The 285,508-nt window shown below is 33.4% G+C and overlaps 30 protein-coding genes and 3 pseudogenes across 49 annotated transcripts; 18 read left to right on the top strand and 15 right to left on the bottom strand.

Moving 5' to 3' along the window:
• Positions 1-25,011: 25,011 nt before the first annotated feature.
• LOC110625360 (LRR receptor-like serine/threonine-protein kinase EFR) lies at positions 25,012-28,197 on the top strand. Its single transcript, XM_021770982.1, has 5 exons — positions 25,012-26,629; positions 26,846-26,914; positions 27,008-27,186; positions 27,445-27,706; positions 27,812-28,197. The coding sequence occupies exons 1-5, from the start codon at positions 25,012-25,014 to the stop codon at positions 28,195-28,197; spliced, it is 2,514 nt and encodes an 837-aa protein (XP_021626674.1).
• A 3,299-nt stretch (positions 28,198-31,496) lies between these two features.
• On the top strand, positions 31,497-34,406 carry LOC122724943 (probable LRR receptor-like serine/threonine-protein kinase At3g47570). Its single transcript, XM_043961322.1, has one exon. The coding sequence runs from the start codon at positions 31,497-31,499 to the stop codon at positions 34,242-34,244; it is 2,748 nt and encodes a 915-aa protein (XP_043817257.1). The 3' UTR covers positions 34,245-34,406.
• Positions 34,407-44,801: 10,395 nt separating this feature from the next.
• On the top strand, positions 44,802-48,448 carry LOC110624597 (probable LRR receptor-like serine/threonine-protein kinase At3g47570). Its single transcript, XM_021769803.2, has 2 exons — positions 44,802-47,602; positions 47,879-48,448. Exons 1-2 carry the CDS (start codon positions 44,926-44,928, stop codon positions 48,274-48,276), a joined length of 3,075 nt encoding a protein of 1,024 aa, XP_021625495.2. The 5' UTR covers positions 44,802-44,925; the 3' UTR covers positions 48,277-48,448.
• Positions 48,449-56,976: 8,528 nt separating this feature from the next.
• Positions 56,977-60,478, top strand: LOC110624924 (annotated as a pseudogene).
• A 45-nt stretch (positions 60,479-60,523) lies between these two features.
• Positions 60,524-68,699, bottom strand: LOC110624925 (non-lysosomal glucosylceramidase). 4 transcript variants are annotated; one of them, XM_021770386.2, is made up of 20 exons: positions 68,484-68,699; positions 67,712-67,794; positions 66,935-67,039; positions 66,422-66,478; positions 66,252-66,322; positions 65,683-65,782; positions 64,741-64,811; positions 64,473-64,573; positions 64,269-64,372; positions 64,134-64,187; positions 63,891-63,946; positions 63,705-63,743; positions 63,443-63,587; positions 63,095-63,276; positions 62,951-63,018; positions 62,712-62,784; positions 62,576-62,637; positions 61,535-62,459; positions 61,079-61,369; positions 60,524-60,958 (listed from the first exon to the last, which is right to left on the bottom strand). In XM_021770386.2, the coding sequence occupies exons 2-20, from the start codon at positions 67,787-67,789 to the stop codon at positions 60,679-60,681; spliced, it is 2,862 nt and encodes a 953-aa protein (XP_021626078.1). In that variant the 5' UTR covers positions 67,790-67,794; positions 68,484-68,699; the 3' UTR covers positions 60,524-60,678. The 4 variants fall into 4 exon arrangements, with proteins under 4 accessions (XP_021626078.1, XP_021626079.1, XP_021626080.1 ...); XM_021770387.2 differs by having other exon boundaries at positions 67,705-67,794; XM_021770388.1 differs by lacking the exons at positions 66,252-66,322; positions 66,422-66,478; positions 66,935-67,039; positions 67,712-67,794; positions 68,484-68,699 and having other exon boundaries at positions 65,754-65,771.
• A 3,533-nt stretch (positions 68,700-72,232) lies between these two features.
• LOC110625302 (cytochrome c) lies at positions 72,233-74,697 on the bottom strand. The gene is made up of 3 exons (XM_021770915.2): positions 74,487-74,697; positions 74,210-74,343; positions 72,233-72,553 (listed from the first exon to the last, which is right to left on the bottom strand). Exons 1-3 carry the CDS (start codon positions 74,596-74,598, stop codon positions 72,461-72,463), a joined length of 339 nt encoding a protein of 112 aa, XP_021626607.1. The 5' UTR covers positions 74,599-74,697; the 3' UTR covers positions 72,233-72,460.
• Positions 74,698-78,733: 4,036 nt separating this feature from the next.
• Positions 78,734-82,349, bottom strand: LOC110624908. Its single transcript, XM_021770343.2, has 2 exons — positions 82,175-82,349; positions 78,734-80,477 (listed from the first exon to the last, which is right to left on the bottom strand). The coding sequence occupies exon 2, from the start codon at positions 80,172-80,174 to the stop codon at positions 78,975-78,977; it is 1,200 nt and encodes a 399-aa protein (XP_021626035.1). The 5' UTR covers positions 80,175-80,477; positions 82,175-82,349; the 3' UTR covers positions 78,734-78,974.
• Positions 82,350-89,228: 6,879 nt separating this feature from the next.
• Positions 89,229-96,328, top strand: LOC110624823 (probable serine/threonine-protein kinase At1g09600). 2 transcript variants are annotated; one of them, XM_021770169.2, is made up of 8 exons: positions 89,229-90,828; positions 92,226-92,510; positions 92,862-93,179; positions 93,874-94,101; positions 94,275-94,375; positions 94,711-94,816; positions 94,939-95,418; positions 95,701-96,328. In XM_021770169.2, exons 1-8 carry the CDS (start codon positions 90,427-90,429, stop codon positions 95,905-95,907), a joined length of 2,127 nt encoding a protein of 708 aa, XP_021625861.1. In that variant the 5' UTR covers positions 89,229-90,426; the 3' UTR covers positions 95,908-96,328. The 2 variants fall into 2 exon arrangements, with proteins under 2 accessions (XP_021625861.1, XP_043816720.1); XM_043960785.1 differs by having other exon boundaries at positions 92,226-92,330.
• A 958-nt stretch (positions 96,329-97,286) lies between these two features.
• Positions 97,287-99,057, top strand: LOC110624824 (glucuronoxylan 4-O-methyltransferase 1). Its single transcript, XM_021770171.2, has one exon. It carries the CDS (start codon positions 97,877-97,879, stop codon positions 98,750-98,752), a length of 876 nt encoding a protein of 291 aa, XP_021625863.1. The 5' UTR covers positions 97,287-97,876; the 3' UTR covers positions 98,753-99,057.
• Positions 99,058-99,700: 643 nt separating this feature from the next.
• Positions 99,701-107,328, bottom strand: LOC110624822 (leucine--tRNA ligase, cytoplasmic). Its single transcript, XM_021770168.2, has 2 exons — positions 107,171-107,328; positions 99,701-103,231 (listed from the first exon to the last, which is right to left on the bottom strand). Exons 1-2 carry the CDS (start codon positions 107,233-107,235, stop codon positions 99,952-99,954), a joined length of 3,345 nt encoding a protein of 1,114 aa, XP_021625860.1. The 5' UTR covers positions 107,236-107,328; the 3' UTR covers positions 99,701-99,951.
• Positions 107,329-108,846: 1,518 nt separating this feature from the next.
• LOC110623885 (ras-related protein RABD1) lies at positions 108,847-111,619 on the top strand. 2 transcript variants are annotated; one of them, XM_021768901.2, is made up of 8 exons: positions 108,848-109,002; positions 109,107-109,179; positions 109,389-109,436; positions 109,554-109,601; positions 109,831-109,902; positions 110,356-110,511; positions 111,011-111,114; positions 111,387-111,619. In XM_021768901.2, exons 1-8 carry the CDS (start codon positions 108,989-108,991, stop codon positions 111,475-111,477), a joined length of 606 nt encoding a protein of 201 aa, XP_021624593.1. In that variant the 5' UTR covers positions 108,848-108,988; the 3' UTR covers positions 111,478-111,619. The 2 variants fall into 2 exon arrangements, with proteins under 2 accessions (XP_021624594.1, XP_021624593.1); XM_021768902.2 differs by lacking the exon at positions 109,389-109,436 and having other exon boundaries at positions 108,847-109,002.
• Positions 111,620-112,834: 1,215 nt separating this feature from the next.
• On the bottom strand, positions 112,835-116,258 carry LOC110623884 (ras-related protein RABA2a). The gene is made up of 2 exons (XM_021768900.2): positions 116,028-116,258; positions 112,835-113,461 (listed from the first exon to the last, which is right to left on the bottom strand). The coding sequence occupies exons 1-2, from the start codon at positions 116,190-116,192 to the stop codon at positions 112,979-112,981; spliced, it is 648 nt and encodes a 215-aa protein (XP_021624592.1). The 5' UTR covers positions 116,193-116,258; the 3' UTR covers positions 112,835-112,978.
• A 2,250-nt stretch (positions 116,259-118,508) lies between these two features.
• LOC110623883 (elongation factor 1-gamma) lies at positions 118,509-121,424 on the top strand. Its single transcript, XM_021768899.2, has 8 exons — positions 118,509-118,663; positions 118,755-118,799; positions 118,995-119,144; positions 119,238-119,298; positions 119,395-119,447; positions 119,551-119,652; positions 120,145-120,661; positions 120,814-121,424. Exons 2-8 carry the CDS (start codon positions 118,791-118,793, stop codon positions 121,191-121,193), a joined length of 1,272 nt encoding a protein of 423 aa, XP_021624591.1. The 5' UTR covers positions 118,509-118,663; positions 118,755-118,790; the 3' UTR covers positions 121,194-121,424.
• Positions 121,425-122,414: 990 nt separating this feature from the next.
• Positions 122,415-123,816, bottom strand: LOC110625222. 2 transcript variants are annotated; one of them, XM_021770821.2, is made up of 2 exons: positions 123,421-123,816; positions 122,415-122,767 (listed from the first exon to the last, which is right to left on the bottom strand). In XM_021770821.2, exons 1-2 carry the CDS (start codon positions 123,534-123,536, stop codon positions 122,488-122,490), a joined length of 396 nt encoding a protein of 131 aa, XP_021626513.1. In that variant the 5' UTR covers positions 123,537-123,816; the 3' UTR covers positions 122,415-122,487. The 2 variants fall into 2 exon arrangements, with proteins under 2 accessions (XP_021626513.1, XP_021626512.1); XM_021770820.2 differs by having other exon boundaries at positions 122,416-122,898; positions 123,421-123,809.
• Positions 123,817-125,896: 2,080 nt separating this feature from the next.
• Positions 125,897-129,128, top strand: LOC110624129. Of its 2 annotated transcripts, none has more exons than XR_002489391.2 (3): positions 125,897-126,167; positions 126,896-127,193; positions 128,377-129,128. XR_002489391.2 is itself a non-coding variant. In XM_021769234.2 (3 exons), exons 1-2 carry the CDS (start codon positions 126,083-126,085, stop codon positions 127,138-127,140), a joined length of 330 nt encoding a protein of 109 aa, XP_021624926.1. In that variant the 5' UTR covers positions 125,903-126,082; the 3' UTR covers positions 127,141-127,178; positions 128,377-129,063. The 2 variants fall into 2 exon arrangements, 1 of the variants encoding a protein (XP_021624926.1); XM_021769234.2 differs by having other exon boundaries at positions 125,903-126,167; positions 126,896-127,178; positions 128,377-129,063.
• A 3,865-nt stretch (positions 129,129-132,993) lies between these two features.
• On the bottom strand, positions 132,994-138,909 carry LOC110624937 (KH domain-containing protein At1g09660/At1g09670). Its single transcript, XM_021770413.2, has 8 exons — positions 138,741-138,909; positions 138,481-138,607; positions 137,430-137,515; positions 136,804-136,943; positions 135,511-135,645; positions 135,323-135,439; positions 133,660-133,803; positions 132,994-133,553 (listed from the first exon to the last, which is right to left on the bottom strand). The coding sequence occupies exons 2-8, from the start codon at positions 138,582-138,584 to the stop codon at positions 133,395-133,397; spliced, it is 885 nt and encodes a 294-aa protein (XP_021626105.1). The 5' UTR covers positions 138,585-138,607; positions 138,741-138,909; the 3' UTR covers positions 132,994-133,394.
• A 5,757-nt stretch (positions 138,910-144,666) lies between these two features.
• Positions 144,667-154,211, top strand: LOC110624935 (regulator of nonsense transcripts UPF3). 5 transcript variants are annotated; one of them, XM_021770410.2, is made up of 13 exons: positions 144,667-145,491; positions 146,775-146,881; positions 147,061-147,156; positions 147,288-147,386; positions 147,528-147,607; positions 148,664-148,771; positions 150,610-150,757; positions 151,261-151,334; positions 151,786-152,209; positions 152,482-152,580; positions 152,696-152,811; positions 152,903-152,954; positions 153,448-154,211. In XM_021770410.2, exons 1-12 carry the CDS (start codon positions 145,352-145,354, stop codon positions 152,939-152,941), a joined length of 1,530 nt encoding a protein of 509 aa, XP_021626102.1. In that variant the 5' UTR covers positions 144,667-145,351; the 3' UTR covers positions 152,942-152,954; positions 153,448-154,211. The 5 variants fall into 5 exon arrangements, with proteins under 5 accessions (XP_021626102.1, XP_021626101.1, XP_021626100.1 ...); XM_021770409.2 differs by having other exon boundaries at positions 144,671-145,491; positions 151,786-152,227; positions 153,462-154,211; XM_021770408.2 differs by having other exon boundaries at positions 144,672-145,491; positions 151,786-152,227.
• A 6,298-nt stretch (positions 154,212-160,509) lies between these two features.
• Positions 160,510-168,201, top strand: LOC110624493 (shaggy-related protein kinase kappa). The gene is made up of 13 exons (XM_021769671.2): positions 160,510-160,792; positions 161,493-161,734; positions 162,002-162,094; positions 162,205-162,264; positions 162,353-162,625; positions 163,263-163,337; positions 164,483-164,539; positions 164,620-164,760; positions 164,890-164,940; positions 165,556-165,651; positions 167,238-167,321; positions 167,406-167,508; positions 167,751-168,201. The coding sequence occupies exons 2-13, from the start codon at positions 161,588-161,590 to the stop codon at positions 167,837-167,839; spliced, it is 1,269 nt and encodes a 422-aa protein (XP_021625363.1). The 5' UTR covers positions 160,510-160,792; positions 161,493-161,587; the 3' UTR covers positions 167,840-168,201.
• Positions 168,202-168,606: 405 nt separating this feature from the next.
• LOC110624312 (probable basic-leucine zipper transcription factor R) lies at positions 168,607-169,131 on the top strand. The gene has a single exon (XM_021769415.1). It carries the CDS (start codon positions 168,607-168,609, stop codon positions 169,129-169,131), a length of 525 nt encoding a protein of 174 aa, XP_021625107.1.
• A 1,566-nt stretch (positions 169,132-170,697) lies between these two features.
• Positions 170,698-171,442, bottom strand: LOC110624494 (translation initiation factor IF-1, chloroplastic). Its single transcript, XM_021769673.2, has one exon. The coding sequence runs from the start codon at positions 171,261-171,263 to the stop codon at positions 170,829-170,831; it is 435 nt and encodes a 144-aa protein (XP_021625365.1). The 5' UTR covers positions 171,264-171,442; the 3' UTR covers positions 170,698-170,828.
• A 569-nt stretch (positions 171,443-172,011) lies between these two features.
• LOC110624313 lies at positions 172,012-175,362 on the bottom strand (annotated as a pseudogene).
• Positions 175,363-186,722: 11,360 nt separating this feature from the next.
• On the top strand, positions 186,723-187,698 carry LOC110624530. The gene has a single exon (XM_021769726.2). The coding sequence runs from the start codon at positions 187,004-187,006 to the stop codon at positions 187,523-187,525; it is 522 nt and encodes a 173-aa protein (XP_021625418.1). The 5' UTR covers positions 186,723-187,003; the 3' UTR covers positions 187,526-187,698.
• Positions 187,699-194,555: 6,857 nt separating this feature from the next.
• Positions 194,556-197,381, top strand: LOC110624511. Its single transcript, XM_021769708.2, has 3 exons — positions 194,556-194,716; positions 195,007-195,257; positions 196,320-197,381. The coding sequence occupies exons 2-3, from the start codon at positions 195,044-195,046 to the stop codon at positions 197,126-197,128; spliced, it is 1,023 nt and encodes a 340-aa protein (XP_021625400.1). The 5' UTR covers positions 194,556-194,716; positions 195,007-195,043; the 3' UTR covers positions 197,129-197,381.
• Positions 197,382-199,720: 2,339 nt separating this feature from the next.
• LOC110624825 (phosphatidylserine decarboxylase proenzyme 2) lies at positions 199,721-216,629 on the top strand. The gene is made up of 21 exons (XM_021770172.2): positions 199,721-200,134; positions 200,269-200,348; positions 200,815-200,839; positions 201,815-201,874; positions 202,324-202,392; positions 203,261-203,353; positions 203,433-203,483; positions 204,132-204,215; positions 204,578-204,669; positions 205,408-205,563; positions 205,671-205,755; positions 211,488-211,599; positions 211,937-212,037; positions 213,042-213,089; positions 213,917-214,063; positions 214,500-214,595; positions 214,989-215,063; positions 215,169-215,261; positions 215,732-215,818; positions 215,912-215,962; positions 216,118-216,629. Exons 1-21 carry the CDS (start codon positions 199,919-199,921, stop codon positions 216,226-216,228), a joined length of 1,932 nt encoding a protein of 643 aa, XP_021625864.1. The 5' UTR covers positions 199,721-199,918; the 3' UTR covers positions 216,229-216,629.
• A 2,412-nt stretch (positions 216,630-219,041) lies between these two features.
• Positions 219,042-223,072, bottom strand: LOC110624431 (heat shock 70 kDa protein 6, chloroplastic). The gene is made up of 8 exons (XM_021769560.2): positions 222,294-223,072; positions 221,643-221,895; positions 221,350-221,429; positions 221,099-221,241; positions 220,922-221,020; positions 220,598-220,787; positions 220,054-220,452; positions 219,042-219,758 (listed from the first exon to the last, which is right to left on the bottom strand). The coding sequence occupies exons 1-8, from the start codon at positions 222,840-222,842 to the stop codon at positions 219,357-219,359; spliced, it is 2,115 nt and encodes a 704-aa protein (XP_021625252.1). The 5' UTR covers positions 222,843-223,072; the 3' UTR covers positions 219,042-219,356.
• A 4,285-nt stretch (positions 223,073-227,357) lies between these two features.
• Positions 227,358-234,475, top strand: LOC110624940 (MACPF domain-containing protein At4g24290). Of its 5 annotated transcripts, none has more exons than XM_021770419.2 (9): positions 227,358-227,599; positions 227,713-227,787; positions 228,624-228,961; positions 229,884-230,122; positions 230,909-231,110; positions 231,983-232,051; positions 232,173-232,359; positions 232,727-232,893; positions 233,423-234,475. In XM_021770419.2, the coding sequence occupies exons 3-9, from the start codon at positions 228,701-228,703 to the stop codon at positions 234,107-234,109; spliced, it is 1,812 nt and encodes a 603-aa protein (XP_021626111.1). In that variant the 5' UTR covers positions 227,358-227,599; positions 227,713-227,787; positions 228,624-228,700; the 3' UTR covers positions 234,110-234,475. The 5 variants fall into 5 exon arrangements, with proteins under 5 accessions (XP_021626111.1, XP_021626112.1, XP_021626109.1 ...); XM_021770420.2 differs by having other exon boundaries at positions 227,713-227,746; XM_021770417.2 differs by having other exon boundaries at positions 227,358-227,787.
• A 2,148-nt stretch (positions 234,476-236,623) lies between these two features.
• Positions 236,624-240,890, bottom strand: LOC110624091 (pentatricopeptide repeat-containing protein At3g16610). The gene is made up of 2 exons (XM_021769168.2): positions 238,163-240,890; positions 236,624-236,932 (listed from the first exon to the last, which is right to left on the bottom strand). Exon 1 carries the CDS (start codon positions 240,666-240,668, stop codon positions 238,257-238,259), a length of 2,412 nt encoding a protein of 803 aa, XP_021624860.1. The 5' UTR covers positions 240,669-240,890; the 3' UTR covers positions 236,624-236,932; positions 238,163-238,256.
• A 480-nt stretch (positions 240,891-241,370) lies between these two features.
• On the bottom strand, positions 241,371-244,272 carry LOC110624585. Of its 5 annotated transcripts, none has more exons than XM_043960777.1 (4): positions 244,057-244,269; positions 242,718-242,799; positions 241,707-242,099; positions 241,371-241,617 (listed from the first exon to the last, which is right to left on the bottom strand). In XM_043960777.1, exons 3-4 carry the CDS (start codon positions 241,998-242,000, stop codon positions 241,468-241,470), a joined length of 444 nt encoding a protein of 147 aa, XP_043816712.1. In that variant the 5' UTR covers positions 242,001-242,099; positions 242,718-242,799; positions 244,057-244,269; the 3' UTR covers positions 241,371-241,467. The 5 variants fall into 5 exon arrangements, with proteins under 5 accessions (XP_043816712.1, XP_043816713.1, XP_043816714.1 ...); XM_043960778.1 differs by lacking the exon at positions 244,057-244,269 and adding an exon at positions 243,715-244,024; XM_043960779.1 differs by lacking the exon at positions 242,718-242,799 and having other exon boundaries at positions 244,057-244,272.
• Positions 244,273-260,726: 16,454 nt separating this feature from the next.
• On the top strand, positions 260,727-262,913 carry LOC110624416 (putative pentatricopeptide repeat-containing protein At1g02420). Its single transcript, XM_021769539.2, has one exon. It carries the CDS (start codon positions 260,876-260,878, stop codon positions 262,421-262,423), a length of 1,548 nt encoding a protein of 515 aa, XP_021625231.1. The 5' UTR covers positions 260,727-260,875; the 3' UTR covers positions 262,424-262,913.
• Positions 262,914-263,804: 891 nt separating this feature from the next.
• Positions 263,805-265,854, top strand: LOC110624314 (annotated as a pseudogene).
• Positions 265,855-266,189: 335 nt separating this feature from the next.
• On the bottom strand, positions 266,190-269,161 carry LOC110624419 (60S ribosomal protein L3-2). The gene is made up of 4 exons (XM_021769542.2): positions 269,014-269,161; positions 267,358-267,773; positions 266,751-267,160; positions 266,190-266,614 (listed from the first exon to the last, which is right to left on the bottom strand). The coding sequence occupies exons 1-4, from the start codon at positions 269,096-269,098 to the stop codon at positions 266,356-266,358; spliced, it is 1,170 nt and encodes a 389-aa protein (XP_021625234.1). The 5' UTR covers positions 269,099-269,161; the 3' UTR covers positions 266,190-266,355.
• A 2,926-nt stretch (positions 269,162-272,087) lies between these two features.
• LOC110624418 (60S ribosomal protein L3-2) lies at positions 272,088-276,245 on the bottom strand. The gene is made up of 5 exons (XM_021769541.2): positions 276,102-276,245; positions 274,912-275,026; positions 273,263-273,678; positions 272,649-273,058; positions 272,088-272,512 (listed from the first exon to the last, which is right to left on the bottom strand). The coding sequence occupies exons 2-5, from the start codon at positions 274,994-274,996 to the stop codon at positions 272,254-272,256; spliced, it is 1,170 nt and encodes a 389-aa protein (XP_021625233.1). The 5' UTR covers positions 274,997-275,026; positions 276,102-276,245; the 3' UTR covers positions 272,088-272,253.
• Positions 276,246-279,165: 2,920 nt separating this feature from the next.
• On the bottom strand, positions 279,166-282,943 carry LOC110624417 (60S ribosomal protein L3-2). Its single transcript, XM_021769540.2, has 5 exons — positions 282,798-282,943; positions 281,595-281,699; positions 280,372-280,787; positions 279,758-280,167; positions 279,166-279,620 (listed from the first exon to the last, which is right to left on the bottom strand). The coding sequence occupies exons 2-5, from the start codon at positions 281,677-281,679 to the stop codon at positions 279,362-279,364; spliced, it is 1,170 nt and encodes a 389-aa protein (XP_021625232.1). The 5' UTR covers positions 281,680-281,699; positions 282,798-282,943; the 3' UTR covers positions 279,166-279,361.
• Between the last annotated feature and the right edge of the window lie 2,565 nt (positions 282,944-285,508).

Below are 285,508 nucleotides of genomic sequence, written 5' to 3' on the forward strand. Positions count from 1 at the left end.
TAAGGACTATTTATCCTCCCACCTCGCCGGAGGGATAATTTGTAATTATCATCTTAATGAAATATCAGTTTCCTTTTTTCCCCTACTATTCTTGCTCTTCATGTGTCTTCTTTATGTATCTTTGAATTTATCTTAAGTTGCGAACTCAGCTCTTCAGCTGATAGTTAGAGAGAGCAAATCTCATACCTTTTTATTGGCGACTTTGCATGTTTGCTTTTTAGCCCTGCCTTCTTGGCTGTGACTTTGTATACTTGTTCCAGATAAACTGATTTAGGCTTTGATTACAGCCTTAGTATCTTCCTAAGGATTTCTTCATTTATGAGTTCTTCTATGGGGGGAGCTCGGCCTTTCTTCTTGGCCTTTATGTCTTGATCTTTTGAGGATATGAATCTATCCGAGCTGGGAGCTCGGTTTTGGGCTTTTAAGAATATCGATGCGAGTTTAGGAGCTCGACCTTTTCTTTTGTACCTTGAGTTTTTGAGATAAGTTTATCCGAGCTGGGAGCTCGTCCTTAGCACTTCTTTAGCTTTTAGGTCGGAACCTTGAATTTTCTCAGCAGCTCCGGGCCTCTCTGTTTTTGTGAGGTCAGAAATATATTGTTGTAAATTTTTCCTGTATGGGAAATTTTTATTTTTGGGAGGCTCTTAAGTCCTTCGCCAACTATTTTTGTTTTCAGGAGATCTTGCGAAATCCTGGTTGTGCTGGGGTGACCTCGGGGTCCCACCGACTGTTCTTTATTTTGTTTTCCTGGGAGTTCTAAAGGATCCCAATCCTCTTCTTTACTGAGGTATCTGTGTGCTAATGAGGTCTTCTCTCGCCAGGAGATCTTGGGGATCCTGGTCTTCTGCCTCACCGAGGTTTCTATGTCTCAGTAGGGTTTTCTAGTGCCAGGAGATCTTGGGGATCCTGGTCTTGTATCCGGGAGATCTTGGGGATCCCGGTCTTCTACCTCCAGGAGGTCTCTATGTCTCAAGGAGTTCTACTTTCGCCAGGAGATCTTGGGGATCCTGGTCTTTTGTCCGGGAGATCTTGGGGATCCCGGTCTTCTACCTCCATGAGATCTCTATGTCTCAAGGAGGTCTACTTTCGCCAGGAGATCTTGGGGATCCTGGTCTTGTATCCGGGAGATCTTGGGGATCCCGGTCTTCTACCTCCAGGAGGTCTCTATGTCTCAAGGAGGTCTACTTTCGCCAGGAGATCTTGGGGATCCTGGTCTTGTATCCGGGAGATCTTGGGGATCCCGGTCTTCTAGTTTTGTTCTTTCTTTTTCAAAGAGAAGTAACATTCTTAATGGGGACAACATCATTGCGTAAAGAATGGCGTTATTTTATTTATTTGTGCCTTTCAGAGTACAATATTTTTCTTTACATATATTTCAAGGGAAGTACCTTTTTAAGTGCTGGATGTTCCAGGCGTGGGGCTCGGGGTTTCCTTGCATATCTTCAATTCGGTATACCCCGGGCTTAACCACTTTTGTCACCTTGAAGGGACCTTCCCAGGTCGGTGCTAGCTTGCCTGCGGCTGCTCTTTTTCCTGTAGCTTCCAAGTTTCTTAAAGTCAGGTCTCCCACCTTTAAGCTTCTTTCTCTGACCTTTTGATTATAATATCTTGCCGCTCGTTGTTGATAAGCAGCAGTTCGGACTTGTGCTTCTTCCCTAACTTCCTCAAGAGCATCCAGGTTGCTTCTTAACTTGTCCCCATTGGTGTCCTCACTGAGAAATTGAACTCGATGAGTGGGGATCTGTAATTCAACTGGAACTACGGCCTCTGTGCCGTAAGCGAGTGCGAACGGTGTTTCCTTAGTGGGTGCTCTAGGAGTAGTTCGGAGTGCCCATAGGATACTATTGAGTTCTTCTGCCCAGTTTTCCTTTGCACCGTCCAGCCGCTTTTTTAATCCTTGGAGGATTGCTCTGTTAGTGACTTCCGTTTGACCATTGGTCTGAGGATGGGCCACGGAGGAGAACTTATGCCATATGCCCATGTTCGTCGTGAAGGTTTTGAAGTTGCTGCAGTCAAATTGTCTACCGTTGTCTGAGATAAGCACTCTAGGTATGCCAAATCTGCAGATGACATGCCCCCATACAAAATCTATCATTTTTCTGGCTGTGATTGTTGCTATTGCTTCTGCCTCTGGCCATTTCGAGAAGTATTCCACAGTCACTACTACAAATTTCCTTTGCCCCGTAGTCTTGGGGAAAGGTCCCAGGATGTCAATTCCCCATTGTGAGAAAGGCCATGGACTGGATATGCTTGCTTGAGGAGTGGCAGGGGTCCTGATGGCATTAGCAAATCTCTGACATACGTCGCACCTTCGGACAAACTCTTCTGCTTCTTTCTTAACAGTAGGCCAGTAGTATCCTTGCCTGAATATTTTGTTAGCTAATGTCCCTGCTCCCTCGTGAGCCCCACATAGGCCTCTATGTATTTCCTCCATTATCTTTGCAGCTTCTTCCGGACTCACACATCGGAGCCATGGGCTGGACTTCCCCTTTCTGTACAAAGTTCCCCTTATTACTTGGTAGTTGGCAGCTCGAGCTGCTATCTTTCTGGCTTCGTCTTTGTCTTCAGGGAGTTCGCCCTTCTCCAAATATTTTAGATAGGGGCTCATCCACGTTGGGTTCTGATCCACTTGCAGTACCGTGTTTGTCTTCTTGAAAGCAGGTGTGCGGATATGCTGTATGTATACTTCGTCAGGGAGCTGCTCTAATTCTTCTTTGGTCAATCGACTAAGCAGGTCTGCCTCCTCATTTTCATCCCGAGGTATTCTTTGAAATCTGACAATAACTCCCCGTTCTGCGAGCTCGGCTTCTATAGCTTTTACTTTATCAAGATAGTTCTGCATGATGGGGTCTCTGGCTTGATATATCCCCGTTACCTGGTTGATCACCAGTTGAGAGTCACTATTTACTTCGAGGTCGGTTACCCCTACTTCCGAGGCTACCAACATCCCATTCACCAAGGCCTCGTACTCGGCCATATTGTTAGAAGCCTTGAATTCTAACCGTAAAGCATAACACACTTTGAAGCCCTCCGGCCCCTTAAGCATTATCCCTGCGCCGCTGCCCTCAGATCCTGATGCTCCGTCTACATATAGCTTCCAGCTAAATTCTTGGGAAAGCTCTCGCTCTCCTTCCTTTCTAGGCATCTCCGAGGATGATTCTTCCTTCTCCTCGTTGAATGAGCATTCTGCTATGAAGTCAGCCAGCGCTTGAGATTTTATTGCTGTCCGAGGTCGGTATTCCAGACAGTAGGGCTGATTTCCACGGACCATGCTAACATCCGTCCTGAAGTTTCCGGCCTACGTAGAATCTTCTTTAAGGGTTGGTTCGTCATCACAACTCCTTGGTGGCCTTCCAGATAAACTTTGAATTTCCGGACTGCTAACAACAAGGCATAAGCCAATTTTTCAATGTTCGAGTACCTGACCTCAGTGTCTCTAAGTACCTTGCTGATGTAGAAAACAGGTTTCTGCTCTCCTCCTTCTACCCTTACTAGTACCGCGCTGATTGCCTGTTCTGAGGCTGCCAAATATATCAGAAGCTCTTCCCCTTTTATGGGACTGCTGAGCACGTGAGGTGAGCTAAGATATTTCTTAAGTTCCGCGAAAGCTTTTTGGCAGTCTTCCGTCCATTCGAAGTTTGGTACCTTTCTCAACTTTTTGAAGAATGGTAAACACTTTTCTGCTGACTTCGACATAAATCGGTTAAGCGCCACCACTCTCCCGGTTAATCTCTGGACGTCCCTTACGCAGGTCGGCTCTGGCATATTCAATATGGCTTCTACTTTCTCCGAATTGGGCTCAATGCCTCTTCCACTCACCATGTATCCCAAGAACTTTCCTCCCCTGATGAAAAAAGCACATTTTGCTGGGTTTAACTTCATTCTGTATTGATCTAACACCCCAAATATCTCCCTCAGATCTGCTATGTGTTGTTGAAAAGTTGAACTTTTAACCACCATGTCATCCACATACACTTCTACATTCCTGCCAATCTGGTTCTTAAAGATTTTATTCATTAATCGTTGGTAAGTTGCCCCGGCGTTTCTTAATCCGAAAGGCATAGCTTTGTAGCAGTAAGTCCCGTCTTCAGTTATAAATGAGGTTTTCTCCTCATCCGACTTCTCCATTGGGATTTGGTGATAACCAGACATAGCATCCAAAGAAGACATATAATCAAATCCAGCCGTTGAATCGACCATTTTATTAATATCGGGGAGGGGGTAACAATCTTTGGGGCAGGCTTTATTTAGGTCGGTAAAATCTATGCACATCCTGTATTTGCCATTGGCTTTTTTGACTAACACAGGATTTGCCAACCATTGTGGGTACATTACTTCCCTAATAAAGCCTGCTTCTTCTAACTTCTGCACTTCCTCCCGGGTGGCTTGCTGTTTTTCTCTTCCTACTACTCTCTTCTTTTGCTTCACTGGTCTGGCCTCGGGGAGGACATTCAATCGGTGTGTCATCACTTTGGGGTCAATTCCTGGCATGTCTGAGGGCTTCCATGCGAAGGTCGACGCGTGACCTCGGATCAGAGTCATGACTTCACCTTTTTGTTCTTTGGTAAGGTTGGCATTAAGACTGAAAACCTTGCTTGCATCTGCTTCTGATAAGGGGAAGGTCTCCAATTCTCCGACTGGCTCTGTCCGGGCTTCTTTTGTTTCATCTCTGACCTCCAGAACTTCCGAGTCGAGTGCTTCTCCAATTGAGCTCGGTTCTGTTACTGTGGCCAAGTATACCGCCCTTGCTTCTTCCTGGCTGCCCCGAACCATTCCCACTCCTCCTTCCGTTGGGAACTTGAGTGCCAGGTACCTGATGCTAGTAACAGCTTCGAAACTGAACAACGCCGGCCTCCCCAAGATCGCATTGTAGCTCAGTGGGAGTTTAACCACCAAAAACACCTCATGATGGGTGCGAGCTCTGGGTGCTTCTCCCAAGGTAAGAGCCAGCTTCACCTTCCCTTCTACAATACCGGTGCTCCTCCGATCCCTTTGATGGGTGACTGGTCCCGAACCAGCTGTTCCTCCGGGATTCCCATCTGCTGGAAAACCCGGTATGGCAATAAATTGACCTTACTCCCATCATCCACCAGAACCTTCTTCACCCGAAAATTATGAATGACTGCTTCAATAACAAGCGCGTCATCATGGGGCATCTGAATGCCCTGTGCATCTTCTGAAGAGAAAACGATGGCCATGGGTGAGTGTTCAACGATCTGCATGACCTCGCCATTGCTGATCTCTCCTTCCCGGTTTCTCTTCTTTCCTCGACGGCTCATCCGTCCTCCAGTTCCTCCAACAATCATATTAATAGTCCCACTAGACCCATCATTCACTGGTCCAGCTCCGGTTCTCCTGGGCATCTGGGCTGCCGGACTGGGCGAAGGCCTCTGCCCCTCCGATTTCTTCACAAAATTTTTGAGATGCCCCCTTTTTATCAATCTTTCAATCTCCGCGATTAGCTGAAAACAGTTATTTGTATCGTGGCCATGTGTCCGGTGGTACTGACAATACTTGTCAGGATTCCTCTGATCTGCTTCCGACCTCATGGGTTTAGGCCACTGGAGGAACTCCTTATCCTGGACTGCCATGAGCACTTCGGCTCTGGAAGCGTTGAGGGGAGTAGGCTTCTCAGGAACCCAAGGGGGGAGCACTCGTGGTTCATGAGCCCTGGGAGGAGGGGGGGGCCTTTGATCCCTTCTTTCCCAGGCCTGCTTGTACGGCTCAGGCCTCTTCCCACGCTTCTTCTCGTGTTTCTCCAGCCTTCCTTCCTCCGGGGCTTTCTCTTTTTCTGCCACCCCTTTGGCAAATCTACTCGTTACTAAGGCGTCATCCTGCCTTATGTACTTTTCCGCCCTCTTCATCAACTCGGCCAGTGAGGTCGGAGGTTTCCTGCTCAAAGAACCAAAGAACTCGGCAGAGGTTGTTCCCTTTTGCATGGCCTCTACCGCCCTTCCTTCGTCGAGCTCGGGAATCTGCAGGGCCTCCGTATTGAAACGGGCGACATACTCTCTGAGAGATTCACCAGCTTTTTGCCTAACTGTTTCCAGATAGCTTGTCTTCCTATCTGCTGGCACCCCGGCTACGAACCGGCTGATGAAGCGGAGGGCAAGGTCTCCAAAACTTTTAATGCTTCCGGCCTCCAGGCTGTTGAACCATGCCCTCGCTGGTCCCGAGAGCGTTGTTGGGAACACCTTGCACATCAGAGCATCTGACAGAGTTTGCAACTCCATGAAGGTCTTATAGTTCATGACATGTTCTCTCGGGTTTCCAGCCCCATTATAGGCCGCCATCGGCGGCATCATAAACTTTTTGGGAACAGTCTCCTGCTGCATTAACTTTGAGAAGGGAGAAGAAGTAGGCAAGGAGGTTTGACTCTGATCTTTCTTACCTAGCTCAGTTAGGAGCTGCTCCTTCAACCTTTTCAGCTTTTGGTTCATTTTCTCGTCTTCTGGGCCGGTTCTTTTGCCCAAACTACATTCTTCCTCTTCTATTTCAGTTCCCGTTTCCCTGGTTGTTTCAGCAGAATAGTCGTCCACTTCTTCATTTTCTATCAACTCTCTTGCCCTTCTCCCATGAATTCGGGCCTCCGGTTCTTCCTCTTCTCCGGTATCGTGGTTGTTAGTTCGGAGGCGGGCAGAGGTAGGTTGAGGTTCATCGGTTCTGGGTTCCTCCACTACTGGGAGTGCGTTTGCTGGGGTGCTAAGTCCCCTTTGTTGCATTATCTGGCCCAACCAGTGAGCAGTGGTTTGTAGCTGGAGAGCCATGGTTTGAATGTCTTGGTTAGACAGGGTCATGGTGTGAGTATTCCCTGCCAGGTTTGGCGAGGGATTAAGAGAAATAGGTGTTTGGTTATTCACCATTGCAGGACTAGAAAAGGAGAACTGCTGCCCATCTTGGGCAGAGCTCTGGTCATTTGGAATATTAAGGTTATTGTCTTGGTGGTTTGCCATCGTGGATCTCAGTGGGTTTTGAAAGTGAAAACTCCGGTGATGAAAAGATCTCCTTCGTTTCCCACAGACGGCGCCAATTGATGATCTGAGATCCAATAGGATAGGGTTTTTCAAGGGTTTTGTGTTACAGAATAAGGCTTAAAACTTTCTGAGGAGGGGACTCCTCTTTTATACATTGTCTTGCTTGCTGGTGAGGTGTAAAGGTCTCTCCAGGATTGGGCCACGCGTCTCTGCCATACAGATTCGGGTGTACTAGGGTATCAGCTGCCTGTTACATGCGTAACGGCCTCTGATTCTCCTCATGCGTACGTTCGAGCGGATCTGCCAGGCTGTCTGGTGAGTACTGTTTTGGACCCCGGGCTGGGCCGAGAGTTGGGCTGGACGCTGGGCCTGAGAGGGGTCTGCTGGTCAGGGATTAGGCTGGACTGAGTGAGGAAGCTTGGTCGAGCCCGGCCCGGAAGCTGGAATGAGCCAGACTTGTTGGGGGGTATCAAGTACGTGGGCCTCTGTGTCATGGGCCTTTGGCTGTGGTCAAGCCCCTGTTCTGGGGTGAAGAAATCCAGCGGTCATCAACACGTAAACTATATTTTTGACTGGAATGCTGTCTATATTACGATTCACATGAGACTAGTTCTTTCGAATTTATATGTATTTCTTCCAAATATATTCTTTTAGGACATTAAGCTTTAAGGTTTTTTTTGTTGAAAACTTAGTGATTTTACTAATGCACTTAATATTTATTGGTTACGAATAATATATTAAAACATTACGTAATGTGCTGTGGTCCAAAGAATTTTCATTTGTGTTTAGATGAAGCAACCATGAACTGTAATTGCTTGTTAACTTTAAGAAACACTTCATTTCCATATCATTTTATCTACTTGATGTAACGAGAGAGAAAAAAAAAATCGTCGCCCGCAGTTTGGACAAAGGAAAAGTTTAAGGTTGTTCTTTTTAAGCATTTACGATGAAGAAATTTCTACGAGATTCGTTAGATTAAACCACTGCCAACTATATATCCTTCATTTTTTATTAATTATTTAAAAATATATATTCTCATATCTCTGTTCAATTAATAAGAAATTAAAGTAGATTTGCATCCTTATTAAAGCTACTTAAGTAATACTCAATTTAAATAATAAATAATGAATTATTAACACAAAAAAATTTCCATTTTTAATATATCACAAATAGTGAAAGAAAAGAGAAATTTATAGTGTCAAGAAATAAAAATGTTGAAAATTAAAGAAAGAGTAGTCATAGTTAAGACTTTACAACTAGTGAGGAATTTAAAGAAAGGATTTTTAGCGCATTTCCCAAATATGTTGCTAATAATATTATTTAGTGACAACACAAGTGTGAACATCAATGGTTTATCACGAATTTACTGCTGACACTTTAGCAATGAAATTTTTAGCGGAAAACTAAACTCGTCACTAAATGTGGTTTTTAATATGTTATTAATACTAACTTATTTAATTAACTATAATTTTATTTCATCAACTTTGTGAATGGTTGCCATCTATTATTACTGATAATCAAAGTGCATTTGTGCTAGGGCGTCATCCAAAATAATTGCATTTTAGCTTTTCAAGCTATGCATGCTTTTCACAGGAGATCTAGCTAGGGGCTTGAATTTTCAACAGTCTTAAAAATTGACATAGGTAAGGCTTATGATAAAATAAAATGGAGCTTTGTGCAGGCCGTTTTGATTAAAATGGGGTTCCACATGAATTGGATTGCTCATATTATGCAATGTATCTCGACAGTACGGTATTAGATATTACAGAATGGTATAGAGTATGACCCTATTATTCCTACGAGGAGTCTTTGACAGGGTGATCCTCTCTCCCCTTACCTATTCATTTTATGTGCATATGGCCTCTCTTATCTTATTCAGTAGGCGGTTAGTGATGGTGTGCTTCATGGGAGCAAGGTCTCGTTTAGGGGTCCTGTATTGACTCATTTATTCTTTGTTGATGACAACTTGATATTTTTCAGGCCCTCTGTTGAGCAGACTTCCTCTCTTAAGGGGATCTTGACTTCTTATGAAAAAGTATCGGGTCAGATGATAAGTTTTCCGAAGTCTTCCATTACTTTTAGTAAGAACACTCCTCTTCAAATTCGCTCCCAAGTCTACTCTTTATTGGGTGTTGTGGAAAAAGACTCTCTTGGCACTTATTTAGGCTTGCCTTCCCATATTGGTAGGAACCACAAAGAAGTATTTGATTTTATTAAAGACTGGGTTTGGAAGAGGCTGAACTCCTGGAAGAGGAAACCATTGAGTCGGGCATGTAAGGAAGTCATGATTAAAATAGTATTGTAGGCACTTTCCAATTATATTATGAGTCTTTTTTTGCTGCCAAAGACTTTATGTTATGAAATTGAACGGATAATGAATGCTTTCTGGTGGGGCAAAGTAGAAAACTACCGTGAGGGTATAAGATGGATGGTTTGGGATAGGTTAGCGAAGCATAAAGGGGCTGGGAGCTTGGGGCTTGGGGTTCAAAAGGATTCATGATTTTAATTTGGCACTTCTAGGTAAGCAGTGTTGGCGTTTGCTTACTCGACCTTCATCTATTGTGGCTCGCGTCATGAAAGCACGATATTTTTCTAGTTCGTCGCTTTGGACAGCATCACTTTGTCATAATCCTAGCTATGTATGGCGTTCTATTTAGGAGTCTTGGTCGCTGGTACAACAAGACATTGTTTGGCGAGTGGGTTCGGGTAGTGATATTTTTGTATGACACTCTCCATGGTTATTTGATCCTCACGATTCTTTTATTTCTACATCTCCTCCTGAGCCTTGTGCTATTAATTGTGTTTCTGATTTAATTGTTGAGAACCGTTGGAATTTGCCTCTTATTACCTCTGTGTTTAATGAACGAGATGTTCAACAGATTCTATCAATTCTACTTGGGCGATTGTGGGTGTCTGTAACAGCCCGAAAACCGAACTGCTACCGGCACTAGGGTCCAGATCTGCTTAAGGCCGCCGGGACCCGTAGTAAGCCTGCTGTGAACTCTGTGTACCTGTGAAAATCCATACATGATCACACATTTTCTGTAAAAAATTTTAAAACTTTCTCTTTTCCAAGGCTTAACCTGTGCATGCTATATCTCTGTACTCTAAATGTAATACCCGGCTAGACTCCGGTATCGGAATTCCTACCGTTCGGTGGAATCTCGGATGTCGGAAGCCTCTAGTAGGGTAGAATCATGTTTTCATAAAATGTTTTAAGGTATTTCATGGTTTTAAGTATGAAATTAAATGAGTTTTACATGAAAAGTTTTTGGAGGAAAACCCAGGTTCGGCCGCCGAAAGTCAAGTTCGGCCGCCGAACATGGCATGCATGCGGAGGCATATTCGGCCCCCGAACGTGGCCTGGCCAGCCACCTATAAAAGGGTCCCTTAGGTCCGCACGGGCGAGCTTTTTCTCCCCCGTTGACGGCCAAGGTGAGTCTCCGCCACCCCTCCCTCAATCTTGAGTGTTTTCCTTAAATCTTCCATGATTTTCACGGGTTTTAACTTCTGTTTTGAAGATCTGTGAGTAAAGAGCAAGTTTTGGGTACTTGGAGGTTCAAAGAGCTCAATCTCTCCATCTCCAAGCTAGGGTCGCCTTTCCTCTCGTTTCTTCAAGAGGTAAGCTCGGATCCACCCTTGTTATGTGTTTTAAACAAGCATTAAGTTGTTTTATGGGTAGAGATGCATGTTTAGGCTTGTTGATGAGTTTGTGGGTTTTGATGTTTTGATGCAATGTATGTTGATTTTTGTGTGTTTGAAGTGTTGTAGTTGAGGTATATGCTAGTTTGAGACCCCTAGGTGTAATGTATGATATGTATGCATGTTTTAGAACTAGTTTATGCATGATTTGAGGTTTTGGGAGGCAAGAGGTTCATTTGAACCAAGTTTCTGCCCATTTGGGAGAAACCAGGTTCGGCAGCCGAAGGAACTTTCGACCGCCGAACCCCCTTGTGGAGGCAGCATTCGGCTGCCGAAGCTTGCCCCCGAAAAGAGACTTTCGTCTCTGTCTGGGAGTTTCGGCCGCCGAAGGTGCCGCCGAACCTGCCTGACTTTCGGCTCTGGAGGGACTTTCGGCCGCCGAACTTGCCGCCGAAAGTGCCCTGTCCAGCCATTTCTTACATGTTTTTATGTAGTGGTTTTATGATGTTTTAGGGGGTTTTTGGGGAGTATATTAGAGTTATGTTTATGTATGTTTGGTCCCTCATTGGAGTCCGCCTGTGTAGGTTCGGACCCGAGGAACCGAGGACCCCAGCAGTGAGCCAGCTGCTACAGAGTTTGTCAGAGCTAGCCAGAGGTGAGTGGAATAAACCTTAAGTTTTAAAATAAATGAAATATGAATTTTGAGCATGATCCATGCATCATGAATGCCATGAGATATAGTAGGTTGTTTGCATTAGTATTCACGAATATGTTGCATTGCATTTATGATGTTGATGTGGATTGGTTATTGGATGATCCTTTAGTCCTCATATGGCATGATGATGTTACGGCATGATATGGTATGGAAGTCCAGGTTGTACCCATTCTACGTCCCTGGCACGATGTAAGAGAAAGTCCAGGTTGTACCCATTCTACGTCCCTGGCACAGTTGGACTGTATGATATGTTATGTTAAGGGAAAGACCGGTTGTACCCATTCTACGTCCCGGCACAGTTGGACTATGTAGAGGACTAATGGTGACAATACCATCCGAGATGTGATTTGTTGTGATGTGTTGCATTTCATGAAAGCATGAAATTTTATTATATGATTTCACTATTCTGCTCACTGGGCTTTGTAGCTCACCCCTCTCCCCTAACCCCAGATGTGCAGGTACAGGGTAGACCAGGAGGTTAGCCAGCGTTTTGAAGTATGTCTATGTAATAGTTAGATTATGGACATGACAATTGTACTATGTTGTAATGTAAGAGATTACAGTATGTTATGTAATGAGGTGTTATGAGGTTATAGATGTGCTTGACCCTATGAGTATTGTCATCCCTTTTTATTACATGATCAAATGTTTTATAATGTTTATGTAAGCCAACTCATCTCATGTTATAGTGCTCTTTGGGGCATTATTGAGATCCCACAGAGGGGTCATGACTATGGTTATGTAATGTATGTTCAGGTTGAATTGGATGTATGAAAGAAAGGTTTTAAATTTTATGCATATTGTTGATCATGTATGGGATTATACAGGTTCACAGGTTATATGTCAGGCTTGCTACGGGTCCCGGCGGCCTTAAGCCGATCTGGATCCTAGCGCCGGTAGCGGTCCGATTTTCGGGTCGTTACACTAAACCCTTACTAGAGCTCTCATCTTTGCTCTAGGCGGGTTAAACTCATTCTATGTTAAGCCTGGTCTTCAAATACATCACATAAAATATTTGCATAAAAGATCATGTATACAAAAAGATTACAACTCTTATAATGGTCAGCACAATTCTATACAATTTACATCATAACTATCCCTTTACAAATACATGTCCACTCTAAACTATTGCATATGTCTTTGCTTCTCTATACCCTGTTGACTTCTCTCTCTGGACTCTGAGGACTAAATCTGCAAAACTGGGATGAGGGGAGAGGGGTGAGCTATACTAGCCCAGTGAGTAGAACTATAAAACATGCTCTCATGGAATGCATCATAGCACAATCATCTCACGTTACTAGATACTATCCGTTTTGGGTTCACGCAAGTGTCCTTCCCCAGAGAGTTCACGCAAGCGTCCTTCCTCTCACGGATTGCTCTTGATCTCATCAACATAGAATAATGTAATGCAGCATATTCGTGAACTAGTGCATTCAACCTACTACATATGATCATGATGCATGAACGTGCTTTAGGAATTAAATAAAAGTTTAAATCCATTTCTACTCACCTCAGAAAGATTATGAATAAACACTGAACAGCTATCTCTGCTGATCTCCTGGGTTCCTTTGGTCCGAACCTATACAGGTGGACTCAAAATGAGGGACCAAACTTACTCAAAGTAACTCTGAAAACTCCCCAAGAACCCCCCTAAGACATCCTCAAAAGATCACATAAAACATGCAGAAGAAGGCTGGACAGGGCACCTTCGGCGGCTGGTTCGGCGGCCGAAAGCCCTCTCCAGAGATGAAAGTCGCCTACCTTCGGCGGTCGAACTTCATGTTTCGGTGGCCGAAAGTCCTTTCGGGGGCAAGGTTCGGAGGCTACAAGCACTCCAGAGCCGAAAGTCTATAACCTTCGGCGGCACTTTCGGCGGCCGAAAGTCCACTCCAGAGCCGAAAGTTCAAACTTTCAGGAGCAAGCTTTGGCAGCCGAAACTGCCTCCACAAGGGGTTCGGCGGCCGAACCTGGTTTTGCCCGTTGGGCAGAACCCTGCTCTGTTTCATGCAAACTTCCCCCCAAACTTTTCTCAACATGCATACAACTACTCCCAACTAGCACATGCCATAAAACATGCATAAGAAGGTCTAAAACTAACTTATAACCCCAACAAACATAACATATAACACTTAAACATGCTTATACACCAAAATCATCAAAAACCTCAACTAGACCTAATCATGCATACTACCCATAAAACTTCCATAAAACCTTCAAAAATCAAGAAGGGAAGTTCAGGATCTCTACTTACCTCTTCCAAACAAGAGAGTAAGCAATCCCAACGTGGAGATATGAAGAACCAAACTTCCAAAGCTCCAAACTTCCAAAGCTCCAAACTTTCAAACTTTGCTCTTTTTGCTCAAAACCTTCAAGACAACCATAAACTCTTCAAAACTTTGAAAGATTCGATGGAAACATGAAGATTACACAAGGAAGATCATGGTCTCACCTCTGAGAGTGGAAAGGAAAGAAAATCTTATCCTTCCACCGACCTTTGGCCTTTTATAGTTGGCTGGCCAGACCAACTACGGCGGCCTAACATCCTCCCGAAACCATGCAACGTTCGGCGGCCGAAAGTGACCTTCGGCGGCCGAACCTTGCTGAATTCCCTTGGTTCTTTTCCTTTCAAAAACTCATTTCCTTTAACACTTAAAACATTAAAAACACTTGAAAACATTTTAGAAAACATATGTATTACCCTTCTAGATGGTCCCGACACCCGAGATTCCACCGGACTACAGGAATTCCGATGCCGGACTCTAGCCGGGTATTACATTCTCCCCCCTTAAGAACATTCGTCCCCGAATGTTCCTCAAACATATAAACACATAGAAAAGGGGAAAACTAACCTTAAAACAGATATGGGTATTGCTGGAGCATAGACTCCCGTGTCTCCCAGGTGCACTCTTCTAAGTTATGATGGTTCCAAAGAACTTTCACCATCGGTATCTCCTTGTTTCTCAGCTTTCTGATCTGGGTGTCTAAAATCCGCACTGGCTGTTCCACATAGGTGAGATCTTCTAGGATCTCCACATCAGGCTCACTAAGAACCTTACTCGGATCTGACACGAATTTCCTTAACATAGAAACATAGAACACCGGGTGAATTCTCTCCATAGATGCAGGTAAATCCAGCTTATATGATACCGTCCCGATCCTCTGTAGAATCTCAAAGGGGCCTATGTACCGTGGAGCTAGCTTACTCTTCTTTCCGAAGCGAACCACTCCTTTCATCGGAGACACCTTTAGCAATACCATATCACCCTCCTGGAACTCTATCTGCTTCCTACGGATGTCTGCATAGCTCTTCTGTCTGCTAACAGCTGTTCTGATCCTTTCTCTAATAACAGACACTAACCTGCTGGTAACTTCCACTAACTCTGGCCCTGCAAGAGCCTTCTCTCCTACTTCTTCTCAGCAAACAGGCGTCCGGCACTTCCTCCCATACAGAGCTTTATAAGGAGCCATCCCTATGCTAGCGTGATGGCTGTTATTGTAGGCAAACTCTACCAAAGGTAAATGCTGCCTCCAAGAACCGCCAAAGTCTAACACACACATTCTGAGCATATCTTCAATGGTCTGGATGGTCCTCTCTGACTGACCGTCTGTCTGTGGATGGAAAGCAGTGCTGAAATCCAATCTTGTGCCCATGGCAGCTTGCAGACTCCGCCAAAACTTGGAGGTAAACTGTGGTCCTCTATCTGATACTATCGATACTGGAACTCCATGCAGCTTCACTATCTCTTCTACATACACCTGCACTAACTTGTCCACAGAGTAGTTGCTCCTGACTGGAATGAAGTGAGCAGATTTAGTCAGTCTATCCACAATCACCCAGATGGAGTCTAGCCTGTTGGACGTCGTTGGTAACCCCACTACAAAATCCATAGCTATGTTCTCCCATTTCCATTCTGGAATCGGCAGTGGGTTAAGCATTCCAGCCGGCTTCTGGTGCTCTAGCTTCACCCTTTGACATATTTCGCAGGCTGACACAAACTGTGCCACTTCTCTCTTCATAGCTGGCCACCAATACACTCTCTTCAGATCTTGATACATCTTAGTGGCTCCAGGGTGAACGCTATACCTCGCATTATGAGCTTCCCTCATAATGTCTTCTTTCAGACTGTTGTCATCTGGTACACATAATCTCTTCTCGTGCCGAAGAATCCCCTCATTGTCACATCGGAACTCTGTACTGTTGCCAGACTGAACAGTCCTGGCAATCTTCACTAACTCAGGGTCCTCGTGCTGTTTCAGAGCCACTTGCTCTAGAAACACGGGTGTAACTCTCATCTGTGCTATCAAAGCACCTGTACCAGATAACTCCAACTGTAGTCCTTCATCCATGAGCCTGTAAAAGTCCTTCACCACCGGCCTTCTCGTTGCTGCTACGTGGAATAAACTGCCTAGTGACTTCCGGCTTAAGGCATCAGCTACAACATTAGCCTTTCCCGGATGATACTGGATCTTACAATCATAATCACTGAGCAATTCCACCCACCGTCTCTGCCTCAAGTTTAGCTCCTTCTGGCTCAAGATGTGTTGCAGGCTCTTATGATCTGTGAAGATCTCACACTTTACCCCATAGAGGTAATGCCTCCACATCTTAAGTGCAAAAATAACCGCCGCCATCTCCAGATCATGTGTCGGGTAGTTCAGCTCGTGCTTCTTCAGCTGTCTAGAAGCATAAGCTATCACTCTATCTTTCTGCATCAACACACAACCCAATCCCACTCGGGATGCATCACAGAACACTGTGAAATCTTCATCACTAGTCGGTAGAGCTAACACTGGTGCTGAAGTCAACCGTCTCTTTAACTCCTCAAAACTCTCTTCACATTCCTCTGACCATACAAACTTCTGGTTCTTCCTAGTTAATATGGTCATAGGAGCAGAAATCTTCGAGAAGTCCTGAACGAACCTCCGATAGTAGCCTGCCAAACCCAGAAAACTCTTAATCTCTATCACTGTAGTGGGTGTAGGCCAGTTGGCTACTGCCTCTACCTTTTTGGGGTCCACTGCTATACCTTCATCCGATACTACATGCCTCAAAAAGGAAATGCTCCTTAGCCAAAACTCACATTTGGAGAACTTGGCATATAATCCATGCTCTCTCAAGGTCTGCAAGACTATCCTCAGATGCTGAGCATGCTCCTCTGTATTCCTGGAGTACACTAAGATATCATCTATAAAGACAATCACAAAGTGATCCAGGTATTCTCTGAAAACTCTGTTCATGAGATCCATGAATGCTGCAGGGGCGTTAGTCAACCCGAACGGCATCACTAGGAACTCATAATGCCCATATCTGGTCCTGAAAGCTGTCTTGAGTATATCTTCTTCCCTGATTCTCAGTTGATGGTATCTGGATCTCAGATCTATCTTAGAGAAACAACCTGATCCCGCCAGCTAGTCGAATAGATCATCAATCCTGGGTAGAGGATACTTGTTCTTGGTAGTGACTTTGTTCAACTGCCTGTAGTCGATACAAAGTCTAAGAGATCCATCCTTCTTCTTGACGAACAACACTGGAGCACCCCAAGGTGAGGTACTCAGGCGGATGAAACCCTTATCTACCAACTCCTGTAACTGCTCCTTCAACTCTCTCAGTTTTGCTGGTGCCATCCTGTAGGGAGGAATAGAGATCGGTCTGGTACCAGGCATCAACTCAATCTCGAACTCTATTTCCCTATCAGGTGGTAGTCCTAGAAGCTCTTTAGGAAACACATCTGGGAACTCTCTAACAACTGGTACTGAGGACGGTCCCCTAGCCTAACTGTCTAGCTCCCTCACATGAGCTATGAACCCCTGACAACCCCTTCTCAACAACCTACGAGCCTGAAGGGCTGATATCAAACCCCTAGGTGTCCCTCTCCTATCTCCTTTGAAGACACACTCTGACCCATCCTGGTCTCTGAAACTGACTACCTTGTCTCTGCAGTTCAAGGTAGCATCATATGTAGATAACCAATCCATCCCTAGAATGACATCAAAATCCGTCAACTCTAGAACCACAAGGTCAGCTGGAAGGTATCTACTCTCTATACATACTGGACTGAACCGACAGACTGACTCTGCCAATGATGGGTCACACCTAGGTCCACTAACCCAAAGAGGACACTCTAGCTCGGAAACTATCAAACCCAATCTCTCTGCGGCTCTAGAAGCAATAAAAGAGTGAGAAGCACCGGGGTCCATCAAAGCATACACCTCAGAACACCCAATGATGAGATTACCTGACACTACTATGTTCGACGTGTCTGCCTCCTGTTGTGTCATGGTAAAAATCCGTGCTGGGGCTGACGGACCTGTACCTCGGGAACCTGCTGAAGAAGAGGCTGACCCTCTCCCTCTACCTCTACCACTGCTCTGGGGTATAACTGGAGCGGCTGGCTGTGCTACACTTCCATAGGTCATCTGCTGAGATGATGCCATAGAGGTCATGTTAGGACACTGCTTTGCCATATGCCATTCCTGCCCACATCTGTAGCAGGCTGTAGATCCCTTCAGACAAACTCCTCCGTGCTGCCTTCCACAGTTTGGACATACTGGTCTATCAGCGCCAAAACCTGAGCCTCTACCCATTCCTAAACTGGATTTCATTCTGCCCCAGAATCTGCTCTTTTTTCCTTTACCCTTCTCTCCTCTCCTATCCCCGGAAGTAGCTGCACCAGGAACTTTAGAACCTGAGGACTGTGCCACCTGCCGCTTAGCTGTCTCTTGGAAACTGGCACTAGCCTCCATCATTCTTGCTGCATCTACAATTGAGTGAAAACTCTCTTTATCAGCTGCCAGGATCAAAGAAGAATACCTAGGGTGTAATCTCATGGCATATCTCCTCGCTTTCTTCTTGTCAGTGTCGTATGCTTGCCCCACATATTGGAACAAGTCCAAAAACTTGTCAGTATACTCATCTACACTCATTCCCTCCGTCTGTCTCAACTGTTCAAATTTCACCATCTTCATTTCTCTGGAACTGTCAGGAAAAGCCCACCCAGCAAATTCATTGGCGAACTCTTCTCATGTCATACTGTCTATCCTGGGGTCCACATAGTTCTTGAACCACTCTCTAGCTTTCTTGCACTTTAATGTGAACCCTGCCATCTCAATGGCCCTGTTATCATCTGCACCCAACTCACTAGCTATCATTCTGACTGCACTGAGATACTCAAAGGGATCATCTCCTGTGTTGAATTTAAGAGCATCCAACTTCAAGTACTCCATCATCTTCACTTTACTTCCCCCTGAAGAACTAGGTTGCTGTGCTTCAACAACAGGGGCTACTGGTTCTGGTGGTGGTGGTGGAGTTACTGTTACTCTGGGTTCAGGGTGTGCTGGACCGGAATGAGAGGGTGGAGGTGGATACATAGGATATGGTGGATAAAAGGAAGGATAAGGCATATAAGGCATGTAGGGTGGGTATGGGGCAAAGTTGGAGTAATCCGACATACCTCCCATCGGATACCCCGGGCCCTGTGAAAAGGGTGGATAGCCAAACCCCGAGGCCTGTGCGCCTCCCTGGGACTCCCCCATACCTTCTTCAGACCTTCCTATCCCCATACTTTCATCTCTACTCTGATCAGCATCCACAGCCTCTCTTACTTCCTCTGTTCTTCTTCCTCTGTTCACTCCTCTTCTGCTCTCGTCAGAAGACCTTCTAGGGTCTTGTGACGTTCCCTCCCTGCTTGACCTGTGAGTCCTTGCCCTTGGCAGTGCAGGAGGACGAGCAGCTATACCCTCACTTTCAGATGGGACTCCAGTCAATCTCGCAGATCGACGAGTTCCTCGCATCTTAACTCTCTGAAAAACAACATACAAAACACATAAGCATACATCACATATAATAATGCACATGCATAAATCATGGCATTTCACATCATCATATAGACAAGACTGACATCCTATCCTAGTGGACATGTTTTCCTAGTGTGCCTGACCAACTAAAACCTCTATGAGCCCAACTCTCTTTATATAGGTCCGACCATACGAACCTAGTGCTCTGATACCACTCTGTAACAGCCCGGAAATCGAACTGCTACAGGCACTAGGGTCCAGATCGGCTTAAGGCCGCCGGGACCCGTAGTAAGCCTGTTGTGAACTCTGTGTACCTGTGAAAATCCATACATGATCACACATTTTCTGTAAAAAATTTTAAAACTTTCTTTTTTCCAAGGCTTAACCTGTGCATGCTATATCTCTGTACTGTAAACCCCTACTAGAGCTCTCATCTTTGCTCTAGGCGGGTTAAACTCATTCTATGTTAAGCCTGGTTTTCAAATACATCACATAAAACATTTGCATAAAAGATCATGTATACAAAAAGATTACAACTCTTATAATGGTCAGCACAATTCTATACAATTTACATCATAACTATCCCTTTACAAATACATGTCCACTCTAAACTATTACATATGTCTTTGCTTCTCTATACCCTGTTGACTTCTCTCTCTGGACTTTGAGGACTAAACCTGCAAAACTGGGATGAGGGGAGAGGGGTGAGCTATACTAGCCCAGTGAGTAGAACTATAAAACATGCTCTCATGGAATGCATCATAGCACAATCATCTCACGTTACTGGATACTATCCGTTTTGGGTTCACGCAAGCGTCCTTCCCCAGAGAGTTCACGCAAGCGTCCTTCCTCTCACGGATTGCTCTTGATCTCATCAACATAGAATAATGCAATGCAGCATATTCGTGAACTAGTGCATTCAACCTACTACATATGATCATGATGCATGAACGTGCTTTAGGAATTAAATAAAAGTTTAAATCCATTTCTACTCACCTCAGAAAGACTCTGAACAAACACTGAACAGCTATCTCTGCTGATCTCCTGGGTTCCTCTGGTCCGAACCTACACAGGTGGACTCAAAATGAGGGACCAAACTTACTCAAAGTAACTCTGAAAACTCCCCAAGAACCCCCCTAAGACATCCTCAAAAGATCACATAAAACATGCACAAGAAGGCTGGACAGGGCACCTTCGGCGGCTGGTTCTGCGGCCGAAAGCCCTCTCCAGAGACGAAAGTCGCCTACCTTCGGCGGCCGAAAGTCCTTTCGGGGGCAAGTTTCGGAGGCTACAAGCACTCCAGAGCCGAAAGTCCATAACCTTCGGCGGCACTTTCGGCGGCCGAAAGTCCACTCCAGAGCCGAAAGTTCAAACTTTCGGGAGCAAGCTTTGGCAGCCGAAACTGCCTCCACAAGGGGTTTGGCGGCCGAACCTTCCTTCGGCGGCCGAACCTGGTTTTGCCTGTTGGGCAGAACCCTGCTCTGTTTCATGCAAACTTCCCCCCAAACTTTTCTCAACATGCATACAACTACTCCCAACTAGCACATGCCATAAAACATGCATAAGAAGGTCTAAAACTAACTTATAACCCCAACAAACATAACATATAACACTTAAACATGCTTATACACCAAAATCATCAAAAACCTCAACTAGACCTAATCATGCATACTACCCATAAAACTTCCATAAAACCTTCAAAAATCAAGAAAGGAAGTTCAGGATCTCTACTTACCTCTTCCAAACAAGAGAGTAAGCAATCCCAACGTGGAGATATGAAGAACCAAACTTCCAAAGCTCCAAACTTACAAACTTTGCTCTTTTTGCTCAAAACCTTCAAGACAACCATAAACTCTTCAAAACTTTGAAAGATTCGATGGAAACATGAAGATCACACAAGGAAGATCATGGTCTCACCTCTGAGAGTGGGAAGGAAAGAAAATCTTATCCTTCCACCGACCTTTGGCCTTTTATAGTTGGCTGGCCAGACCAACTACGGCGGCCAAACATCCTCCCGAAACCATGCAACGTTCGGCGGCTGAAAGTGACCTTCGGCGGCCGAACCTTGCTGAATTCCCTTGGTTCTTTTCCTTTCAAAAACTCATTTCCTTTAACACTTAAAACATTAAAAACACTTGAAAACATTTTAGAAAACATATGTATTACCCTTCTTGATGGTCTCGACACCCGAGATTCCACCGGACTACAGGAATTCCGATGCCGGACTCTAGCCGGGTATTACAGTGTCGAACTGCATTAGTTGGAAGCTTGAATGAAATAGAGAATTTTATGTGAAAAGTGCTTATAAGCTGCAGTGTTCTTATGCTTCTTCTGCATCTATCTCGGGCCTTTGGAGCAAGTTTTGCAAGGTGCCCCTTAAAGTTCTTAATTTTTTTTGGATGGCACTTTCGAATGTGGTGCCTTGTTATGATGTGCTTCAACGACGTCATATGCAACTCTATAATGTATGTTCGGTTTGTCAGCGTGGAAGTGAGACTACAATGCATAGTTTGATTTAATGTTCTTTTGCTCGAGAAGTTTGGATGTAAACTGATATAGGATGGCAGTATTCAAGTGTTAATTCATTGATAGATTGGTTCTTAGCTATATTTGCTCCAGCCTCTGTTGATAAATGCAAATTAATACTCATGGTTTGCTGGGTATTGTGAACTAATATGAACTCTATTGTGTGGGAACATAAAGGACAGTCTCCCTCTCAAGTTTTCCATATGGTCTCACTGTTCCTACAAAATTATACTGTTGTTGCTGCTTCTTCCTTAGCTACTGTTACTGCACCAAGTTCAGACCACCTGCGTTCATGGCAACGGCCACCGGAAGGATGGATGAAGGTCAATGTAGATGTATCTACCGGTCCGAATATGGATTTTGTGGGTTTAAGTGCTGTTGTACGTGACTCATATGGGGAGTTTGTGGCAGCTAAAACTTGGCGTTATCCAGATTTTTTCTCAACAAAAAACGCAGAAACTATAGGTATTGTTGAAGTTTTAAGTTGGATAAAGAGTGAAGATTGGTAGCGGATTCTGATTAAATCGGATGCCCTTTCAGTTGTTCAAACAATTAATTCATCAGGTTTTATCGTTAGTAACCTTTGGTTTGATTGTTAGTGATTATAAATCTCTTTTAAGTGAGATCGTTGATACTAAATATTGTTTTAGCTATAGTTTTGCAAATGTGGTTGCCCATTTATTAGCAATGGGTGCCCATTCTGAGTTAGGTATGGGAGTTTGATATATTAATCCACATCTTTTTACTGTGACTTCTTTAATACAATAATAAAACCACAAATGTTCCTTTTAAAAAAAAAACCATAATTTTATTTCAAGTTTAATAAACAAGTTTTAAATAATTGTACAATTTTATATTCAATGAAGTGTACCATTCAATTTTGAATTTTAGTAATAAATTCATGTTTCTGAATTATTTGATATAAGACTAATAAAATGATAAATAAAGTGGAAGAAAATACTTCTTCTGTGGCATTTTTAAAAATATAATTAATAAAATTCTTGAATTTTAAATATAAGAAATGTTCTTAAAAATAATTTTATAAATTATTGTTTTGAAAATAATTATTTTAATATGCAGTGATATTATTTTTTAAAAAATATAGATATATTTAAATTTATAATGAAAAATCTATTACTGCACTTATATAATTAAGGAAGCGAATAATTAATTGTAATTATAAATTAATAGTAAGGATTTGAAAATTATATTATATATTATTTAATAAATTTTATTTTTTAAAAATTTTCATATAAATATAGAAATTTTAATAGTAGTGAGAATTTAGTGTGTAATATATATATGGACACAACTTTTCCAAATCGCACTTAAAAATTTGTGAAATAATGATTTGTGAGAATTTAATTAATGGAGTGCTTTAGACATGCGAAACACAAGCGGCTTCTAGTTTCCGTGTAAACTGCTTGCAGTGCAGCGCAGGGCTGAAGCAAAATTTCCAAAAGTTTTATATTATAATATTATATAATTAACTTTAACGTGTTCTCATTGGCCCTTCAAATAAGATAAATAATAAAATACTATCAATATTATCATTATTTAAATTTTTATTATTTTTTTCACTTTAAATTTAAGAAAACATTTTTTAAATACCGTTTAAATTTCAATACAATATACTTTCATAGATTTAGTCTAATGATAAATATATCTGAATAAATCTGAAAAATTTCAGATTATACTTATAATTTTATTTTAAAAAAAATTCAATACAATATGTTTATATAAAGAAGAAAATTATAGATTAATGCACTTAATTTAATTTGTTTTTCATTGAAAATTAAAAATTAAAAAAATAAAATTTAAGATTTTTTAAATTTATTTAGATATATTTTTTACGAGACTAAATATATATATTTAATTTATTTTTATTTTTAACGCTTAAATGTATTTTTTTTTTCAGTTAAAAAATATTTTATTTATTAATTTACTAATATGCCCCTATTTAATATATATTGAGAAGGTAAAATTAATTAATTACAAGTCATTTAATGAAATGATTTATTTAATTTTTAATAGAGCTCTATGAATCTTAGAAAAATTAAAATAAATTTATTTCTTTTAATCATGTTAATTATATTTTTTATGGGAATTACTGTTTAATTTATTTATTTTAATGAAATTAATTATTTAGATTCTATTTTAAAAGTGTAATTGGTTGTTATATTTTTCATTGTTTTTACTCTTTCATCCCTATGGTAATTTGATTAACTATTTCTTTTTTCAATATAGAAGAACCAAATCGAAGCACAAAAGTAGGATAAAGTAATGTAATTTTCAAAATGAAAAAAACTGAATATATAATTTCATTAAAATAAAAAGGTTAAATAGTAAATTTACCCTTTTCCTTTTTAAAATAATTCTCGATTTGCCGCTAATTTCGCAGCTTAGCCACTAACCATAGACTCCAACGTGTTGCTTACTTAATTTAAAATACGGGCAGCATTATTAAATCCTTGACAAAAGTCAAGGCCTTAATCCCACTTTGTGCAATTATGTTGCATATATATTTTAATAAGGAATTCTTTAGCCTTGAGAGAAAATAAATTTTCTTATACAATATCTTTTCTTTGTTTTTTATAAAATAATTTTTTAAGAGATAACTTCTTTTTATTTTTTATTGTAATTTAAAAACTAAAAAATATTAATAAATTTATATATATTAATATTAATAAGATTTTTTTTTTTAAATTTAACTACCTACTTGATGTAAAAGAATCTCACATAGTAAATTATCAATTCAACTAATAATATATAAATTTTAATTTAATATTACTATATCTAAAAATTATTTGGATCAGAGGTAAAATATTTTAATTCACATCGTTTGAATTACAAAAATTATAAAGAACTAATTGAAATAGAAAAGAGTTATTTGTGTAAGACAAACGAATGAGATATTAGCGAACTACAAAATTACAATATCAAAGTGTAACGAGTGGAGCTGCTCGAAATATTGAGAAATTATAAAATCACGATATCAAAGTGTGAGACAAAAATCACATAGAATTGAATTCTGATTTCACAACACAAACACAAGAATGTTGCAAATTTAGTGGGATTCGATATGAGTAGATTTTTTCATTTTTAAAGCTAAAAAATAATTTTTTAAAAGATTATTATCTTTTGATAAAAAATATATTTTTTATTAATTAAATTTTACTGAATAAGCTAAACATTAAAATATAGAAAAATATATTTTTTTTTTCATATTTCAATAGCTCTATTAAATATTATTTCACACTATGTATCATCACATCGTATTCCTATAAGTACCCTTCCAACTTGATTAATTCAACTCATCCATTCCTAAACTACAGCCTCATAAAGTCTCAAACTACCTACATGGGACTCTATTGCCGGAATTTCTCAGCATCTTTCTCATCCTTGTGCCTCCTTTCTATTATTCATTTCTTCTGCTTCAACTTGCCAGTAGCCTCTGCCATCCACAGGAACAATGACACAGATCGACTCTCATTGCTGGAATTCAAGGCCACAATAAGCAATGACCCTCTTGGGGTGATGAGCTTATGGAATAGCTCTCTTCACTTCTGCAGGTGGTATGGCGTCACGTGTGGGCGCAGACACCAAAGAGTCACAATGTTAGACCTAAACTCTCTTAAACTCTCAGGTTCCATATCACAACATGTTGGTAATTTGAGTTTCTTAAGGAAGTTGTCTCTTCAAAACAACAGCTTCACCCATGAGATCCCTCCTCAGATTGGCTATTTACGTAGACTGCAAGTTTTGTCTCTTTATAACAATTCATTTGATGGTCAAATTCCTTCCTCCATATCTAACTGTTCAAACCTTGTTTTCTTTTATTTGGATAACAACAATTTTGCAGGGAAAATTCCTGCAGAGCTTGGCTCCTTAGTGAAGCTGAAAGCCATTTATTTACAGAGCAATAATTTCATAGGGACTTTCCCGTCATCTTTCGGGAACCTATCGTCCCTTGAGGAACTTCCTGCTTATAAAAATCATTTGCATGGAAATCTTCCTGAAACTTTTGGCCAATTGAAGAGTCTAAGGGATTTAGCAATTTTTGGAAATGGTTTCTCGGGTACCATCCCTTCCTCCATCTTCAATCTTTCATCGATCATATATTTAGACCTGGGAGTAAATAACTTCCATGGGAAACTTCCCTTGGACATTGGAAACTCTCTTCCAAATCTCCAATTTTTTTCTATTGCCGAAAACCAATTCAGTGGTACCATTCCAGCTTCCATGTCTAACGCTTCAAATCTTGAACTATTTGATCTGCCCCTAAATAATCTCGCTGGAGGAGTGCCTTCTCTTGCCAAGTTGCATAGGCTTTCAGAATTTGTGATTAGTGGCAACAACTTAGGAAGTGGAAAAGCTGATGACTTGAGATTTCTTTCAACTTTAACTAACGCCACAGCTTTAAAATTCCTATTCATAGACGCCAATAACTTTGGAGGAGAACTTCCAGAATACATCGCCAACTTTTCAAAGGAGCTCCAATTCTTTGGCGCAGAGCTCAATCAAATATCTGGAAACATCCCAGTTGGAATACAGGCTCTTGTTAACTTGGAAATGTTCCTTGTAGATAGGAACAAACTTTCAGGTAATATTCCATCAGGCATTGGACAGCTCCAAAATTTAAAATTACTTTACCTTGGAAATAATAAGTTATCAGGATATATTCCATCATCTCTGGGAAACCTGACAAATTTACTTGAAGTTGTTTTATCTAACAATTACCTCCAAGGCACCATTCCTTCCGGTCTAGGCAAGTGCAAGAAATTGCTCAGACTGGATTTTTCTATAAATAATCTCAGTGGTCCCATTCCATCGCAAGTTATTGGATTGTCCTCCTTGTCAAAAGTTCTTGATTTGTCTTTGAATAATTTATCTGGTTCTCTTCCAAAAGCAATAGAAAATTTGAAAAATCTAGAAATCCTTGCCCTTCATGGGAACATGTTATCAGGAGAGCTTCCCAGTGGCCTTGGCAGTTGTTCAAGTCTTGAATTGTTATTGATGAGTGCCAATTTGTTCCAAGGATTCATTCCTTCCTCTTTCGGAACACTAAGAGGCATTAGAGAGTTAAACCTTTCTCATAATAACTTGTCAGGCAAGATTCCAGAGTTTCTAAAGAGCTTCAACTCAATAAATCTTCTAGATTTATCTTATAATGATTTTGAAGGCATGGTACCAGTGGTAGGAGTTTTCAAGAATTCTAGTGCTACCTTTGTGGGAGGAAATAAAAATCTATGTGGTGGCATACCTGATTTTGGGCTACCTGCGTGCAAATTTGAACAATCAAAGAGGAGATTAACTACAAAATTAAAGATCATAATCTTTGCTGTTTGTGTGGTTATAGGTGTTGCCCTTTTGTTTATCTGTTTGCTTCTTTGGCGTAATTCAAAAAAGAGAAAAGGAGAAGCTGCGTCACTATTTGATGGGAAGTCACTATTGAAGTTGTCTTATCAAAGTTTGCTAAAAGCCACTAATGGATTCTCTCCAGATAATTTGATTGGTGTTGGTAGTTTTGGATCTGTATATAAAGGGATCCTTGATCAAGAAGGAATGGTAATTGCAGTTAAAGTGCTTAACATGATGAGGCGAGGAGCTTCAAGGAGTTTTATTGCAGAATGTGAAGCCTTACGGAACATCAGACATCGAAATCTTGTCAAAGTTGTCACAGCTTGTTCAGGAGTTGATTATCAAGGCAATGATTTTAAAGCACTGGTTTATGAATTCATGGTGAATGGGAGCTTAGATGGCTGGTTGCATCCAACTCTTGGACCAGATGAGGTGCCAAAATCTGTAAATATTATCCAAAGATTGAATATTGCTATTGATGTTGCTTCTGCACTTGAGTATCTTCACTATCACTGTGGAACGCCAATTGTTCACTGTGATCTAAAACCAAGTAATATCCTTCTTGATGAAGAAATGGTCGGACATGTAAGTGATTTTGGGTTAGTGAAGTTTCTTACTAGTAGGATGCTTTACTACTCAACAAATCATTCCAGTTCACTTGGCATTAGAGGAACTATTGGTTATTGTCCTCCAGGTAATATCATACAAAATTTTCAGCTCTTCATCTTATTTTTGCTTTTTTTCTACTTTATTAAGACAACAATTAATGAAAATTTCTTGCACTCATGAAAATTTCTAGAGTACGGTGTGGGAAGTGAAGTATCAATGCATGGTGATGTATTTAGTTTTGGCATACTCTTATTGGAGATGTTCACGGGAAAGAGGCCGACTGATGACATGTTCAAAGATAATTTAAGTCTTCATAATTATGTCAAAAGAGGTTTTCCAGAACAAGTGAAACAAGTAGTAGATCCCAAGCTTTTTCATATGCAACTCGATGCAGATGCAACATCAAATCACAATTTCAGGAATAGGAGAAATAACATGTTGATTGAATGCTTGACTTCAATATTAGAAATTGGAATTTATTGTTCTATGGAATCACCACAAGAGCGAATGAATATTAGTGATGTTATTACTCAGCTCTCTTCTGTTAGAAGCAAACTTGTTGGAACTCGATTCTAAGGGATAGAGAAACTATAAAGGCACTTCAATGACAGGTAACTAATGCTACTCTTAGAATTTTCTTACACGTGTAATGTATGTGCACCCAGCTAATAAAATATGATTAAATATGGGACCCATTATGATTTTTTGACTTATTTATCATTTATTTATTAATCTAATGTATATGCACTCGAATGGGTATAAGAATTTTCCTCTTATTTTTTTGTAATTTTAGTTATTTCCTTGAGAAATGCGTGTACCATTGTTTAAGAAATTTTTTTGTGATTGTTTTCAGATGTTTAAAATTGATGAATTCAATACATAATGCTTGTGATTAGCATGAAGAATCACCTATTAGAATTCATTTATATAATTATTTATTATATCTTATATGTGTAATGATGTTCTAAGATCTAGAAAATAAGATTTACAGTATATGTATAAGTTTGGTTAGGAAAAATGACGTATAGCACATCATGCATGCTGATAGAGCTGCGAAATGATTGAGTCGGCTATTCTCCCTCACGTCATATCACTAGATTAGGCTATTTTCTGTTGAACTTGCGCTTATGGCTGATCAGACTTGTCTCACGTCGCCGAGTTAGAACTTGCGATATTGAGTCGGTCTGCTTGATAATGACTTGATGGGTTTTGCATTTATATTTTTCTTTAGAATATAGTCTCATCCTATGTATACGAAATCCCGCGATCATCGTGTAGCTACCAATTAGAAGTATGTTTGTAATATTGTTGTATGCTCAACACTGTGTTTCCTTCCGTTTTTTAATAAAACTTCATTCTGGTTAATTTTGTTTACTAATTATCTCTTTCAGTAATGAGTTGCCTATAGGAAATTGTGCTCTTATGTGGAGACGCAAATAAATAAATTTAAATTTCCTTTTAATTTATCATTAACTAATGTAAAATATTAATTTAAAAATTCATCAATTAAATAATATGCAATTAATAATTAAAATAAGTTAAATAAATATAAAAATTACACCAAAAATAAATATGGTTAATTTTATAATATATATGTAAATATTTTCTTAAAGATATTTGCTATTTAAAATACTAAATTAAACTAGCAATTCACCAAATTCAAAAACTAATTAAAAAATTTTAATAAAATAATTTAATTATAAATGCAGTTTATTTATTATTAGTCTACCAATTAACATACCCTTGTTTACTATATATTGAATTGAAAATGTAAAATTTATTAATTTTTAATTATAATTTTGTAATATTTATTTATAAATTAATATGAGTAATATTAGAAAATATTTTAATTATATTAATTATTATATTTTTTAATTTATTTGAGAATAAATTAAATATATAAGTTGAACGGATGGTGGAAAAGAAATTGTAATTCATACAAAGCATTTAAGACAATTGACAGAAATTATTACAATCATTATATACACACTAATCAGATATAAACTACTAATTAAAATGAAATTTATTTCAAGAAAATATTTTTTATATTTTTAGCATTTAGACTATTATTAATTAATGAAAAATAATTTTTTAGATAAAGAAAAAAATAAATCATTTTAAAGAAAATACTTCCTTTTTTAAAAAAATATTTTAAAAATTTTATTAAGATATTTATATAAATTATTAATATATTTTATTTTTTAAATTAAAATTAAACAATAAAAAAATATGTTATTTTATTAAAAAATATTTTTCAAATAAATAAATATATATATATATATATATATATATATTTATATATTCTACAGCAAGAAGAAAGGGACGTCTACGTAACCCATTCAAGACGTTGAGGGGCAAGTTGAAGTCCGCAAAATGGGCCAAAAGCTACGAAGCAAAATGTTTAGGCCTATTAAATAGAAAAAAAATAAAATGTTTTTCAAACTCACATTTATATCATAATTTTTTTCTTAGATATTGAGTAAAAATTTAAAATTAATCACGATTTAAGCCAAAGAATTAAAATTAAATTTAAAAAAATTAAATTACAATATGTGGCTCTTAAAGTCTTATTTGATTATAATATAATCATTTTATTTTAATCATATCCTTATTTATCATGATTAAATTTAATCATGTCCTCTTTTATAATTATATTATTTTTTCCTTCAATAATTAAAGCATTGTAGAAATTTATTTTTAAATTAAATTTTATATTTAATTTTTTATTAACAACTATTAAAATTGAAATAATTCGACCGGAAATTACCCAAATAAATTTTGAATCTACTTTTTATTCGACCCAAAATAATTAATTCAAGTTATTTAGTAGAATTGTCGTATTCGTGCTAACTATTATAAACAATTATTCCGTCGATACAGGACATCTCCCACATTCAAGCAAACAGTTCATCGTTACACTCGATCCCGCTAAATTTACGATGTTTTCATTACAACTGAATCGAATACAATTGCAAAATCAGGACCGGACCCATAGTTCGCTAGTATCTCAAGCGGTTTCACCTCGTCTCTCACGGGTAACTCTTTTCTCGATATCTAGTAATTTTGCACAATTTGTCTAATTCAGAAGGGCTCTAATACCAATTGAAACAGTTTGACCACCCACTTTCAACTCGACCCAAAATAGTTAATTCAAGTTATTTAATAGAATTGTCGTATTCGTGTTAATTATTATATACAATTCAAAATTGCTGATTAAATAGCCGTATTCATGCTAATTATTATATACAATTCAAAATTGCTGTATTCCTAAATATAAGACGTATCTCGCATCTAAGTAAGCAGTTGACCGTTAAAAAATAATAAAATAATATATTATTTTTATCAATATTTAAAATTAAAAGTTCTTTAGTTCTTCAAACTTTTGTACATAAATTTTAATATTATTGAACATAAAACAATAATTACATTAAACGGTAAATTTTAAAACTAATAAATTTTATTTTTTAATGGCATATTTTATAGAATTACATTAGGAATCTAATAAATAGATTAATATATTAAAAAAGAGAATGGCCGACCACATGTGTTTGTCATCCCCATTGACGATCATTGTCTTCCAAACGTAGAAAAACTGCCAAGTTGAAAGGCAAATTATGGAAAGTTAATGAAATTGCATGAGAAATTGCTACAGATTGCTGTCAAACGTAATTGGAGAAAAAAAGTTGTACTTATTTTAAAAAATAAATCAATAAGACAATCACTAGTAATCAGCAATAAAATATTAATCTCTTTTGTTTTTTCATATTTATAGTTTTATTGGCATCCCGTCTCTATAAATACCCTTTCTACTTTTTTTTCAATTGAACCAATTAATCCCTAATCTACAATCTCAATAAAATTTTAAAACTGCATATATGGCCCTTTCTTGCTGGATTTGGTCAGCACGTTTCTCATCATTGTGCCTCATCTCTATTCTTCACTTCTTGTGCTTCAACTTGGCAGCAGCAGCCATTGCCATCCATGGGAATAACGAGACAGATCGAGTTGCACTGCTGGAACTCAAGGCCAAAATAATTGATGGCCCATCTGGGGTGATGAGTTCATGGAATCGCAGTCTTCACTTCTGCAGATGGTATGGCGTCACCTGTGGGCGTAGACACCAAAGAGTCACAATATTAGACCTAAACTCTTTTCAACTTTCAGGTTCCATCTCATTCCATGTTGGCAATTTGAGCTTCTTAAGAGAGTTGGACCTTTCAAACAATAGCTTCACCCATGAGATCCCTCCCCAGATTGGCCACTTACGTAGACTGCAAGTTTTGTCTCTTTATAACAATTCATTTGATGGTCAGATTCCTCCCACCATATCTAACTGTTCAAACCTTGCTTTCTTTTATTTGGATAACAACAATCTTGCAGGGGAAATTCCTGTGGAGCTTGGTTCCTTAGTGAAGCTGAAAGCCATCTATTTACAGCGTAATAATTTCATAGGGACTCTCCCACCATCTTTCGGGAATCTATCATCCCTTGACATCCTCGGTGCATATCAAAATCAATTGAATGGAAATCTCCCAGAATCTTTAGGCCAATTGAAGAGTCTAAGGATTTTATCAATCTTTGAAAATGAATTTTCGGGTACTATTGCTCCTTCCATCTTCAATCTTTCATCAATTGAGGGTTTAGACCTGTCATCTAACCACTTCCAAGGGAATCTTCCTATGGACATTGGAAACTCTCTTCCGAAACTCCAACATTTTTCTGTTGCTGTTAACCAATTCACTGGCATCATTCCAACTTCAATTTCTAATGCGTCAAATCTAGAATTGCTTGATCTACTCGTAAATAATCTCACCGGAAGAGTGCCTTCTCTTGACAAGTTACATAGGCTTTCAGAATTTATGATTTCTGTCAACAATTTAGGAAGTGGGAAAGCTGATGACTTGACATTTCTTTCCACCTTAATGAACGCCACAGCTTTACAATTGCTAGGGATAGGCAACAACAACTTTGGTGGGGAACTTCCTGAACAAATCGCCAACTTTTCAAAAGAGCTCAACATATTTGTCATACAAAATAATCAAATATCTGGAAACATCCCAGTTGGAATAGAGGTTTTGGTTAGCTTGGAAGTTCTCTATGCAGATGGGAACAAACTTTCAGGTAATATTCCATCAGGAATTGGACAGCTTCAAAATCTAAAATTACTTTCTCTTGGAAATAATAATTTATCAGGATATATTCCATCATCTCTGGGAAACCTGACAAATTTACTTGAAATTTTTTTGTATAACAATAGTCTTCAAGGTACCATCCCTTCCAGTCTAGGCAAGTGGAAAAAATTGCTCAAACTAGATTTTTCTACAAACAATCTTAGTGGTCCCATACCCCCAGAACTTTTTGGACTTTCCTCCTTGTCAAAACTTCTTTCTCTGTCTGTGAATCATTTGTCTGGCTCCATTCCAGAAGAAGTACAAACTTTGAAAAATCTAGGAATCCTTGACCTTCAAGACAACATGTTGTCAGGAGAGATTCCTAGTGGTCTTGGCAGTTGTACAGATCTAGAATTGTTATTCATGGGTTCCAACTTGTTCCATGGGTCCATTCCTTCCTCTTTTGCTTCGTTAAGAGGCATTAGGGAGTTAAATCTTTCTCATAATAATTTGTCAGGCAAGATTCCAGAGTTTCTAAAGGGCTTCAACTCATTAGAGCTTTTGGATTTATCTTATAATGATTTTGACGGCATGGTACCAGTGGAAGGAGTTTTCAAGAATTTCAGTGCTACCTTTGTGGGGGGAAACAAAAATCTATGTGGTGGCATACCTAATTTTGGGCTACCCGAATGCAAATTTGAACAATCAAAGAGGAGACCAACTACAAAACTAAAGATCATAATCTCTGCTATTTGTGTGGTTACAAGTATTACATTTTTTCTAATTGCTTTGCTTCTTTGGCATCTTTCAAAAAGGAGAAAAGGAGAAGCTACGTCACTATTTGATGGGAATTCACTATTGAAGTTGTCTTATCAAAGTTTGCTAAAAGCCACTAATGGATTCTCTTCAGATAATTTGATTGGTGTTGGTAGCTTTGGATCTGTATATAAAGGGATTCTTGATCAAGAAGGGATGATAATTGCAGTTAAGGTACTTAACCTGATGCGTCGAGGAGCTTCAAAGACTTTTATCGCCGAATGTGAAGCCTTACGAAATATCAGGCATCGAAATCTTGTCAAAGTTATCACAGCTTGTTCAGGAGTTGATTATCAAGGCAATGATTTCAAAGCATTGGTTTACAATTTCATGGTCAATGGAAGCTTAGAAGACTGGTTGCATCCAACTCTTGGATTAGAAGAAGTGCCAAGATCTTTAAATATTGTCCAAAGATTGAGTATTGCTATTGATATTGCTTGTGCACTTGAGTATCTACACAACCAATGCGGAACACCAATTGTTCATTGTGATCTAAAGCCAAGTAATATCCTTCTTGATGAAGAAATGGTCGGACATGTAAGTGATTTTGGGTTAGTGAAGTTCCTTTCAAGTGGGATGCTTGACTACTCAACAAATCATTCTAGTTCACTTGGAATCAGAGGAACTGTCGGTTATTGTCCTCCAGGTAATATTGTTCATGCTTTTCACAATTTCTTTCTTGTGCTAGTTTGCTAGAAGAATTCACTATTTTTTATTTGTTTCAAAGCAAATCAATTAACTAAATTTTTATGTCTATATTCTAGAGTATGGTGTGGGAAGTGAAGTATCAACACATGGCGACGTGTTTAGTTTTGGCATACTCTTATTGGAGATGTTCACAGGCAAAAAGCCGATTGATGACATGTTTCAAAATAATTTGAGTCTTCATAGTTTTGTCAAAAGAGGTTTGTCCGAACAAGTGAAAGAAATAGTAGATCCCAAACTTTTTCAGATGCGACTCAATGGTGACGCAACATCAAATTATAATCACAATTTCAGGAATGGGAGAAATAACATATTGATTGAATGCTTGACTTCAACATTAGAAATTGGAATGTGTTGTTCTCTGGAATCACCGCAAGAGCGCATGAATATCAGTGATGCCATTGCTCAGCTCACTTCCATTAGAAGCAAACTTGTTGGAACTCGATTACCATGGGGTAGAGAAACTGTAAGTGAACTTCAAGTGTGCTAGGTAAATAATGATACTCTTTTGTAACATCAGTTATTTGCTTATACCTAGTCTATTTAATCCTTTGCTTACCTTACATGTGTAGCTATCAATTATATAAATGTTTTTTTTGAATTAAAATTATATAAATGTTTGTAATGTTGTTTCTTTTTTAACTGGAAATTGGAGATTGGGGGAGTAAAATTTAAAATCTCCTCTCAAATTTACTCAAATGCACTTGCCATCAGACTAAGTCTGTGAATCCATGTTTGTAATATTGTTATTTGCTTAATATTGTATTTCCTTTAATTTGCTTAATGAAATCTCAGTTTAGTTAGTTTTGTTCTTTTAGTTGGATCTCATTGTTTATATCTCTGTACATATATTCCTCGTTTGGTGTAAGAAAATAATTGAGTTCTATTAATAGAATTCAATTGAAAAAATTCATTCATTTAGAATCAATTTAATTATTAAAAGAATTCATTGAACTATTTTATATTAGATAAATTAGTAATAAATTTAAATTGATTTAATCATTCTTATTATTATTAAACTAAATATAAATATTTATTCTTATAAATAATAATCATTTTTATCACATTCATTTTAAAATCATTATTTTTATATATAACATTTAAAATCTGCATTTTATATAATTTTTTACCATTAAAAATATAAAAATTATTTTTTAAAATTAATTAAATAATATAATAATTTTTTAATATTAAGTATTAATAATCAATATTAAATTAAAATAATTTTTGTAAAGACCAATAATTAATTAAAAAATGAGAAGTAAACTTAAAATAAAAAAATTAAAGGATAAAAGAAGTTTTCAAGGGCTAATTAAGTAATACTAATGTTAATAGCCTTAAGTGAAATCATTTCTTGTTAAATTCTAATAATTTTGATAAGATTTACTTTTAATTCAAAATCAATGCCCACAAGAATTAAATTCTTACACTATTAATTTTGTTCTTGCAATCAATTCTTTTATTTTTAGAAATTTTAACTTGATTAAATATTTGTTGAAGATAGATGCTCAAATTTATTATGGCCTTGTTTGGAATATCAAATTTTGAAAAACTTAAAAAAAAATGAATTTATTTTCTTAAATTTTTGTAATTGACAAAATTAATAGTATAAGAATTAATTTTCTGAGAGTTGATTTTGAATTAAAAGTAAATTTTACTAAAATTATTAAAATTTTGCTAAGAAATGATTTCGCTTAGGTTTATTTATATTAAAATTACTTAATTAGTTATTAGAAACTCTTTTTATTTATTTTTATTTTTATTTTTATTTTAAATTTATTTATTATTTTTTAATTAATATTTGTTCTTTATAAAAATTATTTTAATTTAATAGTGACTATTAATACTTAATACATTTATAATTAATATTAAAAAATTTATTATATTATTTTGTTAATTTAAAAAAATAATTTTATATTTTTAATGATAAAAAATTATGTAAAATTCAGATTTTAATTTTTTTTTTTTAGAAATTGAGATTTTAAATTTTTTAAAAATTGAGATTTTAAATTATGTAAAAACAATTAGAAGAATTGAACAAGGGCATAATGATACAATCGACTACGTTAAATAATAATAATAATTTACAGCATAAAATAATTCAGTCCCACTACTAACAATTATTTCATCGTGTACTTCACTTTCCATTAGCCTTTTTTATCCCTTTATTTCATTTGTATAACATTATTCCTTTTTTTTGTTCAGTAACGTGTAACCGCCGTTCTATAATTGTAGAATTGTCATATTCACACTGGCTATACGTACTCATGTATTGTGTCCTTTTCTCTCGTCAGACAGCTATTTAATTCTATCCGGCACCAATTAAACACAATTCTGGGCATTACGGAGTCTATTCTTCCATAGAGGCTAACGGGTATTTGGGACTAAGATTTCGCAGGCAAGTCTAGGTCCAGCCAGGCTGATGGTGAAAAGCCCTGGACCGATATAAGGCTTAGAGTCGCATATTGGGATGCCCGAGCCCGGCAGTTATCAAGTGTCTCCCTTACCCGCTCGTTAATTATTCCATAACTTATGAGGGCGTAAATTTCAAGATCCAATTATTATCACGCGACTTTATGAGGGTTCTGTCAAAACATTTTTTCTCTGCCTCTTTCCATTTCAAATTTATGCTTTTACCTGTTGCTCTGTCTTTTACACTACTTTTGCTATCTTGCCCTCTTTTTTCTCTGTAATTTTGAATCTCCGATATGAAGTACGTTTTGCTCTTCATATGGCTTCTACTAGGATTCCCGAGGTGGTTGATCTAGTCTCGTCTGTCGCTCCTTCTTCCTTTTCTAACTATTTTTCTCGCGACCTTGCTGATACCACAATCTTCAAAATTAGAGCTCTCTTGCCTAACGAGTGCATAGTTCTACCTATCTCACCACTGAAGGCCTCATAGATGCCTAGCAGGGGCGTAACTTGGTCTTTTTTTGTAAAATAGTATGAGTTTGAACTTACCTTTCCATTTACCTCTTTTTTCATCGAGGTCTTCCGGCACTTTAAGGTGACCCCTCGAATGTTATCCTTCAACTCTATCTTATTTATGTGTTGTTTTCAATCCGTCTGTTTATGTTGGGGTTTTGTTCAATTTCGTCGAGTTGTTCTGTACCTTCTTCTATTTGGTTTGATCTATCCACGAGTTTTATTATTTCGACTCCCGATTTGGATTGTCAATATTTATAGGGTATAAGGACTCTATTAAGGGTTGGGCAGAGCATTTTGTTGTCATCGAGTTGAAGGAGAGCTCGGGGATTACCCCCACTTCTAAAGCTATTTGCATACCATTCAGAAGGAATTCATACTCGGCCATGTTATTAGACGCTGGGAACCCGAAGCGCAAGGCATAACACATTTTAAACTCATTAGGTCCTCTCAGAAGGATTCCAGCCCCACTACCTGTAGAACTCGATGCCCCATCTACAAATAGATTTCATATAAATTCGTGCTAAGGTCTACACTCCATCCTACTCTCCTTTGATTCTAGAAATATTTTATTATACTCTTTCTCAACTATACTGAATGAGCATTCAGTTATGAAGTCAGCCAAGGCCTGTGTTTTAATCGCTGTCTGATGTCGGTAAATGAGGCAGTACGGACTGATCTCTATTGACCAAGCTAGCATCCGCCCTAAAGTCTCAGGCCTGTGTAGGATCTTCTTCAAGGGTTGATCAGTCATCACAACTCCCTAATTATCTTCTATGTACATCTTAAAATTTTCTCACTATTAGCAACAAAACAAATGCCGACTTCTCTATGTTCATATACCTGACCAGGGCATCCTTGAGTACCTTGCTAACATAGAAAATTGGCTTCTAGGTCCCTGCTTCTTCCCTTACCAACAAGGCACTCATTGCCTGCTCCAATGCAGCTAAGTATATCAAGAGCTCTTTCCCTGCTAATGGACTGGTAAGCACATATGGAGGGCTGAGATATTCCTTAAGGCTTTTGAAGGCTTCTTGGAAATCCTCTGACCACTCGAAATTTAGGACTTTTCTCAACTTTTCAAAGAAAGGTAAGCACTTCTCTACCAACCTGGACATGAATCTGTTGAGCGCCACAGCTCTCCTCATAAGCCTTTGTACATCTCTCACGCTGGTTAGCTCAGGCATATTTAATATGGCTTCCACCTTCTCCAGGTTCGGCTCTATGCCCTTTCCACTAACCATGTAGCCCAAGAATTTTTCCCATCTGATAAAAAAAGCACACTTCGCAGGATTTAACCTCATTCGATACTGCTGCAATACTAAGAAGACCTCTTCTAGGTCGGCTAAAGGCTGTTGAAAGGTTCAGCTTTGGATCACCATATCGTCAATATACACCTCCATACTTCTCCCTATCTGGTTTCTGAAGATTTTTTTCATCAGACACTGGTATATAGCCCCTGCATTTTTCATACCGAAGGGCATAGCCTTATAGTAATATGTCCCATCTTCTGTTATAAAGGAAGTCTTTTCTTCAACAGATTTATCCATTGGGATTTGGTGGTACCTAGACATAGCATTCAAAGATGACAGATAATCAAAGTCAGCCATAGAATCGACCATTTTATTAATATCGGGAGGGGATAATAATCTTTTGGGTAGACCTAATTCAGGTCGGTGAAATCTATACACATTCTATACTTCCCATTGGCCTTTTTAACTAACACATGATTAGCTAACCATTGTGGATACATGACCTCCCTAACAAATTTGGCCTCCTCTAATTTTTCTTCCTCCTCCCCCATGGTTTATTGCTTCTCTTTACCGAAGACTCCATTCTTCTATTTTATAGGCTTTATATAAGGGAAGATGTTAAATTTATGGGTCATCACTACGGGCTTGATTCCCGGTATATTTGAGGGATTCCAGGCAAAGCTTGAGGCATGCCCTCGGATTAATGCCATTCCAGGCAAAGCTTGAGTCATACCCTCCGGCTCATACGACCTCCAGTTCCTCCCACAATCATATTGATTGTTCCACTGAAGCCGTCATTTACAGGCGCTTCGATCTCCCTCCTATTCCTTTCACTAATTGCTCCTTGCTATGGCCTTTGCCCTTCTAGCTTCTTCATGAAATTTCTAATATGCCCTCTCTTAATCAGCCTCTCTATCTCATTTATTAGTTGATAACAGTCATCCGTGTCGTGACCATGCATCCTGTGATACTGGCAGTATTTGTCTGGATCCCTTTTATTTGCATCAACTCTCATAGGCTTGGGCCGTTGCATGAATTCCTTATTCTGGACTACTACGAGCACCTCGACTTTGGATAAATTTAGGAGTGTGACCTCGGCAGGAACTCGAGGCTGGTAAGGTCTCTGTTCCTTTCTCTCCCACCAGTGTTTGTTCAGTGCCTCTAGGCACGGTCCTGTCTTCTTTCTAATCTATCATGCCTTCTGTCCTCCCCAGCTCTTCCCCTTTCTCTGTCATCCCAGGCAAACCGACTAGTTGTTAAGGCATCATCCTACCTTATGTACTTTTTATCCCTCCTCATTAGCTTTGACAAAGTGGTAGGGGGTTTCCTGCACAGCGACCTAAAGAATTCTGGGGAGGTCATGCCTTTCTGAATGTCCTCTACTGCCCTTCCCTCATCTAACTCGAGTATCTGCAAAGCTTCTGAGTTGAATCCGGCAACATACTCTCTTAGAGATTCAGTTCTCCTTTGTCTAACGGTCTAGATAGCTTGTCTTTCTCTCCACAGGGACTTCAGCAATGAAGCTGCTGATAAATACGTTGGCCAGGTCTGCAAAATTCCTGATGCTTCCTAACTCCAAGTTGTTGAACCTAGCCTGAGTTGGTCCCGTCAGGGTGGTTGAAAAAACCTTACACATGAAAGTCTTGTAGGTCAGTACATGCTCTCTAGGATTCCCCATCCCATCATAAGCTGCCAAGGTTGATATCATGAAATTCTTCGGTATTATCTCCTGCTGGATCCGTTTCACAAACGACGAGGAGGTCGACAACAAGGGACCACTGCTGTCCTTGGGCCTCCATTAGTAGCTACTCTTTCAATCTTTTCAGCTTCTGATCTATGTTAGTGTCTTCCCTTCTAGGCCTCTTTTCTAGGCGATAACTTCTTTTCAGCTCTTCTCTTCTTCGTCTCTCTGCAAGTTCTGAGGAGTAGCTCTTTGCTCCATCATTTTCAATGAGCTCCCTTGCTATCATGTCCCTCATCCAGGCTACTGGTTCATTCCTCCGATTGGCTTCCCTATCTCCTTCCTCTGTTCTCCTGTTGCTTTGATGGGAGATTTGGTAGTTCAATATGGGTTGGGGCTCATTGTGGTTTATCCCTTCTATTATAGGTAGCCTGCTTAGTGGGGGTATTGAGCCCCTTTTGTTGTAACATATGGCTTAACTAGTGGACAGTGTTTTATAGCTGAAGGGCCATGTTTTGAAGTTCTTGGTCAAATAAGGAGGTTCCGTACATGGTTCCGATTGAGCTTGGTGAGGGGTTTAGCAACACAGGTGGCTAGTTGACTGGTGCTATTGGGCTAGAAAATGCGAACAGCGGACCTTCCTGAGTCGAGCTCAAGTCGTTTGAGGTGATTTCTATATGGTTTTTGCCATGATTGGTCATGTGGATCTCAGTGGGTGAACGAAAATGAGAATTTCGATGACGATAAGATCTCATTCGTTCTCACAAACAACGCCAATTGATGTTTTAGATCCAATAAGAGGTCTGGACTCAGGGTATAGTTTGGTAAGCTTAGTTTCTATTTTCCCACTTGTTTCTTTTTATTCTCTTTCCTTTTGTCTTTCAATGATGTGTAATCGTACCCCCTGCCATATTCACGTTGGCTGTACGTATGGATGTACTGTGTTTTTTTTTCTCTTGTCAGGCGGTCATTTAATTCCATTCAGCGTCACTTGGACACAATCCTGGGCATTACAAGGTCTGTTCTTCCACAAAGGCTAACAGTATTTATGACTAAGATCCCGCAAGCAGGTATAGATCTGGCCCGGCTGATGGTAAAAGGCCATGGACTAGTATAAGGCTTAGAGCCGCATATTGGGCTGTCTTAGGCTCGAGCGTCTGGAGCCTGGCGGTTATTAATAATATTTTTTTTTCTTCAATTCACATGCTGCCTTATTTGTTTTTGTTGGTTGTCCGATGTAAAGCCATACAGAGACTTAATTGGAGTACTTATTCTCTGAAAGGAAGAACCGATGAGTGAGATTCTGGTCGGTAGCTTGGCAATGTTGGATTACTTTTATTTATGCAAGGAAATCGCCCTTTTAAACCTTTAAAAATTATTTAAAAAGCCATCTAAGTTTTTGTTAAAAAACTATTTAAAAAACCCTTTTAAACCAATGGTTGTGGAGATGGACTCGCAAGCTGTAGAGAGTTTATGTAGCGTCCTTGGCAAGTGATGTTCAATCATGTTCATTAAAAGACTAATAAATTAAGTTGTTGATTACATGGCTAATTTAGCAGTGAATGCATCAAGGGATCTTTTACAGCACTTATAACATATAAATAAAATGATTCATTAAGATCACCATATGTGTTTACAAAATTTAAAAGAATTCTTTAAACCTTTCTATTTGGTTCGATTGGGAAGTAGAAAGTCTAACCTATTAGATACTAAGAACAAACCACCGATACCATAACCCTGCCAAGGCCCGAAATGAAAGACAGACCTTTTTAAAACTCATACTACAACGGATATTAAATGCACGTGCGATGAGCAAGTGTCGATATAATGTGCCTGACAATCAAAGCATGGGCTAATCGGCTCTACATTTATTAGTCAACTGTCCACCATTAAATAAGCTGTCTGATAAATCTGTTGAAAAACCCTCCAGTCATATTCGATAAGAGGTATCACAATAGACCAGGGATATATATACCTCTTGCAAAGCTGAAATTTGGTATATTTTCTAACTCACTCAAACCATCATTTTTGTTCCTTTATGAAACTTTAAGCTCTTCAAACTCAACACCTGATTCATTAACTCTCATTCATTTTCAATATTTACTTTTTATTAAACCAATTTCAGTTCATTGATTTCCTCACTGAATTAAACCATTGTCGAGGTGTACTTATCTGGTTACTCCTAAATTTCAGTACATCAACTATCAATTTCCTCCTCGATTTGTAGTTAATATGCTCGAGTGGGATATTGAGGCAATTGCTTAATTGTCGCATTTGATTTTTCTCTTTTAATTAATTCTTTTTGATCCCCTCTGTATAAAAAAAAAATAGTACATTTAAAGTTTTGAGTTTTTTAAAATAGTTATTTAAACTCTTAAAATAATAAGTAAAGTTCAAAATACTAATCTGCCGTTAAATCTCCGTTAAAACAACTACTTTTTTTTGAAATTATTGAAAAAACACTTAAACATTTAAAAGATAATTATTTCAAAAAAGACCTTCAGAAAGATAGTATAATAATCATTGGAATCCATTAAGTAAATAAATTTAAATTTATACAACTATTTTATTTATTTATTAACAATTTAAATAAATTACTTAAATTTTTAATCAATAAATAAAATTTAATTAGAATTTATAAATATTTAAATCTAAATTTAATATTTAAAAATTATTTACTTAAAAAAAAATCCTGATTTTCACTTCATTCTCATCAACAAAACCTCAAATTTTAGCCTCAAAATTTCTTTTAAAATTTTTTTAAAGTATTACCAAAGATGTAAAATATTATTAAAATTATATACAATATGAAAATAAAAAATAAAAGCCATAAAAATATAATGAAAATTTAAATTATAAAACATAGTTTTATATTTTCTTGATATAACTAATAAAAATTATAAAAATATAAAAAGTTATAAGATATTTTCTTTATTTTTATTTATAGCATAGTTCAAATATCATATATCTATATAGTAAAATACGTACAAATTAAATTTTAATATATATTTTTATAGAATAATAGTTTAATGGTACTTAAAAAATTTAAAAACATGACTTTTTTATAAAAAAAATAAATTATTTTCTAAATTTTTAAAATTTTATTAACAGTATTATATAGAAATTTATTACTATTTTTTATTTTTTCAATTTCAACTAAATGATAAATAGAGTCGAATTCATAATATAGACAGTCAAAAAGTGTGATTTCAACAAAAGCGGGTGTCATACACCTTTCTGATTTTTTTTTATTTACAAGAAACAATGAGATGTGGGGAAAATAATAAAAAGAATGCCTAGAATGGCAGAAAGATAAATAATATTAAAAGAAATAAAATTTTTAAATATTGATGTGTAATGGATTTCAAATAAAATTGAATTGTGCAAAATATTCATATCATTCCGCTTAATTAATTTAAAATTAAAAATTAATTATTATTGTTGTTAATTTAGGAATATCATAAAGTATCTAATTTAGAAAATAGTTAATTATATTCTATTCAATTATTAATTTTGACTGAAAATTAAATTTTATAATAATAAAACTAATTTTAATATTGTAGTGCTAAGTTTCATTGACTGACATTAAATAATTGATTTTCCATACTTCAAAAAGATCAAAACGTGGCCTTCACTTTTTAATTAATTTATTTTTATCTAAATTTATTTGAATATAATATAAAAATAAATTTCACATTTTTAAGCCATTGTGATCGGTACCAAACATTTTAAGACAGTTGACATATGCATGACCTATGCCATATGTCATATGCATGACATTTTAATTTATAATTTACTATTTTTGGATGAATTTATTCCGATATGAACTTAAAATACATTATAATTATCTGAGATTCAGAAAGTAGGATTTTACAGGTTTTATAAACTTAGCAAAAAACTTTTTTTCTTAGGAGAATGTTTCTCCTTTTATCCCTTCCCTTTTATCTATTAGTGATGTATAACAGACTGTCTATCATTGGGCCATCTGTCTCTGCCATATTGATACGGACGTACGAGAATATTATATCCCTGAACCATGCGTAACGGCCTCTAATTCCCCCGGGCGCGCATGCGGATGAATCCACAGGACAAATGGTTTGATTTTCTTCCTGATTCCGAGCTGGGCCTGAAAATAGGATTAAAGTTGAGTCCAAATAGAATCTGTTTAATGGGCCGTATGGACTGGGTCGGCCTGATTAAGGAATCTAACTAGAATCCGGTCTTAAAGCTGAACGGACCGGACCTAATTCATGTGAGAGACTTGAAGGCCTTCAAATAATGGGGTGATACCATGGACCTGACCCAGACCGAGGTGAAGAAATCCAGCGGTTATCATTAGAAATTTTATTTATTTTTTCATAAAAAATTAATTCATTTATATTTTGGAGGTGCATGCATGGTGGACCAATTTAACGCAAGTATTTCCATAGCCAACAACTGAATTTCAAAAACTGAGTGTAATCATTCTCCACGCGGAAGAACTCCCACCAATAACAATAAAGGTGGTTGGAAGTTACGACGAACCAACCGCAGACTTGGTCCCGGATATTGAATGAAAATTTGATATGCAGCTTTTCTTTTTTTCCAAATTAATAATTTATTAATTAACTTTTTAATATATTCCTATTTAATACAGTATTAGATATTGTTTAATCTCTTCTTAAAATTTAACAGTCTTCTCATATTTTTCCAAGAGAATATCATATGAGAATACAAATCTATTATCTATAAATAAGCTTTCTGCTTTTTTTTTTTAATGGAACCAAAAAATTCCTAATCTATAACCTCATCAGAAAGTCTCGAAACTGCATAAATGGGCCTTTATTGTCGGAGTTCCTTGTGCCTCCTTTCTATTATCCATTTCTTGTGCTTCAGCTTGCCTGTAGACTCTGCCATGCACAGGTACAATGAGACAGATCGACTTGCGTTGCTGGAATTCAAGGCCAAGATAAGTGATGATCCTCTTGGGGTTATGAGCTCATGGAATAGCACTCTTCATTTCTGCAGATGGACTGGTGTCACCTGCGGACGCAGACACCAAAGAGTCACAACGTTAGACCTACGCTCCCTCAAACTTTCAGGTTCCCTATCACCCCATGTTGGTAATTTGAGCTTCTTAAGGAAGTTGTTGCTTGAAAATAATAGCTTCACCAATGAGATCCCACCTCAAATTGGCCATTTACGTAGGCTGCAAATGTTGTCTCTTTATAACAATTCATTTGATGCTCAAATTCCTCGCAGCATATCTAACTGTACAAACCTTGTGTTCCTTTATTTGGATAACAACAATCTTGTAGGAGAAATCCCTGCGGAGCTTGGTTCCTTACTGAAGCTCAAAGAGATTTATTTAAAGGAAAATAATTTGATAGGAACTCTCCCACCATCTTTAGGGAATCTTTCGTCCCTTGAGTTTCTCGCTGCATATCGAAATCATCTGAACGGAAATCTCCCAGAAGCTTTAGGCCAATTGACGAGTCTATGGTTTTTATCAATTTTTGCAAATGAATTTTCGGGTACCTTCCCTCTATCCATCTCCAATCTTTCTTCGATTATGGATTTGAGCATTGCTGAAAACGACTTCCATGGGAACATTCCCTTGGACATTGGAAGCTCTCTCCCAAATCTGCGAAGAATTGATATTGCTGATAATCAATTCACTGGCACCATTCCAACTTCATTTTCTAACTCGTCAAATCTTGGAAGTCTTTCTTTAGCCCAAAATTATCTCACTGGAACAGTGCCTTCTCTTGACAAGTTGCATAGGCTTTCAGAACTTGTGATTGCTTACAACAATTTAGGAAGTGGGAAAGCTGATGACTTGGGATTTCTTTCCACTTTAACAAACGCCACAGCTTTACATATCCTAGAGATAAATGGCAACAACTTTGGAGGCGAACTTCCTCAACACGTCGCCAACTTTTCAAAGAAGCTCCAGTACTTTATCATAGAAAGCAATCACATATCTGGAAACATCCCAGTTGGAGTACAGGCTCTTGTTAACTTGGAGGTTTTCCATGCACAACAGAACAAACTCTCAGGTACTATTCCATCTGGCATTGGACAGCTTCAAAATCTAAAATTACTTTACCTTGGAAACAATAATTTATTAGGACATATTCCATTTTCTCTGGGAAACCTGACAAATTTACTTGAAATTGATTTATCTGACAATTACCTTCAAGGCACCATCCCTTCCAGTCTAAGCAAGTGCAAACAATTGCTCGGACTAGATTTTTCTACAAACAGTCTTAGTGGTCCCATACCCGTACAAATTTTTGGACTTTCCTCTTTGTCAAAAGTTCTTTCGTTGTCTCTAAATAATTTGTCTGGCTCTCTTCCAAAAGAAGTAGAAAATTTAAAAAATCTAGGAATCCTTAACCTTCAAGGGAACATGTTGTCAGGGGAGATCCCCAGTGGTCTTGGCAGTTGTATAAGTTTAGAATATTTAGTCATGGGTGCCAATCTGTTCCAAGGGTCCATTCCTTCTTCTTTTGGTTCATTAAGAGGCATTAGAGTATTAAATCTTTCTCATAATAATTTATCTGGCAAGATTCCAGAGTTTCTAGAGAGCTTCAACTCAACGGAGTATTTGGATTTATCTTATAATGATTTTGAGGGCATGGTACCAGAACAAGGAGTTTTCAAGAATTCTAGTGCTACCTCTGTAGCAGGAAATAAAAATCTATGTGGTGGCATTCCTGATTTTGGGCTACCAATGTGCAAGTTTGAACAATCAAAGAGGAGACCATCTGCAAAATTAAAGATCATAATTTCTACGGTTTCTGTGGTTATTGGTATTGCACTTTTGATTATTTCTTTACTTTTTTGGGGCCACCCAAGAAAGAGAAAAGGAGAATCTACATCACTATTTGATGGGAATTCACAACTGAAGTTGTCCTATCAAAGTCTTCTTAAAGCCACTAATGGATTCTCTTCAGATAATTTGATTGGTGTTGGTAGCTTTGGATCTGTATATAAAGGAATTCTTGATCAAGAAGGAATGGTAATAGCAGTTAAGGTGCTTAACCTGATGCGTCAAGGAGCTTCAAAGAGTTTTATTGCAGAATGTGAAGCCTTACGAAACATCAGGCATCGAAATGTAGTTAAAGTTCTCACAGCTTGTTCAGGAGTAGATTATCAAGGCAATGATTTCAAAGCATTGGTTTATGATTTCATGGCAAATGGAAGCTTAGAAGACTGGTTGAATCCAACTCTTGGATTAGATGAGGTGCCAAGATCATTAAATATTGTCCAAAGATTGAATATTGCTATTGATGTTGCTTCTGCACTTGACTATCTTCACTATCAATGCGGGACACCAATTGTTCATTGTGATCTAAAACCAAGTAATGTCCTTCTTGATGAAGAAATGATCGGACATGTAAGTGATTTTGGGTTAATGAAGTTTCTTTCTAATGGGATGCTTGACTATTCAACAAATCATTCTAGTTCTCTTGGAATTAGAGGAACTGTCGGTTATTGTCCTCCAGGTAATTTTAATACATAGTTTCCCTGTTACTTCCTTCATGATTTTTGGCTTTGCTACTTTACAACAATTGATGAAATGTGTTGTATAGACTTAGTTATGATCAATAGTCCTAATTTGATGTCTAAAATTTCCGTTTTTTTCTTACGCTGTTATATACGATTCTAATTTTCTATAATCTCCCAATATATTTTTATAATCTCTCGGAACGGTTTTCACAGCAGAAGCAGACAGCTGACCATTACAAAATTACTTAACCACATTTTTATGTGTTTTTCAGAGTATGGTTTGGGAAGTGAAGTATCAACACAAGGTGACATATTTAGTTTTGGCATACTTTTACTGGTGATGTTCACAAGAAAGAGTCCAACTGATAATATGTTTCAAGATAATCTAAGCCTTCATAGTTTTGTCAAGAGAAGCTTGCCTGAACAAGTGCAAGAAATAGTTGATCCCAATATTTTTTTTATGCAACTCGATGGTGATGCTACCTCAAATCATAATCTTCTGAATAGGGAGAACAACAAATTAATTGAATGCTTGATTTCAATATTAGAAATTGGAATTTGTTGTTCTATGGAATCACCGCAAGAGCGCATGAATATTAGTGATGTTGTTGCTCAGCTCTCCTCCATTAGAAACAAACTTGTTGAAAGCCTAGAGATAGAGAAACTATAAGTGAACTTCATGTGGTAGGTGAGTAATACTACTCTTAAAAATTTCTTACATACATATGTGTATGCACCTGATCAATAGAATATTATTAAATATAAAATATTATATGCTTATGATTTATTTGTTATTTATTTATTGATATTGTATATGCACACCGGAGTGAATGTAAGAATTTTCTCTCTTGAAAATTTCTTGTGCCATAATTTAAAAAATCTTTTTATAATTCTTTTCAGATATTCAAAATTGATAAATCCACTGTAAAATACTTTTGGTTACTATAAAAAATAACCTATTATGCCTTGTCTATGTAATCATATTTGCTTAATATTATTTTGTAATTTTGTTATTTGCTTAATATTGCGTTTTCTTCCATTCGCTTGATAAAAATTTCAGTTTGGTTAATTTTTTTTATTTAATATATATTTTAAAAGTGAATAAAAAAAATTTAGATTTTAATTTCTAGATGGTATATCTATCTATTTTTAAAAAATAAAAATAAAAAACAGTAATAATCATGCAAGAGACCACTTGCCTTGGTATGGCATTATAGTCAACCAAATTTTGGAAGGGAAGCACAAAGAGAAAAGGAAGTGTATGGTTGTAAGCAAGTCAAGGTCAGTGCCCCAATACAATTTATTTTTTTGCATTGCTATTAAAAATGAAACTAAATTATTTTCTCAGAATTTTTTTAGAAAATATTTTTTATAATTATATTATTTTTAGTGAAACAAACCAACCTTATTACTTGGTCAATTAAAAGTTTTTCAAAGGATGATAATTTAAAAAAATATAAAAACTGTTTTCAAAAATATGTAAAAAAAAATCAACCTAATTAATTTTTTTTTAATTTTATTTTTAAATTTTCTAAAATAATTTATGACTTGACTGAAATGAAACTGTATTGCGATTGATCAACCTGTAAAAAAAGAAAATGAAATGATTGACGTTTATGACAGTCACTTCAACACTAAAATAAAATTGATTAAACTCTGTTAAAAATTTTAATTAATAATATTTGACTAATAGAAATTTAGAAAATGAAAAGTTAAAAGCTGAAATTTTTTATTAAATTTTTAAAAATTCAAAATTATCTCAAACAATTAAGAAAATGACTATTTACAATAGTAAAAACCCTAATATGAAAAATTATGAAAAAATCTAAAAAGTTATCGTAGGCCTCCAACGAATGTTAACAGCAGAAGTTAAACATGTTCCAAGTCTACTATAAAATCCAAAACTAATTGCTCCACATCATTCCCTTCCACTTTGAAAGAATTTAATCTCGAGTTGTCATCAGCAAGGTAATACTGGAATAGATTTGTCATGTTAAATATTTTGAAAATTTTCATATAATCTGGGAGGTCAAGAACGTAGGCATTGTCATTAATTTTCTGAATAATTTGAAATGGACCAATCTTCTTCGGTTTAAACTTTTTTTATCTTCCACCACGTTTCTTGCGCAAATACATCATAATTTGATCACTGATATTAAAGGACTTGAAACGCCTATATTTATCAACTGCAACTTTATACTTGTCATTGGCTTCCGTAAGACATTGTTGTACTTGTTTGAAAATGTCCATATGTTGTTTTGCCAAGTTGTTTGCTACAATACTATTATAAAAACCTGTAAAAAGGGCAATAAAATCAACTGTATACACAGAAATTTTCTTGTACACAACTGCAATGGGTGACATTTTTGTACAGTTATGGATAGAACTATTGTAAGCAAATTCTGATTGGGCAAGAGCAAGATCCCAAGCGGTTTTCTTATTATAGCAGATGTAACACAGAAGATTGCCAAGAGTGCGGTTCACCATTTCAGTTTGGCCATCAGTTTGAGAATGGACTGCACTACTGTATTGAAGTTTAGTCCCAAAATGCTTCCATAAAATCACTCAAAAGTGAGCTAGAAACTTCATATCTCTGTCAGAAATAGTGGTCTTAGGAATGATATGTAAACGAACAATCTCCTAAAAAAAATAGTTTTGCAATATGAGAAGCATCATTAGTTTTCTTGTAAGAAATGAAATGCACCATTTTGGAGAACCTATCAACAACAATAAAAATAGAATCAGATCCACGTTGAGTGCGTGGAAGGTCAAGAACAAAATCCATAGACAAATTCTTCCAAAGATACTCTGGAATAGGCAATGGAGTGTATAAGCCAGTATTCTACGAATGACCCTTCTGATTTTAACAAATTGTGCACTTTTGAACTATCTGACTTGTATTCTTTTTTAATTGTGGCCAATAAAAACACTCCTCTAAACCATTAATTGTCACACCCATTCTCTAATCTGTAGAGATGGATATGACTCGAAAAACTGACAGAGTTCCCCCTAATATTATACATATAAACACATATAACCTGCTATAAGTTTTAAAATATTAAACATATAAGAGAAAACTATCCATCTCTACAGATTAGAGAATGGGTGTGACATTAATAGTCTTATCACGCCTCAAATGACCACTCAAACCTCCTCTATGCACCTTTCAAATCAATTTTTTCTGCAGAGAAGAGCAAGAAATGCATAACCTATTCTCCTTAAAAAGAAAGCTATCATGTATCAAAAACCCATTAGCAGGCTGGTTCTCCTTAAAAAGAAAGCTATCATGTATCGAAAATTCATCAGTAGGCTGGCGAGTTTAGCTCTTCGCCCATATATTAGCAAAATCATTATTTGCAGTCCTTAAAAAGAAAGTTATCATGTATCAAAAACTCATCAGCAGGCTGGCGAGCTTGAACCTTCGCCCATATATCAGCAAAATCATTATTTGCAGCATATAAATTCTTCAGAAATTTAAAACCCATGACCTTGACTAACTGTAATCAATAAAGCAGCCCTCCTACTCAAAGCGTCTATTACCTTATTACTATGGTCAGCCTTATATTTTATGATATAAAGAAAAGCTCCAAAATAAACTACCCATAGAGCATGCATCTTATTCACACGTTTTTTAGTCTTAAAGTGAATCAAAAATTGATGATCGATGTGAATAATAAACTCCCACTCTATCAGATATTGTTCCCAAGTTTTAAAGGTCTAGAACACTGCACATAATTCCTGCTCATAAGTAGACTGCTTCTTCTTAGCTTCATTCAATGTCTCACTAAAGAAGGCAATAGGCCTATTAGACTGCAATAACACACCGCCAATCCCAGCTCCACAAGCATCACATTCAACCTCAAACAGTTTATCAAAATCAGGTAGAGCAAGAATAGGGGTAGAAGTAAGCTTATCTTTAATCTCCTCAAAGTTCTTATTGGCAGTGTCAGTTCAAAAAAATTTTTGCACTCTCTCTTTCTTCAACAATCTATGATAGGGGCAACAATGCTTCTGAAATTTCTGATAAACCATCGATAGAAAGTAGCAAGTCCATGAAAGTTACGAACTTTTAAAATATTTTTGGGAATGGGCTAGATTTGTATTACTTCTATCTTCTTTTCATCAACATATATCCCTTCTGTACTAACAATAAATCCAAGAAACATAATGCACTCCATTATATAGATGCATTTTTTTAAATTAATAACCAGCTCACTTTTTTACAAGGTTGTCATGACTTGACGAAGGTACTGTAAATGTTCTTCTTCACTGCGACTAAAAATTAAGATATCATCAAAACAAATAACCATGAATTTGTGTAAGAAAGGACACAAACCTAGTTCATAAGTCGCATAAACGTGCTAGGGGCATTCATCAAACCAAACGGTATAACCAACTACTCGTGCAAGTCTTCCTTAGTTTTAAAGGTTTTGTCTTCCATTCATCTCCCTCCTTAATCCGAACTTAATGGTAGCCACTTTTAAAATCGATTTCAGAGAAGACTTTAGACCCTGATAACTTATCCAACATATCATCCAGTCGAGGAATAGAAAATCTGTACTGAACCGTAATTTTGTTGATGGCTCTGCTATCCATGCACATTCTTCAAGTTTCATCTTTCTTTGAAACCAATAAGACAGGGACTCCACAAGGGCTAATGCTCTCCCAAATGTGCCCCTTCTTTAATAACTCTTCTATCTGTTCTTGGAGGATTTTGCTCCCCTTTGAACTCATCTTGTAATGAGGCAAATTCTATAATTTTGATCCAAAAATGAGATCAATCCAACTGTAAATATCCCGCAAAGGTGGAAGCTTTGAAGGTTCTTCCACTACCCTAGGAAACTCCTTCAACAGCTCTTTGATGGGTGGTGGTAAAGATGGTGCATCCTCAACTGCACCTTTTGCTCTCTCACCAATAAAGTCTCTAAATTTCTCAAATGCGCCTAATAGTCTTTGCACCCCGTAGAAACAGTAGCAGTATTTTTCCCTTTCACTTTAGAATGTTTTGCAGAACTAGAAGATAAAATGGTAATCTCCTTTCGATTTTATGTAAACATGTATGAATTCTCCTTCCCCTTATGCAATGCATCAACATCAAACTGCCAAGGATAACCTAACAAAATTCTACAGCAATCTATATCCACAACATCACAATTAACAGATTTATTGTAAAATTTACTGATCGAAATAGGCGCGTTGTAGATTCTGTTGACTTCAATTATCGGACCTTCCTTAATCCACCCAATTTTGTATGACAAATGGTGAAGCTATGTAGGTAACTATAGCTTCTCCACCAATTGCCTAGCTATCAGATTTTCATAACTGCAACTATCGATAATTAGCCTACAAATCGCTTCTCCCACTCAACACTTCACCTGAAAAATCATTCTCCTTTGGCCTCCTCCTCCTGTTTCGTCGAACATAAAATTTTCTTTACCACATAAGTGACTTCTCCATCTATAGAACCAGCAATAGACCCATCGTCGCCATCCATTTCCTCCTCAGATTCAACCACTTGCTCAAACACATTAAGCTGTTGGAGATCATTATTAACTCCTCTGCATTCTGGACAATTATTTGAATGATGACTAGGTTACCTGCAGTGATAATATATGTCTCTAGGTGGTTTCTGATAAGGATTGGTTTTGTCTCTTTTGTCTGTTGTATTGATGATTGCTTTTTTCTTATTGTCTCTCCTCTCTTCCACAGTATTATGAGAATTACAAGAATTTACAACTCTAGAAGGTTGTCCGCTATAATTACCTCTATATTACTGAGTTCCTGCCGAATCAGAATTTTTATAATTAAAATTCCAATTAGACTAATGTCGAGGCTGCCAATTAGCACGTTCTTCCGCTTTTTCTTTCCATCTTAATGGCATCTGCCAAAGTGAAAATCACAGCTACTCCCATCATACAGTGAATTTCATGATTCAGTTCCCTCTGATAATAAGCAACCTACTAGGTTTCGTTCTCACAGTTTTCACAGCTCGCGTGCAACCTCAAAAACTCTTTTGTATATTTATCCACCCTTCGACTCCCTTGAATACAATCATAATACCGGTTATACAAAACCTGAGTGTGATCGCTAGGCAAGAATCGTTATTCAATCATTTGCTTTATCAATAGCCAGTTTTGTATAGGTTCTAGCCTCCTGTGATAGCTTTTGTTTTGAACAGAATTCCACCATACTGCTATACCACCCTTTAATTTATAAGCCACAATTGGAATCTTTTGATCCTCTTCTACGTTCATAACTTCGAAAAACTGATCAACCTTCGCCAAACAATAAGGATAGATTCTACATCCAACAAACTAGAAAAGTTTTAAAGGTCTATCTTTATCTTATAACCTTTGTGATAATCATATTGTGGATTTGCGGCCACAGGATTTACGACTACAGAATTTGGAATTAGCTGTGGGCATTCGACTGCGGCGGATTGATTGTTACCTCGTTGTAGAACTAGATGTCCAATCATCTCCCTCAATTCTGCCAAGGATGCCTCAATTGCAGCAAGTCATGCCTTTTGATTGTCAGCCATGGATGAACTTCACTTTGATACCAACTGAAATATGATTTATTAGACTCCATCAGGAGTTTTAACCAATAACGTTTTGCTAAAATGAAATTTAGAAAATGAAAAGCTATAAGCCAAAATTTCTTATTGAATTCTCAAAAATTGAAAAGTGTCTCAAACTGCCAAGAAATGGCTATTTATAATAGCAAAAACCCTAATATAAAAAATTATAAAAAAATCTAAAAAAATAAAAATGTAAAATTGACCCCTACATAATGGAATGTTCACCTTGAACTCAATAACAGACCTACGGCACTTGTCACACTTTTGAAAGTCATGTGTCTCAAAATTTTCTTTCCAAAAAGCTCTTGTAGGCCTCCAACGGATGTTTTCAGCAAAAGTTAAGCCCAGTCTAAGTTTACCATAAAATCTAAGACTAATTGCTCCGCATTAGATGCTCAAGTTAGTAAACTAAAGAAAATGGCGAGTGTAATGAACTGCTTAGATCTCAAGAATAGTTATGTAAGAACGCATACATTTATCTCTGTGTTCATTAGCCTTTATACTATAATAAGGTAGAGTCGATTATCAAATCTCTTGAAAATTTGACTGACACCAATTAGTGGATATGAGATCCTGTGATTATAGATTTAATGGGATCTGTTGGATTGTGTTCTCTCATGATAACTTCCAATGAAGTCTCGCCCTACTGAAAAAAGGGCGAGTCTCGGCAAAAAATTGAGAATTATGGTGTGCGGGTATTTTTTTCCACGGGTAGAACCGTGTATCACCTTATTATCGGATCTTGACCTTTACCACGTAATCCTATATTAAGGTGATAACTCATAACCTAACTACTTTGAATAATTATTGTGTTATATAATTTCTATTTTTTTAAATATTATGTGTTTTCAATTTGAGATAATTTTTTTATTTGTAATTTGAGATAATTTTAAGATATATATACCGTCTTTCTTTTCATGATAATTTTTTAAGGCATGTAAATTATTTTTTTTAATGAAACCACATTATAAAGGGTGCCTTAAAAAAACAAATAAAATTTATTATTTTTAACAAAATTAACTATATGTTTTTAATCAATACAAAATTAACTACATTATATTTTAAATTTCACATATATAATTTTTTAGCATTTATTATAAAAAAAATAGAAAGTCAAAACATGTACATACATCAATCACTAAAATTAGGATATGTATACACATGTGGGTGTGAATAAGTCAAGGTCAACACCCAATTTGAGAAGTTAATTATTTTGCTTTCTAAATTCTTAAAATTAAGAAAAAAGAAATATTTAAATGTAGTTTATTATAAATTCAATATATAAATATTTTTTTTTCTATTCACTTCACTTGTAAATCTCTCCCCATATTTATATATTATATATTGAATGTATGATAATCCAAATAAAAACATCATATTTATTTCAGCATTTATTTTAAAAGAAAATAGCTACCATAATTAAAATTCAATAATTGCAATTTGATTGTCTAAGTTCTAAGCAACTGTTAAATTTTTTTTAAAAAATAAAAATTGCTCATGATTCACAAAATTTAAAAAGGAGAATTATTATTAGGTGTTTAAATTTTAAAATAAAAATAAATTAATTAATTTTATAAAAATTCAGAAAGTTAATAATAGTTTATTCGACTTAAAATATTTTCTAATACATAAAAGAAGTCCATTTTTTTGGATTAAAAAATCCATTGAAGCTGGTCTATTATCTCCAAAAATTTGGGTGGTTATAGATTAAGTCAAGGCCAATACTTTTTTTTTTTTTTCTCTATAGGAAAAATCCCTTTCAAATTAATGGAATTCTGGACTATCTTCATTTGTCAAGTGGGTATGAACATGCAAATATAATTAGTAAATTCAATTTTGATTACGTCAAAGCCAGGATGAATGCAGAATTAAATGTAGGGAGGCCAAAATTATATAATTATTATAATAAAATTTAATTATAAGTTAATTTTTTAAACCATATATTTATATTCATAAATTTTAAATAATAAAAAAATTAGGAAACAAGCTCTATATTACACCATTTTTCCTGTATAATTTAGAACAAACTACAAGAATCTTAATATATGTTAACAAAATATTATGTTTTTATAAATGTTTCATTTAATTTGTCAAAATAGTTTTCTATGACAAATTCATTTGTTATTATATTTTTTTTTTTTTTGAAATAGGGGGTTGGGGGAGTCGAACCTTAGACCTTTCAAGGCTACAGGATGCACTTTCCACCAGGCTAAGCCTTGGGTCAAAATAAGTTCATCATAATAAAAATATAGCAAATAAATTTGATTTGGCATTTATAGTGACAAAGTTAATTTGTCACTAAAACTATAATATTGATTTTTTAATTTAGCTTTATCCAATCGCTCGGGCTGTATCCTTGGATGAAATGAAACATCAAGGGGGATAACCCACCCAAAACGTTTAGGACAGTTGACGTCAATGATGGAAAAGGACCTCTATATAAGGGCAACCCATTGTAAACGTTCGGGGGCAAGGCAGTTGAAGAACTTGTAGTCCTGCAAAAAGGGCCAAAAGCCCTACCAATCTGAGTCAATTAAATTTAAATTTTAAATCAAATAAATTTAAAACTCCATCCCCTTTACTTCCAAATTTAAAAATATCGGTGGCTCTAGGATATCCTTAACGGAAGTTAAGGAAATAAATTTTCCGATCTCTTTCTAAAAATTTAAGAGTATGAAATATTTTTCATATTTTAATAGTTTTATTAAATAGTTTATCGCATTAATGCATGGCATCCCATTTCTATAAATAAGCTTTCTACTATTCAATTGAACCAACCAATTCCTAATCTAAAACAGCAAACATGAGCCTTTGTTGCTGGATTTCATCAGCATCTTTCTCATCCTTGACCCTCGTCTTCATTCTTCACTTCTTATGCATCAACTTGCCAGCAGCAGCCACGGTCATCCATGGGAACAACGAGACAGATCGACTTGCACTACTGGAACTCAAGGCCAAAATAAGTGATAGCTCTTCTGGGGTCATGACTTCATGGAATAGCAGTCTTCACTTCTGCAGATGGTTTCGTGTCAGCTGTGGGCGTAGACACCAACGAGTCACAATGTTAGACCTAAACTCTCTTCAACTTTCAGGTTCCCTATCATCCCATGTTGGTAATCTGAGCTTCTTAAGAGTGTTGAACATTTCAAACAATAGCTTCACCCATGAGATCCCTCCCCAGATCGGCCATTTACGCAGACTGCAAATTCTGGTCCTTGCTAACAATTCATTCCAGGGTCAAATTCCTCTCAGCATATCCAACTGCTCAAACCTTCGTACACTTCATTTGTATAACAACCAACTTGTAGGCAAAATCCCTGTGGAGCTTGGTTCCTTGCTGAATCTCATAAGTTTCTCCTTGCATGGAAATAATTTAATAGGGACTCTCCCTCCGTCTTTTGGGAATCTATCCTCCCTTGAGATGCTTGGTGCAGCTAAAAATCATTTGAACGGAAATCTCCCAGATACTATAGGCCAATTGAAGAGTGTCTGGATATTAGAAGTTTATGAAAATGAATTTTCGGGTACCGTCGCTTCCTCCATCTTCAATCTTTCATCGATGGAGATTTTGGACCTGTCATCTAACCACTTCCAAGGGAATCTTCCTTTGGGCATCGGAAACTCTCTTCCAAAACTCAGATTTTTCAGTGTTGCTCAAAACCAATTCACTGGCACCATTCCAGCTTCAATTTCTAATGCCTCAAATCTACAATGGTTGTATCTAGCCGAAAATGATCTCAACGGAAGAGTGCCTTCTCTTGACAAGTTGCATAGGCTTTTAAACCTTGAGATTGGTGGCAACAATTTAGGAAGTGGGAAAGCTGATGACTTGAAATTTCTTTCCACTTTAATAAACGCTACAGATTTACGAGCCCTAAACATAGAGAGCAACAACTTTGGTGGGGAACTACCAGAACACATCGCCAACTTTTCAAAGGAGCTCAACATACTTGTCATTCAAAACAATAAGATATCTGGAAACATACCAATTGGAATAGAGGCTCTCGTCAACTTGGAAGTTCTCGTTACAAACACTAACAAACTCTCAGGTACAATTCCATCAGGCATTGGACAGCTTCAAAATCTAAAATTACTTTACCTTGGAAACAATAATTTGTCAGGATATATTCCATCATCTCTGGGAAATCTGACAAATTTACTTGAAATTCTTTTGCATAACAATAGTCTTCAAGGTACCATCCCTTCCGGTCTAGGCAGGTGGAAAAAATTGCTCAGACTAGATTTTTCTAGAAATAATCTTAGCGGTCCCATATCCCCAGAACTTTTTGGATTGTCCTCTTTGTCAAAACTTCTTTCTCTATCTGTGAATCATTTGTCTGGCTCCATTCCAAAAGAAGTAGAAAATTTGAAAAATCTAGGAATCCTCGACCTTCATGACAACATGTTGTCGGGGGAGATTCCTAATGGTCTTGGCAGTTGTACAAGTCTAGAATTGTTATTCATGAGTTCCAACTTGTTCCAGGGTTCCATTCCTTCCTCTTTTGCTTCGTTAAGGGGCATCAGAGAGTTAAATCTTTCTCATAATAATTTGTCAGGCAAGATTCCAGAGTTTCTAAAGGGTTTCAACTCAATAGAGCTTTTGGATTTATCTTATAATGATTTCGAGGGCATGGTGCCAGTGGAAGGAGTTTTCAAGAATTTTAGTGCTACCTTTGTGGGTGGAAACAAAAATCTATGTGGTGGCATACCTGATTTTGGTCTACCTGTGTGCAAATTTGAACAATCAAAGAGGAGACCAACTGCAAAACTAAAGATCATAATCTCTGTTGTCTGTGCAGTTATAAGTATTGCAATTTTTCTAATTGCTTTGCTTCTTTGTCATCAATTGAAAAAGAGAAAAGGAGAAGCTACATCACTTTTTGATGAGAAGTCACTTTGAAGTTGTCTTATCAAAATTTGCTAAAAGCCACTAATGGATTCTCTTCGAATAATTTGATTGGTGTTGGTAGCTTTGGCTCTGTATATAAAGGGATTCTTGATCAAGAAGGGATGATAATTGCAATTAAGGTGCTTAACATGATGCGTCGAGGAGCTTCAAAGAGTTTTATTGCTGAATGTGAAGCCTTACGAAACATCAGGCATTGAAATCTTGTCAAAGTTCTCACAGCTTGTTCAGGAATTGATTATCAAGGTAATGATTTCAAAGCATTGGTTTATGATTTCATGGTTAATGGAAGCTTAGAAGACTGGTTGCATCCAACCCTTGGATCAGATGAGGTGCCAAAATCTTTAAATATTGTCCAAAGATTGAATATTGCTATTGATGTTGCTTCTGCACTCGAGTATCTTCACTATCAATGCGGGACACCAGTTGTTCATTGTGATCTAAAACCAAGTAATGTCCTTCTTGATGGAGAAATGGTCGGACATGTAAGTGATTTTGGGTTAGTGAAATTCCTTTCTAATGGGATGCTTGACCATTCAACAAATCATTCTAGTTCACTTGGAATAAGAGGAACTATCGGTTATTGTCCTCCAGGTAATTTTAATACCTATTTTCCACAGTTACTTCCTTCATCATATTTGGCTTTCTTTAATTAATTATATTTTTTTGTGTATTTTAGAGTATGGTGTAGGAAGTGAACTATCAACACATGGTGATGTATTTAGTTTTGGCATACTCTTATTGGAGATGTTCACAGGAAAGAGGCCGACGGATGACATGTTTCAAAATAATTTGAGCCTTCATAGTTTTGTCAAAAAAGGTTTGCCAGAACAAGTGAGAGAAATAGCAGATCCCAATCTTTTTCAGATGGGACTTAATGTTGATGCAACATCAAATCATAATCACAATTTCAAGAATAGGAGAAATAACATGTTCATTGAATTCTTGGCTTCAACATTAGAAATTGGAGTTTATTGTTCTATGGAATCACCACAAGAGCGCATGAATATCATTGATGTTGTTGTTCAGCTCAATTCCATCAGAAACAAACTTGTTGGAACTCGATTGCCAAACGATAGAGAAATCGTAAGTGCACTTCAAGTTGCAGGTAATTAATGCTATTATTTTGTTGACATAAAGAAAAAAACCAACTTTGTCATATGATACCCAAAATAATTTTCAATGTTCTTCTGCAACATCAGTGATTTACTTGCATAATGGATGCAAGATAGTTCAATAATAGCTTTTCTTTTTTTAATCTCAGGTACTCAAGATTGATGACTAATGCAAGGTGCCTGTTGACTACCATTAAGCATAACCTGTTATGCCTAATCTATCTAATCCTTATCGTACTTTATATATATACATTTGTCTTACCGAGTAGCTATAGGTTGTGCGTGTAAGATATACTATTTTTTATTACACTGGGTGTATCGAATAATTTCTCATTGACATTACATCTATAGTAGAAGTATGAATGTCTTGTTCGATCAAACTTACAACAAAAGCACTTGTGCTTTTCAAATGTTTGAATGATACCCTCCTCGCTATTCACATTAATCAACTATAGTGACGATATACACCAATCAATTATAACCCAACTTCTTGCAAGTGTAGTCAAACAAAGACTGGATAAGACTTACAGATGATTCCTCTTCCAGCAACCTTAGATGACGAGCAACTTTAGCAAATCCAGCATGGTGTGGAAGCTGATAATCTTCCTTCACTTCTAATGTCATTTCCTCCGTATCAAGTTTTGGTCTTGACAGAGCCCACTGCATTGCCCAAATAGCCAAAGGGCGCATGTAACATAGAGATCTATACTGGCCGTCGGTATTCCATCCTTCTGGAGTTTGGAAAGAATAACTACAACGAGAACAGCATGTCAGTTGCTTCGTGTATCGACATGTATGAATATGATGCTAGTACTCATGGAAGTGAGATTTTAATTGTAGAAGAAAAACATCAAGGAAAAAGGTATTTTACCCGAATCCTTTTTCAGACCAGGCAGCTTCGTAGATCCCACTTGCAGTATGAAATGCCATGTCCATCAAATCTTCCTGAATCATTGTTGCAGCAACAGCATATGTGACTCCGGACCATATCTCTCTCGACTGCATTGATGACAGATCAACTCTTCCATCAGGTAGCATTCCATTTACAGCCCCTAGTTTCCCATCCTTCACCTTTAAGACGTTGTAATTATAAACTTTTTCTAGTGCACTTCTCGCCTTTTCTTTGTCAAGGATGGGGAGGAGTCCACATGCTCGTGCATACCTACGACATAATCATTAGGTAATTTTTATCAAACATATAGCATACTTCAAATACTTCAAAATGCTAAGCAAGCAATCTAGTTTTAGTAAAAACACCTCCCAGATGAAGAAAATCATTTGATATTAAAAAATAAAAGGTAAAGAAGTTACAACAAATGAAAGAGACCATTGTCCTGCCAATTGATCAGTCTGAATAGATGAACTGTTACTACTGCCACTGCTGTCGTAATTCAAGTAAGAACCATTCCATAGTTTCTGATACACAACTTTCGCTTTCTGAAACCTAGCCCAAAAATAATCCTCAGAAGCTTTATCACCAGCTTTTCTTGCCAAGGCTGATGCAGCTTGTAAGGCTGCAACCCATAGCCCACCACTATATGCACTCACACCAGACACGGACCATGTGTCATATGTCTGATCAGGAAACCCATCATTCTCAATCATCCCATCGCCATCCCTGTCAAACTGATCCATAAAAGCCATCGCAACATAAACTGAAGGCCAAACAGCTTCTGCAAAACTCTTGTCGCCGGTGGCAACAACATCCCTATAAACTTGGAGTACAAATTTTGGATTCAAGTCTTTCCATGTATCAGTATTGTGAAGGTTATAGGCATTCACTTCAAACCATGGATCATTCATTCCAATATCATGAGGAACGGCTCCAAGAACCTTTCTATGGGCCCATCGTCCATCATGTAGAAGTTTCATCTTACTGGGATCATGCATCATTACTGCTGCTGCAAAGTCTCTTTGAACACTCAGTTCAAGTTTGGGAAATAACATAATCAATGCAAAAGAAGAATAGAAATGAACATCATAGGTGTTCCACATTTGATATTCAACCCCTTCAAGATAAAGGAATTGACCGATGTTTTCTTCTCCTTCTTGAAGCAAATTAGTTCCAAAGGCAGAGTTGGATGCAATAGGAGCATGAATTTGCTCAAGCATTGACGTCATCCTTCCAAGAATATCAACAGAAGTGTCATTTTGATGGGCATCAATAATGCTCTTCAAACCTGCCCTGGAACTATCAAGGGAAAACTTTCTTCCTCCTATGCTAACTAAGCTCTGGAATGGAGGTGATCCATCTACAAAAATAAGAGAATATTCAATTAATTAACTGAATTTTATGCGATAAAAATTGAGATCTACTACAAACATATTCAATCTTCGAAGAATAAGAACAGCTATAAGCTCTACATACCTGTCCAAACTGTACCCCCTGAATTAAGATAATAGAGCTCATTAAAGAGAGTGATAGGGTACCTGCAAAGAACCTTCAAAATAACTTCATTATTTGACTCTAAATGCAATGAGAAAAATTATACATCCAATCTCACCATTCAGGAAGCCTCTTGTCTTCGAGAATTGGCCTTTGCCAGGCTTCTATTTGGGACTCCCAAAGGCCATGCCCTATGTTTCAAGGAAAAAAGAAAAATAAGAAGCATATAGCAGTGGTTGCTAAATGGAAAATCCAACTGCAATTCTTATTCAGAGTTCCATTCAATTATAGACTTTCGAAAGGGAGGGGAGAGAGGGAGAGAGGAATTCAACATAAACAAGACAGAATGAACATTACCTAGAATAGCATCATGAGCAATTCTTGCAGCAGCATCCCCATTAGTACCATAGAATTTTGTGTAACGCCTGTTGATGGGCACTTTCAGCACATGGATAATCTTTCAACCAATAAACAGTTCAAAAAAACTCTTCGTCAACCTACCTGTGGTAAGTCCTTGCACCCCTGAAGCATACTTCAGGGCAGTCCCATGCCAATGAAAATGTAACGGTGCGTACAGCATCTGGTGGAATTGTCACAGAGGCTGCAATGGCTGCTCCAATAGATGATCCTGGTTCTGAGGGCACTGACATTCCAGTTGACTTAAGGTTGTCAAAGGATCCATGCTATTAAAATAAAAGTACATATATTAAGTTCTACATAGAATGATGAAAAAAAAAACACAGTTTTGTGCACAAACTAGAGATAAGACAAAGGAGAATGTACTTCCTAGGAGTGGTGAAAGAAGAAGAATAAAGAGAGGAGGAGGAGAAGCTTCTGGAAATTAGCAACCTCTTTTATTTCATGCCACATATCTCTTGCTGTTATCCCTTGGGAGTTCCCATATATCACAAATCGTGGGCATTTTGAGACATGGACGCCATTGGTCTCCTGTGCAGTAACAGCAAAAGTGACAGGGGGAAACCCATGGGCTGTCCTGTATTGATAATAAGAAAATTTAAATCTATGATATTTAAAGACTTAAACAACACAGACATGACAAAGCAATCAAACCAAGTTCAGATTTATTTCCTGTTCCAGGAAATGAACTTACTTGTGATGTAGAAGGATTCCATGCACACCATCCTCCATCCTAGCAGGACCAGTAATATGTCAGTATATGCATTACAAGCACACATGCAATTTAAATATATGAAAAGTAAAAATTATTATTATGTTACATTCACAAACAAAATGTGAAAACTGTAAGAACAATTATGAGTTATGAAACTTTTCTCACATTGTTGTAGAATTGAAGTGCAGACCAGAAAATTCAGAGTCCCCTCCAACAGAATTCTGAATAGGCATAGACAACAATGAATTTGCATGAGATTTGATGGCTTCTCAAATAAAAATCTATGTAAAAAAAGTCATTTCATACTAAGCATGTCTGCCTTGGCTAAACAAACAAGGATTAGCTAGCAGAGATGCAACACAAAAATATTGATGAAAAGAGATGAATGCAAGGTAAAAATAGACTTACCGCCCATGTAAAAAGCAAGCTGACATCTGCAGCAGTCTTGCCAGAATTATAGAGCTGAAGAAAATAACTGACAATTAATACAGTGGTAAGCTGTCAGATATCCAACAACCAAACTTTCTAGAGATGCTTTCCTACCATAAAAGTGAAAACTGAGACCGGGAAGCTGCTCTCCTTATAATTATGAGGAATAACAGGTGAAATTTGACGACAAACAATTCTAAGTTCTGGATCAGGTTCACCTGTATTTGATGAGTTGAATTACCAGATATGAAAAAAAGAATAAATTTCCAGGATGCAGACAACAATTTGACTTGTATAGCACAAGATAATGCAGATTACCTTCATATATGGTCCATGACCTTGGATACAAAGCATGATATGTAGAACTGTCTCCCTTCAGATTCCAGTCCCAAGATCCAATTCCAGAATCTGTAGGTAATCTGAGTATGCATATGGCATTCGTTAAGTTAGTCACAAACTGGATTTCTTCACTCACTGATTTTTCCTATCAAGTTTAAAAAACCAACTCAGCTAATACTCTCATCATATTAGGAGCAACCTTTATGTATTTATTGTGCATTTAAGTGGATAATAAAAAGTCACTTACTTAAGCACCTCGGGGTTCCTTGGGCACAGAACACTAGAGTACTTTGCACCATTTGAGCGTGAAACAAAAACCTACATGAACCATTGGCATTCACAATAAGAAATTGCAAAGTTCTTCGCAAACGAAAATATAAAAGCATTTCTTATTAATTTCTTTAGTGAATGTCTTGATCATTTTTCACCAACAAATTCTTGATAATCTCACAAAAAAGGTTGAGAATAACTACACAAAACACTCCAGAGCATCTATTCCAATAACCAACCTATTTGAGCATTCCAGCACCAGAACTTTTAGTCACTGTAACTATAATGATCAATATAGGTGCATAATCTATGCTCTGAATGATTTAAGATTAACTAAAACTTAACTAATGACATATGTAGCCAATCATGAGTTCGTGCTCGTAAAGACTGAGTTTTTCAATCAAAATCTTTTTGAAGCACATTCACACCACCCATTATTGGAAAAAATAAAATTCAAGAAAAAAGAAGACAATAAGTGATCAAGCTTAATAAATGAAATTACGCAAACAGCTTGTGACTTTGTCAAAAAGAGCTAGCAAATGACAGAAAGATATAAAGGCATATGAGCATTTGCATCCAATAACATAACAGCAGTGTATTTTTCTTGAATATGGCGTGCAAATACAAAGAGGAATGTTGTCTTACAGGACAGCTATATAGAATCAAATATGCAAAGCCAACGTTTATTTGTAACTTCTTGCAGAGAACATGCACTGGACAGTGGAAAATATATTCGCTTCCCATAAGTTCCAAAACACAGAACAATTACCACCTTTCTGTTAGTATGTCATTTCTGTACTGCATGGTGTGTGTTATTTTTACAATATGGGAAAATGAATTAATTTAACAGCAGCTCCTTGAGTATAGCAACATGAAATTCATGAACAATTTTTTGGCTGGGAATGTGTACCAAACTTACAGAAAATTGATTTGCTAAAATGGGTTTTTCTTCACATATTCTAGGGAATAGTTGCCAACGCTGAAATTCACCTTTATAACTTCTTCCAATGCTTCCAGAGCTGGGAAATGTAAAAATTGCATATGCGAAATGAAAAGAGGGAGTTAGAGGGGAGCTCATAAATTACCACTGTCATTTTAGAGCTGCAGTGAACAAATAATGCATAAATTGAGGGATACATCCAAAATACCCAGCCAGCCCTATGCCAACATAATTTTCGATGCAAAATGAGCAATTTATGTTACCTTCACACTTCTAATATGAAGATGTGCAATCTATGATACAAGGCCTACCATGCAACACTTGCATCATAAATGCACAAAAAACCTTAGATTGATAAATTAGCTCAGCTTAGTTAATCCATAACTTAGCAACTTAAAATATAAGCTAAACAGTTGTCTATCCATATTGATAGGTTACATCTTCTAGGAAAATAGATGGTGAACCAATAAAGATCAACTTTTAGAGGAATGCAAATGCAACAAATATGAAATGTAAGCCTTCGATGAATCACAAGGATAAACACCTACCCAATGCCACCAAGTGGAATGCCTTGGCAAGATGTTACAAAGCGCTTAGAAAATGGATTGATAACACCTCCCTGCAATTGCCAAACAGAACATGGAGATCAAACTGATCTCTGTAATTTCTTAACATAATAATAAAGTTATAATAAGCAACTAGGATTAATGAAAAGTACCTTTCCTTTGGCAGCTTCTTCTTGGAGATAACGCCACAATCGAATACCTATAGGAGCCTACCACAGACAAAGAAACCACCTTGTGAGATAGATAACAAAGAGAGGGACACAGATTTGCCACAGTTTATGACATAAAGAGGACATAGATACCCTAGATTCATGAAGTAGAGTACATAGATGACAACATGCAGTACTACAAAAAAAAAAGTGAATCTAGCTGGTAGGATTATTCAGTTATATGGAACAATCACCTCCAATGCAATTTCTCACAAGGTAGCATATCTGAACTTTTCTCTTCTCCCAAAAAGAAAGTAAAAAATTTACTAATTTCATTTGTTCATATTCATTTGCAGCATTTAATACATCTTTCACATATCCTGTATAAAGTTTGCTTACACTCCAAGACCCCTCTTTATGAAAGTGATGTAGGCTCCTTCAAGCATTGTATAAAATAACATGGATATGAAATGAAGGATTTAAAAGAGAAAAGAAAATACATACATATGCTCATACCAGTTGAAATTTCTCTTGAAAACTTAAAGTGAATAGTGAAAGGGCAACTTCCTCACTGTTTAACTTTCGCTGCCAGGTCAGTGATGCAGGTTTCGAGGGGTCAACCTTAATCCAGATATTCAAAAGAAATTAGATGCAAGACAAGCATTTGAAGCATGATTCTGAAGGAAATATACATAGGAAGAAAAGAAATTAGCAAACGAACAAAAGGAAAGAAAAAATGCCTATTAAACTCATTCATTACAAATGAAAAAGCCAATCTTATATTCGTGATAATAAAAGCTATAGTGACATGAACTGCTCTCCAAGAAGCTTCATTATTCGTTAGCATACTACACGTTGGAAAGCTAACAAAAAATGATACACCAACCTTATAGTTAATACTACAGTTGGCTACAAGAGTCCCAAAAACCATAATCACTTGATAGCACATTAATAAAGAAGGATTAAAATGAGCAATCAAGGCAGGATGAAATGATGCCACTCCAATGGCAGCTTTAGCCTATGTTCAAGCTCGAATAAACCTGTAGTTGACATGTACCCATGTCCAACTTCAGTCCAAACAAAAGTACTGAACTAAAGTCAATGAACAAGACACATTACGTAAAAGAATTGTTGAAGAACTTTACCTAAAGTACCAAAGTTTCAATTAAATAGCCAACGACTATAGAAAAACAAACTTTTCAAAGCCTACGGTGAACAATTTAAAATATTACAACTGATAGAGGGAAATGGTCTGATCAATGCCAAGCAAAAAATTAGGTGCTTACATCATACCTTATAATCCACCAAAGAATCAGAAGGTTCTCTATCCTCTTGATTGACTCCATTCTTCAGTAACTCTCCCTCAAACATCTTTCCTGCATTAGACAGACAACAAGCAAATCAGTCCAGTTGCATTTAATCAAATTGAAGTCATATTTGCGTTTATGCACTAATCAGTTATCTCACTAGCTAAATTGCAAGAAGATCAACGAACTACGAGATCAATTTTCTCAAGACTCATTTAGCAAAGACCAGCCCCCTTCCCTTGCTTCTAATCATGAGAAAAGAGTTGCAAACAATTACCACACTAAGACCCACAAAACATTTATAGATTTTATTTATGATTCCTTTCACAAAACACATAAAAATAATTTAAAAACAAAAGTTGAATTCCAGTTTCTAAAAATCTCACAGCTTTACATCAATGCCATTGTCTAATGAACTGGGTAGATATTCTCACAGAATCCAGTCTACCAAACAAAACCCAGAGAGAGAGAGAGAAGAGGAAGAAGAAGAATTCATAGCTTCCTGGAATTTGACATTCCAAAACAAATTAACTTTCTGTTCAACACCCTCCCCCCCCCCCCCCCCCGAAAAAAAAATCACCGGAAAATTCATTTATTACCTGCTTGATACAAACACAACATTGATATTCAATCCTTAAGCATGGATACATGGACAGATTAATAATATAGATATTTATAAAATAAGTTAGAGAAACATCAAGAAATCGAAATGCTAGAAAGAGAATTAAAGAAGAGAAGAGCAGAGCAGGGACAGTGACCTGAAACAGAGGATCTTTGTACGGAAACTTGGAGCGAAAATTTTTTTGCAGGGAAATCTAGATTACCCAAGAAAGATATGAGTGATTGGAAGATCTCAATGTATGAAAGTTTTCAAATTGTCGAATCAGTTGGCAGTTTAATCTTGGATTGGCCTGAGATGTGCAAGAGTTTTGAACAGGTACCAGTTACTAACCTCACCTATTTGTCTATACTCAATTATGGCAATTTATGAGTAATCATTGTCTCATTGCTTTGTCTTTCTACCATAATTTTTTTATGCAAACATAATAAATTAGTTTAATCTTAATAGATTAATTTTTTATTTTAAGATATATAGTTTATTTTAAAATTTGTGATTTAATAAAAATTCTGTAATTTAATTTATAATAAAATAAATTATTTAGTTTCACTAAATTAATAACTTTATAATTTCTCTCTCTCACTATTTAATACATAATTTAAAAATTAATTAAAAATAACTTTTAATTATTATAAATTATATTTTAATTTTTAAAATTTGTAAAATATATAATTTACTTATAAAATTTTATTTTATAATAAAATAATCTTTTACTTATAATTTATCCTTATATCCTTACTCTAAATATTATAATTTCTTACAAATAAATATTTATATTTTTTATAAATTAACCTTATAAGTGTATTAAATTTAATATTTTATACTTAATACTGAATTAATAAAATAAAAATTAAATTAAAAATCTTACCACAATATATATCTAAATTCAAGCTCAAAATATTTTTATCATTTAATTTTTTTTCCTTCTTAATATTTTTTATTATTTAATTAAAATAAAAAGAAAATAACTAAATTTTATTTTATTATTTTTCATATATATGATATTAAAATTTAATAAGTAAATAAATTAATTTGTAAATATAAAAAATTATTAGTAATTACAATATTTATAAACCGATATATATAAATATAGAAACTAATTTAAATTATAAGTATGATATTAAAATAATTTTTTAATTTAAATTTTATATTAAATTAGTTTTAAAATATATAAATTTTGATATTAAAACAGATTTTTTTTAAATCTATTTTTAATATTTTATTAATAATAATTTATTATTAGACATTTCTAATTATATGCAATGAGTCTCAATCAAACACCACTGTATTAATAAATTAAATTATAACATTTAATTATATATATTCTTTCTTTTGTCAAAGGATCAATTCGGAAATAACACAAAGAAGGCATCCAACTTTTCTTTTGTTTTATGTTGGAAAGGATCTCCCCTGCTAAACAGGAAAAAAAAAAAATTTTTCATATTTTTTAGAAGCCAAAAATATTTTTTTATAAAAATTAAATTATTTTAAAAAATAAAATTATTTTCAATATTTTAAAATTTTTTAATATATTTTATTTTTTAAATTAAAATTAAATAATAAAATATTTTTTTAAAAATATTTTTCATAAAAAGTATTTTTTGGGAAAAAATTTTTCACCAAAAAATTTTTTTTCACCAATAAACGAAATTTTTTTATAAAATTTATTAAAATAATGCTAAATTTTTTCACTTTTCATGATTATAACCTCATTGCTTATTTTTTTAATTTTTTACTATTATTGTCTATCTCTAAAAAAAAAAAATTAATCTTTTAGTATTAGAATTTTTAGAAAAATTCATTAATAAAAATATTTTATTAATTAAAAAAAAAACAGTTTTAGAGAAAATCACTTCATCATTTTCTTAAAAGATAAAATTATTTTGTGAATATTAAAAATTTTATAAATACCTTTAAACTTTCAATGCATGAATATTATTAATATTATTTATTTTTTAATATTGCAACTAACTAACCGAAAATAACTTACTTATATATTTAAGTTATACATGAACATTTATCCATTTTTTCCTCATCCAAAATTAATTAATTTTATATTTATGTAAATAATCATGATCGATTTTTAATACCTTCATTGCAATAGTTATGTAAATTACTTACTAATTGGATTTGCTTCAAATGTCTATTGAGAAATTTATCCCTTTTTTCAATCTCTAATTAATATATTTTAAATATTCTTTTTTTTTTTTAAATAACTCTACCAAATTACAAATAGACACTTCCAAAAAGCAATTTGGAGAAAATTGTAATTTCCTATTTTAATGTTTTAATAACTGGACTTTTTAAATTTAATTTCAGACTATTTTTAATACTCTCTAATTAATACATTTTTAAAGTATTTTTTATTAAAAGTAATAATATCAAATAGACCCTTAAATTTGAATTATAATTTTGGAAATTGTATTTGATTATGCAGCATTTGCATGCTGCTCACTTAACAGCAATATATGATGAATTATAAAAATAAAAAAAAAAATCATGTTTTTATCTCTATTTAAAATCAATAATTTTGTAAGAATTAAATTGAATTAATTTTTTTAATAATTAATTTATTTAAAATAAAAAAAAATCAATAGTTTTTACTTAAAAATTTTTCATTTGAAAGTTGAAATTTTACATAATTTTATAATTTTTTTTTTTCAAATTGAATTATAAATGGTCTAGATTCGAAGCTTTTTTTGCAGTTCTTCCGGGGAGTTTCCCGAAGACTTCCAGCACTAGCTTGAGTCCTGTGCTTCTATTGGTAACTTCTTGTGGTTTGCTGGTGATCGAAATGGATATCAATGGTGCCGCTCTTCTCTATGGCCTGAGAGTTCTCCTCCTTGCAGTGATGCTTTCTAAATCACATGTGCAACTTTGTCAATAATATTGCCATATGATATACTGTCCAGCAAAAGAGACTTCCCTTATAATTACCTTCTTTACCAAAGATTTAAATCATTTTCTTCAATAGTTAATTATTAAAACTCCAGACTGCTGCAACTAAATTTATAATTTAAAAAATTTAATATATTACTTGTCTCTAAAATCTATAAATCATATTGTTATTGTGAGACATCAAAATGTAAGGTTATAGAAATAAATTAAATTAAAACGCATAATAAAAAAAAATACTTTTGTAGTTAATAACAATAGAATTTGAAAGACATATAGCTGTAAAATGCCTTTCCAACTTTTTTCTTTTCTTCCTTTTTTCACCCCTCAAGCAGAAACTTTGTCCAGACACTCAAAAGTCATGTGGACCAGCTCTCATCACCATTAACTCAATTTGAAGTTGGAAAAACCATGTTGTTCCAAGTAAACCCAGTTCTCACATTCACATTCAAAGCTCCTTCCTAAATAATCTCACTACACAACAAGAGTTCAACCTAATTACCAAAGACAATCCCACAGAACTTCACATCAACTACTAACTTCACTGAATTATTTTCATCCATGGGATTCACACTCCAGAAAACCAGTACAGAATTAATTGCATCTTTGAAATGCAGTTGATTTGCTTTCTACACTCTTGAGACCAAAATAAACACTGATGGCAAACTGAAAAATCACAAACAATGAATAAAGAACTAGTGCCAATTACTGTACATCCAAGAAAGTAAGAACCACTGAGAAGTCATCTTTCAAATCTAATTATCTAAAAGAAACAAGATTAAATCAATCGACCATAAAGCACACAGTGGAAATGGTACTTGTTTGTCAAGTCAAATGAATGCAATCTTAAAACATAACTGGTTCAAGAAGAACATCATAGAAAGATCCCCACATTATCAAAGGTGTAAACAAAGATGAAGACTTTTAACAGGACATATAACAGAAACCAAAATTCATAATAAGAGATTTTATCAGAAAAAACAAATCAGTAGATGATAGGGGCTAAAAAAAATTTATCACAGGCTCATGAAATTCCTCATGAAAAGGGTCTTACAACAGATTTTTTTCGCGCTACTCATCTGAACACTCAAATCAAAGAGCATCTTTGAGCCTTAGTCCATCTTATTTTAAAGAGTTTGTCTTCCTTTGAAAAAATAAAATGTTTGGGACAATATCTAATGTCACAAATCATTTGCTAAAAATCCATACTAATCAAAAAGATCAGGCAGTTGCATTTTTCAGATAGGCAATAAGATCTGTACGGTCCTGTGGCTTCTTTAATCCAGGGAAGACCATCTTAGTTCCAGGAATGTACTGCACAAAACAAAATTCAAAAGCATGAATTAGAAATTGATAAATGAGCAGATTCCAAAGAAGGAAAACATAGAATAGTCAAGTCAACAATTGTACATATTAACAATGTCTATTTGTGAACAAAAACAAAAAAGAGAGAGAGAGAGAAGAAAGAAGAGATCCTAGCCTTGAGGTACTTTAATTAATTATCACAAAGCACAGCAGAAGAATGCCCTATTTATTTCAACCATGCTTGATTGTTCAATGCCCAACTAGGTTTCTATCACGAAAGTCAGGAGGTTGCAACAAGTTGACCATTCAAATGGCTGGTTAGTCTAAACAAAGGATAAAAACAGAAGCTTTATTTTGATGCCTTTATTGTTTTGTTTTCACTTGCTCCCTCAGTCACCATTCTGCAACAAATACTCTTTATTTGGAGCAGGTTAAAAAGGAAAGGGAAAACAAACCACCACCGCCACATGGAACATAGCTAAACCTAACAGAACTGTCCACAAGGAACATGCCAGGCACCACCAGTCCTACCACTGCCACTATGGATCCAGGATTGAGCTTGTACATGAAAGGATATATAGCATTCTCCATTTCAAACTTGATAGCTTATAACATAAATTACGGAGGAAGATGAGAGGTCATATGGAAAAGCTCCAAACAACCCAAAACCAAGACCAAATTAGAAAAAAGAACCAAACATGAAGATATAATCTAGTATTGAAACCCTAACACCAAATTAATGGAGAAACTACCAAAAATCAATATTGTCAACCTTTACTCTCCAATTTGAGGGTACATAATTAATTCTGCCCAGATCTTAAAGACAATTATCAATTCCAAGTTAACCATCTTTTTTTTTCATTTATTCCAGACGGGTAATTAAAATTTCAAACTCATTTTTCTTTTCCTAATGACTTTGTTTTATGCCTTTTTGCTCTTAATACACACATAGATAGAATTCAAACTCAAGATTGACTCAACTCAACCATCAAATTCAACTCCATATATTTAACTCAGCTTGCAACAAATGGTTCTAAATTTGGCCTACATCATCTTCCTTTGAAAAAGGATTTTTTTTAAAAAAAATAAAATAAAGGTACACCAAATGATTCTGTGATGAGAGAGAGAGAGAAGACAGGGAAACAGGTTGTGAGGAGAGAGAGAGAAACAGAGGAAGAAAGAAAATAATGTTTATTTTCCCATCGGTTGTTATTTCTCCAATTTGAAAAGAAAAGAAAATAATCTTGTTTTTCTTCTTCTCCAAACACGAGAGGGGAAAGTGAAAGATGAAAACAAAACTTATTTCCTTCTCTTATTTTCCTTCCTCGCCCATAAATAATCCAGAGGTGTTAAGAGGAAACAAAAGTGAAAGCAAAATTCTTAAATACATCCATAAATCAATATGGAAAAGAAAAATATACTGCACTATTATAAAACATCTTTAAAAATTTCTAAAAAGGGAATCCTATGCAACCTAACTTCAAAAATTAATTTAGCTAACATGCAACACTTTCCATCATTAGCCATCAATAGAAATATAAAAAATTTATCTCCTCATCACAGAATCTAATACACCAATTTGATCTATCTTATTGCAGAGGAAAATAATTTCCAAATATTAAGTTCATAGAGCATACATATAAAAGAGAAACAATGATTAAATACCTTTTTAGGATTGAGCAAGTACTCGTACAAAGTACTCTCTTCCCATATCACAGCCATGTTCTTGTTAGCTGCAGAGTAAGAATACCCAGGAGTTGTCCCAGATTGCCTTCCGAAAAGCCCATTCAAATTGGGTCCTGCAGATCAAACCGAAACAAATCAAGACCACAATCTAATCCAAAACCAGATCCACAAGCGAAGACTACGAAAACTCCAGTTGACCCAGAACCAAAACAAAATCATATCAAAATAGAAACATAATCATAGATGTAAAACATACCTTGTTTGTGGCCGGCGCCTTTATCGACGGTGTGGCACTGGGCACACTTAGTCTTGAAGATCTTCTCTCCGGACTTTGCATCACCGGGAGGAGCTTGCTCGAATGTCGCCATTTCTTTCCTCTGAACTCTCTACGTACCAAATTCAAAAGGAGATGGAAGATTCAAGGGTTTCGATTGTTTTAATCAGTGCAGAGAACAGAGACGGGATTTAGAATTTAAGAGAGAAAGAAGAAGGTTAGAGACTTCTGGGTGGCGGCACGCGAACATGATGAAATTACAGGGTTGCCCTTGCTTTTTACCAATTGATTCCTCCGCGTCTCTGTACGCGCTTTGAGTGTGAAATATAAAAATCTAAACTGATCATTCTGTTTTAAATTGTAGAAAATTAAGCTTAGTGGCTAAAGAAAATTCTTGTACGCTGTACATGTGTACTTCTACCTTAATTAATTAAAAATTAAAATATTATTATATAGAATTTATTACATTTTAAGCCCAGTTTCCTTCAAAACAGTTTTTTAAAAAATAATTTTTATTTTTTTTAACATTTAGAGTATTTAAAATATAATATTTTTTAATTTTGGCCTTGTAATTTTTTACTGTCATTTTATTTTGGGGCCTTGGATGTAAAAATTCATTGAATTCGTAGATAAGTTAATATAAGAGCTCATACATTAGCTAGAGTTGTCTATTGCTATGCTCGCCATGTTATTTGGGATGTCATCCCTAATGTTTTGTATATTTTTTTACTATTAAATAATGAGAATTACCTTTTTCTTTTAAAAAAAAAAACTATTTTGATTTATCAACACCGTTAGAGAGAATATGATGACAAAGTTTATGATGCTATTCTCACCTATGAGAGCCACAGTCATCGAACGTAGTGATGCAGTTCCAAGATGTTGATGTCACACCGGCAACAGACCTTCCAACAGAGAAACATAGCAAATCTCATTAAAACATATCTATTCAAGTCCTTCTTATAAATACCACAAGACTTGCAAAAATGCAAACATAAAGTAAAACAAACATAAACATGACAATACCATCTACCCATCGAATGAAGAGGAGAAAAGCCAACCAGACGAGAGATAAGAAAAGCAGACACCAAACCAAGAGTTTCTCTATTTCGAAAGGCAAAAAAAATACTACAAAATCACCAGAAACAATACAATTTCAAAAGATATTAAAAATCAAACAATCATAAGGAAAAAAACTCACACTACAATAATTGCTTGTCGAATCTCAAACTTTTTAGCTCCAACTCTCTTTCTTCTCGTCTCTCTCTCAAAATTAAGTCTACTCGTCACTTTCACAATTTTACTTCTTTCTAGGGGTATTTCTATGCTTATTGCATTGTTCTTCTTTCTTATTGCCAATTCCCATAGCATATTACTCAAATCACACATGTGATAGATGTGATTTTCGTTATTATTCAAATTCAAAATTTTAAAAATATACAATTAATAAATTTAATAATTACAAAAGCTCTATGTTTTTTTTGGCAGCTTCAATATTTTAATACCAATAACAATTTTAATTAATTCCCTTAAAAAATAACTAATTTAATAAAGCAAAGTGAAAGTATACATATAAATCTTATGATTTACGGATTAGCCAAAAAAATTATGTTTGGCTTATTTAAATTTTAATATGCATAAAATAGTTAAAAAATAATAATAATAATTAAAAAGAAAAGAAGCATTATAGTTAAAAAAATTATTATTTATTCTTCTGATATAACAAAATTAAATAATTATTTTTTTTAATTTTAAAAATATATTAAAATATTTTCACAGTACTTTTTATTTAAAATATTATTTTTTTTTAAAATAAAAATTAAGATCAGAAGAAATAACATGAGATTTTTTATATTTATTCAAATATATTTATTATGGGATTAAATTTGTGAATAATTATTTAAAATATTATTATATTTATGATATTTAAGATTTTTTTATGTTTTAATAGTTAAAATAACTGAAAATATTTAAATATATTTTTAAAAAATTAAAAAATAATTAATTAGTTTTCCCTTTTTACACTTTATTTTAACATACCTAAATTACTCGTGTTAAAAATCTGATTCGAATGTTATTAAATTATAATTTTATTGTAAATAGTGAAAGCATTCATCTGGACGATCGAAAGAGCGAGTAGGCATAGCATTAGCACACTCGAGCGATGCTTTGTGGTTAGAGACATGATAGTAATTTTGTAATTTATATTTTATAATTCCAAATGAGAGATATAGTGGTGGTTTGGTTCTGGAACTTTTCATCTTTCACGGTCCAATTTGGCGACCAGCGGTGCAGTGTGAGGACGCGTGGCAAAATCTTATTCGGCGTTCTGGCAATTGAAAAAAGAGAAAGGTCACAGACACGTTGTCCCAATTTTTAATCACGAAATTGTCCCCTCATTTGTTGACTGATTGACGACGCTACTTGTTTGTTCGTTCACATTTACAACACTACGAGGCTTCTCTTGCATGCAATTTTGTAAAATTTTTTATTTCTTAATTTAAAAATTCAAATTTTCCTTTATTTCTAAAATTTTTTATTTCTTTAGTTTTTCATAGGTGTTCTTCTTTAGAACTGAATTGATGATGGAGGAAGCGGTTGAATCGGGCTTCTAAAATTTTTTTTCTTCATAGGCTTTTGTTTTTCTAGACTTTAGAAACCTTTTAGTCATTTATTTTAAGCTATAGATGTTGTTATGAATTTTATTTTTAAATGAATAAATGAACATCATGAGGGGTAGAGTTTAGCAGCAATTCATTTGCCTACCCGCTGATTTGACTTTTCTACACTAATACTTTACTGAGATTGAGGGAATTGGAGAGAAAAAAAAAATTAATTTTTTTAAATTCTCTTTTTGGATAACTAATATAAGAGAGAAAAGAGGAAGAGAAATTGTTTCTCCTCCCCTTAAAATGAATCTAAAAACATTTCTTACCAATTTGATGGAAAATAGAAAGAAACAGAGAGAATTAAAATTATTTGTGTTGAAAATCCTATCTAAACAATGGGAAAGATATTAAATTTATATTGGTTTCTCTTCTCTTTATTTCTCCTCTTTAATTTTTCCCCACGATCAAAATTTGCTAAAGCAAAAAAGAAGGTTTGAGCATTCCAATGCCTGCAAGTACAAATATGCAATTCCTAAATAAAATAAAAAAAATTATTCAAATGAATTTTTACAAAATTATATAAAATTTTAATTTATTTTAAAATAATTCTTTTAAATAAAAAAATAAATTATTTCATTTTAAATAAGAAAATTAGTAAAAAAAAAAAAAACTAAATTCTTATAAAGGAAGGTAAACATGAACTCTCCAGCTTAATTGTAGGAAAATGTTCAAAGGAAAATATTCAAAGAAAGCTTATTTACACTAATAAAGCAGTGGGAAGAGACACCCACAGTCAGGTTACCGAAAATAGACTTTTTTCCTGCATAAAGCAGCAAAGAAAGGCAAGACAGCAAGTGCCTTAGAAATAGAATTGAGGAAGAAAGAAAAACTTTATCTCTCTATCGAAAAGAGAGGCCAATGTAAATAGAGTATCTCTGGCATTTTGAGGTTGTTTCTGCTGCACGAGAGGCAAAACGAGAATGTTGATAAAAGGCCGGGCGTACTGATCGAGTTTGATCATTCTTCCCTCATATTTGCAACTATTATTTCTCAAGATAACAAAATAGTCCCTTCATGAGGCGTTGTCCATTGTGCAGCAGCAAGCGAATTTCTCTTTTAACAAATTGGAAGCAACTATTAAGGAATGGCAAACACAAAGAAATGTTTATTAATTCCCGACTAGGAATGTAAGAAAAAAATTCCCAACTAGGACTGTAATGGCCGCTCAGATTACATTATTTGTAGAGAGGTTCATCACTGAAATTGAAATCCTTAAATGAGCTTATGCTTACCATTGTATTTCCATTCAGAGAATGACATGTTAAAATCATAAATATACAGTTCTTGCACCATGGGCATTTGCATGAAATTTACCATGGTTACCGTACTCTAGTTTCTACACGACTTCAAAGATGAAGCATAGCAGTAAAACCACCATAATGAGCTATTTATCCGTTCTTATTCTGCAAGTTCTGGTGAATTTACTCAGCACATCAGGTAAATATTCGATCCGGAAAAAAAATCTAGTAAATCCAGGTGGCTGAACTGTCACAGAGCAAAATATTAAACATCTTGACCAAATTAATATGCAGGACCAAATTCATCCATATTTACTCAACCTAATCATAATGTATTTGCTTTCATTAGAACAGAGATTCATGAGAAAATTAGGAATAAAGGTTACAGGAGGGAGGGTAAAAAAAGGGCTCATAAATTCATTAACCAAAACAACCATGACCATATCTAAAATTAGAAAAACAAACCATGAATAAAATTCTTATTGAAACTAACCCTTTACAATCAGTTTTTCTTTACCACAAAATTGATATTCACCAAGAGTACTTAGTTCCTTGCCCGCATTTTAGTATCCCTGTGCTTGCCTTGGCGGACGCATAGGCCAACCAAGTGGAGGGGATCCTGGTGGGGTTGCATCTTGACTAGGAGAGAAGAGACTTAGTTCCACAAATGGCCCAGTTGAAGCTCCATCCCTCTCATAAGTTCGAAAAGAAATGGATCCACGCTTGGTAGAGGCATCAGAGTTTCTCCCAGGGCTTAAACGACTGCTTTCTTCAAGATGACTTTGGTTAGCAATGAGAGACATAGTGTCATTGTGCTCATCAATAATTCTTCTCCTAGCCTCCACGTCTTGAAGATTCCCCAGGGCCAAAGAATCTGCAATTGGGCAGTACACGAGAATGCAAATACAAACCCCAGAACAACATACAAGGGCAAGAAAAGCTGAGAAAGCAAGAGCTTCAAACAGAATATGCTCTGGTTTAGATAAAACTGAAAGCCCAAGTAGAAGAACCCTTAATGGGAGAAAACTAGAAACAGAGAATATTAATGTGTAGACTCTCTTCTGCAATCCCTTGTTGATGACCAATTTCAATATCCGCCTTCCAAGCCAAAACAGGTAAACAGTTAGTATGGTGGCAAAAAGCCCTAGGAGGATGGTATTTAGTAAAGGGTAAGTGCAGAGGGCAATAACATCAGCAGCATTTTCTATCATAACTGTGCTTGTAAAATAATGGGGCAATTTTTGCAAGGAGCCTTTATTCTTGCGCAACTGTGGTCCAATTAGAATGATGAAGAGCTGAAGGGCAAAAATGGGAAGGCAATAAAGAAGAACATATCCTGCTGTTCTTCTGTTCCATTTTCGGCTTAGAATTCCTGTTTCCATATTCTGTAAGGGTGCACGAAGGAGAAAAACAAGGGTGAGGAATAGACAGGGTTCTGCAAAACCCATATTTGAGACAATGTAGCCTTTGCAAACAGTTTCCTGCCATTTCAAGTCTAGGGCATTCAACACTCTTCCGTCACGCCTCAATAAACTTAACCGTATAATCTCACCAAAACCCCACCAGATTACAAACAAAATGAATGTGATTCGGATAATCCAAGGACCACTAAAATAAGAGAGTTGAATGAGGCCTTGATTACGAATGCGAGAGCGGAAGTAAAATGAGTAGACAATGCAAAGCAAACCAAGAAGAACCAGTAGAGCAACTAGACAAATTGTAACCACACCGAGTGCATCGGTAGCAAATCTCGTCAGGGGCATTACCCGAAGCACAAATTCCACGCATGCTCTCTGCCAGCATGGATACAAGGAATCCTCCTCTGGTGCTGTATACACTTCCTTCCCAGGATTAATTTTGAATAAGAGTAGTCTCCAAAATAATACTGGAGTGTGGCTTGTCCAGGCTGAAAACTAACCAAACAAAGTCGTCCAGGGTAATCACACCTTCCCTTCAACTCCAGTAATGATAAACCCACACACATCAAATGGCAAAAAGCCAACTCCACTATGCACACTCCAAAACGATTTGCAGTCTAGCTTGAGTAAGTTATCCAAGCCAAACACCTATGGCACAAAAGAAAAAGGACATTAAACAAAAAGCCTAAATAATAATAGGTTAGGACAAATTGAACAAAACTTTATCAGATAGGTAAAGTTTTTTTTTGCAGAGGTATTAGGAAAGGCCACTGCATAGATAAACACAAGGCTTTACTCGAGCATATACGGGCAACAATGTAAGAGATTATACAAAACACGTTTTCATCTACAAATGCACCCAATTTAACTTCACCTTGCTAGTGCACGCAAAAAGTTATATCAACGCCATTACAAAGTTTGCCTATAGATTTATAAATCTACTTTATGCCATAAGAAAAACAGTTCATATACAAATAAACAAAAGGAACTATATTATTATTGATAAGAATTTCACAAGTAGCTACCTTAAGAGAAATTTATTAGAGTATTAAAGAGACCAACATGGTAAGAAATTTTAAGATTCTCTAAGTAAAAATTATATTATATATTTAGAAGTAAAGGAAATAAATGGTAACTGTTGTGTACATATCAAATATGGAAAGTGAACCATAACGTCATTTCCATAAGCACGCACAGTGAACAGTTAGGTTGACAAAAGATAAGGTCATTTGGAAAAACACCGCGTCAGTTTTACTACACGTGTACATTCATTATTTGCAGCATATGTAATGATCATAAGATAATTATAAAAGTAAAGCAACAATTTGTTGACATGCAGAAGCCGCCATGGTAACTAAATGCTTTTCAAATATTAGTGCACACGATGATGGCCCACATTACCAAAATTACACATTAAATACCCATGAACCAAAAAAGTATAAAACAGAATCAAGATGAATTCTAACAACGTTTACCAACTAGCAGACTACCAATTAGAGAAGGGTATTCTTGCAAATGAAAAGCAAAGCAGGTAATAACAATGAACTAATAATAAATCCCTTCTATTTGTTACATCACCATTGGAACAAATGCGCACGTCTAACACTTTCATATACAAAGAACAAAAAACATACAGATATATTTGTCAGATAAATCATTGATAGTTGGATAAATATCGCAGCTGCCAGGGTCCCAAAACAAAATGGCGAGGAAAGTAATAAAATGTCCCTTACTAAACAGCAGTTCCTACTTGATCAAACCAAAAAAAAATACATGTTCACATCCTAATTAGCTAAATAATCAGGATTTCATAAATTTACATAACGAAAAGATAAACAAATAAATTTGATAAGCGCCTTTCAAGCGTTCTGCTTTGTTCCATTTTCAGTAAAACTAAGACAAATCAAATGAAATGAAAAAAAAAGGCTGCATGATGAAAATTTCAGTTTCTTTGATTCTACTCTCCCTCCCTTTCTCAGCAACCAAACACACACCTAGTCCTCAAAGTAACCAATGCACAAATCACTATGCCGCATTAATCATTATACCAAATCTAGGCACTCAAATAACACAATGGACATAGAAATATCAAACAAAAAACAAATATACATGCAACATATTATTATCAACAAAAGAAAATTAGATGAATAAATAAACTAAAAGCTGCAAATATTAAATAAAAAACGTAAAATTGCCAACTTATAAACATGCACTGAAATACAATAGCGAGAAGAAGAAGGAAACAGCTAAAAGCAAAGTCACACCGCAGAAAAAAAAGGCAAAAACCTAAAATCGAATAATTAAGGGACGGAAATGAACGAAAAGCACATCAAACAAAAGCTTACAAAGCATATAATCTTGATCCGTTGAACGTCGATGTAGAATCCAAGAATCGCGAAACGAGATCAAAAACCCTAACCTCAACAGAGAGAGAAGAAAGAGAGAATGCGAGAGAGAAAAAAACAGAGAAGAGGGAAGGGAGAGAGAACGTAGTTAGGGGAATAGGTGAGTGGGACTTTGTTGGTGACAGGCTGTCTCCAGCTGTGAAGTCCGCACCTGTAGGGTGTAGGTTCGAATTTGAGACTTTGCTTTGGGTTTGCTCCGAACCTACGTGGCTGACCCCTGGCGGCGTTTACGGCGAGTCGTCTTTTTTTTTTTTTATTTAATTTTTTCAAGTAATAATACAAAAAGGAGTAATCTTGAGTGGTGTGTAACGCTCTAATGGAACGTATAGAAGGCTGAATTTTTAAATTTTATTTAAGAATTTTCAAAATTTTTATTTTAATTTATATATATATACAAGAATTTTAAAATATTAAATATTTTTATTATAATAAAATATTTAAAAAAATTAAAAACACTTCAGAAAATATCATCTCAATGTTATTCAAATTATTTTACTATTTAAATATTTTTAAATAATTATTGTAACATTATTATGACTTATTTTTAAAAAATATTTTTTTAATAACAACAATGCTAAAAAAATCTTTATTTTTTTAAAAAAATCCAGCTCAATTATTGATAAGATGAATAGACGTGTAATTTTTTAAAATTTCTCTTTTGATTTAAAAATAAAATAATTTTGAATTAACGTTTTAATCATAAAATCACAATCTCAAATAAAAACTTTAAAAACAAAATAAATAATTAGCTCCACAAATCCTAACGAGGGTATATTAGGTGAATATTTGATCAATTTAATTTAAAATTAAATTAAATTAAATAAATTAAAATTTAAAATTTAAATATTTATAAAAATTGAATTAAATTGATTTTAGTAAGAAATTAAATTAAATCAAATTGATACGATTTTATCGATTTAAATTTTTAATAAATTTTTTATTTTTTATATTTTATTTTTAATATTTTAAAATTTAATTAAAATATTTTAATTTTAATATAATATAATCTCTTTAAATTATTGAAAATAATATATTATTATCACTAATCGATTCAATTAAATTTTTTTAATTTTTTAAATTAAAATTGAACCGAATCGAAATAACTAAAATTTTAAAATTAAAAATTCAACTGAATTAAAATAAATAAAAAAATAAAATTAAACTTTTAAATTTATTCGATTCGATCAGTACTCACCCTAATTATTTGATCATTTAATAGGAAAAATACAACTAAAAGTAAAATTAGTTTTATTTTTTAAAATATTTAAGAATGCTTTATATATATATTATCTCCCATTCATAAATTTTATTTATTTTAATTTTTTAAATATATTAAAAATATAATTTTTATTATATAATATTATTTTATTAAAAATAAAATAAAATAAAATAGAATTGTAATAATTAATTTATATATTATTATAGTAAAAAAAATTGAATAATAATTTTAAAATAATTAAAATAAATAAATAAAAATTATGAAATGGATGGAGATGGAAAATATAATATTATTTTAATAATTAGAAATACAAGTATTTAAATCTTTGCCTTGCTGTATTATTCCAATATGATTGCTGGTGTATACTTTAGTTTCATCAGTTTGAGCAATGAAACAAAGTTACAGATAAATTAAGTTTTTATTTTATTCATGAAAAATAGTATACATATAAAAAAATTAAAAAAAATATTTTTTAATTATAAAATAAAAGATGTTATTTTATTTTTTAAAATGATAAAATCTAAAAAAAACTTTTCATTGAAAAAAAAATCATTTTTTTCTTAAAAATAATTTTATTTTTCGTTTGTCTTAAAAAATATTTTTCATGATCAGTTGTTGTGGAAACTCTGAGTACTGTTAGGCCATCGTTATTCGGTTTAAATTGAAAAAATCAATCGAATCGAATTTATTTAAAATTTTGATTCAGTTTTTTATATATTTCGATTCGATTCGATTTTTAATTTCAAAAATTTCGATTATTTCGATTTAATTTGATTTTAATAAAAAAATCAAAAAAATCGAATCGAACCGATTAGTGATAATAATATATTTTTTCAATAATATAGAAAAATTAAATAATATTAAGATTAAAATATTTTAATTAAATTTTAAAATATTAAAAATAAAGTGTAAAAAATAAAAAAAAAATATTAAAAATCAAAATCGATCAAACTGGTTCGGTTCGATTCAATTTCTGATCAAAATCGGTTTGGTTCGATTTTTATAAACACTAAAATTTCAGTTTTCTGTTTATTCAGTTCGGTTCGATTTTGAACCAAACCGACCGAATGTTCACCCCTAACTATAAATGAATGTTTTTCTAAATATTTTTGATAAAATAAATAGAATTTAAATTTAATTTTAAGAATTTTTTTAAGAAAGAAATTAATCGCAATGAGAAAATTAAATATATCAGTAAATAAAATATTTTTAATCGCTAAATTAAATCAAATTTGATAAACTTTTAAGAAGCAAATCACTATAATAAATTATTATAACTAATACAGAAAGAGTGATCTCAATATAGTCAAATTATTTATATTTCTAAAATAAATTGCAAAGTAAATCCATTATGATTTTGCATGATCTGTTTAAGTTTTGATAATATAATAATTTTCAATTTTATATGATAAAATTTTAATTTTTAAATTTATTATAATTATAGTTAATCATTAAAATAATATGTCCATCTAAATATAAAAGTCTTATAATTAAAATTTTTAATATTATATTTTTTTTAAATAAAAATCAAAACTTAAAAATATAGAATATAAAATTTATCGATTTTATTTGAATGTAATTACCACCGAACTAAGTTTATAAGTTCAAAATACTTAATTATAATCTACGCTTAAAATAATTTTAATTAAACTTAAATTAACATATGATTTATATAATGTATTATTTATTTATCGTTTTAAATATTAGTTAAATATATATAAGTAATTCTTTATTTTTAATTAATCATATACTTTCAAAATACTTAATTTTTATTATTTTAAATTTTAATTTAAATTCTCAAAATTTAACTAATTTTAAGTTAAAAATTTTTAAAATTTAAATTAGAAATTACAACAATATGAATAAAGCACTCATAGATTTAATTTATTAATAAGTGCATCTGAATAAATTTGAGAGATCTCAAGTTCTACTCTCTAATTTTTAATTTCTATTTAAAAATAAAAATAAAACAATATGAATAAAATATTTTTAGATTATATAATTAATAAGAATTGAATGATTACTTACTTAAATTTAACTGATGTTTAAAAAGTATAGATAAATAATATATAGCATATGAGCACTGGGTTAAATTCAATTAAAATTATTTTAAAAATTTACTATAATTATAAAAAAAATTTTGGATATAATTTTAAAGGTTTTTATTAAAATACCATTTCAAACAAAAAAAAAGTTTTTATTAAAATAGTAATTAAATATAAAATTTTAAATTTTCATGTTCAATTAGTTAAATTATCTTAAAAATTAGCGATGATTATAATAATTTTAAAAATTTAAATTTTTTTATTTAAAATTAAATTTTCTAATATAATTTCTTTTGAAATGGACTATTATAATTATAATTAAACATAAAATTTTAATTTTTTATTTGATTTAATAATCATACTTTTATTAATTAATATATTTAATTATAATTTAATAATAAAATATTATTTATAATTTTTATTAATTATATTAATTTTTTAGTCATTATTTATTGAAGTTATATTTACTATTTTTATAAATAAAAATTATTAATGTATATATATGTATTTAATTAGTAATACAAAATATAATATATTTTATTTTGTTATTATTAATTCGATTACGATTCGTATCCGATTAATTATTTTTCAGTGAATTTAATTTTTTAAAATTAATTTAATTTGATTTAAATTATAAGAGTCTATAAAATTTCAATTTAGTTAAGTGAATGAGAACCCATGTATAAGTCGCTGCACAATCACTCATAACTTTTTTTTGTAAAATTCTTATTTACAATAAAAGAATTTAAAAAATCTCATTATATTTAAAAATAAAATTATAAATAATTTTATGAAAATTTATCTAAATTTTTTTTTATACGAGAGGTAAAGATTTTTTTATAAGGAAGAACATTGAAGCACCCACATTCACATACGATCGCAACACCTACTCTAACATACGACTTCGTTTCACTGAATATGCCAAAACTCTACCAACTAAGCTGAGGCAAATTAATGTGATATAATAATTATCTAAAATAAATTATAAATAAAATAGAGTTACGTAATAAAAATATGATAAACTGATACGTAATCTCATTAAGTTTTGTATAAAGACTTATATACCTTTGAAGAGGTCGAATTTTCATATAAAATTATGATTGATGGGCACAATTTAGCAGATTCTTATTACACTTATAATTACGATATCAATTACCCACCGAATTTTTAAAAAATATTATAAATTATTTTATTTTTTTACCGTATAAAATCTAATTATTATAGAGATAAAAATATATAATTCTTATACAATTACTCTTAAATTTTGAGTGATTCATTATATTTGTCATTTTTTTTAATTTACTGATTTGAGCATCGTAAACACTTATCTTCTCATATTATCTTTTTTACAAATTAATCAATTATAATATAGTTTTATTTTAGACACATCAATTAATATCAATAAAATTTTAAAGCATGTAGAACTGGTATTTAAATATTTAATTGTATTTTATTAATATTTTGTTTGAAATTAAAAATTTTAATAGAATTTAATTTAATTTGATTTTTTTAACAACTCTTTTATTTGGAATGTAATAATTTAATAACTTAAAAATTTTCATTTTAAAATAAATTGAAATATTTTATAATTTTAAAAAAATATATTTAAAATATTTTTTTTCCGAAAAGAAAAAGGTATAAGAGAATAAAATCTATGTGCTGCATTTTAACATGTGTATTATATGAATAACTCTTTCAATATTTTATGGTCAACTAAATCTGCAAAGAGTTGATTTACAATTTTAGTAGATCCTAGTTTAATTTAAATATATAATATTTTAATTGATAATATTTATTTATTTTTTTTAAAAAGGAAAAGAATCGTATTATAACTTAAAACAAATTAGAAACAACAAATAAATCACAAACATCCGGAACTATTTTAAAAAAATAAGTGCTATTGTGAATTTGAGACACAACAGCGAGTGGATGAGCAATTATATCTATTTGTCAACTAATCTAAATAGTAAGAACTATAACTTTTAACTTATAATTTTTTAGGTACATTTTGTAAGGTGGGTCCCTCTATTTTTTATAATAAAATTTATTATTTATATTTTAAAATTTTATTAATTTACGATGAATCAAATTTACGTAAGTATTTTATCTTCTTAAGTAAGCAATATATTGCAGTCAACCATCTAGTCAAACTTGACAACACAATTATTTTATATATGGTATAAATAACTGTTACAGTATAAATATGGAATGCCAAGATATGGTTTACATATATTTTCCCTTTCATTGAATTTAAAATCGAGTAAAATTAAATAAATTAAAAATTAAAATTTTAATATTTATAGAATTATAAATAAATTAAATCGTTTGTGAGGTATTTGAGATTCAGTTCGATAAAAATTTGATTGAATTTAATTTAATTTTTAAACGATTTAAATTTGAACTTAACTTTTAGACTCGTTTGATAAACGAGTCAAATTTAAACTTTACAATATTCGACTTATTAAGATTCGTGAATAAACTCATAAGCAGTCTCACTTAAATTCTCTATATATTTTCATGAGCTAAATATAAATTTTTTAAAATTCAGCTATATATAGTTTAATTGCACTATTAAATTTATATATATTTGAATAATTAAGATTTAAAAGCTCATTTTTATAAGTTTACGAGCTAATTTATAAATATACTTATTTAACTAAAATTATTTTAATTTTAAACTTATTAATTTTATACTAAAATTGATTATATATGTAAATAAATTGAACTATTCCAAACTAAACTCTATTCGTTTAAACTCGTTTGCTAAAATAGCAAAATTTGAACATTTTAATACTTGACTCGAGTTCGAAATGAATAAAACTCAAATTCAGATTGAGTTTTAAAAAATTTTAACGAACCAAATTTGAGTTTTTCAAAGTTCGACTCGACTAAATTCCTTTACATCTCTAGATATTTGTAAAAACTAAATCAATTTTGATTAGAAAATTAAATTGAATTAAATTGATCTAGTTTGATTTAATTATATTCGATCAGTTTAAACTTTTAATAATTTATTTATTTTTAAAATTTTAAAATTTAATTGAATATTCTAACCTTATCTAATATCTCCATATTATTAAACATAATATACTATTATTATTAATTAATTTTATTCGATTTTTTTAATTAAAATCAAATTAAATTAAAATAATTAAAATTTTAAAATTAAAAATTAAATTAAATTAAAATAAATAAAAAATTAAATTAATTTTAATTCAATTAATTTTTTCAATTTAAATTAAATACGTATCGCTCCTAATATCCCTCCGAATATCCTCGGCTTTTGAAATTTTTCTATTTTTATCAATTCACTGCCAAGCTAATTTAAAATATTTAACGAGCCAGCGTAATATACATTTGATCTCATATGAAAACGAATTTAATAATTATTAAATTAAGCAATTATATTGAATTTATATAAAATTAATTAAAATAGAAATTATGAATTTACAAACTTATATATAAACGTTTAGTGTAATGGTAATGGTTATTTTTTATATGTATTTTATGTTAATATGTAAAAAAAATTAATTTAGAAGATATTTTAAATAATTTATTATAAATTTTTCTAAAATTAAGACTGGTTTGATGAATAAATGTAGCCAAGCTTAATGATTAAGAGTTTTTTTAAGCTACAAGCGAACTGCTCTTCCCTACTAATGGGTAATGGAATTTGGAGTTGTTGAGTAAAAAAGCAAGAGCTTGGATTGGCTGAGCCCATCCACCATTACCGACCATCTTCCACTTCAAAGCCCATGTCGTCTCCTCTACTCCAATTCCTGTCACTATCAGGCAGTATCTTCTGTGGGACTTCCCAGCTGCCACTCCTCATCCACGTGGAACACTTCACTTGTCACTCAATACACTGTCTCTATTCTCTTCTCCACCTTCTCTCTTTCTCTGGTAAAAATCTCCTTCATTTCCTTCATCCACAAGTTGCTTATGTTATGCATTTGTTCCTCAATTTCTGTAACAGATACATCACTTGACATTCCTTTTGTTTCTCTGATCTTGGAAGGAAACATCCCAGTTTCTCGCCCTTTTTTGTTCCCTTTTTTCTTGTCACTGTACAGAAACCAAAGAAAAGAAAAGAAAAAAGAAGCTAGTTAAAAGGGAAAAAAGAGAACAGATCAATTTGTCTTAATATAGACACAAAACAAATCTCTTGGGTAATCGCGTTTTTAGGAACTACCCAGATCCGGATTTCTCTCTCTCTACGTTGTTTCTGTTTCTTCTCTCTGTATCTGTCTCTCCTTTGTCTCATGACTCGCATTTGTTTATTCCAATCTTGAAAAGGTATTCTCTTTTTTCCTGGTTTGTTTTGAATTGGTCTTGTTGAGTTGCTGACCAACTTCATTTCTCTTGTGGCCTTCAGCAGAATTTACCAACTGAAAATTTGCTCCTAAAACGCTAGCTTAATGCGTTATTCATTCTAGTTTGTCCCGCATTTTAGAGTTTTTGATTTGGTTTTGTTTTTATAATCTGATTTATCTGTCTTTCCATTTGATATATCTTCATCATTGGGGATCTGGGTTCTTGTTAATTTAGCCAACAGCCATTTTTTTTTTGTTGTTACCATTTGATTATGTTGTTTTTGTCAGTGTTCTTTAATTTGGGGATCTGGGTTCTGGTAAATTCTCAAAAGAGGTTTCTGGGATAGATTCATTGTTTGATTTCTACCTATCTTGTTAGCTTGTCATCATTGATTTTCTTTGTTTGGAGATTGGTACTTTTGTTTTTAAATCTAACATTATGCATTACAAAAGTCAAGAATTGGAACATTCAAGTAGAGCAATGATGGATTGGAGATAAAGTGGGAGAAGATAGCAACATTTTTATCTATGATTTTTGTAGTTTAGCACTTGAAAGAACTGAGGCAATTAATATCAGCCATCCTCTTGAGACTAAGAGGACTGTGGATTAGAATTATGGGCTGCATTTGCTCGAAAGGCAGTCGAGCAAATGACTATGTAGAAAACAATGCCCCAAGAAAAGAAACAACTAAATCTAGCAAACGTACAGTCTCTTCTTCCAAAAGAGATGAAGCTGTAGTAGAGGTGGATGGCAGTGTCAATGATGCCACTGCAAGCCTTATATCAAACCAACCGAGAAATAACAATGGGGGCTCTACTTCTGTATCATCTGACGAGGATCAGAAAAAATCTGCAGAGGCTGGTGCTCAGAAAGTAACTAGGCTATTGAGTTTGCCCAATGGGGAAAAAGGAGCACAAGTTGTTGCTGGTTGGCCTTCTTGGTTGACTTCTGTGGCTGGAGAAGCCATCAACGGATGGGTGCCTCGAAGGGCTGATTCATTTGAGAAGTTGGATAAGGTCAGTTTGCTGCATGAATCTTTGATCGCATATTCATGGTGTTTTTTATTTATGTATTTTTTATTTTAAAGTCAGTGGTAGTGCTTTGCATAAAGAGCCATAATTTGCTTGTCAATGCTGAAACTAGAACCAACCTTTACCTTTTTGGGCTTCTATTGAATCACGAAATAGGTTTGATTATCCGTTATTTTGATATAATATTATCATTCATCCTAAGAATGACGACTTTGTTTATAATTCAGTTGTCGGTCGCAATTTGCTACTATATCTGCATGGACATTTTGTTTCCTTTGGAACTGTAATTTCATTATGCATTTGTCTGCCCTTAATTACTTGAATATTCTTTTGAGTGGAAGAGTTTTTTATTTTCTTCTGTAAGTTATATCCTTTGGAAGATGGTTTCTTCACTAATGAAGAAAGCTTGTGTATATGTTGACCAACGTAGAAGGTTCTTAGGTTCTTAATTAGGAGGATTTAAATTTTGGAATCCTAATTATGATTGATTTAAGAGATTTTATTCTTATTGCGAATAATCCTAATTTAGTAAATGCTCAAATCTTGCAAAGATTAATTCAATTGGAATAGAATAAAAAATTCCTCCCAAAATTCTATATGGTATCAGAGCCTCTCCCACCGATCCCTCCAGTGTGGTCCTAGGCGTGAGGAATTATATTGAATCGCACGTTGGTTTGAAAAAGGTAATATGCCCCTTGTATGGGGCATGAGTAATTTTCCCCTTGAGTTAGCTTTTGGGTCATGACAGAATGAAGCTGCCATGAATATGGCTCATAATTCGGTAATCTAGTTTAACATGACCGAACGAAGCACATATAACCGAACGAAGCACACAAAGATTAATCGACACTTTAAGAAAAGTTAATAAATGGTGACTTGAGATTAGATTATGTGACTTTTGCTAGTTGATGGGTTTACCAAAGGTCACACCTGCACCAACTTGAGGGGGTGTTGACCAACATAGAAGGTTCTTAATTAACTAGGAGGTTCTTAATTAGGAGATTCAAATCTTGGGATCCTAGTCAGACTTGACCTAAAAGATTTTATTCTCATTGTAAATATTCATAATTTAGGTTGATTTTTTGTGTATAAATATTCAAATGTTTTAAAGATCAATTCAATTGGAATAGAATAAAAAATTCCTTCAAAAATTCTTCAGTATTTATTGAAGTTCTTGAACTAAAAATGAAAAGGCTATGCAAGAAAAGGGAAAAACTGAACCAGTTTTCAGTTGACAGCTATGCTTGTTCTGGTATCTATTTGTTTTCATTTGGTTTGAACTTAGAGATTCACTGCAAATTAAGGTGAATTGTACATGAGATGCTGATGCTTGATTTTTAGAAAACCTCCTTTTGAACTAAACTTCCTTGAAATTGATGCAGGTTGGACAAGGAACTTACAGTAGTGTGTACAAAGCCCGTGATCTTGACACAAATAAAATTGTTGCATTGAAGAAGGTCCGGTTTGCTAACATGGATCCTGATAGTGTACGTTTTATGGCAAGAGAAATCATAATATTGCGTAGGCTTGATCACCCGAATGTCATGAAACTTGAAGGAATAATTACTTCGAAGATGTCTGGTAGTTTATACCTTATATTTGAATACATGGAGCATGATCTTGCAGGGCTTTTGGCTACTCCAGGGGTTAAGTTCACTGAACCACAGGTCCTTGTTCTTTCCCAGTTGACATCCGTTGCAAGATTATTTGATTAAAGGGTAGCATCCTGGTGGATTTAACACATGTTTTTAACAATAAACTTTAAAATAAGATTTCTTTCCTTGATCTCTGGATCTGCCTTCTATGAGTCTGAGATCAACTTCAAGACACTCTGCATGAAAATGGAATAATGATTTCATAATGTGTGTTGCTTTTCTATGATGCATCTCATTCAATGATAGTTCCTCCCCTCACCCCTCGATTTCTTTGTTGTTATTGTTGATTAAAATATCTAAACATTTCCATCCGATTATTTCTGTCAAAATATTCTTAAGGGAGTTGATACTTTTATTATGCAGATTAAATGTTATATGCAACAACTACTTCGTGGACTTGAACACTGCCACAGTCGTGGAGTCTTGCACCGTGACATCAAAGGGTCAAATCTATTGCTTGATCTAAATGGCAATCTCAAGATTGGTGATTTTGGGCTGGCAACCTTTTTCTGTACCCCTCAGAAGCAGCCTCTAACAAGTCGTGTAGTAACATTGTGGTACAGGCCTCCTGAGCTCCTGCTTGGTGCCACAAGTTATGGGGTTTCTGTGGATCTTTGGAGTACTGGTTGCATTCTTGCAGAAATGTTTGCTGGGAGGCCTATTATGCCTGGAAGAACGGAGGTACTTCTATCATTTACCTAGGGTTGTAAGAAATTGTTGATATTGAATCTACTAATAAATATATATGATCTTCTTATCCAAAATGACGAATTTAACTGTCCATATTTTACAAATGTGTTTGTCTATGCATTATGGAAGTATTTCATTTAGAGCAGGGTCACTGCTGTTAAGTTTACACCAAAATGAACAAACTGAATATTTGCTGGATCTTTTTCAGCAGACCTGCAGGCCAAAAGATTATCATCCAGGGCTAATTGTTTGGACTTCTTGCACTTAATGGTTAAGACACTCATGGTTTCTGCAGGGATGTATAAACTCTTAACTTAACAACTGTTTTATTGGTGGTTTATGTGACATATAAATACATAACAGAAATAATGTGTTAGATATGTTCTAGTTGCTATTTGTTGGCCAAACAATGTTATGATTATAGCCAGTGGAACATTAGTGGTGCAAATCAGATGAAAAACTTGTTTCTGTTGACCTTTTCTTTACCCTACGTGTTTCAATAGATTTGCCTTATGGTTGTTGCGCGCAAATTTTACCTGTATAATTGATTTTGAGCCTGCCGATTTTATGAATTCGATTTGTTTTTAAGTATTACCTGTGCTGATCTTTTGGCAAAACTGAGTTGAGTGGGTGTTTTAGGTTAGATTGCATATCAAGATCTTATTGTAAAATCTATCATTTCTAGGTGGAGCAACTGCATAAAATCTTCAAACTTTGTGGCTCACCATCTGAAGAGTATTGGAAGAGATCAAAACTACCACATGCAACCATTTTTAAACCTCAACAACCTTATAAACGGTGTGTTGCTGATGCGTACAAGGACTTTCCTTCATCTGCTTTGGCCCTTTTGGATGTCCTCCTTGCAATAGAACCCGAGGACCGTGGAACAGCTGTTTCAGCACTTGACAGTGAGGTAAATCTGACCTGAATTTACTGTTTAGTGGCTAGCTAACAGTAAATGCTTATCTTGCTTCTTATATTCCACCATTTTTTTAGAGATTCTTATGCTACTGCTGCTAACCTTGCTTATTATTCCACCCCGCTTGTTTAAAGTTATTTTATTTGAATTTCATTTTCCTTCTCCAGTTCTTCACAACAAACCCCCTTCCCTGTGATCCTTCAAGTTTGCCCAAGTACCCACCAAGCAAGGATTTTGATATGAAAGCTCGGGATAATGATGCTAGAAGGTAAGCAGTTAACCATTTTATCATTTTCTTTTTTGCCTTGCCTCTCCTTTTGATAAGATCCGAAATCAGCCATGCTGTTAAAAACTAAATAACAGTTAAATCTGCTCCTTTTTCTTTTTATTATCAAAATAATATTTGTTTCGTAATTCTTTTGAGTGCAATGACTATTGTGTTATAGATTACTATTAGGATTGTCTTCAGATTTCAGGTGGTTTGATTCCAGTGTATGCTTCCCTTCTTAATTTAAAGAAGGAAAAGTAGGAAAAATATAACAAGGTACCTTGAGAACTTGTAATTGCCTCAATATATGACGCATGTTTATAATTTGGCATTAGGCGTAGAGGAGGTAAAGGACGTGCACATGAAACAACTAAAAAGAATGGAGGATCTAGAGCTGTTCCAGCACCAGATGCCAATGCAGAGTTGCCAGCATCAATACAGGTAATTGAGCCCTTGCAAGTTCATGATTTTTTTTTTTTGCCATATTCTTAATCTTTATGAAGAAATTGTTTAAAAAAAGAGTTATCTAGTTCATGAACTATCTTCTTTTGATACCAATACAGAAGCGAAAAGGGCAGTCGAATCCTAAAAGCATCAGTGAACAGTACAATCCCCAACAAGGTGGTGGTTCCGACTTACCTGTTGAGCCTCCTGAAGGAACAGCAAAACATGTTTACCCACATTCAGGGCAGTCAATCCATCATCCTATGAACAATGGATCGGGCAGTTTGAATGTTAATGAAAATGAGACGCCTGGAGCTCCCAGCCAATCATTTGTTTCTCCTAAGAATACTGGAGACTTGAGAACTCAGAGATCTTTTGTTCAACGGGGAGCAGCTCAGTTGTCCAGATTTTCTAATTCTGTTGCAGTTAGAGGCATTTCGCAATTAGACAATGGCAGTGCAACTACAGCGAATCCACACTGGCCAGAAGATCGTTTTGATCCACGATATACCCATCTGGATGATTCCTCCCACCATTTACTGAGTAGGCCAAAGTTCTCAAACAAGGATGGTCGACCATCTGGTTTGGAGTCTGCAAGGGTAAAGAACTTACTAAAATAGTACCTGTGTGCTTAAATCTTACGCGCTTGTTCTCAGCACTGTTGTTTCGTTCTGTTGAAGTTGAAAAAAAGACTGCAATGGCCTGACTTCTGATACCACTTGATTTTGAAACTACATTTGTGAATTCAGTTTCAGATCACATACATAAAATCCGCCTAATCACAAACTACGCACTTCAAAAACTAACAATTTTTGCAACTTTTGTGAACAGCTACAATTTGCTCTTCCTTTGATCACTTCTGCATTTGCTTGTCACCTCAGGTTTACTTTCAAAAGAAAGGTCGGATGCATTACTCTGGACCACTGATGGCTGCAGGAGGAAATGTTGAGGACATGCTCAAAGAGCACGAGAAACAAATTCGGGAAGCCGTCCGCAAAGCTCGTACAGACAAGACCAAGACCAATAAGGACTACAGTGAAGTTGGTCAAACAGAATCACTACTATACTATGGAAAAAGTGGCAGGTGATCGCTGGAGTTGAAAGATGCATCCTTTATTGAATCTCCAGTGCAGCACTTGCAGCAATTTCAGGTATTCCTTTTTGGAGTCTGACAAATCTCACCACTGCACAAGACTCGGCAGTAATGAGCTTCTGTGAGGATCACCCCATCAGATAGCTATCTGTCATCACAATGAGGTCCAAAATTTAAAAATGCTGTAGATAATTCAAAAATGTGATTAGTTGGAAAGCCAATTGAAACCACCACCATAGTGTTAGTGTAAGATGGTGTTTCATATGATGCCGGCAAATTATTCGACTCCAAAGAGAAAGAATCTCTCTTTGCCTTTTTGCGTTTTTCAGCTTTGAAGTTTTATTTTGTACAGTTGAAATCTGTTTGTTGTTTTCTTCTTCCAATAAATCCTCATTCAGTGTACAAGGTTATAACAATTCCAATTGCTCACTTCACTCAAACCATTGCTCTAGGCAGCTGCTCACTCCATATGCACCATTGCAGCTTCTTCTTCTTCTTCTTCTTCCATATTAATAAGGACAGGACCATCAAGAACACACACTCGCTTACAGAGAGAGAGAGCATAGTAGATGATAATTTTATTTATTAATGAATATTGCTATATTTCACGAAACAGAAATAAGTTTTTACAAATAAATTAGACAAGGAAAATTGAGGGTGATGACCGTCGGACTTCACGTTTATGGGTAGTAGGAGGCTAGGTCTGCGAAGGCTATCCCAGTCCAAAACCCAAGAAACTTTATTGTCGGGCCGGTCCGACTCTTTCGGTTCAGACATAGTCTCAGAGAGCAGACCGGGTCACTCACAAGTCCAGGTACTCCAACCATGAGCTCAGTCTAATGACGTGACATGAGGAAGGACAACAGGTCTGGTTATCTCGCAACTCTGCTTGTATGCGCACTGGGAGGAATTAAATGGTTATTTAGCATGGAAAGGACGTCTGACACTATTCGTATGTACAGACCTGTTCAACAGAGACATGTGATACTGTAGCAGAGAGGCCATTAGGCATCGCTAGCAGACAAAGGAAAAAATAATAAGAAGGGGAGGGATATATTCCTCTATTTTCTGGATCTCAGAACATCAGAGGGTGACTGACAATAAATTCAAATATTATTTGAATTTTTTTTTCAAATTTGCATCTTTATATTTTGTAATCATTTCAAAAAAAAAAAGCTCATTTATTTATTTATTATAATTATAATTTTTGAGCATCCTTAATTTCTATTTGGTAAAACTCTAGAAATTTTGTGCCAAAAACAAGAGATGCTTTCTGAGTTCCTCAAGTAATTACTTGTTCATCATGAGTTATGACTTATTATTTAGTAATTATCACACTACCCCAGATTATCCATCATTTGCTATAATATTTCAACTTAAAATAAAGGGAGGGATTAAAAAAAATACAACTATATTTTATTTTATCTTCATAAGTATTCTATTATTTTTTGAAATTTTCAGCTATGATCACATCCTTTTCATCACCTTAACCATAAACAAAAGCAAACTTAGCAAAGTGGACAAAAAGAGGATAAGCGTGTCAACTTCTCTAAATCCATATAACACCAGCCATGAAACAAGAAATAAAAGCAATTCAACTCAATGAACAAATCAAATGCAGATAGTCTACAACACTCTACCAAACTTGTAGATCTACCAACCATTATTTTGCTTCCTCCAAAAACTAAGAAGCTATCTAGTCTTCATCAATCACCCAATGTTTCTTCCCTTCATGTCTAAGCATCAACAAACAATTGCACTAACCTTCTATTCTCTACATCTCAGCTTCCCCCCTTCTCTTCTTTCAACTCAAACCCACCAAAATATAAACTAAATTTCACCTTCAAAATCCCAACTCCAATCTCCATTTCTAACATTTCAATCCCAAGAAGAGCAAAAGATCACATTTTGAGGTATCTTCTAATTTCTCCCAAACAGCAACCCAAGAGGACCCAGAAAAAAAAATGAGGCCTAAAAGCCAACCAATCCCCATCCTTAAGCTTCTCCTCTTTGGTGTCTTTCTTGCTTTCTTTCTGCTATTTTTGTTAAGATCAAACATATCTTCTTCCAAAGAAAACCCATCTCCTGTTTCAAGAACCTTTCAATCCAAAACCCCAAACCATGAGGAAGCAAATGCAACAAATTGCTCCCCAACTAGCGGAAAGATCCCACGGTCACTAGCTCAAGCTCTCATCCATTACACAACCTCAACCATTACCCCACAACAAACACTCAAAGAAATCTCAGTAACAGCAAAAATTTTAGAGAAGAAATCTCCCTGCAACTTCTTGGTTTTTGGGCTTGGTCATGACAGTCTTATGTGGAGTTCACTTAACTATGGAGGAAGAACAATCTTCCTTGAAGAAGATGAGGCATGGATTTCACAAATTAGGAGAAGGTTCCCCATGTTAGAGTCCTATCATGTGACCTATGATAGTAAAGTGAACCAAGCAAATAATCTCATGGAGGTAGGCAGGGGACCTGAGTGCACAGCAATTAGTGATCCCAAATTCTCTATGTGCCAACTTGCTTTGAAAGGCTTGCCTAGTGAAGTTTATGAGATAAAATGGGATTTAATCATGGTTGATGCACCAACAGGTTACTATGAAGAGGCACCAGGAAGAATGACTGCTATATATACTGCAGGAATGATGGCTAGGAACAAGGAAGAGGGAGAAGAAACTGAGGTGTTTGTGCATGATGTGAATAGGGAAGTTGAAGAAACATTTTCTAAGGTATTTCTTTGTGAAGGATATATGAAGAAACAAGAAGGAAGATTAAGGCACTTCACAATTCCTAGCCACAGGGGTGCCTTGGAGAGGCCCTTTTGCCCTGAGTAGATTTCCGTTTGTCTTCATATATTTTCTCTTGTTATTGCCTTCCTTTTTTTCTCTGCCATTTTTGTCCATTTTTAAAGAAATTAACTTGGTTTCATTTTGGCACAACTATGGCTTGTGAGTTATGAGTGGATGCTATGGCCAATGGGATTGAGCAACTATGATGTGATCAACCAAGATTTGGAGATTTCCAAGTTGTGTCGACCCAAAAAATGGAAAAAAAAAATCATCCTTTTTTTGACTTGACAGTCTCTTTTTGTTAGCTCTATAAAATTTTTGTTTCAATATAGCTAGAAAATTCCTTATTATGATCTGTTCTAACAAGCACACATAAATAAGACATACACATTAACTTAATTATAGTATATAGCGAAAAAACCAACACAAGATACATGAGGTTTACGTAGTTTAAGTACACCATAAAGCACGAGATTAAAATTTCAGACTGAACCATGAAAATAAATATATCCAAATTATGGGCGAGCACTTTTTGGTTTAAAATTACAAACCGAATCAAACTGTTCGGTTATTTGATTTGTCCAATTTGGTTCGATTAGTATTTTCATAGAATTTCAGTTTTGGATTCGATTTAGTTAATTAATCAAAATCAAATGAAAGAATCAAACTGAATGACTATATATCTAAATTTTAAGTCCCATAAATAAGATAACCCTTAGGTGAACTACCAATGAAGCTTGCGAAACACGCTCAGGTTGCTTATTTTTTACCACAAAAATCAATTTTTTTGTTTTATTTTTAATTTCACCAACTTATTAGTCTTATGAATCTTGAAAACCTATTAAGAAATTTTCATTTTTTATTCAAAATTTTCGGTTAATTAAACCTATGAGTATTAATAATTATATTCAGAATAGAAATTAAGCCAAAACGGTATGATTGAATTCTCTAATCTATCAAAAGCTTTTCTCTAATTATTTACCGCAGAGAAACTTAAAAACCACAAGAAGCAAATAAATTTGGCAAATCAAATATCATTTACAATATGAGAGACTTGCATACTTCATAAAGACTTGACCTTTAAATACAGAGTGCAGCAGCTACAAGCAAGCTACACCTACAGCTTTTATGTCAGAAATGTAATTCTGATAATATAAAACCTTTACATTCCCAAATAATAAGGATGTAAGAACATAATGATAATGGTGAGAGATGGCCGATAAGTTGCAAGTGAATGAATTCACTCACCTGGTTAAGAAGATGGCAGTTGGGTTACCAGGAGAAGGAGGATTATGATTCAGTAGTGACTTATAAGAACCAGCTTTAGCAACAGCATCAGGGTCAGCCACAGACAATACTTCCACATCTTGAAGACCAATTTGTCTCTTAATCAAGTCCAAGTTCTTCTGAAGGACCTCAATCTCCCCAAATGGTAGCCTCAGATCCAAGGCCTGAACCCCAATTGCAATGGCCTCATCCTTCTTGAACCTCAAGAAAGGCATACAAAGTTTTTGTGTCTCTTTAAAGTTTGTAGCATTGCCAATAGAACTATTCTTTAAAGCATCCATTATGTCTTCATCAGAGGCAAAAGCACAGGTCTTGTTGTCAAATTTGCTTTGAAGTATCCTCAAGCATTCTGCCTGCCATCCGTCGAATTGCTCGTTTACATATATCAAACCTGTTATCTTGTCTTCAGTTAGAATTGCAGCTGGAGCTCCATCCTTATTTGCCTTCTTTGAACCCAAGAGTTGTTTCTGAAGCAGCTTCCTCATCAGAACAATTGAATCCTGCAAGTATTTGTTGGCAGCCTTCAGAGTAAGATCAGGAGCATCAGCTGTTGGCCAGCCTGCCTTCACCACAAATCCATCCTTCTTCAGAAGCTCCCTCCAAACATATTCTGCATAATGTGGACAGATAGGAGTAATAAGCCTTGTCTGAACATCCATAAAACAAAACAACAAGTCGCGGTTCATGCCTCCGCTGCCACATGAGTATCTGTATTCATCCCTGGCAGCTTGCAGATCATAAAATCCAGTTTTCAGAGCTTCTCTAAACATGTAATCTCGGTAATTTTTGTCGGTCATTCTGACAGCATTATTCATCTCATTTGCAAAAACTTGATCAGCATAAGTAGATGGGGGACCTGTTCTTAGAGATGATTCTTCAGCCAGAACCTCTTCCATCCATGAAATCTCCTTAGTCAGGCGGAGGATTGCAGCATTTGAAGTTTCAAATACAAAGTTTGCATCATCAACACCATCCCCAGCATCAGCTAGAGAGAATCTTGTTGCGTCAGCAGAGAATTCCTCAATAGCCTGACGGATTGTCCTAAAATTCCCTGTAGACTTGCTCATCTTCTCAGAATTGAGCATAATGTGCCCATTACACCTGAATCCACGAGGCCAGTGGTGCTTGCTCATGATTGCTGTATGATTATAAATGCTGAATGTCAAATGATTCTGTATGAGATCCTTACCAGAAACTCGAAGATCAAACGGGTACCAATATTCGAATTGCTGCTTCATCTTATCAAGTATTGATGAAGGTATATTAGATGATTTGGGGTATGGACTATTGCAGATGATAAAATTCCAGACATCATCAGTCATTTGCTCAGGCTGAACAGGATGAGACTTGCTTGTGCCATAGATGTCATCATTATGAAGCAGGTGTGCAACAGTGTAATAAGCCATGTAGATAGTAGAATCAGACAAGGATTCAACAACGAAATCTTTGTCCCAAGGAATGCGAGTCCCAAGTCCAAAAGATCGTGAACAAGCCCACTGATTTAACCAGCTCAACGTGTGCTCAAAAACATGCCGTGTCTCATCAGAGTAGAGATTCATATTAGATAAGCATTCTTCAGCCAACTTCTTCCATTCTTCTTCCCCATATGTAATGTACCATTGATCAGTTAATGCCACAACACATTCATCACCAGATCTTGACACAACCTTCTTCTCCGGTTCGCTATAGAGAATCGCCTCACCTGTTTCAATGAGCTTGGCCTTGACCAATGGCTTAGCTTCCTGGACTTTTCTCCCTGCAAATTCTCCAACAAGCATTGTCCCATCTGTGAATCCTCTCAGGTATGTTAACCTCTTTGCTTCAGCAAGCTTCTCTTTCTCATTTTGGCTCTTGATTTTTAGATCCAGGCAAACTTTCTCAGCTGCCATGTCTCCAAATTCTGGAATATTGATGATGGGTATAAGATCAAAGGGCATTATCCATTCATCCTTCACACCATACTTTGCCCTGAAAGCTGGTTTTTGTTTCAAATCATGGAGTGCCATGTAATCATCAGGGGCATCGCTGGGGACACTGGTGACAATCCCTGTGCCTTTGTCTGTCAGAATAGTGAGCATTGGAAGAGCATATATGAACTCATTGAAAGAAAGTGGAGATTTCAAGCGAAGACCAATAAGATCATAACCACTTAGCTCAATCAAGCAGCTAGGTTTCTGTGGGAACCTTGAGAAATTTTGATATGCAAGGTTAAGGGCTGCTCTTTCAGTGAGGATGAACACATCTGTTTCATTGATTTCAAAAGCTCCATATTCTCCATCAGGCAAGACCCAAGCATTTGTTTGTCCATACATTGTCTCAGGTCTCAACGTAGCAGCTCCTAGAAACACTTTCTTCCCGTCTAATGGCCGCAGTTTGGTCGGAAAAGGTGGCAACACCTCCATCTTCACAACAGTATACTCCTGAGGCTGCACTCCTTCACCACTTGCCCTGTCATGATCTGCACATGGCTGGCCATCCAAGGGAGAGTAGATTGTGTAACGCACATCTTTTACAATCTTGCCCATTGATCTTAGCTTCCTCATCTGCCATTGCACAAAAGAATCAAAATATGGGTTTATTTCTGTGGTGACAAAGGAGCGTCTCCAATCACAACCCAAGCCAAAAGCTTTAAGGTCTTCCATGGCTAATGGAGGAAAGAATCCCAGCCATTCGTATGGATCCTGGAACTTTGATATCTCACCATCAGAAAGCCCAAAACTACGCATAATTTCCCACTGAAACATTTGCCCCCCTGATTTTGATGCAGCCTTCGATTTTTTACCCTTAAACTTATCCACTGGCAAACTTCCACGTCCATCGTCAGGTTCTGGTTGTGATTCTACTTGCTTCTCCTCTTCTTTGGCAAAATCCGGTGGATCACCGAACTGTTGAATCTCCCGACGAAGTTTATCAGCTGAGGCCTTGATTGGCATGCCAGTGCAGTGAAAAGCAAATGGCAAGAGCACATTAGCGCCCCTTAATCTATGATAAGCGGCAGCAAACTCAAGTTTGGACAGTGAGAATGCATGTCCGAGGTGCAAGAAGCCATTCATGTAAGGAAATGGAAAGTTGCCAAAGAACTTCTCGTCTGGTTCAGGTGGGTTTTTGCCAGGTTCAGCCATGAAAACATCTTTCTCTTCCCACCAGCTTCGAACCTTCTGCTCAATCTCCAAGAGACGGTCCCTTCTTGCAAAACTTTTTGCACTGTCTGTTGCCATTTCAGAAAATTGATGGGAACTGCAATGAAAAGAAACAATTTTTACAAAGTTGGGGTGTCGGTTCGGTTTAAAATGAAACCAACCAAAAATTGAATATTTATAAAAATCACATTGATTAAGATTTAATTGCTATGTTACGTTATGGAAGTGATATATTATTAGTAATTAATTAATTCAGTTTGAGTTTTTTTTTTCATTAAAATAAAATTGAATAAATTAAAATTTATTTTTTTGAAATGAAAATAAATTAAAATTTTTAAAAATTAAAATCAAATTCAACAAATTATATAAAATCATCAAATTTAATAAATTATATAAAATCAAACTAAAATTTTAAATTAATTTAATTAAATCAATTACTTAATTTCAATTGAATACGGCTCAATGCTAAAAGATATCTACAAGTCTACGAGAAATGTGAAAACCATAGCGGTAGCGATTCCTCCATCATATTTTTACAGATAAAATAATAAATTGTTTCTAATAAAGAATAATGTTGTTATATTCCTTTTCTTCTTATTATTAAATATTTGATATAACTTTTAGAATGATTACAGTAAATCAATTTTTCATAATTATAAAATATTTATTTAAAATAATTATAGCAATTATTATTTTTATCATAATTAACTCATATCTTTTTCTCTGTAAATTATATATCATAGAAATATATAATTTTTTCATTATCATTTATATTCTTTATGCTAATATGATATAATAATAAAAAAAATTATATATTTATATCGTATATATTTTACAGATATATTATATTTATATATAAAGAAGAATATAAGTTAATTACAATAAGAATAATAATTGCTAAAATTATGTTAAATAAATCTCTTATAATCATACAAAGATTAATATTATATAATCATGCTAATAATTTTTATATTTTAATTTATAAAAAAATTTATATTATATTTATATATTTAATAAAATATATTTTAATTTTTAAAATTTAATATAATTAATATATTGATCTCGATATTTTTAAAATTAAATATTTAAATTAACGAGTACTCAATCGGTCCAATAAAAAGTCATTCCATTCGGTAAAAATGTTAAGTCAAAGGAGTATTTAGATAAAAGGAATGAAATAAAATAATATTTTTAAAATATCATCTTCAAACTTAAAGGCTACAATTACCCATATTTAAACATTAGCAAATCACATATAAGCAATAAGATTCAATCTCCTTCTCACTTGAGAAAACAATAATTCTCCTCAAACTCTAACGATGACCTCCGTCAAATGAACCTTTAACCCATTTAATTTAAGATAAGTGGCATGAAATGAAGATGGGAGGATGAAAATGAAATAGAGCTAAAGCCGGTGGATTTATGCTTTGGGTTTGAAAGTTGGTTCCAGAATCAGAATCGATTATGGAGAAGCTCTGAGGAAAATTTACGGTTTGATATTAGAGATCCTTGGAAAACGATGACGGTATGAGTCGGCACTCTTTGATTTTGTTGGGGATGTCGCTCGCGCATATAATACTGCCGCACATTCTCTCCGCAAATCAGAGGGCGAAATTAGTTTTCTCATCCCTGTTCGTGAAGAGTATCATGTAAATGGGCGTCAAGAGCATCATGTAAATGCTCAAAGACCCACATTTTGCAGCTTGAGCAGTACATAATGGGGAATCATTTATTGGATTGGCTTGACTTTGGCATGATTGTTATTGTACTGCTCTTGAATGATTACCATCAAAGATTTAAGTTTTCAATTCTGTAGATGAGTAGGAGGGTTTGGTGGTTTCAATGATGTCAATTTTAGGTTCAGAGTTTCATTTGGAATTAGTGGACATGAAAAGGAATGTGGATTGGCTTCCTTAATGTGTGGACATGGTAGGGAAGAAGTTTGGATGTTCATTTTATTTAATTTCCTTACTCAATTTCTGGCCTCTTTCATTGAATGGTGATTGCAATCTTGCTTAAATTTCTCACATTCCTCTCTCTTTTTCTCCTTTTACTCAAGCTAACCTCTCCTATAATTGAGGTTCTCAAATCGGTCCTAGAGTAAACAGTAGTGGGCTGTTGTGAGATTTGATGCAGTGACTATGTGAGTCTGTGGTAAAGTCAAGTAGTTAATGTTGCAAAATGTTAACATGGTTTGTGCAGGTGAAGATAAAGAATTACGGTGGTTTCATGGTTATGTGGATGTGAGTTTAGGTTTTTAATCACTATTACTGATATTGTTGGTCATAGAATAATAAAGTGATCATTGCTAATGGTCAAAGAACATGGAAAAAAAAAAAATTAAAAGGGTAATTTTATAATTTCATATTCAATTAATAAAGCGTTCATAAAATTATAGATAGAAAAATTTAAAGTTGATAAATAGATAGAAAAATTTAAAGTTGATAAATTAAAATTTTAAAAATTTAAATGTTCGATTTTAAAAATATCGAGACTGATTCATTAATTATATTAAAATAAAAAAAAATAAATTAATTTCTTACAGAGATACATTTATATAAAATGACATTTATTATTTGTGAAGTAATCAATTTAAGTATATTAGCTTAACGAAAGATAATGATATTATATATATATATATATATATATATATATATATATATATATATATATATATATATATATATTGTAATTAATATAATAAGAAATTGCATTAAAATAACAAAAGAATGAATGAATTATTTAATTTTAATAGTATAGAATATAATAAAATTATTGTCAAATAAAATTATATTTTATTACGATTTTTAAAAATATATGTCTTTGTATTTTTCTAAAGTGTTGCCGTTTCTTATTTATTTTTTTTACTAATTTAATAAAATTTTGAAATAATTACTTTATAGAAAAAATATGTACCATTCTACATAAATTTATGAGGCAAATTTCACAAAAATTTAAAATTTAAATAAATTTTATAGAATTATTACTTATATATATTTTTTGAAATGATAGTATTTTATATTAGTCTATATATTTTCAAAAAAAGTGATTACTTTAAATATATTTTCAATAACACAGATTACCGAAACTACAAAAAAAATTGCATGAACATATACACATAAATAAAGTTTAAAAAAAGAGAATATTACAGTTCAATTAAAATCACTAAATAATCAATGGCAAAAATGTCTGAGATGTTAATTTCTCTAAATTTATACTATTTTGAAAATAATATATATATATATATATATATAAGGGTGTTAATAAGATTCCTATGACTTATTTTTTCTTTTCTTAAGAAAATGTTTCAATTAATTAATTTTTTTTAAATATTCTAAATATCAAAAAATATGAAAAATTTCTCCTTTAATATATTTTATGTGAAATAAATAAAGTCTTAACTCATTTTTAATTTTTTATCTAAATTATTCTAGAAATTTCAATTTAGATTCAATTTACCCTAAAATTAAAAATTTCACATTAACTTTTTTATTTATTGATTTATATTAAAATAAAAATAAAAATAAAAATTTCTTAGTTTTTGTGCTAAATTTATTTATTTCTTAGTCTAGCAAAAAAAAAAAAAGATGTTTTTAATTTTTGTAGATTATTGAGTCTTTGAATTTAAAATGACAAATTCTAAATTAAGTGAAATTTAGGAAAAAATTATACTCATTAATAAGTTTTTTTAATTTTAAAAACATTAAATATTTTTAAAATTTTAAAAAATTATTAATTAATTTTTTTAAATTAAAAAAATAAATAATAAAATACTTAAAGATTAAAATTAATAAATTTTAATTTATTTTTTAAAGTTAAAAAATAAATTTTTTTATTATAGAGATATTAAATAGTAAATTTTTTAAAAAATTATTAATATTAGAGTACTTTCTACAACTGCGAGGCTTTGAGTTTGAATTACAACGGGATGTGATTGCATTAAAAAAAAAATGAAAATAAACGAAGCATCAAGCCAATAATCAATTGACAACACTAATAAACACAAAAATGGTGGAATCATAGAGTAATTAACTACCTCTGGTTGACGAGCGATCGGCGAAGGGCGTTGGGAGGAAAGAGTTGCAACTTGTGCTTGGGCATATTGAGAGGCAGAGACTGAGAATGCGAGATCTTTAAAGCCGATTTTTGTACGAACAATTAGTATATTATCTGCGGCTTTCAAACGCGTAGGAACTGTGGATTGTGGAAGAATAACAAGAACAGGAGCTAGGGGTTATGGAAGCTTTGTTTTTATTGGTCCACGTGCCTTAGCTTAACGAGGGTTTTATTCGTTTGTTTCCCGGGAATATTTTGCACATTTTCGTAGGTCCTTAGATTTTCATTTTTTTTCTTTTTTTTTTCCAAAGTTGGCAGGTTGTTTGAGCAGAGTGGCCTTTTGGTTGATTTTGCTTTTCGACGATGTCGTTACGAATTTGCCACTTTCCTCCTCTTTTCTATGCGTTTTCAGGTTGTATTCGGTGGTAGGTGAGTATCCGGTCGATTCGGTTTAAAATCGAATTGAATTGAATAAACTCAAAATTGAAATTTTAGTATTTATAAAAATCGAATCGAATTGATTTTGATTAGAAATTGAATTGAATCGAATCGAATTGATTTTGATTAGAAATTGAATTGAATCGAATCGATTTGATTCGATTCAATTCTATTCGATTTGATTTGATTGATTTCGATTTTTAATAAATTTTTTATTTTTTATATTTTATTTTTAATATTTTAAAATTTAATTTAAATATTTTAATATTAATATAATTTAATTTCTCTATATTATTAAAAATAATATATTATTATTACTAAATCGGTTCAGTTTGATTTTTTAATTTTTTTCTGATTAAAATTAAATCAAATTGAAATAACAGAAATTTTTAAAATTGAAAATTAAACCGAATTAAAATAAATAAAAAATCGAACTAAATTTTTAAATTAATTCAGTTGGATCAATTTTTTTGATTGCGCACTGATATTCGGTTTGTAACTTTTCAAAATTCCTTCATAGATATTAAGACTTTTATTTGAAAATTACTTTGAAAAATAAGTTTTTTATTTGATTATAGTGTTAAAAGATAAGGAAGTGTTATTTTTTTACTTTTAAAATGATGCTTAATAATATTAATAAAAATATTAAAATATAAAAGAAATTCAATTTTCGTTTTAATTGAAAAATATTTTTATTTGTAATTTGTTTTAGTGTTTTAAATATGAAACATGTTTTCTTGGAAGTACTTCATTTTTTGAATAGTTTACACTTATAAAAAATAATATTTTATTAAATTAATACTTTTTTTACTTATTAAAGTTAAAGAAAGGTAAAATTTATGGTTTTATTTAATAAAATACAATACAAATTAAATTTATTTAAACTTTAATACAAAGTTCAGTATTAATTTGGACTTTTTTACCGCGACAACTCTAGCTATTTTATTCCTAATTAATTAATAAATAAATATTAAACCTCTATTATGAAAAATTTATTTATATTTAAAAAATATTTTTAAAAAAAATATTTTCTTGCAGAAAATAATTTATTTTTTAAATTTAAAAATAAATTTTATTAAAAACTTAAATATAAAAATTTTAAAATTAAATTATTTTTTAAAAAATTATTTTTTTAATTAAAAAACATTTTTATTGATAAATTTTTTAAATATTTAAATGTTAAAAAATTAAAAAATATTTTTACCGACCATAAAAAATAAAATAAAATCACGTTCCCTCTTCCTCTTGCTTTCGCCCTTTCGCTTTCTCTACTTGTCAAGCTTTCCCTTTCTTTCTTGAAGAGAAACCCCGAGAAAATTATCCCCAAGGATTGTCCACTTCGATCCAAACAACTCAAATCATGAGCAGCGAATAGTAACTCTCTTTTCTCTCACTAGATATTTGGTCTCCTAATCATTTCCCCTTTTCTATTCACATTTTTTAGCACTTACACGAGCTGCTCTCTCTCTCTTGTCTAGTGATTATCTCTTTAAGCTCCTGCTAATCGGAGATTCGTCCGTTGGAAAATCGTGTCTGCTTCTCAGATTTGCCGTGTGTTTGACTTTCTGTTGACTTTTCCGGTTTTCGTTTTAATTTTATTATTTTCTATGAAGTAAATGTGCATATTGTATGCTTATAGTTGTTGTTAATGTTGCTGGAGATGACAAGTTGATTAGTACAATAATAAGTTAAAAGTTTGAGATTTTAGTAGTTATATATTATTTAAATTTTATTTTTTTCCCCATTCTTTAATTGTTCAGGATGATTCTTATGTGGACAGCTACATCAGTACTATTGGTGTTGATTTTGTGAGCCTCTTCTCTTTCTTTATCTGCCTCACATATATATATATGTAATTTTTGTGTATTTGTTGTATATTGTCAGTAATAGTTTAAGAAGCATAAATTTCTTGGATATCTTTGTAGAAAATCAGAACTGTGGAGCTGGATGGCAAGACGATTAAGCTTCAGATTGTGAGCAGCTGAAAATATATTTTTGCTCTATTTTGAAATACGGTGTTTATTTGTTGTTTCTGGGTTCTATGTGTGAGATTGTGATCGGTTATTGAGTATATGTTCTTAGATTTGGGTTCACCAAAACATGGCAAGAAAAGAAATGTCCATTATTTTATTGTTCCAAATATTTTTCATACTGATTCCACTTAGAATTCGACCTGAACTCTTTGTTTATTTGTTTCTTCAGTGGGATACTGCTGGACAGGAGCGCTTCCGGACTATAACAAGCAGTTATTACCGAGGTGCACATGGAATCATAGTAAGGAATTATGCTTTCTATTGTATGAGATCAGAAAATTCTATAGATTATTTACCACCCAAAACTGTCCTCCTACTGTTCTCCACGGGTAAATGGCTTAGTGTTACATTAAATGACCATTATTCTTGATTGCTTTCTGAAAATAAAGTGAGTTTCTTACTGCTTATGCTTGTATATTTGTTATCAGCATTGGTTTGCTGTAGCATTTTCTGGATTACTAATATCTTTAGTTCTAGCTTCACGGTCTATAGTGCTTTTTTTTTCCTGCATCATTTTTACTTATTTCTTAGCGTTTTATGTTGATAATATCACGTATGAATTATAATTGGGCATATTATGGCACGATTTTCAGAATGGTACTTTTGTACTACTTTACTTTTGTTGTTTGAATTCTTAATCGTCCTATATAAAGCAATTTTAAAGGTCCTGAGATTTGTGTGATGATTGTAACAGATAGTATATGATGTCACAGAGATGGAGAGCTTCAACAATGTCAAGCAGTGGTTAAATGAGATTGACAGATATGCAAATGACAGTGTATGCAAACTTTTAGTTGGAAATAAATGTGATCTAGTTGAAAACAAGGTCGTGGACACACAAACTGCAAAGGTATAGTTGGTTACAATTGTTGCCTTAAATAAACTCTTCTGTTCACAGTTATCACTGAATAATAGGAAACTTCTTGTTTATTTAACATGTTAAACTTGCCTATTAATTCATGCTCCTGTTTTCAAGTGTACAGTAAATAGAGAAATGAGTGCTTGTGTGGTTATGTATTACAAATTACTTGGTGGGTAAATTTCTTTAAAGGTTTTTGTTTTTGTGTTTTTTTGGGCTGGTGTATCCATATCAAAAAGGTATTTGTGCTTGTGTATTTTGATGAGCAAGAGAATAAAAAGCTGCTTTGGAATTATTTAAATCAAAACTCTTTTTGTGGTTTCAACTTCCAATGAAGCAGTGGCCTTTGAGATTAATTAGTAGAATAGCCTGAACTCAGTGCTCTGTGAATTTGATTATTTGAGGATTTATTGAAAATAATTTGTTTAAACAGATTATTTGTTTCGTGGTTTAAGTTTTCCTTGCTTTCCTGTATCCAAACAAAATGCAGGCATTTGCAGATGAGCTTGGAATTCCATTCCTGGAGACTAGTGCTAAAGATTCAATTAATGTGGAGCAGGCTTTCTTAACCATGGCTGGAGAAATTAAGAAAAAGTAAAACTCCTGATTAACTTTTTCTGCTGCCCTTTTTCCACGTACTTTTAATCTGTGAATGTTAACCATTTTAGAATTATTATTGTTATTCTAGAAATGAAGTGTTTTCATAATGATATTTATACTTCCAATTCTTCTTCCTTTCTTCATCTAGCTTCTTCTTTTCTTTTCTTTTTTCTTTTTTCTTTTTTCTTTTTTCTTTTTTCTTTTTTCTTTTTTCTTTTTTCTTTTTTCTTTTGAGAGAAGTAATGCACATTGTAAATGCTATGCAGAATGGGTAGCCAGCCAACTGCAAACAAGTCAACAGGAACTGTTCAAATGAAGGGGCAGCCAATCCAGCAGAAGAATAACTGTTGTGGTTAGCCATTCATTTGTATTTTTAATTTTATGTCATAAGATTGTCAAGACTTTATACTATGAATGCTGTTATCAATATTGATCCATCAGATGCTGTAAAATATTCTGTGGTTGTCTGAAAAATGAAAATTCTTACATTTCCTTTAAAGAAAAATGTCTACCACCAAACAACTGCCACTGTAAAGTATGGAATTTACAATCTTATTGTAGCAAGCCTGAGTGTTCTAGTGTTAATTAGGCCAGCTCCTCGGCGTGCCAGATTATGATGATAGATGTTAACAGGCCATATTTATTACAGAAATCATGGAAGGGAACTGAGGATGAAAAACAATTCAAATGCTTTTAGGGTTCTATTACTATTCAATTATTTTTGGAGATCACCACAGCAACACAGATGGTATCTTTCAAATTGACTAAGTGGCATCTCAAGTTTCAAGTTTGGTGCCCATAGAGCAAGTACTGTGCATGTGCACTAGTGCCCATGTGAGCCGCAGAAGAAAAATAGAAATACGAAAGGTGAGATTTTGATGATCGAAACCCTTGCCAAAGTCGATACTCTCTGAAAGGTTGGATATAACATCGATTTCTATATTTATTGCCTCGATTGGACTATTCAAGGCAGCCAGTGTTTGCTTGAAGTAGTAGATAGGAACGAACTATTCCCAGTGGAAACTAGGATCTGACTTTGTGGATGGATAGGCTTTTATTCTTATCTGTTGCCATGCAATCTTCGATTTGGAATTCAAATATTATTGGGCAAGAATTCCAGTTTCAAAGAGCATTTTGTCAATAAAGTGGCCCTGTATCTAATAATTGGATCAATAGTTTCTGATCTGGTGTCGCATTCAAACTACCGTATACCCTAGACCTGGCCAAGGGCCAGTGATTCGATCTGATTTGCTGATCGAACTAAAGTCAATATTATTTTTTAATAGTTTGAAAATAATTTCAATTTTTAGATGGTTTCAATCCAGTTTTGAATTAGTTACTATTCCGCTTAAGTCTAAATTTTAAATGATTAACTAAGGAAAAAATAAAATAAATTTAAATTATTTAATAATTAACTTATTTATATGTAAAATTTTATACTGATTTATTTTAAAAACAAAATTAAATCGAAACTGAATTATTTTAAAATTTCAAAATTAAACCGATATGAAACTGAATCGCCGGCTTGAATTGCCCAATTCTGATCAATTTCAATTTGGTTCAAAAGAGGAGGCTCAGCCCCTAGTATAAGGTTCTGGTCCGAACTGGGCCGTAGCCAAGCCTAGTATAACTACCAGAAATATGGTCGGGGAGAATAAGGAAAAAATTATGGCCAAACTCCATATAAGCAAAATAAATATCAAGAGAAACAACAAAAGCATAAAACCTATCGGACATGTCATGCGAAATAATAAATAGTCCAACAAAAATAGCTGGCAAGTTCCAAAATAAAAGAATCATCAAGAAGCCAAGGTAATAAACCCATCAAGGGGTCTGTAAATTGATGTATACAGATCTTTTATGATGAAGAGCAGCAAGGTTTCTTAGCGTTACCCTCAGATCCTCCGACCACAATTGTCTTCCCTTCTTTGATGTTGGCAGGTGTTGGTTCTTCTGATGAAAGTGATTTCTTACTAATAATTCTGTATATTTCAGAAAGTATTGTCTGAAAAGCCTTCTCAACATTTGTTGCTTCAAGAGCAGATGTTTCAATAAATGAAAGTCCTTCTCTCTCTGCGTAGCTTTGAGCATCCTCAGTGGCCACTGCTCTGAGATGTTTCAGATCAGTCTTGTTCCCGATTAGCATGATCACAATGTTGGCATCTGCATGGTCTCTCAGCTCCTTCAGCCAGCGACTGACATTTTCGAATGTTGTCGGTTTTGTAACATCATACACTAGAAGAGCTCCGAGAGCACCTCTGTAATAGGCACTGGTTATTGCTCTGTATCGTTCCTGCCCAGCTGTGTCCCATATTTGGGCTTTGACGGTCCTTCCCTCGACCTAAGCAGAGTACACATTCATCTCTTTAGAGATACAACAAGAAGATGCTTTTACAAATAGTTCTCACTAATTTGAATATTATTATTATTATTAACTGTGGGTCTTCCATAAAATTAAGAAAACAAAAGGGAAAATGCGAATATGTTATTGGGAAGTAGAAAAACTAAAGCACCAGTAAAATATATAAAAGAAAATAGAAGGACAAACTTTTATGGTTAAAAAGGCCAGATTGATCCTTAAACTACATAACAAGGGCCAAAAGTGTAAGATTTCATTTTTAGGTCCAAATTTCCCCTAAAACTATTAAAAGGCCAATTAACTGAGAAGAGAGCAATTTCCAATTTTATAAAGTGATGGCTTTTTTGGCCTTTTAAAGATAGTTCACAGACAAATTTGGGGAAAAAAAAAGAAATTTGGCATTTTTGGCCCTCACTGTATAGTTGAAGGGTGAATTTGACATTTTTTTTCTAAACAGTTAGCTATAAACTGCTGCAGTTGAGCCAAATAAGGAAACCTGTATTTATTTGATATTTCCCCCTTTGCATTATCTCAAAGACGAAAAATTACATGGCACTAGCAGAAAATTTGAGGTAATTGATTGGAAAGGGGGACATAACTCATTCTCTTAATGACTAGCGCGGTGGAGTGTGGACCTTAAATGAACTGCTCGAGCAACATAAACAAAATTAAGAAGCCAAGACATCATTGGGAGCTGACATATTTATCTAACAAGAAGAACAACCCTCTTCCCCACAAGGATGTAAAATGTAGTGCATATTGCTTTGATAGAGTTCTAGTTGATAATCCATTTTTCAGAGGGAAGTTTTAAGAGGCATATACAGGGAGCGCAACGAGGCAGGGTCTCAGAGCTTTAAGTAAATTGCAGCTAAATCCTATTGCTGAAACTTTACAGCAGCTGGTGTTCCCGCATTAAACAGATTGATGACTTAACAGCTTACTCTCAAAAATAAAATTATCCTACCAACTTATGTAAGGAAATTAATTCTTAAGATCTATTCCACATAAAATATTTTCTACATTATTTGACGTTTGGGACATTCAGAAAATTGATTAATAAAAAATATTTTTCTAGTTAAAGAGAAAAGCAAGCCATCCATCTTTGAAAAAAATAATTTTCAAAGTCATTTTCTGGATTTAAGGATCTTAATAATACTACTAAACTTTCTATACTTAAATTTATTAATATCTTTTATTCTTTAACATTACAACCAAATATTGAAAAGTGAGTTATTTTCTTAAAAAATATTTTGCACTAAAAATATTTTCTATATACAAATTATTTTCCACAAATAACCAGGGCCTTAGTTTCATCTATCTTCCATCAATAATACATAAACTGCAAACAAAATTAACCAAGAACACTAACCACGTAAGTCTAGTAAAATCATTTAAGATGGGAAGAAGAAACAAAACATTTACATCTGAGCATTTATGCCAGTCAATTCTAAGTTGAGAGTTTGTTCATGTCATCCCCAAGACAGGTACCAGAATAATTACTGCTCCTTCACTCAAGTAACAGTTATAGCTTCTGCTGTAAGTTTCCCTATTATAAAACCATACTGATTTCTTTGATAATAGTTATCATCATCCCTCCCACTAGACATGCGTGAATATAGAAAGAAAGGCCAAGGGCTTAAAGCTGATGAATTTAACTGGTGCGAACCTCCTCTACTCATGATTCTCTTAACCAATCCATGGTGGTACTCTATTCATGATTCTCTTAACCAATCCATAGTGGTAATAGTCCTCCAACTATTAGCTGATCAAGGATCAATTTTATTTCTTCTAGTCGCCCCAAATTTCTGTCATGGTCAAAGACCTTATTAACTAACCTCATAATTCAAACCCATCATCTGTATTATTTCACCCCCAATTGGAAGTAATGTTAGCCAATTTGTAGAGATTTCCATATTAGTTTTAAATTTATACGATTATATTATTCCATAAAATGGCAGCTACATCCCTCTCTGCATTCTGAACTTATTTTTCAGTCAATTTCTGTGCATACCCATGATTTCAGTTCTAGGCAAATTCCAATGTTCCTCTTACCAGTTTCTTTCTACCATCAAATATCTTTAGATCTTAAGTCCTCAAATATCTCACAACATTATCTTGACATGCTCCTCACAACAAAGCAGGCACCAACCGAATGGGCAGCAGAGATCACAAGTATAAACTCCAACAAAAAAAACCAGAAAAAATAATAAAAAAAATAGATCTACAACAATAAGAGGATCTTTTAAAAAAGAAAAAAAAAACTTCACAGAATCTAAAATTCAAACTCAAGATCATAATCAGCATGCAAACGAATAATATATTTGAAGTAAAACAATTTACCCATCCAAAACCGAGTCAGATCGAATCGAATCAAACAATTCCAAATCACGAGCAAAAGATGAAAAATTTACTTAAGAAGAAGACTTCAACACACTCAAATTGAACTAGATCAAATAAAAAATCCTACTAAATCATACTCAATACTCATACTTCCATATCCAGAAAATTCTAGAGAGGTGTGTGCTTTGGAGAGGGAAAAGAGAAGTACTTGAAGAGTACGGGTGGCAAATTCGACACCAATGGTGGATTTGGACTCCAAACAGAACTCATTGCGAGTAAATCGGGAGAGAAGATTGGATTTCCCTACACCAGAATCGCCGATTAATACAACCTTGAAGAGGTAATCGTATTCCTCGTCAGGTCTCCTCGCCATCTTTTTCGTTAGAGAGAATATCTCTGCGCCGATAGATTCGGTCGTTTTAAGAAACAAAGACAGCAAGGAGAAGAAATGAAGAACATAAAAAAAAAAAAAAAAAACAATCTTTTTTTTTCTTTTTTCTTTTTTTCATTTTTAAATTAGAGATTTAGCAAAACTTAGCCCCTACTCCTTCAATACTAAATAATTTAATACTAATTTTTATTTTACTAATAATATATTTTCTTTTTAAAATTCATTATCGAAAAACTTAATTCAAATTAAAAAATTAAATTGACATAAAAATTAAAATTATAAGATTAAATTATTAATAATTTAGTAGTAAATTTTAATAAAGAAGTTATTTTATTAACATAATAAAATTTTAAAATTAAATTATTTCTTATGAAAATGATTGTGATTATATAATAAAGATTAAATCATAAACTTTACTAAATAGTTGAAAATATGTTCTATGAACAGGTAAAATAAAATTATATTCTACTTTTTTAATTTATTATATAATTCTTTTAATTACTATATAATATTTAAATAATAATTTTAATATTTAAATTATAATCACCAATTAATATTATTTTATATAAAAAAAACCTTCCGTATAATATTTCATCACTTATATGTTTTTAGACTTTATTTTTGTATCAGAATTTAATTTTTCACACGTAATTATTAAAATTTTTCATACGTAAAAAATTAACTTGCATTTATCTATTAATTTTATTATATATATATATATATATATATATGCTGGATTGATATAATTTTGAATTGTTTTTTTAATGAAAATTCTACATAACAAAAATAATAATAAGTTTATAAACGCTAAAATTTATAATATTTATTAATTATATAAATAGTTAATATATAAGATTTTTTTAATTAAAAATTATTATTATTATATAATTATAAAAATAATTATATTATATATAATCTTTAATAAGTAGATTCAATTTGTGCTTGGTGTCTACTAGTTAATTAATAAATTAGTATAATAATATTAAACTTATGAAAATACGTATATGTTGTTATTATATTTTAATTATAATAATCCAAATACATCCTTTGCCACGTAACGTTTTACAAATTATTTAAATTATTTATAGTGATTCTATTTATCTCTTAAACCTTTAAATTTAGAAATTACTCATCCGTGTCAGACTGTGAGTTGTTTGTTTTAGACCATCTCTTATATAAGTTAATATGTTTATTATTAATAATTTTTAGACTTCTAATATAATTTAAATAAATAAGCAGATGAGTGAATTTTTATTTTTATTTATAAGTACTAAATCTATTAGCTTAGTTGTATCTCTAAACTCTGGTGTGTGGAATAGAACTATAATCGAATCGAATCAAATCAAATTAAATTGAAATTTAATAAATTTAGATTCGATTAGTTCAAGCTCGACACGAAGTTCTCTTATAAATTCAACTCGTTATAAATTTGAATTTAATTTATAAAATAAATATTAAACTCGAAATTTATTCAAATTTAATTTATAACAAACTCGTTTATTACGTGAACGAGCCAATTCAAACTCCATTTAAAAAATTTAAATTTAAGTTCGTTTAAATTCGAATTTGAATTCGATTATATTATAAATAAATTCAATATAATTTAAATTTATTTAAATTATAAATAAATTTAAATTATAAGGTAATTAAAATATTTTTAAAATATTTTTTTACTTAATTAAAATATTTCAAATTTAAAACTAATGAAAAAGCGTGTAGAGAGATTGTTTTTTTTTATACTAAAGTTACAATTTTTCATATTTCTTCAACTTTGATGTGAAATTGGTTAGTCTGTTCACGAGTTTTTTCATGAGTCTGTTTATCAATTAGCTTGTAAGCATGTTCACGAGTTGAACTTGCGAATTTAAATGAGTTAAATAATACTAAATTTAAATTTAGTTTGTTTATTAAACGAGATTAAAAAGTGAGTTCGAACTCAGTTCGTTTAAAAAGCGAGTCGAGTCTGATCAAGTTTTTATCGAATCGAGTCTCGAATAATTTACGAACAACACGATTCGTTTATATTCCTAGTGTAAACCACTCATTTCACTACTATGATATAAATATTTATTTTTTTAAATTATTTTATAATATTTATCTATTAATTTTTATAATTAACTATTAATATAAAAATATACCTCATATTTATTTTATTACTGAATGCCACCTAAAATCTAAATCATTAGATTGCATTTGGGAAAAAAAGAATACTGTAAATATGGGGCATCAGGGAATTCGGGTCGAATCCGTATTGAATCGACTAAACGGTTTCGATCCCTAGAATATCCAAAACCAATTGGCGATTACCCACTCTAGCCCTTCGCATTCTACAAAAACCCTAGTCCACTTCATTTCTTTTCCTCGCTAGTCACTAGCTTCACCCCGCACTCTCTCTAGCCGTCTTGTGGTGTCTGCTTCTCCTGCTTGCTTGCGGAAGAACGTTCCTTGCTCAGGTGCCTTACCTTTTACTCACTACATGCACAATCTCTAGATATTAATTAGTTGAAGTAAATTTTTGACTTGAATTGATGTTTCTGGTTTCAGATCTGAAATTGGAGCTACAAGTTTTTCCGTTAACCCATGGCTCTTGTGAGTTTGATTCTTTATCTTCTGTTCTATTGAAATTCTTTTTCTTTTTTTAAGTATTTCTATTTGTTCATCCCTTTCAGATTTTTTTCTTTTTATATGTCGTTGTTCTACAGTTCTAGTATGTGATTTTGATAAATGAGTGGTTCTGTTAGATTGATTTGTTCTTTGCTTAATTGGGCTTTGTTGCTATTATAGGTACTTCACGCAGGGAAGACCAATAAAAATGCTTTCAAGGCACTGATTGCAGCAGAGTACTCTGGTGTGAAAGTTCAACTGGTTGAGAATTTTGAGATGGGTGTCTCAAATAAGACTCCTGAATTCCTGAAGATGAATCCTATCGGAAAGGTAGATCTCTGTTCTCTATTTAGATTGTTTTGCCCAAGAAAATTGCTTTTTTGTGGCACTAGATTAGTGAAAATTTCCTGGTTAATCATTTAGGTTCCTGTTTTGGAGACACCTGATGGGCCTGTATTTGAGAGCAATGCTATTGCCCGATATGGTAAGGCTATACTATCCCTTTTACGCTGCCCCTGTTCTCCGTCTATGATGATTATGTAGAAACCCTTTTGAGCTTTTTTTTCATTTGTTTCTGCAGTTACCCGCTTGAAGGCTGACAATCCTCTTTATGGTTCATCCCTGATTGATTATGTAAAGATTAGTTCCTTGTTGGCCTAGAGCTTTATTTTACCACATCTGCTCTGCCTCCCTTCTTGTATGATACTTAACATTCTTCATATGCTTGGATGTTTAGGCCCGTATTGAGCAGTGGATTGATTTTGCATCATTAGAGATCGATGCCAATCTTTTGGCTTGGCTTAGACCTAGAATGGGATTTGCCCCATATCTTCCACCCGTGAGTTCTTCTATATTCTATTCACTTTTTTGTTTTATTTATGTAATGTCATATATTTCCATAGCATTCACAGTATTTTTTTCATGGACAATTCTAGATTTTTTTCTGTTGCATCCATAACGATCTAGTAATTTAAAGAGTGAATAACATTCTGCATAGATGCATACACATTTACTGGTTGGCTTTTTAGAGAGAAAATAACTTTCCATTTCATTATGATATTTGATAAGCAATCATTATTTAGGAATGTGTGGGCAATTTTTCTTTATAAACAACAAACAATCCTTAATTGGAATCACCTACATGCATTTAATTGTTTTCATTACTGAAATAGTTTATTCAATATCATGTATCATGATAAGTGTTTAACTGTTCCATTACTGAAATAGTTTATTCTGTTCTCATCATTCTCTTGTAAGTGTTGCATCTGATCATCATAATATTTTTTCATTCATTCATTCTAAGGACATTTTTTTAACTTTCTGTATAAAGGCTGAGGAAGCAGCAATTTCTGGATTGAAGAGAGGTTTGGGTGCTTTGAACACTCATCTTGCCTCAAACACCTTCTTGGTTGGTCATTCCGTGACTTTGGCTGACATCGTTACTACATGTAATCTATATATGGGATTTGCTCGCCTCATGACTAAGAGCTTTACTTCTGAGTTTCCCCATGTTGAGAGATACTTCTGGACTATGGTTAATCAACCAAATTTCAAAAAGATATTGGGTGATGTCCAGCAGACTGAATCAGTTCTTCCTGTCCTGTCAAAGAAGCCTGCCCCTTCCAAAGAATCTGCTAAACCAAAACCAAAGGAGGAACCAAAGAAAGAAGCTAAAAAGGAGAAAGAGCCAGCAAAGCCAAAAGAAGCTGCTGTGGAAGAGGAAGAGGCTCCAAAGCCCAAACCCAAGAATCCTCTTGATTTGCTGCCGCCAAGTAAGATGATATTGGATGAGTGGAAGAGACTCTACTCAAACACCAAGACCAACTTCCGAGAGGTTGCAATTAAAGGTATTTCCTCTTTTTGACTTATTTTTTCACCTTCCCCTTGCTTTAGAGGATTGCATTCAATAGTTGTCTTTCAGATTTGTTATTCAACCAACTGAAGGTTTTGCTCATAATGTCAATGGTATTCATGGCTTGCAATCTTTAACTTATTGCAGGATTCTGGGACATGTATGATCCTGAGGGATACTCACTGTGGTTCTGTGACTACAAATACAATGATGAGAACACAGTGTCTTTTGTTACTTTGAATAAGGTCAGCGGATTTCTTCAGCGTATGGATCTGGCTCGCAAGTATGCATTTGGAAAGATGCTGGTGATTGGTGAAAACCCTCCATACAAGGTCAAGGGACTGTGGCTTTTCCGCGGCCAAGAAATTCCTCAATTTGTTATTGATGAGTGCTATGACATGGAACTGTATGAGTGGAAGAAAGTTGACCTTTCAGATGAAGCCCAAAAGGAGCGTGTCAACCAGATGATTGAAGACTATGAGCCTTTTGAAGGAGAGCCTCTTTTGGATGCTAAGTGCTTTAAGTGAAGTATATCTTTTATCATTTAACTTACGTTTTTTTTTTTGTCTGCATTCGAATTTGTTTTAAAAAATTTTTATTTTGGTAGTAATTTTGTATCTTTGTTTGGACAGATTTGAGTCTAGCTTTTTGTGATTTTACATAGTAAAACTTTGCTCTTGCGCCTCTTATGTCCTCATAAACATACTGCTCAATTGGTATTTGGTGCACTTCGATTATAAGTATAATTTTGTTGTTGATATTGCTGTGTTGTGTGTATGATTTGGTTTTCTAACAACCAACCTTGAAGGTCATTGCCCAAGTGGGGAGAGTATTCCAGCACTCGGGAAATGACTCGTAAAGGGAAAGTAAAATGCGTTAATAATTATAGATATAAGAGATAAAGTACAGAATGTGGCATTCTCCATCTGGTTAAATATTTTAATCAGATGGGGGTTTTACAGGTTTATAGATCTCTAAATTATGATCTCAAAAGCAGAGAGTTTAGGCACCATTATGAAAATTTGCGATTGTAAGAAATTCGTTATGTGGGGTTCATCAAATTGAATTTTATAAAATTGTTGAAGTGTATTAATGCACTTGCTTTAAAATATGAAGTAAATTTTTTTCTTTTTAAAAGAAAAGAGATGAAATAGCAGTCTACTGTATTAATTATTATGAGGATGCATTTTCCTATAATATAAATGGATGAGAATATATAGATGATAACATCGTGTCATGTAAAAAAATCATAATTTTTTTGGTTAAAAAATAAATCATAAAGTTAGATCTTAAATTGTCTTGAAATATTTTGAGCTGAGGGAACTAAATTTTCATTTTGCTAGTTATAAATATTTAATTTGTACATTAATTCAATCAAATAATTTACTATATTACCCTTATTTAATTTTAAAATTTTACGACTGTTTTCTATAACATCTTTTTAGTAATTTCAATTAATAAAAAGTACACTCATCAATTATTTATTATTTAAATATTTATCAATTATTTATATATACTTAATTAAAGATGCAATTATTTAAAATTTTAAAGTATTCATAAACTGATTTTACAAATTAAACATTCTCAATAAGGTATAAAAATTTGTAGTGGTAAGTGGTAAGTGTATCTGATTTTTATATGAATGTTTTTTATTGTATTTTTTAATTTCTAATTTTTATTTAAAATATATATATATATATATATATATATATATATATATATATGTATATAAAATATAAAAAACTTCATAAATCAATTAAAATTAACCCCTAAATTGGCTTAATCATAATATAGAATTAACTTATTAGTCAACCAAATAAATCACCAATAATGTTTCTGCTTCTCCGAGGACTCATACCCTCTCATATACATCTCTCTATCTAGCGTTTGGAATCGCTGAGCCATTGGAGGATCTAAATCAAGTGATGGTGAAGCTAACCAGCATTTATATCGACATCTATTCTTTGGTATATGTGATCCACGATATGGGCAACCTGGAGCATGCTCCATTTCAGATTCTTTCCTCCTAATCTCTTCTTGGTTTTGCTTCGTGGTTTGGGGATTGGATGCTTGTTGCTTCAATTGGGTTGGTCGTCTTTTTCTTGGATAATCATCATCATCGCAACAGCAACAACAGCATAAATGGTAGCACGTGTCATTATGAGGATCATGCTTTCTATTATTATTATTATTATTATCTACGTTAATGCACATGATACAGCAAATTTTGTCCTGTTCAAAAACCATTAGTTTGTTAGTACAAGGAGATTAGCTATACAATCTTCCAATTTACAACCGTAGAGAATCAAAGTCACCCTATAACACTCAAAAGTTTAGCCTAACAATAAGTAAATTTAATTCAATTTTAAAAGGCTTCAGATTTAAATTTAAATTTAATACAATTATACTAAATTAATTATATAAAAATATAATTTCAATTTATTAGATTTGAGCCAATTAAAATTTTAATTAACTAGACTAATAAAAAAATTAATTTCTCAACTTCTTTTTGAAGAACAAGAGGCTAAATATAAGAATATATTAAAATTAAATTTACATTTAACCTACTTTTATTTAAAAATTAAAATTTTATGGAGAACCATCTTTGCCTACCCCTTAACTCCATCACTGTCCTCTTTCCTTCATTTAAAAAATAAAAATAAAAAACAAAAGCTGCCATAACATACAAACAAAAAATTTTGGAGCAAATCAAAACTAATGAAAGAAAAAAAAGAATTGCAATTAAGCTCTTACCCAAGAGCATAAATCGCGACAACTTTCATCGCCATCACAATCATTGCAGCGGCAGCAGCAACAACAATCGCAATCACAATCCACATCGCCAAAATCACAGTCACAATCAAGATCATCCATGGAGATTATTTTCTCTTGAACTGAGAAAGATAGGGAAACCAAAAGGAAAGGTTTGAGACTATGAAAGTAGAGGAAATATAAAATTAAATGAGATGGGTAGAGAATAAATGGCTTTATAAGTTTGGTGTTTTATAGATGGAATATATATATCTCAAATCGAAATCCTTTGCGTTTATCTATTTTGAGTTTTGGTGGATTTTCAAGTTGGAAAGGAATTTGGCTTTCGGTTTCTTTTTCTGGTGTCGGATAATAATGTGAAATTGAAGCAGGATCTTTCCATCTTCTTCGAGTACATGGAATATAGAAAAATTAATGGCCGACTATCAAAATTATTTTGATTTGATTATAAAAATATAGTAAAATAAGAATTTGTAGAGAAAAATAAATTATGAGTATAAACAATATATAAGTACTTGCTGACTTAATTCGGTTGTAATTGAACCATAGAGTTGCAGGTTAATTTCAAATTATCTATCTCTTTAATACTGTAAATATAATATCAATATATGTAATATTACATAATAATCATTTAAAAAAAAATCATGATTTATACTTAAAAAAGACGTGTGGTAAACATCTGATTAAATAATATGTTTTTATTGAGAAAAACAAGATTCAAATAATTCAGTTCAGTCTCAAATCGATTTAATTCGTCAAAATTTATTCTCTCAACTACTACAGAATGAGACTCCATAAAAATTTACCGTTAACGATTATAATCTAATAGATTTCCTTTATGTCTATAATCAGAAGATCCCGATCAATTAACCGGCAAGATCTTATATCAATGAATTAGCTACGTCATTATTAATTTTTAAAAAATACTATAATTAATTCCACTCTTACGGTATAAAAATTAAAAATTACTCTTGAATTCAAAATATTACGATTTTCTCACCGTTCTCTTCAATTTACTTATTTGAGCATCTAAATGATTATTGTGATACTAATATTTTTCTCTTTTTTGTCTTGCGGAATTAATCAATTACGGTATAACTTTATTTAATGGATCAATACAATCCCATTTTTTTATTTTTTATATCATTAAAGAATTAGTGTTTTATAGGATCTAGTATTAAATAATTAATTATATCAATAAAGAATTAAATAATTAATTAATATTAACTAAGTATTGTTTTGTAGGATCTAGTATTAAATATATATATATATACACACGAAATTACTGTTATATAATAGAACTTTTTAAAGGAAAATAAAATAAAAAATGATTATATTTTAATTTATTTAATAATTTTTTATCTCAAATTATTTTTCATTTTAAAATTTTTAAGATAGTATTAATTATTATTATTATTTATATATTCTTGCTATTTTTATGTCATTTAAGAAGTATTTTAATAAATTATTATATTTTTTTTCTAAAAAATTAAGATTATTAATTAATTTTATTGATTTAAGAGTATAAATCTTAAACTATAAATATTGTAGATGAAAGTAATAATGCTTTTTTAAATATATTAATATCACATATTTATATTTAAATTCATAAAAATAAAAATCAAACGAAAACTTTCTTAATATTTAGGATGATAGAGTTGAATGTATGCAATTGCTAGAATTAATAAAGGGTCGGAATGAAATTAAAAAATCGATAGAATTGATTTAATTTAAAATTTTAGTTTGAATTTTTATTTATTTTAGTTCGGTTTGATTTTTAATTTCAAAAATTTTTATTATTTTAGTTCGGTTCGATTCGATTTTGATAGAAAAATAAAAAAAATGAATCGAACTGATTAGTGATAATAATATATTATTTTCAATAATATATGGAGAAAATTAAAATATTTTAATTAAATTTTAAAATATTAAAAATAAAGTATAAAAAATAAAAAATTTATTAAAAATTTAAATCTATCAAATTGAAATTGAATGGAACTGAATCAGACCAATTCATTTTGAATTGATTTCTGATCAATATCGATTCGGTTTAATTTTCATAAATACTAAAATTTTAATTTTTTATTTATTCGATTCGGTTTGATTTTAAATCGAACCGATCGAATACTCACCCCTTATGAGTTACGTTTTAAATATCAATTTCTAAATAAACTTAAAATAATATTTTAATTGAAAAAATACTTATTATTGTTTAGATTAATTTTATGAATAATGACTTTTTTTTTTTTGCATGTTTTTGCAAAGTAGTGCATGCTTTCTTAATATAAATATATATGACTCTCTCTATATAATATAATTTTATATTAAAATATTTAATAAATTTAAATATTTTAATTATATTAAAATTTAAAAATTAAAATATAATTTATTTAAAAATAGAAAGCACAATTTTTAATAAATAAATAAAATGCAATGAAATGAAATGAAATACAGTGCAGAGAGGACAAGTTGAAAATAATAGAAACATTGGGCGCAACGGCACAAAAACAACGCATATAGTAAATTTTATCTTTTGAAAAATAGGTAGCTTAAAGTTGCAGCTTTCAGGAGACAGCGATCTCTCCACCTTCGCCGAGGATAATTTATTGAAGACAAAATCTCTGGGAAACAGAGGGAAGGAGGAATGAGTCCAATCTTAAGAACCAGAGAAATGAGTTTGTGTTCCTTGATATTGTTTTTTGCTTCAATTTCTCTGCAATTCATTTCAGGTTCGTCTTTTAGATCCCTTTTTTCTTTTTTTCCAATTTGTTTAGATATGTTCATTCTGTTGTCATTCATTAATTTTATGCATTTTCTTATATTTCAAAGTAAATCTGTAATTTGGTTAATTTTGCCATACCCCCTTTAGAAATTTGATTAGATGAAATTAAAACAAAGATTTTTTTGGACGGTTTCTTAGATTGGATTGGGGAATGGAAAGGAAAAGTTGGGCTCATAAGTTTTTAGCAAATCAGAAACTATCCAATTTTCTGAATTCAAAAGTTTATATTTATGTGTTAACAGAAATGGCATAGTTGTATTTGGTATGGGTGTTGTAGTGACATCATTCAAATGGGTTTGCTTTAGGACCATGACAACACTTCGTGAGATATGCTTTGATTAAATCACTAGTTTGATCCTGAATCCTTGTGATAAATCCATTAACTTTATACAGACTGGTGAGAAGGATTTATTAGCCTAGTAATAACATTTGAAATAATATTTGATTTCTGGCTGGGACTTTGTTAAGCTGGTGACAGGTAAAGATTTTTCCCCCTAATTTGTAACTTTACTGCAGTATACTTCAAAAGGAACAATGCTTAATTTGCTGCTATCATTAAAATCTTTAAGAATGCAAGTACTCGCTTATCTCTGTATTTTGAGTGCTTCAGAATCAGATCTCTCCCTTTCCAGGTATCTCTTATAACTTATTTGGTCCCAAATTTCCTCTTTTTAGGTACTTCTGATGATCCATCTAGTTCCAAAAATGGCTCAAAAGCCAATGCTCATACTTCTTCTGGTAGCAATTCTGGGAGAAAGATTGTCATCATACTTCTTCTTATATTTATGGCAGTAGGGCTGTTTTCATTTTTCCTTTTCAAATTTTGGCAAAAGAAGAAAAGAGAAGAACAGTATGCTCGTCTTCTCAAGTTGTTTGAAGAGGATGATGAGCTTGAGGTTGAACTGGGACTGCGGGATTGATGCTTGGAATGTTAAAATCACATCCATTGTAGTTTGAGGTGCGTCTATTAATTGTATGTCTCTAGTCCCAGATGGTGACATTTTATTGTTTCTTTGTTAATTTGCTTTACACGAAGTTTGGTTAAGGGTTGATGCTTAAACTGATGAATTAAATTGGAAGGAGATGACACTTTTGGGCTTAGTGAAGACCTGCCCTAGTCTACTGCTCAATCAAAGTTGCAGTCCATGTGTACCAAATGGTCAGATGGTCTTCAAATTGTTTCACTAGTTATTATACATAGTTTTCTATCTTTTCCTCTCTTTTTTTTTTCCCATTAATTAGTGAACGCGGATAAGCATAATGAAAGAATAAGCAAATAGAAGGAAAGTGTGTATTAGTTTAGAGGTTGCTAGCTGCATGTATGAATGTTGCTAGCAACTGAGAAAAAGAAGCTGAATGCTTAATTATATTATTAGGGATTGCTAAATACATATGAATGTCCAGTGTGTCTCATCCTTGTATTTGCTCCATGTCTATCTGACTTCCTGTTAGACCTGAGCACCTGGATTTATCAATCATCATTTTTCTTCTACAACACCCAGCCTCTGACTCTTTTATCCATTGTCGTTTGATGTGGAAGCGTGATGGCTTCTGGGTTTTGTCTCCTCTCCCTTGTAGTTGCTCGCTGTTCTAATACAAATATCTGCTTGTATTTGTTAAGATTTTCTTCTTTTTTGCTTTGTCTCTTTTATTAAAGAATTGGTAAATGGTATTGTGAACAATCTTTCTCACCGAGAACAGTCTTTTCTGTACTTACAGTAAATACTGAGTGTATATTCAGCCACTAATGTCCCTGCAAGGTCAGCATAATTATTTTTGCATATTTTGTATAAGTATCTATCGTTTTGCTCCATTCCCATGGCCTAACATGGAAGAAAGGATAAGGAGACGGATGAGAATTTTGTTCTTATCAATGATCTATGTGATTTAGAAGCTTCTGCTGAACACAGCTATTCTATTTTTTGCATTCAAATCTGTAAGCATCAATGTATCACATGTAATTCAGATGCTTCTGCTAAATACAAGCTATTCTATTATATGTCGTTCAAATTTACAAGTCATTACTCCTTTCCTCGTTATCCTACATTTAGAACTTTTTTGGCATTCCATTCTAGAGAGAGTTTTCTAACATTTTTTTTATTGATGGTATTTCACTTTGGTTGCTGATAGTTTCCAATTTTGTCTTTGATGTGCAGGCTGAAATGGAAATATTTCTAGGAAAACTTCTTACCCTGAGTGCCATGATATGGTATGTCGGGATGTCCTGGTTAGAAGTTAGCTGTTTTTCAGTCACAGTGCTGTAATCAATTATCCAAATTAGAACTTGTAATGAATATGAATCCTTTAGAGTATTTACAGAAGAGGACATAAGATGTGTGAAGGGTCTCAGTTCCAGATTGTAAAAAAACTATTCATTCCAATAGACATTGAAGTTGTATAAGAGTCAAGAGTTTCAACTGACGATTCTTGAATAGCAGGCGGAAAGGACAAGTGATTCAACTCACACTCTGGGTTCTGGAGGTCAGATCAGGTTCAGTTCAAGATTTTGGTATCTGCTATATTTGACGCAATATTTTCCACTGTAGTGTGAGTTCGTCGGCACACTCTTCATCTTTTCCTTGTTTAGAGAAGGTGTTTTCTCATTTCCTCGTAGCATGGCTGCATTTATTTTGCTGAGTTACTGTGATCTACACTGTTCCCTGAATTACCCTTTTTTAATTTTTTTCCTTTTTCATGTTCAAATTGAGTTTGAAGTTTATATGAAAGTGTGGATTCTCCATTGAACTGTATTAATGCCTCTTGGGTATCAAGGCCCCATCTTTGGCACAATGTATATGGCTGTATGGTATTACTTGGAAGTTTTACTGATATCTTTGAACTTATACCAGGGGTATTGTGGAATTAGAATAGGCCTGTAAGAGCATTGAATCCCAAGTTATTATGGATAGTTTACTGTGGATTTGTAGCTATTTGATTATTAGGAACAATTTGAGCTGGCGAAGCCCTACCAGTTCGCTGTTTAAAATTAATAAAGTGATCATATAAACGTTTTAATATATTTTTAAAATTAATTAATTACAAGTTTTTTATAAATAGTAAATTTTTTTTATATAAAAATATGTGTGTGTGTATATATAAAGAGGATGAAGCTTCATCGAAGCATATTCTTAGGGAAAAAGAACATTTAGAAAAAAAAGGATGAAGATTATTCTGTGGTCACAAATCTGGTTCTGCTTTGAAATCAAAGCATATTCTATTATTCTTCAGGATAAGGGATGATATGGGAAAAATAATTATCAATAATAGAAGAGACCCTACAACAGACATGCCAGAAGGTTCGTTTGGGCCGATTTTGATTCGGCTTGATTAGAAATTTAGGATTAATTAGGGTCGGACGGACTGAAAAATTTTATTCTACTTCCAATTTTAATTGTGATCAATGCAGCTTTCGATTAAATTTAATTATTATTTGAAAAATAAAATAAAATTCTTCCGATTTAAATTGAATCTGATCAATTTTATTTCGGTTTAAAATCGATTTTAACTATTATAAAAATATGCCCAATTATAACTTATTTTAAATTTCAAATTAGACCGAAGACTAGAACATGGCCCAGTACATCTAAAATCAACAATCCGATTTGGTTTGAATTATAAATCAAGCTGAGATCGGATTGGTTAAATTCGATACTAAATCGATGAAATTATATACTAGGAATACGATTTCGGTCCCGACTTGAATCAAGATTGGAACCAACAATCTAAAATCTTGATTTTTTTTTTCTTTTAGAAAACTCATATCGATCGATTTTCTTTTATATTTTTAATATTTATAAATAAATGATATATTATACATTTAAATTATAAAAATTCATATATTCTAATATATATAAACTATTAATATTGTTATAATTTTTTAAAAATTTCAAACCTGTATTAAATCGTAATTAGAATCAAATCAAAACCGTTTTAAACGGTAAGTGATAGACTAGAATTAAGCCGCAGCTGGTCTATAGAGATGCGTTATTTCTAGGGATGTCAGGCGGGCGGGTTTTTACGGGTACCCGATCCGCCCAAATCCTATTAGAACGGATTTGGGTTTTTCTAAAACGGATTTGGGCGGATTCGGGTTTGAAAAATTATACCCGTTTCGGATTCGGGTAGGGTTCGGGATTAAGTGATCGGATACCCGTTACCCGAACCCGATTCACTATATAAACATAGCTAACCCTAATCCCTATTCATTTTTAACATTTTACTCGTGCTTCCCTCTCTTCGTCGCCGCCTCTCTCCCTCGCGTACCTTCCCATAATTCCCAGCCTCTCTCCCCTTCACTGACGACTGCCGGCGGCCTAATCGGCACCGGCGACGTCTCCTTTCTCTCCCTAGAGACGATAAATCTTCTCTCTCCCCAGTCAGCGATGTCTCCTCCTCTCTCCAGTCGGTGACATCTCCCACTTCCTTCACTGACGAGTGCCGGCAGTCCGGCGACGTCTCCTTTCTCTCCCCAGTCGACGATAAATCTTCTCTCTCCCCGGTCAGTGATTTCTCCTTCTCTCTCGAGCGGCGACATCTCCCACTTTCCAGTCGGAGACAACTCTTCCCTCTCCTCGGTCGGCATCGGCGACATCTGCTTCTCTCTCCCCAGTCGGTGACATATTCTCTCCCCCACTTCACTGACTGCTGGGTTTGCTGGGTTGTATTCTGCACAATCTTTGATTTACAATTTTTGCTGGGTTTGCTGGGATGTATTCTGCAAAATCTTTGATTTACAATTTTTGCTGGGTTTGCTGGGTTGTATTCTGCAAAATCTTTGATTTACAATTTTTGCTGGGTTTGCTGGGTTGTATTCTGCACAATCCTTGATTTACAATTTTTGCTGGGTTTGCTGGGATGTATTCTGCACAATCTTTGATTTACAATTTTTGATAGATTATTTGATAGTTTTTATCATTAAATTGAATTAAAAAAATCGGGTTCGGGTATCCTTCGGGTATTGTTAAACGGATATGGAACGGATACGGGTTTTAGAATTAAAATACTAAACGGATTTGGGACGGGTTCGGGAATTGGATATATAATCGGGTTCGGATTTGGGTACTCTCAATTTTGCGGGTACCCTACCCGTTTACATCCCTAGTTATTTCTAAGACTCGGAGCTTTCGAGCTCAAAAATTGTTCCCCTCCGAGCACCGTTCAGCAACAGGAGTTGTCTCAAGGACTCGGAGCTTTCGAGCTCAAAAATTAGGGCTTTTTATCTTTTCAAATTGAAAAAAAAAAAAAAAATCTCAAACTCTAGTTCAGAAAAATTAATTTTTCAAATCAGGATAAAAGGGGATTGTACCGCACTTTTAAAGTACGGTAATAAAAAATTTTTTTTTGAAAAATTACATTACTGCACTAATGTATTTGAATAATTGAAATGCGAAATTTTTCATTTCAAAATTTAATTTTTATTTAATTAATTATTATATTTTATTAAATTAATTATATATTAAATTTATATAAATATAATTATAAAAATTATATTAATATTAATATTAATATTAATTATTTTAAATTATTTATAATATAATATTATATTTATTTTATTAATTATATATTAAATTTATATAAATATAGTTATAAAATTATATTAATATTATTATAAATATTAATTATTTTAATTTATTTATAATATAATATTATATTTTTTATATTTATTATTCTGCATTCTAAAATTTAATTTTTATTTAATTAATTATCATATTATATTTTATTAATTTAATTATATATTAATTTTATATAAATATAATTATAAAAATTATATTAATATTAATTATTTTAAATTATTTATAAAATAATATAATATTTATTACAATTAATTTATAAATATTTAATTTTTGAAACAGTAATAGCTTTTAATTTTTTTTTTTTAATTTTAAAATAGTAAAAGGTCAAAAAAATTTTTTAGGTGTTGTTAGTTATATAATTTTTTAAAAATTCTATAATAATAGAAATAATAAAATAAAATAATAAATATGAAAAATATAATGTTATATTATAAATAAATTAAAATAATTAATATTTATAATAATATTAATATAATTTTATAATTACATTTATATAAATTTAATTTATAATTAATTAAATTATATAATTAATAAAAAATATTATATTATATTATAAATAATTTAAAATAATTAATATTAATATTAATATAATTTTTATAATTATATTTATATAAATTTAATATATAATTAAATAAATTAAATTAATAAAATATAATATAATAATTAATTAAATAAAAATTAAATTTTAAAATGCGAAATAGTTCTGCATTTCAAATTGTGGGCATATATTACCGCATTTTAGAAGTGCGGTAATGAAATTATTTCTTCTTACCGCACTCTAAGAGTGTGATAAGGCCTACCGCACTTTTAAAGTGTGCGATAGAGTAAATTTTCACCTTGATTCGGAAAAATTAGAATGCAATAAGGTCTACCGCACTTTTAAAGTGTGCAATAGAGTAAATTTTCACCTTATCCGGAAAAATAATTTTTCCGAATCAGGGTTTGAGAAATTTTTTTTTTTTTTTTTAAATTGGAAAGGTAAAAAGCCCCAAAAATCGTTAAAGAAAAAAAAAAAAAAAAAAAAAAACACAACTATAGTGGATGCTTCAGACCCGGGCATTGCCTGAAAGCAAGATTCGACTCCCCTCTGGGCCTGTAATAATAACAACAACAATAATAAAAGAAACCAGCTGCAATCTACTGGTTCAAGAGAACAATAAATGTAGAAATATTTCAGAATATAACAGCAACACAATCATGAGTTCAGCAAGTTGGAATTATAGAGAGACGTTTATCACATAACAGAATTATCAATGCCAAGAATCCTCTAATACATTTAGAAGTCAAGAGGATTTGAAAAGATTAAGAGATTACAAGACATTAGCTGATTTAACCAATGAAATAACTAATTTCATGTTTCAAAGGAATAATAATACAAGAAACAAAGAATTAAATACTATAGATAAATGCAATACCATATTGAACAAATCTAGTGAAGCAAACAAAACCTAATCCAGAGTCCGAGCAAGTAGCCTTTCCTGAATAGTCAGAGCTCCCAAGGTGGTGAGAAACAGAAATGCATAAAGAAGCTACCAAGAACTTGTATCAATCAGTTGCTGTGATGCAGCAATTAACAAATCATCCATCAACCTAATGTAAGGTTATCTTCCTGTCTTGGCACGTTTCATTCCTGTAGTGTTAAAGGGTGACATGCTAGGACTCATGCTCGGACTCATACTTGGGCTTTCCTCCCTTAGGGTACCGTTAAGCATGGCTAATTCCCTTAGTTGCTGCTTTTTATAGTGATCCGACGATTCATCCTTCAAAGAGAGAGCAGAGCAGTGTACTTATTACAAGTGAAGAAAGCGTGCAAGAAGCAGAAACTGAAAGAAAAATCAATAGAAAAGTTTATGTCTGTTTCCATACCACAGGCTTCATGAGAGTTTCGAGTATTGCTATAGCATGATCCAAGCGCGAGTTTATTATATCCTCTGGAAATTCAGCCTCCACCAACACATGCAGTGGTTCATTCAGGTGTTCATATCCAGGTTTATCTTTTAGCTTCTCCTCCTGAAGAGGAAAAACAAGGTGGGGGGCTAATAATGAGACTTGGAGAACTTATTAGCAGAGATTAAGATTTCAGATAGAGCCATCTCAACCATAGCAACATCTTTAAATAAATAGAAGATTTTTAACAAGCAAGAAGAGGCCAAATAATTCTACAATATTTATTGAAACATTCAACCAAGCCTTGTAATGTTACTCTGCTCAAATTGATACTCCAACTTTGTTCAGCATACAAACAAGTTCAATTGCTAAATTATGCAGTTCACATCTTTATTGAAGCCTATCATTTGATGTGGAAGGCATCTCTTAAACGCCACCACCATTTCTCTCTGCGTCTCTCCTCTTCTCAACTTGGGCAAAAAATATTTTCACATAATAGTAAAAGTCCAACAGTAATTATTCATCTGTATCAAACTTAACCTCCAGTAAGGAGTAAGGGAAAAAAGAAAAAAGAAAAGAGATAATAACCTCGAGAAAACCATGAAGTCAAGTCAGATCCATAAAAACTTGCAGGAATGGGAAGTAAAATTGTAACAGTTTTTTCCCTATCCCCACCAGAAAATAACAATCAAATTCATGCTCTTCCAATTTAAATTTTCATGCAACGAAAATGAGATTAAAAAACCTCTTTTGCCTAATTGTCCTTAAATGGCATTGTTCACTGAACACATAATCAAACACCCACTGAAAAGCCATTGATATCTGAACCAAGGAGCCATCATGACAACGCCACAACAAAGGAAATTCAAACCAGTGAGAATGCCGAGAACAGATGTAACTAATGAGAAGAAGAACAGAATGACCACTTAAATATCTAAATCGAGAGGAAAATAAAACCTCTGCTAACAGGAATTAATCCAACCCAACTTGGTATCTTCGCTAATCTATATATTTAGTTATTTACATATAGGAAGACGAAACAGGACAGGTATTCTCATGTATTCTGCAATGATGAGAACAGTAAAAAAAGCATGTGAAGGCTAGATAAGACAAATTTTCTCTCTCATAACTTGTTTCATGTGTAACATAATCTTTCTAACCATCCATGAGCAACAACATTGTCCAACTAAAAGTCCATCCTAGGAAATTCTGTAATGACATAACTTCAATAAAAACAATTGCTGATGTTAATATAGTGACCCAAACTGCCTACAGATGAGACTGGAAGTTTAAATATAGATATGTTAAGGAAGATGCATGTCACTTTAGAAAGTTGGGAAAGAGCTACTCGTGGCAACACCTATAATTTAATGTCTTACCTTAGGAAAATGGAGGAGGAAAAGGGAAGTGGAAAAGAATACAAGTATTATGCAATTACTAATGAAAAATGCACTTCTATACATTTGATCGGATGCAATATAACAATAAAACTGTACATGGGCAAGCAGCAGTTTTAAATGACAAACCTCATGATAACAAAAGATCTATGTTCAACTTGATTCGCTAGCCACTTTAATGAGCAATTCATAGTCTCACAGTAGACTCCATTAGCAAACTATAACTACACCATAATTAATGATACCTTTACAGAATCCTTGACAGACCCCTTGCCTCTTATATAAACCCTGCATTCAGTCATGGCTTCAACTCTTTTCAAGGAATTTCCACGCGGTCCCAGTATACGGCCGACAAAATTATACTGCCAACTTTTTGAGTTAGACATGGTTAAAGATTATCAACTGCAAATTTAACAGATACCACTTGACTTACATTTGGATATTTGTCAACAGGAACATCAAGTCTGACCACTCTCTTTATGACAGGTGTACTTTGGACTCCAGGGACACCAGGCCAGCCCATTGAAGCAGCCTGAAATGAGGCCATTCTTTGAAGATGCCCATTTTCCTAGAAAGACAAATGCAATGTCAATTGAAATTCCAAATATTTTGTTCAACATTATAAACAAACTTTCTCGGTTTTAAAGTGAGATATTGAACAGAAATACCATTATCTTTTCAGTTTCGAGTGGCAGAAAATAGGAGAGTTGTTTGTTAAGAGATTATGCACATGATAAAAAAAATGTAAGAGAGAACATGATCCTATAAATGCACAACAAATTAGCTCAAGAAGCCAATACCCTGATCCTCACCATCCCAACCCCCAAACAACCCAAATATGTGATCTTCAAACTACATCCATCCTTGAATAAAACTTCTCTTTATTTCCTTTCCAAATAAACCACAACAATATAAATGAAGTGATATTCCATGGGAGACATCCTTGGACAATCACCAATTGGGTCTTACCACCTGCAAGCTGACTAATGCAGGCAAATTGGCAATACTCAAGCCAACTTCAACCTCTCAGCTGGATATTAACAGACAGAGACGAAGAAGGCTAGTTAACCACTTACATGCTTTAAAATAGTTGTTATTTAAAATAGCGCTTCCAAGAACCAGAACCCTAGTGTTTAAAATTTTGTTTGGCTCCAACAAATATGTGTCAGTGCGTGTGTGTTAGAAAGAATAACTAGAAACAATAAAACACAGTAGTCAGCAAATTGAAAAAATTTAATAGGTAACCTAGCCAAATAAACTTCTTGTTACTTTATTCTCATATTGCAAGTATACCCAGGTTAGAAAAAGACCCACTTTTTTGGAAAGGAATTTGAACCCAAGACCTTTGCTTTCAAAAAGACTTTCCTTCTCACTACAAATCACTTGAACAAGTACAAGGTGGTTGTAATACTGATTGAAATGAACAAACCAGAAATTGAACACATTATTCTGCTAAATAAGCACAACTAACAAAGAGAATAAATCAAAATTGGTGTGAGACAGAATATATCAATTCAAATGGAAAATTTCATAAGTTCAGATTTGAAAATATCAAAGATGAGGCATATTTGAAATTAGGCCAGCACCTACTGATATATATAGCACTCAACAACAATAGATGAAAAGGAATGCCATTGTATAGTAAGACTATCAAATGAAACTAAAGATGCAATCATATAGAGCACAATAACAACCAAACCATGAATGAAACTATAACTTGTTCAACCTCTGTTTGAATCCCAGACCATGCTTCCAAATCCATCGATCTTCCATTGGGCTGTTGACCTAATGACCTGTACAGACTCTCATGTTCATATCTTTCACGATCTACAAAACCTTGACTGAAAGCCGAGGCTCGTCTGATTTCTGCATTGATATTACAGTAAAATGTAGCATAAAACAGTTAAGAATGGCTAATAGTTAATATCCAGCAAGGTATTGCAACATTTATATTCCTAACATAGTTTGACTATTATATGGAAGTAAGTGATCAGTGATAGAGAATACAATAGCTTCTTTCAATTTTCATGTTATACATTTAAGTTATTCTTATAATTCCAACCATACAAGGACAGACAAAAGAAAAGGAAGACTCCTCACCTAAGAGCATGTATTTTTGGTACAAGCATCAAAACAAACAGTAATGCCTAAATGTGAACCAAACCCCTTGTACCATTCAGAATTATGGGAATAGTGTGCACAATATGCATATAAGTATCATGCACGTGCACAAAAATCACCTACCATAATAGCATTAATCCGAGAACAGAGAGCAAACTTGTGATGCTACCAACATTGGCCCATGCTAATAAACAACATCACAGAGCAAAATATAGGTTATAATCTGATTACCTTGATTAAGAAGCCTACTACATTGTGGTAGAACTTGTATAAAGGGAACTAGCTTTTGCTTCTCTGCCAATAATTCAGCCAAGTATCTGCCATGATTATGCTAGTCAAACTCAAACCATATGTGATAACTATAACAAAGAAATTAATCTGCATAACCGCACCAAAACAAACTTTGATTGTTTTCCGTAAATTAAAATTTTGGATAGTGGAGCTGCATCTATGGCAAATGCCAAAGATATAGTAATGATTATCTTTTCCATTGACAGGCATCAAAGCTTCTGTTATACTCAAGGTAAAATTACGCATGCAACCAAGTACAGATAAAAGAATTCAGAATTACAAGACAGTTCCTGAGTCTCCAAATTACTTGTGAGCCAAAAAGATTCTTCTTTTGAAGTTCATCATCTTGAGAGAAGCACAAGTAGAGCTTACTTATCTTGAATTTTTACAACGAAATATTTATCAAACTAGAGAATTTTTCACACCCAAATTCTTCCTTTCTATCAGTAAGATGCATTATTGTAGTAATCATGAAGTGAATAGACAGGGGAAACACCTCCTGCACACTGAGTGATACTAAGGAGACAAAGCAAAACCCAAAACAACTTGCCATGCATCTCATCGACCAGATATTAGAGTAGTCCTACAATTCCTGTCGCCCAACACCTTCTACCAATATCCCAATATCAATAAACCTCCTTTCTCATAAGGATAGACCTGGAAAACTAATAACATGCATATTTCAACATTTTAATTTAATGTATTTTAAGAAAATGAGCACATGTAAAATGGAAATCAACACTGGCAATGCAGAAAACCAAGGCATGATGATGACTACATCCAAGCCTTCTAGCATATTGGAAGATGCCAACAAAAAATTGAATCCATGAAATCTCATGCCATGATGACAGTGTCACCAAATCAAAGTTATAAAACATCAAACATAAACCAATCAAACGAAAAAACCATCAAAGACAAACTATTAAATGTAATCAAACAATTAAAAAAAATAATCATGGAGTATTTAATATTTAAGGACTTCAAAACTGACCTTTCACGATCTGAAGGAAGAGAACTGGACCTATGAGGAGAAGCCTGATGGGCACCAGAGGGAGTGTACTGGAAGTAACTCCCAGGTAGGAATCTCTCTCCCATCACACACAGATGAAAAGATTACTCTAATAATTGCAAACATAAAATCAAGTACAAAGTCAAAATATCAACGAAACCCAAAAAAAATAACAAACACCCAGTAAACAAAAACACATATGCATAAACAGAGACAAAAATAAAAAAAAAAGAAAAACTTACTGGGTGTGGATGCAAGCAGAGAGGAAACGGATAAAAGGGGGTAGAGATTTAAGGACCAAAGACTGCTCCTATGTCCTCTCGAGTCTCTACCCTTTTTATTGCAGGAGCATAGGAGTGTGTCGAGAGACCAAGCCCTACTCAAAGAGGACCCTTAAGATCCTTTGCTTCGCTGTATTTATACCCACATATTGGATCTTTCCAGTTTTGTTTTTTTCCTCCTTTAAAAAATTGGAGATGAAATGAACAGAGCTGAATAGTTTTTGGCAAAATCGTTGTCAGATTGATGGTGCCATGGTAAATATCGGTTGTAGACTTCATTCTTTGATAGACACAGATGCGTGTAGGAATGAATATCCTTCTCTCACTCCCACCTTCCAATTTGTGAAACCCATCACCATGGTGATTTGCTGAGACTCGGACTTGTTCTGGCCCAGAAATCATGCTGGGCTGCACTTGTTTCTCGACCAAAATTGCGATATTGGACTTTGAGTTTCCATGGATTTATATGAATCTTGGGCTGTTAGCATTTTGAACTTTCGGTTTCAGAAAAAAAGTAGATTTCCAAAATTCGTTGATAGTGTAAAAGGCCGTCTAATTTTTGAGAGGCTAAGGCGTGTTTGGAATTTAGTTTAGAGCAAAAGAAAGTATCATTTTAAATATTGTTGAAAAAAAACAAATTGGCAAAAATTGTTTTATTATTTTGATGTGGTTCATCACTAAATTATATTAAAAAATAATTTTAAATTAATTTTTAATAATTTCTAAATAATACTTTTAAGAAAGTATTTTTTCACGATAACATATGTTCTAAATAGTAAAATTCATGGATTATAGTTTAATCTACTCTTAAAAATATATATATATTTGATTAATATTCAAAATATTGATATAAATATTTAATACAATAATTGAATAGCTTAAATGAATAGAATAAAAAATATTTAGAAAAATAAATTTATTTTTTTAAATATTTGACCACCCACTAACCTTTTAACTTAACCTTTCAAATAAATGAAAAGACTGATTTTTAAATCGATCGAAAATATAAAAATTTAAGCGTTTAGTTTTAAAATATAATTTTAAACTTTTTTATATAAAACTAAGCTTATATTAAATGCACTCAAAACCCCTCCTTTTCTTATAAATGCTTTCCTTCGTTAATTCATTTTATTTTATTTTTAAAACAAGCATTTTATATATAAAAATATGTTAGTTCAAAATATTAAAAAAAATTCAAATCTGTGTTATTTTTTTATTATCATAAAAAAATATTTTCCTTTTAATTTTTTTATATTATAATTTTTATTTAGTTAAATAAAGTTTAAAGTTAAAACTTAATAATTTTATAAATTTATAATCTGCAATTAATGTATATAAAAGTAGGGTAAACTATACTTTTAGCCCAATTTTTAGGCGTCCTTTAATTTCAATTTTAGCCAAATTGAAAAGTTTGGTTACGATTATGGCCTACTGGTGAAATTAGAATTTAAATTTATTGATCAGCATAGTTAGCAAAAAAATTATTAAAAACTTGTGAGACCCATCACTTGAAACCATGGTTCCATTCAAGTGAAAGGGCTACATTTTCTAGAATTTAAAAATGCAGTCGTTTCATTTGGTTGCCTTATTTTCCCACTCTCTCTAAGTTACTTTCCTTTGAAGGAGCTTACTCTCCGTTAGAGAGAAGCTATGTTTCTGATTTGGTGCAACTTTCTCATTGAGGAGAGAATAATGTTTGACCTAGGGATGATTCGCTATCTCGCCACAAGCGACAAACTCAATGTGGAAGTTCAAAGCCAATAAAAATCGATCCAAATACGAATTATGTGAGGTAAGAACACAATCATGACTATATATTTATTGCTAGGTTGAAAACCTTGAATTGCATGATATTTTTTAATGATTTGATTATTCAAGTAGATTATTTCTATTTGGTAATTAGGATTTGAAAAAAAATAGAAAAGGTTACCCGGCTTATATTAAGTTAAACCTTGTTATTGTTTGTGCAATGTCCATGTATTTGGTGTATGTCCAATATGCATTAGTCAATATTAAGAATATGTTATTGAATGGCAGGTCCCTTATTGGAGTTGGAGGGCAAAGCAGTGGAAATGTATCTGATTATTCTGAAGATAATAGTGATGATGAGAGTGACATGTAATACACACCGGCTAATGAAGATGTTACTTTTTCTGGAAGTGAGACAAGTGTAGTGAATGAAGAGAGTAATGATGATGATCCTGAGTATATTAAAGTAGTATTAAATAATAAATCAATTGATAGGGGTGTGCATGATAATACAAAAGGTAATGTCAATGACTATGAATAATCTACATCTAACGGTAGTCAAGAATATGAGTTAGAGTCTCAAAGGAAGAGGAGGAGGGAAAATATAGTTTACAACTCTGCGTGTGATCATAAGGAAGTTTCATTTGCTCTTGGAATAATTTTTTAGAATAAAATACAAGTGAAAAAAGTTGTCAAAATATATGCTATAATGAATGGCTACAATGTTAGGGGGACAAGAAATAACCCAAAGAAATTAGAGGCAATGTGTAGGGAAAATTGTCCTTGGAGGATATACGATAGAAGGAAGCAAAATGAGAAAACTTTTCGAGTGACTGTTTATGAAAGGGAGCATAAGTGTCAAAGAAGTTTGAGAAACAGGCAAGCAACATCTAAATGGGGTGCTAAGAGTTTTTACAGAAATTCAGAAAGTATGGAGATTATTTTGTGAATAATATGATTATTGACTTGAACGATAATTATGCTCTAACTATTACCAAGCAAGTGTATTATAGGGTAAAAAAGAAAGCCATGTAGATGCATAGAAGGACCCTTGAAAAGCACTATGGTAGATTAAGGTCTTATGTGTCAAAATTACAAAGAATTGATAAAGAAGGAAAGTTTGCTTTAGAAGTTAAAAATGTCAACCAATCACTATTTTTTTTTTTAGCTTTATATATTGGTTTTTCTAGTCTTACAAAAGGTTACTTAGCAGGAGCAAGACCAATCATCTACATGGATGGTTGTTTCTTAAAAACTATTGTAACAGAAGCATTATTAAGTGCCATTGGCAGAGATGATAATGACCAGTTGCAGCAAACATAACAACTGAAGTACCAAATCAATCCAATCAGATTTCAAGTATTGAGAGTCAACTTATTTCTACTAGAGATGCAACTATGGCAAATTCATAAACGAATGACATAACAACTGGATATATATAGAAAGTTTTTGGATATTTTGTAACTTTTTGGTATACGTTGATATAGTTAGTAATTTTTTTTGGATATTTTGGAATTACAATTGGTATAAGTAATTAGGTATAAACCATATATTTTGGAGTACTAATTTCATGGTTGATCAAGATGCACGTGGCAATATTTTTTTGTACATGATTGACCGTATAAATGAAAAAATGACTGCACGTGACTATATTTTTTTTATCAAAATTATATTGCAGTGAAGGCGAATTCATTATATTAGGATTTGATCGGATTGAGAATAAAAAAAAAATCGATCTGTTACCATCCCTAATTATCTGAGCTATTACTTGGGATGAGTTAAAAGAATTCAATAATTCTTATTAAGAGAATCACGTCGACTCTCTACACTATATTAAAATGTAAAATATTTTAAATATATATATTTTGATTATTATTGATTCAACGAGAGTAAAAATATGTTCTAGTTTGTTAATCATTAAATGAGGTATTAATTCTAATCCCATAGAAAATAGTATTTTCATACCTCATGTGTCATAATCTTACACTTCATGCGGATCTACAAAATATTAAATGTCAAAATTTTAATTATCAAGAGATATTATTTAAAAAATTATTATATTTCATTGATTGTATACAAATAAACGAATATTATATTTAAAATAAGGCAACACATTTTTCACATGAAACAATGAAGATTGCTGCGTAGATATTAAGAAATATAAATAATTAAATTTAGAATAATAATACAAACAAATTGAAGGAAAAAATATCATAAATCAACAAAATATTTTATTTTTTTAATGTTATTTTTTAATATTAATACACTATTTAATATTACATGATTTTTTAAAAAAAATTATATTATAATAATATTATAGCATTACAATTTTATGAAAAAAATTGAGTAAAATTATTATTAAATTTATAGAATATTTATCCAAAATTTTTTAGGTATATAATTAAATAATATTTAATAAAAATAAAATTATAATTAATATACCATTTAAAATTTTACATCATTAGTAAAACTTCATTGTACAATTTTAAAATCTGAAATCTGAAAATATTAAATTATAAAATTGAAAATAAAAAACTGCACAATACGTAAAAAATACAACTAGTTATCCATTTATTTTAAAAAAATTTCATTCGTTACTTAATCTAAAATAAATTTTACACAGTTTTTTTTTTAAATATTATAAGAGTATGTAAAGTAATATTTATTATTTTTAATTTAACAAAAATTGAATTTTTAAATATATTAATATTTTGTTTAATATATAAATGTTACTATAATTTTTTTTAAAAAAATGTTATATTATTTATAAAAATATGTCGTTATCGTTATATATTATATTTCATTGAAATATTATTTATTTTTTAAAAATAAAGAAAAACGTGAATTTTTTTAAAATACCACCTTTTTATTGATTTAATAAATTTTCCACAAAATAAATAATTTGCATATATATATATATATTATATATTATATATTATATTTATACATTTATAAAATAAAAATACAAATCTCATTTTAATTTTTTTTTAATTCTTAAAAAATATTATATTTGTATACTCTTTTATATTATTTTTTTTCTACTAATACCATATTTTTTATTGGATTGATTTATGAAAAATAAATCAATACATATTATATTTATAGAAGACTCTAAAATATATAGTAAAAGCTCAAATCACAATTAAAATCAAATATAATCAAACTAAATAGACTTAATTAGGGGCGAGTATTCGGTTGGTTCGGTTTAAAATCGAACTGAATTGAATAAATTGAAAATTAAAATTTTAATGTTTATAAAAATCGAACCGAATCGATTTTGATCAAAAATCGAATCGAACTGAATCGGTCTGATTCGGTTCGATTCGGTTTGATCAGTTTCAATTTTTAATATTTTTTTTTATTTTTTACACATTATTTTTAATATTTTAAAATTTAATTAAAATATTTTAAATTTAATATGATTTAATTTTTCTATATTATTGAAAAAACATATTATTATCACTAATTGATTCGGTTTGATTTTTTCGATTTTTTTCTGATCAAAACTAAATCGAACCGAAATAACTAAAATTTTTGAAATTAAAAATCGAACCGAACCGAAATATATAAAAAACCGAACCAAATTTTCAAATCGATTCGATTCGATCGATTTTTTTCAGTTTGAACCGAATACTGCTCTCTTCTAGACTCAATCATTCAGATCCCTTACGCATTAATACCGATAACTATCCACCAATCTATCACTCTATAGAGTAAATAATAAAATCAATCAAACCTAACGAAAAAATAAGAACGACCTTAATTAACATATACAGAATCAAATAAATGAAAATTTTTAATTGCAATACCAATAGCAACCAGCAGAAATCAGTCTATCAGCCATATAAGGGATTGATAGTCACTAATATAGTGGCACAATCTCGAAATGTAGACATTAAAAAGATTACAATCCTTTTTGAAAGTTCAATAGAGCATTCAATATTTCAGAATCATAAAAAATTATTTCCTCATAGAAAAAATAAAGTGGCTTCATAAATCGAGCAAATCACCATAAATTGTTGTATTATGGAAGTAATTTTCCTCCAGGAAAAACAAAAACTTCCATGAAGAATATAAAAGAAACAACCATAGCAACAAAACCAAATAATTAAAATCAGCATACCTTCTACTACCAAGAAAATCGGAAAGAAAGTTACAAACATAAAAGGAAAATAGAAAAACAACATTTCTGCCGGCAAAAGAAGGCAAATCCAGACGGAAAAGGATCATCAACAGAAAGAAAAATACCAAACTCGAAGACCGATTCGACGGAAGCACGATCACAAGCCGAAGACTCTTTTCTTTCTCCCTCTCCCCTTTGGTACCCTCTACATATAAAATTTTCATAAAATGTTTATTTATTTTTTTTAAAATAATAATTATTTTAGTTTGGACCTACCAATTTATAACATTAATTTTTATTTTTGTCCAAATCAAACCAAGAATGTGAAATTCACAGCAAAACTTTGAGGGAAAAACGCCTCCTAAAATACGTATTTTTTTTTACATAAACCGTATGTACTAAAGATTTTTCTTAATCCCCCTTCTCGTTTACTCTCTCTGCGTCTCTTTCTTTTCCTCTCTTAGAACTTTCATGCATGGCAATTAGGGCACGATTCCACAATTAGGCCTCAAAATTGTTCTCGATCGAAGCTATTACCTCATGAAGAAGATGTAACTTCTATTTGATTTCTGCTCTTTTCAAACATATTTGGAAGGAGAGTAGAGATTATTTCGAAAGACAGTTTCGATTTGGGATTTGGGATTTTTAGGGTTGTTTTGTTTGTGTGTTTTTTTTTGTTAGCTTTTAGATTTTTTAAGGTATGAAGGGTCAATCTGAGAAGACGAAGGTAGTGGTCCGCCACTTGCCACCGACGATTTCTCAGGTCATGTTAATGGAGCAAATCGACTTTGCTTTTGCTGGGCGTTATAACTGGGTTTCGTTCCGTCCTGGCAAGAACAGGTTAGCACTTTTATTTATATGTTTTACCCGATTTGAGACCTTTTTTAGGGTTTTTTTTTTGGTTCATTTTACCATATTGTAGTGACCTCCTATTTTTTTCAAGGTTTATTTTACTGTTTTTGTGCCCGTTTAAAGTGGATTTTTTGCTGTTATGTATAAAAGGTGCGGTCCTTGGCTTCAAGTGGTGTTAATTTATAGATTTAAAATCAGGTACTTGCAATGCGAATCTGTGGCATTCTGGGGCTTTTAGGGGTGTAAATGCATATGATTAGGAAATGGGGCACTGGGTTGGCTTGAAATGTCTTGCACTTCTGCATGGTCTCAATAACAGTTACTGGAAGCGTGGTGGTTGACCTATCGTGCAAAGTTGGGAAAAAATTCCTTAGTTGTTTAAATTTTGTGTGAAATGAGGAGATGGGTTGGAAGCATAATGGGAAGTAATGTGAAACTAACAAAATGAATCTGCAGTAAAAAATTGATGACAGTGTGAAGTTTTTAAGTGTTTAGGCTGTTCCTTGGTTCATTTTTCCTCTTCTATGTTTATTGCATGACATCTAAGAGATCAGAAAATAAATATTAGAATGAGATGCCTGTAGTAGAACTGTGAAATGTGGATTATTCATTGCCTACATCCGACCATTTGAAATATTTGCTAATAACTTGGTGAAAAGGGAATGCCAGTTACTAACTATTTTGCTATTTCATCTTTATGCTGACTGAGTTGTGTGTATTTGACTTCCATGTCTATTTGTATATCTAATTATTGCTTCCATATATGGAGTTCCCTTTTCTTTATTAATTTACTGTGCTGTTTAGGCCTTTGAAACCATTGAAAAATGTGATTATATAGTTTAAGGTTTAGTACTGATTTTAACTGTTTTCATTTTTTTTTTACCTCTATGCTTTTGTTACAAATTACAATACATTGTGTAAAGAGATGAGGAAGTTTATATTTAAAATTTATATAGTATTTGCAGTTTTACAGTTTTATGCTCTTGTTTTTTTTGTTTTTCCCTTTGGAACTTTTTTGTTTGAATTTTAAAAAAAGAAAGTTTACATTCTGTTTCTTCCTAGTTATGGTTTCAATTTTGTTTTCCTTAATCATGGTGAACTTGAAAATTCACTTCATTTTTTTTAATCTCGAAACAAGTTTTTATGCAGAACGATGAAAATGAAATAAAATTAATATATGGAGACAGGTTCCCGTAGGTTAGAATTTTTGTTCAAAGTAAATTTTATGGTTAAGAAAATTTTCTTATAATTGGTTTTGGAAATGATTGCAGCCAGAAGCATCAATCCTATTCTAGAGCCTATATTGATTTCAAAAGGCCAGAAGCCGTTATGGAGTTTGCAGAGTTCTTTAATGGCCATCTCTTCGTCAATGAGAAGGGTATTTCTTGAGCATTCATTCTAAAATATTAATGAGACTCAAATCATGCTTTATTTTGAGAGTAATTTTGTCTCTCATTTTTATTTTATTTTCTTTCTTGTTCTTGAATGTGAAATCCTTGCAAGATTTCTTATTGATACAAGATATGGATTTTTCAAGTACGTATCCCTTTCTTTCAGGCACTCAGTTTAGAGCTGTTGTTGAGTATGCTCCTTCACAGCGTGTTCCAAAGCAGTGGTCCAAGAAGGATGGCCGTGAAGGCACCATATTAAAAGGTTTGATTTTGTGTTACTTTGTTTTTTAAAAGAACTTTATAGAAATTGAGCATGAATATTTGTTGCTTGCGAGCTTATATGCCATCATTTTTATGCCTTTAAATTCAAGTATTTCATTGTTGAATATACAGATCCTGCATATTTGGAGTTCCTGAAATTGATATCAAAGCCTGCTGAGAATCTTCCCAGTGCTGAGGTACAATTGGAAAGAAGAGAAGCTGAAAGAGCTGGTTAGTCACAAAGTGCTTGTTCTTGGGCACATGCAGAGACAATGCATGATATTATAATACAAATAAAGTTGCAAAATTATTACTTGTTTATATTAATCATTCATCAATTCGAATTTATATTTTTCTGTGATGCAAATGCAGGTGCTGCAAAAGATGCTCCTATTATTACACCCTTAATGGACTTTGTCCGACAGAAAAGAGCTGCAAAAAGTGGAACTCGGGTATATATATGTATATATTTTTAAGTTCAATATATCCAGCTGAAAGTTCCAAATTAATATTCTTGAAAATTAAAGCAAAATGTGCTTGTAAGGGAAAAACTAATTCCACTTTTTTTTTTTTAAAAAAATTCATTTCCATTCTCTCATATCTCCTCCTAGGGTGTGTTTGCTACATAGTGAACAGGGTTAACAATGCAAAAATGACAGTTAATGGTGTAATAGAAACTAGTGCAACAATTGTGCTGTTAATCCTGGTATTGCCCATGAAAGAAGATTAACAAATTAAAATTGTATAGCTAAATGTGTTTGTTATACCTGTATTAAGTGTTTGAAGTATATATTAATAAACTATTTTTTATTATATAATTATTTTAACAATATTAAAATATTTTTAGTATTAAAAAAGTATTATTTATTATAACAATTGTTTATAATAATATGTTTATTAAAATAATAATATTTATTTATAATAGTTACAAGAGCAACACCTCCTTAAGAAAGTTCATGTTATTGTTTACCGGCCATTATCCATTATTGTACTCCCCACTAGTTTAATAAATTTGAATGTTAGTGGAGTGAATGATTAACTGGGTTAATAGTTAACCTTGACATACAAAACATAATTAATGGAGTGTAACACATTGCAGGAGTAACTTTTAACCTCCATTAACCTCAAAACAAATGCACCATTGTTTACAGCTAATAAATCCTCTTGCAAACTGTACGATGTCTTTGACAGTGTTTGGGAGTGTTTTCATTTGGATCTTATAAAGGCTTTACATTGGTGATTTAATGCACTATTGAGGAGGAGATTCATCCCTTGTCTTGTATAGAACATAGGCTAAAACTTGCTTGCACTATATGTCGTCTTCTCATGTTATATGAGCATTATTCTGAAACTAGTTAAATCTAGAAGTTGCATTCCTGTTCTAATTTCACTCTTGATCTGCTGATTTGTATTTCTTTAGTTTGAGGCTTTTTTCTTAAGATAAGCTTCTTCATTATTTTAGTTGTCTTATTTGAAATCCACTATAATGCAATAAATTATGTTGGCAGAGAATACTGACTAATGGGAAACGTAGCAGAAGGGCTGGTGCAAGTGGAAGTCCTAGCTCGTCCTCATCCAAACGAAGTTCTGACAAGAAGAGGGGTTCAACCACAATGGTATTCCTGGTTATAACTTGTAGTCAGTATATTATGTTCATGAGAGGCATACTGAGATTCATGTTTTCTAGAGGTACTTAATTAGTTAATATATGTTTTGCAAGATATGAGGCATAATTGATTTTATAGCTCAATTCATGTATCATAGGTTGCTTTTAGCCTCCATCTGCATGCTCTAGTGTTACTATAAACTAGAAGATAGTGAAGATGAACATTTATTGGTGTATGTTGCAATATTTTCTTATGAAAATTAATAGACGAGTATTAATGTACAATGTTCAAATGTATCTTCACTGCTTTACATGCTAGGGCCTGATTGATGCTAATTTAGTCCGATCTTTTGTGTGCATAAGAATGCATTTGCTGAGATCAATGCTTGAGATTGAAGGTACACAAACTCAATTGTACAATTGAATGTATTGTGGGTAGGGCTGTAATCGAACCGTGCCGAGCTTTGATAAGCTCAGGCTCGATTAGAAAATAAATTTAAAATCTTGAGTTCGAGCTCGAACTCAATTCATAAAATAAATATTAAACTCGAGCTTGGTTCGAGCTCGATTCGTAATAAGCTCGTTTATCATATTAACGAGCCAACTCAACTCCACTCAAAAGCTCGAATTTGAGCTCCATTATATTATAAACAAGCTCAATATAATTCAAATTCATTTAAATTATAAACAAATTTAAATTAAAAACAAAATTTAAATTATAAGGTCATTAAGAGACTTTTAAATTAAACTTTTTTATTTAATTAATATCTTTCAAATCCAAAACTAATGAAAAAGAATGTAGAAGGGTTGTTGTTTTATAGAGAAGTCACAATTCTCCATATCCCTTCAACTTTTGATGTGGGATTGGTGTTGGCAAATGAGTATGTTCACAAGTTTGTTCGCGAGCTTGCTCACGAACTTGTTCACGAGTCAGCTCGCGAGCTTGTTCATAAACTTGAAAACGAGCCTAGCTCGCGAGTCTAAACGAGCCGAATTCTGCTAAACTCAAGTACGGCTCGTTTATTAAACAAGCCTAAAAATTGAGCTCAAGCTCGGCTCATTTAGAAAACGAGTCGAGCACGATCGAGCTTTTATCGAGTCGAGCCTCGAATAGCTCACGAACAGTTTGGTTCGTTTACACTCCTAATTGTGGGTGCTTGGAACAAATAGAGTGCTTAAATATAGGGATCAGTTCGGAGAGGCTTAATCAAGAAGATTGAGAAATAGGAAAGGTAGCAGGTTCACATTTATGCTTTAAACATTTTATTGATTTAAGTCTAATGTCTACTTGTGGCTCGATGATAATATGACTGAGAGTTTAATATCAATATGCCTTCTTCTTTTAGCTACATGCTAAGATTGCCATGTATTTCTCCTTATTGTAGATGGTGGGCAAAATCATACACAAGGATTGAGTTACTTTGCAAGTTTGGTGATCATGTGTTCACCAAAGCTTGTGAAATGAAATTATAGGGAAATTAGAATGTGGAATAATTGAATATCAGACACAACCAGTGTATATATTTGCTATGTCGAGTCAAACTATAAGTTGCAAATGAAATATTTGTTGATTCTACATGGACTGTTTCCTGATTGGCAAAAGGTGCCTTAGAATGTGATGAGTGTCATACATTAGTTGTTGAATTTCTTATGTTGCACAGCCCACACTTAGATTCTCACGTGCTTACTGAGTGATTTCTTTTTATTTCTTTTATTTTATTTTATATCTTGTAGGGCCATGGTGATCCCAACTAGTTTGGGGTTAAGACTTAATTATTGTCGTTGTTGTAGGTAGCCATAATTATTAATATTAGGAGAGTGCTGATAATATATTCTATCTGATGGCAGTATGTTTTAAGGGACTCGGTGAAAAGCACAAGTGGAAAAGACAAATCAACTTACATTTTGATTCCTAAGCGAGATGATCAGCATCTTTCTGATAAAGCTGTGAATTTAGCTTCTGCATCAGGAACTGAAGTATTAGAAGATGAAAGCGGTATGTCTAGGAAATTGATTTAAAATGTTATATGGTGCAGCATTCTTTATTTGTTGGAACATTTCGATTGTAATCGTGCACTCATTTGATTGACTTATAGATTACATGTAGACACAAACACCGTAAAAGATGATAATAGGACAAGAAAACTGAATTTGAAATGTTAAATGATGGTGTGACATTCTTTATTTTGGGCATTGCTATTCACTGTGAAACAATATGTTGCTTATCAGGGGTTATTTATTACTGAAGCATGGCCTGTTATTACATCATTGAATTTCTGTACGAATTGAGAAAAAGTGTTAGATACTGTAGAATTTGTTGCATCTGAGTGATTATTAAGTAGTAAGGCTGTTGTTCAGCTTGGTGACTTCATGTCTATTTAAGTGAGACTTCTTATTATCTGCTTGTGACATTTTAGCCTGATTTCTTTGTGTTCTCCATCAGCTTTGTGGCTATTCTATAGGTTAAAGCATGATTTAGTTGCTGATGGTTTGTTTTAGGAGTTTCTGGGATCACTGATACTGGGAAAAGGAAAATCCTGCTGCTCAAAGGAAAAGAGAAAGAAATTTCAACAGTAAGTTTTGTGTTCCCCTCTACATTTGTAATGGCTCTTTAGTTAGACTTGCCCACATCTCTGTGCAAGCGAAGCCTCTCTTTAATGTTGTGATGGTAACTTCATGGGAATGCTGTTATAAAATGAGTGAAATTTACAGGTCAAGATAAGTGGGTGAACTGAGAAATTTTTAGTAGTCCTGCTGTTTTTAATTACTTCTTGAAGATCGTTCCACAATTAGTTTTTATCTCATTTGCTTTCATCACATCAACTGGCACCATAATACAATGTACTTCTCTTTTAAGTAGTCATTGAATTCACCATGTTCATCCTACCTATATTATTGATAAAAGTTTCTTAGTTTTCCTCCATGTCTCATTTGCGGATTAGTCTCAGGGTATATTTTCCCACAATTACATATTTAACCATTTCATGTAATGATTTATATTATTTTTATCTACTAATTTTGCAGTTGTGTGGTGGCATGTTGCAGCAGAATACAACATCATTTGATAAAAATCAGACTAGCTCTGTTCTCAAACAGAGCCAGCGACGTGAGGCCACTGGCAGGATAATCAGAAGCATACTTTTGCACAAGGACTCTCGTCAGAATCACTCTTCTGGGGTCCAGTCCGAGCAGCAAACTCAAACATCAAATTTAGAAAAGGACAAGCGTCCTCCTCGTCCTCAGCATGTACAGTTGATTTTGAAGGATGCAAATGGAGCTTCAGATGACAAGGTTGTGGGTAATGACTTGCATAGTTTTTCTGGTGAGAAGCAGGAAAAGCGCACAAGGAACAAGGACAGACCTGATCGTGGTGTATGGGCTCCTCTTCGTCGATCAGATGGATCATGTCCAAGTGACGAGTCCTCATTGTTTTCTGCATCTCACTCAGGTGTAGATTCTTCTCAAGGTACTCCATTATTTGATATTATTTAACATTGTAATTTAATATGAAAACGTTGGTTTAATGAGTTGTTGAAGCATCATACTATTTGTGATTACATGGCCAGTTGAAATTGTCTGAATAGCCAAATATTTGAAGACATTCATGCATGTACAATAGTTCTGACAACTAGTCTGAAAGAAATAACAAATTGTCTTTTTTTTTTTAACAGTTTTATGCTTGAGAAATTAGTCTTGATATTTATGTCTATGATGTTCCAGGAAATCTTGGAGATATAAAAGTTGAACCATTAAATTCAAGGGGTGGAGAAATTAAAACACTTGGAGGCGGACGTGGTGGTCACTCTTCTTTAGATAATGGTTTGTTTGGCAACTAATTCTAAATTTGACGTCCATGTCAACAAGCTGATGCAGATGCATGGATCATTCATATGACTTGCATGTCACAACTTGAATGTTTGATGATCTTACACAGGATCACATAAACATTTTGGTCGGAGGGGGCCCCATACAGTGAGGGATGTGGATGGCTCATCTGGTGAGGGGAAGCTTTCAAAGAGAGTTGGTGTTTCTGGTTATGGTTCGCATGAGGTGCTTGCACTGGAATTTTGAATCCTAAAATTTCTGTTATGTCTCTTCTGTTTTTACTAATTAGTTGACGATTTATTCACTGGATTCACAGAAGCAAGTCTGGGTTCAAAAATCAAGTTCTGGTTCTTAGTGTTTTTGGAAAGGTATGCCTCTTTATTCTTCATTCATTTCTTCTTTGTGTGGTGTTGGAGTAAACTTCATTTCTAATTCACAATATCATGGCACGGTGATGCCCCCCTTTGACCTCCTTTTCTTCTTCTTAATGGTTAAAAAATTCCAGTTTTTCCAAGATTTTGCACTCGTATAATTTTAATTTTATCTATTTTTGTCCCAATTTATAAGGTTGGTTGTAGTTTAATCCAATTGAGAAAATCGTATTAGGGTGCTTTACTGCTTATGTGGCAGCTAATTCAGATGAATTGTTCAAATAATATGTAAAAAGTTTTGATCATAAGCAGTTGGTGTGCATTTAGATTGTGTTATTATTTCGTAAATAGATAATCTATGTGTTCTGTGGCTTTGTAATCTTTTAGAAATTTTTTTTTCCAGTAGCTGGATTCAACATTTCCTTTTTCTGAAGCTGCTTGATTTTCTGCTTATTTCTGCCTTTTGGCCTTTTCTGATGATGCTGTGCAGTAATTATTGTGCAGGGGAATGCATAGTCCCATGAAAATTTTGAAGCACAGAGTTGCTGTATGCTGGTGTCTGTCTCTTTTTATTGAACAGATGGTCAGATAATCGTGGAGAAGTTTCAGCAGAGGGGAAGGTTTTCTTCAGGAAACCTGGAAAGCTAACATCAATGATGCCGGATAATCGTGTAATTAAATACTTGTGGGTTGAAGAAAATCCAAATCTTTGTCAAAGACAGCTTGGAATAGGAGGAAAGAAGGAAAAAGAAAAAAAAAAGATGTCTTCATTATAGATGATATATAGGACCACAGATTTCTCCAGGGTGTCCGAGTAGGGTGCTACTCACCAGAAGAAGCTATTGATGTCATCATTCTGGCCGACGACCAACTGCAAACCGGGTATTCTAGTACGGTGGATTGACCCCTCAATTCTGGTTAAAACTGTATACAAGTATCCAAAGCAAAAGTCTTACTTGATTTGCCATGTTTCTTAAATATTGTGATGTGGTGAGAATTTGTTAATAGCCCCAAGTATTTTGAAGGGCTATCTATAATTGGGTTGTTGTCAAAGAGAAGAAAAGTTGGATAGACCTTTATTTAGCAGAGCCTAGTGTAGTATGTGAATGTTCGGACCGATGGTTAAACGAGTGGGTGATATTAAAAGTGTGGATGAATGTGTGATTACGTGATGGGTGGGAACTAATTGGGTGTGTGATTGGCTGTGGTGTGCTGTGCTACTTGTGTTAATGGAAAGATGCGATGTGATTACAAGTCGTGTGTGTAGAGTTAAATTTCTCTTCTATCTATTTTCAACAATGTAATGCTCATCATGTGATGTGGTGGTAAGAGCAGAAGGGTTCGTATCCCAAAAATGAAAACGTAGATGATCTAATGGATGGAGCTTTGGGTGATATTTAACAAGGCCTATTTTCTTTGTAACAATATGAAATGAAAAAAAAAAAATTTAAAATAATACAAGAGAATTGAGTATTAAAATAATGCATGCAGCTAGCTCACTGCATCATTTAGAAGTTCAGACGTGTATATAAAATATATATTTAATAAATTTAAATTGAATATAAATATACTGAGTTAATTATAATTACGTTTAATAAAGATATCATTTTAATTTATTAAATTTGGATCCGTTAAATATTTATTTATTTAGGCCAATAAGAAAAAAAAAGACTTCTTTAACTTATTAAAAAAAGGCTAAATGTAATGGTTTTATTGAAAATTAACTAATATTTAAACGGCATTTAAAAAATTTTTAAATTTCAGGAGGTGATAACCGTGTTGCCCATTAACTACCTCGCACTAATCCCTGCCAGGTGCGGTATCCCACTGCAGATGATTTTGTGAAGGGGCAAAACGAATAAAACTTTATTGACGTGGCTTTGACTTGAGAGCGTGGAGAAAGTTGCAAATGCCAATTGCCAATGCCCTATACCATACGCATCATCACCAAAAACTTTCGGCTGGGGGCAAGAGGTCATGTTTTCAATTTTAGCCGCGGCATTGGCCGGCTGGCAGGCTATAGAAGCTGGTAATGATACTTTTCCAGGAAGATCATAGCTTTTGTTGTTGTGGGTATTCTACTTTTCCTGCAGCCAGTGGTGCTATTGTTGCTAACTCACTGCTTTCGGTGTCTCAACACTCCCAATTAGTTTGGAAGTACAGTGTATTTGTTGTTGTTTGTTCAAACAGATTTGGAGGGATTCATTACATCTAGGCCCTGACTTTACCTTTTAAAAGTGCTTCTGAATTCCTTACCGTTGAAACATGCATTTGACTTATTCATCAAGAGCATGCATTAGAAGATAATTGGTGAAGAGCTTTATTTTTCCTTTTCTTTCTTTATCAGATCTGATGATGTGCCTTGCTTTCTTATATACAAGATTACATAAATCATGCATAGCATACAAACTTTTCATAGTTGTATTTTCATGTTTATGGAGTTTCTTATCTTTCATTGAAATATTATTGTCATTATTGAACCTCTCATGACTTGCCATTGAAAACCCAGTAAGTTCTGTAATGGGTTTCAGGAGAGATGATGTAGCTCTAGAGATCCAAACAGATATCCCCCAAATCCCCTTTTTTCAAAAGTGTCATCATTGATCAAATGTAATTCAGTTTATAACTTAAATTTACAATTTAAACCCTAAACTGTGATTAGAGAAAGCAGAATTAAAGAATTAGAATGGAAGTGGAGTCATGCATGTGCATGATTGAATGCACTCACATAAGAAAAAAGTGGTAAAAAGCTCTACAAATTGCTAGTATTTGGAAAAAAAACAGAGGCAAAAACGACATGTAGTTGGGTGTTCTAACAGCTTGCTTGTATTTTTTAGCCATTTAATCAGCTATGATTAGATCTAGCTTTGCCCTTCTCTTTATTTTCTTTATTATCCTTTTCTTTTGGTCCACCCTTTCTTTAAAGATAAGCTTTCCTTTTTTGGTTGGATGACTATTTTGATACCTGTCAATAACTGACCCACTGTTTTTTTTTTTTTTTTTTCTATTTTTAAGAAAAAAATCACTTTAAAATATAAAATGGCATGAAGCAGAGGTCCACCAAAAGTATCTATTCATTACATGAAACTCAAAAAGCTGTGTCCAATCCAAAGATCAATCTTTTCTTTTGTATCTCAATCAACAAGCAAACCACAATTTTAAAGAAAATGATAAGAAATTGGATCTGATATATGGGTCCTATATGCACAATACAGTAGTCTTTCTTTGGCATAATTCAATTCATTTTATAAATAAAAATTTAAATATTTTTTTATAAAATTAAGTATTAAAGATTAAATTAATTATTTTTTCATGATATAAAAATTAAATAATAATTTTATAAAAAATATTATTGAATTGACTAGAAGAGCTATGCTGTGCAATAGTATAAAAAATCAGGTAACTAACAGAAAAAACGGGAAATAACAGAAAAAATAACTATTAAAAAAAAAAAACTAAGCCAACAACTAAACAAATTTGATAAAATACAACCACTGCCATCAGCTTATTAATCATTCTCTGAAGATTGTCGTTAAAAGATAAATTCTTGAACGAGACGAAAAGAACTCATGATAATTTAAATTTGGTGTATGTGCATAATTAGCAAACCTATTTTCCTTTTAAAATTCTCTTATTTATTATGTGTTTCATAATTTTTTAAAATTTCAATTATTGGTAAAAATACCTATTTAAATTATTAAAAAAATAAATCATATCACTAATTTATTATTAAGTACTCATAATTTTCAAAATTTTTATTATTTGAATTAATTTCTCATTTCGATTTAATTTTTCTTATTTTTTTATAAAAAAATTACTTTAATTTTGTAATTACGGACTTAACTCAGACCATATATTAAATCATAGAAAGTTTTAAGTTTGACATTTTAATCATCAAGATCATTTTATAAAAAAAAGAAAAAATTATTTTTTAGTCCCTGAGATTTAACGTAATTAACACTTCTGTCCCTCTATTTTGATGACCCAACACTTAAGTCCCTCTATTTTGATGACCCAACACTTAAGTCCCTCACTTTCTCTTCCGTCCAAATTTGTAGTCATTCCGTCCATTTAAACCGTTTGGTCAAAGAGTCAAAGGTGAGATGTAATAATTTTTTTCAAAAATACCCTTCTCTCAATGTGAAATCCCAGAGGGTTAATTTTGTCAATTCACGTGTCCCAAACGGCTATTTTGGATGGAAGGACTATAAATTTGGACAGAAAAGAAAGTGAGGGACTTAAGTGTTGGGTCGCCAAAATAGAGGGATAGAAGTGTTAATTACGTTAAATCTCAGGGACTACAAAGTAATTCTCCCTAAAAAAAATTATTTTTCATATAATTAAAAAAATATATTTTATATTAACTATTTTTTTAATATTTAAAAATATTTTCCATAAAAGAAACACAATCATGAGAGGGAAAAAAGAAATTAAAGAAGATTGCTTCTTATCAATGAAAACTACATTATTGACAATTCTGAATGCACTTGATAATTTCTTATTGTGAAGTTGGAAAGTTTCGCAAGTAACTATAATTATATATGTTTTAATTATCACTATCATCTCTTTCCATAAGTAAATTAATTTTCATAATATGGGATAATGACAAATTATATATGATAATGCATCATTAAAACACAGTTGACATAATAAATTTTTAATAGTGCGTACAATATTTGGTAGATTGAGTTTAAAATTGAATTGATCGAATAAATTAAAAATTAAAATTATAATATTTGTGAAAATCGAATTGAATCAATTTTAGATAGAAATCAAATCGAATCGATCTGATTTGATTCGTTTTAATTTATCAAATACTTTAATTTTAACAGTAACTTAATACATCTAAATTTTAAAAAAAATATTATTTTTAAATTTAAAAACTTTATTTAAAAGTAATTTTTTCTAAAGTTAAAGTATTTAAAAATAATATTTTTTTAAAAATATTTAAATATTTAAAAATAATATTTTTAAAAATTTAAATATTTATTGGATCACCATTAATATTGAGGTGTCTGCTATACAAAATTACTAAAATATATACGTAAAATTATGAATTTAGCTGAAGTTTAGTGATTTTAGATTTAAAAGTTTAATATGTATAGAATTAAAGAAAAGCGATTTATTTTTTTATTGGACATGCGTAATGCGAATTAAAATTAATCGAATAAATAAATTTTAAATATTAAATAGTTGTTACCCAAAATGACAGTACCATATCCAACAACTTGATTACCTAATTCAAATATGTTTTTCAAATGGGAAGTTCAAGCAAAAAAGGCATTTAATTTATTTGATAATTATTTTGCATACATACAATGACAATTGACCTTACATGCTTAATTTTCATTATCAATCATAGATATTTAATAATTTTTTTATATCAATTGTAATTGTTTTTTTTTTTTTTTTGAAATGGAAAGTTGTCCTTGTTTAAAAGTTTTATTTAAATATCACTCATTGTTAAGACATTGATTAATTTTATTTATATATATAGATAGATAGAGATACTACAGGAATAAAATAAATAAAAATATATATTATAAATAACAAGTAAATTTTATTATAATTAAAAAATTATTATTTAATTTTTATAATACGAAAAAAATTATTAATTAATTTTTTTAATTTTAAAAATATATTAAAACGTTCTGATATTTTAAAAAAAAATTTAATTAATTTTTTTATTAGTTTTAATTATTAAATATTATAAAAATATTTAAAATAATATTTATGCATACGCTTAATAAATGAATTTTTTTTTCATTATTTATTTTTCTTGCTTTTCAAATAATTGCCTAGCAAATATCACACTCCCTATTCTCAAAATTATGATACCACGTGTGATAAAAAATTAGCATAAAATTCACTTCTTCATGGTTTTAATTCAAATAATTCCAATTAAAAATAAATAAATTATTAAAAATTATTAAGAAATTAAAAAATATATCTTTGTCCTATTTTATTAATTTAAATTTAATATTATTTATTTGCTTATACAGTAATTTTCTTATTTCCCCGCACTTTACTTTACAAAAAGGAAATCCAAACAAGATATAATAATATTCCAAGTTTTCAAAGAATATTCTAAAAGAATAAGATTATTATTATTTTAATTTCAACTTTTGTATTTTTTTAAACAAATTCATTTTTATTCGAATGGGAAATGGCTGATTTTTCCCTAATTATCAAAAGAATATTCTAAAAAGGAATAAGATTATAGAGAGATTAATATTAAAGGTAAAAAATTTCAATTAAATTTTAAAATATTAAAAATAAAAAAATTATTAAAATTTTAAATCAAATAAAATTAAATCGATTCGATTCAGTTTCTAATTAAAATATTTTTATTTTTATAAACCAAACTAAATATTATCTAATTAAATTTTTTTATTTTAATATCATATTGTTGTATTATAAAATTAATATATTAGAATATAATGATTTGATCCATAGAATCTGTGATCTAAGTGGCGTTTTTAATTATTCGGTGAAATTAATTGGATTAAATGAATTTTGTATCCGTCTAAGAGGGATGCATCAGCTGCTTTTTATATTTAATTTTATTTTAATTTATTATTAGCTTAAAAATAATTTATTTATTCAATAAAATATTGCATATATTTACATAATAAATTTTAAATTAAAGTAATTTTTATAAAATTAAACTCCAATTAAAATCATATCCAAGCTTTATGACATCTTTTATTATTTCTCTTTATACTAAGAATCTTATTGGTGAGAATTTTGCTTTAAACAAAAGTGAATTTCGAACTTTTGTTCTGCCATTTTAATGTGGCATTTATGAAAATTATTAAATAATTATTAAACTAAGTAAATTATAAATAAATTATGAATTTATTGTATAATTTAATTAATTACCTATATATATATATATATGTTTATGATGAATTCCTTCCGTATATAATCAACAACTAAAAAAAATAAGTCACTTTATAATATTTAAAGCGAGCGATATTCAATTTACTGAAAAAATTGATTAAATCGAATTAATTTAAAAATTCAGTTCGATTTTTTATTTATTTTAATTTAATTTTTAATTTTTAATTTTAAAATTTTTTATTATTTCAATTCGATTTAATTTTAATAAAAAATTTACAAAATTGAATTGATTTAGTGGTATTAGTATATTATTTTTTAGAGAAATTAAATTATATTAAAATTAAAATATTTTAATTAAATTTTAAAATAATAAAAAATAAAAAATTTATTAAAAATTTAAATTGATAAAATTGTATTGAATTAAATTAATTTAATTTTTAATTTAATTTTTATAAATATTAAAATTTTAATTTTAATTAATTTAATTTAATTTAATTTTAAATTAAATCAATTAAATATTGATTTCTACCAACAGCCACATGCATATCGAAAAAATAAAAGAAAATAATAAGAGGAATAATTGAAATGAAAAAGGAGAGTATAAAAATAAATAAATAGAAAAATAAGGGCCAATGAGAAAGAAGAAGAGAAAGGAAAAGCAGCAGATAATATATTCATTTAATGTCAGAAACAAGAGGTGATTGAACATTGTCAGGTTACTGTCAGTACTTACTCCAAGCACAAAAACCATAAAATCAAACCCTATTTTTCTCTTTTTTTTGAATAAAATATTTCCAAATTTCAATTATCAGAAAACTAACACACAAACAGAAGAACTACTTCCACTCCTCCTCCTCCTCCTCCTTCATCTTCGTCTGTTTCTTCTGATTATAAGCTCATCAATTGCAACAGTTTCGCTTCAAAGTTGTTCCGAAATTTTGAAGCTTCAAATGCTAGAAATGTGCTTCCGATTTTCCTTTAATCGTTTCCAGGTCAGTTTGATTTCATGATGAAGATAATTGCCTGTCGATCTGTTTTGAATCTGTGCTATTTGTAATCAGAGGTTTTCTTTATGATTGTTTGGTTGATGAATGAATTGATGATTTTGGATTTTTGGCTTAAATTTTGGTGTTTTAGCTTCAATTTGAGCTTGTTTTGACTAGAAAATTTTTATTGATTTAGACGTAGATCTGATCAGTCTCGTTCAAAGGTTCAAGTCAATTTTACTGCATGATTTTTTTTCCTCTTTTTGTTTTTTACTATAAGATTTATGCTTACTGTTTGTCATTACTAGATCATGGCTGGCAGCAGCGAATTTTTGTGGTATTTACATTTTTTTTTTTGGTTAAATTGTTCCGATAGAAACACGTTAGTTTTCTGTTTAATGTAAACAGTGTTAGATATAGTGCTGACTTGATTATAACTTAATAGCAGAATGGAATTTAATTCTTTGTTAGTGCAATCATTGATAACGGATTTTTAAGCAATTACGATTGTAGATTTTTGTGGATTTTTTTTGGTAATCTTTTAATTGCACACTCGTGTTGGTTAGGAATTTTATGATCTGAAACCACATAAGTAATGAAGTTCTATGATTATATTTTAGTTCCTAATTTTTTTTATTTATAATTCTATACTTTTATCTATTTTCCAATTTTCATTTTCTGACTTGGAATTTTGTAATTCTATTAGGAAGACATGTGTTTGGATTGGATGGAAGGCAGAACTGCAAACTATCACAAGGTTGATAAATACTAGCAACCATAATACTTATAGTGTGTACTACTATGGCGTCTGCCAGCCTAGGAAATGGGGGAGTTGGAAGTTCTAGGTCTGTTAATGGTTTCAAGAGTTCATCAAGTTCAATTGACTGGCTGGGGAGAGAGATGCTTGAGATGAGGTTGAGGGACAAGGCGGACCATGATGAAGACAGAGTAAGTTGGCTGATTTTAAAAGTCATTTTTCATTTATCTTTTTGATGTTTAAGGTTTTCTTTTATCTGTTTTAATTTGTAAATAATCCAGTCACTGGCATCAGTTACTTAGAGTATCTCCATAGTGAGGAATTCCCTGACAAAATGGTTCCTTGTGATTTGATCTTTAGAAGTGCACATCACTTGATGAGAAATGTTTGCTCTATTTTGTATGAACTATACAAATTTATTCTTATTTCTAATGTCTCTTACTGCCTATTTGTTGCAGGATAGTGAACCTGATATAATTGATGGTGTGGGTACAGAAGCAGGACATGTCATAAGAACCACTATTGGTGGTCGAAATGGTCAATCTAGACAGGTTGGAAAATTATTTTCCGAATTGGTGATACATAAATATTGCATTGGAGCTATCATAAGTGGTGACTATTTTACATCTTCTGAAATATATATGTTTTTTTGGGTTGACAGACAATAAGTTATATAGCTGAGCATGTGGTTGGAACTGGTTCTTTTGGTGTTGTCTTCCAAGTAAGTACAGCTTTTCATTGAATTAGTTATTAACTAGTTTTCTCTCCATAAGTTACTTTATTTAAACATTTTAAATTTCTTTGTGCAGGCTAAATGTCGGGAAACTGGAGAAATTGTCGCTATCAAGAAAGTTCTCCAAGATAAGCGCTACAAGAATAGAGAGTTACAAATTATGCAGATGTTGGATCATCCGAATGTTGTTTCCCTTAAGAATTGTTTCTTTTCAACAACAGAAAAGGAAGAGCTCTACCTAAATCTGGTACTTGAATATGTTCCTGAAACTGTCAATCGTATTGCAAGGAACTACAGCAGGATGAACCAAAGAATGCCTTTAATATATGTTAAACTGTATACCTATCAGGTCAGTATCAATTTATGACCTTTCATATTTGGTTCATAATTAGATGTTTGTTTCTTCATGAGTGAGAATACGGCAACTGTAATCGCATAATTGGAAATAGAAATCTCTAGAACCAAGAGTTTTCTAGCTTCTGTTGATGCAATTGATATTTCGTGCGAAGTTAGACCTCTTTTATCATTTACTATAGGAATTGATGAAATCATAATGTCTATGATTAATTAGGTCTCTAGGTCCCCATTTTGTGGTTTTACACTCTTATTCTTACTCGAAGTTTTCCCTTTTGATTTTGAACATGCCAACTCTATCATCTTGATGTTTTTTCACTACAGTTTAAATAACTTTGTCATGTTACACCTAGGATTTTTTATGGGGGAACATGGGGGTGGGGGTGGCTCAAGATCAAGAGGACTATACAGTAAAAATTTCATATGTCTTAACTTTTTGGAATATCTAAATTTGTTTCACAAACTGTATAAGATGTCAATCTGGGATCTGCTCTCAAGGTTGTCAAAGCTGACCAATTTGGCTTAAATATCGTTCTTGGGATAGCACAACTCACAATCAATTCTTATGCATAATAATGATAGTAATTATGTTTATTATTTTAAAATTTTCCGTTTTGTTGTTTTGGATGCAGATCTGTAGGGCACTTGCGTATATACACAATTGCATTGGTATTTGTCACCGTGACATCAAGCCTCAAAACTTACTGGTAAGACTTTTTCATGTCAAGGACTCCAGCTATTTTATTGTTGGTTTAACATTTGGAACAACAGTGTTTTGGTTTTTCTTTAACATTTGAAGGGATATTAAAAAATATTTACTTTTATTTCGATTGGTGTTAGCTACATTTCCCTTTTATTGAATGTTTTCCTTAGTAGTTAATTGATTAGGGCTTCTGCGTTCTATATATAGTAATATCACATGGCTTTTTAGGAACTAAGAGAAGAAGTCAGAAAACCACCTTTGTTTAAAAATATTTTTAGACTTTCTTCTCTTAAAGCAGTCATGCTTCCTTTTTTACTTTTTTCTTTTGAATCGTTATACTTTTGGAAGTATAAGCAATCAATAAAATATAGTTTCCTTTCGGTTGACATAGTGTCAAGTTGGTCCTAGGTAATTGGGAATTCAAGCTCTCAACTCTCTAGTTTTATTAGACTTTAAAATTAGAGTGAATTGATAGTATCTTTTGAAAGTTTATGAGCGAGTTGATTCATAATAAGAGTCAGCCAAAAGTTAAATTTGAGAATAAGGAAATTGAAGAAGTTGCTATCAAAGAAAACTTGAAAGGACTCCTTTGATAAAGCAGAGAGCACAAGATAGCAAGGTGAAGGTAGATTTAAAATCAAAGAAGAGACTGCAAAGAGTTGAAAAAAAAATCACTGTCAATCTTTGTGAATAAGGATGGAATTGAAACTCATATTATTTTGAGGATTGGTTATCATACTTGGTGTACATCAATTTACAAATATGGCTAATTCTTCAATATTTTTCTTGTTTTACATCAAATGCCCACATTTTTATATGTATTTAAGGTTACCAAAAATGTTCATCAGGAACAATTTGAAATTTGAGATTCAATTTATTCATCTTAATGAGAAAAGTAAGATTTTGAACCTTGGCCCTGGGGTTGAAATGATTGCAGTAGGATTTGCAGTTTTTACTCGTATGTTGCTTATTATCAGTAGCATTTAATAGTGCGGCTTAAATGGTAGAGGATTCTCTATATTTAAATTCTTCTTGTTACTTGTATTTTTCTTTTGTTTCTGTTGTCATGGACATGGAGTGCTCTTACTGCTAGTGTTTGTTCCGTCCCTTTTTTTTAATTGTTATCAAAGTTAATTCTTCATTTTCCAGGTGAATCCAAGCACACATCAACTGAAACTTTGTGATTTTGGGAGTGCCAAAGTGCTGGTAAGTTTTCATGCATCAGGGATAACTAATGATCAGGTCTTATTTCTTCACTTGAATATATTTCCTTCGTCATTTTTAAGGTGAAAGGAGAACCCAATGTCTCTTACATCTGCTCAAGATACTATCGTGCCCCAGAACTGATATTTGGTGCTACTGAATACACTACCGCGATTGATATATGGTCTACAGGTTGTGTGATGGCTGAGTTGCTACTAGGGAAGGTAGTTTGATACTCTTTATATTACCATTTCTTTGTTATTTCTCCCTTTGCCACTACATGTATTTGGTTTTATAGGATCATTTCCTTGTTACTTCTAAATGTAAACTGTTTGTACTAACTGTTTGTGCAGCCTTTATTTCCTGGTGAAAGTGGAGTTGACCAACTAGTTGAGATCATTAAGGTGATGTTATCTTTTGTTCTCACGTGCCTTCAGAAATATCTTTATTTTACCTTTTCTTAATACTTTATTTTCAGAGTTCATTGTTAACCTTTGAGAGTTTAAAGGTCTCAATCTTTGGTATATACAGGCATTTATTAAACTTTATTTCTGGGTTGAATTCAGTAATTCTGAAAATGAAATTCTCGACAAGTATATATTTTGATAGTCTTATGGCTAAATGTTGGACTGAGCATTTTTTAATCATAGCTTAGATTCCATATGGATAGGTGTGAATCTCAAACGATAAGGTATTTGAATTTGATGTTATTTTGAAATGTTTAAAATTCACTTCAGATACTGATTCATATCCTTAATCAGTCCAAATACACACTTATCCAAATGGAGCATTGTATTATTTCCTTGGCAATTTTGTCCTAAGCAAGCAGATCATATTTCTATTTCAAGAAAGCATGAAACTGAAACTTAAAGTCTTAAGAATACAATTCACATCAAAATACCTGGCTTTCTCTTGTATCATCTTAGATATGTCTGATTACCCAAGTTGAACTTGAAATCAGAGCTTATTTCAACTGCTATTGGGGGAATGCTTAATAGAAAATCTCAGTTGTTTTTCAGGTTTTGGGAACTCCGACGAGGGAGGAGATAAAGTGCATGAATCCAAACTATACTGAATTTAAGTTTCCACAAATAAAGCCTCACCCATGGCACAAGGTATGTGCTCTTCTTCGTTGCTCTTGTATCCTTTGCTTATGTTTGTCCTGTTTCTCTCTATGAGCTTGAAATTTGAATTGGAAAAGATGCATTCTTATGATCTAAGTTGTGAATGTAAATGTTGCAAGGCCTAAAATCTTTCAAAAGAAGTGCAATAATGGGTGGCCCAAGCATTTTGGAAGGATTCCTTGGTAAGAATGCTACGAGGCTTAGCTGCTATAGGTAGGCTAGGGGATGAAACTGAACTGTACCAGTAATTTCCGGCTCCTAGCCAATTCCAGTTCTGATTCTGGTCCAGCTCGAAAATGGTTAGGTCCATGTGGCGCTCTTTAAACCCACCGACTTTTTTTTTTTTAATTTAAAAAAAATCTGATTTGAACTGAGCCAGAACCTGCAGTTCGGACCAGTTCTGTTCAAGGCGTGGGAGGGTGGGGGGACTGCCATCAGTCCACTTCCAGTTTGAGCTCTTGAACCTTTGACCTGATCTGGCCCCTTGGCCAGGTGGACTTGCTGAAGGCACTGGAATTTGACGCATGGTGTTCCCATGGGACTCACTTAAGTTTCATTATAAAGGACTTCCATTTCCATATCAAGTGGTCTGTTCCTAGCTTACCTAGATATAGGAATTCACAAATAAAATGAATATTCTACTAATAATAAATATGTATTTTTCTACACGTGGTTTTCCTAGATATGGTATCCAAAATAAGCTTTCTAGAGACATCCGTTCAAGCTGCAAACAGAATAAATATACTTGTCAGAGTAAATCCAACCAGGATAGCCACCATCAATTAGGATAAAAAAAAAAGAAAAAAATATTAGCCACCGTAGGACCCATAAAAGCTTTGGAATTTGTTGGGTGGTGTTCTGTTGGGGACATAGCATGAAGTTTCGTAGTGAAGGACCTTCATCTCAAGCGGCTGGCTCCTGGTTCCTGGCTTGCCTAATCTAGGAAATACAACTAATTATTAAGCAAACCTGTTAAGCTGCACATGATTTTTCTATATATGCTCTTCACAATAAGCAGCTTAACGCTGCATCATCAACCTTTCTTATAATTTTCTTACATTTTAATCTTTTACTAATACTGTATTGCCACCCATTTCTATCATGTGTCTACTTTTGTTTGCTAAATACTTTCTTCGTGATTAATTAGGTTATCATGTTTGCACAGCAGTACATGAGTCTCACATTTGGGTCAATGAAATCTTCCCAAGGCCATGATCTTCAATGTCTTAACATTACATAATCATGGTTATCAGAATTACATTAAAACAATTAAAAGAAACTTCAATTTAACTTTTATCTACTTTCCTGACATTCACAAATACACTGCACCACAACTCTCTATATCTATATTCCTATAATTCATATCCATTCTCCTACAGTTTTTTCTAGCTTTTAAGCATTATATGCTGATTAAAATTCAAATAATAATCAGCTAAGCTTACTCATATTTCTTGCACTAGTTTCTTTTATCTTGAGACTGTATTTTCCCTTGATTTTGTCGTGTTTAGTGGGTATGTATGATCCTGAGAATTCTATTAGCTTTTGAGACTCATTCTGACATTATTCTCATCTGCTAGGTCTTCCAAAAGTGTTTACCTCCAGAAGCAGTCGACCTTGTCTGCAGGTTTTTCCAGTACTCACCCAATTTGAGATGCACTGCTGTAAGTAATGTTTACTATTCCTTATGTTCCTGAGAGGTAAGTTCATTTATTAATAAAATTTCTTTGCTTTTTCTGGCACTGCAGTTGGAAGCTTGTATCCATCCTTTCTTTGATGAACTTAGGAATCCAGAGACTCGCCTTCCCAATGGCCGCCCACTCCCTCCACTATTTAATTTTAAACCGCAAGGTAAGCTGTTGATTGATATCTGTATGACATACGCTGAATTCAATTGGGAGACAAACACGAAGAAAAGAGGGATCCGATTTTGTATTATGTCTTTTCAACTTTAGGAAAACTAATATGGAACTTTCCAGCTAGAACAAAGTGGCTTTTGTCTTGTCACTGCATCATATCTATATTTGCATTTTAACTGAAATATATTTTACCTTTGGTATTTATGCCTCACCACATGCCCTTGTATTTGGCAGAGCTGTCAGGCATACCAGCAGACGTTGTCAATCGACTTATTCCGGAGCATGCTCGTAAGCAGAACTTATTCATGGCTCTGCACACTTAGCGGCTGTTCTAAAATCTTTGCTTGTGCAGTGGCTTCTATGCTATATTTTCTTATATCAACATATTGTATAAATTCTCTGCTTTTGTCATCGTGGCGGTGGTGGTCGTGGTCGTGATCGTCTTTCTTTCCTATGACAGAGTGATGCGAAGATGAGTTATTTTAGGACATTCTGAGAAACCTGAGGTTTTGACTTATGAGTTTGCTGTGCCTAAAGGTGTTTTTGTGGTTGTTTATCTGAGACAACGTTAGCTCATGATGTATATTTATAAAAGGTCCTGGTGTTATGAGCGAATTTAGTAAGGTGAAATATCTGAGAACATATGTATTGAAGTTTAATATTTTGACACTGATTCTTCTCTTAACACTTTTTAATCCTTTTTTGCATCACTGGGTACAACCTAATAAAACATATTTTAGTGGAAAATATATTTACTGTAACATATTAATGCGAATCATTGAGGTTACTTAAGTAATTTATAAATACGTTTTTACTGTATTACCCTTCTAAAATTTCTCCTAAAATAATATATTTTCAAAAATGGTAAGGTAGATGCAATAAATTTGGATCATCTTATGCTCCATTGTAAAAACGAATCAAAGGATAACGGATTAAAGACAGAAGAAATCCTTTTACAATTATGATTAGGACACCAACTGTATATGTATGTCTCTCTTGACTCTATATATAAGCATCGGAATCACTGAATTTATATATATATATACATATAAGCCACAATCATCATCTTTACACTTCAAATTCTTCCATCATGCTTATTCTTCTCCAGCAAGAAGCTTCTTCTTCCTCTTCCTCCTCTTCTTCTTCTTCTTTTTCTTCCATGGCTCTACAACTAAACCGAAACATGTTCGCTATTTTGATTGATGAAGAAAGCGATGACCTGTCGAAAATCATCGACAAGTATCTAGCAAATCTCACGGCTTCTCCACCTCAGGAGAACAACAAGAAGCAGAAGCGGCAACCAAAGCAGAAACAAGAACAAGAACAAGCTGAGCTGAGTCCAGAGATTCAAAAGCCAATGCCTTTGGTTCTCCCTGATCATAATGAGAAGCAGCAGCAGCAAGAATTCAAGAATAGCCATGACAAGCAAGGCAGTGATGAGTGGATTCAGGTGACTAAAGGATCCAAAAATAATATTAAAAAATATAAGGAGTTGGTTGCTGCAAATAAGATTGTTATGGTTATGGGGGAATTAGCTAATGAAGCTGAGGAGACTGATGTTGATAGAGTTTTGGAGGAAAACCAAGAGGAAACCAACCTTGTGACCATTGAGTAAACTTCGAAGAAGAAAAGGCGTAGAAGGAGAGTTGGTCGAAAGCGTCACAAGAAGCAGAAGGTAAATCAATCAGAAGAACTAGCAAATAAGAAGAAAAGGGGCATAATCTACGCGATGGGCATGTTCGTGATCAGAGTTGATACAATTTTAGTACGAGTCTTAACAATTTCGGTACAATTTTATTTTTTTAAATTTTATTTTTAATTTGAATTGTTACAATGTCAGTGACTATTTAATAATTAAAAGAGAAGTTATATTTAAATTATATAGATAATTTAATTTATAAAAATCATTAGATAATATTAAATATAAAAATAATAAAAAATGCACCTACAATGAATTAAATTTTTATTACATTAAATCTCTAATAACTAAAAAAATAACTATTTTATTTATATTATGATATATTTATAATTTTTTATTATATATTATTTAATAATTTATAAAATCAAAATTTAAATTTTACAAATATAACCTTAATTCAAAAATAATTATTTTATTTAAAATTTAACTTTTATAATTTTTTATTATATATTATTTAATAATTTATAGAATTAGTATTTAAATTTTTTCTATACAATCATGTATTTTTAATAATATAATTTATAAGATTATATTAATATTATAAAAAATAAAAAATATATTATTATTAAAATTGATTTTCATACGAATTCCGTATGATTTCGGAATGATTCTCAATTATTAAAATTAGGAAAAATTATTTTTTAATCCCTGAAGTTTAACGTAATTAACACTTCTGTTCCTCTATTTTGGCGACCCAACACTTAAATCCCTCACTTTTTCTTCCGTCCAAATTCGTAGTCCTTCTATCCATTTAAACCGTTTGGTCAAAGAGTTAAAAGTGAGATATGATGATTTTTTTCAAAAATGCCCTTCTTTCAACGTGAAATTCCAGAAGAAGAAGAAGAAAGAAGAAGGAGAAGAAGAAGAAGAAAGAAGAAGAAGAATAAGAAGAAAAAGCTGCAGAAATAGTAAGAAGAAGAAAAATAATAATAAGTTGCAGAAATGGTAGGAAGAAGAAGAAGGGTTAATTTTGTCAATTCACGTGTTCCAAACGGCTATTTTGGACGGAAGGACTACGAATTTAGACAGAAAGAAAAGTGAGGGACTTAAGTGTTGAATCGCCAAAATAGAGGAACAGAATAAATCTCAGAGACTACAAAGTAATTTTCCCTTAAAATTAATATCAAATAGCTAAATTTTTTTCTTTATTTTCATTTCAGTACAATTGGATATAATTTTTCGATAAAGTTAGCTGTGGCTTGGTTGTCTAATTGTTTACAATAATGGGTTTTAAACTTTTGAAAGGGCTTTGAGTTCATGCAGTCAATTTCTTTTCACTGGTACCTACAACATCTAAAACATATAAAATTCAGGGTTGATCAGTTTGAAACCCCAACACCACCAAAAAGAAAAGGAATCCCATCTTTCATGGAAGCTCAGACTTCTCTCTTCTTTTTGACAATATCTGTTCTTAGTTCAGGATTGATCCTCCACTTTCTCAAAAATACCTTCTGCCTTAAAACAGCATTTCTCACAATCAAATGAACAAACACCTTTCAATCAATAACCAAGAATTATACAATTACTAAGATAAGCTGAAAAAAGATGCAAACTTTAAAACTTGATTTCAAATTTTTATAATTGCAAGAAGATTAGAGGCAAACGGGAACAAATTAATCGTTACTTGGATCTCTGTTACGCATTCTATAAACAATACGACCTCTAGAGGAATCATAACGACTGACCTCAACCTTCACTCTATCTCCAGGCAATATCCGTACAAAATTCTTCCTTATCTTCCCCGAAATATACCCTATAATCACATCTTCATTGTCTAAGCGAACTCGAAACATACCATTGGGAAGCGACTCAGTCACTGAACCTTCATGGGTCCATTTCTGCTCCCCACTTGGGTTGGCTTTTGCTTGGGTTGAAACATCGAATTTTGCAGGTGGTGTGGTAATTGTAAGGTTGAGCAGCGTAGTTTTGATGGCGATTCCCTGGCTGAAGAAGATTGTTTTTGGAGAGAGAGTGGTGGGTTTTGTAGAGGAAGGAGAAAAGAACCCCGGTGCGGCGAGGATGTGGACTTGGGCGGCGGTGGAACTCATCTTCTTGAGGGGGCGAGAGCAGAATCGAAAAGTAAAAGTGGACGGAAAGAGTCGGAGAGGGAGGAGAAGCACAAGGCTTTGGAAGAGCAGAAGCGACGTGCGGTGGAAAGGAGGGAGGTTGACAAATAGCTTACCCGTGCCAAAGAGTTTATTTTCATAAATTATTTAATTTTCATAAAAGCTATATATATATAAAATTAAATAAAATTTACTACCTTATATACGGATTCGGTTCAAATTGAAAAAATTAATCGAATCAAATTGATTTAAAATTTTAATTCAATTTTTTATACATTTTGATTCAGTTTGAATTTTAATTTTAAAAATTTCAATTATTTCAATTCGATTCGATTTTAATAAAAAAAATTAAAAAAACCAAACCAAACCGATTAATGATAATAATATATTTTTTCAATTATATTGAAAAATTAAATCATATTAAAATTAAAATATTTTAATTAAATTTAAAATATTAAAAATAAAGTATAAAAAATAAAAAAATTATTAAAAATCGAAACCAATCAAACCAAACCGAATCAAACCGAATCAGATCGGTTCGATTTGATTCGGTTTCTGATCAAAATCGATTCGGTTCGATTTTTATAAACACTAAAATTTTGATTTTCGGTTTATTCGGTTCGATTCGGTTTTAAACCGAACCGACCGAATGCTCACCCCTAACCGATATCAACTCAGATTCAGTTTATTTCGTAAAAAAATATTTTCTATATTTTTTAAGTTCAGCTATTTATTTCCTCCTAGCAAATTGTTTCTGGGGAAAGAGCTCTCCATCCAATGTCCCGGCGGTAGAATCCTACAGGCCAGTTGATTTCCTAACTGCCTGATAACCTCTATCCCTTGCCTCTTCAAGATCTCTTCCCTTGGCAGTAACCCCCAGCACTTGGCCCCCGGTAGCAATGAAGTTGCCATCTGCATCTGAATCAGTTCCAGCTTGAAATATCTTAACAGTTGGTGCAATATTTTCAGCTTCATCAAGGTTTCTAATCACTGTCCCCTTCTCATAGAATCCAGGGTAGCCTTTACTTGCCATTACAACCACCATGGCTGAACCCGGCGACCAGTTCAGTGATACTCCACTAAGTTCTCCTCTGCAGGCGGCGAGCAGAACTTGTGCTAGATCAGATTCCAGCCCAACCATTAGTACAATAGTACCTGCATATTAAAGATGAAACAAGAGAAACCCCACATAAACCCTGAGCACATCAAAAGCAATAAGCAAGCTCTCCACCTTACAACACCCAGCAGATATTACCAACTGCAGCTTGATGTCATTTAACCATATGAGCATAACTTGAAGAGGGCATAAAACCCACATGAAAATCAAAGTTATACATTCATTTCTAGTCTTTGATACTCTGACTTTGCATTTTTTCGCATGGTAGCCGTGTCGACACGACATTTTATGCGATATGACATGAAATAAATGTTCGAAATATATTCTTGCATTCAAATACCTGAGTGACATGTATTTGAGTAACATATTTATACATAGTTAATAAAGTATTATTTTGTTTCAAGATAAAGAGCATGAATTTAGATAAAAATAGTTATTCCATTGTATTTTGGATTATGTATTTGATTGTTTTGAATATCTATTTAGACTATAATTATTACTATATAACTTTATATTTTTTATTTTAATTTATTTTATATAACCTACATATCCAGACACCTGCATTTAAATTTAGATCCATATCCCCGTATTTTCTATTTAGAAAGTTGACAAGTAAAATATTCGACTCCAAGTAACAGAGTTTCTAGTTAAATACTCAAGTATTTATCCCAATCTGAATAGCAGCAAGATTCTATTGACTCTCCTTCATATGTGGAATTGAGGATAACAAAACCATGCTGCAGTGACACAAAATCAGATAAATATGAATCACAAGCACAACAATGGAACGACAAGTAGCACTTGAGACCATGCAACACATGCTGCAGCCATAAATCATGCACCTAGATACAGCACCATTGAAGGTGAATCATCACTATATCATCAACAGAAAGTGTAATATGTAATGCTAATTATGGGATTTGTAGCTGACCTGGCACTCTGGATCTCTAGCTTAGGAAGCCAGACTTCTTCTCTATCATTAACCCAGCATATAAAACTCCAGCAAATTTGCAACCCTCTGCTGCCATTCCTTTCACTGTTGGGAGAATTATAGTTTCCATAACCTCCGATTGAAGTTCTTTTGTTAACACTGGTGCAGGTGAGTATGCACCCATCCCAGTATTAGGCCCTGTGTCACCATCTCCAACACGCTTATGGTCCTGAGCAGATTCTAAAGGAATTGCAGTCTCTCCATCCACCATTGCAAAGAAAGATGCTTCTTCTCCTTCCAGATGATTCTCAACAATAACACGGCAACCTGCAGAACCAACAACACCTTCTACAAGCATTGAATCCACAGCTTCATATGCCTCCTCCAGTGTCATTGCAACAACAACACCTTTCCCAGCAGCCAATCCATCTGCTTTGATAACTATAGGAGCTCCCTGCTCCTGAATATATTGCTTTGCAGCAGATGGATCTGTAAATGTTTGATACTGAAACAAAACAATAGAACATCTAAAGTTGAGTTTCTATTACAAAGAAACAGGAATCTGTTTGACCAAATACAACATCCAAATTCTATTTGTCACACAAGCAATTAATATTCTAGCCTGCATCATATGTTAATCCAAAATTAAAAGTAGAGGGGAAAAAAAGAAGACATTGGCAGTAGGAATTCCATATTTGACACACAAGCTTTTCATAAAGTTCTTTGAACCTTCCAAAGCTGCAGCCTCTGCAGATGGGCCAAAAGTGGGGATTCCAGCCTTCACTAGATCCATTTGCAAGGCCAGCAACCAATGGTGCCTCTGGTCCTACAACAACCACTCCTATACTCTATTTGTGGCAGAAAGATATCACAGCTGAGCTATCGGAGATGTCAAGGTTTTGAATACAAGTAGCATTCCCAGAGTTTGAAATCTCTGCATTGCCAGGAGCACAGAAGACAGCATCACAGGAGGGAGATCGCTGCAATGCATAGCAGAGCATGTTCTCTTCCTCCTCCACCAATGACCAACACAATCACCCTTTCTTCTGCAACATTAGAAGATAGAATAAGTATCAGTAACAATACTCAAATGACCTCAGATTATTAAAAACTTACATTCTTAACTATACACTTTTATTAAAATCAAGGGGTACTATTGATTATACATTTCTGCACGAAATTTGCCCTCCTCTTGCAAACAAAAAGCTCAAGAGTCAAGACCCACATAGAATACAAAAAACAACAAAAGGGTAACCACAATTAAGTCAATTACATTAAAAAGACTTGATTTTTTAAAAAATAATAAAAGAAAAATACTCAATCATATAATCCCAGTTCTTACCAGATGCTCCATTGCCATTGGCATTAATACAAACTGACGGCTCTGATTTCTGGGAAACACACTTAAACACGGAGGAAAACGACCTAGAATCCTTGACTGCATGGCTTGAATAGCAATGATATGTGCTGTGAAATGAACTTAAGTTTCCAACAAAGAAGGAAGAAGAAGAAGAAGAAGAGTTGAGTCTTTATCCAACAGAGAAACTTTATTTTCTCCTGGAGTGAGTCTTTATCCCCATATTGGGGTTCGAGTTGTATATAACTTTTTCTGTTTTTTTTTTTTTTGCTTGTCTTTGTTTATTTTGTGCAGGTGGTCTTTAAGGGTATTTTTAAATCCTGCATGTTTTTTAGTGACACTAAAAATGATTTTTAGAGGTTCAATGTTTGAAGAGAGGTTGTGTTATGGGTATCCATTTAGGAGTGGTATACCAAACTAAAGTAAAAATCTTTAACATAAAAAATCTCGATTTTCTTTTGTACGAATGGATTCTTCTTTCCCTTCTTTTCTTTCCATTGCTACTGTCCTTCACCCTTTTGTCGGTGTCATTGTCCTTGTTGCTGTTCTTGTCATTATTGGCATCAATTGAAGTTACCGTCGCCTTCATCATTGCTATTGCCCTTCTCCCTCTCATCGGTGTCATTGCCCTTACTATTATCCTTGTCGTCCTTGAAGCTACTGTCGCCTTCACCATTGTTGGCTTCCCCAGCTACTCTTGCCTTCACTGTCCCTATTATCATGATAATTACTGTTGCTGCTGCTACTCAAAGATTCAAGTGAAAAAGGTGTACGTTTCTCATCCAACAACACTGTAACCAGTGACATATAAAAGACCCCATACACCAAATAGCTACAATCTCCAGATTATGAAAAACCTTCAAGCAAAATAATGGAATAATACTGCATATTCTTTCTTGTTCTTGATAAAAGAATACTTCCAACTTCTCAATCCAGCTTCTCAAATGACCTTTATCAATTCTCCAATAGGTATTACCAATTCAGTTAGCACTTAATTCTGTATTTGGAGCTTAGAGCCCTGGACCCATTATTCTTTTGTAAGAGTCATGGCAATTTTTCTTGTTTATTTATCTTCAAAATTAACAGAGTAGATAAATATTAAAGAGTAAGGGTTTATTTTTCTTGTTTCAACTGCTCAAAATAAACAGAGTAACAAGAAAATCATGTCTTGTGTGCCTTGATTACATAATGTTTGAAATTTTATCAATCGAGAGAATAATTTAACAAGTTAATGTGTATGTCTATTTTGGATTTGATGGAAAGGAAAGAGAAATAAATTGCTTTGTAAATGAGATGGAACTAATTATTAAAACTACAACTCACATGTTTAAAACATTCTCTCTTACATTATGAATCCCTCTCTGCAATCCTTTAGCATTTATTTTAAAACTTTTTCACTAACAAGTTAATACTAGCTTCAACCTCTGCACTAAAACCACACCGACATTTTCCCTTTTCTTTTATTCGTATTATATATAGGTACAATATGTATTCTGATAGAGTTTGGATGTATGCAAGACTAAAAAATAGTCTACTAAATTCTTTATTTTTCGAAAGATTAAATGAATTTATATCGGGTGCGAAACAGTATCCAAACAGTTTGAATGTAGAACTAATTAGATATCTATGTAATTGATTTAAATGCCAAAAAAGCAGTTTCGAAGATGATAATACAGTTAGGTTTAGATTTCATCTGATGAAATATGTATTTGTTAGACTATTATGTATGGTATTGCATGGTGAAATTCAAACCTATAATGTGGCCCACAGGGGAAGTAATGATTCCACTTACAACACTTGCAATATAGAAGATCAACATGATGAGTTCTCTAATGCTTATGAACAACTTGTTGTAGATGCAGCAAGACCTAGTTTTTCCCCAATAATAAGTGATGAGCCTCCAAACCAAGCTACTCAGAAATTATATAACATGTTGACCAGGTCAAGTTGTGAAAATCATTCACAATTGTCGGCTGTGGCAAGGATATTGATCAAATTTGAACAGTGTTTTGATAATATTTGCTAATTTATCAAAAAAAATTTATCTACTGATAATTTGTTTATTGATAATTTCTACTCTACAAAGAAATTGCTTGACGCCTTGGGATTACCAATTCAGAATATTCATAGTTGTTTAAATGGTTGTATGATTTATTGGGGTAAGAATAATGAATTGCTCAGGTGCAAGGTGTGTGCTCATTCGATATACAAACGATTGTGAAATATTCAGAGCTCTAGTAAAACTCAAGTTGCTTATAGTAAAATATATTACATGGTAATCACACCTAGACTACAAAGGTTATATGCATCTATTGCTACAACTAAGGATATGACTTGCTATGCCAATCATGGAACTGATGACAATTTAATGCATTATTCATCTGATTCGCATATATGGAAAGCTTTTGATAACAATTGGCCTCATTTTAGTTTAATGTTCGTCTAGGACTATGTATCAATGGTATTCAACGCTTTGGACAATCCGGTCAGCAATATTCACCATGGCCTATCATATTGATACCGTACAACTTATTCCATAGTTGTGCATGAAAGATAGTATATGTTTCTCACTGTAGGACCTAGAAATCCAAAAGATCAGTTGGATGTGTATTTGCAACCTCTAGTAATTGAGTTGAAAATGGAGTTGAAACATATAATGTGTTCAATAAAGAAAATTTCAACTTGTGAGCTGCTTTAATATGAACTATAAGTGATTTTCCTGATTATGCAATGTTATTTGAATGGAGCACTGCAGAATGAACCGCTTGTCCTTATTGTATGGAAAATAGTGATGCATTCACATTGACAATCTCTATGATAAATAAATTAATAAAAATCATATCATTATCTCTTCATTGATGATAGCTACTATTTGAAATTAAATGTCTTATGATATTAATCAATGGGTTTTAATTCATTGGTGTATAATCTTTTAAGAGCTTTAAAATTTTGAATTCGAATTTCAATGGAATCCAATTACATATATATATATATATATATATATATATATATATATATAAATCCTTTTTCTTTGCCATACAAATTTTATTACTACAAAAAATATAAATATATCAATTAGTATTACTGTTAATCTGATGGTAATATAAGTTTTTCAAATAAAATATAGTAATATTATTTATTTGACGGAGAATTTACTAAAATGAAGTATGTGAAATACAAGAGTAAATATTAAAAATAATCATAATCAAGGCCATGATTTTCCATTTCATATATGTTAGATTTAGGACCACCTCGTGGAGCAGCAGCACACTAGAATTTTGGACATTTGGTGATTTAGATTGACGGGTGTCTCTTTTCTGTTTTTTTTTTTTAAAGAAATAGCCTCCATTTGTTGGGAAAATAGCTCGTATTAAAAAATATTTTTTATTATTTAATTTTAATGTAAACTCTTAATAATATTTTTAATGTGTAAAAAATAAATTCTTTATATGAAGAGAAAAAATCATTTCAAAAGAAAATAATTTAATTTTTTTCTGATTAGAAAAATATTTTTTATTTATTAATTTTTAAATATTTAAAATTAAAAAAATAGAAAATATTTTTTAAAAAAATATTTCGTGAAACGAAAGAGTGTTGAAAAAGCTGAGCATATGGGTGTCTTATTTTTCTTCCTCAATTTCAGACAAATTGAAATTGAAACCCACTACTATGTAATTTGTTTTAATGTGGACCGACACCATTAATTAATTAGGAATTTGTTTGAACATGTCCACCCACTATGAACTAACTCCTTCCACATTTCTCGCATCTTATCTTACCTATTTTGGTTTTTTTTTTTTTTTAAAATGGGGATGGGATTCCAACATGATATCTATCAGGTTTAACCGGATGTACTTACCATCAGGCTAAGTCTGGGAGTGCCTTACCTATTTTTTTTTAAATTTATATTTTTGCTTACTTTAATTCAATTAAATATAAACAATTTTACTATAAATTTATATATAAAATTATTTTTATTTTTATATAATTTTAAAAAATATAATTAATAATGTTAAAAGCAATAAATAATATAATTTTTTAATACTTAATATAATGATAAGTGCATCTCAATAAATGTGAGAGTTTGTAAATTTTATTTCTTTAATTTTTTATTTTTATTTAAAAAAGCTTAATATAAAAATAATATAATCGCAAAGTAGTTAAAATTGTAGTTATATTTAAAAATTATGATATTTGAATATAAATTTAAATTATCTAAATATATCCATAAGAAATTCAGACTCCATTTTATTAATTTAAAAAGAAAAAGGAAAATGAAGTCATATTTGAAATTTCAAAGTTAACATGGACCCATTTTATTAATTTAAAAAGGAAAAGGAAAATGAAGTCATATTTGAAATTTCAAAGTTAACGTGGACCGCATCTAAAAATAAAGTAAATAATTAAAAAGTTAATTAAATTAAAAAATATCTAATGTTAGAAATAGCTTTAATGTTAATTTTTAGAATTGATTATAGATGCAAAGATATCCAAATTAATTTTTGGTGAGTCGGTTATAATTGTTGACACAATTTAATAATTTAATTTTAGATAATAGACTAAAAATGATCAGTTCACTAATTAGTTTTTAATCAATAAATAAACCACATAATTATCTCAATGAAATTTAATTCGATAACAGCATTAAAAATTAGGAAGATTTTATTCTAACCAAGGAGCTAACATCAACGCGGCTATAAAATCAAAATATATTATTTTATAATAAAATATTGCTTGTCACAAGTATCAAACTCACAAGTGATTACAGATTTAATGAATCTGAATGATTGTATATTATTTACTCAATTGAACAAGTGACCAGATTGTATCAACTAGACAAATAATAATCTCAAAAATAAAAAGAATAACATAAAAACCAGAAATAAGAAGAATTAAAATTGATTTGATCTTACAATCCTTGTGAATTACACCTCAAAAATTCTCTATCTAGATAAAGGAGATTACCTGTTGGAGCTCATGTGGTAACCAATCGTAAAAACAAAAAAAATAAAATTAATTATCATAGTTTCAAAAGCACAAAAACTATTCAATTCAAACAACATTCCCCTTTTTAAAGAGGTCAATCTTAAACTAAAGAAGAATAAAAGAAAATCTCTTTAAGAGAGGAAGTAATAATCCAAAATTTTCTCTTTTTTTTAAAATCTTTTTTTTAAAAACTGGTTTCTACAATTTAATAGAGAATTAGATCTGAAAATTCCGTGATATTGCATAAGCCGTGCCCAAGTGTGTACGCCTTGCCTAAGGTTTGTGTACACCTTAGGTTTACTCTAGGACTTACTTATTTTTTAGTATAAGTCATCTGATGTAAGTTGTGCCCACAGTGTGAGACGTGCCCAAGGTATGCTTCGCGACTCCATCTCTTATTTCTACTTAAAACTTCCGATTTAGAGCTTTTCTTCTTAAAGAGTACAGAATTTGTCAATATTACAAAAAGGAAAGAAATATCCATAATTCAGTATAATCAACTCCAATTTCATAAGAAAGAATGTATACTAAATAGGCAAAATTTACACCCTATCAAATTCTCTCATACTTAGTTCATGCTTGCCCTCAAGTATGAGATATGTCAAAATTTATGTCCCACATGTAACTCCCTAGCTAGGGCTTTCATGTTTGAATAAAGTTTAAGCTAATAAGTTTCAAGAGACCAATCCAAATAGCAATGTAAAAGTAGACAATAATAGTATACTCCCTATAAAGCCCAAAATAGAAGCATCAAAGATACACAAAGTAGAGCCTCCATATTTAAGCACACAATAGAGATTTTTCAAGTGATTAAGTCAACTCAAATCAAGTTAAATGCCAAAACTAATCAGGCTATAAAGCACACAACATTTTATCCTTTTTATTTTCTTTTAGTGCTAAGTGCCAATGAACCATTCAACTTCAAAAAAAATTTTTATATTACAAACAGTTGAGCACTTTTTTTTATTTGAGGTATCAAATTTTTTCGACACGAGGGTGTATATAGGTGATACTCGTCCCCATCTACTTGTATCACAATCCTCAAGTGGCTACTAGCTCTACTCTTTCTCCATTACCGGACAGAGGAGTAGGTTTGTGCTTCTTGGGGTTTATTTTATTTTGCTTCTTAAGAGATGAAATAGCCCATCCATCACTTAACACTTTTATTTTGAGCATAATATCATCACACAATTATCATGGCAATGTTTTAGCGCATACTTTATCTGAGTTGACAAATCAAATTAAGAGTAAGCAATTTTTTTTAGTTAATTATTCATTATAAGGCTCTCTCAATGTGTATTTAAGAGTCTAGCATTGTGAGCAAAAGAGAGATTCTACTAAGGCTACCTAGACATTGTAAACTGACTTAACCTCCAAAAGCTCAAGTGGCTAGCTTTTCATGTAATCAGGGGTCTAAAGACATTGAAAATGGTTTAACCAGAGGAAAGAACATGTGGAACAACCCCCAATCAGTAATAAGGATGTATAAAGTATGTTCTATGCTCAAAGGATCAATGTAATTCTCCCACACTTAGTCACTTGGTCCCCAAAGTGAAAAATATATAAATAACAACTGAAAAATAAGAAAGAAGAAAAGAAAAACACAAATAAAGGAAAGGTTCTTCCTTGGGGTTACAGGGGTAGCAGGTGCTTCATGGCAAGTGTGTGACAAAGAGCAATAATGTTCTGATCCATTCGGAAAAGATGGGAGTCAATAGTATCCAAGCGAGATTCAAGGCGCTCTAGTCAGAAGTCCAATTGGTCAAGTTGCTGAGCAAGGTCAGTGTCATCCGATGGAGGCTCAGATGGTCTAGTAGGTGCAAAAGAGGCAGTAGGTGCATTTTTGCTGAAAAACACAAAGGTGGCATGGAACAATAGGTCCTGCAGGAGCAAAAGAAACAATACCCTGGTCTTAGTGCAAAAGGCCCATATCATCAAGACTTTTTAAATCTAGGGGATGCATATCACAAGTCTTATGCAAATCATGTTGATCTAGAGAAAAGAGTTGTGTAGAAATGGAAAAATGTGTGATAAAAGCCCCTGGAATCAAAGGCCTCCAGAAAGAGATGACATTAGAGAATTGACTAACAAAATCCTAAATTAACCTTCTTGTTATGTATCATGTACCAAAGAAAGAAAAGCTTAGTTTTGTATAGCACATTAGATGAGTCCTTTCGTCCAAAAAATGAAAAAGCTAAAAAACGATGCAAGTATTTCAAAGCAGGGTCAAGCAAAAATATGTCTTTTGAGTTAATGGCATTATAAGAAATATTGGGTTGCCCAGTTAAGTCTTGGTACACAGCAAGGGCATCAAAAGACTCCTCAAAATCACATAAACTATTTAAATATTCATTAGAGCTAGAGTCTTCTTCACTAATGAATCCCATGGCAGGATTGAAAGCAGTGATAGAGAAATAGAATACATGTCCTAAAAGTCTAAAATTGATGATCCCTAGAGTCCTTAAATTATAATCTACAGTGCACTTAAACTCAAAAGTAGTATAAAATTCTCTGCAAATGTAATATCCGGCTAGACTCCGGCGTCAGAATTCCAACCTTCCGACGGAATCTCCGTTGAAATCCAGAATCTTGGATACCAGAACCTCTGGAAGGGTAAAATATGTTTTTACAAAATGTTTTTCATGATTTTATTATTTGGTTTTGAGTTAAAGTTTTAAAATAAAAGAAAGAAAAATGTTTTTGAAGGATAAGTCCAGATTCAGTCGCCGAACCTCATGTTCGGCCGCCGAACATGGTGCTGCCGCGGGAGCTCTTTCGGCCCCCGAAGGTGGTCTGGACAGCCACCTATAAGAGGCCTCCAGTCCGAAAATAGGGGAGTTTCTCTCTCCATTTTCGGGCAAAGGTGAGTTCTTGCCCTTCCTTTGATGATTTTATGTTTTTCCTTCAATTTTTCATGAGTTTTCGCTTATTTTTGAAGTTTTAAGCTTAAATCGAAAGTTTCAAAGCTTGGAGATCTCCGGAGACCGTTTTCCTCCTCATCTCCAAGTTTGGGATCACACCTACCTTCGATCTTCAAGAGGTAAGTGTAGATCCTTACTATTTATTATGTTTTAAGTAAGTTTTAAAAAGGGGTTAAGGGTTAGAAATGCATGAAATGGCTAGATCTAAGGTTATAGGCTTTGAGTAGGGTTTTTGTTGAATGTATGCTCATGTGATGTTTTTGTTGTTGTTTGTTGGGGCTTAAGTTAGTTTTTATGCCCCTTATGCATGTGGGTGTGAGTATGCTTGTTGTGGAAAGTATGGTGTGAGGATTTGAGAGTTTTGGGGTTGAATTGCATGAGGCAAAATCGGGTTCTACCATTCTGGAGGACCCATGTTCGGCCGCCGAACCTGCATGGGAGGCAGCCTTTTGGCCGCCTAACATGCCCCTGTAAGCATGCACTTTCGAATCTGGAAGGGAGTTTCGGCCGCCGAACCCGCCCTCGAAAGTCCCTGACTTTCGGATCTGTGGAGGACTTTCGGCCGCCGAACCTGCCCCCGAAGGACCCCGACTTTCGGATATGTAGAGGACCTTCGGCCGCCGAACCTGCCGCCGGAAGTCCTCTGCCCAGTCTTCCCTTACTTGTTTTGTATGCATATTTTGAGATGTTTTTGGGGGGTTTTGGGGAGATGTTTAAAGTCTTGCTAGAGTATGATTGGTCCCTCATTTGAGTCCACCTGTGTAGGTTTGGACCCGAGAGACCGTAGAAGCCAGCAGTGAGTCAGCTGCTACAAGTTTTAGTCAAGCGTCAGCCAGAGGTGAGTAGAACTAAACTAATCTATGGTTTTAAGTAATAAAACTTTTTAAGCATGTTCATGCATCACGAATGCCATGTTATGTAATAGGTTGTTTGCATTCGAACTCACAAATATGATGCATTGCATATTTTACTGTTGTTGTGGATGGATGTTGGATGACCCACTAGCCCTCGAGTAGGTTATGATATGATACGGATACAGAAGACCAGGGCTGCCCATTCTATGCGCCCTGGCACTATGTAAGGGAAAGACCAGGGCTGCCCATTCTACGCCCCTGGCACAGTTGGATATGTTATGTTATGTTTAAGAGGAAGTCTTGAGGAGCTCTGTCGATGGCCGGGCACATTGGATTATGTAGAGGGTTACTGGTGACAAGTCCATCCTTAATGTGTATTGTTTGTGTTGTGATGCATTTCATGAGAGCATATGTTTATTAAACTGTTTTTATGGTTCTGCTCACTAGGCTCTTATAGCTTATCCCTTTCCCCTAACCCCAGGTTTGCAGGGTCAAGAATAGCTCGGAAAGTCGGCTAGAGGCTGGTATAAGTTTAATGTAATAGAATAGTAGTGGACATGTAATATGTAATTAATTAGATTTGTGCTTTGCCTTAGTTTAATGTTTGTTTATCCCAATGAACATGTTTTTATGTAAAAGTTTTATAATGAGTTATGTTGATCCAAGCTTGATGTATACGATGTTGACCATACTAGAGCATTTGATGAGGGCTCTAGTGTGGGTTTTATGTTTACAGTCTATGAGGAATGTACAAGTCGAGCTTAGTATATGAAAAGTTTAAATTTTTATGAAAATGTATGTTCATGTATGGGATTTTATCAGGTACACAGGATGTATAGTATGCTTGCTATGGGTTCCGGCGACCTTAAGTCGATCTGAATCCTAGTGCCGGTAGCGGTCCGGTTTCCGGGTCGTTACAGCAAAGCTCAAGATAAGCTGGCAAATTAACATCAAAGTAAGGACCCCAACCTATGCCACTAATCAGACCAAACACGTAAGACTTAATATTCAATAATTCTAAAGTGGGCATGTGAATAAACTTACAAGGAACTATTAGGAGTCTACTAATGCTCCTGTAGCAATCCAAGGCACTAGGCTCTATGAATGTGAGATTGCCATTGAGGTCAGAATCACTAGGAGCAAGAATGGACTTGCCCTTTTTCACCTAGGATTGATTGTGAGAAGGACCACCATCATGACAGGAGGAGGTAATCGTAGGAGGGGCGATCCATTGCTTTTTGCACTGTGGAGGTCCAGAGGCTTAGGAAGGCTTAGGTCTCATGGAGCGACAAGTGGGGAGAGGAGACATCACTGGTGTAGTATTAGTGGCTAGTGCAGCTGTGTTTGGTGATCGCATAGGAGAAGAGGTGCACGAGGAAATGGAGTGCGATGAGTGGGTGTCGTGTGAGGGAGAAGAATGCGATGAATCGTGGGATGAGGAGGAGTTGGCTATTGAGGCATCGGTGGCTGGTCCGGTGAGGGGAGACTCGCGATGGCTGGTGAGTCTAGCGGCTTGAGTTTTGGTTCTCGTCATGGTTAAAGACCGTGATGATCAAAATGGGAGTGGCGGCTCTAGAGAGAAAGAGATGGGAGTGACAAGGAAAACTAAAAGTCAATTTAAAATAGTAGGTATAAAAGTAAGAGCGTGGCAGCCACTCATTCCCTTAAGTTAGACATAGTGTAACCCTTGGCCGCGCCTTATGATACGCCTCAGCTTGTTGTCACCCAATCACCAGTACTTTAGTGGGTACTGGTCCCCACTCCTCTCTTTTGCCATTGATGACGCAACCTGTACATATGAAAGGAAAAGAAACATACTCCAAAGAATCTATTAGTAATCCCAAGATTGAAGATGACCAAAAAGATCATTATTCCTATAAATAAAGTAAAAATAGCCCAACAGAAAAGGAAAAATAGAATGGTAAAGCGTGGACACACCTTATAAAATGGGTTGCCTCCTATGAGTGCCCTGCTTTAATGTCTTAGGCTAGACAAGCTGTGGTTGTTGCAGTCTACTGCACAGAGCGCTCTGCTAAGCACACATCTTTTTCTACTTGAGCTTGAAAACCTTCATAGAATAATTTAAGCCAGTATCTATTAATTTTAAATATCTTTTCCGACTCTTGATCCTAATGGCACCATGAGAGGAGACATGAGTAACTGCAAATGACCCTATCCATCGAGAGCGTAACTCATTAGGAAACAACTGCAATATGAAATTATAGTAGTACCTTTTGCCCAACTGAAAATTATTTCCTTGTGATCATCTTATCCTGAAGTGTCTTGGTTCTTTTTTTATAAATTCGAACACTCTTATAAGCTTCATGCCGCAGATCTTCAAGCTCTTGGAGCTGTAGCTTCCTCTCTTCCCCAGCAGTAGCCATCTTCATATTGCACTGTTTGATTACCCAAAAGGTCTTGTGTTCAATTTCGATAGAAATATGGCATGATTTACCGAATACCAAATAATATGGAGACATATCAATTAGTGTCTTGTAATTAGTACGATATGTCCAAAGTGTATCTTTCAGATGCAATCTCTAATCCTTCTGAGTTGGACTAACAGTCTTTTTCAAAATATATTTTATTTCTTTATTGGATATCTCAATTTGGCCATTCGTTTGAGGATGGTAGGCTATGAAAGTGCGATATTGTATCCCATATTTCTTTAACAAAGACTCACGATCTTATTGCAAAAGTAAACTATGGAAGTGTGATATTATATCCCATATTTTTTTAACAGTTATTCCATGATCTTATTATAAAGGTGTGTTTTCTATCACTGATGAGTACTCTTAATACACCGAACTTGATAAAAAGCGAACAAAACTTCCTATATAATAATATATGGATGAGGGAAAGGGTGGGGAAATGACAGGGAAGTATCGCTAAAGAGAGAAGTGACATTTGCTGTAGCTAAAGACAGATGAGTCCCATTGGACTGTTGTTGGACTGTTGTTTGGACTGTTGTTTGCATAGATGGTACTAGCTGCACTTGCTAAGTCTATCTTCAATTTCCTTTTTATTATAAGAAATTGATGAGATTTGGGGCTCCAATTGCCATAGAAACTTCCTGCTCAATTGTACAAATAGGCCTCTATCCCATCATCAACAATTATGGGTGTTATGGATGGAGTGAATGAAGGCTGAATAAAAAATAATAAAATAACATATTAAAATTTCTCCCATCTCATTAATTTAGGAGATCGAAATTGCGAGGTTTTTAAAATTTGAACGAACACCAACCAGACTGCTCCTAATTGACCACTTTGCTAATTTTGTTACTTCTTCCTCATCAGTCTGCATCTACCTCTCATTAAAAGTACCCTAAATCCACACTATGCCCATGTGTTCCTCAGCCAAGGGCATGATTCTAATCTTTTGTGTCCCTTTCTTGGAGAGTCTTAGGACCAGAGATCATTAGGCCCCACCCTTCAAAACCTTCTCATTGTCTTGCTTATATATCACCCTCCAATCTCCACATATCCCTGCTTCCTTAGCTCCACTTTCTCTTTTCTTTATTCTTTAATTTTCCTAGAAAATAGATTCTCTCAAAATGAAAGGCTATTCCAAGATCAAAATCTTTAATCCCACCTCTGCCAAATCAAGATCCATAGATCTCTCATATCCTTTAACTTCTTCTGAACTCAAAAAAGCCAATTCCCAAACAGACACAGACTCGAAACCCCAAGAAAAAATCACCAGCCAGCTGCAGAACTTCAACTACACTAATACTAAACCCACCACCACCATCACCAACACCGCCACCGCCAACGAAAACCTCCAGGATTCACTTTCATGGCTACAAGACGAAGAGGGTTATAAAGAAAGTTCTAAGCTGGGGAGGAACTCTTCAGTTTCTTCAGCTTCTGGTTTTCAGTCTGCTGTTAAGAAAGCTTTCTCCATGAGAAGATCTTCCTCAGTTTCTGAGAGCTATTGTAGGATCCATGACCAATCTTCGGGGTTTCCTTCACCAACGCATGATGATGAAGATGATGGTTCACCAACTAGATCTGTGAAGAAAAAGAACAGCAGAAGCAGAATCCTTAGAGCTTGTAAGAAACTTGTTGGACTCTAGCTCAATTTCTTGTCTTTTTTTTTTTAAAAAAAAGGGAAAAGAAAAGAAAATCCCCTTTCTAAAGAAGGGGTTGTTGAATTACATTTCTTTCTTCCCTTGTGCTTTTGGATTAAGACATAAGTGTTAGGTGCAATGGTCATCCTAAGAAAGAAATTCAGAATTATTGAGATGAATAGCTACAAACTTTGAATGTATTAATTGAATGTTGAACTAATTCATAATTCATCTAAATAATTTTAATAAATATAGAGCCTATTAGACGGTATTCAATTTAAACTTAAAAAAATTATCAAATCGAATTAATTTAAAATTTTAATTTAATTTTTTTTATTTATTTTAATTCAATTTAATTTTTAATTTTAAAAATTTTAATTATTTCTATTCAATTCGATTTTAATTAGAAAAATATTGAAAAAATTAAACTGAATTGATTAGTGATAATAATATATTATTTTTAATAATATAGTGATATTAAATTATGCACTCCGAGACTTAACCTGATGGAAAGTGCATCCTTATAGTCTTATGAGGCCAAATGTTCGACTCCCCATCCCCTATTTTAAAAAAAAAAAGTGATATTAAATTATATTAAAATTAAAATATTTCAATTAAATTTTAAAATATTAAAACTAAAAAAATAAAAAATTTATTAAAAATTTAAATCAATCAAATTAAATTGAATCAGATCAATTCGATTTGATTTAATTTCTGATTAAAATCAATTCGATTCGATTTTTATAAATATTAAAATTTTAATTTTTAATTTATTTAATTCAAAATTAAACCGATCGAATATTCACCTACAGCCTATATTATGTTGATATTTGCAAATTAAATTTTACTATTTTATGTATGATTGATAAATAATAAATTTATTTTCCAAAATTAATAATTTTTTTATTAATTAATGTTAATGTACTGTGGAAGATATCAAATTAAATATTAATATATTAAACTAATATTACCGTAATAAGCATTATCTCTGATAAATTAATTTTAATATATTGATTTATATATCAGAAATGTATTATTTTAATGTTTAATCAATTTATTCACTGTAATTTTAATTTACAATTGACATTATTTGATTTTTAATGGATAATTATTCTTTAAATTTGACTATTCAGAAGCATTGATGATAAACTTACATCATACAATAACAAAGGCTTCGTCAAGGGCCGATTTCGATTCAAAACCTTATTTGCGAATTAAATCGAAATCGGCCAGATATTTTATAAATTCAAAATAATTTCCTTTTTATTGATTTGATTTAGTTAGGGATGGACAATCGGTCAGTTCGATTTAAAACTAAATCGAACCGAATTAAATAAACTAAAAATTAAAATTTTGATATTTGTGAAAATCGAACCGAATTAATTTTGATCATAAATTGAATCGAATTGAATCGGTCTGATTTAATTTGATTTGATTCGATTTGATCAGTTTGAATTGTTAATAAATTTTTTATTTTTTCACTTTATTTTTATTATTTTAAAATTTAATTGATATATTTTAACCTTAATATATCTAATCTCTCTATATATATTATTATCACTAATCAGTTCGATTCGATTTTTTGATTTTTTTTTATTAAAACCGAACTGAAATAATCGAAATCTTTGAAATTAAAAACTAAACGGAATTGAAATGAATAAAAAATCGAATCGAATTTTTAAATTAATTTGATTCGATCAATTTTTTCAATTTAAACCGAATACTGCTCACTCGTACTCGTAAGTTTAGTTTTCAGTTTTAAAATAGTTATAGTTATGGTTTTTACAAATTTTGATTTTCAATCCTAATTATTTTAAACAGTGGATTCGATTTCGATTTTAAAAAAATAAAAATAAAAAATTTAGATAAAATTAAATAAAAACCATAAATTTTTATTAACAACTTTAAAAAAATCAAAATGAAAATGAAAATCTAAGTGGGAATACATTGGATCTAGCATTTGGTAGAATTAATTTCCCTTAGCATAGGATGCTTTTCCAATGGCAGTCCAAGCTTTATTCTCCAAAATATAAAGCAAACAAAATCCAAGCTGGATTTCTCAATTTATCCAAAACCCTAGTGCCTATGATTCCTTCTTCCTGCCAATCTTGCCTAACATTTCTCAGTTTTCACACTTCATTTTCTTTATATATTTTAAGCTTCCTCCTATATGAATCATTACAAAAAAAAAATCAAATAAATTTTTTATGTAATTATATATATTATCTCATAAAAATGGTCATATATATATTATAATTTATTTTTAAGATAACAATTTATTTGTTATATTTCTATTATGTCCATATTGAAAAGTAAATTTTATTATTTAAAAATTTAAATTTATTAGTTATATAAATTATTTTATTTTCCATGGAAGTAGCGAGTATATAAAATAAAATAAAAATTTATTGTTTTAAATATCTTAAATAATATTCTTAAATAATGAAAAAATATAAAATAAACTTATGAGAGTATATTTCAATAGTCTATTAAAATGCGCTATTTAATTTGAATTTAAAATTTGGATTTCAAATATTAAATTTAAAATTTAATTAAATTATCTTATTTTTTATAAAATAAATTAAATTTGAAATATAAATAAATATTAAAAATTTGATAATATTAAATATAAATTTTAAAAATAACATAATTTACATAAATGGATAGTTCAAAGTGTGTCATGCCAAATTGCCTTAAATTCAGTGATGATCTAAATTAAAAAAATCGATCGAATTAAATTAATTTTAAAATTTTATTTCATTTTTATTTATTTTAATTTTTAATTTTAAAAATTTTAATTATTTTAGATTGATTTTAATTAAAAAAAAATAAAAAATCGAATCGATTAATGATAATAATATATTATTTTTAATAATATGGAGAAATTAAATTATATATTAAGGTTAAAATATTTAAATTAAATTTTAAAATATTAAAAATAAAATATAAAAAATAAAAAAATTTATTAAAAATTCAAATTGATCAAATTGAATCGAATTAAATCGAATCATATCAATTTGATTTAATTTAATTTCTAATAAAAATCAATTTAATTTAATTTTTATAAATACTAAAATTATAATTTTTAATTTATTTAATTCAATTTTAAATCAAATCGATCAGATAATTACCCTAGTTAACTCATCATCAATCCTTAAAAATAGAAAAAGAAAAGTAAGGAGAGAAAATTTTTAGCAACAATCAGCTTTTTAAGTACGCTAATTAATTTTTAATTAAATAAAAAATAATAATTCATATAATAAATATATTTTAATAAATAAAAGGATGAATATCTCTAATATTTCTTAAGAATATGTGTTCGGCAGCTAATAGTTGGGCCAAGTCTTCGTTCGTGGCCGGTGGGCCCACTAGCTGCAGGTTCCTAAGATAGCATTTTTGCTTTGCCACATCATCAGGAATTTAGAATCTGCGGACCTACATCACATGCTCAAAAGATGACCCAGAATGTAACACGCTAGCTTGTAGGGCCTACCTTAACAGATAGGGTCGCATCTGTTTGAAACGTGTCCTACAGATTGGTGTATTTCTTTTGTTTAGGATTTTGATTCCGAGAAAACTGAAGTTAGACCATTGACACGTGTAAATTCTGCCATTGACTTAACTACTATTTCAGTATTGTGGGGTTTATATATCAAATTACCTAGTTGCCCTTTCCAAAGAATATTCCTATTTAAATTTTAGAAAAAAATAACCCAATAAAAAAGTTTATTATTTAAAATATTTATTCGTTTATTTAATATACTTTTTTTTCTATAATTTTTAAAAAATTATTATTTTATTTTTTTAAATTATAAAAATATATAAATTTATTATTATAATTTTATTTTAAAAAATTTATTAAAATATTTTTTAATATTTAATAAAAATTAATATATTTAAAATAAATACTAATTTTAATCAATATGTATATTTATAGGTATGTATTTATTATATATATAATTATTATTATTTAAAAATATTATATTATATTTTTTATTTTTTAATATTATTTAATATTTAAATGTATTAATTTAGTATTTATATATAATTCAAAATGTAAATTTTTTATTAGTGTTAAATTAATTTAAATAATGAAATACTATCTATTTAGTTTATCATTCACTATAAATTTAAATCCAATTATAAAATTATTATCTACTTATAAATTTAAATATATACAAATTTCAAATTTTATTAACTTTAAATTAATTTAAATAATACAATCATTATTTATTTAAATTTTAATTATATACTTAAATAAATGTAGATTTTACATATTATATATTTATAATTAAAATTTTTAAATGTTAAAATCTATATTAAATTCAATAAATTATTTTTGTTATAATAAGTAATTTAATTCTACTGAATTTAAAATTAATAACATTAGAAATTAATTTCACTTAGTATAAAAAGCTTATAATAATTATTATTCATAATTATATTAATATTTATATTATTTTAATTTGTTTATAAAAATATTTTTAAATTTTTATTATAAATTATAATTAATCAGTCATTATAATAATATATATCATTATTTAAAAAATTCAATATCAATATATTTTATATATATCTTTTGAGATTTTTTTATTTAACTATAAATTTAATTTAAATAATAAAATTATTATCTATTTTAAATAATAAAATTATCAACTATAAAATAATTAAAAATTATCATAAATAAATAAACTGAGGTATTATGGAAAATCTAAATATTCTCCTACTTTCCAACTTTATATATAATATAGATTAAAATTTATAAACCTAAATCAAATTCAATTTTTTTTAAAGCAAAAAATTAATTATATTAATAAAATTTTATCAAATATAGAGAAAATATCATTTTAAAGAGAAAGACGATTATACCTAATAGATTCTTTAGCCAAAATATGAGCAGTTAGAGCAGCATTACATCGAACTCATCTAACAGAAATATCAGTTTTAGGATCTAACAAATATTTAGACTCTTTCAAAATAAAACCCTTGCATAAAATAATTTGGCAAAAATATTCTTCCTTCTTTCTCATCTCTCGAGTATAAATCATTAAAGTCTCCCGAATAAAATCACGGAAAAGAGTTTGTACGAGATAAAACTCGAATAAGATTTCAAAACTGACTTTGTCGTTACGATTTCAGAAATTTATAATAACTAGTAAACTTCTATTGAACATTACCTTCCGAATCAATAAAATTTAAAAAAAAACCAACCACAGAGACGCATGACTCTTTCACATTAGCGAAAGTCCTTCTCCTAATCCTTATTTATTGACTTATAAGCAACCATCAAAATATAAAAAATTATGAAAAAATTCCATACGAGAACTAAGAGTCAAAAATAAAATGTACGGCTTGTAATTAGTAACCAAATCCTTCAATGTATTAACTGTTCGAGAATTGCCGAGTTCTCAGCAGTTCTAACACATGACGATTATTGCTTTCGGCTATCTCGACCTTTGACGGGATGAGCCGCTTCACTGTTACCTGTTAAATTAACATTCGCAGGGGTGTTGTTAGAGGCATCATGTTGAGAGTAAGAAAAACCTTAACAACCTGTAACCGAAACAGATATCTTTTTGCCTATAATTCCATGCTAGATGCTCACTCTAAAAAATGTCATAAATCTGCCAAAAAGGTCTGCATATTTTGAAAAATTGATTAGATTATATGTAAGAAACATCCCCATCATACATAAATCATAAGTGACTATCGGAATATCTTTGGAGCTCTTAATATAGATAACAACACTTTCTTCTTTATCGATAGTCAATTGACGAAAATCGTCTTTCATGAAAATAGGTTTAAGGAGGAATTTAGGTTTAAGAAAAAAGAAAATGCGAGAATATCGAGATACAAAGAGATCACAGAGAGAAATTTTCATCGAAAGTTAAAAGTTTACTTTATTAAATTCAATTTTCTTATATACTAATAAAATAAAATATCAAATATTTCAATTTAAAACGAACACAACATTCTAACTGTCTCTCTAATATTATATTATGATATTAAATTTTTTTAATTTAAAAAATTTTCATATCTAAAAAAAATAAAATTTTACATAATTTTATAGAAATTTATTTAATTTTTTTATAGAAATTTATTTAATTTTTTTTATAAAATTAACTATTGTAATGAGTAATATTTAGTTCAAATGGAATCGAATTAATTCAAAATTTTAATTTAATTGTTTATAATTTTTTTAAATATATATTTTTATTAAAAATATTTTTATTAATTAAATTTTTAAAATATTTTAAATATCAAAAACTATTTTCCATAAAATAAATGAAAAAATAAATTTCGCTTAATTATATTTGCGTCATATTATGTTGAGCATTCTTTTTATCTTATATAAAGATGCTAATATATCCTATAAAGATGCTAGAAAGATATATTTTTTTATTTGACTTAAATGTTAAAACACTAATTTTTAAGATGATAATTAATTATTAGATTTTTTATTTGCCTTTTATATAATATTCATTCAAAAAGTAAATCTATGACTTCGAGAAATAGTTTAGTAAATTTAGAAAAAATTAAATAAAATTTACTATTCAATTATATTAATTATTTTTTAATTATTATGAAAAATAAAATTAGGCCCATATTTTTGAAATGAAATTATTACAATGAATAATTGAGAGTATAATAAAAGAGTTATATTTATATTTAAAATTTAATAAAATTTATTTATTATATTATATTTATATCAATACTTAATCGTGTCTATATCACATTTTTGTTGATATAAGCGTGATTCGCTTGATCGTTATTTAAAAAAATAATAAATGTGATTTTTTAAATAATTTTTTATAATATATTATTAATTTAAATTAATTATTATAATTTTTATAAATTTAAATATTAAATAATTTATTATTATTATTATTATTATTATTTTAAATGTTAAATGATTAATTCTATATAAATAATCAATATATGAGGAGTATAAACTATAAAAGGTTATTTTAGTAATTTCGAAAATTAACAAAACAGTGAGGGGTCATTCAAGAGAAGAAGCAGCTCAAAAGCGTCGTCTTATGAGTTGTATCCAGGGCCGCAATAACACCGAAATATATAAATATAAGAAAAAAAAATACAGAGTGGCCGAGAAATTGCGAAGATTTCTTAAGAAATTCAAATTCAAAACTGAAAATTTCCAGAAAGTTGAAGAGAAAAAGCTGCGGCCAGCCCACCGTAAGTGTATAATTAGCATTTTCACCATAAAATTTTCTTTTTTTCTTCTATTTTCCCCATTTGTTTTACCCAACAATCACTTGTCTCCTCCTCGCCATTTCGTCTTCATTCTTCTAAATATTTATTTAATTTTTTTTTTCGCTTTTTGTTTGTACCCCAATTTCAGTTTCTGTGCGTACAAGTACGAGTTCTTGTCGTTGATTTTTTTAAAAATTTTTTGATGGTTGAGTGTTGATTTTTAGATAGAGAGAGAAAGCTGTACATTTTTTAATTTGGTTTGATTTTTGCAGGGCGCGAAGACAGTGGGGTTTGAGATAATCGAGAAAAATGGATAATGAAGCTGTCGCTAGTGGTGGTGCCGGCAGCGGCGGAGGTGCTAATGAGGTTGGACCAGTATCTGGGGTATTGTCGCCGAAGAGTAGGATGAAGTTCTTGTGTAGTTATGGCGGGAAAATCTTGCCGATATCCGCCGATGGCCACCTAAAGTATGTTGGCGGCGAGACGCGTTTCGTTGCGGTTCCTAGAGATATTACCTTCTCAGGTCAGGCGCCCAGTCACTTCATCATACAAAATAAATTAATTCAGAAAAAGTATTGAAATTTTAAATTTCTCACTGTCTAACTATATATTACTTAAGAGATTGAATTGAAATAGAGAGCTTGCACTTGTTAGCTGATAGCTCCTTGCTTCTGTTGAGATTGGGATAAATTGCATTTGCCTTAAAAAAAAGCTCAGAAGAAAAAGAAATAATGGTGTTGGATGATTAGTCAACTTTAGATTTTATGGATATATGGAATCATGATTGAGAAGTGTGATGGATTAACTTGGAGAATGCATATGAGGTTGTCAAACCCTCTTCACTTTAAAATTTTTTGGTTCTTCTGCCATGTTCCTAGGAGAAGATACGTGTCAGCATGTAATGTGGTACAACAAACTAATAAGATAGAGACATTTGCCTAGAAACTGCTGGTTAGAGTTCACTTATCCACCCGTTGGAATATCATATCTTTGTGTTTAAACATTATTGTTTTGTCGTTCCATGTAGGATTGCCTAGTTAAATGGCTGTTATTACACTATAATTACTCTCTGCCTAGGCTTCAATTGTTAAATCTATATTTCTTTATTTTTTCCTATTATATTTGGCAATGAAGGCTCTGATCGACCATATTAACTGTTGTAGTAGCTGCTGTTTTAGATATTGAGACAGTAATTATATAAACGTTACCAGAAGTAATTTTTTATAATCCACTATTTCAATTATTAAATACTAGTGCTTTGACTACTAAATACTATTTTTACAATTCTTGCCGAACACAGCTGAAGTACTGACTTATTAGAAGTCAGTTCAGTGTTTTGATTAACAATTCTAGTGAATCAATGGTGCCTTGGTCTTGGTCACTATTGACCAAACAAGTCTGGCTGGGCCTCCCCTTTTCCTAATGAAGTTTTTCCTGGCTTAGTCCATTTTTTCAAATGGGATCTTTAAAGTTATTCTTCTGATTGTCATAGTGAAGTTAAATTTTATTGTCATGGTGAATACTTGTTTTTGTGTTCCCATTTAGAATAGGTTCCTAATTGACTGTCATGTTTTGTGATATACAGAGTTGATGAAGAAGCTTAGTTCGGAATTCGAAGCGGATATGGTCCTGAAGTACCAGGTAATACCTGAAGATTTTGATGTGTTGGTCTCTGTTCGAACTAATGAGGATGTGAAACACATGTTTGATGAATATGATCGCCACGGAAGTGAAGCAACTGCAAAGCTTCGAGCTTTCCTTTTCCCTTCCAATCCTGTCATACTTGAGAACCAAAATATCCCTGCAGATCCTCGAGTAATTGAACAATGTTATATCGATGCCCTCAATAATACAGTTCGTTCATTTTCCAATTTGAGGCTTCCCCATATCAATGCAAATCACCCCAGCTTTAGCATTTCTGCTTGCACTTCTCCGAGAGGCACTTCCCCCGACAATATTGCTGTTGATGCTGTGCCCCATGAACCCACTCTCATGAATAGCTGCCATAATCGTAATACTCGACTACGTATGCATAAAGTACATAGCTCTCCAAGTCTCTACAATCTCAATGCCCTTCACCACCAAACCAACAACCACAGACAGCACCATCATCAATATTATCAACACCACCAGCAACACCATCTGCATGGCTATCAATCTTCGAGACTGGCTCATGAACCTCACTGTCTGACTCCATCTTCCTCACATGGATGCCCTGAAACTGGAAGGGCTCCTGTTACTCCCCTAAAAAAGTACTACTCAAATGTACATAATGTGGGGAGTGGAAACTCCAGCAAACATGGGAACCATGATGATCACTCGCCGTATGGGTGTAGGACTACCGAGAGATTGGAAAGTCATCCAACAAGTCCGAAGAATAAAATTCTGGAGTAGAGCATACACATATGAGATAATTGGGATTGAATTGGCTGATTTGAGGAGCTTAAAGATGGCATGGAAGATATTTTATTTTTCTCTTGATTCTATACATATTCTTTGTTTGCTACATATGTTTAGCTTTTCTTTTGGATGTGTTATACAGTTGTGTTGTAGGTTTGAGTAGATTTGATATGTTACTTGTCAAGGGACTGTGGAAACCTTACAAAATTAAGATGCTATAGCCAATACTATATTTGAAGATTTTCTCTCTTTGATCTTGCAAAAAATGTTTCATGGATCTTTTGGTGCTCTTCTATGTAGTTTTAAACTGTCAAGCCTAATTGGCATAAGTTAGCCCATTGAAGTTAATGAGAAACTGAACTTTCTTTATATGCCTGGCATTTTCAGTTGATGGGCCAAATTCTGAGGTTGTGAATTTGCCCCATTATATATATATTATTTTATTTTATTTATATTTATTTGGATTCAGATAAAAGGATAAAGTGAGTTATGAGATATAAATTTTATGAATTTGTGAGAGTTTTGTAGTGGTCAATTTGTTAAATGTTAAAATTTTTTTAAGGTTTGGAAATTATTTTAATTAATTTTTTTTTACACTTTGTATAAGAACTTTTTATTTTTAATTATTTTCAATTGAAAGTAATGCTTACAACTAAAACTATATCATATTTTTAATTATTAAAAATTTATTTATAATAAAAGACTAGTTAAATTATCATAGAATAAAAAATTCAATTTAATATATTAATTTTTAATTAAAGATAAATGATAGATAAATGGATATATTTTTATAAAATACATATTTATTTTTTGTTGAATAGACATCAACTGCTCCTCTATACTATGTGCTGCGGAGGATCGTGACAAACGGTAGCCGACACTAACCAGACCTTGACCTGGTTATTGTTTGAATATAATATTTTACTACCATGTCATTTCAGTTTTTTTTTTCTTATAAATAATTTTTTAAAGAATATCAATTTATTCATTAATTAAACAATTCAATGTTAACTTATCATTATAGAATAAACATAAAAGTTTTGTTTGTGTATTTTTAGGAAATTTCTCAATGTAAAATATTATTAAATTAAATTATATAAAAATAATATAAAAGAGAAAATAGAAAGGAAAAAGAAGGGTTGGTGCCGCTGTGCGGTTGTTGCATTGAGTTTTTGGCTTTAGGTCACCAAATTGCTAGTTGTTACACAGGTTATTTTTATGATGGTTGATGTTGGGATTCCTTTACCCTTAGAGACAGAGAAATCGTCGGTTTTGTGCTTAAAAAAGTAGCTTCTCTTTAATTCCTTTTCTTTTGAGTTCTATCGTTTTGCTTTCATATGTGCATGTTAGGAGAGGGTTTCTGTTGTTTGATCAGACGGTTTGTATCCCTGTCCGCTTTGAGAGATGGATTTTGCATCTGTTTTCTTTTATTGTGGTGTTTTCAGGTATTCTGGACAGCGTTGGTGGGAATTCTATTGGTAAATCTTGTTGCGAGAATTTTTGCCTCTATTTTTTACGTTTCGGAGAAAGACTCCTGGTTGTTTATTGTGATGTAACAAGAAATAATAAATATTATTTTCTTTATTAAATAAAATATTAATAAACCGAATGCTAATTTGATCATTTTTATAAAAAAAAATCAATATAATTCTTTTTTCTCATTGCATCCAAATGAATGGCAGAAAGAAAAGAATGGCATGGATCATTATTTTTCTAAATTTTAATTTTAAATTTCGATTAAATGAAGATGATATGTTTTCATTTAATAGAAGCCCAATGGTCACATAATAATTTGAATAATTACTAAATGGATAAATAATGAGACTCAAATAGAGACTTCATCTATTTTATATATTTTTAAATGTAAATAAATACTTACTAAATAATTTATTATTGTATAAAAAAATTATTATTGACATTTCTATATCTAAAAGCTACTTAATTTTAACTTACATTAAAAACAAAAAATTTAAATTTATATAAAAATAATTATTATTCTATTTTTGTTGAAGTATTAATTTATTTCTCTGGCATCTCTTGGCCCTCTGTCCGAGGATTTCTCTCTTTTGTCTTGCTTTCAAACAAAACAGTAGTCTTAATAATTACCTCATAAAAATTGTCTCTTACATTTAAGATTTTCAAAATTGTATAGAAAAGAGCAAAAATTATTTCGCCTTGTTTGAATATAAAATGTGAAAAACATGTATAAAATGGAAAACATAAATATTAATTAATTTTTATTTTTATTTCATTGGACTTCTAAATAAGACAACAAATTTATTTCCTTTTTCTATTTTCTTTCTATTTATATCTCTCTCCATTTATTTTCCCTTACATATCTAAATAAGGGGAAGTGGAATTTCCCTTTATTTTCCTCCAAATATTTTCCTTTCCCTCTCCTTTCCACCAATCCAAACAACCTGTTATGGTATGGACATTAAGGTCTTTTCGGGGCGTACATCACCACAAAAAAATAAAAGATGAATCGTAGTTCGTGTATTTCCCAAGTCTGAAAAAAAAAAATGTTGGCATGGTAGACCCCACCTACGGAATATTATCGACGAATTCCCATAAACATTGTTTCGGCTAAGAAATTTCCCACACCTGTGGTGCGGGTGATTGTTCAACGGATGGATATTAGTGGGTGGGGCCACACGTATAAAGGAATTGTAAAAGATATTTTTGGTCTATATATTGCACCAGCCCACTTTGAATTCACTATTCTATTCAGAAGCTATCTGCGAGGGAGAGGGAGAGATAGAGGTACACGAAAGAGGAAGCAAAATGGGTCATGGAAGCTCCAAATCTCTTCCAGAGGTAGAGGAAGCCTCACATCTTTCTAGACTGAAGCAGAAGCTTCACATCCACGGTCACCATCACCATCGTTTCCGTCGCATTTTCCGTCGTTCTCATGGAAAAGGCTCTGTTTCTGGTGCTTATTGTCTCAAACTCCTCACTGCTGAGGATTTTGCTGGAATTGCTCTCATTTCTCTCATTAGCGTATGTGTTGTTTGTTTCTTTTTCTAATTTCAGTGATTTAAGAAGTCTATGGGCTAAGGAGAAATAGAATTGTGATTTTCTCACCTTGATTTGAATTATGCTAAGAGACTGAATTTGGTAATTGCTGGTTTTAGGCGGAGATGAAGTTTAAAGACAAGTGGTTTGCTTGCGTTTCACTTGGAGAGAAGACTTTCCGCACAGAGATTTCTGATCAGTTAAGCACGTCTCTCCCTTTGTCTATCTGTCTCTATCTATCTCTATCTGTCTCTATCTAATGCTTTGTGTGAGAGGACAATATTCCAAACATCTTTTCTAATCAATCTACTTGGTTTCGGCTAAGGATAGTTCTTTTATGATCATGCTATAACCATTGCATCAATAATGTAAGAGCGTTATGTTTCTTGCAAACAGGTTTTTAATTCATATTTTCATGTAATTTGCACAGTATAGTCCTTGTGATATTGTTGTTTTTGCTGTCACAATATAGAAAGAATGAATTTTATAACTAACACCATGTCATTTTTTGTCATGTATCTGTGACCTGTTATTCGTGTTAACTTAATGTTCAAAGCAGAAAATATTGCTTTAAAAATTTTGAGAAGTTCTTTTCATTCTTTAAGTAACTGCTGACTTTTGTGTAGCTACAAATGTTGACTGATCGTGTTTTGTTTGTACTGCAGCACGGAAAATCCTGTTTGGAACTCAGTAAGTACTTCTTTCAATACCTTTTTATTGTGGTCACAAAAGCTAAACACTTTTACTTAAACCATCCCATCATCTAATCTGGTTAAGTGAAAATGTTGTTGACATACTGCATTATTTTTTACTTTGCTTCAGCTGTACAATGCTGTAATTTTTAATTATATTTAATCGATTTGATGGTGCAGTCTGAAGGCTTGAGACATTTTTGCCATTTTTTATGCAGAAATTTTGGGACAATAACATAAGCAATGCAATATTAACCCAAAAATTAGGATTAACAAAAATCATCTTGCTATTGTTCAAAACTTATATATTTTCAGCAATTCCATGAAAAGATGATCATCTAGCAGAAAGTGGATGTTAGCCTGTGAAGAGATTGAATTGCACTTTGAATAACATTTTGATATATTTCGCAACAGAAACTGTTGTGATGAGAAACGTGTTCAGTAACCCAAGCTTATATTGTTACTTGATTTGCCATTTCTGAATAAGTAAAAAAGATGGACAATGCAAAGCTCGTTTATCTCAGGGAAGCAACAATTAGGCTAAGAGTTTGTGCACATTGCCTATGCGCTAGGCATTGTACCATAATGTATAAAGTTAAAGAAGTTGTTGCGTGAAATAGGTCAACAGTAATTTTTTTACCACACATAATACTCATTGGTTTGTGCTGCTGCTGGACTGGTTCACTTGTCAAATTTAACTTCTGTTAAAAATCTCTATAATCCTGGTAACTGAAAAAACTTACTTTATTATCTTTTTAATGATTTTTCCATTATGGAATGAGAAACTCCATTTACAGATTTTTTTATTTTTAAAATTTGCCCAGCTATTCGATCTTTTAACACTTATTTAGCATATGCTTGATTCAGCAAGCTTTCTGTAGATAAACATGGTGTAGTGTCAATCAATTAATAGGTTATGTAGATCTTAGTGACTGTTGCATCTATTAAAAGTGAGCTCATATTTTACGTACAGGAAAAGAAACTTCTTTTGGAAAGAAATGGGCCTCATGTTGCTAGGATCTCCGTATTTGAGGTAAGCCAAGTTTGTTTGATCAAGGGGTGATTTATCTTTGTTATTGTGGGGCCAATATTAAATTCAGACGAGTGAGAATGTTTGTGGATGAAGAGGTCTAATATTTTTTCCCCTTAATTAATTGGCTGCTTTCTGGAACAAGCATGATCTCTTTCTATGACTAAAAATTTCCACTTTGCGATCATTTGTCTTATTCTTCAAATCAAATGGAATTTTTTGGTGATGTAGTATTTCATTTTATAAAACTACAAAACTTAGGTTTGAAGTTTGGTGCAAAATTGTAACTACTCCTTGCTGCCAAACGTCTTTGATGTAATAATGGATCTTTCACGATATGGAATATCATCTAAGCTACTTTTGCTGGTTTCTATATTATTTCTATTATGGAAATGCAGTGATTTTATAATTTCTTAAATTATTCTTTACTTCATCAAAGTTTCCATGTGCAGACCAATAGAATATCGAAGAACAATCTCATAGGCTATTGTGAGATTGATCTGCTTGAATTTCTAACACGGGTAAGCTGCTTGACCACAAAACCACTTCTTGTAAGTATGTGGATATGCAATTAACACATGCTTAATCACTCTATTTGAATAAGTTATTCTAGCTTGCCAATTCAGCTTCTCCTCCTGCTGTGATAGTAATCCTTCAATGTCTTGAGAAACCTTGCTGCATAACGTTAATGTAATCAGAGTATCAGACATTATTCAAATCGTAGTCCAAGATTATCATTATATCTAACTGCCTTTATACCAGCTCACCTTATAGATGATTTCTTTGTTTTTTTTCCCCAATTAAGTCCTCAAAAAGAATATTAGGCTTTTTTTCTAAAAAAAAAGAAAGGAAAAAGTAAATCTAGCATTATTTTTCCTATATCAGACAACATGAACTACTTTTTTTTGAATTTCATGAGGAATCTTTAAAAACACCTTGAAACTTGTGATGCAAAATGGAATAATTATGCTTTTGGATCAAACTTTTAATTACTTGTTTAGGTGATTCGACTTATTGTAAATTTTTTACTTGTGAAGACTTCTAGCAGCTAGTAAAAAAGTTAGGCCCTAGATGAGATTCATATGGCTCCATCAATTGCAATTCTTTTAGTGGTCACTTGACAGGGTCAAACAAGGTTTTACTAATGATTTGTTGACAATATATGGCGTTTCTTTTCACATTTATTTATTTATTGATATTTCTTTTTTCTATTGGTGTCTCTGCCATTATACCTCGAGCTGTTTATTCATAATCAGAGATAAAGAGAGTTAACGTGTTGATAGTTGCATGTGTTCTGGATTTGGCATCTATGGCTTCTTTATTTATTTTCTTCTCTCTTTTTTCATCCATTTTTTTTCTTCACTTTTTGTTTTCTTTCCTTTTTTTCAGGATTTGGATTCTGACTTTGAGGTCTTTGAACTTTTTGATCCTTCTTCATCTGGCATAATTGTTGGCAAAATTTCTATTTCATGTTCTGTTGAGGTGTGCAATATGAAAATTATAACTCATTTGAGTGTGTGAAATTGATAATTATTTTTTAACCTTATCTAAAAATTGGCAGGATCCAATTGAAACAGAGAAAAGCTTTGCAAGGCGCATCTTGTCAATCATGGTATGGTTTACATATAATATTACATAAGTATATTTACATGCTAAGTTGCTTTGCTGTCAAGACCCATGTCATGAATGTGTGGAATAAATTGCTGCTGTTCTAAACCTCTTGATACAATTTGCTAGAAACTTCTGCTTTTTAGGAAGCAGCAATAATATTGAGACATGGTTCAAAATTGGGGAGTGAGGGCAGGCAATTAGTGGGATAAAAAACAAACCATATCATTCATCTGTGTTATCAGTTGCAATCACATGCTTTAGATGTTTTTGTGTACCATTGAAATGCATGTGTTGGATCTCATGACTGGTAGCTGTTCAGTTATTTAATTTTCTAGGTCCATTATGGTTCCTAAACCAAAGGTTGCCCTCATTTTCAAGTTAATGGAGTTGATTTAGTAATTATTGTGTTGCATATATTGCATAAGAATCAAAGCAGAACTTGGAATTGACTGCAATAAAGCATTTTGTTTTCTTTTAGTCTTGGGATTAAAATTTAGTTTATATTTATGATTTAATACATAAAGAGTTTCATTTTCTTAATTTCTTTTTATAAATTTTTGCTGACATTGCAATTCAAAATATTTCATGAATGTCATGACTTTTTACTTTTGTATTTTGTTCAAGTTCTGATTCCTTCTAAAATGCGTAGGATTATAATGAAGATGGGCAGCTTTCATTCTCTGAGTTCTCTGATTTGATCAAAGCTTTTGGCAATCAAGTGGCAGCTAACAAGGTATGCTCACATGTACTTCCATTTGAACTGTAATTTTTCTATATATTTCACGTTGAAGTAAAGGCGACAGTAAGTTACTTTGGAGACTTGGATTTAGGTTTAGCTGTGAATTCAAAATTGTAGTTTTTTGGCTTTCAAATGACACCCGGATCTCTATGTATTTGAATTTTCATGCTTTTGAAATTATTAATGGAATTTCTCTAGTTTCAGTTTTGCTTTGCATGTGTTTCAACTTTCAACATGACTAATTTGGATTTTAGGAATTAAGTCTAGAAATTTATCATCAAGCATATATGCTATATTTTAGAATACTGTGTTGGCGAATTACACTATCTTAGCATTATGTTTATCTTCTCTACTAGAAAGAGGAGCTTTTTAAAGCTGCTGACAAGAATGGGGATGGTGTTGTGAGCATGGATGAGTTGGCTGACCTTCTTGCTATTCAACAAGAAAAGTAACAACCTTTTAAATTCAGAGGCTGTAAGCTTGAATTATGAATATCATATATCAGTATCTGTTACATGAAATTATGTGTTTCCTTTAGAAGTCAATTATATCTAAATCAAGTTTCTTTCTCTTCTTGCCCTGGGAATGGTGTGTAAGAGTGTTGTAAACTGTTTCTTTTCCACTTCCCAAAAGGATCCTTTTCTCTATATGTCGTCTAGTCTTCAAGTGTTTTATGAATGAGCATGAATCCCTCAGTATAACATGTGTATAATCATACGTTGTGAAATTCACACTAAATCAGTTGCGTTGTTTTCTTTGTTGGTCAACTGACAGTATGTAGAAGCTGTATTGAATTCTTTCCACATCTACTACTATTCAATTATTAACCTGAAAGCCCCTTGTTTATTTATTTATTTATTATTTCCTTGTGTTATATGGCGATCAATCTCTTGTCAGTGTGCTGTTCTTAGAGCTCTTGTTAGCAATACCATTAGAGAAGTTTGCACTGCATTTCTATCATGATACTGATTCAATATACTGAGGCTATCAAATGAGTATGTTTAACAAAGGCTTTTGTTATTTATATCAGGCTAGCACTTTTTTATGTTTTTTTTTTCCTTTTATTTTTGCTTAGTTTTCTTCAATACTTTTCATGACACACATTCTTTATGTCCTTAAACTTAGAGAATGATTTACAGTCCTAGCATGTCTTAGTACTCTTTATATTTGTTTCTGGTACTTGCAGAGAGCCTCTCATTACTTGTTGCCCTGTTTGTGGTGAGATTGTTGAAGTTTCTGATAGGCTAAACACAGTTGTTCATTTGAGTCTCTGTTTCGATGAAGGGACTGGAAACCAAATTATGACTGGAGGATTTCTGACTGATAAACAGGCTTCATATGGGTGAGTACTTTATTGGTATTGAGTCTTGATATTATAGCTCATATTATGATTTGGTGTAATATTATTTTAGCACAATTGAGATGCTCATTCAAACTATTTTTTGATAGTTGGATTTTTAAACTAAGTGAATGGGCACACTTTTCGAAATATGATGTTGGTTTGAACTCTGGGTCCAGTGCTTCGCATATTCTGGTATCTTATTTTTCCCTGAACTTAAATTTGTTATTTGATGATAATGGTGATAATTGAGTATTGACAAACTTATTTTCAATTACTTCATTTTGAGTTATAATAGTTGCCAGTCCCAAGCCACCAAGTGCTTTATTGTTCTTAGTGCTTCAAATCCTTCTTTCCCAAGCCCCTCCAACATTATCAAATAAACCAAATCAATGAAATTAGCATAACTATCTCTTCTATTGTTCTTATAGTAACTATCATGCTTGACAAGTTGGTGGAAAATTTCTCTTAAAAGGTTGTGTGTTAGGCAGCCTTAACAGATCTGAACAGAAAGGGAAGAGAATTCTAGAAGAAAGGAGAAGAAATTTAGAGAGAGAGGGAGAGAGAAGAGAATTTAGGAGGGAAAGGTAGTTAGCTTTATTGATTTTTCATGCCCTGAATAGGCCTTTTCCAGCTGTTTATATACAAGGATCAGAAGAATGACTCTTCCCGCTATTTTTACAGCTAAGCTAACTACTTTTTCTTATATCTAGTTCTTTTATACGTAACAATACCCCTCCCTTTAGTGCATTCTTGTTCCAAGGAATGTGCAAATTCAGGAAATTGAGCCAAAACGAAAGGCTGGTCCTCCCACGTAGCATCTTCAGGAGACAGATTCTTCCATTTGATCAGAACTTGAGATACCTGCTGCCCACCCCTTGTGATTTCTCGAGTCTGAAGCATTGCTTGTAGAGCTACTACTATCTCATCGTCTTCCCTGCTAGGCAGTTCAGTCATTGGAACCACATGATCTCCAAGCTTCTTCTTTGGCAAAGAGACATGAAAAACAGGGTGGATGGCAGAAGCAGGTGGAAGATCCAACTTGTAAGCTACAGATTCGATTCTCTCCAGTACTTTAAAGGGCCCATAAAACTTAGCTGCAAGCTTCAATGTTTTCTGAAGAGCTAAAGAAGTTTGTCTATAAGATTGCAGCTTCAAGTATACCCAATCTCCCACATGAAATTCCCTTTCAGAACGTTTCCTATCTGCCTGCTGCTTTATTCTGTTCCTGGCCACTTCTAGATTACTATTCAAAATCTCATCTAGCTGCTGTTTGTGAGGAAATCTTGTAGAGATCCCACAGTACTCTGTTCTGAGAACATCACAGGAACTAGAGGAGGATAGTAACCATATAGGGTCTTAAAGGAAGTCGTTTTTATAGCACTGTGATAGAAAGAATTATACCACCATTCAGCAAGAGAAATCCACTCAGCCCAAGCGGTGGGCTTATCATGTGCCATGCACCTCAAATACCCTTTTAAACACTGGTTCAATCTCTGTTTGACCGTCACTTTGAGGATGGTAAGCAGTGTTGAAACAGAGTTTAGTGCCTAAGCACTTGAAGAGTTCCTTCCAAAAAAGGCTGGTGAAAACTTTATCCCTATCCGAAACCACCGAAATAGGAGCCCCATGTAACTTATAGAATGATTGAGAAAAACCTTTACCACCGTAGCAGCAGTGAAGGGATGAGCTAAAGGGATGAAATGTCCATACTTGGTAAATCTGCAGACTACTACCAAGATGGTATCCTTGTCTTTAGATTTAGGCAATTGCTCAATAAAGTCCTTAGAGATGTGCTGCCAAGCTTGAGAAGGGGCTGGTAAGGGCTGCAGCAGGCTTGGTAAAGCACAATGCTTTCCTTTACACCTAGCACACGAATCACACTGCTTCACCCAATTCAATACATCAGATTGCATTCCAGGCCAATAAAAATGTCTTCTCAATATCAGGTAAGTAGAATTAACCCTTGAATGACCCCCTAAGGCAGAATCATGGTATAATGAAATCAAGTGGTTTCTCAATTCAGTAGAACTGCCCACATAAAGTCTATCTTTATAATACAACAACCCTAGTTTCAACTGAAAGTGATTCACTGCCTGAACATCCACTGCCAACTGATGAATGAGATCGACAGCCCTTGCATCTTGCTCATAACTTGTCAAAACTGAAAGTACCCAGGCAGGCTGTGGTGCAGAAGTGAGAGTATACAATTGCTGAGTAGGTGAAGGAGGTCTTCTAGATAGAGCATTGGCAACCTTGTCCTCTACCCCCTTCTGTATATTATCTTATAATCCAGACCCAACAGCTTAGAGATCCCCTTCTGCTGTAAATGGGCATGCAATTTTTTTTGTAGCAGAAATTTAATGCTCTCATGATCAGTTTTGATGTAAAATGTCCCTTGCTCTAGATAATGCCTCCATTTGGAGACGGCAAAGGTTATAGCCAGCAATTCTTTTTCATATACAGAGAGAGTTTGGGTCCTCGGTCCAAAAGCCTTTGAAATGAAGGCTATAGGGTGACCATTCTGCTGCAAGACAACCCCCATGCCCTTGTTACAAGCATCTGTTTCCACTGTGAAGGGCTGCTGAAAATCCGGAAGGGCCAAAACAGGGGCAGAAGCCATTGCATTCCAGAGATTTTCAAAAGTTTGCTGGATTGTAGAAGACCATGTAAACCCTTCCTTTTTCAACAATTCAGTAAGAGGCTGCGCAATGAGACCATAATTTCTCACAAACTTTCTGTAATTACCCGTAAGCCCCAAAAAACTTCTTAACTCCTTCACATTCTGAGGTGGGGGCCAAGAAATCACAGCTCTAATCTTTGCTAGATCCTGTCACTCTGATGATATGTCCTAAATAGTCAATAGAAGATTGACCAAAGGAACATTTAGATAGTTTGGCATGCAACTGTTGGTCTTTCAATACCTGAAAAACTTGCTCCAAATGCCTTAAATGATCCTCCTAAGATTTGCTGTAGATAAGAATGTCGTCAAAGAACACCAAAACAAACTTTCCCAAGTAAGGCTGAAACACATAATTCATTAAAGCTTAGAAAGTGGTTGGAGCATTGGTAAGGCCGAATGGCATGACATTAAACTCAAAATGCCCATGATGCATCCAGAAGGCTGTCTTGGGAATATCAGCAGGTTCCATTCAAATTTGGTGATAGCCAGCTTTGAGGTCTATTTTGGAGAAGAATTTTGGTCCCATGTAATTCATCCAAAAGATCATCGATAATGGGGATGGGAAACTTGCCTTTTTTACAGTGGTCTCATCAAGTCTTCTATAGTCCACACAAAACCTCCAAAAGCCATCTTTCTTTTCACTAGCAACACAGGAGAAGCAAAGGGGCTTTTGCTCGGCTTAATGATAGCTTTGGACAACATCTCTTTCACCAATTTCTCAATCTCCTCTTTCTGGTAGTGTGGATACTTGTAAGGCCCTATATTTACCGTTTTAGAGTTATGCTGCAAGGGAATGGAGTGGTTATGGGATCTAAAGATGCTTGCATACTTCTGTAACAGTAACTGCAGTTGAGAAGGCTCATTAGAAGGTGTTGGCTGGAGAGTCCTGTAACTGGCAGAGGGTTGATCTTCATTTTCATCTTGCTGCATCAGTGTGTAAAATATGAGGCTGGTGAAATCAGCTTCTTTCTTGTGCATTAGCAAGGACAGATTCTTGCACTGCAGCAGGGGAGGTGGAGGATTAGCCTCAGTCAATCCTTGTAAGGTCACCAATCTGCCATCTTTCTTAAAAGTGATTCTAGCTCCTTCAAAATCAAATAAGACCAGGTTGAAACTTCTCATCCAATCTACCCTCAAGATCATGTCAAATCCCCCAATATCCAGTATTCTCATGTCAAATGAGAATGAAAAATTCTGGATTTTCCACTCAAAGCCCTTACAGAACCCAAAACTAGATATCTTTCTCCCATCTGCCACAGGAACAACTGAAACGTGGCTGGTAACTACTGGAAGCCTCAACTCTTCTGCTATTAGCTATTAGTGCTACCATTGTCAATGAGCACTACCAGTTGCCTATTCTTGTAGTTCCCCAGCATTTTAATTGTATCTGCCCCTTAGCTGCCCCTTAATGCATGAATAGGTAAGGTCATCTCATCATTGGAGTCTTCTGTTTGCTCTGCAGACACTACTTCTTGTCCCTCCTCCTAATTCGCCTCACTTTCAATCTCCTCTACTTGCACAGCCATAACCGTTTTGGCCTTGGCCTTACAGGTGTGCCCTGAGAAGTATCTCTCCCCACACCAAAAACATGGTTTGAGTGGCCTCCTTTACCTTGTGGTAGTTGGTTGACACTAGCTGAGTTTGAATTGGCTGAAGTGGGTGACTGAGTATTGGAGTTCTTGGCCATAGAAGGAAGGTTCAATTTCCACGATTGTATTGATTCAGAATTTGGGGGTTTAGGTGGATATGAAAAATTCTGGTTAGGTAAAGAGCTTTTGCCAGGATTGTAAGCATTAGTTTTATAGGACATTGTGTTTGGCTGGTATGGTTTAAGGAATGGTTTAGGTTTCTTGCTATTCTCCACCAACTCCTGTAATTTGGCACTTTCCCAGGCTTGCAGCAAGGTCTTAGGCTTAAATATCTTCAACATAGGCCTAATATCATCTCTCAATCCGCCAATAAAAACTGACAGGAAGTAAGATTCCTCTAATCCTGGCATCAATGTCTCCATTCTAACTCTTAATTCTTCAAACTTGTCATGGTAATCCACCACGCTGCCTTCTTGTCTAATTCATGAATTCCACCACGACATCTACCAATCCGGTCTCACCAAACCGTGCACATAGGTCTTTCTCAAAGATTTCCCAAATATCTGAGTTCTCATTCTTTTTCCAATTATGATACCATGCATCTGCTTTCTCCATTAAGAAGAGGCTTGCTATTCCTACCATTTGTTCTTTAGGAATCTTATAGACTTCAAAGTATTTAGTGCACTTTTTAATCCATGCTCTGGGTTCATGTCCATCAAACGTAATCAATTTTATCTTAGGGAGATGATTACCTTTGGATTCCGAATTGGCGTTAGCAGCAGCTCCCCCGACCAGTGAGGTGCTCTCCTGCTCTTTAGGCTTAGGCAAAATGCCTCTATCCTCATCACCGTAAGCTGCACTTCCATCATCTGCCACCGCCTTTGCCCTTATTTCCAACCAGATGCATCAATAAGGATTTTAATTCATCAAGAACAGAATTCTTGATGCCAGCGGTGCTCGCGATCAATTCTTCTCTTATACACAGTCTCATCTTGTCTTTTAGCACTCTGATTTCTTCGGAATTCCGAAGGAAATTATTCTGCAATTCTCGCTACTGCTCTTCTACTTCCGCCAATTTCACCGCGTCGGCGCTAACAATTTGAGACCTTGTCATCTTGCGATTCTTCGTGAACTAATTCCAGCCAGAATCGCCGGCTCTGATACCAATTGTTAGGCAGCCCTAACAGATCTAAACAGAAAGGGAAGAGAATTCTAGAAGAAAGGAAAAGAAATTTAGAGAGAGAGAGAGAAGAGAATTTAGGAGGGAAAGGTAGTTAGCTTTATTGATTTTTCATGCAACAGGCCTTTTACAGTTGTTTATATACAAGGATCAGAAGAATGACTGTTCCCGCTATTTTTACAGCGAAGCTAACTACTTATTTTTATATCTAGTTTTTCTATAAGTAACATTGTGCTCCTGGAAAATTACAAACAATTTGGGAAATGGCCATGGACCACACGTAATTCTTCAATTGATGTTCATAAAACAAATCAAACTAAATCTACTCATATTATTGATCATAGAATTGTTTGGGACAATTTTCACTGCTCCTGCATCAATTTTAGTGCATTTGCATAGAATACAAGGCATTCTTATTACGTTATATTTCTTTGCATGTGGTACTGATATCTGATGCTCGTAACTGTTGCTTTAGGTATTTGATCGGAGGACAAAGAGACTGGTGGAGGAGTTAATTGATGGAAAGATTGTAATGTCAATGAGAACAATATACCAATCAAAAATAGGGCTTCGTCTTATAGACAAAGGTATTTACTGCAAGATCAACCCCAATTTCCCCCCCAAAGCTAAATTGTGTACTATAAGATTGATCTTCATTGCTCCAAAACCACTCTCCTATCATTCCTTGTCATTGGTACACAGCTCATATCCTTCCAAGAATTGGTTTTCTCCTTGCACCAATAATCCGTGTCATAATGCTGTTAGCATATAACATCCTCTGTGGTGGTTGATGCATCATATATCATTCCTCACTAATGTTATTCAAAAGGATGGTCCTAAACACATGAGAGGCAATTTAAAAATTGTGGATATGTAGCTTGCTTAATTGCAGTCTTGCAATATATGGTGGTTATTTGGATGCAGGTGCTAAAGAACTTTTGATTAGCATTTCTGAGAAGCAAGGAAGGAAAATGAATTCTGTTGAATCTGCAAAAGACATTCCAAAATTTATTGAGTTCTTTAAGGTATGGTTTTGCTTGCTTAGCAATCTGTGATCATAGTTGTTAATTCTATGATTTCTCACATGCTAATTCTTCTTTTCTGTAGATTAAGAGAAACAGCTTGGCTAATATATTGATACAGTTTTTTTTTTTTTTTTGCTTCCTCTTGGTTATAAAAGCATTTGCTACAAGAAGAGTGCTATAGGCTGATATTTGAAATTTGATGTTCATGTTCTCATTTTATATATACTTTGATTTGATGTTCAAGAATGATGCATTGCCTCTGTTATGTTTAAATCCTGATCATTGAAAATATTGTGAAAAAGAAGAGATTTGATGACAAGTTTGTATCCTGTAAGAGAGAAATCAAACAGTTGGTCATCTCTAATTCATTTTTCAGTTTTCTAGGATATTTGATCCCTTATTTTCCTTCTTTATTTGGTATTATTTTGACTTATGCTTAGGATGGTTGTTAAGAATTAAAGATGGTAGGAAGTCGAATGGAGTTGCTTGGGAAGGAGGCTGGGGGGGGGGGGGTTGGTAGGAGGATTAGGCAGCATGGGGTGCTTTGTGTTTGTAGGAGGATCATTTGGCATAGGGAGCTTTTCTTTTGTACACATACATAGTGGAATCTGATGTTAGGGTATGTAGGTGGTCGTTTTTGCGCAGAGTATTCTATCATGACTCTTGAGCTTAATTCTAGGATTTTCTTATATCAGGTTTCGATATTCTTGTTTTCTAGATGCTAATATTCCTAACAAGAGATTCTTGATACCGAGTTTCCCCAATCCCAACCAAAAGGATAATCCTTGGAGGCAATGATGCTTTACTAGTTTACTTATGGTAACACTGTAATATACATTTCCATCCTATGACATTCATCTCTGTTTGCGTGTAATATGTGTTTCATTATTCTTGGCTACTTTAATGTTATATTTAAATATGGGATTCTATTTTCTATTTCCATGTCAATTCATATACACACTTCATTGACGTGATCATATTTCGTTTCATTTATGATGTTGTAGGATCAAATCAATCTGGATGAAGTTAAGTATCCTTTGGAACATTTTGAGGTAAACAAATTCAGATTGAAATCTTTATGCACAAAGAATTCTCTTCCTTAAGTGTTGTGTTTGAGCTTTGATTTATACAGAATTTTTATTTCTTAGTCATCTTTCTGTTTTTGGATAACTGAATTCCATGTGGCCTACCTTGTCATCTAGTGTAAGTCTTTAACCACATTATGGATCTTGATTGGTTATGGAATTCAGTTATCTAAGAGACCAATGAATATTTGAAAAAATTTCAATGCGTTGATATTTAGCAGCTGAATTATTGATGTAGACATTTGGTACCTTATATGGTAATTTTATTGACTTGATTGTGTACAGTGTAGACAGTTTACCATGTCTATGAACAAGTTGAGCCTGATTAAAGCACCGAAGCAAACTTTCTTTTTTCTTTTGGGTTGGTAAGGTTTAAGTCAGTTAAGCTCATCTAAAGGAAATGTGTGGGGTCTAAAGTTGAATAACCTAATGCATGACTGAGCTTGACGTGCTATAGCCCTCTGGAAGCCACACATTCATAATCCACGTAATCCCGAGTGTTTCATTGCAATCACGTGGAATGTGAGCATTGTAGTTCAAATGTCCAAAGCAAATGGGATATTGGATTGATGGTTGAAATTGATTTGACTTAGTTGAATTTTTTTTCCCATAAGGTATTAAATCGGGAAACTGAGAATTCTTTTTCTCCTTCAAACCTCTTTGGTATCACATTATTGATGATCAACTGAAAATTTTGTTCTCTGTTTAGTATGGCCCTTTCATGGAGGCGTCATATTTCGTTAACAATGCTGAATCCTAAATAGATTGTTCATTTTCAACGGTTCCACATGCAGACATTCAATGAGTTTTTCATAAGGGAGTTGAAGCCTGGTGCAAGACCAATTGCTTTCATGGAACGAGATGACATTGCTGTTTGTGCAGCTGATTGCCGTCTGATGGCATTTAAAAATATAGAAGATAGCTTAAGATTTTGGATCAAGGTATTTCTACCACTTGCATTTTAAGATTATAGTTCACTTCTACTATTGTCCGTTCCTTTCATAGATAATGGAGTATGGCTTGTTTTCTAGAGTAGTTTTTTAAGTTGAAAATTGTTACGTCATAGAATGAGAAAATTTTGTGGATGGGATGGAGTTATGTTAAACTTTTAGTAGCTTCTGTACTATTCTGTATATGGCAAGTCATGTGGTAATTTTGCAGATACTAAATTACATGGCAAATTATGGTATATTACAGTGTTATTTCTTGAAACAGAGCTGCTGAAATTTGTGATATCACTGTGAAAATTAGGATATAAATGGGTGCCTAAATTGTACACCTTCCTTTTTCACCCCTGTATATGTTCTTATACACTTGTATTCATGAATTCTTTTGATATAATAATTAATTTCTGTTATGCTTTTGTATAATTGATAGGGCCAGAAATTTTCTATTCAAGGCCTTTTGGGAAAGGAAATAAATTCTAGTACTTTCATCAATGGATCGTTGGTCATTTTTCGATTGGCACCACAGGTATTTGGCACAAGCTATCTTTATTACTTAGTAATATGAGTATTTGGTTTGGCAATTTTAAGTTCTAGAAGAAAAATAAGAAATCCAAGAGCTTGTTGGGCCCAAATAATTTCCCCTCCTGAGTTCTATGGGAGCTCATGTTTGAACCCAAATGTGCTGGGATGGTGAAGGAAATGTTTGTCAGGAGATAGTTGAAGTTCAATCTCTCAGCAATAGTTGGGACGTTGAAAAGTAAAGGGGGAGAACTGTGGCAAATGGAGTGTAAAACTTTTAGATTTTTCTCCACTTCAGTGCTCTTCAACTGGCTTATTATTTTCTGTATATACTAGAACTTCCTGAAACTATGTATAAGATTTCTGCATTTCTAGTCTTAATTTATTTTCATTGTTCCAGGATTATCACCGTTTTCATGTACCAGTTTCTGGAACCATTGAGAAGTTTGTAAATATCCCTGGAAATTTATACACAGTACGTGGATTTATGCAACTTAATGAAGCACGTCTGGCTGTTTGTGATTATTTTTTCTGTTATTATAAGAATGCCTCCTTATGCCTGCCTGCTTTGCTTTCTCAGGTTAATCCTATCGCTGTCAATAGCAAGTATTGTAATGTTTTCACAGAGAATAAGCGAGTTGTATCAATCATTTCTACCACAGAATTCGGAAAGGTCTACTGTCACAATCATCTGACTTTCAATACTTCCCATATGACAATAAATGGATGCCATCATATAACTTTTCTGCTGGTGGAAAAATATGGTCAATGCGTTTCCTTGATTTCTTTTCATCTGGCTTTTGGGGAAGGGAAGGGAAGGGAAGGGGGATAATAAGTTGAACAATATGATTATGAACAATTTTTTATTTTAGGTTGTTCAAGTTTGTTCAAAATTATCCTTTTGTTGTGACATTCAAGTAGTCTTGTTGAGTTATTCTGCTTAGTTTTGAATCCAATCGATAGATAACTGTATCTCATGCTGTGCCTGATTAATGCAAAAGCCAAGCAGCACACTTGACATTTACTTGGACAGTAGCTTTAACCTCTGACATGTGTTTAGCTTCTACAATTATCTTACAAGATGCTGCAGTTTTTCAGTTGGCTGACATGGACACAAATCCTCTCTTTGTATTTTTGCTTAAGGTGGCATTTGTTGCAATCGGAGCAACAATGGTTGGCAGCATTACCTTTTCGAAAAAGGAAGGAGACTATGTCAAGAAAGGAGACGAGGTTAGAATTCATAATCTAAACTCAGAGACTCTTTTTTTTTCACATGAATACAATTCTGGATTTTTAATTGACATTGCATGTGTATATTAACAGTTCGGATATTTTTCATTCGGAGGAAGTACAGTGATTTGTGTCTTTGAAAAGGTTAGTGCTAGATGGTACTTTCTCAATATAAAATGCTTCTTTTGATTATCTAGATAAATGCCATTACTGCACACTTGTCCCAGAAACAGTCTCTATTTGCAATGAGATTTAGAATTTAGACACATTTAGCATCTAAACAAGGGGACATTGTGCAGGGTGCAATTCAGATTGATGAAGATCTCCTGGCCAACAGTTCCAGGTCACTGGAAACCTTGGTTTCTGTTGGAATGAAATTGGGTAATTCCCACAAGGTAACAACAGTCTAGAAATTGATTCGCCATACTTAGAAATTTTTGCATTAGAAGCTTGAGAGAGCTCAAAGTATTTCACAGCATTGAGTCTGCCATAGAAGTTCATAATGCCCATCACCCCTTCCATTTCTCTTACAGATTAGTTTAGCTTTACTGTTCAATAGAATCAATTTCATTAGGAACTATGGAAATTTCTTTCATGCACTGTACTCAATCAATAATCTGTGATTAAATGTGGGACCTATCATGATTTTGGCTTATTTGTTATTTAATAGATTATTAGGAAGTATCTCCAAACTTGTGGTGATTGTATTAGCTACTATAAGTTGTTCAACTTTTGAGTAATGTTTGGTAGAAATAAATAAATCAATGATCCATGCTTATGATTGTGAAAACCTCCAGTCGAGGAGGGTAAAGGTCTTTAAGATGGCTACTATAAGAATGGTATTTTTTTTGTAAAAGAGAGTGAGTAGTCATTTTGAAAAATCATAAAATAAAAAAATAAGTCCAATTAACTCCAATTTTATGGAAAAGGAAAAAGAATTGATTAATGTACCAAGATGGATGAAAGTTTAAAGGCATATCGTACTAAATAAGAATTATTTCCTCGTACCTAAAAAAAAAAAAAATTTCCAATTTACTCAAATAATGGATTTGTTATAAAGCCAGTTGTTTATTTAATTGCAATACTGCACTAAATGGTGACTAATTTGGATACAGGGGCTAAATGACTCTTCATTTACAAGTAAGGATATACAGAACGCCGTTGCATGATATATATATTTGAAGATAAGATATTCATTGCGTAAAAGGCTGAGGTATAAGCTAAAGGCCAAGATAAAATAAGACATTAAGTTGGCCATTAAAAAAATAATATAAAATCTATGCACAGAAAGGTTTAAAATCTAATCACCCAGCCCAAAAACAAAGGTTTAAGCCTAAAACGTTTATCGCTAGGTCCGCAAACAGCCATCTCGAGTCAAGATCGATCAAAGCAAAAGCCCTTCTGATAAATATTGGATCTATCAGAGACAAAAACAAAAACTACCGAAAGTGGTGGGGAAAAATCCACTTTCGAAACAGGGACTGATCAGCAGAGAAAGAGGCCAAGTGCCTCAAGGAAGAAAGCCAAGGAGGAAGGAACTCTCTCTACTAATTAGAAAGAGAAATTGCGATAATTTGTTGAAACTTTTGAGACCATGATTTTCTTGATTGGCAAATAAAGATTCTCTTCTTAATATTGGCTTCACCTACATGCTATATATATGTATATATATATATATATATGTTTCACCAATATATCATTCAATATCTCTTCTAAGAGTCCACTTTGTAACTGTGCTTATTAATAATAATTTCTCCAAAAATCAGACCTGAAATCTCGCCCCGCCTAGGGCTGTGCAATCGGTCGGTTCGGTTCCAAACCGAACCGAACCGATAAAACCGAAAACCGATTTGTTAAAATTTATAAAACCGAATAAACCTATTATGAAGGTATAACCGAACCGAATCGAACCGATAAAAATCGGTTCGGTTCGGTTCGGTTCGGTTTAAACCGAAATCTGTATTTTTTTTTTATTTTTTATTTCTAATTTCAACAAAATAATTTAATAAACGGAAATCTGTCGAAATGGCGGAGTTGCAGCTGCCCCTTTCGTTCCTCACTTTGCTTTTTTTTTTTTTTTTTTTCCCTCTTTTGTTCCTCACTTTCCCTCTATTTCTAGCTTCCCAAACACCTTCGTTCCTCATAATCTTGTGGCTTAACTGATGATATAAATTAAACATAATTCAAGAAACAAAAACTATAATTTCAAAAGATCAACTATTCACCTCTGGACGAATATCAACAGTAAACATGCTGCATAATTGGTTGAGGCAAATGCCTGGAATTAATTTCCTTCCCAAATATACATGAACCCATACCAGAAACTCATACCCAACCCAAGACAAACAAATATTAAAAGTAACACAAATTGCCAAAAGCGGTAGTACCTCTGCTCTCAAGAGATCAGTCCATGGTCGGCGGCGAAACTCAGCAAATCGACGGGAAAGAGGTTGATGGTCGACGGTCGGCGGTCGACGAGAAAAAGATTGACGATCGACGTGAAAGAGAGAGAGATTAATGGGATTTGATGATTGATTTGTTAGGGATTCGGATTCGACTATGAGAGTGTGGAGAGGCCAGGGGAACGAATCGGGATTTGGGAGAATAGGGGTTCAGGGGGGGAATCAGGAGATTGGAGGAGAATGTTGGAGAACGCCAGAACGGATGGAGGGTTTCTTGGAGGAGAATGTTGGAGAACGCCAGAACGGGATGGAGGGTTTCTTGGAGGAGAATGAGGGTTTCTGCGAAAGGGATGGACTTTATTACATTCTGGGTTGGGGTGCTGGGTTGGGTACGATAAGCCAGGCTCAGGGGACGGCTCGGGCATCAACTAAATCGGTTTTTCGGTTTGATCGGTTATTTAACATGTTTAAACCGAACCGAACCGAAAACCGAATAATTTTAAATATACTAACCGAACCAAACCGATCAATCCGATTAACCGAACCGAAAAACCGAAATTAATCGGTTCGGTTCGGTTTTTCGGTTTAAACCGAAAAATGCTCTCCCCTAGCCCCGCCCATGGTCATTTACTTCAAACAGAAATGAACTTCCGAATTAACTTAGTGCGAGATATGCTCGAATCGTGGAGTGGGCTCGGACAATTCCTTAGTTGCAACCTGCAATATCTCCAGCATTCCAATTAAGTTGGAAGGGAAATCAGTTGTTTAATTAACTGGTCGACTGATCACTGGTGATGGAACTACAATGATCAAGCTAAAAATTAAACATTAATGGTAAAACTTTGAAATTAAGTGCTTGATCCAAGAACATCAAGAGAAGAAAAAAAATAATCGGCAGCACTAAATCTTAGTGGTGTTAAAATTGAGAATAAGTGCACCAGCTTGAACACCCAAAGTTATAACTATTAAGGGTTTGCCACTAGGTGCTTGGTTCCCTATATTCCTTGAAACAATTTGTTGCCAATCTCCATAGGACAAAAATGTCTGAAACTGCAGTCATCCTTAAACCAGGCAGAAACAATTCCTTATACACATCACCAGGAAGAGGCCCAAAACCTAGCCAACTATCTGCTGTCTCACTTACTGTCAGTGAAGTCTGCATCAATAACATCTCCATCAGGTCCCTTGTTTGATGAATCTGAAGGTCCAGCTTCACTGCCAGGCGCAGGACCAGCACCTTCACCACCTGCGCCTGGTTGGTTGTAAAGGGACTGGCCAAGTTGCATGACTTCTTGGTTAAGGGCAGCCATGGCATCTTTTATCCCTTGTGTTGACCCATCAGATATTGCATCCTTGAGCTCCTTGAGTTTTGCCTCAACCTTTTCTTTCACAGGGGCTGGAACCTTGTCTCCTAGTTCCTTCAGCTGCTTCTCAGTCTGGTAGACAACGGAATCTGCTTGGTTCTTTGTGTCGATGGCATCTCTCTTCTCCTTGTCCTCCTTTGCAAATTTCTCAGCTTCCTTAACCATCTTCTCAACCTGCATATATTAATTCATGTATCCTTAAAACATTGTTCAAATATAAGCATGTTCGACATGACAAGCAGAGCATTGGCACAACAACCAAAGCAAGTTAATTGGTTACTTGGTAATATACAGTGTTTTCCTAAGCTTTCAAAGTTCAAGAGCACCAATGCATTTACACCACATATACAAGTGGATTTCAGACAAGAATCACAGATGCAATTCTTTTTAAAGCCTAATCATTATGCATCTTGAGTACTGATAAATACCACAAGAATTCAGTTCACATCATGCTCAGTGAAATGCATACCTCATCACTGGGTAAGGTGCTAGCACCAGTAATTGTGATGTCTTGCTTCTTCCCTGTACCTTTATCGACTGCAGCGACAGAGAGAATGCCATTGGCATCAATGTCAAATTTAACTTCAATTTGAGGAACTCCACGCGGCGCTGGCGGAATACCGTCAAGGCGGAAGCTTCCCAAGGATTTGTTGTCCCTGACAAACTCTCTCTCGCCCTGAAGGACATTAATCTCAACACTTGTCTGTCCATCTGCAGCAGTTGAGAACACCTCGGATTTGGATGTGGGCAAAGTAGTGTTTCTGGGGATAATTTTTGTCATTACCCCTCCAAGAGTCTCCAGACCTAGTGACAATGGTGTCACATCCAACAGCACAATATCACTGACATCTCCAGACAAAACACCAGCCTAGTCTCCAACAAGCAAGAGCATGGAAATGTCAGCTTACAAATTATTGATTCTATAAAGTCAAAAGGAATTGACCTATGCACATTATTGCAAATGAACAACAAAAATTGAAGACACTTCTAAGAATATAGGAGAGTAGAACAACCTGAACTGCAGCACCAAGGGCAACTACTTCATCTGGATTGACAGTGACATTTGGGTCCTTCCCTGTCAGTTTCTTTACAAGTTCCTGTACAGCTGGAATTCGTGTTGATCCACCAACAAGTATCACCTCGTCGAGGTCTTTAAAGGAGAGTTTTGCATCCCTTAAAGAATTCTCAACTGGTGTTTTAAGCCTTATAAAGAAATAAAAAGAAGAGTTAGATCAGGATGATCAGAATTTGAAGAGATGATGTGAATGCATGCGAAGCATATGGTTAAAATGCACAAAAAGAAAAGTCAATAACCAAGCAATAGCAACAGTAGGTACCGGTCAAGCAAATCCGAACACAACTCCTCAAACTTGGCTCTTGTAAGTGTGGTCTCAATGTGCTTGGGTCCATCAGCAGTAGCAGTGATGAATGGCAAACTGATGAAGAACATATATTTTCAGCAGTTGAACCTCCAAGTATTAAAGCTGAGAGGTCAACAAGTACAAGCAATCTACCTGATGTTTGCCTGAGTCAATGATGACAGCTCCATTTTAGCCTTCTCAGCTGTCTCAGTCAATCGCTGAAGTGCTTGTTTGTCCTTCAAAAGATCAATACCTTCATCTCTCTTAAAGTTGCTAGCAAGCCAATCAACAATTCTCTGTATAAACAAGAAGATTAAATTTTGAACTCTCACAGCAACAGAATAAACAAGAAAAGCAAAAGGAATATTGACATTAACTACAATAGATCAATAGAAAAGCACAACCTTATCAAAGTCATCACCACCCAAATGTGTATCTCCTGAAGTAGAGAGCACTTCGAAAACTCCATCACCAACCTCAAGCACTGCAGTTTTAACGTTAGGCAAATAAATACAATATTTTACAATTTAAAATGTAATGCAGAAAATATTTTGGATTTCATAAATGTCATGCAAGTATAACAAACAGAATTTCCTGAACAGCAGAAGGCATTATCAAAGAAAATAGTTCATCTTAATCCCCAAAGTAAAAGCACAGTTGAAACCATGTGAGGTAATTCAGATAACAGCCACAGTACCTGAAACATCAAAAGTGCCACCACCAAGGTCGAATACTAGGATGGTTTCATTGTTCTTCTTTTCAAATCCATATGCCAATGAAGCAGCGGTAGGTTCATTGATTATTCGAAGAACATCCAGCCCAGCAATTCGGCCAGCATCTTTTGTTGCTGTCCTTTGGGAATCATTGAAGTATGCAGGCACTGTGACCACAGCTTTAGTCACTTTATCATTCAAAAACTTTGAGGCATCATCTACAAGCTTCCTCAAAACCTAAATTTGAAAAGGCAACAGGTGGTTAGCAATCAATAATACCCAAAAGTTTACAAGTCCAATAATTACAAAGAAAACAAATTCCTCCTCTGGCCAATACGTTCAAAATGAAAACCTTTTAAAATTTGGACGTTGTGTCTCACAAACCTGCACATCATTCCCAGAAACTGGGTAATAGAAATGACTAATCCATTCACAATTCCTGCACAAACCCATAATTAAGCACACAAACTAGTACAACCATGGAGAACAACTTCCCTCAATGCAAAATTTTATACTGATAAGGAGGTGCATAATTCTTTTTAAAGCAGCAACAACTGATTCAAAAGTTATTCCAGGTCCAGTAATCAAATCTAAAAGAGTCAACACACACAATCTACATGAATGTGAGATTATACCTGAGCAGAAATCTCCTCAGCAGCAAACTGCTTGCCAATTGCAGGGCAATCCAACTTAACATTTCCATTCTCATCCCTCACTACTTTATATGAAACCTGCTTCGATTCATCATCTACCTCCGACATCTTCCTCCCAATAAACCTCTTCACAGAGAAGAAAGTATTCTCAGGGTTCACCACCGCCTGCCGCTTCGCAATCTGCCCCACAAGCCTATCCCCATTCTTTGTGTACGCCACAACCGACGGTGTAGTCCTCTGACCCTCCGCGTTCGTCACAATCGTCGGCTTCCCTCCCTCCATTGCAGCAACTGCAGAATTGGTGGTACCCAGATCAATTCCCACAACCTTCTCATTCACTACCCTCAAAGGGCCATTGCTGTACCTTCTCCTCGTCGTGCTACTGTGTCTCAGAAACGCCGCCGTTTGCGACCTTACATTTTGACCAAAGAAAACTGTCTTAGGTGAAAAAGAAAAATTAGGTTTTCTCGATGAAGACGAAGAGAACCCAATTCCACCTAAAACGTGAATCTGAGCTGTTGAGGAAGCCATTTTCTAGGGTGTTTTACGGAATTAGATTGGGAAAAAAAAAATCAACCGCTAGAAATGAGAATCACAGTAATTGAATGAACTTGTTCAAAATCTCAACACCAAACGAGACAGAATCAGAATAAAAACCCTAATTCTACCCCCTTGAACTTCTGGTTATACAGAAGCTGCAGCTCTCACTAGATAAGAGCAGCGGAGAAGGGTTTTGGGCCTATAGAGGAACTGCGAAAGAAGAACAAGAGAGGGAGATATAGAAGCACAGTGGGAGATAGTTAAGGGTTAGGTGGCGACACGTGGAAGAATCTAGAACCATCTACGGCAGCACGTGGGCAGCAATCTTGACCGTAAGATCTGGAGTTCTGGCTGCCCGGATGAAAAGATCGAGGTTGTGGCTTTGTGGGTTGTTTGTTAGGGTTAGATTTATTTAATAAATAAATGTTTGAAAATGTAAAAAAGAAATCACGTGATTTTGTATATTCATATTTAAAAAAATTGTTTCATTTTCTGATAAAAAAAGTAAATTTTATTTTCGGATGTAGGCGTAATAGAATAATTTAAAATTAATATTATAATAAAAATAAATTACCATAAATATTATAATTATTGAATATTAAAATAAATAACTCGATATTTTTAAGTAAAATTAAAAATTTTATTTTCATAAATAAAATAAATATTCATTAAAAATATTTTATTTTTCATTAAATTTATTCGTTATAATTAAATTAATAAAAAATAATTAAAATAAAATTTTATTACATCATAATTAAATTAATAATAGTAATTATGATGAAAATAATAAATTTATAAATAAGTATTTTGAATCATTTAACAAAATAACTTTTCAATATGATCCATGATATTGACAAATATCTACTTTGATATTGATTGATCAATTATGAATAATAGGCAATTTAGATAATTTGTTACAAGGACATGCTATGATTTAATTTGGACGCAAGTTATAATCCTACTTGTTTTATAATAATTTTAAAATTAAAGTATTTATTTATCGCAATTTAAAATTTAAAAGGCTCATTTGTCTTTCAAACATCACTTAATTTTACGACCGTGCAATCGGTCGGTTCGGTTTCAAATCGAACTGAACCGAATAAACTGAAAATCGAATTGTAAAAATATTAAAAATTAAAAAAATTAATTATAAAAATATAACCGAATCAAATCGAATCTATAAAAATCGGTTTGATTCAGTTCGATTCGATTCAAATCGAAATTTGTAATTTTTTTTAAATTTTCTGCTTTTAATTTCAGTAGAATAATTTAATAAATATTTCACATAAATTTACCAATATATATTGTTTGAATACATAATTATAGTATTTAAAAATTCATAAAAATCTATGTAAAATTTAAAAATACATATAAAATTAATAAAAATACATATAAAATTAATAAAAGTATATATAAAATAGATTTTTTGATTTTTCAATTATTTAACACGTTTAAAATCGAACCGAATAAAAAACTGAATAAGTTGAAAAATATTAATCGAACCGAAAATTTCGATTAACTGAACCATTAAACCAAAATTGATCAGTTCGATTTGATTTTTCGATTCAAACCGATTTATGCACCCCTACTTAATTTATTAGTTCATGTTTTAAAGATTAAAAAAAGTTATTTTTGCCTGTGTGATTATGTATGGATGTAGAGACTAAGCAAGGCTCCCAACGTATAAATTATATGTCTATAAATGCTTTGTTTCAAGTTAATATGAAGTAATATATACTTATACATTTCAGAGTTTTGTTTGATTTAAAATTAATAAATTCTATTGTATTCAATTGAAAATATATATTTTATCAAATTTTAATTAAATAAATTATTTTTGGTGCACTGATAAAATAAAATGTGAAATTTTCAAGAGGTTTTTTTTTTCTTTGAAGGTCATAAGCCTAAGGATAGAAAATTAGTGAGCTCACTAACAAATCTAAAAAAAGGCTAAGGTATGTATATAGAAACCCAAGTCGAATAATAAAAATTTTAAGTTGCTAACTTGCTATAAGGTGGTTTTTGTAAAGTTTCATCACTGTCTCTCATAGCTTTAAAAAATGGCCGTTATTTAATATAACTGTCGTTATATAATGAATTTTTAGGGATAGTTACTAGTTATACAACGGTACGTAACGACTATTATTTACAGTAAAATCAGTTAATAACCATTACCAATAGCTGAAATTTTGTTATACCTTTCTCTTCTGCCCCTGTTCTCATTTTTGTCAATTTTCACAATTTTCAGCCGTTGCAATGATAATATTTTTTAAGTTTACTCTTTTCTTTTTCTTTTAAATTTCAATATTTATTGTATACTTCACATACAAGTTTAGATCAATCATAAATTATTGCATTTTCAAGCTTATTTCTTTTAAAAAATAGTTAAATTTTTTATATTTTAGTTTTTAGTTACTACTTTTAAAAAAAAAAATTGTGAACTAAAATATTAGTTTGGAGTTAAAATTGTATTTTAAGCTATTAATTTACTCGAACTATAAAAAATGTATTGGTTTTTCTTATTTTAAACTATATAATGCTTAATTTAAATTAAATAGTCTATATTTAATGTATTTATATTTATTATGCATTTCTATACATTACTTTAAATTAAATCTAATCAATATTATTTCATTTTATAAACTTTAAAATTGATTTGAAAAATTTGTATATTGCCAAGCCATTAACATTACAAACTTATTTCCATTATTCGTGAATGTGGCTGTAACGGTGATTTAAAACCATGTTGCCTATTGATGATCGCTGAACTTTTTATATTTGGAGATAAGGTCAGGCCCTAAAGAAGAAGGCATGCCCACAACACATCGGGCTTTTTTTAGGCAGATCGATCTAGTATCGCAAGCCCCGATCCAGACGCACGAACAGAAAGGGCCTATCATAAGCTCGGGTCCGACAGGAAGTAAACTAGCCCGGTGATATAACATGAAGGAGAATAGTTAGCCTAATCACTTCACAGCCCTGACTGCATGCGCATTGAAGAAATTAAATGGCCGTATAGCGTGGAGTGGAGCACTATAGCTCCGTATGTACAGAGCTGAGTAATAGGGACGGGTTACACTGTAGTTTAGAGACAGTTATATATCTCCTGACTAAGCTAAGCTAATTCAATCAAAGCTTACCTAACTATTGTAAATCTTATTTTCTCTGAATCTCAGAACATCACCTATCAAAAAGTTTGAGCCATGAAAAAAGATGTGGAGGGAGCTCATTGGCCATTTGAGTGCCTTAGAATTTATCGTCCGTGATAAAAGAAAATAATACAATGATTTATGAGACCTTGTCATTAAAAAAAAATGCAACACTTTCACAATTGAAAAATAAAAAGTACAAAGTGTAGCATGCAGATAAAGAGAGGAGAAAAATTTTGAGAAAAAGGATCTCCTAGTGTTTCTAGAGCTTCATTTCTCAAGCATACAACAACCTTATAAAGTTGAACAAGAAATCTACGAGGATATTTGCATGCAAAAAATAAGGACAAACACACAAAAAAAATAACACAATCCAACTAGATTTAAGAAAATCCCTTACATTGAAGCACCAATTCAAAGAAAAGAAGCAAAACCAAACCCTTTATTTATCTACAAATCCTATCAAGAGGTTGGATGAATCTACCTCAGAGTAGAAAAGAAATCAATCATTCTTAGTTTAAATGGAGCAGAAAATGACCACACTAAAATGGCAGAAGAAGGCAGAGGAAGATGCAGACTCTAAAACTAAACCGAGTAGAGAGATTTTCTCTAGTATTTTTTTTTCAAGAAGTTAGTTTAATAGGAAATGTAGAAGGATGATAATGTAGAGGGATGATACAATTTAAGGCTTAAAATGTAATTTAGGTATAAACTTCATGGGAATTAATTTTGATTCTTATTAAAAAAAAAGAATTAATTTTGATTCTTTAAAAAAAGTTGAAAAAAAAAATGTATGGGTGTGCTTGACAAGCCCGTGGTCAGAGTCAGAGAGGCACATCAAAATCACGTTCAATGAGAGAATTAAATAATAATTGATCCATTAACCTGCCGTAGCCGTCACCTTAAAATATTCAGGTAATATTATGAATACATTTAATATTCCACATAATTCAAGAATTTCCACTTCTTAAATTATTACAATTTCTTTTCCACGTTTAGCATCAAGTTTTTAAAGTATTAAGTTTATCCTAAAACAACATTAAGTTTAAATTTGATTAAAATATTAAAAGTATTTTTTTAAAATATATTATTTTTTTATTAAATCAAAAAAAATATATTTTATTAAAACTATTTTTGTATGAAACAAATGGATTCTTAGTTAAAAAAGTAAAGTAAAAAGTCAAAAGGACCAGAATTACCGGAAGAAAGCTAGCTAACTCTACTGTGATGGAAGGGTAATACAGTTTGGACACAGGCAGTGAGGTTAGCTCTTACCCGCGTTGAAAAAGAAGTACTTCAATATTTACTGCTCCTAATCTATCCGTCTGTTTAAGGGAGTTGAGTCACCGTCGCTCACATGTCAATAGAGAGCTCATGCCTTTTCTGGTCAAACTAAAATATTACTTCTTTCTCTTTACTAAAATTCTCTTTCTTCCTACACAAATTTCGCTCTTCTTTGCCTGCGAGCTTAGGGTTTCTTCTTCTCCTTCTCCTTAACCTCTCTTCATTTTCTCTAAATTCTCTGCAGAATCCACTGAGAATGTTTAGCAAACTCTGAGAAATCTTGCGGTTTGTAGAGGAATTTTTTTGATAAGAAAGGTGATAGGCAGCTCTGTTTTTGCGTTAATTTTAGTTTATTTAGAGCTCGATCTTCGTTCAGTATCTGAAGATTTGAAGAAACTGATTGGAGCGAAGTTTTCTCTTCTCTGCAGGAGCAATGTGTGGAATTTGATTCAATTTGAGCTTGTATGTGCATGTATTGGTTCCTTGTGGAAAAGCTTAGATCTGTTAAGTCAATATATGCGTGGAATTTGATTAATTTTAGTTGAAAACGTTTGCTTTAGTGTGCAATATAATTTGGATCAGTTTGATGTTGAAATTTTCCTGTAATTTGGCTTAATTTGAGCAGAATATGTGTCTTTGGACTCATATATGATTTTTTTGTTCTGCTCTTATTTATTTTAGCTATTTCTAGCTAAGCAAGTGCATGAAGTTAGTGTTTGTCTAGCTATTTTTGTGAGAATAAAACTTTTATCTACTTCTTTTGTGCATCAGAAATGCATGTTTTCGGGTTTATTGAACTAAACATGCACATCACGTATTATTATGAGGTTTTGGATTTGCTCTTTGCCTAAAAGTAATTGAATTTTAGCTAAACTAACTGAAGTCTGTTGTTTGAGCTACATGGTGAGCTTCTACTAGATTTCTTAAGTCATGAATTTTTGTTACTTTGAGTTCTGAACGTGTATACTTGGGAGATTTTTTGAAATTTCCTTAATTGAGCTTAATGTCGGTATGATATATTATATTTTGCTCTACTTTTAAATATTTATTTATGATCAGAAAACGTGTGATGTTTTTGGTTGTATACTTGAAGCTAAAAGTGTGAGAGCATAGCTTTATGTATTCATTTTCCACTGAAAATGCATGTCTTGTGTTGATTGAATCTAAAAATGAACATGCTCTATGAAATATGATGTCAAATTTGGTTTTTGACTAAGAATATCTGAATTTTAGTTAGAATATGTGTATTTTAAACCACAATTAGGGCCTTGATTTGGTATCTTCAAACTCTTGAATTGTATTTAATTTGAGCTACACATGTGCATTTGGAACTTTGCAGATTTGTTTAATTTGGTTTAGCTAGAGGCCCAGGCTTTTGGTTGTGCATTTTGGTGAAGTGTCGTAATGTGCTGAACAATGGCACTTAGACTTCCAGCTCCAAAGGCAGCTGAGCTGGCAATCGCGTCTATAGGGTGTGGATATGATATAACAGCAGACATAAGGTTGAAATACTGTAAACGGGGTGCAAACAATTCACAATTAATTGAGATTGATGAAGGTGGGGGCAGAGAGATTGTTTTGCCTGGTGGGATTGTAATACCAAATGTGTCCAAATCAATAAAGTGTGATAAAGGGGAGCGCACAAGGTTTAGGTCCGATGTTCTTTCATTCCAGCAGGTAATTGTTTATTGTTTCATACTATTACCTTTTAATATGATTCTTTGGTTGTGAATAAAATTTCATTGCTCTATATGCATGTCTACAATCTGGATATTAATTGGCAAGAAATTACTTGCATTTTTGTTCTAACACATGATTTTCTTGGATTCTTTTAGGGTTTTAAAGCACTCTGTTTTTCTTCTGCTTTGTTAACATCAATAATATTCTCATCATTGAACAGACATATATTATTGCATCGCCTTTCTTATGTCAATTCTCTGCACCCTACCTGGAATTATCAGTTATGTGCATGTGCTGTTTATCTGGTATTGCTATGAACTCTAAATCTCTAGTCTTCGTCTTTTTAGGGTATTGTTGGCCAATTCTTTCAAGTTTTTTATTTTTGGTTTTTATAGTTGGCCAAATATTCAAATGCTGGGGATTGTTAGATTGCATACTATTGTAGTATTGTTTAAAGACTATGTTGCTTAGACTCGGATATAGGTGTTAAAAATGGGTACATATCCCTATGTCTGACTTGTCAACTTAATTATAGCCTAAACAGATGATTAAATACAACTAAATATATCATCCAAAATACAATCAAATAACTATTTTTTTCTAAATACAAGCTCTATTAATTATGCATGAATATGTCACTCAAGTGTCCAATTGCACAAATATGTGTCAGACACATATTCCATGTTGTATCCCATCAAGTGTCGTGTCGATACAGATACGGCATGGCAAAATGAAAAGTCAGATTATCAGAGGTTTAAGATACTGTATTGGGCTGTTTGAAGGGAGTTTCCCCCTCCTATGATCTGCATGCATTATGTCCCTAAAAGAACTAATAGTGATCAACATATATGGAATGCCTATCATGCTTTTGGTATCTTTTTCCTCCCCTTTTTTCTTATCTTTCCTTCTTGCCTCGCAGATGTCAGAGCAATTCAACCAGGAAATGTCATTGACTGGAAAAATTCCCTCTGGTCTGTTCAATTCCATGTTCGAATTCACAGGTTGTTGGCAGAAAGATGCAGCCAATACTAAAAGCCTTGCTTTTGATGGGGTATCAATTACTCTTTATACTGTTGCATTAGAGAAATCTCAAGTTGTACTTTGTGATCATGTTAAGAAGTCTGTTCCATCATCATGGGAACCTGCAGCATTGGCAAAGTAAGTATTCACAGCTGTAATGTTGTCAAATGAATGAGATTTCTGTGAATCATCATGCCTCAGCTGATTCTTCAAATCCTATCTTTTAATTCTGATAATAATTTCTTTCATTACTCTTTTGATATGACTTTTAGTTTTCTTTATTTCATGATATTGACATGTTTATTCTTTCTTGTAAATTTTGACATTCTTCGCTATGATTCTGTGTCCTGCATGACATTGTACTTTAATCATGAAATGGTTTTCTGGAGATAAGCATGTTGCATATTTTTTTTTATTATGGCTTCCATGAGCATATGAAACCCATTAGCTAGACTTTACATTTCATAGGCAGAAAAAGAAATTGAGAGATAGGGGAACATGGAAGAAGAAGAGTAGAAGAGCATCCTCTCAAACCAAATATGAAATTTTCTGCCAAAAGACTCCTATGATTATATCAATTCACTAAAATTAAAATTTTAGCAAATTATATTTCTTTTTCTTAATTAATGTTTATGATTATCCCTCAAACTAAAATAATGTACCCTCCCCTCCCTTTCATTTAACTTCAATTCATTCCCATTCTTCCATCTTAATTCATCAGTAAAATGAACAAGAAAAGGTAGAGGGAGCATCAACAAACCAACACATGTCTTCGGGCCTATATTTTCATATTGTATTTACTTAGAAACAAAATTGTCCATGTTACACCAAGAGTAGCTAGAAAATTGCTTATCATATAAAATGAATCATATGTGTTATATTAAATTTGGAACAGAGATTTTGACAATAAGTTTATTTTTCCAGGTTTATTGAAATGTTTGGCACTCATATTATTGTTGGTGTGAAGATGGGCGGGAAGGATGTCATATATGTGAAACAGCAGCATTCATCAATTCTTCAACCAGCTGATCTACAGAAGATACTAAAGGAGATGGCTGATAAAAGGTTTTTAGATACCAGTGGACAGTATAGCATGGCTTCTGAACAAGTTTACCAGAATAACAAGGTTTGTGGAAAATGTGTTAATTCTATTATTTTTTGGTTTTCAAATGAGCATTGACCTAGTTGTTTAAAGTCAGTAATACTTATTACTCACTTTTATTCAATAGATCATATCTTTTTTTTTAAATTAAATAATCTTCAATAATTAGAACATAAATTAAATAATCTTCAATAGTTGGAACATACTGTTAGTCTAATCTCTGACTCTCTTTTATTTTTAGGGAGTAAAATTAATTCAGTAATCTTTATTCAGTAATTACTTCCTGAGTTTTCATTGGATAGATAAGCACTTAATGAGATGTTAGGATCTGTATGGGAAGACTTTGAGCTGATATGTATTATGCATTATAGATTGGACTGCCAGGACAAGCTTTGGTCCTGTAATACTAAGGGCATTATAAAGTCCTTGAATATTCTTTTGTTGGTAGAAATATTTTGTATTTGGGATTTGAGAGATGAAAAGCAGAATATAAGTGTTGTTCTATGTTTACCCATGAGGTGCTGATTAAGCTGAATCATAAAATGGAAACTGGTTGTTGAAGAGTTGTGTTAACTGGGCTAGTTGGAAAAAGTATCCAGTATCCACCATATTTTTCTATTTATATGAGTTCTGTTTTCATCATAAGCTAGAGACAATTGGCATCAAAATCAAATGGCCTGTAATGGGATGTAATATTCTTGTTCTACTGTGATCTCAAATTTCTGTTGCAAAGTAGCCAGTGACATGATTGCATGGCAGGCCATAAAATGACATGTAATGGCCCCTGTGCAATGGACCCTGATCCTTTTATGGAACAAACACTTGGGCACACACAGATGAACACGCATTTGGTTTGTGTATATACTAGTTGTCTTAACAAATCATTGTTGTTTCAGTTGGAAACTAGGGAGCAACGGCTGAGGTTTGCTGATGCCAGTTCCTCAAGTTCTTACTCTCACAAGGAGGTGTGTTTTTGTCACGCTGTATTCTTGAAATCATAAAATTCCGGTGTTGGTTTTTGAGGATCTATTGGTTCTTTGGCAAATTATAGTTTTAACTGTTCTCACTTAATTACTGTAAATGCAGGATATAGTGAGAATCTACAAAAGGAGAGGTGGAAGTGATACTAAAGTTTTATCTCATAGTGACTGGTTACAAACTGTTCAATTTGAGCCAGATGTAATTTCATTGTCCTTTATTCCAATTACCTCTCTATTGAATGGAGTCCCTGGGAGTGGGTTCTTGAGCCACGCCATAAATCTATATCTACGATGTGAGTAAAATTGCTACAGGGTGTAACTTGTCAGATTAGTTTGGTTAATGGTGTTGCTAATTGTGGTCATTTTGATCTTTATATTGCATCTGCATGTACTTTATTATTGTTCTTCTTCTTATTATTATTATGTTATTACTATTGTTTGTATTATGGGAAGGTGGTACCACAGGCTTGTGTTAGTTCTCTCTCAAAACCCCTTTTTAATTTTATGCTACAACTCAAGGTCTTTTCATTTCTTACATGTGATTCTTGTTCAGATCTCTTCATTTGGAATATGATATACCCATTGCTTTTCTTTAATCATAGTGCTGCTAGATATTGTTGGATCATTAAAATAACTTGTCATTTTGTTTATGCCTACCAGATAAGCCCCCAATTGAGGAGCTACACCAGTTTTTGGAATTTCAGCTGCCAAGGCAATGGGCACCAGTGTTCAGTGAACTCCCTCTTGGTCCACAACGGAAGCAGCAAAATACAGCATCTTTACAATTTAGTCTCATGGGGCCCAAGCTTTTTGTGAACACTTCTCCAGTATGGCCTCCTCTTTTGTCAAATTGTTTCTTGTATTTCTTGCATGGCTGAGCCTTACCATTTGATTGAAAAAGTTTCATGCTCTTTTATGGCGTGTTACTTTATAAATTGGCAATAGAAGCTTTTTGAATAACACCATGTTTACTAGATTTATCTGCGTAGAAATTTAATTGATAGTGATACATGCTAGCAATATAAATTGGCAATAGAAGCTTTTTGAATAACACCATGTTTACTAGATTTATCTGCGTAGAAATTTAATTGATAGTGATACATGCTAACAGATTGCTACCATACACATTCTGAACATACTAATTTGATCGTTTGACCTAAAATTCCAAATGTCTGTGCCATAATTTTGAGGTTTAACTTTTTAAGTAAACAAATCTTATGGACAGTATTTTTCAATTTCTTTTACTTCTTTTACTATTGTACAATTATTGATGGTGTAGAAAACTTCAAAACTGGCTGTAGCTGTTCATTGATTGTGTTTTTGTTCTGGAAACGTGAATTTTAAATTCCTTGACAGGTTGATGTTGGTAAGAGGCCAGTGACCGGCCTTCGGCTTTATCTAGAAGGTAAAAGAAGCAACCGCTTGGCCATACATTTGCAGCATCTTTCATCTCTTCCAAATATCTTTCAGCTTGCGGATGATCCACATGGTAATTTCAGTCAGGAGTCCTATGATCATAAATACTATGAGAAAGTTCAGTGGAAGAATTTTTCACATGTTTGTACTGCTCCTGTTGAGTCATACGAGGAACTTTCTATAGTTACTGGAGCCCAATTACAAGTCGAGAATTATGGATTTAAAAATATTCTCTTTTTACGACTGCGATTCTCAACTGTGTTGGGAGCGGCGAGCGTAAAACATCCGGAGTGGGATGGATCACCAGGATTGGCGCCTAAATCTGGTCTCATCTCAACATTAATCAGCCATCACTTCACATCAGTTCAGAAGCCACCACCACGGCCTGCCGACGTGAATATAAACTCAGCTGTGTATCCTGGGGGTCCCCCAGTGCCCGTTCAAGTCCCAAAGCTTCTGAAGTTTGTTGACACAACAGAGATGACAAGAGGGCCCCAGGAAACTCCAGGCTATTGGGTTGTATCTGGGGCTAGATTAGTTGTTGAGAAGGGGAGAATTTCTCTCCGGGTTAGGTATTCCTTGTTGACTATGGTATTACCTGATGAAGATTTAGAAGCAGAGCGTTAGCAATTTTTTCGCCCTCCCCTCCCCTCCCCTCCCCTCCCCATGCCCTTGAGCAAAAAGTAAAATACAAAAGAAATTTACAAAAAGGAAAAAGGAGGAAGAAGCTGCTTAAGTTAATGGTGGTTGTTTTCAAGGTTTCAAATGCAGGAAGGTGCTAAATAGAAAGAATGGTTGAATGGGAAAATGTAAGTGGGAAATTGTTAGTCTTGTAATATTGTTCTCATCATTGATATTCCCTGTGATGTATTTTTGCTTGTGTAGATTCCCCATCTGATAGTGTCGTATTTCAAATTTTTTACTTCTGCCTTGAGCAATAGTGTTTAACAAGCCTGTTCCATGCAAGTGTATACAAAATTTTGTCTGATTGTAGCATCTGGCTTCCATGGAATATAATTGTGGATCAAGGATTTAACACTACAAATGAGCTCCACCCTGTTGAATCTAGTGCTTGGCCTAGCATAGCCCTAGTCACTTGTCCCTTTTCCATCTCTCTTTGAGGGGCAAAGCTTGCGACTGGGGCCAATTTAATCGTGTGTGAAAGGCGAAACATGAAGATTCCAGCATATGGGATCCTTTAGCCTATAAGTCTTGGCCGGCCTTTACAAACCGTGTAAAATATCTTCATTAATCACAGGGTTGTGATGATAATGATACTACTGCCCGCTCTGGAAGCAGTAAATGAACCCAATTTCGAAAACCAAGATGAACCACTAGAGGCCATCTTGTGAAGACCATATGGCTCTTGCAGAGGAGACGAATCACAAGCCCTTTCGGGTACTTCCCCCAAATATCACAATCACCTTTTTCTGATAATATTTGCTTCTGAAAAAAAAAAAAAGAAACGAAGGCCAACATTCACACTGTTCACTGAATCATCAAAGTTCATTTTTCCTGGTCTAAAGAAGTCAAACCAGCTAAAAATAAGGTCTACTTTATATATGGATTGAGGTCACTTTCATCAAAAGGTACAAATCTCTATCTCTCCTACATCAGTGGAGGACAAAGAGAAAAAACGAGCATAAATAATTGCAAATTCCATTCTAGTAATAAAAAAGAAAACCATTGAGCCCACTCAAATTATACCACATTATTGTTTTTAAGGTGGCAGCAATCAATTGTTAGTTAATGAAATATCATAGCTACACCAACCATCGTTTGAAACAAAGAATAAATAAACACAGGTTACACTTATTTATATTTTATTTTAATTATTTTAATATTAATTTAATTGATTCAATTTTTATATTTTAATCCGCTATTTATAAATTTTCTATTAAAATTTGAAACTTCCACCTCCATATCAGCCTGTAATGGCTCTCTCGACTTATAACCAATAAAGAAGTTGCTAGGACTGCCATGAAATTTTGAATCAATTAATAGTGACATAAATAATTTAATGGTTAAATATATAGTTCACACAACAGTGATATATTTTATTTTATAATAATAATTATGAATATTATATAGTAAATATGTTATTTAATTTAAAATAGTAATATATATAAAATAATTAAAAATAATATATCTATTATAAAATTTTTAAAATTATTAATGCAAAATAAAAATTTATCTAAAGTGGTAGAACTTGTGAATTGCATGTTTAATTTAAATTACTATTGTTTTTAGAATTAAATATAATAAAATTATAGTTAAAAATAAATTAATATTATTTTTATATATGAAATTTATTTATATTTAAAAAATAATAAAATATTATATTTTATATTTTTTTCGACTCTTATATTTTAATTTTTAAAAAATTAATTAAAATTATATTCAAATATAAACATTGAACCAATGAATCAAAATTTAAACGTTTCAACATTTGAATTAAAATATAAAATAATATAAATGTTGACATTTTCAGTAATTTAGTCATAATTTATATAAAAAATGATAATAATAATATATATAGTATATCGACTAAACTATTAAATTATCACATAGACTATAAAATTTAAAAATTTATAAATTAATTAAAATTATACTAAAATACAAATATTAAAATAATTAAATCAAAATTAAAAAAATTAAATTAAAATGCAAATAAAGGCAAACTCATTTTTTTTAATCAATTGGGTGAGAAATACTTGCACATTGACAAAGACATATTTGAATATTTGTTTTAAATCTTCTAGCTATACCAGTCAAGAAATTAACTCCATGAAAACTAAAAATCCTATCATAAGTTCAAAACCCATTATCAAAAGCAAGTAGATATCCAAGCCACAGCTATCACATAAATTATGCTGCTTTTCTTGTTATTTGCTGGTTCTTTTGGTTCATTTACCTTGTGCTTCTTCTGAAGCTTCTTACCAGCTCTCTTTCGAAGCCTTTTCTTCTTCGAAGTTGGCTCTTGATTTTCCTCCGCCACCTCCAAAACCCTATCTACAATATCAGTCTCCTCAGCTTCATTAGCTTCTTCCATAACCATAATAATCTTATTTGCAGCAACCAACTCCTTATATTTTTTAGTATTGTTTTTGGGTCCTTTAGTCACCTGAACCCACTCATTACTGCCTTGCTTGTCAAAGAGCTTCATTGTTTCTTCCAGTCCCTGAATGTACAAAGATAGCTCCTTGCTTCCCCACTATTTCTTGTTCTTTGACCAATTTCAATTGGAAAGCTTGTGTGTTCATTCTACAATTCTCTGGCCCAACAATATCTTGAGGATTATCAATGGCATATGGCATTATGAGAAAGGTAGAAATAGCTTTACATCTTCATCCTCGGATTCAGATGCAGATACTTCTCTGTCAATATCAACCATTTCATCATCTTGCACTGGCTTTTAACTATTTTTATTTGCAGTCCCATTAAATAATCCTATAAATATTGCAATCAAATTTATAATCACAAACATGGATAATAAACCTTGGGAAACTATGCAAATTTATATTAAAGATGGTGGATAAATTCATCAACAAGCAAACATGTTCAAGAGATTGCAAAACTAACCAAAATATAAAATTATCAAACAATCTATCAATTTTCATAAGCAATTAACACTGTTAGCACAGTAACAGATTCTGGTCTTATGGGTTACAACTGGCTCCCTAAGGGCATGAGAATTAAAGGGTAAGACAACAATCAAAATACTTGCAGGGTTCACAAAGCAGAGAAGACAGAGATTTAAAGAGTATTTATTTTTTTTCTTTTTCTGTTGCAACCTCTCAAACTCCTTATATAACCCTAATACACCAATGCCAGCAGTTAAGTTAGGTTATATAGGTCTGAGAAGAGATATGGGTCGGGTGAGTCTGGCTAAATGGAGGCTCTCTCAGATTATCCAAAACAAAGCAATATAGAATTGCACTGCTGCTGGCCTCCATGTCTTTCCACTTTCCATCTCCATTGTGTGGGGAGAACATACAAATCTCATTATTCAGGTAATGATATTGTTTGACATGGAATTCCCTACTTCATCCCCCCATATTAATATATCCTCTGTTTCACCCAACAAATGAAATGCAAGGAAGTCCAATTAGATCTAGGTTATAATCATATTGTCAATTGGAATAATTTATGATTGGCTTGTTATACAGCTGGCTACCAGTCTGATTCAAGTTGGTCTCAAAACAGAACTAGCAGTTTAAGATTGAGAAATGGACAAAGCTGAAACCGAATTGGTTCAGGTGATTTCAGCTAATTTAGGATCAGGTTCAGTCTGATTCAAATATTTTGGTTCAATTTTCATTCAGTTTGGGCCATAAAATTTTTGAAGGAAAATTTGTCTTATAAGAAGTATTTATTTAAAAAATCATAATTATTCTCAAAATGCCTTGGCAAAATGGTCATTATTTGACTGTCATAAGGAACAAAAATCGCTCTTTTGAAAAAAAAAAAAAAGAAAGACAAAGAAAGAAAGAAAGAAAAAAAAACTAGAAACCTCCATCCATTGGTCAAATGGCTATAGGAGGGGTGAGCAAAAGGCCTAAATTGGCCCCTAAACTATATGTGAAAGTTCAATTTGATCCTCAAAGAAAATTTGGATTCAGTAAGACCTGGCAAAGGAACCAGGAAACAAAGTCCCAAATGCAATAATAAGGAATTTACCTGATGCAGAATAGTAATTGCATAGCCAAAGGGTTGAAAGCACAGTTGCATGAATCAACCGAGGCACCATTACGTAAAATATTCATCCTAATCCTCACCAGAAATCCCCACAATTGCAAATTCCATCCTTGAAATGATGGAATCGACTTGCATCTCTTACTGTAATATTTCTCTTTGTAATAAGGGAGATAAGTTTTATAGCAGTGTGACAATCACCACAAACTCGCAAATTCTTAGTTACTAGAATGGGCTTATTGGGGCTGAGATTAAGAAGTCCAAATGCAATAGCCAGTTTTTCACTATGATAAAGGAGGATATGTTCCTTCTCCTCATCTTCAACATCTTGAAGAACATAGCTAGCTTCCCCATGATAACCCAACCTTCTCATCTCCACCAACAGTTCATCAATTTTATTATTTATCTGAGGTGAATGTGGGTGTGACCTATCTCCACCAAAGAATGCATGAACAACGCCACCAATCTCAATCCAACTGCACCCAGGACTTTTCTTAAATCCTTGCTCCCTTTGCAGTATTCTAATCTGAGCTGCATCATCCCATCTCCCAACAGTGCTATACATATTGGATAAAAGAACAAAATTTCCTGTACTTCCATGTCCTAGCTTCTGAATTTTCTTTGACACTTCTTCCCCAAGTTCAACATTTCTATGGACCCTACAAGCAGCAAGCAAGGCACTCCAGATATGAACATCAGGCTCAAATGGCATCTTTTCAATGAAATTGCATACCTCTTCAAATTTCCCAGCCCGGCTCAAAAGATCAGCCATGCATATATAATGCTCCATCCTGGGAGTGATGCCAAAATCTTGACGCATGGCATTAAACCAGTGTTTGCCTTCAGTGACAAGGCCAGAATGGCTGCAAGCAGACAAGAGACAAATGAAAGTCACATCATCTGGTTCTAAACATTCTACCAGCATGTTATCGAACAGCAATAGTGCTTCCATGCCAAGCCCATGAATTCCATAAGCAATTATTATTGCATTCCATGATACAATATCCCTCTTATGCATCGTATCAAAAACTCTCCTAGCAGTGTCGATCCTTCCACACTTAGCATACATGTCAATTAGAGCATTGCAAATTGTGATTTCAGTTGTAAGGCCATGAACAATTGCATAACAATGACTGCAAGAACCATGTTGTATAGCAGCCAAATGAGCACAAGCTGGCAGGACACCTAGCATGGTTGCCAATTCTGGATACAATCCAGACAATTGCATCTTATGGAATAAACGTAAAGCCTCTTTTGCATGACCATTCTGCACACATCCTGAAATAATAGCACTATATGAAACTGAATCTTTCAAATCCATTTCATAAAAGAACTGTTTTGCATCAATGACTACTCCACACTTTGCATATGTTGAAAGTAGAGTATTTCCCAACATTAAATCTGAAACAAAACCCGATTTGATAGCGTAACAGTGTATGCATCTGCCTATACTTGAGTCGGTTAACTTTGCGCAAGCTCGAAGTACAGTAGCAAGAGTTACTGGTGTTGGAAACAAAGTGAAGTCTTTGAGCCTCATCATTTCCAGAAAAAATTCCAACGCCTCCCTCATAAAATCACAAATAACATAAGCACCAAGCATAGCACTCCAAGTCACCTCATTCTTGACAATACTCACCTTGTCAAAGATTCTCCTGGCATAATCCATGTACTGACATTTCCCATACATATCCAAAAGTCCGGTTGCAACTATGATATCATCAATGTAAGCCCTCCTCGCACAAAAACCATGCATTGCTTTGCCATGGCTCAAAGCATTAGCCTGAGCAACTGCTGGAAGTACGGCCGCAATAGTTGAAGAGTTGGGGCTTATGAAATCGTTTTGCATTCGGACAAGCAAACGAATAGTGTCATGATAATACACCCCATGCAGAGAAAAACCCGAAATCATGGAATTCCATGCAACAACATCTCTGTGAGGCATTTCATTAAATACTGTTTCTGCATCATCCAAACATCCGCATTTCGCATACATATCAACCAAAGCAGTAGAAACATAAACATCAGAATCAAGCCGAAGTCTTTTGGCATGAACGTGAATGTCCTTGCCTGTTTCAATTGCTTGAAGAGCCGAACATGCTTTAAGCACAATAGGGAAAGTAAATTTGGAGGGCTGGATACCCAATTCCAGCGTTTTGTAGTAAAAATTAATGGCTTCACCGAAAGGTCCATTCCAAGCATATCCCTTTATCAACAGATTCCATATTACAACCTTTTTTGGCTTTCGGGGACTTCTATCGAACACCCTGCGTGCATACTCGACCTTATTACAAGCCAAGTAAAAAAGCGTAAGTTTTTCAATAGTTTGGTTAAAATGGTCATCGTCACCATGTGGGATATGGTTTTTAATGAGATGTTGATGGACTGTTTTGCCTTGAAACACAGATTTGGATTGGAGGCAATCTTCGAGGAGATGTTTACAATCTGCAAGACTAAAACTCTTATGGGACTTCAGGTGCATTGCCCATAGCATTTCCGTCTTTGTTTGGACACTGTAAGCCTTTTTCTTCTCCTCTTTCCTTGCAGCCCACCTCAATATATCAAGCAAACGTTTGATTTTTTAAAAAAGTTTGGATTTTTATGTCAACTCATTTTCCCTAATAACCAAACAAAAGAATTTTGAGAACTTTTCTTCCAAGCTTTTTAGCAGGTCAATAAGACACAAAATCGGCTGCCAAAATCCCTTCCAGCTCTTTTTAAAGAAGTTTTTATATTAAAAAAAAAAATTGATTATTAAAACTTATTAATATAAAACTTCAAAATATTTATAGAATAATTTTAATATCACTTAATTATAACTTATTGATTATTATGAGACAAACGCTATAAATAAATTGTTATTAATATATAAGTATCATTTTCTTAAAAAAAAAACGACAGCGGAATAAATCCAAATGTGAATTATTTTTGCATATTAAAATACAAAAAATCAGAATGGTATATAACCTGTAGCACGAAATTATTAAATAATTTAAATTAATTATTTTGAATCGAGTAGAAAATGAATTAATAAGGTAAATATAAAAATTATTTGAATTAGTTTGGATTGAATTGTTTCAGCGTATGCATACGAAGAAATATATGACTTTCATTAGATCCATTTTGGATCTCTGTCAATTATATATCTTCATGAACATACAAAAATTCCTTAGAAAAGATGCATTACTCAGCTCAGTGTAGAAGTGATCTGCTGCCATTCTGTATTTTGCACTATATAAACAACAATCCTCTGATACAACAAAATGCAAGTGTATATATTTATATACATTATATTAAGGAAACATAAGATTATTATTTTCATGGGAAGGCCAATAAATCCCTTCCCTTGTGCATGGAAGAGGAGCTGGTTGAGCAATGTATGTGGGACAGTGCTGTCCAGGCATCAGTACTGAAAAATCGACTGCGTACGATGTTGTTGCCACCTGTAATCAAGTCACAAACAACTATGATCAATCCAAAGAAGCATATATATTTTAAATATACGGTAAAAGAGAAGACATGAAGGACTTACTGTCTGTGGATTTCCAAGTTTGTCTACTGGTCCTGATTGTAAAGACCTGTTGATCAATCCTTGAGGGGAAGAAAAAGATGGGTTCGGCCTAAATAGATGTTCGAAGATCGCCATTATCAGGAACATTGATATTAATATAGCTGTAGCAACAAATCCAAAGGCAATGGCATTCATTGATGTTCCAAAACTTTTCCATGGAGCTTCACGGTCGATGGCTCCAGTCTGAGACGAGGTAGGGTCTGGAGTTGTGTATATGTTCCAGGGCTTTGATCTTTCGGAGCTGAATGTGCTCATAGTCCTGCTGTGTGAAATGCACCACCAGACTTAATGTTCAGCAATTGGTTTCTCTAAGAGATGACCTTGCTCATTTGTGAATTGCCCGTAGTCCTGGCCCTGAAAAGGTTTAACATGGAACGCACCAGCAGGATTGTGATGCATGAAAAAGAAATCAGATTACTTTCTTCGAAGTAAAATTCTAGAGAGGACCAAAAGAAAATTATCAGAGATGACAACTTCAGTTTCCTCAGCTTAATCCCTCCAAAGAATTAATGCTATATGCATAACAAGGAGACACATGCCTGCAAGCATTTATCGGCAGTTCGGCAGACAAAATTGCAGAAAGCTGGATGATATATCTGATTTCACCAATTGTTATTCTAACAAAATGATTTTACAGAAGAAGATCATCCAACTTTAACAAGTTTCAGAGAAAATGTGAGCTCTGTATCTGCAGAATAGGCAAATGGCATATTGATTCTAACAATCTAGGAAAAGTAACAGAAAGTGAACTTGAAAAACAGAATGTCTGAAGCTAACATTCAATCTCAGAAGCTCATTTTACAAATATCAAAGAAATGATTTGGAAATTTTAAAAAAGTGCAGATACTTACAGAAACAAAACACAGAGATGAGATGCAAATTTTGCAGAACTTCCAATGAACTCTTTTTTTTTTCCTTAGTAAATTCCTACATTATGATCAAAAGCTATATATAAAGTAAGCAAAAGCTAACCTTAACATGAGAAGGCATTTGGGTTTTGGTCCTAAGAAGTAGGAGTACACATTATCTGAGAACTTGAGATCCTATAGCTTAGCTGCTATGGAAAAACAAGACACTCACACTTCTCAATGAATAATTTAAACAATGTAGCTAAGCTTTATACCCCAATAGAAAATGTAAAGACAAAGATACATGATAATCCTAGCAGTACAAAAACTTTTTTTTTTCTTTTTTTTTTCTTTTTCATGTTTATGTTCTTGATGCCTAACTTAATGGATACTATACCTTGTCTGAAGAAGCATACTTAAAAGAAATCAAAAGCATGGGCCTTCATGTCTGCAAACCTAAAAACAAAGACTGGCCTGTTGGGTGCTTTAAAAAGTATTCACCTTTATGTGCTGAATTACATTAAGAGATTGGGAAATTTTTCTTAATTTTAAACTTGTCTGCATTAACCCCATTTGGGTATCAATTAGAACCTGCAGAGTTTATAATTGAAAAAATTACTATTTAGTTCAGTGATATGGAGAAATTCATCAGTTGGTCTCTCGATTTTGAAAAATATATTAAAATATCATTGAAGTTTTAAAAAATCTATTAATTAATCGTCTATTAATTTTAGCTGTTAAATATCATAAAACGGTCTAAAATACCTTAATATAGAGGGATTAATTAATAAACTTTTTACCAAACTGAGAGATCAGCTAATGAGTTTTCAAAAACTCAACGGCTAAAACTAAAAAAATAACTAATTAGCAGACCTTTCTAAAGTCTCATAAATATTTTAATGTATTTTTCAAATTCGAAAGACCAATTAATGAGTTTCTCCATACAACAAAGATTAAATAGTAAATTTTTCTTTATAATTTATCGACAAAGTCTCTAATTATGAACTATTTGTCACTAACCCATATTCAAATTTGACATGAAAAATGATTATTAACCATAATAAAGTATTAATATGCATGAAGAAAAACAAATGGGTTAGGAAAAGAAAGATGAGAATTACCTGTTATTAGATTATTACCTTCTGGATTAAAGGTTAAAGGTCAATTGGTGATGGCATGAGATATTATTAAACCCTAACCCTAATTCAAATCCAACATAAATATAGAGAGGTAATCATGGGAAGAGTAGGCAATATCTCATATAATCACAAATAATCTTCCACTGAATGAAAAGAGAGATAAAGAAATCCAAAAGCTGCTACAGAAACCCATAAAAATAACTAGGGTTTTGCATGTGAACAAAAGGCAAGCATAAGAACAAAGAATTCAAAGCATCACAGAAATATTTAAAAGAGAAAATTAAAAAAGAGAAAGAGAGAGAGGGAAGAGGCTATTGTACTTACAAGACATTGAATGGGATTCATTTGTCAACATGGCAATCACCTTGTCTGAGAATGATATGAAAGCCCTATTTAGACCTAAATCCCATCAGAAATTTTCTCAAATTTGAAAGAAGGCATCATTTTATTCCTTTTATTTTCTTTACAAAAAGATGTCAACATGGCAAGATAATCTTTTCAAGCTCAATCAAATTCTTCTCTACTAACCTAAGAATTTGAAAGCAAAAAACATACTTGATGATTAGTTGTTTTCTGAGTGTGAAGTGACTCATCACTTGTTTTTCTTTTTCCAAAAGGACAAAAAGAAATATAAAATTTTTTCAAATTCTATTTCATTACAAAAGAAACTAAAAATCCATGACCCCTTTCATTTTGTTTTATTATTTATAATAAAATTAGAATTTTTTTTCATGCACAAAAGTTATTGAAAGATTGATAATTGCTTTGCAATTTCCATTCAAGAGATTTTGGCTAAAGAGAAAGGGTCCCATGACAAGATAGCACTGTAAATCAGACAGTTGAAAATAGATTGAAGCATATGTTTCCCTCCTTTTCTTTCCTTTTCTTTTCTTTTCTTTTCTTTTCTTTTCTTTCCCCCCAAGTCTCCATCTAAAGCAAAACCAAGCCTTTTGCTTTTCCAACAATTCACCAAGAAATGTTCTTAGATTAATTAAAGCAGAAATTATAGGTTCTTGAATATATATATTACATCATATATTATATTATATTATAAAGTATTTATGCAATTTATGAATTAAATGTTTGGAACATGGTTTGCTTTTCTACTTTTGGCCGGTTCAACAGTGAGTCTCCACAATCTTCACCTTCACGTGCCCTCCCACAAGCACACGTGCATGAATCATGAACTTGCACTGCCTTGTATTACTTGATTAATCATAAATAATAATAATAATAATAAAATAATAATAATAATAATAATAATAAATATAACATGGTTAAAATATTTACTTTTCATCTTCCATCCACGTAAATGAACTTTCTTGTTGATGTTATGTGATTCGGAGAAAATAGAATTTTTCGAGTGTGTGTAAACTTAGTCTGAGGGTCAACTTTATTTCTTTTTTACTTATTCTCTAGTGACACGTAATTGTCACTTTGCTATAGTGTCACCTGTCTCTATTACGTAGAATCGTACATACAGGCATACCTGCATGCCTATTCTCGTCAAGCGGTCATTTAATTCACTGGATTTAATTCTCCTTGTCGGACGTACCTGTCTGCCCATCCTCGTCAGGCGGCCATTTAATTCACCGAATTTAATTCTCCTCCGAAGCGCGTGGTAGTAGAACCGCGGCATAACTGGGTCTGCTCTCATTTTTTCGTCACATTAGGCGAGCTAGGCTTCCTTCTAGCAGGTTCGGGCCTTCGGACTCCGCAGCCTGCCTTAGGCGCGGATTGGACGTGATGCTGACGGATTTACCTACTTAATGGGTTCTAGTGCGCTTTAAAACTGTCTCTTTCTCCAGAATTCAACCTCAACCTGAATGCTAAAGGCCCAACGGTCATCGCTTCACTTGTTATACAAGTATTATTCTTTCAAGTTCATACACCTCCAAACAATTCAGATCACAAAATCTTAGCTTCCAGTCTAATTAAAAAAAGGTAATTTCCAACTAACTCAATACACAGAGATAGCAAATCTGTTTTTCTGAAAAACAAAATGAGAGAGTCAGGGGAATTTATTTTCAAAGTAAATGTTACAGACAGTATGTGGAGATTTTTTGAAGTAATACAAATAATGCAAGTAAAGACAGATTTGTAAATATAATAAAAAGATAATGAATCAAACATAAAAGTATTTCAACCCAATTAATTTGGTGAATTAAAAAAACATATAAATTACAAAATTTTAAAAACTCAACATTTCTTAACTACTTTAATACACTTAAATCTAAAACTAATTAGTAAAATTTTTATAAATATCTATAAATAAGACCAGGGATTGCAATCCATGTCTCTTACCTCTAAAAAAAATGTTGGAAGTTGGTGCGGGTCCTGTAGAAGTACTAGAAGGAACAAAGAGAGGACTTCAGTTTAGATGATGTCTCGTCTCTTTCGGAAGAAATCCTAACGGAAACATTCCAAATCAAATTCAAGCCGCTTAGCTTGGACAAATATAATGGAACAAAAAATCCCAGAAGCTACCTGATGATCTTCAGAATGACCATGCAGTTTCAAGATGTCAACGATTTCGTGTTATGCCAAGCGTTTCCGTCAACACTCACACATTTGACTCAAAAATGGTACCAATATTTGAGCTCAGGTTTAATTTAAAATTTTACACAGTTTGCTATGTTATTTAAGTCTAAATTTATTACTTCATATCTCCTGTGAGTCTTTAAGAAATTTTATCTCATGGTTCAATGTTGAAACAATACAAGTGGAGGAGTTAAATCATAAGATAGCGTACGAAACATTAAAGAAAGAAATATGCAACATCAAGTTCATAAATTCCTTAATAAAAAATATAGCCGCAATGTATCAATAGTTGATAGATAAAAATCAAAAGTATATCAAGTTAGATGACAAAGTTCAAGTACTAAAAGAAGACAAGAGAGCGAGCCAAAGGTGAAGCCAAAAGTCGAAGAGGCAAGGACACGAAAGGGATCACAAGAGCTACCCTGTCTCCCAAAAGAGGGATGCCCAAAGTAAGTATAAGAATTATACCCCATTAAATGACTCACATACACATATTCTAATGTGAATTAGGAAGAATGACAAGAACGTTAGGTGGCTGTCCAAGTTTAATCCCAAGAAAGCGAAAAGATGAGATAGGACCAAGTACTGCAGTTTCCACGATGATCACGGTCTACGACAGAGGAGTGTTAGAAGCTGAAAGATGAGATCAAGAGGCTAATAAGGGACGACACTTTTCGAAAATTCGCTAAGAAGGGTAGGAAAGAGAGGAGACCTGAATCTGAGACAATAACTCTTGAAACCACCCCAGATCAGGAGCTTGTGGGATTATTCATGTAATTATGGAAGGACCTAGTAATGATCAGGGGAAGTAAACAAACCATAGATGTAACAACTAGTTTGGTAAGGTCGGTAAAAATCGAAAAAGACAATTTAAAGTCTCAAAGGTCATTCGCCTAGAGTCTTAGTCTTATAATCTAGTCAAATTAAGTGGCTGAGTCATGAATACTTGTAATCCTCAGAAAATTTTATCAATAACAAGTTAACGAGGTAATTTTCATATGTTGTATTCTTCAGTGACAATGAACAATGGGATTTTCTTCCTCAAAAAGATTAAGGAGATAAGAAGAGGCTATAAGATGGGTTTTGCCAAGCTAGGTCACAAGGCGAGTTCCGCCAGACCATAATTCGGGCGTTGGTCCCACTAAATGAAGGCCACAAGGCAGATCTCGCCATGTCAAGTCACAAGGCGGGTTCTGCTAGACTACAATTCGAGCATTGGACTGTGGAAATAAAGGCCACAAGGCCATTTGGGTATGAGACCAATAAACAAAGGCCATAAGGCAATTGCCAGGCCATCTGGGTATGGGACCCAGTAAACAAAGGCCATAAGGCGAGTATAAGCCAGACTAGAAGACCGGACATTGGTTCCACTAATCAAGGCATTCATGCCATATTACAAGGCAAATATAAGCTAGTACACAAGGCTCGGCGTTGATCCCACTAATCAAAGCATTTATCCAGAGCCACGAGGCGAATCCCTCCAGACTCAAACGATCGGGTGTTAGTCCTCTATAAAAATTTCTAAGGTATTTGATGTCTAAAACCACAAGGCGAGCATAAGTTAGGCCAAAATATCAGGCGATGGTCCAGCAAGGCAGCAAGGTTAAGCTACAAAGTGGGCTTTACCAGGCCAAAAGACTGAGCAATGGTTCCACTAAACTAAGGCTTTCATGCCAGGCTGTAAGATGAAAGGTGGATACCACCAAGCTCAATGACTGGATGTTAGTCCAATATAAATGTCTCTAAGACATGGGATACCCATACATAGGGCAGGTATTAGCCAGACTCGGCAACAGGATGATAGTCCCACATAAAAATTTCTTCAAAGCTATTTCAAGCCGAAAGGTGGGTAATCGCCAGGCCGCAGGTCCAAGTGTCGATCCCATTTTACAAAAAAGGATGGGCTATTTTATGACTAGTGGAGGTGTTATGATCGGGTGTTGATCCCTTAGCAATTTTTTAAGGAATTATTCAAGTCTTGATTAGATAAGGGTTGTGAACAAGTACATGGTATGAAAATGCTTAGTGAAAATAATGGCAAGATGAGAGAAAATATTTTCATTAAAGTCATAAAAGATTACACAGGAGGAGGGATATTTTCATGTTCATCCTCTCGAGTCTCTATTACATTAGTATTCTCTACATCTATCACATTATCTGTAGAGACTCGATCAATGGGATTGTCCTCAGCTTGGCTCTTCCCCTCTTTAGTCTCATCTCCCTCCCCTTCAGAGAAGATGTCATCTATCCAAGAAAAGTCTTCAAAAAGAAACCCTTTCAATAGCTCCTTCTTGATCGAGTCTTGACCCTGTACGAACATCTCTCCACCTAGGGCCACCATCTTCTGAAACTCTGCCTCAAGCTCAGTAATCCTAGTAGAGGTGGCTCGAGCCTCCTCAGCTTGAGCCTGAAGATCTAGAACTTGATAATGTAGCAGGACCACCTAATCCTCAGCAGTCTTTGCCTGATTCTCAAGGACAAGCATGGAAGCTTTAGCCTCAATCAGCTCAGCTTGGAGCTTATCCACCGACTCCAGAGTCTCCCTCATGGTGCTTTCTACTTCATTGACTCGAGTCTTTAGCCTCAAGCATTCCTCGACCAAGAGCCTCTTGTTTGTCTCTTGAGTGCCAAACTCTCGCCTTAGGGCTTTGTGGTGCTCTTGGGCCACATAAGTGCAAAGAGCACTCTCCAAGGCAGAGTGCATGACATTATCGAAGAGCTCGTCTATCTCGAGCTCATTCAAGCGACGGTGATCCTTAGGCCTCAGGGCACTTTTGATTAACAGAATGGCTAGAGTAGGATCATCAAGGAGAGAGGGTGCCCAATTTAGCGCCAATGTCAGGTGCTGGATGCTTAGAGGCTATAGGGATTCAGCCCTCACATCCGCAGGAGCGGGTTCAGAAGGAATGGGGACAACAGTAGGAAGCTCGAAAGCTAAGGCAGAAGTAAAGGCACTCATAGTAGAAGACTCAGGCTGCGAGGGAGCTGACTCTTCTCCTGTAGGTTTGGGAGGAGGAAGCATGTTCATTTGTTCCACTTGGCGAGCACACTTGGGAGGGGGACCAGTTACCCCGACAACAGCTTTGCCTTTACAAGCAGTATGCACCGCCTCAACAAATCTACTTCCTGACCCAGCCATACCTACAAAAAGTGAAAAGTAAGTAAGCAAGACAGTATGAGATCTAAAAAAGACAGAAAGAAAAGTACCATGATTCCTAGCCATGGAGGTGCCTTCCCCAAGGCTGGGAAGGTTGAGCAGATGAGGACCCCGAGTCTAGCTCGCTTGAAGATGACTCCACCGGGACAAGACGATGTTCCTCATCGCCTGGGTGATGTCAACTTTCTTAAGGGATTTAGCCATTGTCAAAAGGGAGGCTAAAGCCTCATCTTCCTCCCTCCTTGGTGAGACCCCATACTTCCTCTGTTCCAACTATAAGTTTCAGCTCATTTGGAGACGCCCAAAACCCCCCGAACATCTAGTGTCGGAGGACAAAAAATTTGTTTTTTCATTGCTTTAATGAGGAAGGTATCTGGTCGAACATCATCTAGCATTTGCGTTCGCTAAAAAACCAAAACTCCTCATTTTTGCGGGTGCCTAACTGATATAGCTAAAGAAGAGTGCTACACTCGGTTTGATGTAGTTATTAAGACAGACGAATTGGAAAGCCACCAGGATTCTCCAGCTGTTAGAATGCAGTTGAACAACCAAAAGCCTGTGAAACCGAAGGACATCAATAAAAAATAGGTCTAGAGGGAACCGGAGACCCGACTTGAGTTGCTCTTCGAAGACTATAATAGTGTCTTTCGCAGGGATCAAGTTATTCGTGCAAAGGGGAAGGAGAAAAGACACGAAATGTCTCTTGAGGAATATGGTATATATCATAAAGGCGATCAATATCTTGCTTTGATAAGTTAGACGAAATCTCACTAATCGAGCTACCCTTACTTTCTGGAGCCTCCCTCAGTGGAACGATGGGTGCTGGGGCACGAATGGGGCTGCCAGAAGAGGAGCTAGAGGCAAAACCTCCATGGGGGTTAAGAGAAGAAGAGGAGGTATTCCTATTCATTTTAAGAGTAAGCAAAAATTATTGTGAAAGCAAGGAGAGTATGATCGGAAAAGAAGGAGCGACCGAGTCTTTCTGAAAATGAAGATTACCGTTGAAAGCAAAAGTGATAGTTTTGGAAGAAGAAGGGTTCTTATAAGATGATTTTGACGACAAGATTTAAATGCGGCCTGAGACGAGGCAACCATCATTGAAAGGATAGGCAGCAAAGGGACGTATGATAGAAAAAAAATCAATATCCATAAGCCACGTACCCCAAAACGTGAACACAATTGTCACTTTCAAATCTGAAAAATCGAAGACCAACGGGGGACCTCTAATGCTACATAAGAGTCGTCTAACGAAAGTCATGAGCTGTTGCTACAGAACTGGTCTACGTGGCAAGAATATGATAAGTAAGTAATGTGGTCCCACCCAAGAAAAAGAAGATCCGGACACCTTTATACCCAGTTCATCATTAAAACTCGCCCTTCCCTGGACAGGTCGAGTCTCAACACAAAGTTACTGTTATTAGGAACAGTCCCACATATCCCCGTTACGCCTATAATAACAGAATCACCAATATATTAGCTTGCAATATCTCTTATTAAGCAACTGGTCACATCATCACCGGATTATCAGGAAATGTTATATTTATTTTTATTTTCTTACAATATAAAAGGAGAAAAATCATAGAGGTAAAAATACGTAATTCGCTAACACTACACAAGTTACAAGCAGTTCATTACACTTAGCTTATTCTCCAGTATACTGATTTGAGTATCAGAATAGCTGTCGTGAGTACCCACCACATCATATTCTTTTTCTTGCAGGATCAGCCATACAGTTTCGTTCCGGCAACAATACTAATAAAAAAAATTTTCAGTTTAAATGCAATGTAGCTCAAAAATAATAATTCATGAGTGAAATATTTTGATTTAGATAAAAAAAAATTCAAGAAGTTCAATTTCTTGATTTTCTTATTTTTTAGCTAAAATTGAGTTTAAATTGAATCTTATTGTTTGTTGTTGTTGTTGGTTTTCCACCTTAAAACTCAGCTATTTACTTATTCAGCAACGGAAGTTGTAATTGAAACACCAAATTAAGGAGGATTTGTATTCCAATCAGAAGCCTAATTGCCTATTCAAGCAATATTAGCAACCACTTTGGACAAAGGGCTCGCGAGAGGATGAAGGCATTAGCAACTTCCTAATATCTGGTAACAATATTATGGTTTGGAGGGATTTGTGAGATAGGGGAAGGTGAACAATTAGTTTAAGAAGAAATAGTGCTCTGTGAAGGGAAAGGCATTTAATGATTCAGTTGTGAGGAATTTGTTTATTGACTTTGGTGGTGAGGGATTAGTGCTCTGTGTTTTGATTCATTGAAGTACAGAATTTGGTGTAGCTCCATGCTTGAGTTTGTTAGGTGTCCCTATGTTGTGAGGCTTTGGTTTCATTGCTTATAACTAAAAGTAGTCGGTGTTTGGTTTAGTGTAAAGCCATGGTTCTTGTGATTTCCAGTGCTTCACTTTCCATGTTCAGAGACGAGCCATTGCATCCGCTGCTCCTGCGTTGGACACTGGAACCTTACTCCACTCGCTTTGGCGTGACATGCTTCCTGGGTCCAATCAACCTCATGGGCCATATTTTTGTTTTGTCTAGGCCACTTTTTCAGCCTATTTCTTCGGCTCGTAATATATATATAGCAGATAATTGCAATATCATATTGGTGAAAGCAGTTGGTTCCAATATCAAGCAGTTGGTTCCAATATCAAGTAGTTGGTAGGTTCCACAGTGAGTGATTGTTCCGCTTGGATCCTCTATAGTTTACACTGCTATGAATTATTCAGGGTGCATGTTCTTTCCTTTCCTGATACTACGATAAGGTCAAGGAGGATATGGATCCTGCACATATGAGTAGGGATAAGGCCAAGTGCCATACACATGGTGATGATTAGCTATGCATATGTAGCAGTTTTTAGCCTTTTGTCGGTAACACTTTCTTATCACTTTTACTGTGACTGCATTAATTTGTTCTGAGCATAACTAGTTATTGGCCTACCATTTAATCTCTAATTTTAACTTTTCATATACAAATTTCCTTGATAAATAAATAGGTATATATTAGTTCCTGTATGTTCCAATGATGTCCGGAATTGCAAGGTATTAGACATCCCTTGGTGGTAAAAGCTCTAAAGGACCTTTTATATAAATATCGGCATCCATTGTCTTCCTTATAGAGATTAAGAACCGATGTAAGTATATGCAATATTTACAACGTTAATGTAGCTATCCTTTTTCAGATTTCATTGATCCAATTGGAAAGGTAGGGGGTTTGACATTATGGTGGAATAATATTGTATCATTGGACCCACAACTCATTTGCCAGCATTTTATGGATTGTCATGTACAACTCGTTAATATAGAACTACAATGGTAAATGACATTTGTATTTAGTTATCCTGATAAGGGTAGCAAAGATCTTTTGTGGTATGATTTAAAATACCTTCATGTCTCACAAAAGTTACCATGGTGCCATATTAGCGATTTCAATGCAAATTCGGACTCAGGAGGACACGCTAGGAGGTTGTGAGGTATGCTAGCTCTTCTCAGATGGAAGGTTTTAATGACTATTCACTCATGTGCACTGATGGAACTATCATGGCAAGGTTCTGCTTATACTTGGTTTAATAAGCGCTTTGGTGATCAAGCTATCCAACAATGTTTAAATCATGCTTTAGTTTCTATTGAATGGCAGGAATATTTTCCACGGGCACAAGTCATCCATGAATCCCTACTGGAGTTAGATCATTAACCTTTGGTTTTGTTTATTGATGCTTGTCCTGGTAAGCGCAAGTTTTTATTTCATTTTGAGGCTAAGTGGATGCAGCATCCTCAATGTGCAGAAGTGATACAACGAGTTTGGAACAATCCTAGTCGTGGTTCAGCTATATTTTCTTTCATGCGTAAGTTACACTTATGTCGATCTAAACTTAGCTATTGGCATAAAGATGCCTTTATGGGTAATTTGGGTCGAAGGAAATGGCTTTAGCAACAATTAGAAGATTTATATGCTAGACCTTTTGACTCTCATAATGTCGCTCTTGAGGCTCAATTGGTCGCTCAACTTCATGATATTTGGCAACGAGATGAAGAACATTGGCAACAAAGATCTCGAGTGCAATGGCTACAGAAAAGTGATAGAAATACAAGATTTTTTCATCTGTTGACTATCCAATGGTGGCAACGAAATCGTATTGATCACCTTCAATCTACTTCATATAGTTGGGCCCAGTGGGACTCTGAGAAAATTTTTCTTATTTGGAAATTTTTTTCAAGATCTTTATTAGGCCAAGCCTTTACGCGGTTGTGATCAGGTTCTCTCCTTGATACCTCTTTAATCTCTCCAAAGCTCAATAAGGCTTTACTAGCAACCTTGTCTAATGAGGAGATAAAGACGACAGTCTTTCAGTTGGGTGCCAACAAAGCTCCAGGTCCTGACGGATTTTTAGGTTTATTTTATCAGCATAATTGGGCTACAGTAGGTCCGTCTTTATGTTGTGTTGTCCGCAGTTTCTATGAAAATAGGTATTTATCAAAAGAAATTAATCGAACTAACATTATTCTTATTCAGAAGTGTTACAGCGCTGTTGGGGTTCATCAATTTCGTCTTATCAGTTTGTACAATTTTGTGTATAAAGTCATTTCCAAGCTAGCGGTGAATAGGCTCAAGCCATAGATGCATTCTCTTATTCTTGATTATCAAAATGTTTTTATTCCTAGTCAAGCTATTTAGGATAATATTGTGTTTGCTCATGAGGTTTTTCATTATTTGAAGACTATCAATAGTCGTCTGCATACTATGGCTCTTGAATTGGATATGTACAAAGTCTATGATAAAGTTGATTGGGGTTTTTATGTATGGTACTCTTGAAAATTGGGTTTATTTCACAATGGGTGCATTTGATTATGCAATGTATTATGACAGTCAGTTTTTCCATTCTCGTTAATGGTATTTCCACTCCTCCTTTTCGCCCTTCCAGAGGACTTAGGCAAGGGAATCTTTTATCTCCTTATATTTTTTTGTTTGTCTCTCAGGCGCTCTCGTACTTACTATCAAATGCTCATAGGAAGGGTCTCATTAAGGGTATAAAGGTTGCACAGTATGCTCCTTCAATTGTTGATGTCTTATTTGCAAATGATGCTTTATTATTTGCTCAAGCAACAAGATAAGAAGCTGATAATTTGCTTCGAGTCCTTCAGAGCTATACTGTGGCCTCCAGTCAATCTATTAATCTCCAAAAGTCTCATATTCTTTTCAGTAAACATACACCTCATATGCTTAAGCAAGAACTTTCCGTAAGTTTCAAATGCAAGAATTACTTTCTTCTGATAAGTATTTGGGGCTCCTAATGCTTTTAGGACAATCTCGTCAGTAGGCTTTGACTGTTGTGGAAGATACGATTCGTTCAAAGACTCAGGCTTGAAAATAGAAATTACTATCTTAGGCTAGTCGTGCTACAATGATCCAATCAATTTTATTCGCTATCCTTTCTTATTCTATAGCGATTTTTCAATATCCTAAGAAATTCTCAGCTAAGCTTAATAGCCTTTTGTCGAACTTTTAGTAGGGTGGTAATGAGGAGTCTAAAAAGATTCATCGTGTAACGACCCGGAAATCCGATCCGTTACCGGCGCTAGGATCCAGATCGGCTTAAGGCCGCCGGGACCCGTAGCAAGCCTACATACCTCCTGTAAACCTGTGGAATCCCATACATAACAACATATACATGATCTGTAAAAATTTTTCTTTTCTCTTATCCAAGCAAAACCTGTGCATGCACAAAATCATACATAAACCCCACACTGGAGTCCTCATCAAATACTCCAATGGGGTATCATCATCATACATATCAGCTTGGATAATCATGGTCATTAACATCATTACTCATTAAACACTCTGTACATAATGGGGATTCACACACCTCTAGGTCAAGCACTACTATAATCCTCAATACATCATCAAATCATTCATTACAGTACATGGTCATAAATACTCATTACATCATGTTCATGTCCACTACTATCTATTACAACATACAAGGCTTGACTTCACTCTAGCCGACTTCTTGATCTATCCTGTACCTGCAACTCTGGGGATAAAGGGAGTGGGGTGAGCTACTAGAGCCCAGTGAGCAGAAACTAAAAACATTTGTTTTAATTCCTCCCTTTTTAGGTATATTATTATTCATTTTATTATTATTATTATCATTTAACTTTTTCTTTCTTTTTCTTATTCATGCTTTCATGTATGCGCCATAACACAAACATTTCACAACAAGGATGAACTTGTCACCATTTAGCCCCAATCTTTCTTACTCATACATGCCGGGGGCGTAGAGCCGTAGCAGGCACACCCGGACTTCCATAATCTGTCATAGTGCCAGGGGCGTAGAGCCGTAGCAGGCACACCTGGACTCACATAGGCTATCATGACATACAAGGGCTAATGGATCATTCAACATTCATCCACATCAACAACAAAGTATGCAATGCAACATATTCGTGAATTCTAATGCAAACAACCTAATATTGCATAGCATAATGATGCATGGGCAATGCTTTACGATTCATTCATTTATTCATTTACTTTAAAGCTTAAGGGGGTTGTTCCACTCACCTGGTAACTGAAGCTTTAACAACGAACTCTGAACGATTATCTCACAACCGGGGGTCTCGGTTCCTCGGGTCCGAACCTACACAGGTGGACTCAAATGAGGCACCAAACATACGTGAACATGACTCCAAAATACTCCCCAAAGACCCCCTAAAACATCCTGAAAATATCACATGAAAACATGCAAGAAATGGCTGAACAGGGCACTTTCGGCGGCAGGTTCGGCGGCCGAAAGTCCCTCTGCAGCCGAAAGTCATGCAGGTTCGGCGGCACTTTCGGCGGCCGAACCTCCCAGACAGAGACGAAACTTGAGTTTCGGGGGCAGGCTTCGGCAGCCGAAACTGCCTCCACAAGGGGATTCGGCGGCCGAAAGTCACTTCGGCGGCCGAACCTGAGTTTCTGCCGAAGGGCAGAAACTTGGCTCCCTTGTGTCCAAAGCCTCCAAAACGCCTCAAAACATGCATAAACTTGTTTCTACACATGCATTCACATCATACATCACAACTAGGGGTTTCAAACTATAATATACCCCAACTACAACACTTCAAACAACACATTTCCAACATACATTGTTCAAATCACAACATAAACCCATAAACCTAACAACAAGCCTAAACATGCATTCTACCCCATCAACTTGCATAAAACTTTCATAAAACATAAAAGAAGCATAGATCGAAGCTTACCTCTTGAAGATCGAGAGGAAGAACGACCCTAGCTCGGAAAATGGAGGAATTTAGCTCCAAGACTTCCAAGCTCCAAACTTGCTTAAAAACACTCAAAAACTTTTGTGGAACCTTAAAACTCAAAGAAAATGGTGGGGATTGAAGGAAAAACACAAGATTTGGGAGAGGGAGGTCGGAAGCTTGCTGTGGCTGAAAATGGGAGAAAACTCTCCCATTTCGGCTAAGTGCCCCTTTTATAGGTGGCTGGCCAGGCCACGTTCGGGGGCCGAAAGTGCCTCCTCATGCATGCAAGGTTCGGCGGCCGAACTTGAAGTTCGGCGGCCGAACCTGCATTTCCCTCACTCAAAATTTTCGGGCGCCTAAAGTCCCTCCGAAAGCATGCATGTTCGGCGGCCGAACTTCGGAGTTCGGCGGCCGAACCTGGGTTTTCCTCCAAAGATTTTTCATGCAAAAACTCATTTAATTTCTTACTTAAAAACATGAAATACATGAAAACATTTCATAAAATCATAGTTTTACCCTTCTAGAGGTTTCCGACATCCGAGGTCCCACCGGACGGTAGGGATTCCGATACCGGAGTCTAGCCGGGTATTACACATCGGTTAGTTGGCAACATTCTTGTTATTCTAAGTTTTGGGGTGGCTTAGGTTTTAGAGATTTTAAAAACTTCAATCTAGCTTGTTTAGCAAAATAGTGTTGGAGGCTTCTTCATAATCAGACTCGCTTGTGGGTTCGGGTTTTGAAAGTATATATTTTTCACGATCTTCCTTTTGGCAGGCTACCCACAAGCCACGTGGTTCATAGATATGACAAAGTTGTTTAGCTGATAGAGAAGTTCTTCAAAAGGGAGCTCGCATGAATATTGGGGATGTTAAGAACACTAGCATTTGATCAGATCCTTGGGTACCCTAGCTGAATAATTTCAAATTGCCTAGTCCAACAACTTATCCTATTAGTATTACCATGGTGCCAAACTTAATTAATCATAGTGCCTTGGATTGGAACCATCAGCTAGTAAAACATTTCTTTCCTCATCAACATGCAATGGTATTCTCTTTGTCCTAGTGGCTCCTCTTGGTATGCTGGATTCTCTTGTATGGCATTATGCACATAATGGCCAATATAGTGCACGTTTTGGTTACGAATTTTTAACGCATTATTTAACTCGTTAGCATGTTATATCTCAACCTTCTTCTTCTTATACTATCAAGCCAGAAATTTGGAAGGCCCTCTCCTAAATTGAAAATTTTTCTGTGGCGACTTCTTCATAATGCTTTGGCTATCTCTGTTAATTTGGTAAAACGTAATGTATTGCACAATCCTATATGTCTCATTTGTCGATCTTAACCTAAAACTTTAGAATATGTTTTCTTTTGGTATCTACATGCTCGAGCAATTTAGTTTGTTAATTCCTATGGTTATAAACTGGATTCTATAGGTTTTCCTAGTTTTATGATATGGTGGGAAAATCTTTGAAAATGTTTCGGTTGGAGTTGGATGGCCCTTTGCTATTGAATATGGTCACTCTCATCTTATAGCATATATGGAAGGATTAAAATAAAGGTCTCTTCGATACATCTGAATCTTATTGTTATGTCACAACATATCTCTGTTGATTTTAGGCCGCTACAGCAGAGTAGTATTTTTGTTGATTCTTCTCACTTTTAACATTATAGATCCACTTATGTTGCTTGGATCGGAGTCCTCCCTCAAGAGGAAGTATCAAGCTTAATTGTGATGTTGCATGGAAAGATTAATTTCACCTGCTACTATTATTGTGCTTGCTTTTAATGGTGCAGGGATAATTTTGCATGGTATTGCTATGAGGGTTTGGTGTTCATCTGTTACAGTAGGAGAGACACGGGCTGCGTTAACAGCGATTAAATTGGCATATGAAACAAACTTTTTATTAATTGAGTGTGTAATAAATTTTATTTTATCAATCGAGTGTGCAACAGATTCTATAGTTATATATGATGCTTTACGTTGTACAATGTCTGTTCTACCATGAGATATTAATACCACGATAGCAGTAATTTTAAAGATATCCTCCCATCTCCATTAAGTCTCTTTCCGCCGTATTCCACCTTAATTTAATACTTTTGCAGATGTAGTCATTAAACTTTATCTTAGAGACTTACTTCCTTGAGATTGCCAGTTGTATTGATTACAAGATTTAATAACGTTGTTGTAATTCTGTTTTACTGCTAGCAGCAGCCATATAATGCAATTCTATATTCCATGTCAAAAAAAAATAATGAAACACTAAATTCAATTTTTTTGTCTTTTACTTTTTTTTTTATTTTTAAATTTAAGTGTTTATTTTAGAAAATAGAGAACAATTCACCCATGAAAAAAATAATTTATATTATAAACAAAATAATTTATTTTTTATTATCTAATTTCAATTTAAAAAGTAAAATATATAAATAAATTTATATATAGAGATTTTAATAATATTTTTAAATTATGAAAAAAAATTTCTTTTTCAAAAAAAGTTATTTTTTCTAAAATAATTTAATTTTTTTTTATTAAAAAATATTTCTTGTTTTAAATATTTCAAATGTTAAAAGATGTAATTTTTTTTAAAAAAAAATACTTTCCGTGAAATAAAACGGAAATTAAAACTCTTTATTTTTTAAAAAGTATTTTTTACACTTTTTAATATTTGATTTTTAAAATTAAAATTAGATAATAAAAAATAAATTGTTTTTAAAAATATTTTTAAAAAAAATATTTTCTAATAGTGAAAAAAAAAAAGAAGAAAATCATTAAATTCATTACTTGCCTAAATGGGAAATCAGTTATTGCTAGAGTAAGCTTAAATACATAAATAAATACTCTACATCGGTGGAACCATGTCAAATTTTTAAATACGCAATTAAACAGAATTTATTGCAACTGACCTAATTTACATAATTAAACAGAATTTTTTATAAACACAATGCAATTGGCTTTTAATTATTATTACTTTTGATCCATAATTATATCAGAAATTAGTCTTATTATTTTTTCATTACAAAGTTGAAAAATTTTATAATAATAAATAGACAGACTCGAATTTCATATATATATTTTCTCGTAATCACATAATTAACTGTGAATAGTGAAATTTGTAAGCAAATAGTGTTACAGTAGGTATATATTTTGTGCCTTATTAAGGCTTAAGGAGTGCCTTGAGATTATAGGGCCTTGTAACATCAGCGGTGCCGCTCCACATGAGCTTAGCAAGTTGATTATAGACTTTGTCAGTGGAATGCCTTGAGATTACAGGGCCTTGTAACATCAGGCTTAAGGAGTGCCTTGAGATTACAGGGCCTTGCATGTAGCCGTTACATTTTTCAATGACAATTTTCTTATCAAACTGCTGATCTCTTAGCTTAATCATTACACTTTTGTTTTAGTTTTTTACTTTCTGTGTCATTTGCAATTGGGTTAGTTACAGTTTCTGCAGTGGCAGCTCTATCAACAAACTTTAGCTCCTTGTTTTCAGTTACATTTTTCTTTATTACCAGTCCAAATCGATGGCTGTTTCTTCTTTGTCCTCCTCCCTTTGCACGTGGTTTCTTGCAGCTTGCGTGTCCATTGCTTGCGAGAAAGATCATCTTCTAGAGCTGACGCAGAAGTCCAGACACAAGAAGCTCATAGGTTCAGTCCACTGTTCACAGAACTTCCTTTCATCTTTCCAAGTATCTGGCATGCAGAGCTTGATGAGTTCCTGCCTGTCCTTGGAGCCATTTGAGGTGTTGTACAATTCAAATAGGTCATCTTCATCCTTGAACACTATTTTCTCACTCTTTGGATCAAAATCATCAAATAGAAGACAAATGCAGAAGAGAAGTGCAATCCACTCTGGTAATTGTACACGGTTTCATATTAAACTAGTCAAAAAGGTAGATCGGATTCTGATTTTTCTTTCTTTTTTTTTTTTTTTTTTTTTTTGAGGAATAATTGAATTTGGGATGGTTCAGATATTATAAATATTAAAACAGATTTAATTTTAAATACTTAATAATTAAAATTAACTTTTTATCATTTTTACTAAAAACCCAGAGTACTAAACGTGCAAATTTATTAAAAAAAATTGCAAAGTTGAAAGATAGAGAGATACCATATCTCTAATTCAATTTCTAAGGATGCGTATTCCCTCTTCGCCGTAGCTCGAGTATTTCTAGACGGTGAGATTCCAATCAAATGCCGCTTGGTCTAAGATGCTCGGAAATCAAAATAATGATTCTGAAGCCTCTCTCATTTCCATCGAATTTAAGGTACGCTACTAAAGCCCAGCTTCCCCTTATCTGTCGACTCTTCTTCAGCACTAACCCCACCTCTGTCGACCAAGATGTGGAGGTCGTTTATCGCATCATCACTAGCTCATCCTCTCCTGAAGACCTAAAACAATCTATAAATTCAAGTGGGATTTTTCTCAATAACGATTTGATCGATGAAGTTCTCAAAAGGTTCAGGTTTGGTCATGGGAACCCCTTGCAAGCACTTGAGCTCTTTAAATTCACTGCCAATAGAAAAGGGTTTTATCACACTCCGAATTCTTTAGATACCATGCTTTATATATTGGGAAGGAGTCGTCAATTTGATCATATTTGGGATGTTTTGATTAAAATGAAGAGGAAAGACCCGTCTTTGATTTCCTCACGAACTATGCAAGTGGTTTTGGGTAGAATTGCTAAGGTATGCTCTGTTAGGCAGACTGTGGAATCTTTTAGAAGGTTCAAGAAGTTGGTTCCTGTGTTTGATACCATTTCTTTCAATGCACTGTTGAGGACCTTGTGTCAAGAGAAGAGCATGGCTGATGCTAGAAATGTGTATCACACATTGAAGAAAGAGTTTAGGCCTAATTTACAGACTTTTAATATACTTTTATCAGGTTGGAAATCATCAGAGGAAGCAGAGTCATTCTTTGAGGAAATGAAGGAATTGGGTGTCAAGCCTGATGTTGTCTCTTATAATTCTTTGATTGATGTCTATTGTAAGGGAAGGGAGATGGAGAAGGCCTACAAGGTGCTTGAGAAAATGAGAGAGGAGGATATATCATCAGATGTGATAACATATACTAGCATCATTGGAGGGTTGGGATTGATAGGTCAACCTGATAAAGCTAGAGATGTATTAAAGGAAATGAAGGAGTATGGATGCCACCCAGATGTTGCAGCATATAATGCTGCTATTAGGAATTATTGTATTGCGAGGAGGCTTGGTGATGCTTCAAGTTTGATGGAGGAGATGGTGAGCCAGGGTTTCAGTCCAAATGCTACTACTTACAATTTGTTCTTTAGGGTATTTTATTGGTCAAATGACTTGAGAAGGTCGTGGAGTTTGTATAGACAGATGATAGATGCTGTGTGCTTGCCTAATACACAGTCTTGTATGTTTTTAGTTAGGTTGTTCAAGAAGCATGAAAAGGTGGATCTAGCTCTATTGCTTTGGAATGACATGGTGGAGAAGGGTTTTGGTTCTTATACTTTGGTGTCTGATGTGTTGTTTGATTTACTTTGTGATTTGGGGAGGTTGGCAGAAGCGGAGAAGTGTTTCTTGCAGATGATTGAGAAAGGGCAGAAACCAAGCAATGTTGCTTTCAGGAGGATCAAAGTTCTCATGGAATTGGCAAACAAGCATGACGCACTCCAAAACTTATCAGAGAAGATGGCTATTTTTGGGTCTTCAATTCAAGTTCCCAAAGGAGAGGAACACGTTAATAGGACATTATGTTATAGACTCTCTTAATTGTGGAGTGGAGCTCTGACTGGCCATTGCATGGAACAACTTTATTGTTGCAGCGCACAATTCAAGGGAGGACAGGAGTGTTCTTTGGTTGCTCTTTCTGTTGACTGATACCGAAAATTTCTTGCATGGAATTGGAGGAAGTGCATTCTGAGGCGCACTAGACGGTCTGCATGAAATTAATTTTTGTCATTTATGTTCTGCTTCTGCATGGAAAACATGCATGAGAACTCATCAGATAACTTTTAGCATCAGTGAACATCCAATTTTCTTGTTTGCTTCTTGATCATGCAAATGAGGATTTTAGCCACCTTTGATTCTCAAGTCATGCACTGAATTATGAGGAAGTTGGAGAATTTTTCCTATCTGCCATTGTACAAGTGATGTCTTAAGTAGCTAGCATTTGTTTGGAAGACAAAACTTTATTTCATTAGCCTCCAACTATTTAGTAACTATTTATTTTACTTATAGCACAATTCATCATAGCAACTCACTCTACCAATCATTTTTCATTTATCTGATTTCATCAAATAAAACTCAGAACTCGGCTGCAGTGGAACACTGCTAATCTTAGGAATCAGATGCTATGAAGTAAGAATACTACTGCAACATATATGTCAAACAGATAAAATTACAGCATTAAGAATGCTGTGGAATAGGAAACTTGCCATAATACAAAGACAAACATACAATAATCGATTTAATGCACAGAACTTGTATAAAAAAGCAGGTTTCTCCATTTTAGAATAAAAACCCACCTAGATTTATCCCTTCTCTTTGCCTTAACTTCCAGTAGAAAATGTGGCACTAAGGACCTTCAAAAGCTCTGAAGTAGAAGTATGATCACCATGAATTTTCTGAAGTGTCTGTTTTCCAATGACAATTTTCTTATCAAACTGCTGATCTCTTAGCTTAATCATTACACTTTTGTTTTAGTTTTTTTACTTTCTGTGTCATTTGCAATTGGGTTAGTTACAGTTTCTGCAGTGGCAGCTCTATCAACAAACTTTAGCTCCTTCTTTTCAATTACATTTTCCTTTATTACCAGTCCAATCAATGGCTGTTTCTTCTTTGTCCTTCCCTCTGTGCACGTGGTTTCTTGCAGCTTGCGTGTCCATTGCTTGCGAGAAAGATTGTCTTCTATGGTCCTCTATATTTCAGTATCCAAAGAGGCTGATGCAGAAGTCCAGACACAAGAAGCTCATAGGTTAAGTCCACTTTTCACAGAACTTACTTTCATCTTCCCAAGTATCTGGCATGCAGTGCTTGATGAGTTCCTGCCTGTCCTTGGAGCCATTTGAGGTGTTGTACAATTCAAATAGGTCATCTTCATCCTTGTACAGTGTTTTCTCACTCTGGATCAAAATGATCAAATAGAAGACAAATGCAGAAGAGAAGTGCAGTCCACTCTGGTAATTGTACATGGTTTCATATTTAACTAGTCAAAAATGGTTGATGGGATTCTGATTTTTCTTTGGTATTTTTTTTTTTTTGAGGAATAATTGAATTTCGGATGGTTCAGATATTATATATATTAAAATGGATTTAATTTCGAATAGGGTAGGGGTCTTGATTATAACACAGCGAGTAATCTATCAATTTTTGTAGGAATAGACTAAAGAAAGCGTGTGCTCATATGAAACTAGTTTTTTCGCCATTAAATATGCATGAGGAAAATATTTATTAATTAAATTCATTTTCATGAGTATCAATATATCAGGCTTAGCCTCACCCATTTTTGTATAAGTGCATCTTTATAACATTTCTTAGTAACTACTTCTATTGTGCTTTTAGGGGTTGTGGCTGTGGCCGTGCAACCTGAAAAGGAAATTATATTGAAGAAGAAACCTCTGACAAAGAATCAGCGGTGGTTGTGACGGGGATGGGCGTGGTAACCTCACTAGGTCAAGATGCAGATACATTCTATGATAATCTTCTTGATGGTGTCAGTTGAATAAGTGAGATTGAGGCTTTTGACTGCTCTCAGTTTCCCACTGTATATTTTCTTTGCCTCATACCTAATTACATAAATCATTGGTTGTATAGTTAGCTGAATCAGTTTTTTACAACTCTCCTTTCTTGTTGGAACAGAAAATTGCAGGTGAAATCAAATCTTTCTCAGCAGATGGATGCGTCTCACCCAAGCTTTTTAATAGGGCAGATAAATCTGTGCTTTACTTGCTCACCGCTGGCAAGAAAGCCTTGGCAGATGCTGGAATTACAGAACAAGTTATGAATGTTTTGGATAAAACTAGATGTGGGTTATTATTGGACCTGCATTGGGAAGCATGAAAGTAAGTGAAGCTCTGCCATCAAATTAATGGTGTTTCTTTAACTCTAAAATTCAACTCAATACCAAAGTAAGATTTGATATTATGTCAAGCATTTCTCTAAGTATTACCATAGTGAGTTACAGAACTTTCATATGGGTTCACTCCCTTTTTGTATTTCCAGTAAGCTGTAGAGTTTTCATGTGTTTCATTCACTTTCAGAATTATTCATTTGCATTCTGTAATCAATGACAAACTTGCTTTTGCTTCCTTCTGCTGATTACTGAATGAATGACACTGTTTGAACAGATTTTTAATGATGCGGTAGAAGCATTGAGGGTTTCATATAAAAAGATGAATCCATTTTGTGTACCATTTGCAACAACTAATGTGGGTTTAGCTGTACTAGCAATGGATTTGGTAAGCTCAAAAAGCTACATAACAAATTTCTTGGTGCAGCAGATTGCAATTTACAGGTTGCCCAATTGCAGGGATGGATGGGCCCTAACTACTCAATCTCTTCTGCTTGTGCAACTAGCAACTTTTGCATACTTAATTCAGCAAACCACATCATCAGAGGGGAAAAAGTAAGCACCTCCCTTGCATTTTCTGCAGACTGAAATTGGATATATGCAGTTAGATTCTACATTATCTTAAGAATGTATGCTTTTCTCTAGGTAGATCTCTAACTGTGGAATTTGCAGGACTTGATGCTTTGTGGTGTTTCTGATGCAGCCATTATTCCAATAGGTAACGTTGTTGGTTTCAAGAATGAGAAATTTTGAAGTATATGAGCTAACTGATAGCCAAGAAAAAACCCTCGAACACACTTGAGAATTAGAAAATAGAGACGAAAAAGATGAACATGATTGTATATAGTTTATTAAGTGTGCCTCTACATCCATGGATAGTTTTCCGCTTGGAGATTCAGTGAACCATAAATCATAAATTTTTCTCTAACAAATGTAAGCCATAACATACTAAAAATGTTATTCTAATGTTGGAGTTTCAGGCTTGGGAGGATTTGTGGCTTGCAGAACTCTATCTCAAAGGAATGATGATCCAACCAAAGCATCACGCACCGTAGGGCATAGAGCTCTCTACTTTCTTCTAATACAAAAGCTACTTCCGGTGATTTATGATCCTATAAGTTTTATTGATTGAACACGATTGCGACTGGTTTGTTCTTGGAGAAGGAGCTGGTTTTGCTCCTCTTAGAAGAGCTAGAACATGCTAAGGTATACCAGCTTTAGGTCAGCTTTTTCTATTTGTTTTCTTTGAGAGGGGTTTGTTTCCCTTATGTATGGTCAAATGCTGAGATAACAGAGGAGCAAAGATTTACCCAGAATTCCTAGGTGGAAGCTTCACAAGGGTAGCCCAAGTATTTCTGTAGGTTGAATTAACAAATATGATGGGCTTTATGAGTTTTTTATTTATCGTATTCAGGCCTTGAAAAAAAAAAAAGAAATATCTAACAATGAAGTTTAAAAACTCGCATCTCATCCAAAAAGGTTCAGTAATAATTAAAGCAGCAGATGCAGTCACTAAGCAAACCAACAGCATAAGCACACCTCAAAAGGTTCAAACACCAGGAGAAAAATAAATTCTCAAACGTAAGAAGAAAAGTTCTGATGTTCATCCATCCTCTCCCATGCTTAACTAAACTCAAGCCTTAACACGCCCATAGAACTTGGACTTCTCCTGTGTTGTCTGGAATCTACCATGGCCAAACTTGGAGGATGTATCAATAAACTTGAGCTTAATCTCCTCCAAAGCAACCCTAGATGTCTGGTTCAACAATGATTGTCTCAAGGTCACAACTCTCTTCTTTGGTCCCACGCAGCATCCTTTTATCATCAAATAATCTTCCTTCACCACACCATAATGGGGGAATCCTCCCATTGGAGTGATATCCTTTTCAGTCCTGTTATTTGTGAAACAGATTAGCCAATTTCGATGGGGCAAATTTACAATAACAACAATAACCTCCTACGAATTGCTAGATCAAGACGAATGATATTAATATAGGACAGTGAAAAAAAGGCATTAAGAATGTTAACCTGTCATATTCAGTAATTGCAGTATGAGAATCTTGGCCACTCTTCCCAAGCTTGTAGATTTTCTTGTTCATCTCAGTACGGTGATGGTAACCATTCTGTCCAGCCCTAGCAACAGTAAATGACACCCTAGCTGGATGCCAAGCACCAATACATGCCACCTTCCTTAGACCACGATGGGTCTTGCGGGGCAGGCGGGTCACACCCCAACGAGTAACCACACCTTCATATCCCTTACCCTTGGTTACACCAATAATATCAATCATCTCATCCTTTTGGAAAACAGCATCAATAGGTATCTGCTTCTCAAAGAAACTGTATGCAAAATCAACCTTCTTGGCAACATCCCCACCATTTACTTGAATCTCCATCAGATGGGCTTTCTTCTGCTTCAACCCTTTCATCTTTCTTATCTGCAGAGTCAATAGTGCAGCAAATGTGAAGAGTTAAAGATTAAAGAAGAGCACATACAAGTTGTACTCAGAAGACCAAAACTGTGAATCTATACAAGGATCAGCAATCCAGCAGTCTTAAGGTGCTACTAAATTGATGAGTAATTATATCTCATTAGCAGAACTGAATACACAAGGGAAAAGTGAAAGTAATTTACCTGGGTGTGCGCCAAGACTCGAATGACCGAACAATGCTTCTTCAGTTTCTCCAATTGAGCTTGAATATCTTTCTTCCCATCCTCAGATTCAAACTTTTTAGAGTACTTGGTGAATGCCTTCTTCTTCGACTTGCACCAGTTCTTGTAGAATCTCCTCCTCACATCCTCACTCAAATGCTGGGCCCAGACAGTGTTCAGTGAACGGAGACCACGGGGTGTTTTCATATAACCCACAACCCCAACCACCACCATAGGTGGTGTCTCTACGATAGTAACAGCCTCACATGTTTCTTTCTTGTGGAGCTTTGACCCTGGCTTTTCAACTTCTCTGACAATGTGGGTCATCCCTGCTTTGTAACCCAGAAAAGCAGTCAATCTGCAAGGTTTTGTTGGATCATCTTTGGGGAACGCCTTCACTGTAAACATCACATAAAAGCGTTAAAAAAAAATCAACAATTGCACAACACTAACCAATATGCAAATTGCAAAAATAGTCAATATAAACAACTCACAAGTGAGTAAGAAATCAACATTAACAAATATTGAAATAATTTAATTGCAAGGCACTGAAAAAAATCAATGCAAACACTAAAACTAAGGAAGCAACATAGGAAGATGACACTCTTTATGAAAACAAAAAAAATTCTTGTATTAAAATCTAGAACTGCTAGGAAATGCGAATAATTCATTTATAATAACAAACCAACTACCAAGGCTAGGCATAGGCCATCTATCTACCCACAACTCATGCAGCATAGAAAAGAGGCCATTATTGAAATATCAAGGACCTATTTACTTGTAGAAAACAGTTTTTCTTTTCAACCTTCGAAGAATTAGAAGACTATAGTTTTCTTTTTATAAAGAAAACAAAGGAAAAGATGGAAAGCAAGTTCAATAGTGAATGATAGAAAATAGTTATGTATTTTAAAAATTTTTAAGAATTATTTGTATCCATTCGTAATAAAAAAAAAGTCATGATAAATATATTTTAGATCTATTTTTTAATTGTGTCAATTGTTTTATCTTATAATAATATAGTTAGTTCTCATTACTGTAAATAAATGTTTTTTCCCAACTTAATGATGAAAAGTTATAGAATAATTTGAGTCATTAGAGGAGAACAGTTGAAAATAGAACTTTTGTTATAAAGAAAAATAATGAGGAAAAAACATAAAGCTGATTTCCAAATCTTAGTCAAGTTTTGGAAAATTGAAAAACAAAATTTTCAATTCTCAGATTGGAAAATTGATACATATGCACACAAAACTTTATTTTCCAATTTACTTAGAACATTATTCCCAAAAATTACTCCAGTTTTCTACAAGTAAGAAAGTACAAAAAGTCCTGAGATTTTTCATGCCAAGGAAGAAATGACATACAAACGGACAAACCATACATGAATTTATTTTATCAAAAGCCCTATTTTTACATCCAAAAAACCGAAGACAACCTTAACTATAGAGGAGTTAGCTAATACTAAAAAACCACCATAATATGATCAAAACTAAACAAAAAGCAATTTAGGCAACATCAATTACTGATAATGAAAACAATCAATGCATGACTTCAAAAAAATCAACCAATGCACATTATGTAAGGCCAAATATAAATTTAAAAAGCTTCAGCAATAATGAGATTAAAACAAGAATTAGAAACCTTTTCCTCTGTGGCGCGAGGCTCTCTTCCTTGGAAGAAATCCCAAAGAACCATGCCGGGGGTGTTCAAACTTGCGATGAGACATGCTTCAACTTCAGGGTACCACTGCAACACTATGAATTTCAAACTTATTTTCCTTGAAAAAGGCAGAAAATTCACAACAACAGAAAGCAACAAATTTTCAAATGATATTTGGTTAATCTCAAATGCTACTACTTATCAATCTGCGTGTGTATAAAACCAGAGAAACACTATTCTCTCCAAGTGAAAAGGATTAAAGAGGTATTATCCCATAAAGGAGCTGAAAATTGAGATAAAGTTTCTGGATAAAAGCATAATGACTAAAACACAGATACAAATTAATAGAAACATTCAAGTTTCAATTAAAAATAATAAACATTCTCAAAAAGAAGGGTAAGTTTTAATATTTAACAATTAATTTATTAAAAAAATACACAATTGACAATTTCATTGAAATACTATGTAGTCAGACAAAAGTTTCTTGTATTTGGATCAGATAAGGAAAAGTAAAATCGTAAATAATCAAGAGAAACCATCACATTAATTAAACCTGATTGGAAGCCTCAAAACGGTTCTTTATTCAACTTTAAAAATCACTTAAATTTAAAAAAAAAAAAAAAAAGACTCGCCATCAAAATGCTACAAAGCCAAAAGGTCATACAATTTCATTACTCAATAATCACGAATTTCTTTTCTAGAAAAAATGAAATTATATCAACCCTTGACCTCTAAGCATTTGATATCAACACCAAACCTTAATAAGTGAAATGAAATGCTTCCCAACCAAAGGCCTATGGCATAAAAATTATGCCAAATCTCAAAGCTCAGTGGTATTCCTTTTCAAATACCAATTCATGGTATCGGCAAAAAGAGCCATTTCCGAGACTCCAGCCTTGATTATTTCAGCAATTCTCTTATAAAGGGAAGTCGTTTCAAAATCACCACCACGCAAGGCGCAATATCAAAATGTTTATCAGGACAAGAGCATTAAAAGAACCTTTAAAAAACCTCCAAAACATCTATTTACAAAAGAGTAAAACAAGCAGAACCCAACTCCTTCCAGAACCAAGTAGAGATCTAAGCTAATCAAATATTGAATCAAAAAGCGCAAACCATTATGAATAAATGACAGAAATTGTAAGGTATTACCTCCCGAGGAGATCACTGGACGTACTGTGTGCCGATAAGAACCCTAGAAAGGTTTAGCTAGGCATTTATATCGTTCTCGAGGTCAGATCCAACGGCTGCAATTAGCATCCAATGGGTATTATTGTCCGTTGGATGGTTAGGGTTGGGGTTTTGCAAGAAGCGCCGCGGATCCAGCAGCTATGGAAAATAGTAAATGGGCTAAGAATATTCAAAGTTGGGCTGATTTGTTTTTTGGTTAGTGACTTTTAAGTTAAGTTTGGGTTCTGAGCAAATTTTAAAATGGTATTTAGAAATTGAAAACGTAAATCATAAAATACTATTTATTTTAATTTTGAATAAAAATTATCTATCAAATATTAAAATAATTAGTAACTATTAAAACATGTAATATTACTAGACATTATTTTGAAAATAATTTTTTTTATAACAATTATATAACCTTCATGTGTATAGATGTAAATAATTTTTATCAAAATAAGAAATTAAATTTATGGGATAAATTATAGTTAATCAAACTTTATAATTTTTTAATTTTGTTATATATATTTATGGTGTCCAATAAAAAATGTTAAATTTTTATTAATTAGACAAATAAAAAATGTAAGGATCTTTCTTCTTTTCTCGAATGTGAGTTCTATCCTTCCTTTGCCTCTAAGAGTGAGACACATTTTTTTAGCTACTTTTACTCGGTGAATTTAAAAATTAGAAAGAAATTATATTTTTTCTATATGCATATTTGGATCTTTGTTGGTTTTCTCCTATATTTGCTTGGGTGGTTCATAATGTTCTATTTGGACACTTTATTTTTAGAGGAAACTCTTTTCCTTTAGAGGAAACTCTTTTCCTTTAGAGGACATAGCCCCTTCCTTCGGGGGAGTTATGTTTTTTGTGCTCAATTATTATTTTTTTGTAGTTCTTGGTCTAAATACTCTAAAATCTATTAATAAAATTATTTTTTTTAAAAAATAAGTTTTACCCTCCTTTCAGATTCAAGCTTACTCAATCATGGAAATAGCCTCTCTCATTTCCATCGAATTTAGGGTACTCTGATGCTCGGAATGGAGGTCGTTTATCGCATCATCACTAGCTCATCCTCTCCTGAAGACCTAAAACAATCTATAAATTCAAGTGGGATTTTTCTCGATAACAATTTGATCGATAAAGTTCTCAAAAGGTTCAGGTTTGGTCATGGGAAACCCTTGCAAGCACTTGAGCTCTTTAAATTCACTGCCAATAGAAAAGGGTTTTATCACACTCCGAATTCGTTAGATACCATGCTTTATATATGGGCAAAGTCGTCAATTTGATCATATTTGGGATGTTTTGATTAAAATGAAGAGGAAAGACCCGTCTTTGATTTCCTCACGAACTATGCAAGTGGTTTTGGGTAGACTGTGGAATCTTTTAGAATGTTCAAGAAGTTGGTTCCTGTGTTTGATACCAGTTCTTTCAATGCACTGTTGAGACCCTGTGTTTTCTTTAACAAAGGAATGATGATCCAACCAATGCACACGCCCCTGGAATACCGCAGGGCATAGAGCTCCCTACTTTCTTCTAATACAAAAGCTACTTCCGACTGGTTTGTTCTTGGAGAAGGAGCTGGTTTTGCTCCTCTTAGAAGAGCTAGAACATGCTAAGGTATACCAGCTTTAGGTCAGCTTTTTCTATTTGTTTTCTTTGAGAGGGGTTTGTTTCCCTTATGTATGGTCAAATGCTGAGATAACAGAGAAGAGGAGCAAAGATTTACCCAGAATTCCTAGGTGGAAGCTTCACAAGGGTAGCCCAAGTATTTCTGTAGGTTGAATTTCACAAATATGATGGGCTTTATGAGTTTTTTATTTATTGTATTCAGGCCTTGAAAAAAAAAAATAAATATCTAACAATGAACTTTAAAAACTCGCATCTCATCCAAAAAGGTTCAGTAATAATTAAAGCAGCAGATGCAGTCACTAAGCAAACCAACAGCATAAGCACACCTCAAAAGGTTCAAACACTAGGAGAAAAACAAATTCTCAAACGTAAGAAGAAAAGTTTTGATGTTCATCCATCCTCTCCCATGCTTAACTAAACTCAAGCCTTAACACGCCCATAGAACTTGGACTTCTCCTGTGTTGTCTGGAATCTTCCATGGCCAAACTTGGAGGATGTATCAATGAACTTGAGCTTAATCTCCTCCAAAGCAACCCTAGATGTCTGGTTCAACAATGATTGTCTCAAGGTCACAACTCTCTTCTTTGGTCCCACGCAGCATCCTTTTATCATCAAATAATCTTCCTTCACCACACCATAATGGGGGAATCCTCCCATTGGAGTGATATCCTTTTCAGTCCTGTTATTTGTGAAACAGATTAGCCAATTTCGATGGGGCAAATTTACAATAACAACAATAACCTCCTACGAATTGCTCGATCAAGAAGAATGATATTAATATAGGACAGTGAAAAAAAAGCATTAAGAATGTTAACCTGTCATATTCAGTAATTGCAGTATGAGACTCTTGGCCACTCTTCCCAAGCTTGTAGATTTTCTTGTTCATCTCAGTACGGTGATGATAACCATTCTGTCCAGCCCTAGCAACAGTAAATGACACCCTAGCTGGATGCCAAGCACCAATACATGCCACCTTCCTTAGACCACGATGGGTCTTGCGGGGCAGACGGGTCACACCCCAACGAGTAACCACACCTTCATATCCCTTACCCTTGGTTACACCAATAATATCTATCATCTCATCCTTTTGGAAAACAGCATCAATAGGGATCTGCTTCTCAAAGAAACTGTAGGCAAAGTCGACCTTCTTGGCAATATCCCCACCATTCACCTGAATCTCCATTAGATGGGCTTTCTTCTGCTTCAACCCTTTCATCTTTCTTATCTGCAGAGTCAATAGTGCAGCAAATGTGAAGAGTTAAGGATTAAAGAAGAGCACATACAAGTTGTACATGAAAGAACAGAATCATGAATCTATTGAGGATCAGAAATCCAGCAGAGCCTTAAAGTGCTACTAAATTATTGAGTGATGATATCTCATTCACAAATACAGAAATGAATGCACAAGGGAAAAGTGGAAGTAATTTACCTGGGTGTGCGCCAAGACCCGAATGACGGAACAATGCTTCTTCAGTTTCTCCAATTGAGCTTGAATATCTTTCTTCCCATCTTCAGATTCAAACTTCTTAGAGTACTTGGTGAATGCCTTCTTTTTGGACTTGCACCAGTTCTTGTAGAATCTCCTCCTCACATCCTCACTCAAATGCTGGGCCCAGACAGTGTTCAGTGAACGGAGACCACGGGGTGTTTTCATATAACCCACAACCCCAACCACCACCATGGGTGGTGTCTCTACGATAGTAACAGCTTCACATGTTTCTTTCTTGTGGAGCTTTGACCCTGGCTTTTCAACTTCTCTGACAATGTGGGTCATCCCTGCTTTGTAACCCAGAAAAGCAGTCAATCTGCAAGGTTTTGTTGGATCATCTTTGGGGAATGCCTTCACTGTAAACATCACAGAAAAGCGTAAAAAAAATCAACAATTGCACAACACTAACCAATATGCAAATTGCAAAAATAGTCAATATAAACAACTCACAAGTGAGTAATAAATCAACATTAACAAATACTGACATAAATTTAATTGCAAGGCACTGAAACAAATCAATGCAAACACTAAAACTAAGGAAGCAACATAGTAAGATGACACTCTTTATGAAAACAAAAAAATGCTTGTATTAAAATCTAGAACTGTTAGGAAGTGCGAATAATTCATTTATAATAACAAACCAACTACCAAGGCTAGGCATAGGCCATCTATCTACCCACAACTCATGCAGTCAGAAAAGAGGTTATTATTGAAATATCAAGGACCTATTTACTTGTAGAAAACAGTTTTTCTTTTCAACCTTCGAAGAATTAGAAGACTGTAGTTTTCATTTTATAAAGAAAACAAAGGAAAAGATGGAAAGCAAGTTCAATTGTGTATGACAGAAAATAGTTTTGTATCTTAAAAATTTTTTAAAAATTATTTGTATCCATTCGTAATAGAAAGAGTCATGATAAATATATTTTACATCTATTTTTTTAAATGTGTCAATTGTTTTATCTTATAATAATATAGTTAGTTTTCATTACTGTAAATAAATGTTTTTTCCAAACTTAATGATTAAAAGTTATAGAATAATTTTAGTCATTAGAGGAAAACAGTTGAAAATAGAACTTTTGTTATAAAGAAAAATAACGAGGAAAAAACATAAAGCTGATTTCCAAATCTTAGTTAAGTTTAGAAAATTGAAAAACAAAATTTTCAATTCTCAGATTGGAAAATTGATACATATGCACACAAAACTTTATTTTCCAATTTACTTAGAACATTATTCCCAAAAATTACTCCAGTTTTCTACAAGTGAGAAAGTACAAAAAGTCCTGAGATTTTTCATGCCAAGGAAGAAATGACATACAAAAGGACAAACTATACATGAATTTCTTTAATCAAAAGCCCTATTTTTACATCCAAAAAACAGAAGACAACATTAACCATAGAGTTCGCTAATACTAAAAAAACACCATAATATGATCAAAACTAAACAAGAAGCAATTTAGGCAACATCGATTACTGATAATGAAAACAATCAATGCATGACTTCAAAAAAATCAACGAATGCATATTATGTAAGGCCAAATATAAATTTAAAAAGCTTCAGCAATAATGAGATTAAAACAAGAATTAGAAACCTTTTCCTCTGTGGCGCGAGGCTCTCTTCCTTGGAAGAAATCCCAAAGAACCATGCCGGGGGTGTTCAAACTTGCGATGAGACATGCTTCAACTTCAGGGTACAACTGCAACACTCTATGAATTTCAAACTTATTTTCCTTGAAAAAGGCAGAAAATTCACAACAACAGAAAGCAACAAATTTTCAAATGATATTTGGTTAATCTCAAATGCTACTGCTTATCAATCTGTGTGTATAAAACCAGAGAAACACTATTCTCTCCAAGTGAAAAGGATTAAAACAGGTATTATCCCATAAAGGAGCTGAAAATTGAGATATAGTTTCTGGATAAAATCATAATGACTAAAACACAGATACAAATTAAGAGAAACATTCAAGTCAATTAAAAATAATAAACATTCTCAAAAAGAAGGGTAAGTTTTAATATTTAACAATTACTTTATTAAAAAATACACAATTGACAATTTCATTGAAATACTGTGTAGTCAGACAAAAGTTTCTTGTATTTGGATAAGATAAGGAAAAGTAAAATCGTAAATAATCAAGAGAAACCATCAGATTAATTAAACCTGATTGGAAACCTCAAAACGGTTCATTATTCAACTTTAAAAATCAATTAAAAAAATTTTTGAAAAAAAAGACTCAGCCATCAAAATGCTACAAAACCAAAAGGTCATACAATTTCATCACTCAATAATCACGAATTTCTTTTCTAGAAAAAATGAAATTATATCAACCCTTGACCTCTAAGCATTTGATATCAACACCAAACCTTAATAAGTGAAATGAAATGCTTCCCAACCAAAGGCCTATGGCATAAAAATTATGCCAAATCTCAAAGCTCAGTGGTATTCCATTTCAAATACCAATTCATGGTATCGGCAAAAAGAGCCATTTCCGAGACCCCAGCCTTGATTATTTCAGCAATTCTCTTATAAAGGGAAGTCATTTCAAAATCACCACCAGGCAAGATTATCAGGACAAGAGCATTAAAAGAACCTTTAAAAAACCTCCAAAACATCTATTTACAAAAGAGTAAAACAAGCAGAACCCAACTCCTTCCAGAACCAAGTAGAGATCTAAGCTAATCAAATATTGAATCAAAAAAAGCAAACCAAGTAGAGATCTAAGCTAGAAGTTTAATTATCATGTATGTTTATGAATCAATGACAGGAATTGTAAGGTATTACCTCCCGATGAGGAGATCACTGGACGTACTGTGTGCCGATAAGAACCCTAGAGAGGTTTAGCTAGACATTTATATCGTTCTCGAGATGAGATCCAACGGCTGTAATTAGCATCCAATGGGTATTATCGTTGGATGGTTAGGGTTAGCGTTTTGCAAGAAGAGCCGCCGATCCAGCAGCTATGGAAACTAGTAAATGGGCTAAGAATAGAGAAAGCCGACTACATCCAGTCCAATATTCAAAGGTGGGCTGAGTTGTTTTTTGGTTAGTAACTTTTAAGTTTGGGTTCTGAGAAAATTTTAAAATGGTATTTAGAAATTGAAAACGTAAATCATAAAATACTATTTTTTTTAATTTTGAGTAAAAATTATCTATCAAATATTAAAATAATTAGTAACTATTAAAACATGTAATATTACTAGACATTATTTTGTAAATAATTTTTTTATAAATGTAAATAATGTTATCAAAATAAGAAATTAAATTTATGGGATAAATTATAGTTAATCAAACTTTACCATTTTTCTAATTTTGTTATATATAATTATGGTGCCCAATAAAAAATGTTAAATTTCTATTAATTAGACAAATAAATCTAACCGTGGTTTTATTTTTTTTTTTTTTAAATAAAGATTCTCTCTCCAAATTCCTTTCTTAAGTTTTAACTTAAATTCATTTGCTGCCTCCTGTGCGGGTGAGCAGTATTCGGTTCAAATCGAAAAAATTGATCGAACCGAACTGATTTAAAATTTTAGTTCGGTTTTTTATATATTTTGGTTCAGTTTGGTTTTTAATTTTAGAAATTTCGGTTATTTCAATTCGGTTCGATTTTAATTAAAAAAAAATCGAAAAAACCGAATCAAACCGATTAGTAATAATAATATATTTTTTCAATAATATAGAGAAATTAAATCATATTAAAATTAAAATATTTTAATTAAATTTTAAAATATTAAAAATAAAATGTAAAAAATAAAAAAATTATTAAAAATCGAAACTGATCAAACCGAACCGAATCGAACCGAATCATACCGGTTTGGTTCGATTCGATTTCTAATCAAAATCGGTTCGGTTCGATTTTCATAAATACTAAAATTTCGGTTTCGGTTTATTCGATTCGGTTCGATTTTGAACCGAACTGACCGAATGCTCACCCCTACTCCTGTGGTTTATCATATCTCTGCATGTAAGAGGATCCTTCTACCCTTCCTTTGCCTCTAAGGGTAAGAGAGACCTCTTTTCTTTTTTGAATATAGTTTCTATTTTCTCCCATCCGATTGGATTGTAGATAATCCTTTTAACTATTTTTACTCGGTTGTATTTAAGCATTCGAAAGAGATCATATATTTTTTATATGCATATTTGAATCTTTGTGGGTTTTTCTCCTCTTTGCTTGTCTCTTTCATAATGTTCTATTTGTATACTTTATTTTTAAAGTAAACTCCTTTACTTTAGAGGACATGCCCCTTCTTTAGCATGAATTATATTTTTTGTGTCTAATTGTTATTTTTTTTGCGATTGTTGGTCTAAAGATTCTAAATTACTCTTTGATGATTATCATTCGATAGAGGGGGCAAGAAACAAAATAATAGTTGTATCTAGCACATGCTCGTAAACAGTTTAGAAAGCAGGAATGAGATGACAAATAATGATACCACCTTTATTCATTGCCAACACATAATAGATGTAGAGTTTCTATATGGTTCGGTACTCAATGGTTTTCTCTTTATCTTTCTTCGAATATTTTTTATTTCTTTACTTTTTTTTATTTTTCACATTTAAATTTATCAATATCAACATCTCAATAAATAGCTAGCTTAGTATAGTTAGGGTTATATAATTTTTTTTCAGTAGGATAGGCTTGCTTGTAATGGGATTGTGTTTTACATGTATGAAAGAATAAATATCAAATACTTAAATTTTTAAAAAATTTATTAATTTATTTATATTTTAAAATTATTCAATTAAAATATCTTTATATTTTACATAATCAAACTCTTGTAATTTTTATGTTACTTTACAAGATTTATTTTAAATTTGATCAGAAAAATTAAATAGTATGAATATTTCAAATTATAAAAATTAAATAATACATATAATTAAAATTATAAAAACCAACCAAAACAATTATTCCAGGTAGGTTGCTAATGTTTTTTTTTTTAACAGAAAAAAAAATTTATATTTTACAAAATATAAAAATAATTTAATGGAGTGATTTGAAAATAAAAACAAACTAGTTTATTTAATAAAATTTCAGGGATTACATAATAATTTAGCCTAGATGTATTTGGGATGGGTTTGGACCAAGCAATATTGTTTTTTCTTTTTAGTCATAGCCTATCTGAGGGCCCTCAACTAGAAAATGAAATTGCATTAATAAAATTAATTTGGTTGGACTCAATTAAATTTGATATATTGGCTTGGATTAATTATAAATTCAGTTTCAGTTATGTTTCTCAATATTAACTTTAATTTGAAACTTAATTACAATTAATTAAAAAGTTAAACTATTCTATTGGCTCCTTTCTAGATTACCTCAGCTTGATACGGTCTTTTGCCCAGAAATGCAAGAAATCTAGAATGTTTACTTCTAGATGATGTGCAAGTCCATTAGTTCTTTTGGGTCGGATCTAGAGAATCCAATCAGGATTAATGTTTTCTGGGTGGAATTTACATTTGAGTTGTCTTTTACTGGAACCAAATCATTGTACTTTTAGGCCATAGTTAATGATATTTCAATCCAAAATTTGATACTAAATTCACATTGATTTCACACATCTCAAAAACCATAAAGATGACCTTGACATAATACTTATTAATAAATTCGATTATTATATGGGCAATCTATTAACAGAAAATGGACATTAAACTGAAAAGCATCGAACAGAAGTAATACAAATACCATATGCATTGCATTTTGTGCTCAAGCAGACACTTGAAAGCTAATGATCTGGATTAGGAATACTATTACTTCATACATGCTTCCATTCAGTCATCAAGCAAACTGGCTTTGTTAATGGTACCTCAAATCATCAATGTCATGCCCTTTGAGAGCAAAATGGAGCACTGAAATCAATGGCATTCAGATATATAAATAGCAGTAAATAATTTAATAAGGAAAGCTCCAAACAGGTTCAGTAATAATTGAAGCAACAAAACTACAGTCACCAACAAAAACCAACAGAGTAATCCAACTCAAAAATTTCAAACACTAGGAGAAAAAGTTGTGATGTTTATTTATCCTCTCCCATGCTTAGCTAAACTCAAGCCTTAACCCGCCCATAGAACTTTGCCTTCTCCTGTGTTGTCTGGAATCTACCATGGCCAAACTTGGAGGATGTATCAATGAACTTGAGCTTAATCTCCTCCAAAGCAACCCTAGATGTCTGGTTCAACAATGATTGTCTCAAGGTCACAACTCTCTTCTTTGGTCCCACGCAGCATCCTTTTATCATCAAATAATCTTCCTTCACCACACCATAGTGGGGGAACCCTCCCATTGGTGTGATATCCTTTTCAGTCCTGTTATTTTTGAAACACATTAGCCAAAATTGACATAGCAAATTTACAAAAGCTACCAAAATCTCTATGATTTGCCTGATCAAGGTGCATAGTATTAAAATAGGACTGTAAAGGGAACAAGCATTAAGATGGTGAACCTGTCATATTCAGTAACTGCAGTATGAGACTCTTGGCCGCTCTTCCCAAGCTTATAGATTTTCTTGTTCATTTCAGTACGGTGATGGTAACCATTCTGTCCAGCCCTAGCAACAGTAAATGACACCCTAGCTGGATGCCAAGCACCAATACATGCCACCTTCCTTAGACCACGATGGGTCTTGCGGGGCAGACGGGTCACACCCCAACGAGTAACCACACCTTCATATCCCTTACCCTTGGTCACACCAATAATATCTATCATCTCATCCTTTTGGAAAACAGCATCAATAGGGATCTGCTTCTCAAAGAAACTGTAGGCAAAGTCGACCTTCTTGGCAATATCCCCACCATTCACCTGAATCTCCATTAGATGGGCTTTCTTCTGCTTCAACCCTTTCATCTTTCTTATCTGCAGAGTCAATAGTGCAGCAAATGTGAAGAGTTAAGGATTAAAGAAGAGCACATACAAGTTGTACACGAAGGAACAGAACCATGAATCTATTGAGGATCAGAAATCCAGCAGAGCCTTAAGGTGCTACTAAATTATTGACTGATGATATCTCATTAACAAATACAGAAACGAATGCACAAGGGAAAACTGAAAGTCATTTACCTGGGTGTGCGCCAAGACCCGAATGACGGAACAATGCTTCTTCAGTTTCTCCAATTGAGCTTGAATATCTTTCTTCCCATCTTCAGATTCAAACTTCTTAGAGTACTTGGTGAATGCCTTCTTTTTGGACTTGCACCAGTTCTTGTAGAATCTCCTCCTCACATCCTCACTCAAATGCTGGGCCCACACAGTGTTCAATGAACGGAGACCACGGGGTGTTTTCATATAACCCACAACCCCAACCACCACCATGGGTGGTGTCTCTACGATAGTAACAGCTTCACATGTTTCTTTCTTGTGGAGCTTTGACCCTGGCTTTTCCACTTCTCTGACAATGTGGGTCATCCCTGCTTTGTAACCCAGAAATGCAGTCAATCTGCAAGGCTTTGTTGGATCATCTTTGGGAAATGCCTTCACTGTAAACATCACAAAAGAAAATAAAAGATCAACCAACACTTATCAATTCATGAATTGCAAAAATAAAGTCACTATAAACAACACACAACAGAGTAAGAAATCAATATCTCAGCTAATATTAACAAATATTGACACAATTTAATTCAAGGCACTTTTACAGGTCTATGCAAATAATAAAACAATGCAAGTACCATAGTTGTAGATAACATTCTTTATGAAAAAGAATCTTGAATTTAAATTTAGAAGTGTTACTAAGTGTAAAGAATTCATTTCAAATAATAAATAGACTATCCAGGCTAGGCCATCTGACCAAAACTCATGCAGGAAGAGGTTATTATTCAAATATTAAAGGCCTGTTTACTTACAGAAAACAGTTTTTTTGTTTTCCATTTTCTGGAAAAACTGTAGTTCCAATTTTCTAAAGAAAATAAAGGAAGACATGCAAAGTGACTTCAATTGTTAATAATATAAAATAGTTTTCTATTTTAAAAATGTTAGAATCTATTTGTATAATGAAAAAATGAAACGTAAAACGTTACCATATATTTAAAAATGTTATAATTTTCTAAAGACCCTATTTTCACATCCAAAAAAGCCAAGGAAAACATGAAACATTGAGTAACTAGCTAATACTAAAGACACCATAATGTGATCAAAACTAAACAAAAATAGCTTCGGGTAACATCAATTTCTGATAATAAAAACAAACAAAAAACAACTTCAATGAAAATCAATGAATGCATATCATGTCAGACCATGCATAAATCATAAACAGCTTCCGCGATATTAAAACTAGCACTAGAAACCTTTTCCTCTGTGGCGTGAGGCTCTCTTTCTTGGAAGAAATCCCAAAGAACCATGTCGGGGGTGTTCAAACTTGCGATGAGACATGCTTCAACCTCAGGACACCACTGCAACACTCATAGAATTTCAAACTTATTAGAGAAAATTCATACAAGATAGGAAAATATCTTTCCAAAAGATATTCAGTTAATTTTAAATGCTTGAACTTGTCAATCATTTTTTTAATAATATCAGCGAAACAAATTTCTCTCTCAAAGAAAAGAATCTTACCAAGTATTATCACATAAAGAACTGAAAATTGAAATAATGTTTTTGTATGATATTGTACTCGCACAATATTCTCTATCGCAACCAAAAGATCAAAACATGTATTATCACATAAACAAGATGATATTGAAATAGATTTTCTGGATAAAATCATAATGACTTGAACGGATATAAGTCATGAGACACATTCAAGTCAATTAAAATTATTTAAAATAGTAAAGAGAATGGGATGTATGCAGTCATAAAAATTTTTTCCTGTATTTTCATAATAACACGCTAAAGGCAAATGATCAAGAGACAACCACCAAATTAACCAACCTGGAAGGAATCCTCAAAACAGAACATAAGTTTCAATTTAAAATCAATTTTTTTAAAAAATAAGCTTTGCGCTCAAAATGCTACAAAACCAAAAGATTATACTATTTCAATACTAAATAATCACGAATTTCATTTAAAAAAATAAACATATCAACCCTCAACCTGTAAGCATTGATAACAACACCAAACCTTTACCATGTGAAATGACATGCTTCCCAAGCAAAGGCCTATGGAACAACAACTATGCCAAATCTCGAAGCTCAGCGGTACATTGTACAGGCAAAAAGAGCCCTTTCCGAGTCTCCAGCCTTGATTATTTCAGCCGTTCTCATATAAAGGAAGCAATTTCAAAACCACTACCAGGCAAGCGCAATAGCAAAATGTTTACCATAACAAGAGCATAACAAACCCTTTAAAAAACTGGAAAAACACTTTAACAGAAATCTTCAGAAGCGTAAAACAAGCATAACCCAATTCCTCGTAGAGACAAGTAGAGATCTAATCTAGTCAATCACTGGATCGTAAAAAGCAAACCAAATTGACCCATGAAGATTCAATCAGCTAGAAGTTAAATAAGCACGAGTGTTTATGAATACATTACAGAGATTGGAAGGAATTACCTCCAGATGCGAAGGCCACTAGATGTACTGGGTGCCGCAAAGAACCCTAGAAGGGTTTAGCTAGGCATTTTATATCGTTCTCGAATGAAATCCAACGGCTGCAATTAGCGTCCAATTGGTAATTGTCGTCCGTTGGATACGTAAATTGGATTAGGGTTAGGGTTTTCTGAGAAGAGCAGCCATGGAAAATAATATATGGGCTTAGAATAGAGAAAGCCCACTGAACCGCTGTTTGATCTAGTCCAATACTATCTAAATTGGGCTGAGTTTCTGAAAATTAATGGAACCACTTGGATTTTTTTTTAATATATTTTTTCCATAATAAACTTTTTTTAATTTATTTTTTGGATAAAATTAATTGATTGAAATTAAAAAAATCGATTAAATTAAATTAATTTAAAATTTTAGTTTAATTTTTTATTCATTTTAATTCGATTCGATTTTTAATTTTAAAAATTTCGATTATTTCGATTTGGATTATAAAAAATTGAAAAAACTAAATCGAATCGATTAATGATAATAGTATATTATTTTAATAATATAGAGAGATTAAATCATATTAAAATTAAAATATTCTAATTAAATTTTAAAATATTAAAAGTAAAGTGTATAAAATAAAAATTTATTAAAAATTTAAACCGATCAAATCGATTTAATTCGATTTGATTTTTAATTAAAATCGATTTAATTTAATTTTTATAAATACTAAAATTTTAATTTTCAATTTATTTAATTTGATTTGATTTTAAACTGAATCGATCCCATAAGAAAATGAAATTATGCGTTGAGCATCTAAAACTAAGTGGTGGCATTATATTAATAGAATAATAATTATTAATATTAAATAAAAAAATATTTTAAATTATAGTGAGAGATTTGTGACAATGATTTGTAAAAGATAGAGAGTGGACAAAGGCACTTGAAAATGAGATGGAGTTCCACCAAATATCAAGCTAAGATCAATCTCATGATGTCAAATGGGCCATCATCTAAAAGAAATCTAGTCATGTCACCAAAGACTTCAAATTTTTAAATTAAAATATTTCAAATCTTTTAACTATCTGCTAATAGATACGACGAATGAGATTCTATTTTAACATAAAATTAAAGAAAAATTATTTTTTAGTCTCTGAGATATAGTGTAATTAACGGATTCATTCTTCTATTTTTAGAATCCAATATTTTCGTCCCTGAGATTTAATTTCGTTAAAATTTAATGTCTCTCGTCAAAAATTTCTGTTAAGTCAATGATTTTCACCTGGTGAAAGAGAATAAATATAATTTCAAAAATATCATTATCAATAATAAAATGAAAAAAATACTATTTAGTCCCTATAATATGAAAAAATTCACTATTTAATCCCTTAATTTTGAAAAATATATTAAAATGTTCCTAACATTTTAAAAAGTCTACTAGTTAGTTCCTCTATTAATTTTATCACTAAATATTTTACTATTTAGTCCCTATAGTTTAGAAAAAAAATTAATTAACCCCTCAAATTATTAAAAAATTTACTAATTAGTCACTCCATATCATGGGAATTTTAGATTTTTTTATAATACTTAACGACTAAAGTTAACGGAAAGACTAACTAGTAAATTTTTTAAAATATCAGAGACATTTTAATGAATTTTTAAAATGGCGAGCAGTGATCGATGACGAACAATATCACAAAAAATATTTATATTGAGTTTTAACTTTGTATTTTTAATAATTTAAATTTTATATATTTTGATTTTTATTATTTTTGCTGAATTTGAATCTTAAATTTATTAAAATTTTTATTTGTTTATAGAGATTGAGTTTGAGATTTTCTTCCTTGAATTTTGACGAAATTAAACTTTAGGGACTAAAATGTTGAATTCAAAAAAATAGAGGGACAAATATGTTAATTATGTAATATCTTAGGGACAAAAATGTATTTTTTCCTTCAATTCTTTGAGAGAGGGACCTATAAATTTGTAGGAATTAAATTTTAGGAACTAAAGTATTGAGTTCTAAAAAGGGTAATTCGGTCATTTTTCCTATCACTAACGGCATTTTTGATGGAGGGACCTCTAATTTTGACGGAATTAAACCTCAGGAACGAAAGTATTGGGCTCTAAAAATAGAGGGACGAATATATTAATTACGCTATACCTCATAGACTAAAAAGTAATTTTCTCTAAAATTAATTATAGATTTTGAAATAAAAATTAGTCAAATCACATATTAATTTTTATATAATTTTTTTAAATATAAAAATAGTAATATCTCAAATTTAAATTTTCTTATCTATTCATTATTTTGATATATTTATTTTAATATTAATAATGATGTATAATAATATATTTTAATAAAAAAATATAAAAAAATATTATATCGTTTCATTAATTTTTTATTTCAATATTTTATAGTTTAATTTGTATCACAGTTATTTTTCGTGATATCACACTGTTATAAATAGTAATAACTGCAAATATTATGAGAAAAATATTGATAAAAAAATTAAATATTATTTTAACAGAAATAAAATTACAACTTAAAAATGAAAAATTAATAAAATTATGAAATTTTTTTATTTTTGTATTCAAAATATTAATTAATAATTATATTTTATATATTACATCAATATTTTTTAATTATATCTAAAAATTATCGATATTTATTAATAATATAATATTTTTTAGTCGTTGTGGTATGTTAACAGTGGCTTATCTTATATATAAAT

This window comes from Manihot esculenta, chromosome 10, assembly GCF_001659605.2.
Source record: "Manihot esculenta cultivar AM560-2 chromosome 10, M.esculenta_v8, whole genome shotgun sequence".
NCBI classification, from domain to species: domain Eukaryota; kingdom Viridiplantae; phylum Streptophyta; class Magnoliopsida; order Malpighiales; family Euphorbiaceae; genus Manihot; species Manihot esculenta.

Bases quoted from the DNA above. Each gene is read 5' to 3' on its own strand.
- LOC110625360 (XM_021770982.1), top strand. From the start codon at position 25,012: ATGGGACTCTATTGCCGGAATTTCTCAGCATCTTTCTCATCCTTGTGC. The intron at 26,915-27,007 runs CTGATTTTGGGC...TTTGTGTGGTTA, and splicing joins AAATCTATGTGGTGGCATAC to TAGGTGTTGCCCTTTTGTTT. The intron at 27,707-27,811 runs GTAATATCATAC...GAAAATTTCTAG, and splicing joins TATTGGTTATTGTCCTCCAG to AGTACGGTGTGGGAAGTGAA.
- LOC110624129 (XM_021769234.2), top strand. From the start codon at position 126,083: ATGAGTCCAATCTTAAGAACCAGAGAAATGAGTTTGTGTTCCTTGATA. The intron at 126,168-126,895 runs GTTCGTCTTTTA...TCCTCTTTTTAG, and splicing joins TTCTCTGCAATTCATTTCAG to GTACTTCTGATGATCCATCT.
- LOC122724943 (XM_043961322.1), top strand. From the start codon at position 31,497: ATGGCCCTTTCTTGCTGGATTTGGTCAGCACGTTTCTCATCATTGTGC.
- LOC110624494 (XM_021769673.2), bottom strand. From the start codon at position 171,263: ATGAGTTCCACCGCCGCCCAAGTCCACATCCTCGCCGCACCGGGGTTC.
- LOC110625302 (XM_021770915.2), bottom strand. From the start codon at position 74,598: ATGGCGACATTCGAGCAAGCTCCTCCCGGTGATGCAAAGTCCGGAGAG. The intron at 74,344-74,486 runs GTATGTTTTACA...TTTGATCTGCAG, and splicing joins AGGCGCCGGCCACAAACAAG to GACCCAATTTGAATGGGCTT. The intron at 72,554-74,209 runs GTATTTAATCAT...TGTTTTGTGCAG, and splicing joins ACTTGCTCAATCCTAAAAAG to TACATTCCTGGAACTAAGAT.
- LOC110624419 (XM_021769542.2), bottom strand. From the start codon at position 269,098: ATGTCTCATCGCAAGTTTGAACACCCCCGGCATGGTTCTTTGGGATTT. The intron at 267,161-267,357 runs GTAAATTACTTT...TTGACTCTGCAG, and splicing joins GAGTCTTGGCGCACACCCAG to ATAAGAAAGATGAAAGGGTT. The intron at 266,615-266,750 runs GTTAACATTCTT...CACAAATAACAG, and splicing joins GCAATTACTGAATATGACAG to GACTGAAAAGGATATCACTC.
- LOC110624940 (XM_021770417.2), top strand. From the start codon at position 228,701: ATGGCACTTAGACTTCCAGCTCCAAAGGCAGCTGAGCTGGCAATCGCG. The intron at 231,111-231,982 runs GTTTGTGGAAAA...TTGTTGTTTCAG, and splicing joins AAGTTTACCAGAATAACAAG to TTGGAAACTAGGGAGCAACG. The intron at 232,360-232,726 runs GTGAGTAAAATT...TATGCCTACCAG, and splicing joins CATAAATCTATATCTACGAT to ATAAGCCCCCAATTGAGGAG.
- LOC110624511 (XM_021769708.2), top strand. From the start codon at position 195,044: ATGGATAATGAAGCTGTCGCTAGTGGTGGTGCCGGCAGCGGCGGAGGT. The intron at 195,258-196,319 runs GTCAGGCGCCCA...TGTGATATACAG, and splicing joins TAGAGATATTACCTTCTCAG to AGTTGATGAAGAAGCTTAGT.
- LOC110624597 (XM_021769803.2), top strand. From the start codon at position 44,926: ATGGGCCTTTATTGTCGGAGTTCCTTGTGCCTCCTTTCTATTATCCAT. The intron at 47,603-47,878 runs GTAATTTTAATA...TGTGTTTTTCAG, and splicing joins TGTCGGTTATTGTCCTCCAG to AGTATGGTTTGGGAAGTGAA.
- LOC110625222 (XM_021770820.2), bottom strand. From the start codon at position 123,540: ATGGATGATCTTGATTGTGACTGTGATTTTGGCGATGTGGATTGTGAT. The intron at 122,899-123,420 runs GTAAGAGCTTAA...GTTTTTGAACAG, and splicing joins GTCGCGATTTATGCTCTTGG to GACAAAATTTGCTGTATCAT.
- LOC110624418 (XM_021769541.2), bottom strand. From the start codon at position 274,996: ATGTCTCATCGCAAGTTTGAACACCCCCGGCATGGTTCTTTGGGATTT. The intron at 273,679-274,911 runs GTTTCTAATTCT...TGATGTTTACAG, and splicing joins CTCGCGCCACAGAGGAAAAG to TGAAGGCATTCCCCAAAGAT. The intron at 272,513-272,648 runs GTTAACATTCTT...CACAAATAACAG, and splicing joins GCAATTACTGAATATGACAG to GACTGAAAAGGATATCACTC.
- LOC110624530 (XM_021769726.2), top strand. From the start codon at position 187,004: ATGAAAGGCTATTCCAAGATCAAAATCTTTAATCCCACCTCTGCCAAA.
- LOC110624908 (XM_021770343.2), bottom strand. From the start codon at position 80,174: ATGCCCCTGACGAGATTTGCTACCGATGCACTCGGTGTGGTTACAATT.
- LOC110624822 (XM_021770168.2), bottom strand. From the start codon at position 107,235: ATGCCCAAGCACAAGTTGCAACTCTTTCCTCCCAACGCCCTTCGCCGA. The intron at 103,232-107,170 runs GTAGTTAATTAC...TTTTCATTGCAG, and splicing joins CGATCGCTCGTCAACCAGAG to TTCCCATCAATTTTCTGAAA.
- LOC110624925 (XM_021770386.2), bottom strand. From the start codon at position 67,789: ATGTTTGAGGGAGAGTTACTGAAGAATGGAGTCAATCAAGAGGATAGA. The intron at 65,783-66,251 runs GTAGGTGTTTAT...TACATTTCCCAG, and splicing joins ATTCCACTTGGTGGCATTGG to CTCTGGAAGCATTGGAAGAA. The intron at 62,460-62,575 runs GTATGTAGAGCT...TTATTTTTGTAG, and splicing joins AGGGGGTACAGTTTGGACAG to ATGGATCACCTCCATTCCAG.
- LOC110624417 (XM_021769540.2), bottom strand. From the start codon at position 281,679: ATGTCTCATCGCAAGTTTGAACACCCCCGACATGGTTCTTTGGGATTT. The intron at 280,168-280,371 runs GTAAATGACTTT...TTGACTCTGCAG, and splicing joins GGGTCTTGGCGCACACCCAG to ATAAGAAAGATGAAAGGGTT. The intron at 279,621-279,757 runs GTTCACCATCTT...CAAAAATAACAG, and splicing joins GCAGTTACTGAATATGACAG to GACTGAAAAGGATATCACAC.
- LOC110624431 (XM_021769560.2), bottom strand. From the start codon at position 222,842: ATGGCTTCCTCAACAGCTCAGATTCACGTTTTAGGTGGAATTGGGTTC. The intron at 221,242-221,349 runs GTTGTGCTTTTC...TTGTTTATACAG, and splicing joins GTGGTGATGACTTTGATAAG to AGAATTGTTGATTGGCTTGC. The intron at 219,759-220,053 runs GTATGCATTTCA...TAATATATGCAG, and splicing joins GCACCTTACCCAGTGATGAG to GTTGAGAAGATGGTTAAGGA.
- LOC110624091 (XM_021769168.2), bottom strand. From the start codon at position 240,668: ATGCTATGGGCAATGCACCTGAAGTCCCATAAGAGTTTTAGTCTTGCA.
- LOC110624824 (XM_021770171.2), top strand. From the start codon at position 97,877: ATGAGGCCTAAAAGCCAACCAATCCCCATCCTTAAGCTTCTCCTCTTT.
- LOC110624937 (XM_021770413.2), bottom strand. From the start codon at position 138,584: ATGGGAGAGAGATTCCTACCTGGGAGTTACTTCCAGTACACTCCCTCT. The intron at 137,516-138,480 runs GTCAGTTTTGAA...TAATCATGGCAG, and splicing joins CTTCCTTCAGATCGTGAAAG to ATACTTGGCTGAATTATTGG. The intron at 135,440-135,510 runs GTAAGTCAAGTG...AAAAGTTGGCAG, and splicing joins CTGTTGACAAATATCCAAAT to TATAATTTTGTCGGCCGTAT.
- LOC110623885 (XM_021768901.2), top strand. The intron at 109,180-109,388 runs GTGTGTTTGACT...TTAATTGTTCAG, and splicing joins GTCTGCTTCTCAGATTTGCC to GATGATTCTTATGTGGACAG. The intron at 111,115-111,386 runs GTAAAACTCCTG...AATGCTATGCAG, and splicing joins GCTGGAGAAATTAAGAAAAA to AATGGGTAGCCAGCCAACTG.
- LOC110624825 (XM_021770172.2), top strand. From the start codon at position 199,919: ATGGGTCATGGAAGCTCCAAATCTCTTCCAGAGGTAGAGGAAGCCTCA. The intron at 203,484-204,131 runs GTATGGTTTACA...TAAAATGCGTAG, and splicing joins GGCGCATCTTGTCAATCATG to GATTATAATGAAGATGGGCA. The intron at 215,819-215,911 runs GTTAGAATTCAT...GTATATTAACAG, and splicing joins ATGTCAAGAAAGGAGACGAG to TTCGGATATTTTTCATTCGG.
- LOC110624935 (XM_021770409.2), top strand. From the start codon at position 145,352: ATGAAGGGTCAATCTGAGAAGACGAAGGTAGTGGTCCGCCACTTGCCA. The intron at 147,157-147,287 runs GTTTGATTTTGT...TTGAATATACAG, and splicing joins TGAAGGCACCATATTAAAAG to ATCCTGCATATTTGGAGTTC. The intron at 148,772-150,609 runs GTATTCCTGGTT...ATCTGATGGCAG, and splicing joins AGAGGGGTTCAACCACAATG to TATGTTTTAAGGGACTCGGT.
- LOC110624416 (XM_021769539.2), top strand. From the start codon at position 260,876: ATGCCGCTTGGTCTAAGATGCTCGGAAATCAAAATAATGATTCTGAAG.
- LOC110624493 (XM_021769671.2), top strand. From the start codon at position 161,588: ATGGCGTCTGCCAGCCTAGGAAATGGGGGAGTTGGAAGTTCTAGGTCT. The intron at 162,265-162,352 runs GTAAGTACAGCT...TTCTTTGTGCAG, and splicing joins CTTTTGGTGTTGTCTTCCAA to GCTAAATGTCGGGAAACTGG. The intron at 165,652-167,237 runs GTATGTGCTCTT...CTCATCTGCTAG, and splicing joins AGCCTCACCCATGGCACAAG to GTCTTCCAAAAGTGTTTACC.
- LOC110623883 (XM_021768899.2), top strand. The intron at 119,653-120,144 runs GTGAGTTCTTCT...TTCTGTATAAAG, and splicing joins TTGCCCCATATCTTCCACCC to GCTGAGGAAGCAGCAATTTC. The intron at 120,662-120,813 runs GTATTTCCTCTT...AACTTATTGCAG, and splicing joins CCGAGAGGTTGCAATTAAAG to GATTCTGGGACATGTATGAT.
- LOC110624585 (XM_043960779.1), bottom strand. From the start codon at position 242,000: ATGAGCACATTCAGCTCCGAAAGATCAAAGCCCTGGAACATATACACA. The intron at 241,618-241,706 runs GTAAGTCCTTCA...ACTTGATTACAG, and splicing joins AACTTGGAAATCCACAGACA to GTGGCAACAACATCGTACGC.
- LOC110624823 (XM_021770169.2), top strand. From the start codon at position 90,427: ATGGGCTGCATTTGCTCGAAAGGCAGTCGAGCAAATGACTATGTAGAA. The intron at 92,511-92,861 runs GTCCTTGTTCTT...TTTATTATGCAG, and splicing joins TTAAGTTCACTGAACCACAG to ATTAAATGTTATATGCAACA. The intron at 94,817-94,938 runs GTAATTGAGCCC...ATACCAATACAG, and splicing joins AGTTGCCAGCATCAATACAG to AAGCGAAAAGGGCAGTCGAA.
- LOC110623884 (XM_021768900.2), bottom strand. From the start codon at position 116,192: ATGGCGAGGAGACCTGACGAGGAATACGATTACCTCTTCAAGGTTGTA. The intron at 113,462-116,027 runs GTACTTCTCTTT...TACTCTGCTTAG, and splicing joins TTGCCACCCGTACTCTTCAA to GTCGAGGGAAGGACCGTCAA.
- LOC110624312 (XM_021769415.1), top strand. From the start codon at position 168,607: ATGCTTATTCTTCTCCAGCAAGAAGCTTCTTCTTCCTCTTCCTCCTCT.